The sequence below is a fragment of the Melanostigma gelatinosum genome, assembly GCF_949748355.1.
Source record: "Melanostigma gelatinosum genome assembly, chromosome: 1".
NCBI lineage: Eukaryota > Metazoa > Chordata > Actinopteri > Perciformes > Zoarcidae > Melanostigma > Melanostigma gelatinosum.
The window spans coordinates 16,496,308-16,733,735 of record NC_136634.1 but is presented as its reverse complement, the minus strand read 5'-3'; the positions used below and the strand labels follow the sequence as shown (position 1 = coordinate 16,733,735).

At 43.3% G+C, this 237,428-nt stretch overlaps 5 protein-coding genes across 5 annotated transcripts in view; 3 read left to right on the top strand and 2 right to left on the bottom strand.

Annotated features, from left to right (window-relative positions):
• abtb2b (ankyrin repeat and BTB (POZ) domain containing 2b) overlaps window positions 1-30,033 on the top strand; it is a 42,757-nt gene extending 12,724 nt beyond the window's left edge. Inside the window, exons 2-17 of the mRNA XM_079280326.1 lie at window positions 13,743-13,892; window positions 17,231-17,441; window positions 22,808-22,960; window positions 23,500-23,665; window positions 23,851-23,940; window positions 24,060-24,161; window positions 24,445-24,541; window positions 25,413-25,548; window positions 26,022-26,299; window positions 26,391-26,569; window positions 26,673-26,778; window positions 27,205-27,307; window positions 27,426-27,513; window positions 27,685-27,753; window positions 28,426-28,539; window positions 28,864-30,033. Coding sequence (XP_079136452.1) covers window positions 13,743-13,892; window positions 17,231-17,441; window positions 22,808-22,960; window positions 23,500-23,665; window positions 23,851-23,940; window positions 24,060-24,161; window positions 24,445-24,541; window positions 25,413-25,548; window positions 26,022-26,299; window positions 26,391-26,569; window positions 26,673-26,778; window positions 27,205-27,307; window positions 27,426-27,513; window positions 27,685-27,753; window positions 28,426-28,539; window positions 28,864-29,097 — 2,276 coding nt within the window. The 3' untranslated portion in view covers window positions 29,098-30,033. The remainder of the gene's footprint in view (window positions 1-13,742; window positions 13,893-17,230; window positions 17,442-22,807; window positions 22,961-23,499; window positions 23,666-23,850; window positions 23,941-24,059; window positions 24,162-24,444; window positions 24,542-25,412; window positions 25,549-26,021; window positions 26,300-26,390; window positions 26,570-26,672; window positions 26,779-27,204; window positions 27,308-27,425; window positions 27,514-27,684; window positions 27,754-28,425; window positions 28,540-28,863) is intronic.
• Window positions 30,034-47,312: 17,279 nt separating this feature from the next.
• On the bottom strand, window positions 47,313-199,033 carry brsk2a (BR serine/threonine kinase 2a; the record flags this gene model as incomplete). Its single annotated transcript, XM_079265979.1, has 19 exons — window positions 47,313-47,517; window positions 50,502-50,595; window positions 51,705-51,885; window positions 53,022-53,145; window positions 54,079-54,127; window positions 54,287-54,494; window positions 56,409-56,469; window positions 61,477-61,627; window positions 62,306-62,403; window positions 64,390-64,554; window positions 66,364-66,395; window positions 69,924-70,070; window positions 72,591-72,659; window positions 72,775-72,808; window positions 76,836-76,952; window positions 88,345-88,485; window positions 91,250-91,335; window positions 112,138-112,232; window positions 198,940-199,033. The coding sequence occupies 19 exons, from the start codon at window positions 199,031-199,033 to the stop codon at window positions 47,313-47,315; spliced, it is 2,151 nt and encodes a 716-aa protein (XP_079122105.1).
• Window positions 199,034-214,565: 15,532 nt separating this feature from the next.
• On the top strand, window positions 214,566-216,254 carry LOC306796042 (peptidyl-tRNA hydrolase 2, mitochondrial-like). Its single transcript, XM_079294815.1, has 2 exons — window positions 214,566-214,699; window positions 215,345-216,254. The coding sequence occupies exon 2, from the start codon at window positions 215,355-215,357 to the stop codon at window positions 215,868-215,870; it is 516 nt and encodes a 171-aa protein (XP_079150941.1). The 5' UTR covers window positions 214,566-214,699; window positions 215,345-215,354; the 3' UTR covers window positions 215,871-216,254.
• Window positions 216,255-220,319: 4,065 nt separating this feature from the next.
• ldha (lactate dehydrogenase A4) lies at window positions 220,320-226,397 on the top strand. The gene is made up of 8 exons (XM_079279418.1): window positions 220,320-220,478; window positions 222,072-222,197; window positions 222,775-222,892; window positions 223,006-223,179; window positions 223,281-223,454; window positions 223,644-223,761; window positions 224,857-224,980; window positions 225,131-226,397. Exons 2-8 carry the CDS (start codon window positions 222,072-222,074, stop codon window positions 225,293-225,295), a joined length of 999 nt encoding a protein of 332 aa, XP_079135544.1. The 5' UTR covers window positions 220,320-220,478; the 3' UTR covers window positions 225,296-226,397.
• Window positions 226,398-226,816: 419 nt separating this feature from the next.
• LOC306785169 (tumor susceptibility gene 101 protein-like) lies at window positions 226,817-234,913 on the bottom strand. Its single transcript, XM_079279407.1, has 10 exons — window positions 234,524-234,913; window positions 233,446-233,533; window positions 233,253-233,318; window positions 232,923-233,086; window positions 232,414-232,540; window positions 231,793-231,850; window positions 231,483-231,577; window positions 228,969-229,171; window positions 228,600-228,839; window positions 226,817-228,212 (listed from the first exon to the last, which is right to left on the bottom strand). The coding sequence occupies exons 1-10, from the start codon at window positions 234,563-234,565 to the stop codon at window positions 228,123-228,125; spliced, it is 1,173 nt and encodes a 390-aa protein (XP_079135533.1). The 5' UTR covers window positions 234,566-234,913; the 3' UTR covers window positions 226,817-228,122.
• Window positions 234,914-237,428: the final 2,515 nt, after the last annotated feature.

The following is a 237,428-nucleotide window of genomic DNA, read 5'->3' as shown; positions in this document are numbered from 1 at the left end:
CCCTGCCAGCTCTCCTCTGGCCGAGGGTCAGCCAGAGACTTCCTGCACAGGGCTTCTGGAGTCAGGCTCCTGGGAACCTGTAGCTCAGAGACGACGGCTGGGGAAGTCATCATTACACACACACACACACACGCACACACACACACACACACACACACACACACACACACACACACACACACACACACACACACACACACACACACACACACACACACACACACACACACACACACACACACACACACACACACACACACACACACACACACACACACACACACACACACACACACACACACACACCAGGAGGCTGAAGGTCGATTTTACAAACTTGCACAGTAACATTGTTGGGAGAATGGTTGGTGGCCGTCTTCATTTTCCATTTGCTTCTTTTAATAGCACCACTGTCTTCATTCAAATTTGCTTCTTAACACATGTTCTCCCCAGCTCCTTCCCATCTTCATTATGGTGTGTGTTATTTTCTTCCCATGTTTCTCCCAAGAGGCAAAAGGTAAATGTAGCTAATTATCACCCTGCAGTTTTTCCAAGCCCCTCTGAGACTTCACAGGATGAAATTGGAGAATGGGAGTTGTCCCAGGGTAGGGAACCAGTGTGTATGTGTGTGTGTGTGTGTGTGTGTGTCCCTAGTTTAAGGCTTTGGATAGTTCAAACCCCCAACTCTGAATACTTGGCAAGCAGCATAATGAAATATCCCACGAGCCTCTCCTTCTGTCTGTCTGTCTAGCCATTTGTGGTGATGGGGTTTCCCAAGTGGGCAAAGCAGGGGCTGCTGTTTGTCTTAGAATGAGACAGGAAGTACAAGAACGAAAAGTCAGAGCAAGAATTTAAAAAGAAATGAAGGGTTGGGCAGAAAAGAGAGATTTTGACGAGTGAAAACCTGCCAGACAAATGCAGGAGGGGGTAGTCGATGAAGGTCGTCAGGCCGCACACATGCTCAGCCGTCATCATCGCACGCACAGATTTGTCACTCAGTCTGCCGTTTGCACAGGAGCTATGTGAGCATGTGCAAGAATTGTCCTCTCCCCCAACTTGTACACACAAACATTCCTCTAAAACACTCACACACCCACAGCACTCCTTTAAAGGGTCTCTGCTGGGCAGCCTGGTCTCTCTGGGAAGGGTAGAGGGGTTTGTGTGTCTTAGTGTGTGTGGTCAGGATGAGGCTTGCACCTCTCCCTCGTCATGATTTACTGACAATACCCATGGTGGTTAAACCCTGACACTCAGCACATATCACAAGTGGGTCGACCGTACAACGATCTGGAAACTTTCTCCCATTCCCTGATTTTGTTCACATTGTAGCACAGTTTCACTCAATGAGTGTGTACGTGGGTCTGATGATTTATCGATTGTTTCCTGCCAAGCTAGGTTTTATTAATTTCTGCGAAGGGCGTAGTTGATAATATACACTGTGGCCAGTCTACATGTCATACGTGAGTTAGCCGGGGTGTGAGTTTCTGTGTGTGTTGTTGTGCCTTCGGAACGGCTTAAGGTCTGTCTGCTATTATTTAGCCATTGTGGTTTGGGAAGGGTTGTGGGAACGTCAGTTGAAGTGAATTGACCGGGTCTTCTGCGATACTCGGGAAGAAATGCATTAACTCACGCACATGCACACTCGTGAGAACTGCAGCTTCCTAAGCACTTAAAGGCCATCGGCCTTTGCCTTTGATATTGCTCGTACTTCTTAAAGTGCTCTGGTTTAATAGTTAGAAGAAAGATGGAGGTGATTGAAAAAGACAACATTCTCTCTCTCTCTCTCTCTCTCGCTCTTATTCTCTCTCTCTCTCTGTCTCTCTCTCTCTCTCTCTCGATTTATTTCCTCGTCACCTCCATCTGCTGCTGCGAGAGGAGACCATCACTGGGTGGTCCACAGAGACCCCTGAATCAGTAGCCTCTGGTGACCTACATAACACCCAGACACAAACACACTCATACATAAACACACACACACACATCGAGAGGCACAGACAGACACATTAAAAGAGACTGCGGAGATTAAACATGTCTGAAGTTGTTTGAGATGACCTTATAAAGTATTTCAATGACTGATGCTGAGTCAAGCGTGCCTGTAGCACCTGCACAGGCAACAGCTGGGAACACACACGGCAACAAACACCACCTCTCGCACATATGCACACACACATGCGCTCGCCTCCCATTTATTTGTGTTGCTGCCGTGCTTGGGCAGAGGAATGTGTGAGCAGGTGCCCCCCGCGGAGAAGAAGCAGCAAACACTCTATATGTGTGTCTGTGCAGCACATATCGCGGTGGCTAACATGAGGCAATGTCCACTCTGACTTTTTGAGTTTTAGCATTTTTGAGACAAGGAGAAGAGGTAAAAGTATTTAGTAAAAAGAAAGAATAGAGAAAATAAAAGAAATCTGTGCATTGAAAATGTCTTCTGTTGTATTTTGTTATTATCTTGCAACTCCTTATTATTTAAGGTATTATTACCCCTTTATATGCATCTCGTGATGCATTGGGGAGGTCCCGACCCTCAGGTCCAGATCACTTGCACTGCAGGTGTCTAAGTATGTGTGTTTACTTGTGTAACGATGACGTGGACACAATGAGGCTTTGTTCAGCTTTTAGTGTGTCTCATAGCGCTGACCCCCATGTGAGCACTTGTCAGCTCGTGGACATTGAGGAGGCTAAAGCATAAATGTGACTGTAGGACTTTGTGTGAATAAGTGTTGCTTTGTGGGTGAGAAGATTTGCGGGTCAAAATAAGAGGACGGACCTTTTTAGCAGGCTCCTATTTGAGGTGTGGACACTCCCTCTGTGTTCAGTGTGTGTGTGTGTGTGTGTGTGTGTGTGCTGGGTCAGGGGTGAGCTGTAAACCCCCTTTGGGGTCATACAGCCGGTTGAATGAGGTGCCTGGTCTGGCTAAAGGTAGTTTACTGCCTCCTGCTAAAGAGGTGGACGTCCCGACACGCCCTGCAGGTCCCTAACACACCCAGGACACACACACACCCAGAACACACCCAGGACACACACACACACACACACACACACACACACACACACACACACACACACACACACACAGAATATGTAGAGCTGCTATCTGTGCTCGGCTGTCATCTCCACGACTGACACATAGACACATGATTTGAATGCCTGGTGCATACCATGATTTAATCCTGTGCTAAAATGTGTGTGTCTGCACTTGGCGCATTAATCAGAATGTCACCATGTGTGTCTGGGGCTGGGTGGTCCATTGATTTATTGCCAGTATACGTCGCTCTCACACATGTTCCAACAGTGGCATTGATTGCCTGACTAATTGTTTGAGGTACTCTGCCCACTCTAACCGGCCGACGTTACGACCCGTGCGCATCCCGTCCCAGCATCGAACTCTCACCTCTCTTCTGTCTTCCACAGCGAGGACAGTTGTTGTCAACAATGGCATGGACAATAGTAGAGTCAGTCAGCTGTGACTGGACCAACCCTACTCATCACTGCAGACAAAAGAGCTGCGGGCCCTTTGAACAAAGCTCTTTTCTGTTCACTGCCCGCTGCTGTCAAATGCTGCTGAGTTGCGATGCCCATGAAATCATGCGTACTCATCCTCTCTGTTTATCTTATTCATGGCAGGTTGTAACGGGATGTAGTGGGGGTGGTTGTTCTTTCTTAATGCAGTCTTTATTAGAGCATGATGGTAGTAAGAGGGTTAATGCAACAGTGCTCTGCAAATAGTTTCCCCTCGAGAAGTAAATGTAGCCTCTCTTGTTTATAGCGCTGACTGTGCAGGTTTTACTCACTTAAACTAAGATATCTGTAGCCACGAATGGAAAGTTGCATAGTGCATGTACTCAAAGTTCAATTTGGAGTTACATAGAAAACACATATGTTCTAGGACTAGCCAACAGTGTATAAAGCAGTGAGCGCCACTTGATCAGTTTCAACATTAAAATGCTACAACAATACAAGTATATTTTTGCATGTTTTTAAAATTAACTGAAAAGACGACCTGAACTCTTCTTCCACCACTGTCTGTAGTTGATGCAAGTATAAGCCACACCTTGTAGCAGACACAAACATATACTTGTACGACACACTCGTCTGTGCGGCTGCCCAGAAAGTGGTTTGCCTTTCCTTTCCTTAGCCTTTTCCACTCTGCTGTGAAACTCAATCCGAAGATTAAGTTTGAAAGGGAGAGTAGGAGAAAGAAGGAGAGGAGTGACAAAGAGTGAGCGAAGCTCCAGTCCTGATCGTAACACTTCCACCATCCCCCTTGCCCATGCTTTTTCCCCCCTCGTTTGACTCGCCCTGTTCTGCGTCATGACTTTGCTCTCTACCCAGCCCAACACGGAATGTTAATCGGCAGAAAGCTGCTTTAGATTTGCAGTAGGGAATTCGCATCCAGTTCTTTGAAACGTCAAACTCCTCAGACCCTCTATCAAGACCTCTTGTTGGACTGTGAGAACCATGATGCCGCAACAATACCGGTAGTCATGAACTGAACAGTACCCGTGTCTGCCTGTGGAAGTCACTCTGGTGTGAGAGGCCCAGCGTGGCACTCCGGATGTGTGTAAATTAATATCTGAGCTGATGTGTGAATGCTTAATTTAGTGTGCAAGAGAAGAATTAGGGAGGCGAGAGAGAATCAATCGATTAAGTAATCAGTGAGTCACAGACAGGAGCCTTACATGTTATCCTGGCAGCGGCTGAAGTGATAATGAATCAGCGGCACATGCGTGTGTGTGTGTGTGCGACACAGACACAGACACAGAAGTGTCTCATGCTGAGGTTATTTCAGTCTTTCAGTCTAGCGTCATCTTCTAAAGGTGAAATTTGATCAATGACGAAACTAACGAGCAAGCATGAAACAAATGCAAGCTGTGATTAATCTCTTAGGTCTTTCAGGAAAAAATGAATAAAGCTGATAAGCCACGATAAGTTGCATGACGTCACTAAAACAATCAATTTTAGGCTACTTTACCTGGAGGTTGCATGCAAGAGATGCCAACTGACAGAACTGAGTGTGCGACTGTGAAAATGGGGAGCAGATGAAGCTCGAGTGTGAATGGGTCCTGCCGGCTGAAAACATCTGTGAGCCTTACAATTCTGCATTTTCACACAATTAATGTTTAATCCCTCCCTGCCCACTCTCACACCTTTATGTGCAGACTGGCCAGAGTACAAACATGTTAAGTGGTTGCTCAGCTTTTTTTGTTGTTAATTATAAGTTTAAGTCTCACACTATTTAATTCCATTATAGAAATACTTTACATCTGGCAAACACCAAATGGCCCAAAGTTCATGTTTATTTGATGGTGAGTGGTTTCAAACATCCACCACAGCAAAAGTCAGGAGCACTTTTAGGCATTTGAGAGATTCACACAGCCAACTGGCCAGTGGAATTTTAACTGTAGTTTCCTCTCCTGAAAATAATATCAACCTCCAACTCAGTCTTGAGTAACGTGATTTACTGATGGTAGTGTGTGTGCGCGTGTGTGTGTGTGTGTGTGCTACTGACGACGGCAGCGATCTAGAGTTCAGTTTCAGGCCTTTCCTCAATGAGCATGTTGTCTGCCATTCAAACTGACTGACTCTCTGTTCTCACTCTCTTGAGGGTCCAGCTGAGAGAGAATGAGCTGATCACACAGACAGAATGGGAGCAATTAGTGCAAACACACACTCCCGTACACCCGTCGTGCCTCTCTGCCCAGCCCGCTGCCCATAGTGTTACTTGTCGGAAAAAACTGAATAGAGGGCAGCTTGTTCTTAGAAGGGAGGTTAACGGTTTCTTTTTAAAACGGGCAAATAAAACAGCCAGCCCTTGATCTGTTCCAGCCAATAAGGCCCCGTCTGTACTGTGGTCACATGTCAGCGGTTGACTTTAAAAAAAAATGGTACTAACGAGAATTGCTCTCCAAACCGAAGTGCATGCATTGCCACCATTATATCTTGCCCTCTTGAGTTTTTATCCGTCAAACACTTCACCTCTTGGCAGTGTTTTCGACGGTGACATCATCTCAAAAGCAATAAGTGGATTTGATTATGAGAGGGCGGATTTGAGGTTATGTTTATGTGGATGTGTTATTGCAGGGTGTGTGTAATATCCGTCGCCCTGTGTCATAAAGGAAACAAAACCTCCACATACAGTATATTGTATTTCCAGCCCCAGCAGTGTACAATAAGCCAGTGAAACCTATAAACCCCAGAGGTCCAGTAATGGAGCTATACTGTCCCTTTGCTGCACATTATGTGAAGTGGCGTCACATGGAAACGGGGGGATGTTGAACGCGACTAGATAGCCACAGGCACCACAGTTGGCCAGGAATGTAAAGTATAAAACATGATTAGAGAGAGAAAGAGGGAGAGTTAAGGGGGGGGGAGAGGATAGGGGGGAGAACGCTGAAGTCATGATTAGGGTTAGTTGTATAGAGGAGCTTATGGCGATATTTTTCAGGGCTGTGGGAAACCAAAGCCGTCTTCAATCCTTGTGTGTGTGTGTGTGTGTGTGTGTGTGTGTGTGTGTGTGTGTGTGTCTTTTTTTCCGGGGTGGTGGTAGGCATGTTTTTGCTGACCACATATACAGCTCAACAGTTGCACCTTGGCACTGTTAGAACCACTTTGAGTGCAACTGAAATCAAATTGCATTTTCTTTTTTGTCTAGCGACCCCGATCGGGGGGATACCACGAGGTATCGGCCTGCGTAGACCTCATTAGTTTTCCTGCTGAAGTCTCCTTCTCATATAACTTACAAACATGAACACACGTCTTGTCCGGCTCCTTAAGTCGTTGCACAGGCAACCGAATAACCAAACAAACTTTCACCAGGGTGAAGTGCGTCGCTAACGTCATTTTGCAGGCTGGACAGTTGATTAGCTGCTCAGCTGCTGCACATCAAACATGCATGTAAATGGGCTTGACAAATGTCACTTTGGTCTGGTAAGATGCTGGTGTGGTCCTGTTTCTATTACCACTTCTACCTGCCAGCTGCTGTCAATCAAACAACTGGAGACTGGAGATTAAAAAAAGGAGCATTTCTTCCTTTTTATTATATAACAAAATCTATGAACAATACGTTTAAAAAACAAACATGTTGGCCTTATTTTTCACTCCAAAAAGGGATGAATAAATGTGATTTCAGTTGGACTTTAAAGCCAAAACCTTCATGCTGGATTACAGCAAAAGTCTGAGAACAGCAGGCAGCTCAGGCACATGAAATCCTTTTTAACTCGACGTGTGTTTCCTTCACATTCACCAACGATAGGAACTTTCCTATCTTTCCATCTTAGCTTGGGTCTTGCAGTGATTAATGCTATGTGTGTGTGGGTGTTCTCACTCACTGACTTAAGGGAAGCCCCCTTTTACACAGCTGATAAGGTTACTTCCTCTTTTAGCCCCAGCTGAGCGCCACCTCTGACCCGTGACCCCTTACAGCCGGGGGTCACGGTGTCGGGGGACACCGACCAGACCCCACATCTCTCGTCTGTCTCGGTCTGGCATTTTATCAGACCCTAACAGGCGTGCGTGAGTATGTGTTTGTGTGTGAGGTCGGTAATTGTGATGCCTTTTTAAAATCGGAAACATCTCGAATCGCTCACACGAAAACTCAAGTGAAAGGTGGAGTGTACTGTAAGCAGCGTCAGCTTATGAGTGCTTCTCTGTCTGCCCTCAAATCCACAAAGGTAGTTTGTATTTTGAAAGACATGCTTATATGCTAACATGTCAAACTACTGATTATTTTTAGCCTAAATACTAATAGACCACTTTAAGTTTCTAAATGCCCCTCTGTCCCACTTGAATTCTGTTAAGATAAGGAACGGGATGAGGGTCCACCAGAGCAAGCAAGTGGCTATTTCTAACCCTGTATGCTGAAACTCGGAGAGACGTACAATAAAGTTCATTCATCAATCCAACAGAAGACCTGTGTGTTGCACAGAATCTTTAAGAAACGGTGAGAGGAATGTGTTGTGTGAGTGTGTGTGCGAAACGGGTGTTTTGGTGGTTTTAACGTGTGGAAAACAAGAGGTCGGGCTTGTGAGTGAAGGGTAACGTCTGGCCTTTGGGTTCCACTGACATGAAATGAAGCACAAGCATGCGTGGATCTTTTGTTGTGTGAAAGACACACTCTGAAAAACAGAGGCGAGCAGGATACCGTGGGGTGATACACACCCAATAACAGCTCGACCAAACACTGTACTATTGTGTGACTGTCCACCCTCCAGCCTCCACACAGGGACTAGCGCATAGGCCTCCTGGCCCAGAATCAGAGCTGCTTCCTGGGCAGGGGGAAGTGCCTTTGAAGCCCCCTTTCCCTGACTTGCTGATCCATCCACCCTGTCATGAATAAAGAGGCTGTTAATAGAGACAAAGCAGGTGCTCACTGCTGTGTGTGTGTGTGTGTGTGTGTGTGCGCGTGTGTGTGTGTGTGTTTTTCGCATACAGCAGGAGCAAAGCTGATCATGTCCTTCTGTCTTTCACACACTCTCCACGGTAGACAAAACAAATCCGCACTCACAGACCAATTACAGTCCAAGAATGCAGTTGTATCTGGGCTGAGCTGGTGGAAACAGAAATGAAACTTATTATATTGTTATATGCCAGCAGCAATATAAAATAACTTGTTACTAAATCTCAAGTAAAATCTCAAGTATGAATGTCATTTTCTACTGATAACGTCTTTTCAGTGAAATGGTTATGATATTTATTCATGAAAGCTTGGCATAGTGAGCAGATGGTCCAAAGCAGATTTGAAATTTAAAATTTATTCCAATGTCAATTCACGGTATCAGGGTTTCGCCATGCTCTGAGAATTTAGAGCTGTTTCTTTTCTGGCCGGTTATTGAAGGTGAAACCCAAATACCTTCCAAATATTTGCTGATAAAGTCGGCATGTGAAGCAGTAATGTCCTCCAAAGCCTGGAGATGTTCTACCCCAATGCAGCAGCTACCAAGCATGTGTGCAAGAAACACAAAATGGTGACATTGGGAGATAACACGAGATATCACAAGAGCAACAAAGAATGAGAGTCGAGGCTTGTGGGAAAGGCAGCGGTGTGGTCATTTCTGTTCACTCAAAGTGTTTGCTGGCACGTTTTATTAGCCAGTCGCTGCTCAAAGTTGTTATGATTTCCTGAGAATGGATGGAAATTTGATTTGACGTCGATATTACGAAAGTGATATGACTCATTAAAGCACCTAATTGAGAGTGACGGCGCGGTTTCAAAAAAGTTTCAGTCGAATAGAAAGTACTTTTTCTGACCTTGTGGTGGCAGTTTGTCCAGCATCATTGTAAGTGATATCTTGGCCGTGCTCGGAGGAGCCGTAATGGTTTTGAGAGATAGTTTGGACGGGCCGGGGACTGCCACGAGCTTTGTGGTAAGTTTCAGCTGTGATTTGTAGCTGTGATTCCCACATGACATTTGCAGGGTCAACCACGGAAATGGAACCATAACGGCCGCAAAAGAATGAATCCCTTGTACCCCCCCCCCCCCCCCCCCCACACACACACACACACACACACACACACACACACACATATATATATATATATATATATATATATATATATATATATATATATATATATATATATATATATATATATATATATATATATATATATATATATATATATATATATATATACACACACACACACACATACATATCCCTCCTCTGCATGACTCATTCATCTTCCACCAAAACTCTACAACCCTCAGTACCTCTCCTGCTCTCAGCTTCTACTGTCCTCCCCTCCTCTCTGTCTCATCCAAAGAAAGATGGTGCTGGAGCTGCCGCTGGTGCTCGTGATATTAGTGGTGGTGGGGGACAGGCCCTGGTTGGCTTGCGGACCTACATCAGGACCCGATGACGCAGGCTGGGGTTCAGCGGTGAAGCAAGCAGCGGGGTGGGACTGTGGGAACTGCTGAGAGTGTGGTGGCGTGTGAATATTTGCCACATGCTTTGAACGAAGATGGCAGAATCAATTGAAACTATATTAACATTTCAAAACATGCTTTTGTTCAAGATGTGTGTATTTTGGGCACGCTAAATATAGGCTAAAGATGAATCTGTAAATGTACACGCAACGTCCGAATCCATTCATACCAACGCCTGCTTGGTTTAGCAAAGAATTTAAAGTGCGATGTTTTGAAATGTAATTGGTTTTTAATTGGTTTACTTTCTTACAAGAAGGTAAAGGATGGGAGCTGTGCTTTAACAGTTAACTGTCTTTAACAGGTCATAATCATACTGGTTTAATGAGCCCTCCATGTATTATCATGTTTCTATTTTGAACCATTTGACATGTACAAACAGGTAGGGTTTGAAGAGTAACGTCAATGTGACGTTCTTGGTGAATCACATGCACTACGGGGAGTCAGAATAACTGGGTTCCTTTGCACACCATTGCTCACTCCCATAGACACGCAGTCCTGCGCACACCTGCCGACACATCATCTCTTTCCGCACACCCTCACCCACACCAATGAGACAGTATCTCTCAGAATGGCTCTCACACCTCCGGAGGCATGAGTCTCTCTCACATAAGTAGTAATAAAGCCATTTCTGAACGAGGTATTCACATTACATGTACATGGAGGCGGCTGTAGTTTAAGTGGTCGTAAAACATGTTGATGTACACACACAGTGAGTCCGTTCAGGGGAGTAGAACATGGAAAAGTTAACACATGCATGCAGACATCGCTATGAACAACTTCCAGCTTATTTTTCTGTGAAAAGATAGTCCAAGGCCTTTAAAGATGAATAGCTCCAGATGCTTCACCCGCGTTTATATGTCCTGAATGTCATTTTTAGGAATGATAAACAAGCTACAAAGGCAAAGCCCTCATCATAATTATCAAAATAACTGAAGTGAGATATAAAAGAGGGGCAAACATACTTTATATGCACAGACGTGTGTGTGTGTGTGGGTATGTCTGTGCTTGTGTGAGCAGACAGGGATGTGTTGACGCTTGTCTGCTGTTGGTTGTCTGATGTGCACGTTCTTTGTAGCAGTGGTACTCTGCTGGACTCAGCCGTTTCCATTGTGTTGGAACGGGGAGTCAGCACATATTATACAGGTCACATGGTGCAGAGAAAGTACCAGAGAGAGGTGGGGGGGAACTAAATGAGACTTTAATTCTATCAATATGTTTTTCATTTAAGCACTTAGGGCTGCCCACTGATAGGCGATTCGTCAACTAACTCAATTTTGGTCTAGTTTCATTTTTCCATACTGAATGACTTATTTCCGAAAAATGTATGAGCACCACTCACTGAAACATACTGTACATCCAGCTCCCATTTTTGCAACAAAACATTTAGTATCCAAAACGTGCTGATATCACAGTTGCTGCCTATATTGCATCTCATGAATTACGTTATAATTGTCACTCTCAAATATCTCCTCTGCTACCGAGCTTTGTGTAGACTTGCAACCTGAATTTAAAGGTCGTCAAAGTCTGGGCATACCTTTGATGCATACCTGGGAGACTCTCTGCTTATTGTTTCCTTTGGGCACAGTACATGTTTACTGTAAGCACATTTAGCTACATGTCCCACAATTAAGAGTGCAGAAAGATGTACCGTATATCGCCAAGACGAGTGTATTCTGTGAAAAGGTTCATTGGTGAGCCGCTGGTTTTTATAATATTCTGTCTGCTCATTTTTATTCTCAGTTCAGTCTCTTGTGTCAGGGGATGCTGAGAAAAAGAGACTTCAGAGTAAAATGATGGGAGTTTTTTTCCAAAAGAGGACACGGTTTGCCGGATGCACATGGGAATCTAATTTTCGGGATGGCAGCCCATCTTGTCCCCTTTGGGGGAGAGTAGGGAGAGTTTGAGATGAGGAGTTTTTCTGCAGGCTTTGTAAGTAAATCACAAACCTGCCCAGATCATTTCTCTTCTTTTCCATTTCTTTTTTTCTATCCCCAGCCACCATCACCCACTCATTTCCTCTGGCTTGGCAGAGAGCTTTTGTTTGCTACTGAAGCCAAAATAAAGGTTAACCTTTGGGCAGCTAACCGTGTTCACCCAGATTGACAAGCGGCACAGTAGCTAACAGCACACTCTGGTTCTTACATAACCACATATTGCTCCAGACAAAGCTAATGATGAGGGTGTGGGAGCTAACAGCCAGCAAAGAGATACTAACATGCTGAAAACAGCAGTCCACATGTTCTTTCCTTCACTTGTCACCATTTCTATCCGTTTTAAGTGGAAAACAACCATCAGAAGAGGGTTGCAGCTGTGAAGTAGTCGGATGACATCCTCGGGTTATAAAAGAATGATGTTACCTCCTCACCGGCATTAAGTCTGGCAGCCAGCTGTCACGTAAAATATAAAACCAAACTTGTTGTTTAACTGCTACATAGTATAATCTGTCTGTTATCTGTTTTTTTATGGAGGGGAGTAAGTGATACTCCTTGGACAGATGTTCTCCTGAACATCATGCATTGTCTGGTAGATAGGTTTGATAGACTCTAGACATAAAAAGGATGTCTTTCATTGCTTCTACTGTAGGTAGAAAAGACAAATATCTTCTATCACAAGAAAAGGTCATTTCATATCTCGATAACAATATATACCACGATAAAGCATGGTTTGTTAATTCAATAAATAAAAGGTCTATATGAAATAACCACATGGTAAAGGCTATTTTACGATACTCCTGTGTGAATTAAATACTCAACGAATGGAAAGTACTATATTTATATAATATATATTCCTATTTAATTAAGAACATTCGTTAAAAATGAATAGAACAGTTCCAAGTGAAACTATAGAGTAAAAAATGTATAAATATTTTCAGCAAAACACGGACTATATATTTACATGCATGCATACAGAGTAATCGGATTAAGAAGATAGTTTGATTTAACTTCATTTTATCAGATTCCCTGAAAAACAACTAAGTAACTATAACTGTAAGATGATCCTTTCACCTCCTTTAAACTCATTTCAATTTCGTTTTTAAGCATTTACATCCAGTTCATCAAAGTCCTCCCATCCAGAGCCAAGACTTAAAAATCATCCGTACAACATTGTACTGCAATGTGTTAGCGAAGGATGTTTTTTCTATACAAATCAAATCAAAAGTCATCCTTCTTTCATGAGCACATTTGTTTGTTTGTCATCTGTGTGTGTGTGTGTGTGTTAGTGTAATAAAGGTCAGGGGTGGTTAGGGTCCTGGGCTTCTGGTGTTCTTTGACCCTGTCAGCACTCTGTTGATTGACGACATCCTAAATGTCTCCTATGAACCCACACCAAAGTGTTCCTATGTCACTTGAGTCATATCAGCTGTAACTATCATGAATCTACTAGTCTATAACATCCGGCATGCAGATAATGCGGGTAAACATCAACCGTGTACAGTGCGTGTTGTATACGTTGTGTAATGCTTGTGATTTTTAAAGGGAAATAAAGAGATTTGTTAATGTGATCTTAGTCTCTCTTGATATTCCTGGCCTGCTTCTGATGCAGTGTGAATTTGTGTTGTTTGTATTAGCCTGATGTCACTGTGCACTCTGAATGTTTCCAGAGCAAGGCTCATGTTCCCTCGTGTGTTTATTTGCCCTCAGCGGTGTGGGTTACATGTTGCCAGGATTACAAACGCACTGTGTAAATACCACTGGCAATAGTTTTGGGACTTCTGCAGAAGCAGTGTGGATGGATGCTGCTGAAGTTATGTTGGCCTGCGTGCAGCAGCAACTTATCGTGTTAATCATGAACGCCATTCTCTCTGTTTTTGTCTCCGTAGGGGTTTTGTCTCTCCCGGCCCATTTCAGTCCCTACACAGAGAACCAGCAGACGTCGGTGGACAGCAGGGAAGATGCCTATGCCCAGCTGGAGCTGAGGACGCTGGAACAGTCCCTGCTGGCTACCTGTGTGGGCAGCATCTCTGAACTCAGTGAGTACGCGTAGCTCAGACTAGCGTGTGGTCCTGGATCTACTTTATAGCAGCAAATTTCATGTTTAATCTGTTAAATTCCGATGAGCTCTTTTAACAATCATAAAGGAACAACAGTGAAGCTATAAAACATTCTTGTTATCGCAGAAATAATAAACTAATTGTCATATTGTTTTGAAATATTTGACCATATTCTGAACACGTTCTCAACATACAGTACTTTGTTATTCCTACACTGGCTCTGGAAGACAGGAACACTTTCTTCTGCCAAAACGGCTGTTATTTCAGAGAGCCAAGCGCCAAGCAGAGCTAATGTGATAAGCCCCAGCGTGTGCTTTACTGTGAACGCCATGTAATGTGTGCTCTTTTAAAATGAAGCCAATAAATAGTTTATCTACACGTGGAGCTCTGGAGAGTAAAGTGATAATGCCTCTGATTGCTTTTTGTCTGTCAGTGGTAGGCAGTGTGCATCATTGTCAACACAAACTATCTGAATCTGTTTCAAACTCAGTCAAGTTAGTTAACACGGGAAGATTATCTTTACGAAGAAATATGTTCGTTTAGAAACTTTGGTTTGAATTTTGGGCAGTAGATATATTTTATTTGGTACAGTGACACAGTAGTGTGTTTATTGCAGGGTAGAAAATGAAATATCTTTTCATTTTGGATGATTTTTTCCACATCCCTCAACCTATTTTTCAGTCCTATACATAAATTGGGTCTACTGTAAATCTGTTGAGAGGTGAGGGACCTCCCTGGGATAAATATTGCCGGTTCTAAATGACCATGTTTCATACGCATGGTTGGTAAACAGAGCAGCATGCAGACACACATGCACACAGTCATACTGTACTCTACTGTACGTATGGTTTGTTTAAACTGGAGGCTCTGCTGGAATGGGCAGATGATGGAGAGCTGGAATCAGATCATTAAAAAGTGAGAAAAAGACACGAGTAGAAAGAGATTGAAGAGAAGGAGGTGGGAAAGGTAAGAGGCGGGGGATTAGGTTTAAGGATGGAGTGCATATTTGCTAAAGCAGGGTTGTGTGGAGGGGAGGGGAGGGGGGGGGTGAAGGGAAATGATGGAAAGGTAGTGAAGGTGAAGAGTTGGGTTGTCAGTGCAGCGAGAGAGGAGGAGGGAGAGAGAGATTAGTGTTGGGTGGGGGTGAGGATAAGTTTCCTTCTCCAAATGAGCTAACACTCTGCCATTTGTTCCTCCGGTACAAGGCCACGTTCATACACGGCCGTCGTTAGTGAGGCGTTAAGAAAGTGCACACACACTCCCAAACACAGGCACACTCTTTCTCTCACTTGCTCAGTGGTCTCTTTGTGCCACATCTCTCTGGTGGTGTGAAGCTGGGCTGTTCTGGGCAGGGCTGGCATCCTTCAGACTCACTCGCGCCTACAAACACACACACACACACACACAGGGATGTATTCACCGATACCCATACACACAACAAAAACACAGAGGGTTTGGCACTCTGATCTGAGCCCAAAGAGACCAGGCAGACACAGGAGCATCTGTGCTAAGCTACTCAGTCCTGTTGGATCTCTAGACTGGGCTTGGACATACACAGGAACACACAGCATGCATTAACATACTGGATCATGGATGGCAGGGTACTGGACATTTCAGCTTAATGTGAAAAAACTGTTGGAAATGTAGTGCAAGCATGAGACTGGCTCTGAAATTTGTGTTCGTACAAGTTTAAATGTTTCATTTTCAGCTCTGTGGTGGGCTTCACCAGATATGGGAAACTATGAGTACATCCAGTTAAGTAAGGGAAATATTAAAAATCAGGATTGGGCCAACCCAAATTGTATGAGCTTTGTGCTAAAGCCTGTAAAGCCAATTGGCGATCTGGGGTCACACAGAGTCCAAGACAAAAACCTGTGTCAACAGGTTTGTACTGAATTGACAGTACAGTCAACATCTTCGAATTATCTTATTATTTAAAACATTTAATTATCTTGCAACTTTGACCTAAGAGGCTTATTTAGTCAATATGTGTTGAAAAAGCAGGCATGTCACAGTTTTTTACTTCCAGGCTTCCACAAAGATTTCCAATACAAGCTGTAATCTAAGAATGAAGGATTTCATATCCTTCTGATCCCTGGAGTGTAGTTTAGCCTCGGGGCACAATATGGGCTGGAAAGCCAGGGAGAGGCTCTCCATCTTGGGCAAGAATTCCTCGGAGACCTCCTGGAGGGACTGCTGGTGGTGGTTAACACAAAGGAGGCCCTTCAGCTTGAAGTGGGGTCTGTTTTGGGAACGCCGCTCCAAACTAACCCCCCGCGAAGTACCCCAAACCCTTTAATATCGACACACACACACACACACACACACACACGCACACATACACACTGCTGGACTCACCAGCCGTAGCCCCCTGGCAGCCTCTCACTCACGGTAATCTGGTTAGAAATGAACCAGGGGTAATTATGTTAAATGAGTGTTACACAATCCCAAATTCAAGCTGGCCTCCTTCCCTCACACTGTCTCTCTCTGCCCCCCCCCCCCACATCCCCTCCCTGTGACAACTGATATTTTGTCTCTCCACCGTGCTACAAGCTACAAGCTCTACTCCTTGCAGCCCTACGCCCTCTTTTTTGTGTGTTTTGTGGGTCTATTAATGTCTTCTGAGGTTGATAAATTCCTCACATATTACACTGTACATCCAGTAATCTGAATTGGCCTTCATCCAAGTGCACGGGGTTGTCCACTTAGCTCACCGTGTGGGTGGATGAATCCTCTTGATAAGCTGCATATTTCGTATGTCTTTATCTCGGCACGGCAGTGTTTTCACACCAAGCGGTAGTCGAGACAGATTTAAGACTTCAGCACAGAGCTTCTTTTTAATCATGTGACTGACTCCCACCTATCCAGGCTGAGTGCAGTGATTGAAACACGTCAACACAGAAACAGTTGAACGGTTCGTTAGAGCCTGTGGTCAACTGTCTGTTAAGCCCATTAACTCCTTCAATGATTAAAGATGAATGGCTGTTTAGACTGGCCGTCTGGCTGTGCTTACTGATAATAAGACTGCTAATGGCAAATACCACTAGAGACATGGAGCGAGAGTAATGACAGTGAAGGTGGGCGTGGTTTAGGAAAAGGGAAAATCCCGTTGGATTAGGAGCCCACAGGGTTTATACTGGGCACTAAGTAACTACTCTTGTTGTAGTTTTATTTATGTGTCATTTGGCCCACAGTGTTCTCTGATACTGTATTAAGAAGAACTGAGTCAATGAAATGAACAAGCGTCGTGTATTTCTGAGAACAAATATCTACTAAACCATCGACCTCCCGTCTTTCTCTTATGTCCTTTGTTCCAGGTGACTTGGTGTCGCGTGCAATGCACCACATGCAGCGCCTGAGCTCAGTGCGTCTAGGACTGAGTCCAGCCCGCCACGCCCGTCCCCAGCAGCCCGTGTCCTGGTCGCCGGACGCCCTCCACACCCTTTACTACTTCCTGCGCTGCCCACAAATGGAGTCCATGGAGAATCCCAACTTAGATCCCCCACGCATGGCCCTCAGCAAGGAGAGGTGGGAGTCATGCATGTCCGGACAAGAGCGGTTTAGATGCTCTCCAAAGTGTATCACAGTGAAATAACTGATCTAATCTTAGGCAGTTCTTTTTTATCCCCGCATTTCAGCTGTGGATACACCCTCAGATAATAGGTTTCATTGTATTCTTGATTTTCCTTTCATGCATTTTATGCTTTGATTTCCTGATCACATCTGAAATTAGACAGGATTTGATTAGCTTCATCAGGTTGACAGCGATGTGATTAATGGCAGCGCACATTGCAAATACACAAACTCAAACACACCAACGTCCAGCCTCGGAAATTAACAAACAGGTTCTAATCAAGTGAACAGCTTTTTCACACACCGCCTTTCTTTCTTAGCCGTTCCTGATTCCATTGCCCTCTGCTCATTGAAGTGTATGTAAATTACAGGCGAGCAAGAGACTCCAGGTGTTAATGTTAGTCTGATTGAAGGGTTCATTGCACCTTTAGAGTGTGAATTAGGCTGCAGACTGGTGATTTAAGGGGTTTTCAAGAGGTGCTAATGGTCTGTAATTGTGTTAGGGTCTCCTCAGGTCTTCTTTGGGTTGTCTTTGGAGAACAACTATGGTCATCCTTCTTTTGTTTTCTGGTTGACAGTATTTGGACAGCCTGCCTGCAGAGCAGTATACACATTTGTATTCTATTCCAATGTCTTGGCGTAAGCAGTAAACCTGATTATTTTGAATATTGGCTAATTCTTGGCCTAAAATACAGCTCAGGAAATAGTTTTTCATGTTGCTGGGTTTCCACAGAAAGCAATGAGTAACACTGAACTGAGTCATGTCCCTTTTCCTCTGAAATGAACTGACGAAATACTTTGCTGCGTAACAGCATGTTATCACTAGTAATGGTGATATTCAGCTGCAGGTCAAATAAATGTGAACGATAATGTGCTGTCAGATTATTACTCTCACTTGTGTGTGAGAGAAAAGTACTTGCAGTCTGCCCACACATCTGGGCCCTGGTCTCACAGAACAGAAAGCACATGTATGTGTTCCAGAGCAACCATATGTTAAAGATGTCAGTGGAAAGTGTTCCTCTGTGTGAAGGTTAATTACACGTTTAAACACATGTAGGGAGGCCTGTCTAAAGGTGGCACTCAAGCATACAAATGGGTTGCAGCTCCCACTTAAGTGTGTGTTTCAGTTTGCTCTGGTAAATTGTTTTAACCTCTAGAAATTCATGCGTTTGTGATTGTTGGGTTACGATGAGGACATGACATCTGTGAGATCATCATACTTCCGTAAAAGTTTTTGCGATGAAATCAGCCAAATATCTTACCTAAACACACACACACTCTCTCTCACACACACACACACACACACGCACACACACACGTCTATACACTCAGAGCCATTTGGCTCCTATACATTTAATAATGAACAGACACAGCGTGAGTGAGCTCCTCATTAGCATCAAAGGGAACAGAACAGCAAATACGTGCCCCTCTTTTCACTATCCTGGCTGTTTCTTGATGTCTTTAATGCTGGCTGTATATCAGCCTGGTTTATGTGTGCAGGATGAAATGATTTATCACCCTGTTGTACTCTATACTTGGAAACATCTGTGACTTTCTCTTTGTCTTTCTAGACATCTACTGAGTTGCCTACATGCTTCTCTGTGTGACTGTGTGGCGTGTCTGTAAATGCATGACAGACTCAGGTGGTAGAGTAGAGCAGGGGAAACCTGCTAGTGATTACTATGTGGGTGCCTGGTAATGATACAGATTGCTCTCCTACAATGGGCCTCTCAATCGCTCTGGCTCACCCTCTATTGAAAGCTTCATGAAATCTTTGGTGGAAACCCAAAACCGCCAAATCTGTGTGGGCCACATCATCAAACATAGGGAGCCTGGTGAGAGCCTGGTGAGAGCCTTACTGCAGAATCCTCCAGACTACGCGAGACGCACGTTTTCCTATCATCCTTTAAACCTGCTGCTTAGTTGTGCTTGTTACAGATCATGTTGTATTGGAGTGTTCGCCTGCGTTAAGAGTGAGAGGTTCAAACATCAATGTCTGTGTCTGCTTAGTTCTGCATTCGCACACTCTTTAAGCCACGGAAAAAATAACTTTTATTAGTGCTGAAAGTTATTAACCAATCAATTTAATGGTGGAATCACTAGTCTCTCCACCCAAAACCAGCTCTACAAACTCTGCTGAACAGACCACCCCGACCCTTCCACATCCTTCGGCGGATGAAAGGGAGCACTAATGGATAGATGTGTTACTGTGATAAGAAGTAGCCAGTGGAGCTTACAAGCACTGATACACCCCCCGCCCCCCTTATGGAGCCATTATGAGAGTAATCTGACTCTAGATCAGTGGTTAACCTTGACCCGCTGCACCGCACGATGGGGTCTGCTTTAAGACCTGCTCTCAGTTTCTTAAACGTGAACTCAATCACAGTGGCTCCCGAGATACAGGACACATTGGACATATGGGGCCAGTGTAGCGTATGTGATGTTGCCACCTGGGGAGGAAAGCCTTTGCGTTTCATTTTGGAAAGGTAAGGGTTCAAACACACCTGACCACAATTTGGGCTGTCTGTCTATTTACGACCAGCCAGGTGATGGAGAGAACGGCGCCATGAATCAGAGCTAACGGTTATATGTACACATGTGTGTGTGTGTGTGTGTGTGTGTGTGTGTCTACATCCCGCTGTTCTCAGTGTGCAGCCTTTGCATGTCGGGTCAGCAGGCTAGCCAGAAGTGCTATCTAGTTTCAGAGTTAACAGGAGGCTCAGCTTTGATGTTGCACCGACTCTCAGACGAAGCTAAAGTTTGTGTTTCAGGCTGAGGAGCATAACTCAGACACACAGGTCAGATGGGAGGTGTATGGGGGGGGGGGAGGGCTTCAGATAGAGGGAGAAGGGTTTTGAGGAAAGAAGGAGGGATGACTTATGGGATAGAGGCCAGAGCTGCGTGGGTGTTTGTGCAGACATGCTCCATCTGTATGCAGTTGTGGGCCACTGGCAAAGGTGTATCTACATATGGCCTCAGCTGATTTGTGTTGATGCACATTTTTGTGTATATCCTGTACTACACACACACACCCTACCACACACTCGCACAACTTTAAAGTTCAATTGGTTTAAAACTGCAGCTGAAAGAATTCACTGGAAACCAGTATTTATGAAAGGAAGCACCGTGGTTATTATGCATTCTGTCGTTTCACTGAAACACAGGCTGTGAAATGCTGATTGATGGAGTTAAGGGCAGGGAAAATGTCTCTGATGGATCAATAAGCGCTGAGTGTTAAAAGCTTGATGCGGTTGATTGGAGCTGATTTAATTCTGGATTAGTGCATGTGCAGCGTGCGTGCAGTAAAATAGCTGGGTGGAGGCCTTGTGGCATTCAAGAAGACAGACAGAGACACGAGCACAAATGCACACACGAATGAAACAGACTCACACACCCATTCAGCCCATTCAGGGGAGTATAACATTGATTCAGCAGCCAGCTGCCCCTCCAGAAACAGGACCTTCTTATCACTCTACACCCCGCAGCACATCTCCAAACTGCCAACCAACCCCCCCCCCCCACCTCTTCATTATGACATAACCCACTTGCCTCCCAGCCTTTTTCCACACAGTCAAAGCCTCCTTATATGCACCTATCTAACCCAGTTAACATCTCCCTCCTACTCCTCCTCCATCCCATCAGTCCCTTGTCTGCTTGTTAGCCGTCTCGCCTGAGTGACGGCAGGGTCCCTCCTCTTGACTCATCACTGATAAAGTACTGAAACAACATTTGACACAATAGCTAGAAGATAAAATAGACAGAAACAGGGGACAGCAGGGCATCTGCGGGCTCCTAAATGTCTGAACAATTTAGATTACAAGTTATTTTAAGGCCTTAATTATAAAGCAGTCATGTCTGCAATGCAGTTATTAAAGGTCAACTAACACAGACCATTGTTAGTGATGAAATATGTAAAAACATGTTTTATTTGTCATCACATCTGCTTTACTAACCACTACCCAACAACAGCTTTAATTAGCGATGTTAAGTTAGGAAAAGTTCACATATTTGGTTGTTATGTTGTTATTAAATTCATTTAAATGTTAAATTGAGGGAGGTATTCAAAAGTCTGACATTCACGTTCTGAAACCTTTAGATAAAAAGGAGAACATCCCCTTTAGTAAAGTGACAATATACATTATTAACAAAGCACTGATGAATGAGAGGGATTGCTGTTGAACAGAAGGAGCTTATCTATTAAAAACCGCAGGGAGCTACTTGAAGTGAACACAGTGAGGAGAATAAATGGCACTGCAGGGCTCCCAATGCTCATTAACAGTAACTACAATACCTATAGCAGGCGCAGTAGGGCTATATGTGTCCTGCTCATGCTTTTGCCCTCATCTGTATTCATGATATGCATTGGAAATGTTTGCGTTTCCTCGGAACAAAGGTGAAGCCACCGCTAAGAATAACACCACAGCAGGAGAAAAGGCTGCTTGGTATCTCTTGATAACACAGAGGCAGTGTTCAAACACACTCTGGCTGAGGCTCCATAGGATCAAAAGCAAAGCAACAATAACGGGTCATTGTTCACAGGCACATGCGGTGAGAGAAAGGCACGTACAAGACGAAATGAGTGGCGTTGCAGATAGCCATATCACCAGTGGTTTCTAAAGGGTTTTAGAAGATAAGTTGAGAGATGAGGATGATCAAGAAAGAAAGAAAGAAAGAGAGAGCCAGATGATGTTCAGAATGCCACATTCAGAAACACCACAGCAGACCTTATGTTCTGCTCTCTTTTACCTCTCGACTCATGTTTACTCCACTGCTTCTCCGCGAACAATGTAACAATAAATAATTGTTTCCTCAGGATCAGGTCAATCGTGTCTATCGTTTCTATTTGAATCCTTTCCTCGTCTTTTTAGTTTCACTTGGTTCTCTCTTTGCTAGAAATCATCTCTAACAATGCCGGAGTGCTGAACCTTTATTCATCTTCCCTTGGTAGTTTATTCTGCTAAAGCTGCTTTAAAAATAGGCGGATTATTCGGAAGCCACTGCAGTATTTTCTTTATCAAACCACAGCACAAATAAAGTCACAGTTCTGTTATCATCTCCCAGCACATCTCACAGACAAGGAAAGCAGCTTAGTACAGTGTCTTATAGTGTGTGTGTGTGTGTGTGTGTGTGTGTGTGTGTGTGTGTGTGTGTGTGTGTGTGTGTGTGTGTGTGTGTGTGTGTGTGTGTGTGTGTGTGTGTGTGTGTGTGTGTGTGTGTGTGTGTGTGTGTGTGTGTTTAAATGTGACTCACTGTGGACTGGTCAGGGTATGGGGAAGTACTCCTATTTTTATTATTTTATTATTCCTATTTTCTTTTTACAGGCCATTCCTGTTGCTGCCACCTCTGATGGAGTGGATGAGAGTGGCCATAGTTCATGCTGAGCATCGCAAGAGTCTATTGGTGGATAGTGATGATGTCAGACAAACTGCCAGGCTGCTCCTTCCAGGACTGGACTGTGAACCGAGACAGCTGAAGTAAATGAGAACACACACACACACACACACACACATATATATATATATATATATATATATATATATACTCGCCAGGGTTGTACTGCAGCACTGTCTGAGTATCTGTAATAAATAAAGAATATGAACTAAAGCTTACCAATGCCTTCAGACAATACCTCATCTTAGAGTTCCTGACACCAGTGTCATGTCGTCCTTGTATGTTGATGAGGTCATAATCGTTAGTTCAAAAGAAACAAAACTTAATTGCTCAGACATTGTTGTGTGTTTCCTGTAACCGATGCACTAAAGGCCTGTTTTTCAATTGGTTCTCGCTGACAAATAATTACACACTGTATACAGTAGATACATTACTGTCAAACAAATCATCGGATACATATGTTCAATGAGCCACATGGTTGAAACAAACTCTTGTAGCTCTCAATGTCTGTTTAATCGTTTTTAGTGCGTCTTCTCAGACTCTGCTAGTTACCTCTCACCATCTGAAGGTGAGCTGTTCATTTTATTATCTTATTCTTTCTTTGTGTCTCCGTCTCCATCAGGCCTGAATGTTGCTTCAGCTCCTTCAAGCGTCTGGACTCCAAAGCCGCCACAGACAAGTTCCACCTAGACTTGGGTTTTCGGATGCTCAACTGTGGACGCACGGATCTCATTGGCCAAGCGATCGGTTTGCTGGGGCCAGATGGGGTCAACAGCATGGACGACCAGGTACTGAACATCTGTCTGTTTGTGTACAGCGGTATGAATGTGTTTTTATGTCTGACGTGTGTTGAGGGGAATATTGCAACATCCATATGTACTCCTATTCATAGTTCATTTTTTAGGCAGCACTTCATGTATTTGTTTCTCCTTTTTTCATGTGTCCATTGCCCTCCTTGCTGTTCGTCACTCAGGGCATGACCCCACTGATGTATGCCTGCGCAGCTGGAGACGAGGCTTTAGTCCAGATGTTGATCGATGCCGGGGCCAACCTTGACGTGGCGGTAAATATACTTCAACACGTGTACACATGTATTTAAACGTTGCACTTTGAGTGAATTTCTACATGTCGGAGTATGATCTCGATGTTGGTGTGTAACACCAATTTGTCGTGTGCTGCCAGGTTCCACCATGCTCCCCAAAGCACCCCTCTGTGCATCCTGATAGTCGACACTGGGCAGCCCTCACCTTCGCTGTGCTGCATGGACACATATCCGTAGTGCAGGTTGGAAACACACACACACACACGCATGTAGTAGCCCCCACCACATGTAGCTAGTGTGTGAACCCTGAATTTGACATGCGGCATGAATGGTGTACTTTTTACTCGAGGAGAATTAACCTGCTTAATAGGCATGGGTTGTCCTACACTGTCCAGAGCGAACTGTGATTGTAATGTTATACTTTATAAAGTTGAGTGACAAATTTGAGGTCAGAGGCCAAGGCCATAAGTGAGTTACAGGATGTCAAACATTGCACAGTGTAACAGATGTGGTGTGTGTCTCCAGCTCCTGTTGGATGCAGGGGCCAACGTTGAGGGGGCCGCAGTCCGCAATGGGCAGGAGAGTAATGCAGACACCCCATTGCAGCTGGCTTCAGCAGCAGGTGGGCAAACACATGCATGTACACATGAAAGCACACGTGCACATAGTACAACACAAGTCACAGCTGATTTTAGAGCATTGTCAGACTGTGTGATGATCTGATTCATGGTGGGTAAATTACTACTTGCTACTAAATTATACGGGCGAAAAGTCTGTAGAAGGGAGACGTGTGGAGATGAATGAATGAGCCACGAATAATAACTCTTTTAACTTATCTTAAACTTATTGCTAGTTTTCCAAAAGACCAGCAACAGAAGCGCAGGATCGAGTTGTGAATGGTGCATTGGCTGGAGGAGCAAGGAGATGAGAGGGTAAATGAAGGCGAAGTGAGAGCAGAAGAGCGCTGCCTGTGGTTGTTCAGAAGCCTCTGGGCAGCATTCCTCTGTGGGATCATCTAAGAGCCACACATAGCTGTAGTAAAAGAGACGCATGCTCTACATAGCAGCAATGACGGCGTGTAAATAGTGCCTAATATGAATGGGTTTGTTTGTTTCAAATGCTCAATAAAGTATGATAAATCTTAATTTGTCCCTGTGGTCAAATACAGTCGTTGCAACAGTAAGTGCAATAAAGCCAGAAAGAAGACATCTAGAGTATAAGTGCACTGATAAATTACAAAATAAGCAATGAAAACACAAACACTCAAAATTAAACCATAAAGAATGTTAGCAATTGTGGGGCGATATGTTGGCGATTGAAAAATTCAAAGTAGACTGCACCAGTGGGAAAAATACACAAGCAGAATAGATTACTAAACGTATGTCTTTGCAAACAGCAAAGATGTTGGTGGTTGGTGCTGGTACAATATATCCCATTTAAATGTATTGAGGAGATGAATCTGTATGTAATTGACTTGTTTATATGTTTCACAGGAAACTATGAGATGGTTAGTTTGCTCCTGGCACGAGGTGCAGACCCCTTATCCAAGACCCACGATGGAAATGCCCTTACGTCATCCCTCTATGAAGACATGAACTGCTTCAGTCATGCTGCCGCACATGGACACAGGTATGTGCGTCTCTCAATCTGATCTGAAAAGGGCATGTCGTCAACAGATGCTCTTGGCCTCTCAGCTGCAGAAAAGAAAGAAACACGGAAATAACGTTAAATCAGTCAGCACGCTGTCATACTTGACCTAAGTCTGCGTTTGTGCTTTGCGGAGAGATTCATCCCTTTTATCATGTGGTTAAATGGCAGACCTTGATAGTTTCAGAGTATAAAACAAATGTGAATTCAGGGCCTCCTTCTATTCAGAGTCCATCTGTCTCTAAACACCAACTGGAAGCGTAAACCTCTCCACCTGTTCACTGTGTGTACGTGTGAACACCATGTAGACTCAACACTTCACATTCCACAGTGAGGGTGACAGATTATGTAATCAGAGAGGAGGGTACAGGGTCACAGAAATGGATGTGTGTGTTGCAGTTTGGACATGTTTTCATGCTTTCCTTCCCACTTCTTCCTCCCGTTTATCTTGTCAGAAACGTGCTGAGAAAGCTACTGACTCAGCCCCAGCAAGTCAAAGAGGATGTCCTGTCTCTGGAGGAGATCTTAGCTGAGGGGGTGGAGGGTGAGGAGGCCGGTATCTGCCCTTTCCTCCCTCTCTCCCCCCTCCCCACCCCTTCCTCTGGCCCCGGGGCCCAGCCAGAGGTGGCCATGGCGAGGCTCTGCAAGGCCAGGATGAAGGCTCTGCAGGAGGCCAGCTACTACAGCGCGGAGCACGGCTACCTGGATGTCACCATGGAGCTACGAGCTATGGGTACCGATCAGATGTCAAGAAGAGGATTTTCTTACTATTCAAATGTTAACTTACCTTGAAAACCAAACATTTCTTTTTTCTTCTGACGTAGGTGTACCATGGAAACTACATGTGTGGCTGGAATCTCTGCGATGTGCCCAACAGCAGTCCAGGGCAGGAGTCACCCTCTCACTCCTCAGAGAGTTCACCACCATCAAAGAAGAGGACTACTGCGAGGAGCTGGTCACCATAGGCCTGCCCCTGATGTTCAACATCTTACGTACCACCAAGGTACCACCAAAGTGTCTGCTTGTCTTGTCTTCATGATTTCAGCAAGAGATTAAGTTCAGATGTGTGATATTAATCCCCTTCTTCTTGCCCCCCTTTCCTCCAGAATGATGCCATTCTACAACAGCTGGCGATTATTTTTAGTCACTGTTTTGGCCCAGCACCTCTTCCAGCCATCCCTGGGATGAAGGCAACTCTTTCAGCACAGTTGGGTAAGAAAACTATGGTTTTAAATAGATATTTGTTTGCACCATAATGCTCTGCATTCGCAATACCTACGACCTCATTCCAGGATTGCGTCGCCGATTCTGTAATATGTGGGTATGTCCCACATACATGGGTTAAGCTGATGCCAAACTAATTGGACGAGGTTTTAAAATCTATATCTCAGTGCAAATTAGTATTTGAAGTAATACTTTTCTAGAGATACAGTAACATGAGTGAAAAGGCAAAATCTTATCACAAATGGTTAGCTTGATACACCTTTCCATTCATACTGTATGCCAGGTGTGAGGCCCTTGACACAATCACAATTCACCTACATTCAAGACCTTAATAGGGGTCAGTGTAATATTGGACCGGTGGTCAGACGGGCTGGGAATGGAGTTGTAAGAAGGCATTTATCTGTTTTCCCACAGACCCTCATTTCCTGAATAACCAGGAGATGTCAGATGTGACGTTTGTGGTGGAAGGGAAACCGTTCTATGGCCACAGAGTCCTGCTGATCACAGCTTCTGACAGGTGAGTCCAGACAAGTTCCCACCGGACAGAATGATACATACTTGAAGACGGTGAGCATTTAAAGAAAAAAGAAGAGAAATCCCAGAGGGTTTTGACAAAGATGTTTGTGTTCTTTTAGATTCAAGTCTCTGCTGGCATGCTGTGGACCAGATGGAAGCCCCAACAAGAAGATTGAGATTAGTGACATCAAGTACAACATTTTCCAGGTAACAAATATACTCAAAAACACGACCCAAAGTATTTATTTTTTTGTGTGTGTGAGACACAATATTGATGGACTGAACTGGAGATAGATGTACTGCATATGACAAAACATGCACATTATTTAGTTCAACTACGGTACTGTTTTCTAAATAAGGCCTTTGACCTCTCTACAGATGATGATGTCATACCTGTACTGTGGAGGAACAGAGTCGCTGAAAACTGTTGTGCCTGATTTGCTGGAGGTGAGAATCACTCAACAGATACAATACCGGCTATCTGAGTAGTTGTATGAAACTTTTACTTGTTAGAAATCCCAGGTTTCTTCAGTTATACATGTACTATAACATGCATGGGACACGTGTGTGTGTGTATATGGGACACACAACAGCAGCTTCCTGCCCAGCTCTGCCTCTTCACACTGTTTTTCTGCAATGTACTATATACACAGTGACACCTCATGAATGTTTTGTAAATCCCTTAAATGTGGTGCATATGCAATGTTTATTTTGTGATGACGCAAATCCCCAGTTAAACCATCAGATTACATTTATTTATCTGATGCCTTTAACCACATTCATCCATGTGGGTACAACCCCAAAAAATGCCAACCCTGTTTAGAACACACTGCAATTACAATCCATTACAATAGTCAGTCTGTTGCGTTGTAAATCCGCTTGTCTGCACAGCAACACTATTTACTGTCGGTCACGAATGTTTGACAAATTGTATGATTTCATCCGTAACCATCATTTACAGATATGTGGTTTTGATCATTTGGAGACTGTTGAATATTCGTAATCAGTGTTTATATGTCTTTATAAATAAGCAAGTAACCAAATTACAGCCCAAACTAACTGACTTGTCTTTTACTGCTGTATCACTTTTAAGACATTTGCTTGTGATTCATCCTGCAGTTGATGTCTGCTGCTAGTCTGTTCCGGCTGGGGGTGCTACAAAGACACTGTGAACTCATCTGCTCTCAGCTCATCAACCTGGATAATGCAGTCAGCATCTACAAAACAGCCAAGGTGACACACACACACAGACACCCATTATGTGAACTATTCGAATAGCCAACTGTATTATACAGCAGCTCTATATGCCTCTTCAACTATGGTGACTCACGGAAGGGAAATGTTTTATGTTAAAATGAAAAAAAGATCTTTCATTAAAAAACTTTATTCAGTATAATAAGTGAGAGAATTCTAATTTCACACATAAACCGGGACAATTCGATTGATGGCACAAAAGACCATGTTACATGATAAATGTCCTGAATTCTACACTGGAAAGCAGCACGGTTGACACTTTACAATGAGGCAGACACATAACGTTGTCCTCTCTTTTCCCAGGCCCATGGTTCATTGGAACTGAGCTCATTCTGTGAAGGTTACTTCTTGCAGCAGATGCCTGCTCTAGTGGAGAAAGAGGGCTTCAGGGGCCTGCTGTTGGGACCCCCCGCGGCCCGACAAGGGAACAACTCCACTTCTTCGCTGCTTCACACCCGGGGAGAATCACTCCTTGAGGAGCTGGAGGCCACCCTGGCTCAACGACTACGCTCTCTCTGCGTCACCTCCCGAGTCTGAGGAAAGAAGACAGAAATAAGGATGTTGAAGTTTCATCTTATCACTGATACAGGATCAGATGTTAAAGACGCTGTTTAAATGGTTTGAGTACCGATGTTTTCTTAGTGACACCTGATCTTATCTCTGGTGACAAGCAACTTTCATAGTGATGTGACACTGGGACACAGATCAGTGAGTTATTCGGTAGCAGTTAGACGCTCTGTGGACAATTCAGCATTTCATATTTTCTGCCAGGCACTCCATCTTGAATTTATTGCAGTGTACAGCATGTTCATGATGAAGAAAACTGGTCAATGTGATGTTTTTTCCAAGGCTCTGGAAGCTTAGCCGAGAAGCAACAGATGGATGTAACAGGTGGGAACTCTGAATTATGAAACACTGCTGCCCTCTACTGGACAAAACTGGCAAAATAAACCATTTCATTGGAGGATTGGGATCCAGGGCACCCGCCTGGTTCTGACTGAAGCTATGTGACAAATAGACTGAATCAAGTGGGGCAGCCATGCTGGACTTTTGGCTTTGTCCTGTTTCGACTAATGATGCAGAGTGGGAGTGCAGAGGTAGACTTGGTGCCTCCAGTATTGGTCTGAACTTTGGCTGAACAAATGTATTTTTATTTTCTATTTTTTTAAAGTTATCGGCGAAACAAAACACTTAAGAGTGGGATGGACATTTTCTATTTAACGAGAGAAAAAGATGAGTATTTAATGGGGTGTTTCCTTTTTATTTTGATTTTAATCCAAGCAAATTATTAATATTATTGATGAAAAGTTGCTTTTGTGTAGCTGTTGTTTTTCCAGGTACACTCTAACAGTTAATTAAGCTTAATGCTTGATGCCGAGGTTTAATGCTTCTACACAGGTACAGCAGCAATGTCCAACATGGGATTTTGAATACATTAAGTCTGTTTTAATGCTGAACATTGTAATAAAACCGGTAAACAAGCTTGGTCAGTTTTACTGGTACACACTATTCCAAATATTTCACTGCCATCTGTTGTGTGGGTTTGTGTAGACTTACCTGAAATCCAGTACGACTCAGACTTGCAAATGCAAAGATCTACAGAATAAAAGTCATTATATTTGCAATAAGAAAAGATGAAATGAAACACCTTTGGTAACATTTTATTTCAAGGTCATCATAAGCACATTCATAAGGTTAAAATGTATTTATAAGGCTGGAATGTATAAGTTCAGCATTCATATTGCTTTATACCTCCATGTCATAGTGTTTGAAAGAAGAATCTGATCCCTAAATTACACAGCACATTATATAATTAAGACACATATACAGTGAGAACTGATCTCACTTAACCTTTAACTAAAATGAAATCATAAATTTCTGTAGGATAACCACCCGGCTTTATCTTAAATAAAGTGCTGGACGTCTCAAAAAGCTCAAACTAAGAATAGATATCCGCACACTTAGATCTAAGCAGAGTACACCACGGACAGTTCAAAGGCAGGATGTCTCATTATGTTCAGAGACCGTGACGATTCTTAAAAGCGGCAATGTGAAGCGTCACTACGAGACAAAGCACACACCTTTTGAGCAAACTTAGCCACTCACAAGAGCCCAATATGATCAGAATCCTAACACATTAATTCACTGCCCAACAATGATGTTAACAGAGGAATAGAGCTGAAACAAATGGTCACCACAGATAAAATCCTTGCACACAAATTTCTCATTTTAGAAGAGAATAATATACTATCATGGTTTTCTTGGTTGACATCACTTTACCCTGAATGAACTGAATTTAAAGCTGCAGGGCAATTCAGTGACAGTCATTTTTCTGAAATGAAATACTTTATTTTAAGGACCACATTTTTCAAACGCATTCTGTTATTTAATTTATTCTTAAATGCAGCACTTACTTTACTTGAAATGAGAGAAGAACATGTATTTATTTTTAGATTATCTATTGTTTATAATTCAGCTAGTATTTGCTGGTTGGTTTGTAAAAAGTAACTGTATTGATAGTCGAAAAAATCATCAAAAAAGTCATAGTATAGCATGTCGAAAAAAGTCATAGTATGTCGAAAAGTCATAAAAAAGTCATAGTATAGTATGTCGAAAAGTCAGTCATAGTATAGAATGTTGAAAAAGTCATAAAAAAAAATAGTATAGTATGTTGAAAAGTCAGTCATAGTATAGTATCTCAGAAAAAGTCATAAAAAAGTCATAGTATAGTATGTTGAAAAGTCATAAAAAAGTCATAGTATAGTATGTCGAAAAGTCATAAAGTCATAGTATAGTATGTCGAATAAAGTCATAAAAAAGTCAGGGTATAGTATGTCGAAAAGTCATAAAAAAGTCTGAGTATAGTATGTCAGAAAAAGTCATAGTATAGTATGTCAGAAAAAGTTATAAAAGTCATAGTATAGTATGTCGAAAAGTCATAAAAAAGTCATCGTATAGTATGTCATGAAAAGTCATAAAAAAGCCATAGTATAGTATGTTGAAAATTCATAAAAAAGTCATAGTATAGTATGTCAGAAAAAGTCATAGTATAGTATGTCAGAAAAAGTCATAGTATAGTATGTCAGAAAAAGTCATAGTATAGTATCTCGAAAAGTCATAAAAAAGGCATAGTATAGTATGTCAGAAAAAGTCATAGTATAGTATGTCAGAAAAAGTTATAAAAGTCATAGTATAGTATGTCGAAAAGTCATAAAAAAGTCTTCGTATAGTATGTCAGAAAAAGTCATAGTATAGTATGTCAGAAAAAGTCATAGGATAGTATGTCGAAAAGTCAGAAAAAAGTCATAGTATAGTATGTCAGAAAAAGTCATAGTATAGTATGTCAGAAAAAGTCATAGTATAGTTTGTCGAAAAGTCATAAAAAAGTCATAGTATAGTATGTCGAAAAGTCATGAAGTCATAGTATAGTATGTCGAAAAGTCAGTCATAGTATAGTATGTCAGAAAAGGCATAAAAAAAGTCATAGTATAGTATGTCAGAAAAAAGTCATAAAAAGCCATAATATAGTATGTCGAAAAGTCATAAAGTCATAGTATAGTATGTCGAAAAGTCATAAAAAAGTCATAGTATAGTATGTCAGAAAAAGTCATAGTATAGTTTGTCGAAAAGTCATAAAAAAGTCATAGTATAGTATGTCAGAAAAAGTCAAAAAAGTCATAGTATAGTATGTCAAAAAAGTCATAGTATAGTATGTCGAAAAGTCAGTCATAGTATAGTATGTCAGAAAAAGTCATAAAAAAGTCATAGTATAGTATTTCGAAAAAAGTCATAAAAAGCCATAATATAGTATGTCGAAAAGTCATAGTATAGTATGTCATGAAAAAGCAATAGTATAGTATGTCGAAAAGTCATAGTATAGTATGTCAGAAAAGTCATAGTATAGTTTGTCGAAAAGTCATAAAAAAGTCATAGTATAGTATGTCGAAAAGTCATAGTATAGTATGTCAGAAAAAGTCAAAAAAGTCATAGTATAGTATGTCGAAAAGTCATAGTATAGTATGTCAGAAAAGTCATAGTATAGTATGTCAGAAAAAGTCAAAAAAGTCATAATATAGTATGTCGAAAAGTCATAGTATAGTATGTCAGAAAAAGTCAAAAAAGTCAAAAAAGTCATAGTATAGTATGTCGAAAAGTCATAGTATAGTTTGTCGAAAAGTCATAAAAAAGTCATAGTATAGTATGTCGAAAAGTCATAAAGTCATAGTATAGTATGTCGAAAAGTCAGTCATAGTATAGTATGTCAGAAAAAGTCAGAAAAATGTCATAGTATAGTATTTCGAAAAGTCAGAAAAAGCCATAATATAGTATGTCGAAAAGTCATAAAGTCATAGTATAGTATGTCAGAAAAAGTCATAAAAAAGTCATAGTATAGTATGTCGAAAAGTCATAAAAAAGTCATAGTATAGTATGTCGGAAAGTCATAAAATAGTATGTCGAAAAGTCAGTCATAGAGTATGTCAGAAAAAGTCATAAAAAAAGTAATAGTATAGTATGTCAGAAAAAAGTCATAGTATAGTATGTCATGAAAAAGCAATAATAATAATATGTCGAAAAGTCATAAAAAAGTCATAGTATAGTATTTCGAAAAAAGTCATAAAAAGCCATAATATAGTATGTCGAAAAGTCATAAAGTCATAGTATAGTATGTCGAAAAGTCATAAAAAAGTCATAGTATAGTATGTCAGAAAAAGTCATAGTATAGTTTGTCGAAAAGTCATAAAAAAGTCATAGTATAGTATGTCGAAAAGTCATAAAGTCATAGTATAGTATGTCGAAAAGTCAGTCATAGTATAGTATGTCAGAAAAAGTCAAAAAAGTCATAGTATAGTATGTCAGAAAAAGTCATAGTATAGTTTGTCGAAAAGTCATAAAAAAGTCATAGTATAGTATGTCGAAAAGTCAGTCATAGTATAGTATGTCAGAAAAAGTCATAAAAAAGTCATAGTATAGTATTTCGAAAAAAGTCATAAAAAGCCATAATATAGTATGTCGAAAAGTCATAGTATAGTATGTCATGAAAAAGCAATAGTATAGTATGTCGAAAAGTCATAGTATAGTATGTCAGAAAAGTCATAGTATAGTTTGTCGAAAAGTCATAAAAAAGTCATAGTATAGTATGTCAGAAAAAGTCATAGTATAGTTTGTCGAAAAGTCATAAAAAAGTCATAGTATAGTATGTCATAAAGTCATAGTATAGTATGTCAGAAAAGTCATAGTATAGTATGTCAGAAAAAGTCAAAAAAGTCATAGTATAGTATGTCAAAAAAGTCATAGTATAGTATGTCGAAAAGTCAGTCATAGTATAGTATGTCAGAAAAAGTAATAAAAAAGTCATAGTATAGTATTTCGAAAAAAGTCATAAAAAGCCATAATATAGTATGTCGAAAAGTCATAGTATAGTATGTCATGAAAAAGCAATAGTATAGTATGTCGAAAAGTCATAGTATAGTATGTCAGAAAAGTCATAGTATAGTTTGTCGAAAAGTCATAAAAAAGTCATAGTATAGTATGTCGAAAAGTCATAGTATAGTATGTCAGAAAAAGTCAAAAAAGTCATAGTATAGTATGTCGAAAAGTCATAGTATAGTATGTCAGAAAGTCATAGTATAGTATGTCAGAAAAAGTCAAAAAAGTCATAATATAGTATGTCGAAAAGTCATAGTATAGTATGTCAGAAAAAGTCAAAAAAGTCAAAAAAGTCATAGTATAGTATGTCGAAAAGTCATAGTATAGTATGTCAGAAAAGTCATAGTATAGTTTGTCGAAAAGTCATAAAAAAGTCATAGTATAGTATGTCGAAAAGTCATAAAGTCATAGTATAGTATGTCGAAAAGTCAGTCATAGTATAGTATGTCAGAAAAAGTCAGAAAAATGTCATAGTATAGTATTTCGAAAAGTCAGAAAAAGCCATAATATAGTATGTCGAAAAGTCATAAAGTCATAGTATAGTATGTCAGAAAAAGTCATAAAAAAGTCATAGTATAGTATTTCGAAAAAAGTCATAAAAAGCCATAATATAGTATGTCGAAAAGTCATAAAAAAGTAATAGTATAGTATGTCAGAAAAAGTCATAGTATAGTATGTCAGAAAAAGTCATAGTATAGTATGTCGAAAAGTCATAAAAAAGTCATAGTATAGTATGTCGGAAAGTCATAAAATAGTATGTCGAAAAGTCAGTCATAGAGTATGTCAGAAAAAGTCATAAAAAAAGTAATAGTATAGTATGTCAGAAAAAAGTCATAGTATAGTATGTCATGAAAAAGCAATAATAATAATATGTCGAAAAGTCATAAAAAAGTCATAGTATAGTATTTCGAAAAAAGTCATAAAAAGCCATAATATAGTATGTCGAAAAGTCATAAAGTCATAGTATAGTATGTCGAAAAGTCATAAAAAAGTCATAGTATAGTATGTCAGAAAAAGTCATAGTATAGTTTGTCGAAAAGTCATAAAAAAGTCATAGTATAGTATGTCGAAAAGTCATAAAGTCATAGTATAGTATGTCGAAAAGTCAGTCATAGTATAGTATGTCAGAAAAAGTCAAAAAAGTCATAGTATAGTATGTCAGAAAAAGTCATAGTATAGTTTGTCGAAAAGTCATAAAAAAGTCATAGTATAGTATGTCGAAAAGTCATAAAGTCATAGTATAGTATGTCGAAAAGTCAGTCATAGTATAGTATGTCAGAAAAAGTCATAAAAAAGTCATAGTATAGTATTTCGAAAAAAGTCATAAAAAGCCATAATATAGTATGTCGAAAAGTCATAGTATAGTATGTCATGAAAAAGCAATAGTATAGTATGTCGAAAAGTCATAAAAAAGTCATAGTATAGTATGTCGGAAAGTCATAAAATAGTATGTCGAAAAGTCAGTCATAGAGTATGTCAGAAAAAGTCATAAAAAAGTAATAGTATAGTATGTCAGAAAAAAGTCATAGTATAGTATGTCATGAAAAAGCAATAATAATAATATGTCGAAAAGTCATAAAAAAGTCATAGTATAGTATTTCGAAAAAAGTCATAAAAAGCCATAATATAGTATGTCGAAAAGTCATAAAGTCATAGTATAGTATGTCGAAAAGTCATAAAAAAGTCATAGTATAGTATGTCAGAAAAAGTCATAGTATAGTTTGTCGAAAAGTCATAAAAAAGTCATAGTATAGTATGTCGAAAAGTCATAAAGTCATAGTATAGTATGTCGAAAAGTCAGTCATAGTATAGTATGTCAGAAAAAGTCAAAAAAGTCATAGTATAGTATGTCAGAAAAAGTCATAGTATAGTTTGTCGAAAAGTCATAAAAAAGTCATAGTATAGTATGTCGAAAAGTCATAAAGTCATAGTATAGTATGTCGAAAAGTCAGTCATAGTATAGTATGTCAGAAAAAGTCATAAAAAAGTCATAGTATAGTATTTCGAAAAAAGTCATAAAAAGCCATAATATAGTATGTCGAAAAGTCATAGTATAGTATGTCATGAAAAAGCAATAGTATAGTATGTCGAAAAGTCATAGTATAGTATGTCAGAAAAGTCATAGTATAGTTTGTCGAAAAGTCATAAAAAAGTCATAGTATAGTATGTCGAAAAGTCATAAAGTCATAGTATAGTATGTCGAAAAGTCAGTCATAGTATAGTATGTCAGAAAAAGTCAGAAAAAAGTCATAGTATAGTATTTCGAAAAGTCAGAAAAAGCCATAATATAGTATGTCGAAAAGTCATAAAGTCATAGTATAGTATGTCATGAAAAAGCAATAGTATAGTATGTCGAAAAGTCATAAAGTCATAGTATAGTATGTCGAAAAGTCATAAAAAAGTCATAGTATAGTATGTCAGAAAAAGTCATAGTATAGTTTGTCGAAAAGTCATAAAAAAGTCATAGTATAGTATGTCGAAAAGTCATAAAGTCATAGTATAGTATGTCGAAAAGTCAGTCATAGTATAGTATGTCAGAAAAAGTCAAAAAAGTCATAGTATAGTATGTCGAAAAGTCAGTCATAGTATAGTATGTCAGAAAAAGTCAGAAAAAAGTCATAGTATAGTATTTCGAAAAGTCAGAAAAAGCCATAATATAGTATGTCGAAAAGTCATAAAGTCATAGTATAGTATGTCATGAAAAAGCAATAGTATAGTATGTCGAAAAGTCATAAAGTCATAGTATAGCATGTCGAAAAGTCAGTCATAGTATAGTATGTCAGAAAAAGTCAGAAAAAAGTCATAGTATAGTATTTCGAAAAGTCAGAAAAAGCCATAATATAGTATGTCGAAAAGTCATAAAGTCATAGTATAGTATGTCATGAAAAAGCAATAATATAGTATGTCGAAAAGTCATAAAAAAGTCATAGTATAGTATGTCATAAAAAGTCATAGTATAGTATGTCGAAGTCATAAAAAAGTCATAGTATAGTATGTCGAAGTCATAAAGTCATAGTATAGTATGTCAGAAAAAGTCATAAAAAAGTCATAGTATAGTATTTCGAAAAAGTCATAAAAAGCCATAATATAGTATGTCGAAAAGTCATAAAAAAGTCATAGTATAGTATGTCAGAAAAAGTCATAGTATAGTATGTCAGAAAAAGTCATAGTATAGTATGTCGAAAAGTCATAAAAAAGTCATAGTATAGTATGTCGAAAAGTCATAAAGTCATAGTATAGTATGTCATGAAAAAGCAATAGTATAGTATGTCGAAAAGTCATAAAAAAGTCATAGTATAGTATGTCAGAAAAAGTCATAGTATAGTTTGTCAAAAAGTCATAAAGTGATAGTATAGTATGTCGAAAAGTCATAAAAAAGTCATAGTATAGTATGTCGAAAAGTCAGTCATAGTATAGTATGTTAGAAAAAGTCATAAAAAAAGTCATAGTATAGTATGTCAGAAAAAAGTCATAGTATAGTATGTCATGAAAAAGCAATAGTATAGTATGTCGAAAAGTCATAAAAAAGTCATAGTATAGTATGTCGAAAAGTCATAAAGTCATAGTATAGTATGTCGAAAAGTCAGTCATAGTATAGTATGTTAGAAAAAGTCATAAAAAAAGTCATAGTATAGTATGTCAGAAAAAAGTCATAGTATAGTATGTCATGAAAAAGCCATAGTATAGTATGTCAGAAAAAGTCATAGTATAGTATGTCAGAAAAAGTCATAGTATAGTATCTCGAAAAGTCATAAAAAAGGCATAGTATAGTATGTCAGAAAAAGTCATAGTATAGTATGTCAGAAAAAGTCATAGTATAGTATCTCGAAAAGTCATAAAAAAGGCATAGTATAGTATGTCAGAAAAAGTTATAAAAGTCATAGTATAGTATGTCAGAAAAAGTCATAGTATAGTATGTCAGAAAAAGTCATAGTATAGTATGTCGAAAAGTCATAAAAAAGTCATAGTATAGTATGTCGAAAAGTCATAAAGTCATAGTATAGTATGTCATGAAAAAGCAATAGTATAGTATGTCGAAAAGTCATAAAAAAGTCATAGTATAGTATGTCAGAAAAAGTCATAGTATAGTTTGTCAAAAAGTCATAAAGTGATAGTATAGTATGTCGAAAAGTCATAAAAAAGTCATAGTATAGTATGTCGAAAAGTCAGTCATAGTATAGTATGTCAGAAAAAAGTCATAGTATAGTATGTCATGAAAAAGCAATAGTATAGTATGTCGAAAAGTCATAAAAAAGTCATAGTATAGTATTTCGAAAAAAGTCATAAAAAGCCATAATATAGTATGTCGAAAAGTCATAAAGTCATAGTATAGTATGTCATGAAAAAGCAATAGTATAGTATGTCGAAAAGTCATAAAAAAGTCATAGTATAGTATGTCAGAAAAAGTCATAGTATAGTATGTCAGAAAAAGTCATAGTATAGTTTGTCGAAAAGTCATAAAAAAGTCATAGTATAGTATGTCGAAAAGTCATAAAGTCATAGTATAGTATGTCATGAAAAAGCAATAGTATAGTATGTCGAAAAGTCATAGTATAGTATGTCAGAAAAGTCATAGTATAGTTTGTCGAAAAGTCATAAAAAAGTCATAGTATAGTACGTCGAAAAGTCATAAAGTCATAGTATAGTATGTCATGAAAAAGCAATAGTATAGTATGTCGAAAAGTCATAAAAAAGTCATAGTATAGTATGTCATAAAAAGTCATAGTATAGTATGTCGAAGTCATAAAAAAGTCATAGTATAGTATGTCGAAGTCATAAAGTCATAGTATAGTATGTCAGAAAAAGTCATAAAAAGCCATAATATAGTATGTCGAAAAGTCATAAAAAAGTCATAGTATAGTATGTCAGAAAAAGTCATAGTATAGTATGTCAGAAAAAGCCATAGTATAGTATGTCGAAAAGTCATAAAAAAGTCATAGTATAGTATGTCGAAAAGTCATAAAGTCATAGTATAGTATGTCATGAAAAAGCAATAGTATAGTATGTCGAAAAGTCATAAAAAAGTCATAGTATAGTATGTCGAAAAGTCATAAAGTCATAGTATAGTATGTCGAAAAGTCAGTCATAGTATAGTATGTTAGAAAAAGTCATAAAAAAAGTCATAGTATAGTATGTCAGAAAAAAGTCATAGTATAGTATGTCATGAAAAAGCAATAGTATAGTATGTCGAAAAGTCATAAAAATGTCATAGTATAGTATTTCGAAAAAAGTCATAAAAAGCCATAATATAGTATGTCGAAAAGTCATAAAGTCATAGTATAGTATGTCATGAAAAAGCAATAGTATAGTATGTCGAAAAGTCATAAAAAAGTCATAGTATAGTATGTCAGAAAAAGTCATAGTATAGTATGTCAGAAAAAGTCATAGTATAGTTTGTCGAAAGTCATAAAAAAGTCATAGTATAGTATGTCGAAAAGTCATAAAGTCATAGTATAGTATGTCGAAAAGTCAGTCATAGTATAGTATGTCAGAAAAAGTCAGAAAAAAGTCATAGTATAGTATGTCGAAAAGTCATAAAAAGCCATAATATAGTATGTCGAAAAGTCATAAAGTCATAGTATAGTATGTCATGAAAAAGCAATGGTATAGTATGTCGAAAAGTCATAAAAAAGTCATAGTATAGTATGTCAGAAAAAGTCATAGTATAGTTTGTCGAAAAGTCATAAAAAAGTCATAGTATAGTATGTCGAAAAGTCATAGTCATAGTATAGTATGTCGAAAAGTCATAAAAAAGTCATAGTATAGTATGTCGAAGTCATAAAGTCATAGTATAGTATGTCGAAAAGTCAGTCATAGTATAGTATGTCAGAAAAAGTCATAAAAAAAGTCATAGTATAGTATGTCAGAAAAAAGTCATAGTATAGTATGTCATGAAAAAGCAATAGTATAGTATGTCGAAAAGTCATAAAAAAGTCATAGTATAGTATTTCGAAAAGTCATAAAAAGCCATAATATAGTATGTCGAAAAGTCATAAAGTCATAGTATAGTATGTCGAAAAGTCATAAAAAAGTCATAGTATAGTATGTCAGAAAAAGTCATAGTATAGTTTGTCGAAAAGTCATAAAAAAGTCATAGTATAGTATGTCGAAAAGTCATAGTATAGTATGTCGAAAAGTCAGTCATAGTATAGTATGTTGAAAAGTCATAAAAAAGTCATAGTATAGTATGTCAGAAAAAGTCATAGTATAGTATATCGAAGTCATAAAAAAGTCATAGTATAGTATGTCGAAAAGTTATAAAAAAGTCAAAGTATAGTATGTCAGAAAAAGTCACAAAAAAGTCTGCTATGAGAGCAGTGCAGAGAGGCTTCGATGAGGCAAATCATTTTGCTCTTTAGGGATAGCCAATGTCTGTAATTCCTGAACAGCATACATCCAAATAACCTGAAACATCAGAAGCGTTAGTGTGAGCATCACATTTCATAACATAACACAGACAGGTTGAGGGGAGCAGTACGGCTTCCAGCAAGTCGGCCACGAGACGGTGGTGAGAAATGGGTTTGCCAGAATATGTCAGAAAGCCTCTGTGTTTCCCCAGGTCAGACTACATCAAAGGCATAGCGAGAGTCTGTGTAAATATGAACTATTCTGTCGACAGCGTGCTTACAGACTTCTGGAAGAGCCACAGGATCTGCAGCTTGAGCAGGAAAGTGTGATGCCAACTTACCGCTGCACAGAGTGTCACATGATGAGACTACAGCAAACCCAACCAACCCGTCTCCCGTGTCTGACGTGCAGGATGCTAAACCGTTCCCTAACAGTTGTAAATCACTTGGTGGACATGTCTGTGAGGTCTCGCTGTGCAGACCTGTTCAGGAGAAACAACACAGTTATTTAGCTCACCATCTACTGCAGGAGGAAGAAGAGTAGCAGGATTAAGGATAGTACATTGATTCACAGTAATGTTAGGCACATATAATGTAGTAGTCTAATCTAATGTGTGATACAGCATAAGGAACCTTGAGGGTGAGCTCACCATAACCCACAATGCCACGTACCACAGCATGCAGACACAGAACCCAGCTAGACTAGACTAGACTAGACTAACTAGACTAGAGCCCAGCTGGCTCTAGTCTAGTAGAGGAATATGCGATAGGTCTCTGTTCCTCCATGTTCCTGAGTCTAAACGAATGTCATGTAACCGTCCCTTAGGTTTAGGTCGTCCAAGTGTCTGAGCTGACAGTACTGCGCTCTTTATGTCATTAAAGGCATCAGTCGAGGAGTCAGTCCAGGTCAGTTCGCTATGCGCAGAAAGATGTTTACCATGAATCATGGAAGAGAGGAATGCCTCCCTTTCTGAATAATTTGGATCCATTGTCTATACTATGACGTCATTCCTAAAAAGCTCATCAATTGTTTCTTACTTTGTGGTTTCGGCACCGTTTGATTGCCTGTATTCTTTTGGGAGAGAGGGTTTTGCCCTCTGCTGTGATCACATGTCCCAGATATGAAACTTTATCGAGCAAATTGCAATTTGGACGGATAGCCTTGTGACCATTTGCAGTCAAAATATAAGTAGGATAACCGTAATTATAAATTCCTCTAATCTGCATGCCTCTCCTGTGGGGCTGCAAATCATGATGTCATCAACATATCGTAACAAGGCCGAACCATTTTATAAGTGTAAATCAGCCAGATTGTCTCTCACGGCTCTGTTAAAGACACCAGGGCTCTATAATAACCCTGGACCCCGGCTCCAGATTTGAGCCTCTTCCTTTAAAGGAGAAGGTAAACCAAAATTGTGCACATGTACTAAATTAAAGAATGCATTGCAACGGAATAATGGGCCGTGTCTGGAGGGATGAGTGACATAATGGTGTGTGGATTAGAAACTTGAGGTGCTCGCGGGTGCACCGAAGCATTGACTGCTTGTAAATTTTGAACAAATGGTCACTCAGTCGGTTCCCCCATGTATCAACTCAGATTGTGTGGGAGACAGAGAGACAGAGGCAGATGCAGTATTTCCTGTCCAATAAATGTCCATCATACATAACTTCTCTATCTCACTCTCTCTCCAAGTAACACATGTGCTGTGCAATGCAGTGAATCAGCCTGCATGTAACATTCTGCATGCGGTGAATGTTGTGATGCAAAATCAGTGCGGTGTGATGCTCGTACCGCTTACAGACGGTCCTAAAGACAACAGCTCTGTTGGGTCTTATTACATTTGTCTGTATGATTTTTAGGTCTGCTCAATATCAGGCCATCAGGGCCCGATGTCAGGATTATTCCAAATACACACATCAACTATCTTCCTAACTAATTTATCGGGAGGGTAGCAATCAGACAACAGAAATTAGTTTTTTAACTGTGATATAACCTAGTGTACAGGACAAGGGCTTTGTGTACGGCTCACTAATTGGTACGGCTCCTGAGCCAATGGTCCCACAATACCTTCCACTCTTTTGGGAGGGACAGGTGAACCTGAATGTGTGGCTATTGAGTCAACTAAAAATGTAACATTTGACCTTTTTATAGTTAACATAATCGGTGGTAACTTTCTAAACCCTTAATTTCTCATTCTAATACACATGGTATGTGGGTGTTAGCGGTGTTTGTCTAGTTTCTAATGTGTGTTTTAATGTACAAGGTTGTCTCAGTCAGAATCTAAAGTTTACTCACCCTCTGTGTTGTAGTGTGTGTGCGTCCAATGGTCCATCACTGGGGTCCGCCCCGCCGCCTCCGCTCCTCCATCTGATTGTTCAGCCTCCCCACCAGTCTTTCTTCCATGGAGATCGGTGGCAGTCTCTTCTCTGCGTCCGGATTGGCCACATTGATGACACACAAAGTGTTCAGCTGGTGTGTGTCTCAAAGTCTCTGCCCCTCTGTGTTCCTCTTCTGCCCCTGTTGTCTCTGTCCTCTCCTCCTCGCCGGTCATGGCCTGATTCCATTGTCAGCTGGGCATCCTCGGGTTTCACTGACAAACTCAGTCTTTGCTTGTTGTCTGTTGTTGTACTGCTCCTCAGTGTGTTGCAACATGGTTGCAGTATCCCATGTCACACAACTCTCTTAGGTGTGATATATCTCAGGCTGACGGATGACGTAAAAGCCTCTTTACAAAGTCCAGTCAGGGCTGTCACTGCATGGTTATACTCCATTGTCGTATACAACACACTGCAGGTCGATTACGGCTGGTGCGAATGCCGCAGATATTTTATAATAACGCCCAAAGGAGGTCAAAGTTCTCTTGCATTCTGTGAATTTGCTCTTCGAACTCTCCACGAGTCATGGCTTCTTCTTCACGTCCTCTTTCTCTGTTGTAATGTCCTCTTTGTCTCGCGTTCAGATAATCCAAATTCATATTGTCATCAATGTTCATTGACGGGCTGTAGTTGCGAGCGTTGACTTGGTGCCCATAGATGTTGATGAGTCCTTCTTGTTCATCCTCGGAGTGCTGACTGGTGGGTTTTTGGCTGTAATGTTGTTTGTGCCTGGGGAGCATACAGCAGCGGCGTTGCGGAGACCAGATCAGGATCCACTCGACCATGTAAAACAAAAACAAAAACAACAAAACCAAAGTTCAGCAGTATATTTTCCTTTTCTATCAGTTGTATGTCTTATTCAAATATATTTGTTTCTTTCTTTACCTCTTGGACATTCCTTCATCTGTTTCTGCTTTACCTTGTCCTCTTTGCTCCAGACACGGTTTGAGTTGATCCAATTTTTGTCGTAGGCTAAAGTTGCCTTTTCCAGGGAACCCCAATTTCGTCCATTTTCCAATTGTTTGGCCGTCTGATTATCTTTGTCCCACATGTATTTTATTATTGGAGATAAGACCGTGGCGACAGGCTGCTTAGGCTCAGACTAACTTTGACTTTTACCCATCTTCTAGTTTCTCTCGTTCTGGTATCTTCAAAACCCAATCTGGTCCAATCAATCGACTTGAAAGGATACACCAAATCGTCTTTGAAATACTACAAGCTCACCAGGACACGTCTGTCCGCGACCACCAGAGCAGTGTGCGAGAATACCGGTTTACCAACTTCTCTCTAGTTAACTGTCTCAGGATCTTAAGAACATCTGGTCCAATCACTCAAGGGATTGAAAGGACACACCAAACCCCTATAAAACCTTCAAGTTACCCTAGGACCTAATGTCCAGCACTCTAAACGTGCGAGCACGAAGTTCAACCATTAAAGTGTCTGCTCCATCACAAGATAATCTCTCACCCAGTGAGATTCTTTTCCCGGTTCCAGGATCGGAGCGGCAATCTGGAACCCCGTCTGACAGCCTCTCACCTTCAGGGAGGAATAGCTATGTTGTTTGCGCTTCTGTCGTCTAACGGAGTCCTGATTACTCGTCCGATCCCATCCTCGTCGCCATTTGTGGTGGAAAAACAAATCTTTTTAACCTCTCTGTGAGAAATAATCACGATGGAACTTCTTAAAGTATTAAAATCAAAATTTAGCTGAATGGATAGAGCTCTTTCCCCACGGATGGTTCGGAGGTCAAACAACAATAAAAAGACAAAGCAGAGTATATATGCGCGTTATCTCGTCTCCTCTCCCTTCACCCTCCCCCTCACAGATGTTGTCGGCCGCTGCACCCACCAAGGCCAGGTTCCCAGCCTTTCCGTGGGAACAGGGTTAGGCTGGTATATGCAGGTTTAAGTGAGACAAGTTATAACTAAACGAACCATATGATACATTTCCACCACAATACACACCCACACATGTACAAAGAAGGAAAACAAACACACCATAACTTAATGAGTTTATTTGTTTCAGCACTGTAGATGCTCACAGTTATTTTATATGGGGATTACATCAGTCACTTTTGTTCCTGCTCCGTCAAAAGACCGCTCTGGTCCTTATAATCATCAGATGTCCTTGGTGCTGCTAGCTTCCCATTTTAAAAAACAGAAAGGAAAGTGAACGATAGGGTATTGCTTTGTGTTTGGGTACTGATATCCCCTCACTGTGTCTCTTCTACCACCAGATAGAGAGAGCAGACATCCAATCCTTCCAGAGAGAGGTACAGAGTAAAGGAAGCATCGTTCAAAACTTTGTGCACAAAATCAGAGGAGGAGGTAGGGAAAAACAGATTAGCGGGATTGAGGGAACAATAAAAAAGAAGGCCAGAAATAAAAGCAGAGAGGGTAAGAAGTAGGGGATAGAGAGGGAATTTAGAAAGTTTAAAAGGTAATTTTGTGGAGAGAGAATCGATGAAGGCTGAGAGAAGGAGTGAGTTTGGCATGGAACATGAACACTAAAGCCATGCAAAGAAAAGCTCATGTTTGACATGCACACAGCACTACAGACTAAAAGCATAGAGCAGGAATCCCCAGCATTGGTTGAGAAGACAATCAACCCCCACGGTTTGTCTGTATATTTACAAAGAGAAGAAGTAGATCTGTAGAGTCCTTCTCCTCAGGCCCGGCCTACACGCACAATAATATGAAACTGACAAATATCAATAGAAGAGCATATTCCCTCTCCAAAAAGAGGCTACGTCTACATTCTTAAATTACTGGTAAATGGTTTTTTTTTTTTCCCACAAGTTCTCTTTCCCTCTACAGAGAGGTCAGGGAACAGAGAATTTGTTACTCGATGTTCACATAATTCTGTTAAATGACCAAAACTAAAGAAAAAAAGTTAATTTTTTCTTCAAATGTTGCCCCATTTACGAACACACAAGAGGGTAATAAATAACATTCAACTGACCTAACAGCTTTGTTCATATAAATAGCCAAGTTATCATAAATTAGGAAATCAAACAGTGAGATGAAGATACGTGAATAAATAAGGACAGAAATACAAAAATATCCACAGTTGCATTTGTCACGTCATCATTTTTTTTTTTGTTCCTCTACTTCTAACTGCTGGTAAGTGAGGCTAAGAGAGAGGTATAAATGGAAAACCAAAGACAAAGTGCTGCAAATAACACAAACAGGAATGTTTTGATCATAATTAGCTCAATCAAACAAAGACATAAATGATCATGTAACAAAAATACACAGACAAATTTAAAATAACAGATTGTGCCAGGCGCAGGTTTAGCAACCTGACCCGATGGTATCTAAACATAGCGTCACAACGAGACATTTCATTTTTTTATCCATAAGAAATGATATCAGTCTGTACAACAGAATAGATCATTCATTTTAAATACCCAAATACCCACCCTTGTCCCTCCCCTCTACCCCATATTATCATATCATCTCCCCCTCGGCCCCGTTCTGCTCACACCCAGCTCCTCTCTGAAATCACAATTCCAGTCCATTTGCAGCAATAGTGTTCAGTCTAATAAGTATTTTAAACCCAGTTTTTCACAAAAAAAGTACATTAAAAAGCAAACAAATACAATCCAGCAAGCATCCGCGTCGGCCTTTTGGGTTTTCTACAAAACCCCTCCCCCTTCTCTCCTCCTCTGAATCAGTCAGTTTCTGCGCGTCTTCTTTTTGTTGTTGTTCATGTTCTTGTTAATACATCCCAGAGTTTTCTGTGCAAACTGGACCTGTGCATACATGTTTTGTGTGTGTAGTGTCTTTTTGTAAAATACTTGTTTCCATACGATGAACACTCCTTGAAAGGAAAGGGGGGCGGCTTGGTTAGGGGGAGTCTGCGTTTTTTAGTTTCATTGGGATTTGTGTGGATTAGTTGTGCACATGTGTGTGCCTGCGTGTTCCTAAGATGGGGGAACACAAAAGGTATTTTCCTCTACTTCTACTGATGGCTGCCAGAGGTGGAGAAGGGGCGCAGAGGGAGATGAAGGTAGAAGTCTGCATGAAGGGGTCTGTTTCCATGGTAACCACCCCCCCCCTTTTTCAGCACACCTCTAAAAAACCGTCCTCCGTCAACAAATGTCCATCTCTATCGGCATGCTGGGGGGGGGGGGGCGTGGGGGTGGAAGGGTGGTCGAGGGAAGGCGGACTGAGCAGGGAGCAGGAGGGGCTTAATAGGTTTTCTGGATAATTCCTGGTATCAGAAACAAGTCAGGGTCATCACACAGGTTATCAGCAAGGGAGCCAAAAATCAGAGCAAGGGTCATAGGCGTTTAGATGGTTGAGGTAGAGGAGTGGATGATGATGGTGGATGCTCGGGGGTAGTGAAAAAGGGAGTGGAAGGACTGGAGTGTGTGTGTGTGTGTGTGTGTTTGTCATGTAGGTGCAGTATGCTGTTTATAAAATATGAATTAGATTCTCTTAATATATTTCTATCGATATAAAGTAATTTTATACAAAAAGAATTTCCATAAATGATTATGTACACCTAGTTATGTACAAGTATTCTCTCTCTGTGCCACTGGTTTATAGTGGTACTGGGATGAGTTTTAGCACTGGCTCGACTACACGGCCTGCCGATCTAAGACTCCTCCTGTGTCCCCAAAGACGCCACCGACAGCTTGACTCTGTCTCGGCATTTGGTGTCATTATTTTCTGGCTCGTGCCTCCGGACGTGAATGGGCGAGGGGCAGTGCTTGGTGGGCGTGCCAGAGGGGTAGGGCACCTGTCCGTTCTTCTCGTCTGAAAAAAGTTGTTTTATTACGTCAAAGAAGTTACTCAATGGGCTGCCTAGGTACACAGATTGAGGGGGGGGGGGGGGGGGGAGGACGACAAAAAGAGGACAAAAAAGGGAAAAGAGAGAAGAAAGAGAACAAACAAACGAATGAACACTGGGGTTCACAGGACAGAGACGAGGCTACATGTCAGAACAAGCAGAGGCGAGGAGGACTGACAGACGCAGCGGGGGGTGAGAGCTGCTGGTGCAGCCATGTCAGGACGATAAACCATGCATATGTAACAGCACAACCAATGAAAACACACAATCCATCTCAAACTAGAAATGAAAGCAAATAGGCGGGCTGACCAAAGTCAATATAGGCTTCTGTAGCCTGATGCTACAGTAAGCTTCTTTAACATAATGAACTGTGTGATGCAGAACGAGGAAGCGTGGTGTGTCACCTGTGTGAGTCGGTGCCCAAGCAGTTTGGGACAGCCAGAAGCCGGGCAAATGATGGAAGGCGGACAATGTGAACGCATGTAGCTTCCAGACGCCGTTGCCCCTGAAGGATAATAAATCAGTGTCTCCTCTCCTTTTTGCTAAACCTAATAGTTTGTGGAGGTTCTGCAGGCTTCATTAGAGAGCCGAACGGCGACTTGAACCTCGGCAAAGTGCAGATGATGGAGGCTGTCTGTCTCGTGGCTATTGCAAGTGAAGCACATCTAACACAGTCATGTCTGGACTTAAATCTCCTCGGAGGAAACAGACAACCTTTGTTGACCTCTGTTTCTGAATAGGTGGCAGAAGAGACAAATGAACAGCGACAGCATCAGTAGAAACACACACACACAGGACAAAACACACACACTCACACACTGGACCGCAGAGTCTGTGTCTGTGTATCAGCACTTCATAAAAGGCTGTTGGAAAGTGGAATTTCTCAGCCTGACAATATGCACATGCTGCCAGTGTTGAGACTGCCTGCAGTAGTCTAGCAATTCGGCAAACTTCATCTCATCGTGAACGTGTGTTTGTGTGTGTCTGTGTGTAATGTGCCTCAGTTGGCTTCGCCTGCTCCATTATCCTGCTGGAACATGGTTGCAGCCAACTTCTCCCTAATGTTCCCTCTTCCTTTCTCATGTGTGAAGACTTTCCCCAGTTACTCACTTCACTCCACCCAAATCTGCACATTTCCAAAAATGTCAGTAAGCTCATGAATGTTAATGATCTCAGCTGCTCCATAAAACACAGACAGTACCCTCGAAATGAACGGTTCTGCTCTGTAGTCCTACAGTATATGCTACCTGCATTCATTGACACTCCTTTTATTGTTCCACGCCTTCCTATTGTCTCCCTAAGCTGGGCTCCCAGGTATGCTTCTGTTAATGGCGATTAGGGGACATAATGGCCAAGACTTGATGAAGCCTTTTGTTTGACACACATTGGTATGCAAAGCCATTTCTACTCTTAATTACAGCCAGTGACTTCCTGCAAAAGGCCCTGTGGTCAGGTAGCGCCAAAAGTGTGTTAGGAGGTCACAAGGAAGTAGGGAGATGGAGGCAATCAATTACTGATAAGTACACACTGACCTGTTTTAAGATTTAGACTACGGTGAGAGATTCTCTGATTGTGTAAAGAGATGAAATTCATTTCGACTGCCCTTGGTCAAAAGCAAATGACATTGAATTTTTATCCGAAATTGATCAGCTCTGTAAGCCGATCATTATTTATGTTTTTTGTCATATCCTCAGTGTCCTCTGTTGATAAACGGTTCTCATATGATACACAGTACATCTCTGCTGCTGGAAAAAGCCCACAGCAGCTGTTTGAAGCGAATGCAATGTAATGTTTTACACGTTTAACCTTCAGTCTGTTAATAAGCTCAAACATGAAATGAAATATGAGAAGTAACTGGTAAACATCGGGAGGTAAGATCATCACAGCAGCTGTGACGATGACTGCTGTTCATTGCTGAGAGAAATATACAGCTCACACGTGTAACTGATGGTATAGTAACAGAGTAAAAGCTGCATCATGGCTAGGTATCAAAAAAAGTCCGACATGGAATTGGGTTTAAAGGGATAAAGACACAAACATAGAGACACCGAGATTATGAGTCACGCATGAGATGAAACTGATATCCAACGAAAACAGCACACCTTCCCCCTGATAGAAACGGTGTATCTCAGGCTGGTGCTGTTTCCCTATGTGACCAGCAAGTGGAGCTGTTGTCAAGATGATGGCGACTGACACCCACTCAAACAGAGCAGTGATTCACAAGGAAGGACATGCGAAAGAGCAGATGGGGAGGAGTGGGATCCCTATTTCTCTCTTCTTTTCCTTTTTGTCATCCAGAAAAAGGATGGAGCCACACTGGGGAAAGAATGGACTTATACAGCTCCAGCGCCTCAACATGATGGAGGAATATTTAAATAACGTCAGAAAGTTCACAGGTTAGGTGGGGATTGAGGTAGCCCGTCAGAGGTTTCTATATCTCCTTGGTGCCTTTGGAGGCGCCAGTAGAGGCTGGTGGACGAGGGACAACAGGGGGAGGGGGTCCTATTGTACAAGCACCCAGTGTGAGAGAGAGAGAGAGAGAGAGAGAGAGAAAAAGCAGGTGTGGTATCACTGTGCGGTGCAGTGCATTGTGGGAGTGCGTTGAGGTGCAGTGGTGTTGCCATGGTGACAAGCTCCGACGATCAGTCTTGGAAGTAGGAGTAACAGAATGCAAATCAGCTTACCCTACCTCCACTCTCATCTCCACTGCCAGGGCAACGAGACAACATTTGACCCGCAGTCGGTGCTTGAGAGCAACTCCCAACCGTTTCATGGCAGTGAGGCGCGGGCATGCAAAGGAAGCCGCTTTGAGAGCCGGAGAGCGGCTCGGGGATGTCAAGCACGGGGGAAGAGGAAGGCAGGATTTAGCTTAGCTTCAGCGGTGAGAGTGGTTCGTGTGTGGGTGGGATGGGCGGATGAGGCGGTGGGGGTAAGGGTGGAGAGATTTTAGATACGATTTTGAAATATTTTTCTTTTGAAAAGAGAAGTTCCTACTCACCGGACAGCTGTTGGACCCCTGGCTGGTCATGTGTGCTTAACAACTGGCTCTGAATCGTCTCCACTACTCGCTTAAAGCGCCGACTGGGTCCTAAACACAGTCACACAAACAGGAAAGATTTGTTGCGTCACAATCTACAGGTAGCAGCACAAAGGCAGGCAGAGCGTGTGTAGTAACTATATCGATGGATTAATTAAGAGAAGGACAAGTAAGGGTGTGCATGGTGTGAAAAGCTGGAGAAGCTGCAGAGAGCCTGAGATGATAGATGGAGGCCAGAGAGAGGTGTTGCTGTAAGCCCCTACTGTACACCTGCTGTATGTGACATGGAAGAAGGCTTAAGTGCCACTACCACACCCCATTCAGCTCAAATGTGCCCCCCCCAACACACACACACTTGTTCATGTGAGTGAGAAAGAGAGAATGCATGTGTTTCTGCTAGACTAAGCATGCACGCATGATTGCTTAGTATGTAATCTTGCATAGCCAGACCTCATCTTATCAAGCATCCAGGATTGTACGAACTTTGAAAAACCTGAGGCAGCCATTATTTTGGCAGTGAGTTTGAGACGCCCACATTTATCAGCAGAGCGTCTGGTTTATTTTTTGGCTGGATACAAACATAGATTCATTTTATTATATTTGAGTGTGACAGCATCCCACTTGACATGTGAGCGATACTCTTTTCCACACTTTTCAAAGTGATTTGTGAGAGTTGGATTTCCCCGAGACCTCAGTGAGACAGACGAGATGGAATACTGTTTCTCGTAACGTGTACTGTGTGTTACTCTGCCTGTGATCCGTCATCTCACAACAGCAAGGTCCTAGCTTTGAACATGACCCTTTCTGTCCATTAAAGAAGGAATCAAACACCGATTCAATTCAAGGCATGCTGCTTCAGTGAAATAAATAATAACTTTTGACTTGTTTATTCAGACAGAAGATATTGGTACTTTCTTTCTCTGAGTGAAAAAGACTTAAACCAGTAAAAGTAAAGTAGCCGTATTTGCATTCATACTTTTATGCCTGGGGACCCTACTCTCTTCTCATTGGCTCACAGACCTTCGGGTCCCCAGATGTGAGGTCTGCACCTAGTTCGTCTCGTGACTGGTGACCTGTTCAGCGTGCCCGATGCATTGCAGGATTAGCGGGTAGAGAAAAGGAGGGTGAAGGAACTTGGTGTGTGACGACAGTGTCCTGACCTGAGAGCAGGGTGAAGGTGACAGAGTAGATGCCATTCTCCTTCGTGGCAGCTGTGCTCTCCGTGTAGGTGATATCCACCTGGAATTTGACCGGCTTCTGGAAGACTGTCGGGCCGGCTGTGGACTTGTACTCAGCTCGGAAACTGGTCTGGGAGATCACACTGTGGCTCAGGCTGGGGATCTGGGAGAAAGAAGAGGAGAAGTGAGGAAAGGCAAAATGGACAAAGAGGCAGAGGAACAAAACAAAGGTCGTAAAAAAACATGAGTAATGGGATCATACATCGGGAGCATTGATGTTCAATTTTTCTCCCACACCTAGCAAATGAAAAGGTGAGTAAACCCTCATTAAAATACCCTCCACATACTACGAGCCTCAGTTGAAACCCTAAGGAGATGAATGCCTCGGGGAGTAGCCATGCATGCCAGGGAGACTTAAGCTAATGTAATCTTGAGTCATCCAACAACATTGCACTCTCCCACCTAAAATGAATTTGTATGCCCAATATAGTCACGTTTCGCCATAGTGCTGGAGAGGGTTTGACACTCCATGAAAGTGTGGTGAGAGGTATAATTCCACTGATTCAGGTGCCAATCTCCTGTCTGGAATAGCAGCTCGTAAAACCCAGAGGGAAAAAGCGCGACCACCAGGGATGAGGAAACAGATGACACTGACCTGCACTGGCAGAGTTTGCATTTACTTTGACTTTGTTAAATTTAACTGGGGTGAGGATGGGTTTTGTTCAATTATGTACACTGAATATCAACTACTCAGCGTTTGTTGATACAGACTCTGCCGCGCTTACTGGGAAACCCTGATGTTACCTGCATTCCTGCATGTACTTATACATCCACATTATAAAACACCCCACACACAAAGATACAATTCACACTGCCTCTCAATTTCTCACACTACACATCTAAATACACACACACACACACACGCTCAATAAACGGTACAGAGGGCAAAGTATCTATATGCCGATGATCAATGCTCTCTGTTGATTTTCTATTGACCTCAACTGAGTCTGCAGTCAGAGAGAAAATAGAAGCACTGAACACAAGCAGTTTACTGAACGGCTACATGAATCAGAAGCATGTTAGCAAACACTCAGAGAGAGCCTGCCGCATAGCATTGCCAATCACCGGTGCTGTTAGAGGCACTGCTGGCAATGTCCTGCAACAGACAGCAGATGCACAGGTAATCGTGCAGCATGCACGCATGTTCAGATTTACAGAGAAAAGTTGGGGCGCAGGGATGAGGTGGGAGTGGAGGCAGGGATAAAGTAAGGCATTAAGCAAGACACCGTGAGTGTGTACCGAGAGAAAGGCCTGAACGATGTCTGCCTTGATGGAGCTGAGAGGCTTGTCTTTGATGACAATGAAGATCTGCTCTTCTTTTTCCAGGTTGATGAAGTTACCAAACCAGGATTTTTTGGCAAGCCTGTGGGGAAAAGACAGGAAGAGAAAAACGTGTTTATCAGCTGTAAGTTTATATTATATTGTTCTGCCGTTGAGGGTGTCTTCCTTCCACCCTTTTTGCTTCCTTGTTAAAACCCAACCATCAATCGAACCATCCATCTATCCAGAAAAATGAAGAGCTGGTGAAGAGTTTCCTATTTCTCTCCCTCTCTTGTTCTCACTCACTCACTGCAGCTCTGGGAAAATGGAGCAAACGGAGGATACCCTGAGGGAAATAAGCTACGACTGCGCAGGGGAGAAAGGTTTTCTGAAACTTCTGTGCAACTAAGTATGTGTTAATGCATGTATGTGTATGTATGAGAGAGAGATAATTGAGCCTCTATGTGAACAGAACTGTTTTGTGGCTTATGAATATTTTATGAGATTTTTGAAAATGCGGATGGATTTGCGAGACTTCCATAATGTTATGTTTGCAGCGACATTAAGGGGCACACTTTCCTGCAGTAAGAAGCTGGTAACAGCTGGTGTGTGGCAGTCTATTAATATGATCAGGCCTAACCCAACTAAGAAGGTCTTTTCCAGCCATCTCTCCAACTCCTTCCAGCCGGGATGTTCTTCTCAGCCAGGTGGAAATGGCCAAGCCACAGAGCCAGCAAACCAAACAGGCATATCTAGGCCAACCATGAGTTATCAGGCCCCTGGGAGCTCAACAACATCACACAGGCTACCGTACCTCCCTCATAACCAACCCAATACCTCCTGCCACGGTGCTGCTTCTCCAGCCCAGACCAGACCTGAGGTCATTACAGGGAACTCGGCAGGCATAAATCAAACGTTCACGGATGTAATGCTTTCCAAATCCGCATGCTATCAAGAACCAGGCTGTTTGAGCCAATGACTGAGGGGCTGACAGGTTATGCATAGTTATGATAGTGGTGGTATAGTATCTACTCACTCTGGGGAAGACTCTGGTGTGAGGCTGGACATCTCCTCTTGTGTGGGAACTGTGGATGCAAGGTTAAAGTTCAGACAAAAGTAGAAGACTCAGTGAAAGATAACAAGTAGATTGCCTTAGTGGGTAACGTTAGTTTTATGGGGTGAAATTAACACAAGATAATTCAGCGTTTACCGTGGAAATGTTAAATCTGCTGGGATGTCAGTACCTTGAAGTTTCCTGCGGTGGAAGCGTGGTGAGCCCAGGAAGCTGTTTTTGATGGAGTTGAGGCGTGTCCTCCAAGGCATGCCTCCGATGGAAGGGCTGGGGGGCGGCGTGGGGGTGGGGGTCCCGGCCGGGCTGTCCTTGGGAGTGTGCACCGGGGTGCCCTTTGGGGTGGGGAGGGGGCTGCCTCGAGGGGAGGGGTGAGGGGTAACCTGTATGAGCGGGATAGATTTGGGCGTGTGGTCAGTGAATGAAGAAGGCGCCGGCACCACGGGGTGGAAGTGGTGCAACCGGATGGGCGACAGGGGCACCACTGCACTGAAGGGCACCGGGAGCTGGGGGTTGGCAGCAAAATGGGATCGCCGTACCTGGGGGCTATTTGGGAATGGATAACTGGAGATGGAGGATGGAGAAAAGGGGGAGGACGGGGAGGAAGGAGAAGTTGGCGTTGGGGGCACAGAGGCAGAGGGTGGCTGTGGTGGGAGCTGGCAGGGAGATGAGGGCTCGGATTTGGCTGCAGATATTGTATCTGAGGTTTCGGGGAGCGGGTTGGATCGTGTGGCTTGGAGGGGCTGCGTCTTGTTGGGTGCTGCCGGCAGGGGCTCACTGTTTGGAGCGAGTGAGTTGGGGGTGGAGATACGGGGCCCTTTGCGATTGGGGGCGGGCTCAAGGGATGGGCAGGGGCTTGTGTTAGGGGACTGCGACAAGTCTGTGGACTGAGGCGGCACACGGAACTTTCTGACAGGCTGGAGTTGGAGGACACAGTGTGAAGACAAGCAGCACGATACAGCCAAGTGTCAGATCAGGAGGAGGAGGAGGAGAGGAAAACAAAGCAAAACACAAAGGAACACATGCAGGCACACAAGCACATAGATAAAGCAAGACAGAGAAGTGGAGCAAAACAAACAACCACACATCCAGAAGAAGAGGCAGACAAAGAACATAGAGGCAGGTAAGATGTGTGCATGGAGGAATGGACAACAAAGAAAGACAGAAAAGAAACATTCAGTTAGGCCATTCAGTGACTCGTGTCAAAAGAAAACATGGGAACAACAAAAACAGCAAGCAATACACACAAATAAATAAATAAAGAAACAAGAAAAGAAAAGATGGACTTCACTTGAGTGAAACATACAGGGCTCTGCTGGCAGAGAAAAGCAAGCAGACACGAACATGTGTGAGAGACAAAAGGCCAGCTGTGAGGACAATTTGGGCTGTCTCAATATCAGGAGGAACACCGTTATGGTGTCTCTGCTGTAAGTTTTATTGATCTGTTTTATGAGTATTTGTCTTTTTCCAGACACAAATCTGAGAAAATAACCCTCTCAGTGAGAGCACAATCCAGGCTTTGCTCGGTCTGAGAAATCTATTTCCCTTTCAGATCAGCCTGACAGAACCTGTGCGGCGCAAAGGAGCTCGTCTTAGGATCCCGGCTAATCCCGAGCCTTCTCAGGTTAGTCAGCTGGAAAAGTTTACCACAAGCTCCCGAGCTCCGAGCAAGAAAAGTTGGATTTTCTGAAGCATTCCTGGAGCTGGATTTCCACAGAGCTCAGACCACAGAAAAGCAAAAGCAGGGATAATACACAGAAAGGCTAGAGAGAGAAGACGCTTTCAGAAGGTATCGTAGTTTGCTGTGCCGTCACGTCCCCCTGAGGAAGTTCATCTGTATATTTTACTTTGAGTTAACGGAAAGATCCAACTATATAGACACATGTAAAGTGGAAATGAACACCGGATAAGAGGAGCTTATCATAGAGGATCCCTGCTCATACCAAACGCAAGGGTAGATCTGAACTGTGATTTAAAACGTGAGAGGAAAAATAAACTATATTTCAGACGAATAATGAAGAGGAAAAGTCGACTATATTGCACGTGCGGAGAGATACAGGGATAACACTTTCATAATGAGTGTGCTGTGCATTGGTCAGAAGCCTGGGCGATGAAGCTGTAGTGAGCGTCTTTATTTCCTCTTGTACAGTAAACGGCAATAAGATCAGCAGGAGTTGGATGGTTGTTATCGCTGAGCATGAACAACTACATACAGTACGTGAGAACTGGGTGAACAGGTGTGTGTTGCACATGTGTATGTGTGTGTGTTTGAAAGTACATAGAGGGTCGTGACTTACCCGTGGGCTGCTGAGGGGGCTGGTGGAGAGGCCAGAGGAGGCTCCGCTAATAGACCGAGACCTGTGGAGCAAACACGAACACACACACACACACACACAGAGGGGCAGAGGTCATTTGTGGGATCGACGCGTGTACTTGTTACAGGTTTCAGTGAACACAGGTGGAGGTGAGAGCTTGGAGGTGACATGTCGCACACAGTTAGAAAGCACCACAGTATATGTCACCATCATACCAAGCCCTTTGCAAACGCAACACCTATTCACACAAAAAGCATGAAAACACAGGAACAGCACCGACTTGACAACATACATTACTAGCATTGACCAGCAGCAGTTGGTCTCAAACCAATTAAGCTCAAACTTTGGTTTCAAATATGCTGATTTGACTGTAGCTTCTCCCGCAAATCTCTAGGTTGCTTTCCACTGATTAGCATTCGGATTAGCTTTCCGACCCGTCTGAAATCTGCAAATAAACCAAACATGTTGACTTTTGGGCCTTCGCACTGGATCAGTAGAAAATATCTTGAGGGGGAAATGAAGTGGGACATTTGGTTGAGTGCCATTTGTCATGTTTTTCTTTCCCCCCGCAGATGCCGTCAATAACCCCGATGAGCAGAGCCCTGCTCAGAAACGAACAATCACAGGACAATCTGTCTCCATCAAGGGCCCACGCACACATGTGCGCACACAACAACAGAGCCCGTCAACGCTTGGAAACACCAGCTGCTCACTGTCACAACACTGTTCCTTTTTGTCATTCAATCTAACAACACCCCCCCCCCCCCCACCCCCACCCCTCTCTTTCAGCATTGATGCATTTGCAAACATGTGGCCAATCCTACAGATCTTTTGTCTCTCCTTGAAAAGGATAAAGACACTACAACTAGTATTTCACTTGGTTGTAGAGGAAGAGGGTGAGGGGGGGTCTAGGTGTGATGGGGTAAGGAGGGAGGAATGGAAGAATGAAGGATGGGAGGGAGGGGTAGCGTAATGGAGACCGATGGTCATTCCTGGTGCTGGAGCAGTCCCACAGAGGCATCCGCACATGGACACAAAACTGCATACATGCTTACAGCTAGCAGCCATAAAAATGATACCGGTGCTGTCATAACAACAAGCCCGGATTAAGATCTATATGTATCAATCTTCTAAAAAGTAGAGGCACTTATTTGGGTTCAGTCACCTATCTCCCTTGAGCCTTTAATTTACAACCACCACAAGAAAAAAAGTGATACTTGAGCGGGAATATTACTCCTGAGAGACCTAGCCACACAAACAGAACAGAAGGGAGGCAACGGCTACAATGAGAGGGAGGAAAATATAGAAACACCCACTCTCAGGCTATTTCTGCAATTCTCTCACTGCCCCTTCTGTGAGTGTATTCATTGCACAGACTCATGAGACTGAGACCACGTTGGCTAGGATGTCTTGTTTAAGTGAAACTTTTACTTGAGTAAAGGATTTGAATACTTCCTCTTCACCACTAGTGAGCCCCACAAATGAAATGTTATTCCCATCTCATACAAATAAAACCAAAGGTATATGCATTACAAGACACCACTGGAGGTAAATAAGAAAATGTATTGTTTTATTTTATCTTTTTAGGTTAAGTTACCCTTTAATGTGTGTGTGTGTGTGTGTGTGTGTGTGTGTGTGTGTGTGTGTGTGTGTGTACCTGCACACATACATGTGAGAGTAATGGCGTACGAGTGGGGCCACTCATTCATATCTCTCTATTATCCATTTAGTACTCAAGATAATATTTCGAATAAGCCTGTTTTGGATTGGGGCCCATGTCCTCAGTGTGTGACCATCGGCTGTGTCAGAGACCCATCCAAGGTACTTGTAGGGGTTTAATGTTGGTCTGTGGGGGATGGAACAAGTACAAAACGGTTCTGGGATGAGGGCACGGACTGAAATAAAACGAAAGTGAAGCAAAATGTAATGGATGGTGCCAGGAGTCAAACAGAGAACAAATAACACTGCCAAAGCCAAAACATAAGGCTACTGCTCTGCTAGCGTGATTTAAGTCAGGTGGAGAACGTTCCCTTTTTCTCTTTCCCCCTCCTCTGTATTGACTTTGTCCTGCCAATGGAGTTCTGTACGCGGAGTAGATATTCATATAAATCAACACATTTCCTTTTGCTGAGCCCTGACAACTACCTGAGGACTTGTGCATTACTATTCACTGCTCAGCTTCTCACATTTCTACACGTAGTAAGGCCTCTGACGTAGAGATCAGTGGTAAAGGTGCTTTATTTGTGCTCATTTGAGCCTCTTCAATAAATTAAAGTCAATAATTAGCATGAGAGCCTGACTTATTAAGACTGCTCCTACTAACCCAACACATTCAAACTGCATGAAGCAACTAGAGCAGATCTGTAAAGAGAAAAAAAAAATCAATTGACATTCTATTCTTCACACTGCAGCACTTTTCCATATTTAATTTACATATCATTAACCTCCCTTAATTTCTCCTGGCATGTTAAGATTTAAAATTAAATCAGTGGGATTTCTTATGCTTTGAGTTTGGCTTAAAATGTCTTTCCATGATACTTTTGGGGATATGAAGAATGAAATGGACATTCACGTGACAATGTCTCCATGTGTGTGGCTACTGCAGCATTTATCCCAAATCTTTTCAATTATACTTCACAGAAGCAGTCAAATCATCAATCACATGTATGCAAATGCAGCCTGGGCATTTGATCGGATTATTACTGCCTACATGAGAGATGTGAAGCAAAATGCTGGATAGGGATTGAGGTTCAGGCATTTTCGTTGTGTAATTTTAGATAAAACCGTTTCCCCCCCTCTTCCATCATTTGCGCTGGTGGAAATGTATCCTGTCAAAACACGTTTCAAAGTCAGTCCTCTCTCTGACACCCTGTGATCTGAAGTTCTACGGATCTTCTGTGCTGTCGACAAAAGTTTGCTGTCAGGGAAAGATAAGGTTAGGTTCAGAGAAAGTCAGCCAAATCATTGGACGTTATTCTGCTACGTATGTGCGTCCACAACGCCGTCGCCTATAAACACACACACACAAGCACGCACGTGATCAAACAAAGCGTGCACAAGGATGTGATAAAGGGAAAAAAAGTTACACAAAGGCTTTGTTACAGACATCTTTTCCCCACCCACTGATCAGCTGGAGAGTCCTGAATTGCATGGGGGGGGGGGGGGGGAAGCAACATAAAGCGAGGGAGAGATTTGATTTGGAGGCGGATGGGCTGTGGTATAGGACTCCCTCCGCCTCAAACCCACCGACAGGAAGCCAGACAGAGAAAAACTAGCTGCATTTTCACATTAGCATAGCAATTCCATACAAACAGGGGGGGGGGGGGGGGGGGGACTAAAGGTCAGTTGCACACAAGGAAGTAGGAAGGAGCTCCTGAAAGAGCTTTGGGTGGAGGTCTAAAAACAAACACACTGATTTAAAGTAGCTCGGAGGAAAGATGCAGCGGAGCTTTTTAAATGACTGCAGCTGCTGATATATGTAGGATCCAGACAAACCTATTTCATATGCTACCGTCAGTAGATGCGACTTATTATTGAGATTCATACGAGTAAACCTAAAGGTCCTGTTTTAAGCAAAGGTTCACGACTGTTTTCTGTGCCCTTTATGATGTTCGCCATTCAGTAGTGTCTGATTTCTCAACTGTTTTCCGGTTTGGAAAGCATTTTTAATGCTCGATAAAGTCATTGCAAACTGGCCTATTTTTCTGAGATTGTTGCCTGGGCTGAAACAGACGAGCCAGAGCGAAGGGCAGACGAGGGTAGCTTGTGAACTAATGCAACCTTTAAATGAAGAAGAAATAAGACTTGGATCAACTGAAGGGATGAAGGAGTGGAGTAGAGGCGATGAAAATCAGGAAGATGAATGTTAAAGTGAAACTCAGAGGCACCAGAGGACAGAAAGAATTAAGCAGAAGTGTTTAGATGTGGGAGCTCTTGAATTCGATTTAAAACTTCTGAAGTGGCTTCCCCCAGTGAAATGAGGGGGGAAATAAATTCTTGATGTTTTGTTGTTGGCAAAGCGCTATGATGAGGAGTTATTAATGCATCTGACATTTGGACGCATATTCAATTTGATAACGACATATTTTTGAATCTATAGAATATATGATCTCGCTGCCCCTGCATTTGCATCCCATACCTCGGAAAGCTTTTTCCAGCACTCTGCCAATCTGCCTATCATTAGGCAGATCAGGTTATCACCCCCCTCAGATTCAATCTTACCCGCTGTCACAAATGTCACTGCCTCTGAGCAGACACATGTCGTGCGATGATATATCGGTTGTTGAAATAAGATGGGGAAAGAGATTTTAAATCAGTCTGCTGTTCCCTGCGGGGGTGTAGCTCTGGCTTGACTTCAAAATTTCTAAAATAGAGAAACGGAGAAATGTTCAGCATCCGGAGAAAGTGGGACACAGTATGGGAGAACTGATTACCAATGCATTCAGATTATGAAAAGAGGAGATACTTGAGCTAACACCAGCTCCGGATTTCAAATGCGCTCTCACTCCATTTGAAAGTTAAGTCAATTGGGAGAGTTAAGTCATATTTTAGCCACTGCCATCCCAAAACCGTTGAGTCTGTTAGACCCGGATTCTTCCGTTTTGAAGATGAGTTATTGATTTGTTAAAATAGACTCGTGAAGCCGCCACATGCAGCATATGTCACAGTTTCAACGAAGCCTCCTTTTAACAGAAAGCACCGCTGCCGTGGAATGTCTCCTTGCATGGGGGGGGGCAAGAGAAGGTGAACGTGTGAGGGGTGAGTGGCAGATGAATACCTTTCTTCTTCGCTGCATTTTGTACTGTACACTGATTTACTACAGTGAGACAGGAGACAAAGCGAGCAGAGCGTCTCTGTGTTGATGTCTGTCCACATTCTAGCCTCTTGAAACCAGAGCCAGACTCGCTCTCAGACCTGCTCTAACACCACTGGGCTGCGAGATCCTCCACACGACACACACACACACACACACACAACGCTACTGTATGTCTAACTCCATTTGTTCATTTGAAAAATTGTATAGACTTTTTCTGTTCACCTCCATGCGTACCTCTGTCCATGCTGTGTCATGTCGATAGCCCTCCTTGCCGGTACGGGCGAGCCTCCGTCTGTGACACTGAGGACCTCCATGGACTTCCTCTCTGGTCTCCTCTTGCCATGACGGTTCAACATGGGAGAGTCCACCCGCTTCTTTGGGGGATCTGTGCCAATCAGTGAAGCAGATCGATTGAGAATCCACACAATTCACCCGACGTCGAAAACGTCTCAGCATTGAGCGCGTTGCATATGTGTGTGAGTGATGTTTGGCGCTGATCACATTGGCACGTTAACTAATAGTGAATAAGCAATGGTTTCCTCCCAGACCTTGAGCTAATGGTCACTGTATTGACTGTATCACATTCACTGAAGAGGGAGTCTATTAATCAAAATGTCGGTATCTACCAGCACACGTACTGTGAAATCTGTGCTGCGTTGTGGTGTACGAACGGAAGAATACCTTCTTTTGATGAGTTATTATTTGAACCGAAGCAGTCGCAGCAGACAGTTTTTGAAATTTGGCCGATTGACACCTTCTATTTCTGTTAATATATTTCATTCAAGCTTGTCTATATTCAACAAACAGAAACGGTTCAGATACTGGAAGCATTCATGAGTTACATTCTTGAAGTACTTATTGTCTGAATTGGCTTGCTTCGTCTGCATACAGCCGTCTATTCAATGACTAGATGCAGAGTCATTCAACGTTTAAGAAATTAGTCACAGATATGTGTTTACTGATTTTCTCCCGTTATGCTCTTTTGTTGAATTGTTGTTTTTCAAATCATATTCTATTATGGTTCACTCTTTATCTGCACTCGTCTCTCTGGTCCGAGCCTCACCGATCTCGTTGCGAGGGGGTAGGTTCTGGTCCTCCTGGCTGGGATACCTCTCCTTACGGTCCAGTAACAGGAAGTAGATCATCTTTTCTTGGTTGTCACTGCAAAGAGGAGACAATAACAAAAGTCTACTGAGAAAAAATACAATGGCTTTGAACAAATCTGGGTCATTTCAAACACCAACGTGGAAAGATTACTGAGGCATCCGTATACACAAGTGCGAAAGCTAAAAAATATGACTGTGATTAACATCCTTTCATCTTTTTGGATTCTTTGTGAAACTGCCACTAAAAAGCTTCCGACATTAAAAGAAAAGTTTAGTTTTACAGCTCATTAAGCCGTGATATAATATTCTGCATATAATTTTGAAGGATAAATCTCCATATGCAGAGTCTACTGGTAAGTTAATGAAAGTATCAAAACATTACGAGTTCATCCTTTACTTTCTCTGTAAATCAGGAAGCCTAAAGGGCAATGCTCTCTATGCAAAAAGGCCCAGAGACTGGTCGTCCGTAATAAAGACAGATTGGAAAGCAGCAGGAGGCAAAGAGACAAGGTCCTGCAACTTCAGCTAAAATGAACCAAGGGGAAGGGAAATATAAAGCACAGATTTTACTCCAGTCCAGCACTATTATGGGATGCTCCCAGGAGAAAAAAAGGCAAACGGAAGAGATGGGGAGAGCAGAAAGTGATAGAGTAACGCTAATTTCGTATGAAATTAAAGAGGCCGGGAAAATGTAAAATGGAGAGAAAGGAGATAGAAGACCAAAGCAAATGAAACTACATCTGGATGCCCATATTAATGAAACAACAAGTGTATGAAACACTGCAGGGCAAGATTATTCAGTATAAATGCATATTTACATGAGCAAAATCACACGTGTGACATAAACATAAACAATGGGACCAGTGGCGGCTGGTCAATAGAGGGCCATGGGGCCTGGCCCCACCATGAACCACACGAAAAAAAAGCCAGCACGAGCACTCCTCCTCCAAGACCCGTTTGAGAGGAGAACTTTGGCGGAGATTCTGCAGCCAAAGAGCTGATATCAGATCAGCGTGACCTCACAATCAGACAGCCTACAATCAGACTACATGCGAAGCTTCACTACTAGCTGTACACCAGACAGGTTTGGCTAGCTGGATGACGTCATGCTAATCATTTATTTAGCTTTTTAAAACAACGGGGACGGATCCAGCACGGACAGTTACGGGAGTGAGGGATGAGGAGGTAAGGAAACATGAGAACACCAGGACACACATGAGAACTCTGTCAAGCTACATATTAGACAAAGTGAACATCTTTTATTCTACATAGTTGTCCTCAGTCTCATCTGCTTAACTTGGTCATGGAGGCATCAACATGTAATAGAGATGTTAAATTAACAGTGAAAACTCATCATAGCTTAATTTAACATCAGTATTCATAATTACACTTCATGTTTACTTCTCCTGATCTTTACCTCCTATAACAAGGTCCATAGGGGCATCTCAATAAATAAACATGTTATATAAGTGTTATTTACTGCTTTTTTTCGTGTTGGAATAAATGTTAAATATTTAACTGCCAAGTAATAATGCGTGTTTGATACTTAAATTATTTTGCATTAAATCATACTTGCTTAAATTGATAGGATGGACCTACCTAGAAAATTTTCCACCAGCCGCCACTGAATGGGACCCAGGGGATTGTTCCTGGTGCAAGCCAGGATCAGTTTGTGGAGAATGTATCCAGTGGCAAGCTGTGTAAGTGCTGTGGGATAACAGTTAAGTGATCTATAGCCACTGACATCTAAAGTGACAGCCACAAAGGAGTTCACAAGAGCTGGGGAAAAACCAAGGCCGGCTGTGCACACGGACACATCACCATCCTTCCATTGCAGTACCAACACACAGCCCCATCCTCTTCTCCCCGTCTTCAGCTGCTTTCATTTATTTTCCTTTTTCAACCCACTGTTGCACCTTCTTGACCCATGTCCCCTATGTTTCTCTCATCGCTCACACCTTTTCATTCACCAAACCACACCTCCAATCTTCTTCATCCCACCTCTTTCCCATCCCTCCCTTTTGCCCCTCCGTTTACTCACTCGTCTGAGAGCAGGTCTTTCAGCAGTTTGTTTTTGTCTCTGAAGCAGCCGAGGGAGTGCATGCTGTCCAGTACGTCTGGGTCGATGTCGTCTGCAGAGGGCAGGCTGCGGATGGTCACCTTCCTGGGCACAGGCTGCTCTGGCTCTGGTTCGTTCTTCCCTCCTCTGGGAATGCAAAGACATCACAACACAATTAGCCTTCTTTGTCCCTACTACTGTGAGTCTGGCTACATTGACAAACACCATTTTACACAGCTTACATTAGAGGCAATATGCATCTCACTTTGCAGATTTACAGATTCAATAAGTATGTGCGGTAAACAGAATATGTAGTGTTTCTGTGATTGTTTGCCTCTTGGTTGGAAGTTTGCCTCATTATGATCAAGGTTTTACATTATGAAACTGTCGTATTTTCCCCAGGTGTAGTCATTATGCATGAAAGCTTCAGGGGGGGAACAGGGGTCGTCATGCTCGCCAAGACGTCGAGTTGCTGGAACGTTTTGCAATCTCTCCGTCTCCTCCTGGCTTGTTTTCCAAACTTATTTTCATCATTATCCCCTCCTTCTTACCAGACACTCTCCTAGTTATGCCACTTTTATTTGTCTCTCTTTTGTCCGTCTGTATCTAGGGAGTGCACTAGCAGGACTTTATTCTTTGGGATTTAAAATGAAAGGATAATCCGCACTGACACAACGTTTTTGAGGGTTTCTGGAACATTCCACATGTCAGTTTCAAAGAACAGATTCATCTTCAATATCTAGAAATACACTAATACACACACAGACGCAGTAATGAAAAAATAAAACGTATACACTGACATGAGCCTAACGTGTCACCCTCTTTAAACTTATTATGTATTAGATTGTAGTAATTCTAGCTCGGTGTACCAAATCATCTGGGAACTGAGTGCATGTTTGTCTGCTGGCCATCATTAGTTTTCCTGGTGAAGACAGCTTGGCCTGGCGCTATCCTTTCAGCACCACTGCTCTGCTCAGCTGCAGATAGTTCGGATGCTCACCAGTAAAACGAATAAACAAATGGCCTTATTTGAATTTGTAGAAAAAAAGAAAGAAATCGAGCTTGTGTGATTTCACCATGTGTCATTTTTACCCACCACTGTCAAGCTGCCTCTAGGAAAAAGTCAATGGCACATTTGAAAGACAAAACCTTCCCATCTCATTCATTTATTCAGTCACTTGGCCAGCCAGCCTGCCATGCAGAGGTGGACAGCCTAGCAACTTCCTCACTGGCAAAAAATCCCATTACATTCGTCTTCTTTCCCAGCTCTTCTCTGGTCTTCTCTTGTTTCTTTTATCAGTCTTGCTGCCTGTTCGCATGATCTTTCAGTACATGACAGAAACCATAACTCGACCCCTTCTCAGGGCTTACAACTTCCTGTCATGATTTATCTTTGATCTTGCCGGGTAAAGACTCTTTGAAATCCTTTAAAAAATCTTTCTTAGAACTTTTTTAGCTATCACTTCTAAATGGTGAAAATCTGATTATTAGAGGGAGGATATTCACATAGAGTCTAACTGTATGTTATATTAAAAAAAAAACACACAAAAAAAACATGTGTTAATGCTTTCGTTCCCCATGTGACTGAACATAGTGTACTATACATGAATCAAAAGATTTATGTTAGCTTAAAAAGGTGGGGCACTCTGTTATCAAAATTAAACGAAGGGTACACCGAGGTTATGTGGGTTTCTCATCCACCACATCCTCGCTTGTTCGCTCTCCCCTACTCCCTGTTCAGTTGACCATATGCTGCACATCCTTTTTCATGCACTACCAATTTACCCCCACATCCCAGAGAGTGGAGTCATGCCCTGCTCAAATATGCTCTCGTGTACAGGGCTGCAACTCAAAGCCATTGATCATGTTGTCGCTCCCCTAAGGTCTACGGCCCCTGCAGAATAAACTAAGAGGGGAGAGGAGGGTTTTAAAAGGAAGGAAAGACAGCGTACTTACATGTACCATGTGTGCTTCTGGATCTGTTCTAACTGTGAAAGACATGACAGAAGAAACAGCAGGTCAGTACACAAGCAGCGTAATGTGTTTGATTTAATTAATTTCATCATATTTTAATCTTTTGCCCGTGTACAGAAATGTTTGGTGCAGAATGGCTTCATTGAACCCTGAGCTTACTGGCTTAATGGAAACACAATAGAACAATACGGCCAGATTGGATGGTGGAAGTAAATAACGAGGCGAATACTGCCAATGGGAGAAAAAAAAACGTATTGAGAAAAAGAGAGCGGTGCAGCAAGAGTATGACAGAGAGGTGAAACCACTGAGTTATAAACATAGAATGCTATCTTCCTCACACAGACTGCTGACCCTACCAAGCCCTCTGGTCTAAAGGGAATCGGCCATTCTCATTCTCTTCCTGTCTCTCGTACTCACACAAACACACTCACTCTCTCAATACTACTTCTTGTTATCACACTTTTAATGTGGCCACTTTGTCACCAACACTATCAACATGGTTTTTGGCCAACAAAGAAACAGCAGGAAGACACAGAAACAGTGAGCAAAAGGGCAACAAAGGAAGATGTCTGTTAGAATGACACCACAGTGTTTCAACTGCCCACAGAGGGAAAACAGGATCAATGTCACTGTCGGGACTTTTTAATTTGCTCATGCTGTTGCTGTGGAACCACGGGAGATACAGATAGCAGCTCTAATTATTGTCACTTATTCAGAAGCATAGTTGTTGTCTCAATGTTTCCACCATCCCAGCGGATTTACCTCTGTGCTCCATCACTGATGAACGCCTTCTTGTGATACTAGTGCAATCACAGAGCAGGCCAGGCTGTGGTTACTGACGAGAGGTACATCTTTCTGTGCTTCCACAGAGGTCATGGTATTGATGGAGACACCCTGCCTGTCAGATACAGGTCAGTGGGTGACTTACTCCTACCCCCACTTTTATTAAAGGCCTGGAGGCAAGAGACTGATATCACACGCAGGGTTGAAAGTGACGTGGTTTGAAATTCGGAATCACGTCAATCAGTCTCTGAATGTGACAGTACCAATTCCAGCTGCTTTCACTCAAGCGGAGGAGAGTGCTGCTGTAACAGCGGTTTGCCTCGGTATGAGTATGAGTTCAGGTATGTTTATATCTGCGGGCTGTATAAATAATGTTTCATGCAACTTGTGTATGCAGGTCTGCTAAGTATGCGTGTCTCAATATGGCTGTTTATTAGGGCAGGGAGGGACATGCTGTAAGGGTGGGCAATGGGAACCACCAGAAGACTACATTGCAGGGACGAGAGGGGGTTGCAGCTCAGGGGAGACAAAGCTTCAGTTAGGGGAGATGTGGTAACACGTATTCAGCCAGAGCAAACCCCAGTGCCAGGGCTCTGATCCAGCGGGGACTGCCTTGACTCCCTGCCGGATCAGGAAACTTCCTGTTGCAGCCAGGTCATTTTCTCATTTCTAACACTTTGGATTTAATCCAATGAACAAACCTTCAAAACACACATGCACGTCACATCAACGTGAGCCCTCTGAGGCAGCTCTACTTCTTCTTCATCCTCTCATGTTGGACTGAGAGCGGACAAGAGAGTGACTCACGATCGCCTCTCCAGAAGCAACAAGTAGTATAACAAGAGAGGATGGACCGGGGCTAGCTGATTAGCATGCACAGTTCAACGGATATCTCAGCAACACAATACATAGAGGTCTTTGACATTTCTCAGTGACACACAAAAACACACACACTTCCTTTATTTTCATTCCGACAACCTCTGCACTCCATCTGTGCCGCCCCTATGGATATATTATATGCCTGTGATGAAGTGCTCTTTAATAATATAATAAGCTACCAATCTTCTTCATTGGCCAGGGATCACCAGGACGCAGATCTTTCCAGGGTGACGGTGCTCATTTCAATACCGAAGCTGAGACTGTGTTGAGGCGGCTGGCCCTGTCGCCTATGGGGCCCCCAGACTACACAGACAGGAAATGTAGAAAGGCTTTTATTGGGCTAAGCTCCTTAAGCCTGGATACGTGCCCTCCCACTCAAGACTCGAAGGGGCCTCGGCTTTGTGTGTGTACTTGTGTGAATCTACTAGCAAAATGTAATTAACCCGAGGAGACAACAGACATACTGAAACAGAGCTGGTAGTTGTGGTCTGATTACCTTATCGATTAGATTCAACAAGCTACAGTTGACATCATTCTGAAAAATAATCCCTCGCAAAAGATATGGTCCTAATGATGCCACCCCCCCCCCCCCCCCCCTTGGGTGCATCTGTCTTGTGCCTGACTGGATGGTCACCACTAAACTCCAAGAACGCTCAATCTAACATGGCTATTTGACATTCTGGGAGGTTACAACACATCCCCAGAGCTCTGGTCGGTGCCCCCGTGCACAGGAGGGGGGCCGGGGAGGGAGCATATTTTCTCCCAGAAGCTCAGTCTGTGTGTAAGCCTTTGTCGAGGACAGCGCTGGAGGCTGCTGGACATATCTGGTGGATCTCAGGGTGACCTGTCCTCGTCAGGGAGAGAGAACAGAAAAATACAGCATATAGTGTACATACAGCATACCAAAGAGGTGGTCTTTCAAGTCAACGTTTCGACATTGCCGTTCATCTCAAGGGCTGTACCTTCAAGATGTAACCTCTCCCACAAGTGAGCGTCTCTTTCTTTGTAGATTTCCGATCTTTTGTTTTTTTTCTGGTGTTTTTAACATTCCTGTTATGTAAAGTCATTCTGGCACTGTGAAAGATAGCTCAGGCATGGAGAAATCGAGCATCAGCATCCACTCAAGGTTGGTGTCACCACATTTGCTTTCTGGCAAGTGCATGAAAATTGTTTTGTTTGCACCGATTAAAAAAAAAACACCTGGAGAGCCCGGAGGGGGGTGCATGTGTGTCAAACTGCGGGGTTTGTATTTTGTGCATGTGTGCAGAAACAATAACTTCAGAGCGTGTCTGTATCTCTGCGCGTCGTCTGAATGTGAAATGCAGGACATGAACAAAGGGCAGCAGCATCTCTGTGTGAAGTCTGTACTTTTTGAGATCTCTGGCCACTTTCATTATTTACATTTCCCTTTGTCCACCTCTCTCTCCAGCACACCCCGACTCTCTGCCCTTCACAATCCTCTGTTTTTGCGTTATCCTCCAGCCACCTCGCCAAGGTGATCAGTTGCTGTGTGGCGATGGACCGGCACTGTGATGAGTACACTGAACAGTGCAGAGGGAGAGTACACAAACAGCAGTCCTCTCCTGAATTCACACACCACACTTGAAAAAGAACTCAAACAGAATCAGAGATGAGGCGAGACAAAGGCTTTTGGAACATAGGGGGGCAAAGAGTAAAGCAAGAAAAAGACAATGGCTGGCTTGGCCTATACTGCTGTACCAAAGCTGAAAACTATTGTCTAAAATAGCATTGCATGTTGTAGTATGAAGGTTTCCCTCAATTGAAACTAAGAAGCCAAGCTCAAAGCATGAAAAACAGCCAAAGACCAAAAGCACACAAATATGTGAACATAATCATAATGGTGTCTTAATGAAACGGACCGTTAGTCTTTTGGTGGCATCCACTTCAACCATTCCACGGAGGAGGTTCTGACAGTCTGGAGGGATGAAATGTGGCATGTGAAACACTCCCAGCTTCACCTTCTCCAGCAGATTCCTCAGGTTGTCGTCATCAAACGGCAGGGCACCCTGGAGAGATGTAGGAAGAGAGCGGCGAGTGAAAACAGGGGAAATAAATTGGATGTGGTGAAGACAAAGATGTCGGAACAAAAGTAGAGAAGACACAGTTTGCACTTGTTTTAATGGCGGCATCAGAAAATAAGCCTTCACCCGATCGAGGGCAGAAGAAAAAAGAATGACTAACAAGGCTCGCTAGAGGAAACAAAACCATGCTTTCTCAACTTGTTCGAGTCTCCAATTAGAGCATTCCGCCCTCAGCCACGATGAAAAATAAATAATAAACAGCGGTGAGCTGAAAACTGGGCTTTTTCTAATAATTACCCAGCGTTCTCATTTACCCCGTTCATTTAGCATTCGCTCATCAGAGTCATTTATCAGAGCGAGCCGACACCTCACAGATGTGGCTGTTTGATGAATGACAACCACCAGAAGACAAGATGGAGGGGGAGAGTCAGAGGAAAAGGGGGAGAAAGACAAAAAGAAAGGCTGAGAAATGAAGTGAGGTATAGAGAAATAAGGGGGGGGGGGCTTGTGTAACAGATGATCTGAGAGCAGCCTAACTGCTGGGGAGTATGCGTGTCTCCCACAATCAGACAAATGGTTATCTCGCAGCTAGACGACAGATCGAAGCAGGAGAAAGACAAAATTCATCTGTAGTCAAACCGCGTCGGGTAGAAACTTTTGTGTGGAGCAAGAGAAGTATGGTCACAATGGAGACAACAGTAAACAACATTAGGTTTACGCAACACAAGAGTACAACGGAGACTGTCCTTAATACACACACACACGCACACACACACACACACACACACACACACACACACACACACACACACACACACACACACACACACACACACACACACACACACACACACACACACACACACACACACACACACACACACACACACACACACACACACACACACAGATGAGACAGAAAGAAACTGAGTGAGAGAGAAAGAGGCAAAACCAAAGACAAACACACAGGGCCTGTGGCCAAAAGCCGCCCCGTCAGCGTTGATATTTATTTTGGGCTGTCTTCTTTCAGTTTTGCTGTGTGAATTATTCATGGAGCAGGAATGTGTAGGAATTACAGTACAGCTGTCGATGAAACAAAGCTTCAGGGCTGCATGGCTGGGGAACCATAGGCATAATGTAAGGCAAGGCAAGTTTATTTGTATAGCACATTTCAACAACAAGGTAATTCAAAGTGCTTCACATAAAACCATTAAAAGCATCAAAACATAAGGCAAAAGAAAAGGAGATTTAAAAACAATTAAGAACATTCATTAAAACATTAAAAAAACAGTGCAAGAAATAAAATGCAGTAGTAAAATGCAGAAATGCAGGAAATTGATGAATATATTAATTGAACGTGGTTCAATTAAAGGCAGCAGCAAACAGAAAGGTCTTCAATCTTGATTTAAATGAGCTGAGGGTCTCAGCAGACCTGCAGCTTTCTGGGACTTTGTTCCAGATATGTGGAGCAGAAAAACTGAACGCTGCTTCTCCATGTTTAGTTCTGACTCTGGGAACAGAAAGTAGACCGGTCCCAGACGACCTGAGGGGTCGGGATGGTTCATAAGGTAGCAGCAGATCAGAGATGTATTTTGGCCCTAAACCATTCAGTGCTTTGTAAACCAACAGCAGGATTTTAAAGTCAATTCTTTGTTGGACAGGAAGCCAGTGCAAAGACCTCAGAACTGGAGTGATGTGATCCACCCTCCTGGTCTTAGTGAGGACTCGAGCTGCAGCGTTCTGAATCAGCTGCAGCTTTCTGACGGACTTTTTACAGAGACCTGTAAACACACCGTTACAGTAGTCCAGTCTGCTGAAGATAAATGCGTGGACAAGTTTTTCCAAATCCTGTTGAGACATAAGTCCTCTAATCCTTGATATGTTCTTCAGGTGATAGTAGGCTGATTTTGTAATTGTCTTGATATGGCTGTTCAGGTTGAGATCTGAATCCATAACTACACCTAGATTTCTGGCTTGGTTTGTGGGTTTTAACATCAGTGACTGAAGCTGAGCGGTGAATGTAGCTGGAGAATAGACCTGATCATGGATACAGCATTGCATGTGGATAGAGGATAATGAACAAAAAGATGCTTCTATTCTCTGATCTTCTCTTGCGCAAGAATTTCAGCTTGAGGGCGTTTCTGCAACATTTCTCCAGTAAGACCTTCTAAGTGATACGATTTGGAATTTAACTTCCTGAACCCTGAGTTTCTGGTTGAGGCTCCGTCGCAGCTTCAAGATGGCCCCATCTTCCCATTCCATTACTGTAAGGTCAACCTCAAGTCAACAGCCGGAGTGCAACGCTGGGAATGTCCTGTCACCAGGCACACGTGCTCTCTGCCTTTGAACTATCACAGCTGTTAGAAAGGCTGGACCTACTGCTTGGCTATGAAGGCCAGGCAACACTTTACGATTACATTTTGTGTCGTCATTTTCCTTTGGAGGATTTTAAACTGCATGTCAGTCTTATCGCCGTCAGTTAGTGAAGAAGGAGCTGACACTCACCACCAACAGGGCAAAGAGAATGACCCCACAGCTCCAGACGTCTGCTTTCCTCCCGTCATACTTCTCTCCCTAAGGACAAGAGAGTGTTTGTTAGCGGGTTAGGGCAAAGTGCCAGAGTTGGTTAAAATAAGATGATGCGCTATGAAAAGAAGCAAACAACATGATGTAGTGAAAAATGACTCACCCTGATGACCTCGGGACAGGCGTAGTGTGGAGATCTGTTGGGAAAAAAAACAAACAAAAAAGTGCAAACGGGGATTAAATTGAGGGATTAACATAAAGGAAAGAAAACTCTTGGTTACCTTTCCATTTGTACTGCTGTCCTGCAAAGTACGTCAGGGTTATACAATCACAACAGACATCAAACAGTCATACACCACTGTGTAAAAAAAGTGAAAAGATCAATTTCGGCAGACAATAAATGTCTCAAGTGAGCATAGATCAAGATGTGCTTGAGGAGTTTAGACACCCTGAGGGTGGTTGGATGTCCTCCCGCTTGCTCACTCAAGGGCATCCTCTCACAGCAGACAGTGAACAGACACACTAATCTTTACTGCACCTGGACGGGCTGACAGTAAACCCAATGCCTGGATTGACACATCAATATCGTATGAAGATTCATGGAGCTCCAAAAGCCACTGGTCATGAAACTCTATGGAGTGACTTGTCATTCTATACATACACAGTGGTGCTGTTGTAGTTCTTTGACATTGCCAGATTGACAAATCCAGCCCCTTGAAATAAAAGGAAATGGGTAATAATAAGTGCTTTCCGTCAATATAAAATCAAAATACCCTTCAGCTCCAGGATGGTTTTTTTGTTTCTCTGATTTTGGGGAAGGCTCTGCACTTTCTCGACATGCCCACATGTGACGGCAAACAGAAAAGCAAATCAAGCACCTGTCTCTCCCCAAACCCCTCAGCCTGATGATACGTCTTCCGCCTCCTTCTCCCGCTCAGTCTAATCTAACACCAGGATATCTGGCTCCAATGAGAGACTATCTGAAGTCTGTAAACAGGGCGCTCATTAGGTCTGTTGTCGTCCTGTGTACTCATGAATACCAGCCCCGACGGCGCGGCTTCCTCTGGCTGTCACAATACTGGCCGATAACAAACACTGCCGGCGTGTCACCGGGAAGCTCAAACACGATGAGCCTATGCAAATACGGCCCTCCTGATTGCAGGTGTCATCGTGCATCATGCAGATGAGCGAGGAATGAAAATACAAAAAAACGAAAAATGAAAAAAAAAAACAAGCCTGAGATTTGCAGTAGTTGTGCCACGGCACACCAGCCACAGCTGGAACAAGCATGAGTGTAAGCTCATTAGCTGCAGGGGCTTTAGGTGGCAAACACTAGGGTGAAGGTACAGACTGGAAACAAGCATCCGAGCTGAATCCTAATTTGTGAATATTAGAACACTAAATCAGTCATATCATCTGAGTATATGCTTCGAAATGTACTCATCTCTCTTCTACTCCGACCCATAATTCTATGGCTTACTTTCCATATGTGTCCACATTAGTCGGCTTTTAAAAACTTTTCCACACTGAAACACTCCATAGGCGTCAATCTCTTCACGTGGGACTCTTTTAAACTACCAAAGTCATGCGGCGAGGATCCATGAGTATTCATGACCCTTCTTTCCTGTTGTGCTCTACCTCCGTTTAATGGCCTAATTTAATTAGAGTCGTAAATAAAGTTCATTTAATTGTATCATATTAAAATTCTGGCCACAATAATAGCCCATATGTCAGGAAATTTATATCATGATAAAAATCCATTTCTGCTCACACCAGGAGTTCAGATTATAGAGTAGATTGCTGAGGATGAATAGAGAGCTTTAACAGCCACTTCTCCCTGACCAGAGTGAAAAATGCAGTCTTTTGCAGTGTTTTGAAGAGCACACACACAACATGGCCTACTGTTTGTCAGGAGAGTATCATGAGCTCTAGAGGTATGAGCATGGAGCAGCGTCGAGCAGTGTGAGCAAGCAGCAGTATCGGCCGGCAATATTGCGGAGACACTGAGACGCGCAGCTCATCTTTATGAAAATTCATCTTTTTAAACCAAATGTGTGCGGCTCCTCGCGGCTTACAAGATAATTTCCTCTCATCAATCAAAAGTAACGGAACTAAACAAACAGCAAGCACTGATGAACTCACAGCTGGGCTTACGCAGAGAGCGAGAGAGCGAGAGAGAGAGAGCGTGTGTTCCTGGACCCATATTTGTAATGTTCTTGTCAATGCCTGTGCTCGTCTATGCATGTGAATATGCCTGCATGTATTCGTGCACGTGCTAGGAGGCTCCCCCTACTCTACCTGGGGCGAGTCAGTCTCATCTTCACTCAGCTCCATTACCCCGTGGCAAATGGAATACATTTGTGTCAGGCTACTGCATGGTGAGAGGGGGCCAGATAAATGCGTTTAATTAAAAACTGTCATATCTACACTTAGAGATGGGACAGTGAGAAGAGCATGAATAATCAACAACCACACATGCAGTGTATGGCACATTCTCATGTGTTAGGCAAGACACACACACACACACACACACACAGAGAGAGAGAGCAGCATGCAGTGATGGAGCTGAGAGTGGAACGAAAAATGAACTTCTTTGCTTAGCTGTGTGTGTGGCCTGCATCTGTGCAGCTGTGAGACAGCTCTGTGTTCTCACCAGCAACAAGTATCTTCAGCACTTTGCAAATGTATGCGGGGGACTAAGCAGACGCACTGCACCTGGATCAGGTCGAAGCATTGGTCCGAGTAGAAGCTGAATGCAATAAAATACAGATACAGTTGATCTACACTCGGATACTGCAAAAAGGCTGAGTAAAAAGCGTCGCATCCTGCCGCCTTTCTAGGAAAAGGAAACACTTCAGTGTGGTCATCATGGCTGCAGAATGACTCAATCTTGCACATTTCACTTGCAGACAGCAGTGCACTCTGCTCTCAGTTGTCCCGATGTCTACCGATGAGTCATGAGAGCTTAGGCACTGCGCTACTGCCGGAAAAAAATTATGCAACAGTTTCAACTGCTTGTGTGCGAGTGCATGCACATGCTTAAATGTCCGTGTGTGTGTATTATAGACAGGGAGTCAGAGACAGACAGAGAGACAACCATACAAGCAGAGGACAAAGGGTCCTACAGGTCAGGGATGAACTAAGCCTTGCCAGAGCTGTGTGTGTCTGTGTTTGCGGGATTGCATGTATGCAAGTGTGTGTAATTTCAGTTGCGCTTGATTTGGAGGTATAATATCAGATGGGGACAGATGTCACAGGGCCTCTCTATCTCCCAGCCCTGCATGCAGTACCAGAGCAAAGATTCTCCTAGAGACATCCAGATCACAAAAAAAAGACAACATGGTTTACATCTATTGGGTTATTAATAACACCAGAGCTTGATTTAGATGTCTGTCACAGATTTTTTAAATCCACAGATGACGCACATCACGATGTTTTCTTGCGCGGCTTCTCGTGAAGCATAATCTCCAGGGTTCCATACAAATCACAAACTCTGCTACATTCTCGATGTGTCATAAGCCCAGTTAAGAATTGGCTGGGCTTATGTGTTGACATCTCATCTCCAGCCTGAATTCCAGGTAAGTGAGAGTGAAATAAAACTCGTTTTGTGCAGCAGTGAAATCTTCCTGTTAATCCATGCTGTCACTGAGTTTATGAACCGGTAACCACAAGTAAACCATCATCAACTGAGTTGTTTCTTTTATTGACAGATGTGACTGTGCTCTGTTCACTACGCTGCAGGGTTAAATAAAGCCACACAAACACTCTGGAATGGATGACAATATTAGAAAGAGTTTGAAAGAGACTTCTCCTGCGAGCGAAATCATTGCGGTCTTGTGGGATTGATGGTCGTGACCGGCAGATCATAAAACCCAGCGTCAGCTATAAGGAGACAGAGAGCAGTAAAGTGTGGCCGTGGCCTCGGCCCTGCTCACAGCCAGATAGCACTCTCTGTGAGAGACACCAACAGCCTCTCCTCAAGAGATCAACACGGCACGATAGCAGAGGCTTTGAGAACACGGCACCTCGCAGAGGGCTTGATAGCTCCACTCACCATTCTCTATTGCTCCTCCACTCTCCTCTCCATCCCTCTCTGCTGTATACCGGCAGCTCCATGTGCCCTCCAACTATGTCCTATTTTTTTTACCTTCAGGACATTTTTTGAATCATCTAAATTTCAATTTGCAGAGGATGGGAGTCAGACACTGCAGCTATATCACTTACCCGCAGCTGGTTTCCAGCAGACTGTCTCCGACCTGAAGAGAGGCCATGCCGAAGTCTGCTATCCTGATGTTGTTCTTTTCATCGAGCAACAGGTTCTCAGGCTTCAGATCCCTGTGGCTGAAAGAGAGCGAGACAGAAAACATGTTCATGAAACATGAAAGAGTCCATTATAGGTTATATAAACTAGGGAAACAGAGGAGAAGACGTGCTACATAGTCTGTCAAACACCTGTGGATCCACATTGGTGCACACAACTGTGAACAACGCAGCATCTTAACCTCCTCCGCTCAGCAACACCTCTCTCTTTGATCGGTCCATGCTGAGGATAAGGGGCTCCCACCTCAGCGCCGGGCTGGTACGAGGCGTGACAGCCCCCTGCCGTGTCCTTTTCTCCTTCTGTTTCCCTCCCTCTTTACCCCTCTTCCCAGTCCTCTCATCTCCCAGACAGCCACCAGCAAACTGGCAGAGCAAAGGGGAGACGGCCGCAGAGGTGGTGTTCGTTAGCTGCCATTTATTACCGCCAACACAGCGAGGGGGATAATATCCAGCGGACATCGTCTCCTTCCTTTAAAAGGCTCATTGAGAGGAAGATCTTTCTCATATCGCGTACGCCGTTGCTGTGTCGGAGGTTAAAATCTAAATTTTGACGAGTGACTGTTCAAAAGCAGAGACTTGTTCGTGTTTTATCGTGAATTTAACATCTCTTCAGGGGTCGAGGGTTGTATCACATCACACTGTGCATTTCTTGTGATATATACCAAGGCTGAGGGAAGCACCGTAGACAATGTTCATACACTGATATCTATCCTTTTTATAAATACATTGTAGGTGTGTGGAAACAAACAAGGAGTCGAGTATTCCCTTTGGCTGCACCTTGTGGCCGTTTATTTCCATCCATACAAAACATAAGACACATTCACTTCCTGTCACCCTTTAACCACCTCTGTCACCAGGGTTACGCCCCTTTCCTTAAAGGGGCCCCGTGAATTCGGTCGTCCCCTACATGCCTCCCTCCAGAATTCACCAACTCCCGAGATTAGTCCCAACCATTAATGTTTGGGGGCCCGGATCAACCGACCAGCCCGACTCCGTGTCTCTGGGGCCGGAGGCAGAACCACCGTTGAAGGCCCCCTCCGGGTCCTGTCGTGCTGAGGTGGGAGGGCACGAGGCCGCCCCCGCCGTGGGGGTTCAGCCAACCATACAGGTTGGTCCAGGTCCAGATGTGCTGGCTTAAGGCGGTCCACCGACACGTAGTCCAGCTTGCCGCCCATGTCGACCTTGCAGGTTTTGTCTCCGGTCTCCAGCACCCGAAACGGCCCGACGTAGGGGGGTTGAAAGGGTCCACGGTGGCCGTCCTGGCGAACAAACACATACTCCGCTGACCTGAGGCTGGACGGGACGTATGACTGTGGAAGGCCGTGCTGCGACGTGGGCACTGGTTTGAGTTGATCCACCAACAGCCCATAAGCGCATAGGAAATCCGCGCCAAGCAGGGGAATGGCAATTTTGGCAGTAACAAAGTCCCAGCTGAAACGCTGCCCCATAAAACACAGCTCCAGGCACCGTGTCCCAAAAGTGCGTATGGGGGTACCGTTCGCGGCTTCCAGCGGGGGGCCCTGCCCGTTTGTCAGCATGTCCACCCGCGATGCAGGCACAATGCTCCTCTGCGCCCCCGTGTCGCAGAGAAAGCGCCGCCCGGAAACGTCGTCCCGGATGAACAGCAGCCTGCCTTCCCAACCGACGCTCATGGCAGTCACTGAGCGCCGGCCCTGGCATTTCCCATCCTGCCGAAACTGCATGGTGAACGGCACCTTGTAGCCCGTGGCCCAAACCTTGCATGGTAATAGCACAGGCCGGTAGCTCCCCGCCGTTGGGCTTGGGCCGGCCTCAACGCGGCCGTGTAGCTTTGTTGGCCCGCCAGAAAGAACTTATCGGCCTCCTCCCGACAATCGGTAATTCTGGTGTTGGCCAAAGCGGCCCGCACCTGCAGCGGGAGCTGATGCAGAAAAAGTTCCGTAAACAGAAACTCCGGCTCGTGTTTACCTAGCAGCGCTAACATTTTGTCCATTAGCTCCGACGGCTTGCTGTCGCCGAGGCCATTCAGAGCAAGCAACCGGCGAGCCCGCTCAGAGTCCGAAAGCCCGAAAATGTTCAACAGCCGGTCTTTCAGGGTATTGTACTTATCCCTCTCTGGCGGATTTTCCAGAATGCTCACCACTCTGCCTGCTGTCGAACTGCCGAGAGCCGCCACGACATAATAATATATTGTCGCGTCCGCTGTAATGTCTCTGAGGGCGAACTGTGCCTCCTTAATATCCTTAAATATGTGCATCCTTGCTTACCTCCCCCTCTGCATTTTGTAATCAGGGGGAGAGTTATAGAGCCACGGGGCTGTCAGCATGTCATGATCTAGACTTTCATCTTCTCTTTAGACTCATGATAGAAAGGGGAGAGGAACAATAGCTGGATTCGTCTGCCTTTGAAGAGTGCCTCATCACACTGGACGTTTAACCTGAGATGACATCAGCTGCTGTACAACTCCTTTCCTGTCCTGAGGGATAAGCTGTCAGCTGGTTTGTTATCACACTGGCAGTGTCTGTGATCCCTGCTATAATTGAAATAAAACACAGATAGCATCTAAAACACTTCTCCCCAGGCTAAAACCTCCATCAATTCACACAACCATCATTTGGAAGTGACGTCAGCAGCCGGCAAGGTAGTCTTTTAGCTAATTCTGTGAACGCACACGAGGAAGGAACAAACCTTTACCGTCGTCAACATGCCTGATTAAGTAATGCTTTAAAAATATCTTTCCTCCCAGCAGATAAATGTTTTAGACAGAAGGCCAAATTGTAACTTTGACTTACACACAAGGGCCAGAAGGAAGTTAAATCATTTGGTGTGACATCAGTGACAAAAGCAACAGCAATGACAGCCCTGATTGTGGCTCGTGTATACAGGACAGTGTTTGCTATCAGATAACCTGCTGATCGTAACGGAATCAGAGAACCACAGTCCCATAGTCATGAATATAAGTGTTCTTAAACTGTCAGCATCAGATGCAAAAATGCACGCTAAATCACTCCCCAAAAAGAGCCATAAACATGGCATTAACATTGTGTAATCACGGGCCTATCACACGTTAAACACAAAGAGCCAAACCACAAGACACTGATCCACAAAAGAAAGAAGGCAACGGCGTATTTATCTGCCGACAGCATCAAGGGGACAAATTGCATCTGGATGCTTTATTGGTCGTCAGGACCCTGGTTTCCATCATAGGACATTAAACTGCCTCTCTGACACATTAGGCCGCACTTTGCAACTGTAATCTTGCTCACACAGCAGGCCTTGCAGCGGGGATATCTCTGTGTTGCACTCATATGTCATACAGGAGGAGACGCCGTTAAATGAATTCGACAGCTGCAATGAGCTTGAATGTAACTCCAGTTCTTCCTTCCAGAAATATGGAAGATGTGCACCACAAGCAAGTCTGGGAGGAATGCCTTTTTTGTTTACTCTAAATGTCATGAATGTATTATTATTTGTGATTTGTGCAGGAAATTAAACAATATAAATGTATTACATATAGAGATATAGTAGAGAAATAGAAAAACACAAAAAGGAAGGGCACTATTTACGGCCGACTATTGTCATTCATCAAGTTAGCATATATTTTTCTATTACATAGTAGGATCTATGGTGCATGCCTCACTGTTCATCGTGCACTACGCTCTTACGATGCCGTTCAGTGTAATTTACAGGGCACACGTGCGTGTCTACATGCTGCCTGAACAAGGTTTGCACCCCCAGTGGGGCTGTTAAGACATGATTCTTGCAATTTAACACCAAGCTCTTAATTGCCTGTGATCATTTGCACGTACCATGCTGATATGTTCTGTTTTACAGAAGCTTGTAATGGGGGTCTGTCCTCTTGGGGCTCACATCCTTATAATATCCCAGACATATTTATGGTGATGAGCAGTGTTGTAACTAAATCCTCATGCCCAAGAAAAATATACTTTTCCCATAGTGAAACATTTGACATTCACCACGTTTAATATTGCCTCTCGTTAAGCCACACAAGATACGTGGCACTAATTAGCTAAACGGGAACACTTGAAACTAACACTAATGGCTCAAATGCATCTTTTTGACGTATTATCATGCTTGGGAAATAGCACACCTGGTTCTGCCTTTTCATGGAGTACTAGAGCTATCCTGGTACCATTATTGTCAGTTGAAGTGGGTTTTTAACAGTCGTGAGCTGAAATGCATCCATTAGCCTCCAGCACACCTCTGTGTCCTCTCTCCATCTTCCCTTTTTTCTCTCAAACGTTCTAAGGCTTCTGTTGACCCAATTAGAGAGAGACCGAGTCATTCACTAAAAACACTTTAAGCCACTATTCCATTGCATTAGCAAAGGAGGACAACATTCGGACTGCAGCCTTAATCGTTCATTAGCCAATGCGGTTAATTGTGCATTAAAATCAATAAGGGATGAGAAAGATAAAGCCTACAGCAGGAGATTGGTGAATGTGTTTTTCTGCAATATTATTCTGGAGTTTATGTATTTTTCTTTCTCAAAGTAGCCAAGTTAATACCACATTTAGAACACAATATATTAGAGGTACAGATAAAAAGCAAGGCCAGGTGGGTTCAAATTGGTGCAACTGGTCACAGACAGTTACATATAAATTAAAGGTCTCTATTATCTTTATTTTACTTTGATAATAACAAGCACATGTCCTTCACTGCACTGCCCCGCACAGTATTTGCACGTTAGCTACTATTCAGCGAAACATTGTTAAAAAGCAACAAATGTAACATATACAGTGTAGTTGGTGTAGTTGATAGTGTAGTCGATACAAACAAAGTATCACACAAAGCAACATTAAAAAGCCATTAGTGGTCACTAAAAAAGTGTCAACTGCCTTCGTACATTGCCCATGCTCTGAATATTGTCTGATTGTGTTATGTCAACTGATGACAACACACTAAATCAACAGAGATTTACTTTAAATGTGAATTGTAATTAGTCAATGAAAGAACAATTTCAGACGCAGACAGTTTGTTCCTTAAGTGCCAAAGTTGAAGCTGTTTCCTCCCATCATATCACCTTTGGTCACATTTGATTTCACATCCTCATCAAGGCCTTCGAAGTTCACTTGGATAGCTAGTACAGTACGTAATGCCTCTTCTCTTTATACTAGTGCCCTACACATGTCAGTAGTCTCCTCCAATATCATTTGCATTTAAACTGGATTAGAACTGAAAGGAAGGCACACAGGATTATCTTTTACACTCAAGCTTTGCCACTCCAGTAACTGGTTCCATCGTGTGCCATCTGGGACACTTCTATCTATTCCTCTGGGCTTTTAAGCAATGCATTGTTGCCTTTAATGCAGTGATCAAAAAGTGGGGATTACAATGATGTCTAGGTTTGCGATAAATAAAGTATTTGCTTTGTTGTGCCAAATCTGTGTGTGCAACCCAGCGTTTGCTCTTTATCCAGAGGAGTTTGACTGAGGAAGATAGGATGAGCAGTGGACCTTCAAGGCATAAACAGACAAGCTGTCAGAAAAGCATTGGAGTGAAGGAGTGGCGTAGATATTAAAAGCCCCTAGCAACATCAGGCATCCAATATCGACAGCCGTGGCATGGCATGGTGGTGCAGAAGTCCTCTTAAAATAGTCCATTGTGCCTGTCAAAAAACGAGATACGAGAATACTATTTATCATTACCTGAGGTAAAACTGGTTCTTTTCGTCACCTTATTCTCCACATAATTGACATTCTTGCTGCACTTCCCCTTACAATCACTAGCCCATTCCCCTGAAATCAAACATCATGAACCAAACCTACTACTTTTCCCTCATCTGACTCCATTTTACCCATCCCCTTTCCATTTCTCTATGCCATCTCCTCTCATCAACTTCCCTCCTCTCACCCGGTTACACCTCAACGCCTTCTCAAGGCTTTAACTGTCTCTGCGGGAGAGGGAAAATACCAGAACATTGTAAAAGACAATTCTGCGTTGTTAGCGGCCATCAGCCATAATGATGATAGGCTATGAGTACAGGCTTTCTGCACGAAGGCAGACTGATAGTCAGATTGTCATCTGAGGAAACTCTCCTAAAACTGTCAACACAAACAGCCACAAGGGCATGGGCTGCTATTGATAGAGGAATGGACGCACAGAGGATGACACAGAGGCTAACATGAACTTCATGCTGTAGAAAGAGGAAAAGATGAGAATCAAAGAAGCTGTGTTGCGGGGGGGGGGGGGGGGGGTGTTTCCATCCGCCTTTATGCCAATACTAAAGTTGGGTGCACCGAGGTAAAACAGCTGGTGGCAAGTTTCCATTACACCATTGCACAACAAGATGCCATGATTAAAAGCGCGTCAGTCAAACCTCAAACGATGGAGAACAACGTAGAAAACATGATGGAAATATTGCATCTACGTTTGTTTCATGTATTAATGTGAGGAAGGTTATAGCTTCCTCCTCGATCCACACACACCTGTCGCTGTTTTCTTGTCTCATCCGTGGAGAGGAAGTTTGAGTGATAAATAAGTCAAGTGCTTCACGAACGGCATCATTTATTGGCTAAATCTGCACTTTGAGCATGTTTTAATTGATTTACCAACTTTTCCAACACATCCAAGTGTAAAAAACTTTCAGGCCACATTTGAACTTTCAGTCTGAGGTTTCCACTGTTTCATTAGTTTACCAACTGAAAATAAAGATAAAAACAACACACTGAGTGAAAGAGAGTGAGAGTACTGATGTACCAAAATACTTTTTGTTGTATTGTCAAAATTGAATTTACATGCTATTTGTGGATTAATATGAAGAAAAATACCAGATTGCAACCAACTGAAACGTCTCCCGTGTGCCAAGCATGGAGGAGAGCGTCATAGAGTCGGTGTTTGTCTGTCATGGGCTACAGCAGAAACATGGCTGCTGTAAAGAGGACCGGCTCCTTATGTCGATATATAAACAGCCCATTCTAACTAAAACACAACAGTTGTTATTGTCAGGTGCTTATGCACCAAAGAAATCATAGATATTAATATTATATTCCACTTCTGCCAATATATCCAATATCCAATTACATATGCCATGGTGGGAAAAAAAAGCTTTGTGGAGCTCCGAGCAAGTGAGGCTGTGGACAGATGCTCTCCAGGCCCTTGGAAGAGAAAAATAAAGCAGCTAATGGCAGAGAGAGAGTGTGGGAGACACAGAGTGAGAGAGTAAATGGGGATGATGTGCATGATTATGCCCCAGTGTGGGTTTAATGTGACTTCTGAACCAGGTGTGTGTTTGTGCATATGAAGGTGGCGGAAATAATCAGTCTGAGGGATAAAAGAGACGTGTGACTGTGAGAGCAAGTGTGATGAAGCTTTGGGCTTTAGGGACAGGGCTCTCATTCCAAAGTGCACTAGCAATCTCTGCCTGACTTGTGGTGGGATGCTCGGAGTCACTTTATGTGACAGATAGTCTTTATCTGTTACCCACACAAGCTGCGGGTTGTTAACTGGGTCACAAGGGGAAAGACTAAAGTTATTACTAAACAAACAGAACAGGGGCGAGGAATAAAACGGAGTGAGTTGTGGCCAGGGTGAAGTCGTGCTTCTTATTGTGTGGATGGTTGGTAAGTATGTTTGCTTATGCCAATTAGAAAATCTCTGCTTGTACGTACACCATATGACAAAATGGTGTCGTGGGAGTGGCTGGACTAAATGACCAGCAGGGACAGGGGTGTGTTTGGTGTCAACCCGAGCTCGCTTGACCTCTTATTCTGAGTATAGTCTCCCTGCGGCTTCAGGAACACTGAAAAAAATCAATACAATATACCTTTATTGCTCGCATGAGAATAGAGACATTGTGCATTCGGTTTATCACAGGAAATCAGAGCATACAGTGCTTTCTGTGGTAAGTTCAAGTGAAGTAAAAAAGGGAGTCAAATGTGTAGATGACAACAAATGCCAATTAACTTCTAATCTGATAATATGGTTAAAAAAATGTCGAAAAAGCTCTTTACAAACAAACTTTACTCTTCTCAGTCATTCTGTGTCTCTGTTGGGTGTTTGCAGTTCGGGCAGACTGCCACGTCGACTTCTCTGGAAAGTGTCTACTGTGTAGCAGATGTGGATTTTGTTGAATGTCAAAACTGACAAGATGCAGCCGAAGCTGCTGTGGGGATTCCCTTCTCAGGTAAACATGCAAGCAAAGTATCTGCAATATTATCGTCTGTCTTCGGGGCATACACTTCGCTATGCTGGCCTTTGAAACCTTTAGCATGAGCAACAACTGAATCCAAAGCAGCTCTAGGAGAGCTGTTCTGCAGCTGAAGCTGACCTTTGACATTCCTGCAGAGGGATTGAAAGAGAAACGTTCACACGGATCAATAAAATATCATCATGTGGGTTGTGCTCTGTCAATCAGGCTCTCTCTGCGTCTGACTCACACATTGCACATCTCACATTGGAATTGACTTTACTAACAATATCCAAACACAAGACATTTCTTAGTGAGGAGGAAAAGAGCTAAAAGTTTCGACACTGGATCTACATTGACATACAGTGAAGATAGTCTCTCACTGCCTCAGTATTCATTATAACTATATCCTGCTGACGATGCCTTTCCCATGTCTGTTTTTACCCGTAGCTATCTTTGCCTCATCTCCCTCGTCAGCTCTCCCCCCCCCTCCCCCCCCTGTGTGCCTCACTTTTTCCTTTTCTCTTCCTCCACGTGAAGAGAATCAGAGCGCGATCTGAATCAGGCAGCGGAAACACTGAGTCATAAACAGCCCTCTACGCTCTTTCATTCATATCTACGCTTACATCCCATCTGGCTCAAGAGAGATATTTGGGGATAGGATGTGGGCGGAGGGCGGAAGCATGAAGCAATGAGAAGAAGTGAAAAATGGGAGGTGTGCAGAAAAGGAGGGTTAATGAGCATGTGTTTACCCCCCCTTTGCACAGTGAATCACAGAGAGAAAAATAGCACTCCTAATGGCCTGTGCAGGTCCCCTGTGCAGACGAGAAGAAATGGAAAAAGTGGTTGCAGGAATGCTTTTTATTGAGGGGATGCTGGGTCCTTCCCATGGAAGGGAGGTGAGATGGGCTGCGTCTGTCTGTCCGTTGGCTCGTAATTGAGGTTGGGAGGAGGGCGAGTGGGTGCAGAAGCACTCCAAAATAATCCTCCTCATGATTCATTTACATTGTTTTATTTTGGTTGGAAGGGATTTGAGGAGCTAGGACAGAGAGACAGCAGCAAAGCAAATCAGGAAGGGAGACTACATCTTAGAAGAGCTGCGAGAATCTATGTATGTGCATGCACTTAATCTCAGTCCCAGATGCTTTCTCATAATTGGCCTAATCTGTTCTTCTCACAGTCAGTTATTTACACAGACTGATAAAAGACTTCTAACTTTCATTCCCTTAGGTTGGACCGTTTTGTTCTATTTCCAGTGGTGCAAAACATATCTTCTGTTTTTATTTTTTTAATTCTCTCTGAGAATTCAAGATGGAATCTATCAGCTACGTGTTTGATGGTTCACAGAATGCAATGATCTCAAGTGCATCGTCCCAACACAATCAGTGAAGTATAAAAAGTAATTCTGACACAAGGATGTAGTAGCCACCACAATGGATGTATTATTAAATAGCAGCAGCCACAATGTAATTGCCCCTTCTATAAACTATACTGCGCATCAATACAAAGCATATCCAAATCACAAAAATTCAACCGTACCTAATAATTCCATGACAAATCAGTTTAATTCTCTCCTAATAATTGCCGTGCAATATTATGCAAATCTGTCTCCCAGGCAGTCGGTACTCTACACCAGGTTCTAGGGAAGCCATTCAGGAAACTTTCAATTATACTAAACTCTGCTGAGACGAGTAGACAAGCCTCTCTCTCTCTCTCTCTCCAGCGCTTTCGGCCACAATAGCTTTGGCACAAAGTTGACCGGCTAGCTACCGATCGTAGTGCCACGCCATAAAACCCTCTCTGACCATTTTAAGGTGATATCTTAATGTTTGTAGTCTGAGGCCTCATGTTGTATATGAGCAACAAGAAACAACCTCATAATATTCTGCATAACGACCACAATTATTTTGTTTGTGATCTAAAAATTCTTCTAAATAATGCAATTACAGAAGCATCTGGTCTCTTATCGCTGCCAGAAAATCCTGTGGAAAACTGAAGAAAAAAACCATGAGACCAATTGACGGAATTTTAACCCCGTCTAAATTAGCCACTGTTTTGGTTTACATTATGGTTTGGAATGAAACCTTTTTTCCAGTGACCAAGTACCCAAAATGACCAACCATTAGGTAGCAGCATCATGGTCAGCCATCCTAAATGCCTTTGTACATGGATTCATCTTTTCTTGTGACTTATTAGTTGAATGCAGTTTTATTTTTGTTCCTATCTCGTCTTCCCTCGAGATTAACGTGTGACAAAGGTAAAACTGCATACACTTGAACTCATTCTGCGCTGTGGCACTTGTTTTGTGAAAAAATGTAGGGCAAAAACATACACTCTCTGGAGAGAAAGATAAATTTACTCTCACTCTCTGCTTTAGGATCACAAATGGATACAAGAAACACACACACACACACACACACGAGTGCTCTAAATCCCCGCTGACATGTTTGACTTCTGAAGTATGTATGATAGCCTCTAGTTGATGAGCTGGTAAACAGTTAAATTACCCCCTAAAGCCAAACACAATGCATCACATTAGTAACTACCTGGAAGCAAATTTCAACAAATACAATGACTCAATACTGAGCAAAGCCCAGTAAAGAAAACACACTGTGTGCTAACAAGAGTCACTTCTGCTCTGCTCTACAAATGATACCTGAGCGATTCATGTGGAAACTGTATTTCAATCTGCCCCCAAACCAAAGCATGTACCGCATGTCTGTCTGGATTTAACTGGATGTTAAAACAGAAACTTTAAGAAAGACAAAAGAATAAATACTTTCATAACGAGCCATATCAAGTTCTCTCAGTTCTACAATCTCCACATTTGAATCATTGGCTTGAAAACGTAACAGCGCCTCAAAGCTATGAATAAACTGATTGAAATTTAGATTGTAGATTCACTTCAGGAAGAATCTGTCTTTTTATCATTCATTATTTGGGAACTCATTATTTGTTTAATGTTGTATGACAACCAAATTGACTTTGTTACACCTCCTGGGTATGCTTGTTTATTGGTTGTTTTGTCTTTTTAAATATATATGATGGTTTTATGCAGAATGTGAACGACGATATTTATTTAAAACGTGCCTAAAACAGCATGGTGAACTTGTCTTAGTGTACCACTGTGTACCAGAACTTCTTTGTACTGTGGTCCACTCTACTGTGATTCATGTAAACGAATGTATCTGATTTCTATGCTTCATATACATTAACTTAGTCCAACAATTACCAAAATACATGTTACTAGCAGCTAGTCAATACGTATTTTTGCATTTCACTTACCATATGGAATGACTGTGGCAAAAATCCAGGGCAGACATGATTTGTCTGAAGAACTTCCTGGCCTCTTTAGGCGTTAACCTGCCTTTCTTCACCAAGTAGTCAAACAGCTCACCACCAGACACATGTTCTAGCACAAGGTACCTGAGAAGGAAAAGAAAAATCAGTCCAAGAAATACAGATAACAGAAGGAGAAGAGCAGCATACAAATTGCACACGCATTAAAATAAAGATCTCACTTTCAGGGACAGGAACAACTGTTCCCCCCAGAGCCCTTTGAAAGGACCCCGAAGAAAGAGAGAAGCTCCTGACCTCAGAGGTCTGTAAGAACTGGAGCAATATGGGAAAAATAGTTCCCCTGACAGCTGGTTTACACAGACGAATCTCCCAAGACCAATGATCTGATCTCCCCAAACTCATATCCTGTTGACAGTTTATTTTTCATTGTGTCATCTGTAAGCTATTCCCACAGTCAGAGAGTCAAGCATGCAAACAGTGTTTCACTTATATGTGAAGGGTTCTGATTTAATATAAACTCTGCCTTGCATTACACGACAGGAAAATGAAAAAGTTGTGTGAAAAGCTCTTTGATATAAGGGATTTAGGAGCTTATAAATTTGGCTAAGGTACAGGCACTGTATGTAAGCTTCGCTGACAGTCTGTGTCTCAGCACTCGGTTAATCAAGCAAAAGAGACAAAGGAGAGGGAGAAAGAGATATGGGGGGGGGGGTCCTTGCTATACATATTCAGTGCTCATGTTGAAAGTTCTTTCTTTTATCTTCCTCAAACACACACACAGGTCCGTGCCATAGTATTTTCTACTGTCATTCTTCAGGTGGCCTTTGAGCTTGTGTGGCTGGGCTTGTGGAGAGGAAGTCTGCTCTGGGACTTCAAGGGGACAGGGAGGAGATTCATCTCTGCTGGCCCAGACCTTAGAGCTCCATCTGTGGGCTGCCCTGCCCCAGGCTGGCCCGCTCGTATATCCTGAACTGAAACTCCCTTCATCTTCACGAGGAAACTCAGACAGGCGGTGAAATTCTCTCTCTCTCTCTCTCTCTCTCTCTCTCTCTCTCTCTCTCTCTCTCTCTCTCTCTCTCTCTCTCTCTCTCTCTCTCTCTCTCTCTCTCTCTCTCTCTCTCTCTCTCTCTCTCTCTCTCTCTCTCTCTCTCTCTCTCTCTCTCTCTCTCTCAATACGTGTCTTCACGCTATTGTATTGATTACACCAAAGTATTGTATTCATCCACTAAACAACCCTTAAAAAGCTGGTATAGCATAAATAGTTTTGGCCTGTTTAACAATAGACCGTAGTATGTGAACACACAATACATTCATAAAAAGCATGGACCTTGCATTGAGAATTAACAGTTTCCAACATAATATAACTATGATTTAAATGCTTTATTTGTTTATTCATTGTAATGGTAGCACTTTGTTGTGGCTCTGAAAGGGAGCTAGTTAAATCACCAGACTTATCTCAACATACACACATTAGTTAAAAAGCTGGAGTGTAGAGTTTGAACAAAGTTGACTTTTACAAGACTGGGATGGTCCAATAAAGAAATGCTAACAAAATGAATTATGGGAATTGGAACCAGTGCGTGTAAAGTATCCACAATTTACGGAAGTGCAATACTAAATCAATGATGTCCCAATAAAACTTAAACGTCATTTTGGCTTCACTGTTTCCCAATGGTGGCCTTTTCCCAATAGGTCTTTTAAAAAACTTGTCTTGCATGTGTTGAAATTCATAATTTTATTACTGCAAAATCTGAAATAAATCAGCTCATAGCAGCACAATTAGAAATCAAGTGTACTTGTATATGTGTTAAGGTCTCTACTGAGCATTTTTCATTCTCAAAAGCATAATTTATTTCGATATCATGATGTGATCATTCATTCATTTTGAGGCAATGAAATGTCCATAAATAAAATATTGGTGGGCTATGTATCAAACTTCTCTCACCTCTTGCACACGCACCCACCCACCCACACCCACACACACACAGCTTGCAGTGGGATCTGTGCCAGCAGCATAATACTTCTCAACAGCTGTGGGACTGCTAGCTCAAAAACACAGTTTGTCCATCATTTATTGGCTTTCATGTGTAGATATCTGAGTAACAATCTCAATGGTTTTCATTTCAAACTTACATCGCTGATGTAAGTAGTACTAAGATGTACTCAGTGAAGCATGAATGTACTTAAGTCACTGCTGATTCAAATGTAAAGCAATTAGTCTCCTGTGACCCCAATGTCAAAAGTGATGAAGCAATGGGCACAAAATGTGATTCTAATAATCCAATTATACGATGAATCACAACATTCTGCTGTTCCTTTCATCTTAAAAGGACGACATGTACAGTACTGCATGTCCAATCGCATTTGGCCTGCGAGCTCGAGATGAGAACTAATTGACTTCAGTTGACCAACAGTCCTGTGTAGATCAAGAGGGATACTATAAGCTACTGATGGGCTTGTCACTCACCACTGTTAAAGTTCACCAACAGATCTGTATGTGTGCCGGCATGCGAGTTCTGCAGCAACCCAATGCGGCTGCCACACTCCATGGCTAATGTTTCTTAATGCAATGGTGTTGCCTCTGATAAGAGTGTCATGGTGTTTACATTAGGGAGACTTCCTCTCCCTATAAAGCGGTCCCCTAGCGCGCATGACCAAATTAAACGCTGCGTGCCAATACTAATGGAGTATCCGTCCCTCCAAGGCTGTGATGTTTGCCCTCGAATCATAATACACCAATCACAACTGCTCTGCGAGCCGACAGAAACAATGTGTGGCATTTTAAAGACGTTTTCATCCAAAAAATGTATTTAGTGTGTGAAGTAGGTTTATGATTTAATATCATTTGGCATGACTCACAACTGGTACACAATCCACGGGTGATACTTACAAGTATTTTTTATTTTCGTAGACATCATGTAGCTTTAAAACATGCGGGTGTTCTATGAGCTTCAGAATAGCTATTTCTCGCTCCACCTGTAGGAGAGAGGGATAAGCAGGGATGGGGGGGGGGGGAGAAAAAAAGAGATTTGATTCATGTAACATCAACACATTTATGTTCCCAAAAACACTCTAGGACCAATTGTCCTAATTTGCCCTCTTACACTGCAACTTTCCTCTCACTGCTGCCAAAACTGAAGTAGACGGGAGACAAACCGACTGACCCTGAAAGAGCCTGTGATGAGTTCTTGCCAATTGTTTTCTGAGGTCACCTGCGAAGGTCACTGTTAGAGAGACAAATCTGAGAGGCAGCAATCTGTAATAACACTTCCCACAACCACAGCAGACTGGCTCCAACGGAATAAATAAACCAATGAAAGCAGCTGACTGGCACTTTCTATACAGGACAGAGAAACACTTTGACCACACTGGTTGGCATCCAGGCCAGCAAGCACCGCTATCTCAGGCAGAAAATGTAGTTTGCTTCAAAAACGGAAGGAAAACAGGTTGTGTGAGTCTTATCTTACCAAAAGTGTGTCCTCTCCTCTCACACAAAACAAGTCAAGCTGAATACTTTGCAATCACATTTTATAGTCCAGTGGTTTGCTTGAGGTGAACACGAATCAGTTTGGTTTGATAAGAAGCATGAAGTAGTATAACTTGTCAGAGACAGACATCCCACATTTGAACATGTCCACTAAGAGTACCAGACTGCTGGTGAATTGGGGTCAGTGTCCACTCATTTACATCAACGTCTCCCAGAAGAAGAACGCAGTATATGAACACAACACTGTGTCCAGAGCAAGCAGACGGCTGAGTCCACACAAGTTCTGTTTTTATTTTTGCTTACACAGCTGCTGAGAGACATATACAGTTTTGCCGGTTAGAGCTGTATTTCACCAAAATCAAGCAGATCAGTTTGGATTTGTGTCAGCATCTCCGGAGAGCCGCAGTCAGCGTGTACAGCTCTGGAAACCAGCATGGAACCCACTTCGACAGAAGCCACCGCTAATCTTCAGCCCCCTGGTGCTGCTCTCCTGCTCTGCTTGCGGTTATCTGCTCATCCGTCTCCTCCACCTTTCCCGTCCATCCTCTCCACCACCCTCCGCGTCTGGCTTCGACTGACAATGATGGAGATGAAAGGACAGTGCGAGTTAAAGGCTCCTGTGCCTCATCTCAATCTCATCAAAGTCAATTTCACTTTGTCACTTGCCTGTGACAGCCTTCACGCTGCTTTAATGTCACACTCATCGTCGCCTAACTTCATGAACACTCATGTGGAATGAAGTCAAAGCTCTGATCTGCCAGCTCACTCTGTTTTTGTTAAACTCCCACAAAGTTGTATGCTTGACCGGGCGTGAAATCAGGTTCGCCCCCTTTAATTATGCTCTCACATTGTTTTTCATCTCAGAAAAGCTTGTATTTGTGATTAGCCTACTGTCAGCTCAGGTATTGTACCCTATCTTGACACACTTTTGATAGTTATTTCTGCCCAAATAGCAGCATCCCCATCTCCACTCTTTATCAAGTGTGTGATAAAAACCTCCTGAATTAGCTTACACTCAGTCACTGCAGAGGAAAATACACTGCGGTGCAAACTGGTGTTGAAGCCGCAGGCAAGAAAATGTCACGGGACTTTAAACTAGGCACAGCCAGGCTCACCGCTTGTCTAGAAAGGGTAAAGTGGTAAATGCGTAATTAGCATTAGCATGGAGTATCAGTGGGAGTAACGGCTAGGCTAATCAGGGCTAATCCAGAGACTAATGAGCGCTATCAGCGGCAGTACACCGGGCATCTTTCACACCTGAGGCTAAAGTGTGTTATTAAGAATGAGCTCATGGTGGATAGCTAGCTAGCTAGTTAGCTAGCAGCAGGGCTCCCTGCAGAGAGACTAATGCTACCCAGGACTCAGGGAGAGATGAGCTGTCGAAATGCTACAGAGCCAGCAGCTGGCTTCTTAAGCTTCCTCTAAGCGCCTCCTTTTAGTTAATTGAAATAAGAGAAATGAGGCTTAATGTGAAGACTTAACTGTACAACTGCCTGCTTATTGCAAGATTAGCTGTTGATTAACACACTAATGCAAATCTGTGGAGCAACCCTTGCTCTACAGTTTCATTAAATGATTATCTGTCAAAAGAAATGATCTGACAATTGCATTTGCTTCCTTTTTGCAGGTGGAAAAACACCAACTACAATGCCTTTGTACACACACGCAGTTACTAACTGTTTGCTCACTCCTTATTCAAAGCCACAAACTCACACACACCTCCATAACTTCATGGTAGTATAAATGCCAGGTGGTCATCTGCTTTCCTGGCTTCTGTACATGGCTCCACACTCTCTCATTAAGTTTCACATCTGTGAGTGTGGACAGCTCCCCCCATATCTCCATGGCACTTCATTAAGCCTTTATTAGCAGCCGTTTGGACACCTTTCACCAAGACGCACAAGCACATGGACAGATGGACGGTTGGTCAGATGAACACACAGCTGCTCTTCTCATCTTTCTTGTGTTCTTCGTGCGTTCAGTAGTTCAATATATTGCCAATTTGCTACATTTTTCCAAAACCACCGCATCAAAAACCAGAGGCGAACGAAATTGAACCCAAATTAGATATTTGACGGGGAGATAATTTGTTTTGTAAAGTACAGTGGTTGTGGAGTCGACATCATTAGCAGGAGATCTCAGAACAGGAGCCTATTAGTGGGTGGGCTGATTGGCAACGCTTTGACACACAGGGTTCCCTATCAGTGTCATATCCTGCCACACTAAATAAATCAATATGTTGGAACAGTGGTAATTCCTTTTAAGGGGATAACCACACACAAAAAACAACAACACAATGTCTTACTGCCAGGCTCCAAGAAACTGCGTTCTTTTCCTCCATATTAAAAGCTAGAATAGCACTCTCTTCACCCTGGAATTTAATTTTGATGTTGTGTTTGAAAGTGCGCCTGATGTGATTTATTACTTGTAATTATGGTGTAATTTGCAGGTGCAGATGATATTTTATAATCGAAAAAGGAAACTACGCATGAGAGAGGGACTGCACAGACAAATGAGGCAAAGCAGTCGCCGGTGCTCACATGTGTCGCATCAAATTCAAAGGATTAGAGCCAGTTTAGCATAGTTCCATCAGCTCGCTATTGATTCTTTAAATTACAGCCCTGGATCTGAATGGCTGAATGGACGAGCAAGCAAATGACTGGCAACATCAATAGTTTCATCGCTGTGGCTGAGAGTCCAGTGATAGAGGACAGAGGATCACAGGCAGGCAGGCAACAACAAAGACGCAAAGAGATTAGATTCATGTCACACATGTCAGAGCAACCGAACAGAGAAACCATCCCAGGATCTCGGAGGGGAAAATATTGGATCACAGGCTCTGTCATCTCTCACTCTCCACTTATTGCATCTCGCGCCCTTTCTGTCTCACGCACACAGAAGGAAAACACAGACATTTCTGTCACCTCCCCCAGGCGAGCGGGTGAATGGTCCCTTGATACTGAGATCTGAGGATCAAAGTCAACAGGGCAGCCATGTGTGTCAGATAAAGAAACGTGGGTGGCGATGCTAACATAGGAGCTACCCTGCATGCAAGAGCTGCTGGGTGGATAGAAAAACCAAAGAGAGACGGAGGAAAGATGAGTGAATGTGAGAGGGATGTTTCCCCGGAGCAACGGCTCCAGACATCCTGCTGACACTGCCTGGCCTGATGCGCGCCCTCCCGTCTTCCATTCGGCGAATTATCGTTCATGTGGGAATCAACGATACAGCCCTCCACCAGTCCGAGTTGACCAAGATGGATTTTACAAATCTTTTAAGCTTTTTAAACAGCTGTGGACTGTCTGTTTTTATCAGTGGTCCAAGTCCAACACTCGGCCGTGGATCACAGCGGTTCAGCAGAGTCCTCAGCCTCCACACCTGGCTCCAGGCCGCCTGCAGGACCAACAACGTGAGCTTCATTGACAATTTTAATCTGTTTTGGGGCCGCTCTTCCGCTTTTAAGAAGGATGGTATTCATTTTAACAAGCTGGGTAGCCGCCTGCTAGCGGCTAATTTACAGTATGCTGTTCACTCCCATTCACATGATTGACTGTTTACACCTGGATCCCCTGTCCGCTGTCACTCTTCCTCTACGATAATTCATCAGCCGCATTCATCCCCTACAAGCAACACCAGCTCCCCCTGGCGGCATGGAGGATCTCCAGCCTCTAACGTAACTTCCACTCCACGACCCATGAGCATTCCCGTGAGAATCACAGACTCGCGCTCACGCCCTAGTTATGGTCGGTTTCGAGGTGCTGCACGAGTGATCCGTCCTATTGCACATACCCCCAAAGCTTCCTGTGCTGATGACGACACAGTGTCTTCCCCCATCAAATTGTGTCTGATTAATGCACGCTCTATAACAAACAAGGCTCACATTTTAAATGACTTGTTCACAAGTCATAATTTGGCTTTTTTATTTCTGACCGAGACCTGGCAACAGAATATGGAATGCATCCATTTCAATGAACTCTGCCCTGTGGACTGTTCTTATGTTGGGACACCGCGTCTGACAGGCCGCGGTGGAGGCCTCGCCGTGGTCTGGAAGAATCAGTTTTCCTGCCACTTGGGGAGCACAGAATCCTATGCTACTTTTGAACTACAGCTGACTAAAGTGGGCCGGCAAAAGCCGTTTTACTGTTTTTTAATTTACCGACCTCCAGGTCCTGCAGGTCAGTTTTTATCAGAATTCACAGACTTTCTGACCTCTATTATCAAGCTAGACAAAGTGCTTCTGGTTGGTGATTTTAACCTGCATGTCAATGATACCACAGACTGTATAGCTACTGAGTTTCTCAATATTACTGAATCTTTTAATTTCACGCAACATGTTTCTGGCGCCACTCACAGGGGTGGTCACACCTTGGACCTTGTGTTTTCTCTGGGTCTTGATATTGATAATACCCGTTGTGAGGACCTATTGATCAGTGACCATAAATGTATTTTCTTTGATCTTTCTGTCAATGCTGACCCCTTGTGTCTGAAACAAACATTCCACTCACGCATTATTACTCAGAGTACAGCTGATCAGTTCTCTATGCACTTCTGCTGTGACTTTTACACAAATCTCAATGATGTTGAACACTTGATACAGTCATTTAATGAACATTGCACCACTTTGCTGGATAAAGTGGCACCTCTTAAGGAAAGGACCAGGGCTGCCTATAACACTACTCCGTGGATGACAGAAGCTGTGTGCAGCGTGAGACAGAAGTGTCGCAGGGCAGAGCGGCTCTGGAAAGCTACTGGGCTAGAAGTGCATCGTTTATATCTCAAAGACCTAAGAGTTTCTTTTAATACCACAGTAAAGGAAGCTAGAACTGCTTATTTTGCCAACCTAATCTCTTCTTCAAAGAAAAATCCCAAGATTCTGTTTGACACAATTAGAGGAATTGTTTCACCACCTGTCTCCACTGTACCATGCTATTCTGTTGACGATTGCAACAAATTCCTGATCTATTTTAATGATAAGGTAACAGGTATTAGGTCTGGCATTCAGCCTGGGATCTGTTCGGCTACTTGTAGCTCCTCGCAATCTCCTGCTGTTATGGGCTCTTTCCAGCCTATCAGCCTTCAAGACCTGATGGACTTAATTAACAAAACAAAGCCATCATCTTGCCCTCTGGATATAATTCCATCCTCTCTATTTAAGAACGTTCTGTTAACTATTGGCCCTGCAGTAACATCTATTGTCAATTCCTCATTGTCTACAGGAATTGTCCCTTCCTATTTCAAACATGCCACTATCCAGCCCATATTAAAGAAACCTAACTTAGATCCAGCTTTGCCCATGAACTACAGGCCCATATCAAAACTGCCTTTCCTGTCCAAACTTTTAGAGAAAGTGGTGGCCAAACAACTTACTGCTGCACTGGAGAGGCACAACATGTACGACAAGTTCCAGTCTGGGTTTCGTAAGCAACACTCTACTGAAACCGCTCTCCTGAGGGTTTCAAATGACATTCTCATGTGTGCTGATGCAGGTGACTGCTCTGTGTTAGTTCTTCTGGACCTAAGTTCTGCATTTGACACTGTAGACCATGACATCCTGATTAAGAGGCTACGTGATTGGGTGGGCATAACTGGCATAGCGTTAGACTGGTTTACATCTTACCTCAGTGACAGAAGTTTCAATGTCTCTGTGGGTGCTTTTGTGTCTGTTACCTCTCCACTGTCTTGTGGTGTACCGCAGGGCTCGGTTCTGGGGCCTCTGCTATTTTCCCTTTATCTGTTACCTTTGGGACCGATCATAAAAAGCTATAATGTGTCCTATCACTTATATGCAGACGACATCCAACTTCATCTGTCATTCAAACCCAGCGAGGCATTCACATTAACTAGGCTCCTGGACTGTGTCAATGCCATCAGAGACTGGACGGCAGAAAACTGCCTGCAACTCAACGACTCTAAGACGGAGGTCCTAGTTATTGCTCCAGAGGAGTTTGTCCCCATGATCAGGCAGATTATTAGTCCTCTCTCCTCTGCTTCCCATTGCAACCTGCGCAATCTTGGGATTTTCTTTGATCGCTCCATGTCATTTGACCCTCATGTTAAGCAGCTGTCCAGGTCATGTTTCTTCCATCTAAGAAATATCAGTAAACTGAGATCTGTATTATCAACGCCTGAATTAGAAATGATCATACACACATTTATCTCCTCTCGCATTGACTACTGCAACTCACTTTTCACATCACTCAGTGTATCTGCTCTTAACCGTCTGCAGGTCATCCAAAACGCTGCCGCCAGATTACTCACCAGGACAAACCGACGGTCTCACATCACCCCCGTACTCCGATCTCTCCACTGGCTCCCTGTAGCATCTCGGATACACTTCAAAATTCTCACCATCACTTACAGAGCACTTCACGGTCAGGCTCCGACTTATGTAGCTGATCTACTTCGCCCCTATTCACCCGCCCGCACTCTCAGGTCAAACGCTCTAGGTCTTCTGTCAGTCCCACGCACATGATTTAAGACCTGTGGTGACCGAGCCTTTGAGGCAGTGGCCCCGAGGCTCTGGAATGCTCTGCCTGCAACTCTACGCCTCGCAGATACTGTGGATACTTTTAAAAGCCAGCTCAAAACCCACCTGTTTAGGCTGGCGTTTGTGTAAAAGTAAACCCATGTCCTAGACCTGCTCTTAATATTTGTTTTACATTTTTATTTTATTTTTATTTTATTCTTTAACATTTTTTATTCACTCTGTGTATGTAATTTATTGACCCTAGGGTCACATTGTGTTTTTTATGCTTTTAAATGTCTGCTCTGTTAAGCACTTTGTGATAGTACTGTCTGTGAAAAGCGCTATATAAATAAAATTCATTCATTCATTCATTCATAAGCCATGTAATTCCATGCAATGGAGGAGACTAAAAAAAAAAAAAGTATAAAAGATAGACAGAAAGAGAGCACGGTGGCAGTGCCAGCTCGTACCCCCTTGAGTCTTGCAGCCTCTTTTGCTGCTAATTAACACAACATGGGGAAAGGATAACCTTTTTAGCAGCGCCGTACACCAAACAGCCCACGGAGAGTAAAGTGATAACAGGTAAAGCAATGAGGCGGCAATGTGAGGAGCTAAAAGCATGTGACAATCAAGGAAATAAGAGAACATTACAGACAAATTATCAGGTGGAAAATATAAATATATTTGTACCATATTGCTCGAGGTTTCAACAGCTTTACATACAGTCAATCACAGCATTTTAAAGAGTACGCTTCTGAATGATGGTTTTATGACTCGTCCTATTTATGATTAAACAATTGTATTTCAAACAGAATACACTTTAAGACCTTTTTACCTACTTTAACTTGATATACAACAAGCCTATATAAAATCTTCTTCCTCTAAAATCATTTTTGTTATCATGTCAAACCAGTGAAATAATTGAGACGTTTTACAGCTCATTTTACAACCTGGTGCAATTTATTACTCAACTAGACATTCATATAATCTTCATCTTCCTTAACATCGTACTAGCAGAGGTCATTTTTCAATAACATATAGTGGTCTAAACTTAGAACTGAAAGAAATCTTTCTTAAATGTCAAAGTCCTACGAATTTTGATTAATTTATCTTATTTATAATCTTAATCCAAGACATTGTAAATACACCCTTTTGGGCCTTCTTTTCTGCATTTTACTTTCCTTCATTAATTGTAACTCATTGGTTTGATTTGACCTTTCGTTAAAAGGAGTAGGGTGTAGTGGATAAACCATATCAGATAACATATGGGTGAAGGAGAAATAAGGTGGAGTGGGCAATGGCTGGAGAGAAGGAGACGAGGGTCCAACTGTCAGTGAGCAGAAGGGGAGGAGACGGCACAGCTTGGCTACTGGCACACAGACAAAGCCAGTCAGCTCGTCGTCCATTCATACTTGTGACATGTGGACACATTAACGCATGATGCAAACACACTGTACACACACGCCACTGACCACGGCAAGCCTCGAGCCACCTCCATCCATCCATCCATCCATATGTCGGTCAGCGAGCTAGTGAGGCAGAATCTGTGTTTTCTGCCAGGAACAGAGGGTAGCCAAGCTGGTGTGTATGCATGCGTGTGTGTATCTTTGTGCACGTGCTTACACATGCATGTAAATGCCAAGAAGTTTAGTGTTTGTAGAGTGCTGTATGTCAGTCTTTGTGACTGGGAGAGAGGGACATCAGTTTCAAGGGCACACACACACACACACACACACACACACACACACACACACACACACACACACACACACACACACACACACACACACACACACACACACACACACACACACACACACACACACACACACACACACACACACACACACACACACACACACACACCCCGGGTCCCCAAGAAGTGTCTTCAGGTGCTCTTCCTCCACTTGGTTTGCAGGACATGGCCACTACCTTCAAGGTGATATTAACATGTGTTCGAGCATGTTTATCCAAAATTGGTTTCAAAATTGACAGAAGGCTCAGGGCGATGGATTGAACAGTCTTTGGTGAGGGAGCGTGTGTTAGGTAGTTGTGTTATCTCCCACTGCTGAGTCAGCCCCACTGAGAGCAAAACAAAATCAAATCACATTTGTACGATTCTATTCGAGTCAAAATATCTCTCTTACTTTTATCCTTCTGCGTTTATCGCTTTCCCTCTCCACCCTGTGGACCTCACAAATACACAAAACGCATGTGTGCACACGCAAACACACACTGCAGCAGGTTATTCTGATAATCACTGTATCAGTCATCCTTTGTGAAGAGGAGGTAAATTCCCTACACGGGGGAGTTTGATCAATGCCAGAGACATGCAAATCGATGAGGACATAGTCTCTGCTAGCTCGCTAGTCCTTATCCTTTATCCATCTCCCACCCTTTTAAATCTTCATCATTACCCCTTCCCACCCAAGACTAATTCTGACACTCCTCTTCCATCTTCTCTCCTAGCCTGCATATATTCTCTTTTTCTCTCATTCTATCTTTCTAATCATGTCAATGACGTGTGCCTGTACTGCTGACAGATCCATCAGGCTGACACTTAGACCAGTGGCGGGCCACATCATTTCACACTAACGGACATGTCCCTGGATAACCTTGGTCATAATAGAGTCTAATGGCAGAGATGCTCCACACCCTGGGGTCAAAGGGTATAATCATGAACCTCTTCAAACATACTGCATGGTGGGACGGAGTGGGACAGGCTGGGAGAGGGTAAAAGGTGTGTGTCTGTGTGCGTTAATGGCCGTGAATGTCTTTGTGCAACAGCCATGTGCAGAATAAGAGATTTATCAGTGACGGACAGGCAGCGGATCCCTTTGGTAGCCATGTTTATGTGTTGAGCGACTGAAGTGTCTTCATGTCAACTCGTCCGTCACTCACTCCCTAAGTGAGGGATATTTTACGTGAGAGGTTTGGTAAGCTGACCTTGGATCGTGTGCAGATCTGACATGTGGATTAATGAACTGGTTTTTGACAGACTCAAGAGAAAGTGCAGAACTGAATAAAAATAGTTGTAACACTTGTACTGGTTTTGGTGAATGTAAAGTTATGTGAAAACAAATTAAATTAAAAGAAAGTGAGTAATGAACACGTACTGAAGACTATTTACTGCAATAATTCAGACGGATGGCACTAATTAGCTTATAGGGATTCTCCCACTCAACTAATTATCTCCACATATGAATACACGGCCTATTCACTGACACATGAGCCTGGTCAATAGTTAAGCGGGCAGAGGAGTCAATACTGGAAAGACAACAGGTCAGGAGGTAAGACTGGTCAACTGAAAACACCCAAATTAGCTTGAAACTTTGGAAATAAGTTCAAAATAGCTCTGATAATTGAATCAGGGAGTTCTGTTAGCTTCCGCACTTGTTAATTAGGTGTTACACTGAGCGCGAGTCTTTGACACATAAAAGGCACACTCTTGTGCTCGGATGGTACTGTGTATGAATACTAAGTTACCCTAATAATGGCAAACCATATGTGCAAAAGTATACAGTGCCTGAATGTATTTGCCCGCATGTGTTTGTGCTTTGTGGGCATGTACCGTGTGTGAGGGAGAGAGAGAGAAGGAGAGAGAGAGAGCGTGTTAGCACAACACAGTCATTAGCAAACAACTCCCACAGGGATGTAGATGAAGGAGCTGGTGAAGTTGGAAGTGTCTTGCTTTAGATGTTCAACACATTGACCGCAAAAGCCCAAATACACATCAGGATCCGTCCCTAACTCATTAAGTCTGAGCTAATTCCCCTGTTTGTTTACAACAGCTACACGTTGTAAATGTATGCCTGGTTCACAAATGAATGTAGCCTGTGCGTAACGTTCAAGCCATGTGAAAGCTAGTTAAAAGCAGAATCAAGATATTAAAAAGAACGTTTTGAATACAGGGGCGTTACAAGGACGCAACTCTACTTCTGTGAGAAGATGAACGTGTGATTGATTGAATGAATCGCTGGCTTCACCCCGTAGCCGTGCCTCGGCTGCCCTGTGCACCTGTCTGTGTGTGGGGCCGGTCAAACTGACGCAACGATAGCAGCACCGCGCAGGAGGGAGACGAAAAGCAGGCGAAACACTGACGCAAACAGAAACACACGACGATGTAAGAAATGTAATAAATGACATTGTTTGGGCATTACTATCAGGTATGTGCCTCGCTCGTACGCATTGAACGATAGACGGTGTGTTCATAGTCGGTGTGTGTATTAGCGGGCCGGTAAGTAGCATTGTTGGCAGTGCTCTTTGTAGTGTGTTTGTCCGCAAGCTGTGATTCACCCCACAACCCTGCCCGTCTGATGTGAGACTATTACAGACCAAACCCTGCATCGAGAGGACAGACAGAACCATAAGGGGAGTTGTGTGTGTGTGTGTGTGTGTGTGTGTGTGTGTGTGTCTTTGTTGACTCTGAGCAACTGGATAATGGTCACAGAGCTGTCATTCACGGTGTCATTTATGCTGTGCGTGACTTGCACACAGAGGTACACACACACACACACGTATGCAGTGGCAGTTAGTATGATGGGATGTATATGAATAGACACATCACAGCATTGCTGTTGCCAGCGACATGACAGTTGTCACAAACTGTGACATACTTCATTGTCCACCAGTTCTACTGTTGCAAAGCTCTGGGACAGTGCCACATTACATGCGCGCACACACACACACAAACAAACAAACAAACAAACAAACACGCCAAATGTTTGTGATCTTTTCTACAATTTCACAAAACTGTACCAACAAAGCTACTTTGTATGTATCAGTGCATTAATCCGTGTTAATGAAGACAAGGGCAAAGTGCTGCAGGTTCACGTCTCACATTAAGTCAGGACACAGGCCAATATAAAGGGGAACACAATCACTCACAAGCACAAAATGAAATTGAAGTTTGTGTATTTAAATGACACATTAAAGCTACTGTGCAACAGGACATACAAACGGATGGCAAAGACAGGTTTCAACGTCAAAATGGAGTACTGTTTTCCTCTCAAGGGAAAATGATGTACCTCTTCAATTATCTCTCTCTACTCATGATCAAACGAGATGGATAAAAGATGATCATCAATACCCAGTGGCAGAGAAGAAAGACACAAAAAAACGCACTGCAGTGACTCCACAGGTATTATAAAGAGGTAGGAAATCCCAGTGCAAAACAAAGAAATAAACAAACGTTAAAAAGGAAACTAAACTTGGAAGGGGAACTTTGCAGGTCTCCCCATGAAAGCATCTTAAAGCATCACTTAAGGGTAAAAGAACTGAATGAAAAGTGCCCTTTGCTCGCTAAGGAAAAGCAACAAAATAAAACAAAAGCAATGCAAAATAAACACCAAATAAAAAAAAGCTAACAAAGTTTTCTCATCTATCTGACAACACAGCGGCTTCTGCCTTTGAAGAAGAGAAACACATGCCATCAGTTTAGACATCCGTCTGTCTTCTGTCGAGCTCAATGGGGGATCCCGCTACATCTTGTGTTCTGCTATCCTCCGTTTCATTATTGTTGGAATGCTGTTAAGCATTCCAACAATACCAACAAAACCCTTTTCTTTGAAACTCTTCTTCTCCTTCATATTTTAAGCTACAGAAACCGTTCAACTATCAAAATGTTCAGCTCTTTCAGCAGAGGGGTGCTATAACTCTTCATATTTCTAACCTTTAAACTTTTTGAATTATTAAGCTTTTAGCAACTTTTTTTTGAATGGGTTTCTATGGAGAAGATTTTAAAATCCTCTTAAACTTCTTCAACTTTCAAATCCTTCAACTTCCTCATACTTTCAGCTACAGACACCATTTCAACTTTCAAATGTTGAGAAAACCCTCAACTATTGCCAACATGATTCAGCTTTTTGATATCTTTTAAACTTTTTAAACTGCAGCAATTTAACGTTTATGATTTTTCAGCCCTTTTCTGACTTTATAATGGGTGTGTATTGGGCAGCTTAGAGTGCGTGATGTCACCGCTAGAGTGAAGAGCAGCTTGAGATTCTTGTGAAAAAACATTTGTATTTTGCCACTGTGTCCACAATCTTCACTCTTCATGCATAATTTCTGGATGTAGAAGTAGCTTATCTTGTCCTTATTCCTGTGGAATCCCACAGATTTACACATTTGACACAGTAGCCGTTAATTGAGAGGAAAACCAACTTTCTGCTCCATAGAGACCAATGTTAAATTTTGCTTCAAAAACATCTTCCACAGAAGCAAATACTTCCACAGAACACGGCTCTTTCAGGAGAGGTGTGATATGACGTTTCATATTTGTAATCTTTAAACTTTTTGAATTATTAAGCTTTTTGCAATTTGTTTTTGAATTGGATATCTATTTTCAGCAATGTTTTTGCGATTAATTTCAATTTTCAGCATTCCAACGCATTTTCAGCAGGAAATGCTTTTTCTAGTTTTGTCTGCACTCCATCTCTGTTTTATCTCGATCAGATATGGGAGGTGAAATCAGTCAAACAGCCCTGCGTGTGTTTGATGAGGTTTGTCACCACAGTGAGCAGCAGCGCTAACGGTTTTACACTTCCCTCCCCAGGATGCGTTGGGTCCCAAACTACAAGGCAGAACGGTGTAAAACTCAAGGTTTGGTGTATTCAGTCAATGGTATTTAGCATGAAACATAATGTGACACAGGTGGGGCTGCAAGCTGAAACTTCTCCACAATCCCCAAACGTCTTGTTCCCCGTAGGTAAAATCTATTGCTCATTTCCGTTTCACCAGAGCCTCATCGACACTCAAAAGAGTGGATTTTTACATCGACTTGGGAGTGGTGATTGGGAAGCAAATTAGGATGTAGAATGGTGAGTGACCTTCACATTGACTGATAACAGACAAAGGGCTTTGAACGGTCTTACAGCTCCGGGGAAATCCATATTATTATTTAGGTTCCTAGAGAATGCTATGAAAGAAAAAGGGACTGAGAGAAAAAGACTGTGCGACAATGAGAGGAGTGAGAGAGAGAGCGTTTGGTCAGTACTGTATAAAACAAAACTCTCTCACAGTTGTAGTTCTGTAATGTAATGTTTGTTCTGTAATATTCCATATTTTACATTTAATTGAACCCAAATGAAGGAATTATTCTGCATTTCTTAAATTCTTCCATTTCAAAAATCCAAATTCAGCCAACATTTGAATGCCAACAGGCAGAAATGAGCAAAAGAAGCAGCAAACGGACAACAGAGAAAGCGAGCTGGTAATTCTACAGACTTCCTGTGCAGTCAGCCTGTTAAGATCAAACTGTGTGCTAAGCCCTGGCTTCTGGCTCAGCACCATGATGGATCAACGCGCAGGGGCACAACATATGAAACCCATTTATTTTAAGGGGTGTCTGCATCGTCTCCGCGGCGGCACAGGCACATGCACGCAAAGACACACAACGACACGTATTCACACAACATAAAGGTAAACATGTGCGTGTTGGATGCATTTCTATCACCAACCCACAAGCGACACAACAGAGATGGGAGAGAATGGCCAATCTATAATCATTAGGAGGGGAAGAGTAGAGATGGCGGGGAAAGAAAGCTACTGTGCTGTCAGCGAGGTGTCGGGATAACAAGATTAGACCTTGTATGATTCATCTGTGGCCGTGGCATTCTGCTCCTCAACCCGCCCACCACAATCCCTTGGTGTACTCAACCTTTATACATCGCTTTTCTCTGCCTTTTTAGTCCTAAATTAGTGTCTTAGATGCTGTGCATCTAAAACCATTGCATCATCCAGTCACCGCGAATGTTACTTTCCTTCATGTTTTGTTATTTAGACTACAGACACACATATGATATGGGCCCATTGCTTCAATTCTATACAAGAGGCAATTATTTGCTTCAGGGGACAATTATACTGCTGGCTTTTCCATCTCCAAACTCTCGCTCTCTCTCACACACACACACACATTTTTCTCATCTGAAATGTTATGACTGACATCAAGGACAGTGAGCAAGCCACAAGTGACCTCACCGCACTAAAACACCCCATCAAAACCAGTGTAGCTATGCAGCGATATCTACTTCACAAGACATCGATCCAAAGTGCTCTAACTTTATGTTCACCATCTTTTCTAACCCTCCTCACACACACACACACACACACACACACTCTTCCCTCCCCTCTGTTGGGATCTGACTATATGCCCTCAACATGTGCTGGAGAACAAAGAGAGTCAGGCCTTCCCTTTTGCAAGCAAAGGTTTCATCCTGATTGTGGTTTGATGAGAGCAAACCTCCTCTGAAGGAATTTCACATTAGGGTGTGAATTTACCCCCCCCCCCCCCCCCCAAAAAAAACCATGGTTTCCTGAAGTCACCTGAATGCACTGCTGCAATCTCATTGGCCGAGGGCCAAGAGACCCCAGGACCCCTGTGGTTCAGCCACTGTTCTACAAAACTACCTGCAGCTCACACCTCAAGGCTTTTCCCCTTCGACCTCTGTCGAGCTAGGGAGCACACCAACATTGCTCCTCTTTTTAACCAAAATCCTAGGTTTAACAGTTTATATTCGCTGGCCGAATCCACCAAACTGTCTATTTTATCTTTGTTCGCATCCACGAAGCAAACCCTTTTAATCCTGCAGAAGTGAAGAGACAAGACTTCTTCAGAAAGAGAGAGAGAGAGCTCACACCAAGCACCTAGTCTGCTCCGGCCATAAGGACGCGGAAGTCCCTTACCGCGACGACAGCGATCCTCTCACCGAGAGAAACACGGCTTCCGACGCCGCTGCACGAGCCCACTGAAGCTCAGGAGAAACCCCCCAGAATACTCCCCTCCATCACCACGATTGAATCGTACCGTAAGGCAACAGAGTCTGGGCAGAGTTAGAGAGTTCATTTGTGTTTATTTGATCTTGTTTACGTGCTTAAAGTACTGTTCATTTTTATAACGAGGTGTATGCTTAATAATCGCCGACACTAACGATCGCTGAGATCGTTGGGGTTGGGGAGAAGTAGCGTGGATTCCATGCTGCTGTGATCTGTGTTGAAACAGCCTAGTGAGATCGAAGCTGCGTCTCATCAGTTCAGGAGGTCAGAACCGCCGGCTGAGGCAAAGAGTCGCTGTTCTCTCCCCTGGCTGAGAGAGCAATCTTCCGTACTCCTGCGCGGCGCAGAGGATTGTAATCGCTTGTTTTATTTCATTTTGTTTGGGTTCCTTTCCCTTTTACTAACTCACACACACATATAGCTTTGAGCTAATCTAGCTACGTGCTGAACAGCTGCTAGTGCATGTAGACACCGGGTCTCCTTGTTGGCTCTCCGCCATTTTGGGTCTCACGCATGAGAGACGTCACCACGTCCCAGCTACGTCACACGTCACTGAGCTGTTCCCTCGCCCCCCCCCCTTTTGCTCACACACACACACACACACACACACACACACACACACACACACACACACACACACACACACACACACACACACACACACACACACACACACACACACACACACACACACACACACACACACACACACACACACACACACACACCCCTCTTTTCAATAGTCTGTTGATTTTAGATAGTGTGCTCATGAATGTGTAGTTGTTAGTTTAGATATTCGTTGACTAGATCATTAGTATTAGAACTTAATAAACTCTGTTATATTTTAAAGAGCAGCTGTCTGTGATTACTTTGTGCATGCGTATTGTGATAATAACTGTATATGTGGTCTGTGCTCGAACTTAAACCTTCACTTTCACTCCGAATGTGTAATAGTACTCAGACTACTGACATTGTGAGTGAACACTAATTATGAGACTTAGTTTTATCGTTTGGTTATTGGTCCCTGTCCGCAGGGTGGTGCCCCGTTGTTATTAATCATCATGAATAATTGTTACATACATTAATAATTCTGTTGATGTCAATAATTCAGTTTCTTAGATGCTGATAACCCAAACACGCTCCTTTACGTTCCCAACACCTCTATCTCCTTTCCTCCTGCACTCCATCCCTCCTCTCCCCATCTTCCTCTTCTCTCTCTCTCTCTCTGGGCTTGGGGACAGTAGAGTGACTTTGAAGTGGCGCTGCTTCAGGAAGGGAGAGAGTAACTCTGGCTTATTAGTTGTCCTTATCCCAACAGCAGCAGCAGCAGCAGCCACCACCAGCTCACTGGCTCAGAGGGAGAAACAGAGCAGGCATCAACAGCAACTACCAACTGCTGCATGCTAAAGATACCCTCCACCCTCTGCTAGTTGTTAGTGCTAGTGGCTCGCAACAATTTAACTCACCCCGAGACTAAACTGTGAAGTTGCTCCACTCAGCATAATAATAGGTAATATAGTATGACATATGGTACAGTAATAGCCCTGCTCTCAGGGAAAGCATGTCAGACCACAGTTGACTGCAGTGGCAAGATTCTACAACATTTTTTCCACCATATCATCGTCGGTTTTACAGTTGGTGTTTGGCAGCATTGCAATAACAGACTCGTGGTTTTCCATTGCACAGGAGCTACACTATGCTCTTCAGGTCAAGAAGAAACAGTGTATGCTTTAACCATGCAATGGAAGTCTCACAAATGCAGAGGAAAGAGTTCTACAAAGGTGAGTCACATTAGGTTACATTGAAACTAGCGACACATGGATGTTAGCCTGCTTTATTAGCAGGACTGAGAATTATAACGCATTACTTTCTCAGATCCGATGCTGGTCCTGTATCGGTACTACTATGGACATTTCTTAAATCATGCCCAGCTTTGCTTAACAGGGTTTATAATGTATATGGCGCGTGGCTCAGGATTTATTTCCCAGCATTCTCAGGACACCAGCAATTATGGAGTTGTCATATTTTTGCGTGAATATGAATTATGTTTACTTCTGCGTTGTATTCTCAAGAGCGTGCAAGCATTTGGTGGAAGTGTGCAAAAAGAGAATTTGTCTTACTCATCATATCCGCTGTACAAATCGTGAATGAAATCTCGCTGTTCTTTGTAAGCATACAGTTTGTATCGGCCTAATATGTGTGAATGTCACATTCATGGTTCAAGAACAAAACACACTGACTCCTGACGGGAAATATGAGTAGAGACGTGGTATACCTACAAACGTGTCTGTGTTATCTTGTCTCACTGCATGTCCATCTCTCTCCCCTGAGTCTTGCTCTCTCCCCCCCTCTCTCTTCAGCCCACAGCCCAACTCAAGGCGAGTAAGAGGGAGAGAGGGCTTGCTGAGTTTCAGAAACATTAAGTACTCCCTAGAGAGACTCTCTCACACATGCTCACACATACGGTGTTGGTTCTGGGCTTCTCCTTGTATCGGATCGCCACGCTCCATTCTGTTTGGCCTCAGTGCCAATGACTGGTGACATACTGTCATATGTGCACATACTGTGTATTCCCTTTCTGTCCGTTTCTCTCTCATCACTTAAAACATGACAAGCAGCCACTTCCCATTCAACCAACTCCATTGTTATGTTTTCTGCTGCGATACAACACATTGGAGGTCACTTGCTCTTTGAAGTATTCAAGGCTCATTCACTGGTGGGGGAAAAAAAAAAAACCCGATATAAAGTTCACAGACAAATTCATTACACAAGAAAATTCAATGTCTTTCTGGTCCAGCCTGTGGGGCTGTGGACAAAAGAGTTCGACACTAGTTATACAAAGTTCAACACACTGAGTGGAGGAAAGACCTCAATGCCATTTCTATTCTCAGACAATTAATTCAACTCGTCTCCTCGTCTCCACGGACCCCTGACTACCAAGGCCAGTCAGGGGGAAGGACAGACAGAGGGATGACGTGTGTAACGGAGGATGTGCTCGTGCACATACATATGAATGTGTGTGTGTGTGTGTGTGTCCGTATGACATATGCACACACATTCTACTCTTTTGTGTGTAGGGCCTGCATGCGTTCATCTATGTGTGTCGTGAGCGTGTTGCGCACACACACACACACACACACCTGTCCAGGAGAGTCAGATTCTCCCCTAATGGCACCACGGGGACCCAAGACATTAGCATATTAAAAGGTGACATTTCGCAGTCTGAGTCTTGCGGTAGAGTGCAGCCCGTCTGACAGTCTGACAGTCACACAGGCAGGCCGGAGAACAGACACAGAAGACTGTGGAGTGCAACACAATGGGAAGGTGGGAAAGTGGCTGGATTTCAGAAAACACCTGTCCAGTGTGTCCCGAAACGAGAGGGAACTTTACAAGTGACATCACCAACAGTGTGGTCTGATGGGTCGTGCCTCATAATTAATTACATGTTGGTGAAAAAAGTACATTGAAACAGAGGTTTAGAATTATAGTTAAGGCCTCAAGTTGCTTTTTACAGAGGCCAACGATCAAATCAATACACACACCGTCCATAAACACACAGAAATGATGACACAAAAACCGTAGAATATCAACTAGACTTCCAAACTACTGACTTTTGTCCATGTTATATGGAGATGACAAACACACACACACCATTTCCATACAAGCATTGCTCATGGTGACTGATTATGATTGTTTGCATCCATTCTCAAACTTAAGACAAAACATTCAAAGAGTATCTTAGAGGAACTCAGTTGCTCCTGGCTTCCACATGATTCAATCCCTACTGGAGCGCGCACACACACACACACACACACACAATCACTGAAACACACACACCAGGAGCCAGCAGTTGAGAGAAGAGTGACAATGGCCGACTTCAGTAATCGGCTCTTAAAATGCAGCTTCAGCAAAAGCCTCGTCAGTGTTTGGTATCTGTTGCTATCGTTTTCCTCTGCAGGACAGCACCATGTGAAACACCTGGGTTGGGACATTATCCCGCTGCCATCCTCTCTGCTGTCACATGTTACAATGGTTCCAGCAACTACTGCTACAACTAATAATACTTCTGTAAGTGCTGAGGCAACCGAAATGACCAGTCTCAACATTAGACTGCATGTTGAGCCAAATAGACAGAGATAAAAAAGAGAGCGACTGCGGGAGCAAGACAGCAATGAGCGAGCAAAAGTCACAGAGGCACTGAGCTAGAAGCTGATTAATACCCGACTGTTTATCAAACAGCAATATTCGAGCGCAGAGAGCTTTTCATCGAAAGTCTAATGATGCTGCCGCAGAAGCGATGCAAAGCGGAAGGGTTTTCCATTTGCAGATAACCTGTAGTGTGAGAAAAAAAACAAACATCCGCTTCCTGCTTTCCAGCTCAAAAGCAAACAATTAGAGTCGGCGCTCCTCTCTGCGTGTGTCCTGTGAAAGACAATTCCCAGGTTGTAGCATCTTGTTGTCCTCTTATCTTCCAGCTCTCTTTACAACTATTCCATCAACACGTGGGCCAATTTTGTAGCACGCCAATTTTGCGTGGGCAATGAATAGAGCTGCCCAGCAGGAGCCCTGGTACATAATAAGAAAAACAAATCCCCACTGAATCCTTCAAAACAAGGTTGTGTGGGAACAGCAACGTTATAAATACGAGTGGTTCACCCAGACGATTTTGAAGCATTTTGGAGTGAACTTGAAGCAATTCAGTTAATTATTCAGTTAGAGTCCAACCCTTAGTGTTGCTTCAGTTAGCCTGGCTGCTGCATGTTAGGATTTTGGGGACAGAGAGAGGCATGGTGTTCATCAAAGATCTCCAGCCAGACTCAGACACAGACAATGTGGTTGTTGAAAATTAGACGAACAACACATTTCTCACCTATAGAAAAACTAACAGGTCAACTAACTACACAATACATTGCTCTTTTCACTAGTACATGCTTTATTCACATACATATTGATTACATGAAAACATTTAAGTGATAAAAACACCCAGAGCTATTGAAAACACCTCAATTGTAAACCTAAAAGCCACTGGAAGAACTGAAAGCTGTAAACTTACCTTCATTAGTACCGACTCACTGAGTTTCTCACGGTTGACAATCTTTATGGCGACTTTCTGGCATGTTACACAGTGGATCCCCAGCTTGACCAACCCTGCAAGAACAAACAGGAAACACTCACTTTATGAGGTCAAATGGGTAAAACACTTCTTAGATGTCCACACTGCATGATGTGTTCCTAGTTACGACAGGACATTTAAAATACACTTGAATTAAAGCGATGTATGAAGTTGTTGCTTTTTTGGCTCACTAATGTGCATTGACCGGACTGATATAATGGAAATGCACAGAATGCTGATAATGACTTTTGAAGTGTAGACAATTCCTTTCAGAAACTGCCCTCTGGGGTTTATTTAAGCCATAAAGGCAGTAAGGGAATGGGCCATTTGTGTTATTGATTCCTGTAATGCACTAAACTGCTGTGAAGCAGTTGAGTTAGCTCAAACAGACAATAAAAGGTAGTAAAAAACAAACTGAGTCAAAGGTCAGTTGTGGAATAGGACTCATTGACCAGGGCTCAAAACTGACAAGAATGAAGCAACAACGCAAAAAAAAGTAGGAGAGCAAATCAGGATTTCATATTTCAACGACACAGAAGAAAGCATTACCCTTGACTTCACAACACATCGATGGATGGGGTGAGATTTGAGTGTGTTTGATATGCCGTACCACCCGGCTCTCTTGGAATTCGTACACAAACTTTTAGCAATGGCATTAGTGTCCAAATCAAAAACCTCGGCATTATAAATAAGACAAAACAAACAAAATGTTTTATGTATTTGATACAGGGGAGCCATGACAACAGCACCAATCCATTTTCTGCCAGGGACAACAGAGTTGCACACACACATTAGAAAGATGTTTGCATCAGACGAACTGAAACAAACACACCCACCCATACACAAACAAATGTCGGCTCTATTATTGATTTCCCCAACGGCTCCGTGATGCTGCAGGGATTTGGAGACGACGACAGAATACTTTTGACTACAGCATTTGAGCTCTCTAATGGTAACGGGATAATTGGAAGGCTTTGATATCTTGCTGTTAAGTTAATAAGTACTACTCCTAATGTGCCAATGTCGGAAATGATGCAGTTACTGAAAGTAGCATGTCGATGCAGAAAAGCAATGTCCTGCATCAAACTGGCTGGCTGACATGAACCAGACTTCCAGCTCGCTCTCTCACTGTCCATTACGCAGTTTGATTTCTATATGAATCAGCAGAAGAGGAGAGTCAATGGGCTTTGAGGAGGCGGGCTAACATAGGAATGCAGAAACGAGTCTTCCGACACCGCAGAAGGGAGGAGGAGGAGAAGCAGAGGGGGATAGAGAAGGAGACACGACGAAGTAAATAGAAAAGAGCATGTGAAAGATGAAGGGGAAAAAGTGCAAAGATTCAGAATCAGCGATAGCACATTATTGAAATGACAGGCCAGAGATAATTAAGCAATAATGGAGAGCATCGCGTGGGAGTGAGGTTCTGGCTTTGGAGACGAGGGGCCGCGGGGGCCGTGAGTGGAGACACATAGGAGAGGAGGCGTGAGAGAGAGAGAGAATGATGGAGAGCAGGACAGAGCGATAGGAAGGAAGCAAATACTAAAAAGAGGAAGATAAAAGATTTAGAAAGATTTAGAAAAGGGGATGAAGCAGTTGAGCAGGACGGGGAACGACAGACAAACCCATTAGCACTGTGATGGTAATCATATGTTAATTGATGCTATAGTGAAGCTCATGAGTCATGATAAATGCATTAAAAGAGAAAATATCTGCCTGCAAATACATGAAAAGTTAACTGGATTACTTGCCTCTCTATCCATCTTCCTCCAATGCCTGTGTTTTCGTTATCTGAGGGTGCATTAGCAAGAGGGAAATGTGCACGGGAAGACAGCACATTACGATTTTACAACCACTTTGTGCACGGATTGTAATGAACTCGCACAAGGAAGTTCAGTACATAACATAAAGGGACATAAGACGTACGCCTCTTTCATACCTCGGATAAGAATCACGACTCAAAACAACAACAGAACTAATTGTCATGGCAAAACACATTCCATTTACAAGCTTAAATTACAAAATGTGACCTGTTTACTAGTCACTGGTGGTGAAACAAAAGCAAGCAAATGTTGTGTGCAACAATATTCTTCACCAACTTCAGACCCACTTGAGGAACATCAGACCAGAGGAGTGTTGATATCCTGTAACTCGTCCTCAAATTAAAAAAACCTGCCAACGGAGGCTACTCAGTGCAACTCTTAAGTAATAAACCTGAGTAAAGAATACTCATACAATCACTCAGAATATACCTTTTGAGCAATAACTTGCAACAAGATTGAGAGACTACAGTTATGGCAGCTCTGAGAGTCTATGCTTTTCGGCACATATCTGCTTTGGGTGTGCTAAATGCTAATGTCAGCGCCCTAACATGCTTACAATGGCAATGCTAAGCTGCTGTCGTTTAGCAAGTACCATTACAAAGTTTTTAGTCATCATCCAAAGAATTAGACAATTGGACATTTTGACCAGACGATTGTGCTCAAATCAAAAGATGACCAAAGTTCTGAGGAGAACATGAAGTTCTCCACCAACATCTGTTCCACATATCTGGAACAAAGTCCCAAAAAGCTGGAGGTCTGCTGAGACCCTCAGCTCCTTTAAATCAAGATTGAAGACTTTAATTGAACCACATTCAATTAATATATCAATCAATTTCCTGCATTTCTGCATTTTATTTCTTATACTGTTTTTTAATGTTTTAATGCAATGAATGTTCTTAATTGTTTTTAAACCTCCTTTTCTTTTGCCTCATGTTTTGATGTTTGTAATGGTTTTATGTGAAGCACTTTGAATTACTTTGTTGTTGAAATGTGCTCTACAAATAAACTTGCCTTGCCTTGCCTGACCAAAAGTTCATTGCAATCCAAGCATTCGTTTTTGAGACGCTGCACTTAAGGCCCAAAATGTTAATCTGATGATGGTGCTAAAGGTGAATCACCAAAGACAGAAGGATTCATCATTTGGAGATATCCGCACCACATTTCATGGCAATCCATCCAATGGTTGTTGAGATATTTCAGTCTGGTCCAAAGTGTTGGACCGACTGACAATTCCATCCCTAGAGTCAGTAGGCAATTTGAGGGGGGATGAGGGGGGCTGCCCTAGTAGCCGAGCAGAAATAGTGCAGGGACGGATGGATTGTTTCGTCGAATGTGTTGGTCTAGGCTGCCTGACTCATTGATCCTTTATCTCACCGAGGTTTGTGGAAGTTAAGTTTTATGATCCGGACCATGGCTCTGAAATATCAGTAGCCTAACTGTGCTGTGTATTGATAAATCCATGGCGCTGTCCGTGGTGCTGAAGTAGCAGACAGATTTGTAATTGCGACTTCGCGCTTCCGGTCTACAATGTAACATTCTCTAACACAGAACAAAAACAGCTGTTTGTGGGGCGGTTCGCAAGTCACGGGTTGAAAAGTTAACTCACTCCTGCCTTTTTAGAAAATGTACAGTATTTCACATCAAAATCATGCATTTGTATTTCCACAAATAGTACCGATGAAATGCTAGAGCATGTCATAGGGTGTGGGCGTTTCAAGCATTCACACAGTAGATTGCCAACACACAGTACTTGTGCATAATTTCATAAAAGTGTGTAGAGACAGAGTCATATTTATCAAACCAGTAATAGAATAAAAGTATAAATAAATAAAAAATACATTGACAAAGTCAATGAATAAATAAAAACATCTTTGGTCTGTTTGGCTTTTGGTTGGCTCAACAAAATATGATTTTGTTTGAAGCACAGGACTGTACAGAGATAGGAGGAATTACATTTTAATTGGTTCTCTTGTAGTTGCATTGGGATGCTACTCAAAACAAAAATATAATGTAATAAATAATAATATTTCAAAAGTATGTTTCTGGAAATGCAAAGTCTGCAGATAGTCTCTGTAATTGTAAAGCTGATCTGTAGGACAGCGCTGTGCTATGAGTGTCACATGTAATCTATTAACTGGACCAGGGAGACACAGGCGGACCGGCATTGTCACACACTGTTCACTTATATACTTTTCATTCACTCGCATATGGACAAAAGCGGGCTGTGCAGCCAAGTTTGCAACACCACTGAATCAGCAAGTGCATCGATCTCTCCTCTCCTTCGCCATCCTCCCCAATCAATAGCATCAAAAGCTCTCGCCTTCACAACAGTGTCAGAATAATGACACCAGCCAGGGACTTATGGGCTGGAGAGGCCACCATCGACTGACCCAAGGCCTCCATCCCGACTCTGCACTCTTTACTTTCCATGCTGCTCTGTGATGAATGATCTAATGCGGAGGGACCGCTAGAGGAGGACACAGAATGGGAACTTTGGTCCATGGCTCAGTGAGCGTCACTGTGCTGGGAGCTGCTGGATTTCTTCCGAGTCGAGGTTCAATCATTTCCCCGCTGGCTTTGACAAATTCGGGATGAATAGTAAAACTTGCAAATAAAACTTTTGATTGTGTCCGCAGAGACGGCCATTTAGGAGAAGCTAAATAACTAAGGGTCAGAAGTAAAGACTCAAAGTAAGAAAGTAAGAAACACAAGGAGGAAAAAGGGAAAGAAAAACACACTAGGAACCATAACTGTTTACTCATCATGAATGAAAACTGTTAATTAACAAAATCTGCATCAGTTTGTGAAAATGTGGCAAATCAACTCTTTTTCCCGAAGCTAAAAGAACATTCTTGCTGTTCCCCTGCTGCTCTGCATCATTGAGCCATGTGCTAGCACTGATTTGGAGCTTTTTGTCTCACTTCACTGTCTCTGCATAAGGGATTTTGTTTCACAACACAACTGAACTTGCTGACATCTGTCACGAGAACATCTTTACTCGGTGTCGGCGTATATTAACTACGGGAACTGATTTATCCGAACTATATGAATAAAGCAACTGTATGCCAAAGATATTAAAGACAAGTGCTTTTGGGCCTCGGGATTAAACAAATATTTTCTACCAACTCGACACATTTAGAGGTGGCATGTAGTCAGTGAGAATAAGTGAAAGCCACACTCTATCACCAAGTCACACATAAGCTAAGCAACAAAAAGAGTGGTGCTTAGCGAATCAAGAAAGTGCACTTGTCACTATTCTATGTCGTCGATAACGTGCGTCATAGTCAAGTTGAAAGACATATCTGGAAGCCTTCCGGGTGCAAAAATATTTTGCAGCTGGGCAGTTTTCTGATGAGGTTTGGTATACTATGTATTTAAATCCTTTGACATGCAATGGTGAGTTCCCAGTGGGCCCTCGTTGGCATGTTTATGTTTGCCTTCCTCTGCCGTCCCATAAAGCTGTTTAGCTTGGCAGAGCAGCCAGGGATTTATCATCTGGCAGGCAGGAGCAGGCCGGAGAGGACCCCGACTGCGAGCAAGATTTCCCCGAGAGGGAACGAAGGAGAGCTGGGGAGAGAGGACAGGAACACCATGCTTGAGCCTAGGAGAGGCTCTCTTAGGATGTTCACCTTCTAACCACACACACACACAAAGTTTTCAGCTTTATCCTCCTCACGGCACTGGCATCCATGCGGTTAAAGATCCATTACTTGATAGCTTAATTTCCATCTGGAAGTGTCTACTAGGAGAGAAGAGAGAAGGATGAAAAAGAGACGTCTCCGCGCACCTCTCTCACTTTCAAACTTGATCTTTCAGAAGCCCGAAGCCAATGGCAGCAGATGGTAGTAGCTTATGCTGGCTTAGCTTTCTCCCCCTGAGGTGCTGGCTCTGAGAAGCTCGTTGCCCTTAGGCACAGATCTGTGAGCTGCTTTCCACTCCTGCTCTCTAACCATGAATGCTCTACGTGGGGGCTACAGCTCTGCACTGGGATCAGTGTTTGAAAGGAAACACAATGTGTCACTGGGGGTTTATTCCTCCAGCTCCTTGTGGCCATATGGGAAGCCACTGTAGCAGGGCGTGGGAATCCCCTCCACCGGGGCGAAGGGCAGGAGTTGAAGATCTGCTGTACCATCAACCACCACAGCTCTGACTACTGTCTTTCTTCGTCTCTCTTGCTGTTCTTCACACAAATGCAGTGGCACACACAGGCAGATTTAATAAGCAGGAACGTTAGATGGTTTAATTAAATGGAACTCTCTCATACATTTATTCACTAAACGCAGACGTATGTGGTTTGTGACTAGAATAGAAGACATTATGTTAATTACAGTTTGTATGTACTGCAGTTGACTAAGTGCCAAACACAGATGTTTGTGACAAATGAATGCCATTATATAGTCTGTGTGCAATTAATAGAAGAGAAATGGAGTGAGTACCTCCGACAATAGCTGCATTTACCAAAGCAGAATGACAAAAACAAAAGGAAGAAACCCAGCAACTGTTTTCATGCCTGGATACAGATATATTACCAAAATAAATAAGAACATGAATTAATAAAACATTTAAGATGTTGGTTTGTTGATTTACTTTTAAGCACTGGACTGAAACTATGCAGACGGGAAACATATTGAATCCTTGCCACTTGTTTTGTTATCCAGTCACTCCATGAACTTCAGGAGTGACTGGAGTCACTTTCTGCCAAATGTTGCACTCGTTCCTCCTCTATCCATCAGTGCTTTCTGACTCATTTATCACCTATTCCCTCGATTCATCCTCTCATCTATCCAGAAAACAAAAAAAAGAAGAAAGAGAGGGAATATACCAGCAGAAAGTTGTTGAGTCATACTGAGGAGGGAGACAGCATGTCAAAGATCAAACAATGCTGACTCGCTACTCGATGAACGTACTCTTTGTCTGTCTCTCTCCCACCGCTTCTTTCCTCACTCTTCATTCAGGAAATCTCTTTTTTATCTCCTCCATTTCTCCACTCCTCTTTCGCACTTTTTTGCATTTTCAGTCAGCCGTGACGTTAGTCTACCCAGCCTGAATTCCCCTGCAACCCTCTTAAACCCTAACAGCCAACGCAACAGCATCAACAGAGGCCCAGACCAACAGAACAGCTTCAAAAGCAGGAAGAGCAGTTTAGCCCTGAAGTGCTGGAGCGAGGAGGGAGGCACACTGACGCATGCATACATAAAAACTGTTTATATCGCCGGCGTGAAATGAGACATTCGGTCAACAGCTCCCTGCACAAAACAGGGATCTCTTGGTAAACACAGCAATAATGATACGTTACCGACAAGAGATATGGTAGATATCTCTTCTTTCAAGGGCACTATGGAGATGGTACGGAATAGATGCCTTGCCTTGCTCAAAAGCACTTGAACCTGCAGCTGAAGGGCATCTTTCAGTTCATTACAGTCTCGCATGCCATCAATGATTCTAAGTGATTTGACTGCTAAGTAATGGAGAACGCACTCAATCGCTATTCCTGAATAATATAGATTGACAGCATTAGCTCTGGTTCAGATATGATCAATTTCCCCTCTATCTGAAAGCTCAGTCTCTGCATGAAAACAGCTGAAAGACAATTTCCTCAGCATTGATGCATGATCGGGTCTGAGCACCCACACATACCAGCATTTCAACAGAGAATGATAATGATTTCCGATACAACAACGTTCAAGAACAATTATGTCTGGTCACCATTTACCTTTGATGATCTCGGTAGCTGATGAAAGTGGAACATTTTTTACAAATGAAACTGTGATCAAATGACAACAATAAACACATAACGTACACACACATTGACAAAGCCACACTGTGCATCCAAGTAGTCTCTACAGCAGCTAGCATTCACTCCACGTGTGCTTATATGTGTATGCACCATATTTTGGTGCGCATGTTGGTTTTTGGCTGTTTGGGTTATGAGGAGACATGGGGGGGGCACATGGATGTGGGAAGCTAATTCCACATGCACGACTGCATTACCATGATATAACCCCAACAAACATGTGGGGTAAGGCGATGAAGTGGGTGGCTTCAAGGCAATAATCAAATTTTACACATTCTGACGGAAGTACAAGAACGATTGAGAGCATCGCCAAAAAGCAGCAACTACTGACGAGCCACTTTGCTATCTAACAAGCTCTCTGATTGGCAGATCTTGCAAAATCCCCACCCCCTTGCATTATCCGCCTCATCAGCATGTAAATATATGCACAAATACATCCTCAGAAGCTCATCACCTGCACAGTGGAAGATGCAAGCTTCACACACACTCTCTTTGCCAGCAAGGCAAACAAGTCTCATTGCCAGAGGTACCGAACGTGTGATGGGCACAGCAGAGAATAGCTCAGAAAGTTCATGCTGCCATATGTTTTAAGCTGTGCAAAAAGTTCCTGGATGTTGTTGACTTGATGGAAACATATGGCACACACCAAATATGCTCATGTTTGCCAAATAGCTACACTCTAGTTTATCTCTATTGAGGTCATCTCCCCATTTGTGTACGTTTGAATTCAGCTACTGCAGATTTCTATGGATTGAACATGCAAATTCTATTTAGAATAAAAGTCAGGGCGAACCTTTTGGGCAGGGATTTTGCTTCTTGTAAGGAGACGGTCTCCCCCATTAAGTTGATTAGAGGCAGCGATATCTCTTCTCTTCTGGATCTTACTGCCGAGACGTCGTCGGAGATTCAAAATATTCCACTCTGAATTCTGGCCTGATGTGACTGGAGTTCAGATCACAGAGCCGAGCGAGAGTGACACCGTCAGAGTAATGTTCTGCCGGAATCCCAAACGGGAGCATCAGAGCAAACATGAATGAAGACTCGCCGGGCAGATACGGGAGGAACAAGGGGAGCGATGCAAAGAACAAATAAAAAAAAGGTTGCAACAATGAGGCCAGTGACAGGGAGATGGAGAAATACTGATAATGATAGATAAATAGAACACAGAGAGAGAGTCGGGCCTAGGTGGGCGGGGTACGGAGACTAAGATCTATTTTTAATGCCTCTGACTGGGGATCAGCAAAAGGAATGTATAATTACAGCTTCATGAATAATGCAAGCCGGCTTCTTTTAATTAGCCACACCAGGCCCAATGTGGCATCCGCAGCAGACGGGACAAACGCGTGCACACGTACGTGCACACGTACCCATCCATACATACTTGTACACACAAACAGACATGTTGTCCACAGAAAATGCTGCTACCGGTGCGCATATGCGTGTCACTTTTAAAACGTATGTGTGTGCATGCCAAGCATGTGCTCACACAGTCCTCTGGGGAGACGGGAGTCAAATAAAGAGGCGAAATGATGAGCTGAGGATCGGTGCCTTGGTGATGACTCTCTGATAGGCTTCACAGTGAAAAGGAGCCCCTAGACACCACCCAAAGAGCTGCACACTGTCTGCCTGTCATATGTTAGATAACCACCCAATATAAAAGTATAAATTATTAAACATCTGACTGGATAATATTACAAAACCGTGCTGTAACCATAGAAAATCATGCTGGCAGTGGCAGTGCGCTCTTTCTGCATTTGTCAAACACATAAATGCCGACACTATAACCAGCACGACAAATGTGCAATTTCTGGCATACAGGCGAGGCAGAGACGCCAGTTGTGTGGGCTACAAAACACAGGGGAGAGGAAGTCTGATTCAAAAAAGCAATTTATCAAACCCTTCTCATCTACAATTCAGCTTGAGTTATTTCATCAATTAACAGCGTTTGGGTTGTCCATGCAACATTATCAAGCATAGAAGAAGCCGGAACGGACTTCAGTGAGATGAGTTCTCATCAACCTGTCTTGATAACCGGCTCTCTTCCGAATGGAGATTAAAATGGATGGTCGAAGCTCAACCAGGAAGAACTTAACTAAACTCTGTCCACACATCAAGAGAAGGCAGGAAACTGAATCCAAGTTGGACCGGCACATCAAGACACCGGCAGGATGTTATTTGGTTGTTATCTGGCAGCCCGACTTCTCCCATCTTCAGAGCCTTAATTTGTACGCTAATTTGTGGCTGGCAAAGACAGGCTTGAGTATGGGAGAGGATATTGGATGTAATTCGATGTCTCACTCCATCTTCCTCTGTTGATCTGAGCTTAATTGGCAATGAGGGTGCTGCGTTCCCACTTTGGGGCAGGCAGGGGAGATGACAGCTTGAGTTTTTACACGGACAGCAAGAAGCAGCCACTCAATGGCGCAAACTTCACTTTACACAGGTGAAGGAAAACACATCACACAGAAATAGACGTATGCTACCTTAACCTAGAATTTGCTTTATACAGCTTCTTGACATTCAGCCTGCTCATAAATAAGCAAAATGAATATGAAATAACAGCAGGAGGGATTGTCCAAGGTGAGCACAAACCCCACTATTATGGTCAATATGCACAAGGTTGTTGCTAGATGTACCAACAGTGTTTGGCTCTAGCACAGAACAATCATCTATAGGGGGAGCGGGTGTGTGCCTGTGTGTGTGTGTTCGAGGTAGGGGGCACACCTCCCGGTGTGTGACATTGATACGTACAGACAATTTTCAAAAGTCGACAGGTTAAAAGGTACTGGCAGGTGTTTGTTTTTTTTGTCTTTCTCCTTCCTATGTCTTTGTACAGCCTTAATTCCCAAGTGTATCCCGTCAGAAACACCTCAAGGCATAGAGACAACAAAGACAACACATGTGTGTGTGTGTGTGTGTGTGTGTGGGAGAATAGAAGATATTTACTATATATTTACAAGAACCAAACACCCATGTTAGCTCCAGATCGACACAATAACAATGACATTGTCACATGCAGATATAAAGCAGAGGTAGCTTCTTCTCTGTTCATTATCCTCGGTGATCAAAACAGCTACTGATATGATTTGAGTTGAGATTATTCCAATACAATCGAAAACACCATTTATTAAAGGCACTTTGATTGCTTCCATATTTCAGAGGTTGGGAAAAGTCGCCAAACATGGCAGTAGATTAAATTGAGTTAGTAGACTTGGAGTTAAGCACGAACTCTAAGCTCTAGTTATTGTTCTGCATGTACTTAAGTGGGTGAAACGTGAGGTACTTAATCACTGCGCCATCACTTCATGAGTAAAAACTAAGGTACAGTACATACAATCTTACAAAAAACTCTCTTGTGTACCAACACATTTACAACCATTTATTTATACCCATTTTGAGAATTACAACCATTTTAAGTGCGGAAATGTTAAACGCATATTCTGCGTCATATAGACTCATTTGCATATTATCGGAAGGGCACATGACTATTCTTATGCTGACCGGTGTTTTTCTTCTTGTTTTTAATTGCTATTTTACCACTAAATCCACATTCTTTTAAATCCAGTCAAACATTGAAGGCACTCACTATTATGCTTCCGCTAGCAAACCTTGCTTGTCCACAGCATGACAATATATTGGGCCATGGGACATCCCAGAGCGAGGGGCTGCAGATGGAGGCGGAGAAAGCCTGTCGTGTTGCAGAATGTAACACATGCCGAGTTGAGGGAGGTGTCGTGGTGGGAGGATGCGTTGGTAATTACCCCGGCAGCCATTGGTGGGGCTGTTGACATCTCTCTCTCGAGGAGTGGGATCATTTGAGCGACTCTTCTGGCTAAATCAATGTGTCAGCTGCAGCTAGCTCATTACCAAAGACACCGCTGCATCTCAATGAGGCAACATGGGAATTTCTATTAGCAACCGAAAGCTCCATCTCTCGCAGTCTTTCTCTTACTTTATCCCCGCCCCCACTCAATCTCGAGTCCCTCTATCATTTTCACTCTCTTCAGTCAATCAGTCACTCTTCCTTGCCACTCAGTCTCCCCTTGTTTTTGCTGTTGCCTGATACATGTCTTACTTTTCTGCAACACCCCCCCACCCCCATCTCTCCTGGGGGTGGAAAAAGTAGAGATGTCGCTGCTGTTGCATCATGTCTTCCTACCATTACAACAGCAGTTTGTGTGTGTCTGTGTGTGTGTGTGTGTGTGTGTATAGTTTGTTAGATAATATTAAATTCCAAAAGACACAAGACAAAAGGAGTTTAAATAAGGCAAAGAAAGATGGACACTGACCCTGCCTGAACACGCCTCAGCTTGTCTGTAATGCGTGTATGTGTGTGTGTGTGCGCATGAGTAGTGCGCACGTGTGTTCCGGTGAGTAACATCCAACTGCTGAATGGAAATGAAAGCGGTTCTGGAGAGAAGCCAATGCCCAGATTGCCTGCTTTCTCAGAGACCAGGCTCACGTCACCGGGCTGGGAACATTGCCTTGTACAAAAAGTGCAAATAGACACAAACCCACGCAGACACACAGGGACGTACGAAGAGAAAGTACACAAGGCAGAACACCAAGGGCACTTACACCAAGAGCCCATTTCACCTGGCCTTTTCACTGAACAAAGACTGACATATATATATATGAGAGAGAGAGAGAGAGAGAGAGAGAGAGAGAGAGAGTGAGAGTGAGAGTGAGAGAGAGAGAGAGAGATGTCTAACAAAGCCCAGGGAAAAGTCTACCTGAATGGCAAAAAAACTAAAAGAGATCAAATGGGGAAAAGAAAGGGGAAGAGGAAAGGGAGTCTGAAAAATATGTTGACTGAACAGCGAAATTTAATAGAATAGTCAACTGAAAAGACAGAAGGAAAGATGGACAAAAGAGAGAGTCAGAGAGACTTGTATTCCACCACCAGGGAAACTGAGGGAGCAGAGAGACATCTGTTCAACACGACTTCAGGGGGCTTTTACTCTAATGTCAGCCTGTCACCACATACAGGACCGCAGGAGTAGATCCATGCTGAGAGCCGCTGAGCGCACACACACACACACACACACACACACACACACACACACACACACACACACACACACACACACACACACACACACACTGGCTCTCTTGTTTTCTCTCTTTCTATCGCAACCTCCTCCACAGCTCACTTTAAACAGTAGCAGGACTCGGGGGCCTGCTTCATCCTCTCACTTTACTTGATCACGCTGTTCAAATCGGATTGTGATAATAAGCTTTTGATAAGTGCCTTATGCTACATACAATGTTATGGTAATTGATCGAACAAAACTATTAATCCCTCGAGCAGACAGATATTTCCGCTTTGTATATTAATTAGCCAGAGTATAGGCTGACTCACCAGATGCAGACTGCAGGTATAAGCCTGCCTATTTCAGACGGCATTCTCTTCGCTATTTCGTAAGGACACCTTCACTGTACCGTCCAAGACGATTGTGATGGTTAGAAGAAATAGAAACAACAGGGTTGTTCCCCCTAAACCAGAATAATAATGTGTGGAGCCAGACCTGTATTTAGGACTGAGATAGACTGCCAAAGAGTAGTGCTGCAACTGAGGTTCGAGGTTCAAATATGAGAATAACGTATTTTTGCTTGTCCTAGTTTCATGGCAATAGAATATAGTTTTGGACTGTTGTTCAGCCAAAGAAAATCATCTTAAGATAGCACCCTTTAAGGTTAAAGGTAATTAGCACATTTTAAAAATCTAACAATTAATGGACAAATAATCATCAAATTTATCAATAATGGAAATCATTTTAAGCTGCAGCCCGGAGTAACATTGCCATGCAGAGTGGCAGCAAACATGAGCACACATAGGATATCACCCAGTGTGTTAAGCACTATGATATCACATAAAGGCTCATGTTATGTAAACCAGAGCAGGGCAGCTTACCCTTAACACTGACCCATTAATTACGTTTGTGTTGATATCACCTAACCAAAGCGCTAATTCAATTTAAGAAGCGCCGAGAGAGGACCACCTCCATAAAGAAATAAAAACAAGCCTTTTTATTTTACTACAGTATGAATCAATAGACATCGCATTGTCTTCATTAGTTGCTTTCAAAATGTCATCAGCCATTACACGACACCTGACTGCAGCCGTGAACTTTTAGAGACTTCTGGTCTTGTTCACCTCGAAGGCCGAGTGAAAATACTGCAGTAGTTAAAATGATAATGATACAGTCAGAGCGGCTGACGACTTATTGATCAGGTACATCCCCCCCAACCATACACACACACACACACACACACACACACACACACACACACACGCAACCATGTGATGAGTAGGACCGCCTGCAGTACATGCATATAATGTGTGTCAGTGTGAATCGTCAATAATACAAGGGCTCTTTACCGCTGGACATAAGAATGCATGGATCACTCAAGCACAGTCAATTTGCACGATTAAGTGATCAAATCACACAAACTCAGACCGTATTAACGGACAGTGCGGAAACATTATTCATGTTTGCAGGGCTGATGATGGCTTTTATATATCATGTTAATGCTCATGGAGCTGTCACGGGAACCTTGCAGATATGGGAGGTATCCCGACACGCTTATTGCACGTTGTATATCACCGGACTGGGACATGCACCTTGGCATAACGGCTATGAATGAGCCTGTCACGATGGCATGATGCATGTTGCCCTTCTGTGATGGATGTGTGCGAGGCGGTTTGGACGTGCTACGTCACTTGACAATCAAAGACATAAACACAGATTTGACTGCAGACCTCTCAGACACGTTTTCACTTGTCCTTCAAAAGGCGAGGGGCCGCCCCTTTCCGCTCACGATAGGGAAAAACTTAACTTCAAGTAAACCAATTTCATTCCAATGCTTGTCCTTCAGAAGGCCCATCTCATTTTGAAGAGACGCACTCTCCGTGCACGTCCGAGCGGCAACTGCCAATCAAGATGTCGGGAGTGCTGATGGACAACCCTCTCAGCCACTGATGACAGATGGAGAGGCTCGAGAGGGGCGGGTTGGGTTCATTTTCAAGTGCTGTGCTTGCGAAGGGTTGCTATGGCGTTGCTATGGAGACAAGGCGGAGGGAGAAGTGGTTTATGATGGACGCCGATGGGATACCAGAAGTTAAAGTACACCAGAAGTTAAAGTAAATGGAGAGAAATGTGTGCACTTAAGCGCGCTCTTTTGAGTTTGCATACATGCAAATACTGTATCACACCTTCGTTCTGTCCTCCATGTGTGTGCGCACATGTGTGCGTCCCCAATAATGAGAAATACACACAGCAGCTTAACATTCAACCGCTGTATGTGGAGAGTTCAGGTCAAACACACACACACACACTCTGCCTGAAGCTGATTATGCAAATAGCCTTAACTCGGGCTTGGTGCAGCACTCAAGTGCTCAATATAAATTAGTGTCTGAGGAGTTGTAGCCGCATCTGCAGATGGAAGGCAAACTGCCCTACAAGCATATACATACACACATGGTGGCCAAAGCCATTACGGAAAGTGAGATTACCACTAATCTGCATGGGGCATCATCTGTGACCCTATAAAGTGATGACTCTCCTAGCCTGAGAGAGATAGAATACACTGAGTCAAATATAAAAGGAAGGGAAAGGGGGACAGTAGTTTGTGGAGGAGATCGGCTGTTGGGTACCAATACCAGCTCCAGCCAGTTAGGGGCTCCCTTTCACCTGCCCTTTTGCCTCATCCCCCATCCCCTCTATTTCCTCTCCCTGGTTTTCATGAAACACTCTCCACCTGACTCTCCTCATATCTCTGCCAGAAAGATCCTTAACATTTGCCTCGTAACTTTGTTTGTATTTGATGACTTTCATCGACTCACTCTTGTGATTCAGATGTTTTTTTCTCTTTCCTATTGCTTTCAATCTCACCCCCATTCTGTCCTCTTGTTTTTGATGGTCTCTTTTTGCACGCAGTGCAATCCTGTCCAGCCACTGTTTTTGTTTACTCATGAGTAAGAAGGCAGCGCCATTGGTACTAGGAGAGGAGCGAGGCGGGAGGAGGACAGAAGTAGAGGATGAGGATGAGGGGAGAGAAATTGAGGGTTGAAGGAGAGACAGTTGGACAGAGAGAGCAAGGGAGATGAAGGTGAGGAGTGGTACTGTATATGGATGGTGGCCCCGTCGATTAGAGGACAGCGGCATGAAAGATCCCCCCTCCCCTCTGTAATGTCAGTAATTTCACATACCATCACCTCACTGCAGAGCCCTGCTCCACTCCATCACACACACACACACACACACACACACACACACACACACACACACACACACACACACACACACACACACACACACACACACACACACACACACACACACACACACACACACACACACACACACACACACACAGCCTGAGCCAATGAAGGGGAGCAACGGGAAAGAAGAACGACGCAGAAGAAGAGAGCATGAAAACAAAATTGATTGGAGCGGCAGAATAAGATGGGAAAATAATGTGTGTAGAAAAAGATGGGAGAAGAACGACGCTAATGAGAGTAATGAGACATGAAAGGAAAGAGATACATACTGTTGACTATATAGAAGTGGTGGTACAGTACATCTATATGTTGGTGTATTCATACTTTTCCCCATCATAGCGCTGTCTATCAATAGTAAGTACCATGGCAACAACGCTACATGCCCCGTTGACAGGTTGATGGACAGCCGTGCTAATGCATACAACTCGTCAACAGTCAGTTCAAGACATTTTATGGCACCCAGCCATTCCCCGCCAGACTCTTGAAAAATGAAGTGTTACCTGATTAGAGAGAAAAATGTAGAATTAATTATTAACGCTATTTTTTCACTCCAAACCTGTGAGCTAGTGTAACTCACTCCAGGTAAACCGGCAGCTTTGTACACCAGTTTAAGAAACCTGTTTTTTTTACTGTAAAACATCATGAAAACCTTTAATTCAAAACCCTCTTTTCCATAGAGAAGAGTATAGATTTCCTGTATACTCTGTTTTCATCGATATAGTCATATACTGCATCTGTAAAGGAACTACTCAGCAGAAATAAAATGATCTTTATTTCCTCTTTTTTATAAAGAGAAGACTAAGTGTGTGCAAGTACTTCTCAGGGTCTGATGTTTGGTTCAGCAGCAACTTTTCAAAGAGCAGTAATTTATTACCAGCGGTCTGTGTCTTACCTGGTAGACAAGTCAAAGGAGGACATTGAGATGTTGTGTTGTAGATCCATCCAGGGACGAGAGGCAGGAAAGAGAGACAAGAGAGAGAAAGAGAATCAAAGTTAGTGACAAGGTACTATAAGATGAACAGAACAGAATAGATTCAAGTCACACATTTCTTTATCCGCAAATGTATGACTGAGCAGATCCCATCGAATTACAAATGACAACAGTGATTAAGAAGGCACACATGTCAAACTCAAAAAGTGAGTAAACTGGGTTTAGGGTGGATTGACACTGCATTACACCCCTGCCAATCACTGGACTTTTGTCTTGGACTTTGTCTTTTGACTTTTGTTGGAGCCCTCATCCCCTCTCAGTGTGTTCTGCTCTTTCTCGCTCTCCGATCCCAGCGCTGACGATCCCTCATCCCCTACAAAGCACCCCTCTCCTAAACACACACCCTCAAGCATGCACGCACACACACACTCCAACTGACTTCCAAAATAAAAACCCGGCTGTTTACCAAGCCAGAGAATCCCGAACGGAATCACATTTTGCCTTTCAAAGGGTGTTTGAAGTTCCAGCACAGATGTTGCCGTCTCTCTCTTTATTTTTATATCATAGAGATCTTCCTCTTGCTCTGTCCCCCACCTCGCTTAGCACAGTGTGACACTCTTTCCCTCAACCTCCCTGCATCTCTGTCCCCATGATCACAGGAAGAAAGTTTTATCCGACGGAGAAGCATCTCTTAAAAAGTTGCTGTGGTAGTCTCAGTAGAGGGGAGAGGAAAGGGAATCAGATGTTGAACCTGAAAGGCAGATGTTCAGGGAGCATGCGAACCCCTGTGTGAGCACGCACACACACACACACACACACACACACACACACACACACACACACACACACACACACACACACACACACACACACACACACACACACACACACACACACACACACACACACACACACACACACACACACACACACACACACACACACACACACACACACACACACACACACACACACACACACACGACCAGCAAAGACTAAGACCTGCCATACAATAAAACCAAAAAAAGAAATACTCTCCCTCTCACACAAGTAAGACTTTGCACAAAACATAAACACTCCTCGATTACAATTCTTCACTTCACTTTTCTACTTAGAGTCTGAAACAGATCACCTATACTGGGGGGGTCTCTTCCCCTCTATTTGCCCAAAGCAGGTAAAAAAGCAAAAACATAATTTTACTTGCACTGGTCATTTTGTGCTCTTCTGCTTCTATAACATGTCTTCTTACGGACTAGAGAGTAAACATCCAAAATATACATTTTGTTTGTAGACTTTCTCCTAAATTCACCAAAAGTTAGCGACGCATAAAGCCAAAAAAAGAACAGTCTTAAAGTAAGTAATCAACTGGGGAAGTTTCATGGTCATATTTATTAGTTATGTTAATTACTGCAGCACATATTCAAGTTCAAAAAGGAAGTTTCCTTGAAGGATCTAAACTGTAAACTTTAAAGTCGTCCTAAATTTGCCATTAAACCAGCGCCGGTGTAATATGGAATCGCTGGTGAGTCTTAATGTAGTCGGTGATGATAACTAATTTAACTAACTGTAATTGTGCTACAACTTCTGTAATAATCTGGCATTAGAGGGCCAGCCATGCCCACCTTAATCAACTTTCTTAAATAATATACGGTAGGTTTCCCGCTCCTGTGGAGGCTTTAAAAGACAGACTGCAGGGCAACGGGGGCGATGGTGTCAGAAGGTTTACGACCTAAACAACTATCGGCCTCTCGAGCTGTCACGCTCTGGACTGTAGTAAAGCATCGGTCTACTCATAGGTTAACGGTGTAGTTTCACACCGTTAAATTCAATTGTTTCTTTACGACTTTTCCTATCTGTCCCCAAGGGCAGGCTGGAGAGGGGCTGTGAGGGATATCTGAAGAAACAGAAGGGAAATGAGTGAGAGATGCTGCATGTAGAGAGGCAAAGTGAAGGACGGAAACGTGGAGGGAAGGTGATTCTCAAAAGGACGAGTGGCAGAAGTGGAGGCGAAAAAGAGAGGCAGAAACTAAAAAAAGCCTTTCCAGCAGAGCGAAAAGAGAATCATTCAGCCCCCCACCGACAAGAACGATGTGATTCTGACAGAGTAAAATGAGGCCAGCTTTGATTATGCCCCCCCCCCCTCTATTAAAATAGAGCTCTGCATCACACACATATAATATTCTGTGGAGGAATGCAGGAACGTGGGCCGCTGTACAGCGTGGAGAAGAACAAAGGCTGTGGTTGAAAGCTTCCTACAGGAGCTAATTGCAATATTAGTGGTCCTGGCCGGGGGAAGAAGAGGAGAACACCACCACGACTAATTAAAAGAAGAGAAGCATTCCCTGATTGAACAGCGGGAGAGAGAAAGAAGACGAAAAGAGATAGAACAGAAGAGAAGAAAACAAAAGAGGCAAACGCACAGAGGATGGAAGGCATAGAGTAGTGGGTGGAATTGTAACAGCGTCTGCGTGCTGCATGTGAGCGTGTGTGTGTGTGTCAGAGTATAATCTAAATGAGTCTTGTATCTTCAGAGATTAATCCAACCCTTCATACGTCACACTCTAATCCATCAGGGTAAAAACAAGCAGGGCTCTGCAACTGGTTCCTGAAAGCAACCAACCACTGACTTTGGATCTGATGTGAGGTCAGGTGTTGTTACATTATTGGACACAAGCCATAAGCAGCATGATTCACAATGATGTTCGACGACGTGGTTTAGTGCTTTTAGGATAAGACATAAGACTACTATTATGTGTTCAAGCAACATTAGCTTTTTAATCCAATCCACAATAATTACAGTCATAAAATGAAATCAACAACCTGAAGTCTGAAGTCGAACTACATTTATTTCTCCAGGGGAGGCCGGGTGATTGGTCAGTGGTCAGTGATTTGATTCCTGGAAATTGTTTCACCCCCACCCCAGTAACAATTTCAGCCACAATTACCTACTGTCGTTCCACAAAGGAACCAGGCTAGCCACCAACTAGCTCGTCCGCCTGCAATTTAAAATCCTGTCCTGAGCACCGTCCTTTTATTCTATAGTGGATTATATAGTCGTTTTCAATGGAAAGGCTGGTTGTCCTACTTTTTATTATTCTTATCAACTATTTTGTGAAAATGACTTCAGTCAGAAATGTTTCTGGTAGTATGGAGACACACCAACACAGCAGGGCAGCGGCCGGGGATCAGCGATTCACTCAGCTGCGTTATCACTCGCAGCCCCTACCGCCTGGGGTCGGTTCAGAGTAGTTAGTGAGGAGTCAGCAGGCGGTCAATGGCAGTATAAAACACACAGCCTGCGCACACTTAGCGATCGCTGGGCGGAGATAACAATCAAAGCCATCAGGAGAGAACGACTCATCAAATCGGCTACTGTAATGTCAGCTACAGGTATTCTCTATTAAAGCCCCGTTTTTCAGTCTTTATTTGTTTACATTTTGGCACCATTACAAAGTATGCCAAAATCACTATTTGCAGTTCCCGTCTGCAATGCAATAAAATCCCATCGGCTATTGTTTGACGGAGATTTCGCTTTTTATTATTCTCTCGAAACAGATATCTGCAAGTGGATGCGGATATACAATGCATTCGTAGAAGTTGTCTCTCAACTCTATTCTTGAGTTTCAAGTTGCTAATCTGCCAGTAAACAATGACGGGCACATGGAGGAGGTCTAGGATCAGTCATCTGGATATCGTTAGGTATTTTGCCACCGTCAGACTTCAGAACAGCTTCAGAACTCCTGGTCCATGTGTAAAATCACAGAGCTCCAGGCTGTGTACGTATGTGTGTGTGTGTGTGTCTCATGTTAGCTTTGGTTACCAGTCTTTTGTATAACAGCGCAGCAGCACAGACACCAAAACAGAAGTGGAAAACCGCTCTAATAGTCTGTTTCCTCTCTCTGTCTCTTCTCTCTCCAATGAAACCACGTCTGGCCACCTGTTGGAGTGTAATGTTCTTCACTCACAGAAACTGAAACTGTAGCGTGCTTAGCTTGTGAAAGCATTGCTGCCACTTCCTCTGCTATGCCCTTACTCTTTCCTGTGTCCGTTTCCCTCTTCCCCCTTGTCTTCCGCTCTTCACGTCCTTGCTTCCTCTCTCCTCCGATCACCTTCAATCCCTTCATCGACCCCCCCCCCCCCTTACTCTGATCGTGCTCCTGCCTCTGAGCCGTGTTGCGTGCAGTCTGTTGTCATGAGGGGAGGTCAGTGGCTGGCACTTGTCCAGTCCACACAATCAGACATGCTGTTCACACTGACCTGACCAGACCCTCTTACACGGAACCACATGGTGCAGCATTCGAGGTGTATACTGTGCATACAGAAACACCGCAGATAGCAAAAAACTGTTACTGGTAGTTACTCACGAGTTACTTTTCTTTATTGTTCCATGGTGATGCAATGTATGTTGCGACTGGGGCTAAGTGGATAGCAGGGCCGTCTTTCAATCAGAGGGTCGGCGGTTCAATCCCCGGCTCCGGATCTGCTAGTCGCATGTCGATGTGTCCTTGAGCAAGACACTTAACCCCGAAATTGCTCCCGTAGCTGTGCCTACGGTGTAGAAATGTGATACTCTGAATTGTAAGTCGCTTTGGATAAAAGCGTCTGCTAAATGACTGTAATGTAATGTTGTATCCTAAGTACTGGTGATTAGTTGCTTTTCAATTTCACATATCTTAAATATATAAATAAAAATGTATTCCAAATTGTATTTCCCAAATTGCTTTTACACTATAAAAGTAGAAGAATGTATGGAGAGGTCCTACCAGATGTGTTCTGGTACATGAAGACCAGTATGTTTGTGTGTAGCGTGTGTATGCGTGTGTCCAGCTCTACTGATGTGCCATCTGAGATGAGGCACCTGATCTGACTCACAAGCATCTGATTGGTTGAGAGTGGGGCTCAGGTGCATCCCACTGAACTGCAAAGAACCCCGCTGGGACCCGGGATCCCCTGCTCCGCCAAATACACACACACACACACACACACACACTCACACACACACACGCGCACATGTACAAACACATAAGTGACTTGAAGGTAGAAGCAGGCACATACAGGAGCCGTGTGTACAAATCAATCCCAGACAAAACTACACCTGCAGAACCAGGAACACACTCCCACTCAGCTTATGTCCCCTGCTCCATCTGTACCACTGTACAGTATGCAGAAACACACACACACACACACACTATAAACTCAACAGTCTAGTCTCCATCCCCCACCAACCTTTCTTGTGTTTCATTTGAGAAAAATAGCTTGAGACAGTAAACGAGTACAGTCATTTGATGACTGATTGTTATTAAAGTCCAGCAACAGCCACAGCCACAAGATTTATTTTCTTCTTCTGTCAGAGCATTTGATGTATTGATTGCTGTCGGGATGTAAAGTGAATATCAACATAACAAAAAGGGGTTTCTAATATACATTACCTACCCTAGCATTACATTTTTAATCAATTAATCAGAAATTCATTCAAACAATCAATAATGTCAACAATCATTAGTTGCAGCTCCGAACAGCTCCTCAGACCTCAGACTATTATAGACTTGTGACAGCAGGTGAAAGCGGGACTGAACCCCACTGGCATCTTTCTGCTGCTCTACTTCATTATGTCACTCTCATTCAATGAGCTAATATCAACTGTTACTTGCATACAAAAGGAGCGACGGTGATGTGGAGACAGTGAACCATAGTCGTACCGCGACCCCACACAAAAACGCACGCCTGCCTCACTTATCATATTTCTTTGACCTCACGCACTGGTTCTGCTGCACAGGACAAACTATTTCTTTTTCAATTTGAGCCCCTTTCTTCTTGTGATTTGAGCTCATTTCCTCTAGCTCCAAAGTGGTGACCTTATCCAGATTATCTTTATATGCCCCCCCCCCCCTTCATCTCCACCACGCATTCACCGAAAACCTCCTTCTTGCTGCTATCTCTGTCTGTCTCTCATTTAAGTTTTCCTTCAAGAAGAGCGAAAGTGTGCATGATCACGTTTCACGGATAACGTGATAGCCACACACTAGATTCCCCGAACTCAGCCACCGTATAATGCTCCCTGCTTAGAATCTGGGTTAATGCTTGATGGTCCTAACGCTGAATTGATTTGCGCAGGCAACATTATCTTCACTGTTTATTCTGTGTACACTTCACGCTCAACGCTTTCTTCTCCAAGACGAGTTCCTCTTGTTTTCTGTGAGCCGAGACGAGTTTTTCTCAAACATGATTAGAATAACTGACATCCAGATAACCTCCCGAAGACAAATCTTTGGAAACAAATCTGGCTTTTGAGACGAGCAGAAAATGCCAGCCTCCACTGAACTTCAACTCTACTAATGTAACAGGCATTTCAGTGATTCAGTATGAAGCGGCGTCATCAGACATGCTCACTTCACACAGAAAGTGAACATTTTTTGACTTATCCAATACAAAGTCTCTCAACCCGGGCAGAAAATGTAGGTACTTAAAACAAATCGATGCATACACAGAAGACTGCTGCTGTTTTCCCAGATTTCAGTAATGTTTCAAAAAGCATGTCTTTGCAATACTTTTTCATTACAGCACAGGTACACTTTAGTCTAGAGATGTATTGCACACAATAATACAAATAGAGGTTTGTATGGATGCCACTTGCAGGAAAAAAAACAGTTTGCTTCGACTCTTGTAGCTACTTCATCCACTGCAACAAACATCTTTACTGATATCTTGATTTCCATCACAATGGCACAATGCCTGTGCTTGAGTCACCAGCTTAAAAGCTAAAATTAGGCTGCGATTTTCCCAAATCGCACAGTGGTTGTGTGTGACTCTGAGTGTGTGTGTGTGTGTGTGTGTGTGATTCTGAGTGTGTGTGTGTGTGTGTGTGTGTGTGTGACTCTGAGTGTGTGTGTGTGTGTGTGTGTGTGTGTGTGTGTGTGTGACTCTGAGTGTGTGTGTGTGTGTGTGTGTGTATGCGTGACAGGGTCCATTAGGACTCTAAGTGCTGGTCTAATTTACAGTAATGAGTTCTTGTGCTGGGGGGGCTGGTGAAGGGGGCTATGGGGCTCATGTTTGGCAGCTTCTCCAAAGACCACTCCACTAAAGGGCTTCATCAACACTACTTTTTCTCTGTCCCATAAACAGAGGTGTGCGTGTGTGTGTGTGTGTGTATGAGGGCGTGCAGCTGCTGTATATTACCTATTACCAGGGATGGCTGAAAAACGATTTGTCTGAACTTTTCTCTCCACGTCAACTTTTCAGCTCCTTATGAGAGACAGCCGAGTGACGAGAGAGAGCGAGAGAGCGAGAGAGAGAGAGCGAGCGAGAGAGCGAGAGAGAGAGAGCGAGCGAGAGAGCGAGAGCGAGAGAGAGAGCGAGCGAGAGAGAGCGAGAGCGAGAGAAACCTTGGATCTCATTTCACCTTTTCATACATACATTTCGCACAAACACACGCACACGCTGAGCCAACCCCATTTTCAGTCAATCTCTCTAATTGAGGAAGGCATTCATTTGTTTTCAGGAGAAGTATCCAGAGTGTTGGGTAAATGAGCAGGTAAGTGAAAACTGAAGTTTTAAGTCTTTCCAATGAATAATGGAAAGGTATGATATCTTTTCAGCTGCAGGACTCACAGCCTGTTGTGTGTTGGGGTGAAAGAGAAAGACAGGTGAGAATACTGTGTATTTAGACATGATTTCCAAATGAATGCTTATATCTAATGCAGTATATCTCTAGAGGCTTGTGTGTTGCAAAGGGCCACAGAGGCAGTGACTCACACTAATGTAAATTACACCTACCAGCTCTGCGCTGCAGCTCGCTTCCATCCACACGCACACTGGATAACTCATGCTTTGTCAAGCTGGAAATATCCCATTAGTTTCACCCAAACACGCACCATCCATGAAGGCTTTTCCCCCAAGTAAGCATTATATTCATTACATTTAGTTTGGGAGTGGCCCCCCCCACCTCTAATCGATTGAATTGTGGATACAACGAACGGCGCTTTCTAATTTGACTTGAGTAAGTGGGTGACAAATAGTCCAGCCAGAAATCAATGTTGGGAATTATGTATACAGAGAAGGGGTAGAGGGTCGGGAAGAGAGTCCAATGCAAATGACTGTACACACTGACAAGCCATGAAAGCACACACACTCTAAGCCATGCAAACACAATGCAAACCAAATCAGTATCTAAACAAATCCTCTTTTTAATCATGTGTACTCTACGCGAGTACGATCTAATGACACACAGACAATCCCATCCCTGTATACATTATTGATGTAATGTAATCTTCTCCTCCGTCAAACCGCTGTGCAACCTGCAGAACAACTGTAACAACATAGGCAAGACAATGAATACCAGTCTACTGGTGTCACTGATTGAATCACTGCAGGACATAGTGTGTCACATTTAACTCCCGATGGTTATTCCAAGGCCTGTGGATCAAGGTGATCGTGTCCAGTTGAGTTTTTTGTTGTTGTCGTCAGCATCTTTCATGTCTTCCGACTTATTTACTACTTTGATATTTTGATAATTACTACACTAAAATAATTTAAAAATGAAATAAATTGTTGTTTGTTTGGGTGCAACATTCCGACAAAATAAGTTTTCCAGCGGCATACAACATGATTCTCATTTTTTATAATCTTGCAGCCCTAATAGAGAAAAGAGACCGCCTCAAATTCACACTTTTTGACAATGGCGAACATAAATAAAGGGGACCAAAAAAAACTACTATCACTATTATCACATCAAACTCCATACAGAGAAATTCAACCTCAACTAAGATGTCTCGTTGACTCCCTCCATGTCTATAATGATGTGCTAAGCCAGGGTGTCCATTTGGCACTGGGCAGCTCCCGGTCTGATGGGCTGGTGGTAAAGTTGTGGCTGACTTCCAGAGGAGAAAGTGGTTGGAGCAAAGCGGGGAATCAGAGAGATGTAGTCCAACACTGCTTTACACAGAGCATAAACAACCTGCTCGAATTCATTAGAGCGGGGTACTTGTGGGATTGTTAAACACCCAATGCTTTCACACAAACCCACACAGACCCAGGAATGCATGAAGGCACAGGGTGTTTTTGGCAGAGAGGTGAAAAAAACGAATGAATACCGGTGCAAAAATACACACAAACTGGCAGAGAGATATATTGCAATATGGATATTTTTTTGTGTGTGTTCCACTATTTTCAAACCAGTGTGATCGCCACAGCGGGGGGGGGGGGGGGGGGGTTACTAATCAGCTCATCATTCTTAGATTGCCACAAACAACCTTAAGAACCCACACAGACAGAGGCAGCCCTGCCCCCTTGCTAATAGAGGTATAGACCTCTCTTTGCTGGCATTAACCCTCAGCTGGGAGCATTTCTCTCAGAGTAGAAACTCACACACGTTGCCAACACACACCTCTTTGAAGAGAGAGCAGAGCTCATGTTGTCCAGAGGAGTTTTTAGAGGAGGGGAGCAGAGGGAGAAGATGGAAGAAGCTGTGGTTGAGCTGAGGAAAAGGTTTCTCTGTGCATTGACTTGGCCTCTGTGGCGAAAGTCAACCGTAATCCACCCGCTCAATGGCAGGAAAAGGAAGAAATAAACGTTTATTTCTTAAAAGCGGTATTGAAAGAATACTGCAGCAGAAAATGAAAATCAATAGAAAAGGGAAACTTTACAGTGAAATAGCAATCAGCTGTGTAATTATCAAGTTGTTTTTTGTTTTATCAATATTTGTGTGCATGTACAGAAAAACAAATCGGCCGCTTGAGTTTCTCGGGCTGAATGTTTGGCTGAGCTTTCACATCTAAATTGGCTTTGTTTTCGCTGTAGTGTTGACAGACATAAACCAAAAGCCGATATGAGGAGATGCCAGGTCACTTCTAGCTGAATCCATTAATGCAACACCTGTCCAGCACACCAAAGTAACGCCGATCAAACACACCCACAGGGTTGCAAATGTTGTTTTTGTGTCTTTCAAACATCTTTGACTCACTGAAAGGATCATCAGAAAAGAAAGAGAGTACAAATAACTTTCAGAGATGAATTTGTCCTTTTAATTTGTGATAGTCACCTTGTTATTGGCATAAAACACACAATTCTAATTATTAGGAAATACAAAATATTTGTAATTTTATTGATGTATTATAAGCAGCGACATACCATTTGACCACATCATGATGGGGTGTCTGTATAGATCCCAGATCCACTATGTTCTGTTACACCGCTATAAAATACTCATGATGGACCCTCCACCAATGGCTTCGACATTCACGTAGAAACTACGTGTAAGGCCTTTCTGCTGTCAGTTACAGTTGTGACTACAGAGTGCTCAGCAAGCTCAAATATTTTTGTAAACTGTTAAACATTGACAATGAACAAGCAGAGAAGTATAGATTGAGGAGGACTTTGCTGTGAACAAGACTTACATAAAGCCGTTCAGGTGGGTAAAACAACAAAACTCACTGATGTACTCTCTCTAGGAGTTCTGTTTCAACAACCACCAGGTTGACACTTATGTTGCATTGTTTGTGTAAAAAAAAGTGCAATATTTCCCTCTGAAATGTAGTATAGTAGAAGTAGAAGTGGGGCGACCGTGGCGCACTGGGTTAAGCGGTCGTCTGGGGGACCGGAAGGTCCACGGCTCGATCCCCGAATGGGACGTGTCACATGTCGAAGTGTCCCTGAGCAAGACACTGAACCCCCGGCTCCCCGGGCGCCTGTCATTGGCCTATATACAGGGATGGGTCAAATGCAGAGACAAATTTCCCCCTTAAATGGATAAAGATAGTATAAATTCTATTCTATTAAGTATCATAAAATGGAAATAATTGAGTAATACACCTCAAAACTACTTAAGTTCATGAGCAGCAATGCTCGAGTATAGTCCCTGGCTCTCAGGTGTCAGTAGACATGGTATAAAACACTTACAGCAGCATCTCTGACACTGACAAATACTGATACCTTATTCAATTTACTCCAAAGAAATAAATATCCATGACGGATATTGAAACATTTTTCTCTTTCTGTTTCCCTTTGTAAAGCTGCACAGCACTTCTTCAACCTGCACCAGCATCGCTGCCACCAAAAAGGAAAGACAGATAGATAATGAAGTTATTGATTTTTCAATCCACTGTGCCATCAAACAATATAGTAACACTAAGGCTATAGAGTTACTGGCATGAAGCAGAGAGGTAAACGACCTCACGTTCTGTCTTACATCGCACTGATGTTGAGGCCGAGAAAACAGGCGTCTGCCTCCAGAGAAAACATAGCACCTACTGTACTATAACGTCCATACAAAGGGACCTGATGTTCACGCCATTTATCGTGAGTGAGTGTGTGTGCGCAAGTACCCCTGTGGCAGTCTGCAACACCATCAGTGTGGAGTGCTGCTGAATCTCTCTCAAAAACTTCCATAATCATCTTAATTTGCCATTCCCTTCTTTCTCTCAGTCCCTCTTGCCCCTTTTCAACGACCATCATTCAGTGGACCGTGCGTATTGTGCTCGAGTCTAAAGCAGCAGTGTCTGAGCTTCACCCTCCCAGGACGGCAGAGGAGCGTTCCCCCGCTTCCAAGGCAGCAAAACAAAGAGCCAGCCAGAACAGGCTATAGCTAGCTGCTTCACAGCTTGCAGAGAGCCACATTTCCAACAGAGTCGGTATAAAGGCCTCAATAATGAGCACCATTCAACCACCGTAACCAGAGGATGTGAGCAGAGGCGCTGGATGGGTCAGAATATTATAGGAGGAGAGAGAGATGGGGAGTGGAGAGTGGGGACATATTGAGAATGAGAGAGCATCAAAGAGCGTTGTTAGGTTCGAAGCCTTATTCAGTTTTTGAAATTACGGTTTATTTCCCCGTTCAGCTGTTGAGCACACTTTAAAAAAGGCCCTTTGGGAGTCCTGACCACAGCGCAGACCTCCACCGAGTCCTCCTGCCCACGAGTAAAACACTCTGGCCAGCCGAGGCTGGGGCTCAACTGGTCCGAGTCAAATGGAAAGGCAACAGGGCAGGGAAACCGAGTTGGGAAACGGAACCGTCACACTCTTACACACAAATACACAAAGCAGAAGAAGACACGCGTGACTACACGTGCACGCACACGCAAATCTGAGGCCGTACTAAACTGAAGCTAGGTCAAGCAACAGACCTGAGCTCTGCTGCAAACTGAGCTCTGTAAATGCATCCACACTGTCAGAGCAAAGTAAGAGCTTCAGCTCCCCGTGTGCGATGGAGGCAGTGGAAGCCGGGGTCAATGAGTTTACCTAGCAGGAGGTCAGAGAGGCAAAGTGAGAATCTGCACAGTACTGAAATGGACAAGAAGAGACAGGAGCAGAGGGAAAAGATCAGATACTTAAGCCAAAAGAAGACTGGAGCACAACATGCCAGAGCATCAAAAACAACATATCCTTCAAAGAGAGTGGGAAAATGTGACGACTGGAGGATATTTAGAGGCCAATTCAACTTCGTGCATACTCTGCATGTGTGGATGTACTCATGGTATGGGCCTAAGTGGTGTAAGAGAGAAGAAAGCAAAGAGCTCGACTAATAGGGTACCGGGAGACTCAAAAGGAGAGAGAAGGAAGGAGAGCGAGAACATGTAGAGGATGGGAGAAAATTTCCTTCCATCAATTATTAAATGATGGAAGGAAATCTCACACAATAAGCGTCGCAGATAAGATCTGCTCATTCTCAGACCACAGCGGACTTAATTAATAACTCTCATCTTGTTTTTCTCTTCTTAAGTTGCATAATGTTGCCGCTATAATATCATCCAAATAAAATTGTCTTTGTTGCCTGAAGAAAAAAAACCCCGATATAAACAGCAGCAGAGCAACACAGACGAATGTGACAAAATAAAGCACACTAATTGAAAAGTACCTCTGGCATTGCTGTGACAACAAACACGCCACCCAGGACACCGTCGCCCAACTTTATGTCACACCATGTTTTCTTCTGTCGCTTCTCCTGCTTTTCCCTCGTCAACAAAGCAACACACACACACACACACAGTAACATGCAAATACACCACTGAGCTATTTAATTTGATCCTGCGCTCCTCTGTTAACGTTCAACAAACTGCTGCAGCACCTCACCCTTGACTGCAGAGACTAAAAAAGGAGCGAGGGGGTGGAAGCAGGATTGGGAGCGAGCGGTAGCGCTTGCAACTAAATCTAATAAAAATCACACCTACAAATGAGATCTCCACAGGAGAAGAAGCTTTTCAACAGCCTTTAGAGCCTGAACCCTCTGCTAAAAATACACCAGCTATTTCTGCACGGGGAGATAAATAACTAACCCATCTATCTCTTCTACTTCACCCCATGGGGTGCAACATGTGCCAGTCAAGTGGGGAAATGGGGTCAAGCTTCTCCTTCAAATACCCCCGTAAAATTTTCGGAGAGCTAGAACAGGAGCAGAATCAGATCATCATATGTTGAGGAAGATCTGAAATCTGAAAGCTACATCTATTTCAACACCCAACGAGCAATAAAACTGACCAGAACCCCACAGGCGCTCTTGTGTTGGTGGATGAATTATTGCATGTGGGACGTCTGAATCGAGTCCTCGGCCCTCAGGGTGGGTGAAGAGAGAGGGTTCACCTCAGAGTTGGTCAGGTTAAGTAGTAGCAGGAGAGTCTGTGGCGGTGTTGCTGTCTACTGTGGCTCCCTGAGGATGGAAGCCTGAGACAAACACAAAGTTCTCACGTTGCAATGCAACTCCATGGATGTGCAAAGGCCTACACATCCTCACGTGTGCAGCATGCAGCTACTTTACCACACAATTGAACAGAACAAAAAAAACACTCACAAATGAATTTATCACTTTCTATGTGTAGGAGAAAGCCCAAAGCAACAGTGGGTAGATGACAACATCCCTCGGCAGACCCTTTACAGTGTACGAGGGCTGCTTAATGCAGTCACTGGCAGCCGGTATGGAAGAGCTCTCCATCTCTCCGCATCCCTCTCTCACCATACAGAGAGGAGAAAATCACCATACAGAGAGGAGAGGGACCGGCTGTTAGCGCCGAGTGTTGGGAGTGAGGGAGCAGCACGGACGGGTGAAGAGAAGGAGAAGGAGAGAGAGAGAGAGGAATAAATGGAAAGGAGAGAGAGAGTTGGTAGTCGTTATGGGACTGATGTGTAATAAACTGCATGAAGGAGCCTTGAGGGACGCATTATTTTCTAGCTCAACACACACCATCTCCAAGAGAAACAGACACACACTTTAGACACGAGACACACACAAATACCTCTGAACTCTGCGTGACTCATAACCTTATTCATATTCATGAGTATTCAAACACCAGCAGACTGCACCTGGTAAACACACGTTTGGTGAATTCTTCCATCATGTCAACGCGGTTGATTGAAGACGTGGACCTGTGTTGCGGACTGTTGAGCTTTGTTTCCTCGAGCGAGGCACCGCGGTGCGGGCCCTCCACAGCGCGAGCTACGAGCGCGCACAAAGGCTTTTATGCTTAAAGAGTTGTTCGTTGCAGTATTCTCCGAAACGCCAGGGGGGCATACAGACGAAATAGTCTGCGAAGAAGCAAGAAGTCAACGAGTGTTACCGCCAAAACGGCATCAACCAAACTACGGGGAAATGCCGGGGGAGGAATTGTAATTAACTGTAAACTCATATCTCACATTCATGGCTGTTATTTATCCCCTTTTTCACAATCCCTGTAAAGAAAGGAGTCAAGTATTAAAAGTATTAGAATAAAACAACGTTTGAAAGGTTTAATATCCTGTACAATGTGATTCGGATGGCAAAATATATACTAAAATGTAGATTTATAAGATCCTCCTGGTTTTAAAGCAATTTAAAAACCAATTGGTTGTCTTTCTAATTCATCACTTTACTTCTTAATTTCAGTTATTTGCTTTTATCTTATTGTGGTAGAGTCATGTCTGAAAAGCCCAGCGGGTCCTGAGTTTCAGAAATTTAGAGGTGCACGACCAAGTGCTGTGACAACTTTTTTGAAGAAATAAACTTATTGTTCCAACCTATTACATAGAAACTTTACTCATAACGATTTTTGTTTTAGGACTTTAACCCTTTCACTGTGTGTTTTCGGTTCATTGAAATTTATTGTAACTTTTTGGTTGCCTAAAAATATGTTATCCAGCGTTTGTTTGTAATTAGCTCCAACCTCTGATGTCACTTATGGTTGCAGAAACTAAAATGGCAACGACGCAAAAACAAAGATGGCTACAGCCAAAAATCAAGATGGCGATAGGCAAAATGCCAAATTTGAGGTTTCAAAACGACATCCACTTCTTATATACGGTCTAAACTGAGCTGAAGTCTGACATCTCTGCCATTTAGTTTCTCTTTTTCTAATTTGAAATATCTAGCAATGGGGACTCAATCATTGGCTCATTTAAAAACTCCAGTTTTGCCTTCATCATGGCACCATTTAATGTGAAATACTGAGTCCAAATATTCAAGGATTCAATTACTTCTTTTATTGGTTAATCTAGGACAAAGGGGGGATACTAACCTTCTTAGGAAAGTAGTGTATACAAGAGGACTACTTCATGTCATTTTTGCACGGCAATCATTTTCAAAGAGTTCAACCTTTTGGGAAATATGCGTATTCACTTTCTTTCAAAAAAATTTGATCAGAAAATTGAGACCTTTCTCAGCGTGAAGCTAATTAACCCGCTTTACCTTGATTCTTTAATCCGTACACACTCACATGCACCCCTTTCTGTAATACATTCAAAAAAATGTTAAAGTATTCCATTATTTACAAGTTTAGATCCCTATTTCTATGTTTATGCTACGTAGTTCTACATATGTATTGTGCGCTTATATTTTGAAATTTCTACGTTTAAGGTGAAGTGTCAGCCATTATCTGTATGTACAGGCTGGGCTTTTTGTCGTTCTCTAAAACACCCTGATGAAGGCCTTGCACCTAAACACATCGGGTGAATAAAGAAAAGACACTTCCAGTACGTCACTTACTTTTCACATTTGGTTCTTTGGTTACTTGAGCACATGGCTGACTGCTGAATTAGCACCAGCACACACTTTCTACTTTCACTGCAGCTTTGCAAGCTGAAAACCATCTTCCTTATTATTTGGCAATCAACAATAAGAGGTGCCAAATTATTAAGCGCCAGCCACAGTTGGACATTTGGAAGGACAAGAGAAACGCACTCAACACATACAGCGAAATGGTTGCAGGGTCAGCTCAGCGGATCAGGCGTCAGATTGAAATCCATTCGTCTTCCCTCCGACAAAAAGCCCGGGGAGCGGTGAAAGAGCATGTCCAGCTCTGAGGGGAGCCAGTGTAGCATTGGGCTGACGGGTTGCTGCTGCAGGTCACTCTAACACGTCCCACCATGGATCACAGCCCCAAAGAATGTGAATGATTATAAAGGCGAAACTCAACCTGTTGTGCTCAGGTGTTTGGCACTATTTCAGAGGTGATCGTGTCTCAATCCAAATGTCTTGTCATCCCATCTGCCCCCCCCCCCTCCCCCATCCCCCTTCACTTGTTGTTCCTCTTTCTCCCCCTCATTGTCGCTCCCCACGGACCATCCATTAAATATCAGCGGGGCTTTTGAGCAGCAGTAGGAAAATCAATGGCTCAAACGTTCCCCTTAAACACCAGTGATTTTCAGATCCACTTTAAGTGCAGGAGTGTTGAGAAGATTTCATTGATGATTTAGGCACAGTGTGAATCCACTCATGAATAAAAGCGAGGGAGGCACAGAGGGTGATGGGGGAATGAGGCTCCTGCGGCTGTTGCAGGACGCACAAGCCCTCAAAATAAGTAAAATAATGATGGAGGGGTGGCAAGAAGACAGAAACTAGAAGAAAATCACAAAAGAGGAGGTTCATTTTTTTTAGAATGGAGAAAGCTCCTCGCTTCTGTCACTACCCCTTATCTTCTCCCACTTTCCTCACTCTTCTCCTCCTCCCAGCCTATTTTTCGGAGATTACAGCACAATGCATCTGCCAGTGGAGAAAGCGTTGCTATGACCCAAATACAGCAGTGTGGTGTGATGATTGGCTCAGAGAAGAAGCAGGGGTGGGGGCAGTGCATTCACAGCCACACATCAGCAGAAGCACCTTTAAAATTCAAACATTTATATAAGATAGAAATGGACCCGTTTCTCCCTTGATTGAATTATCTCTCCCTCATATTTGATCGCTCATCTGTCGCTCCATCCTTCCACTTTGTTCTTCTTCCCATCTTCCCCTCTCCTCCTATCTTTCCTCCTCCTACGTCTCTAAGTTGGGTCCCCTCCGAAAGATCAGGGAATGAGAGCGTTGGAAAGACCGAGAGAGAGAAATAAATATACGAAAAGAAGGATGAACGGGAGAGAAGAGCAAAGCGTAGTCATCCATTCTTAATCAAAGTAGTGGCATAAGATGCTGTGGTACCGCACGACAATCCATCAAAAGCCAACAAACTCGCACCCTCCAATTTCATCTGCAACTTGGAATTCTTGCCGTCTCTCACCATACACAGTATGTTCGCTTCCATCATCACCTCATTAGACAGCGAGAGCTGACTCTCCATCTGCACTTTGCTGTCGTGGTATTTAAGCTGCATAAGCAGAGTCCTCTGGCGGATTGATGTCAATAAATGTCAAACTTGTCATAGAAGGAACTGCCTCCTCATCCACTGTTTCCTTCTATGGATATAGAGTGTCTCATCTTTCATTAGACTTCTCCTGCTTGTTAAGTGCAAAGGTCTCTCAAACTCCATGAGCCAGTTTGTAATGCAGCTTTTCTGGTATGAGTCTCCAAGCTTAAGCCTAGCTAACCCTGATGATCGTTCGACAACTCCCTCCCAAGCCGCATACGAAAATGTTTTAAATGACTGAGCAAGCCTTCTGTATTTGATGAGTAAACTGAACTTCATGTCTAAAATTGGTGGTATAGCCCTTTAAAAGTCCATTGAAGTAGAGGGAGCCATGCATTTTACATTTCCTGCAGCAATAACAGAGGGTTGTTGGGAATACATTTAAGAAGAGTTAGAATGAGCAGTGATAGCTGCAGACGACTGAGCCAAAAAGAAAGGCAAACATCAAAAGAGCTAAATAACATCCAAGCAATATGGTGCAAGGAGGTGCAAAAAACAACAGAAATGAAGGTTCTCAAAGCCCTATTAATCATTCACCATACGTTGTGTTCCAAGACTGAATTAAAGCAATGCAACATCAAGAAATGTGCCAATACATTCATGTGATATCATTCCTTAGCACTCATTCAAGGCCATCCCTCTGTGTTGCTCAGGAATCACAGGTCAGCCCCGCTTCGTCTGTCAAATCTCTGCTGAGTGCACATCATCCTGTAGATGTAAGCAGCCTCCACGACAGCCAACCTGCTGGTGTCTTCTGGGACACGGTGACAGGCCCAAGCCTCTCCCCCTATGTAGCCGCACAGGGGGGAGAAAACAACACCAGTGGAGAAGCAGACGAGTGACACTGTCCCTCGTGGGACAAGAATACATTTCAAGCAGAAGACAATGTTTGAATATACCGTGTGTTTTTCCAATGCTGTCTGACTGAGCTCTGGGCAAGCACTTCAAAACATAAAAGTTACATTTTCTTGCTTTTGGTCACAAAATCAGGGGACTTCATGTGCATTCATACAGGTGAAAAATGCAGTGTTTGGCAGAAACACACACACACACCGTAGGTATAAACTGCAGCCTGGAGTGACGCCACAGGTGAAATCCCTTCTGCATAATCTGGAGTCCACATTAAAAGTCCACAATGAGGCTGCAGGGACCACACACACAAAACCCTCCCTCTCTCCATTCCTTATTTATCCCAAGTGCTCAAACAGCTTTTCTACCACTGAGCAATCAAGTGACAAACACATTGAAAGTACTGCAATGTGATCACAAGGACACCTTGTTTTCTGCCCCCCCCCCCCCCTCGCTCTCTACACAGCCGCCTCGCCGCACTTCCCTCTTTCCCAGGGGAAGTAAATGAGGCCAAATTTTCTCTTTTCTCTTATGCGACTTAATCAGAGCGATGACGCTGGTAGCTGCTTATAGAGCAGGAGGAAATTCTCCACAAAGCGCACCCTCTTGCACAACGCGTCCTCCTTCATTTCACCATTCATTCTGCCCAACAATATGTTTGGCGCCGTCATGTCGGAGCGAGTCGGGGAATGGGCACCCAAATGTGAATAAGATGGAGTTCAAATCTGCACATTATTGACTGTCTGGCGTCTCATCGTAGCGTCTCATTATAGATCACAACAAATCACACACATCGGCTGTTTTCCCCGACAGCTACAGTGTGAATGTTGTCACGATACCAACGCCACTACTGTGCGTTGTGCATCAAATCCCTGGTATAATCTAGCCTCGATACACCACTGGGAGTAGAAGACAGCGCTATTGTTGTATTCAAGGATGAAAGATTATGTGAAATCTAGTAGACGTCATGACCCTTTTACACATCTTGGTACAGCTGCTAAAATTTTTAAAAAGTTGGCCATTTTTCACTTTTGGGAAGCTGGAACCAGCCCCCCCCCCTCCCAAAAAAAAGATTGTTTATTACAGTTTTTGATTACATTTCTTGTCAAAGAACTGTCATAGGTCACTTATAGACTGAAGCAGACAGTAGCAACATGACAACTAGCTCTAAGTGATGAAATATTCGCATCACTCGCTGATCAATTCAGATTCATTCTGTTTCACGAAATGCTCTTCATCGTAACACAAAGACATCGTTAGCTTCACTGCAGTAGACCATGTTAAGAAAAAACCCGTTATTCATGGGGTTGTTGAGGCCATCCTTTCCTCTTCAACCTCCTATATACGTTCAGATCAATCGATTGATCAATCTATCCATACGACTTCCACCCGACCATGCCCTACATCCCTTATTATGTCTGCGAACATTTAGCATGGGTGGTCACACACACTGTCTCAACATCAAAAGAGCAGCCACTTGGCTCAAACTTACATCAGTAGCTAGAAGGAGTGCCTCAGGCACACACACAACACAGCTACTTCTCATTCACTAACACCACCCGGCTGCTATTTGCGCATGTGCACCTGCCTGTATTTCTGTAGATCGATGCGTTTCTGTGCAATTGTGCATGTCTGTCCTTGTCTTTCGGCACATTAACAAGGGAACATATAGGTACAGGCATGTTGTGTGTGAGTGTGTGCGTGACAAGGTTGTGCTATTCTGCCTGGAGCATGATGTGAAGCAAGAAGATTTGAGAACATCCGGGACGAGAATCATTACGGACACGTCGTTTCGGTCCCAATGGCTGCTGGAGTGGCGTACGTGGGTGCGTGTGTCCAGTGTTTGGCTTTACCTGGCACCTGACGTACAAAACAGACACTAGAAAAGACAGCTGTGGCACTGAGAGAGAGAGAGAGCGAGAGAGACATGAAGAGACAAAATAACAGAGAACTGGTATAACAGAGTATTCGGAGGGAGCGATGAGTTGAGAAAGAAACCACATTAACAAAAAGAAGACCGACAAGAAAGACAGGCAGAACAAAGCGGAGGAAAAACAGGCAAAAGTGGACGAGTAGACAAAACAGCAAAAGGAAGACAAAAGAAAACTGACACAAATTGGATGTGAAAGGCCCTCTAAAACAAAGCCAATTTTTTCCTCTTTGGTGTGTATTTTGAGGAAAATGAAGCTTACTCTTTCCCTGAGCACTGCGAGACCAAATCAATAGCATTCCCAGTGCACAGCTAGTATTTTTCAAAGGCTCCTGCGGGGAGGAGGAGAGGGAGAAAAAGAAGGAGGGTGCGTGAGGATGTGCCCCGTCTTCTGCAGCGCAGGGAACCCATACGCCTCATTGGTAAAATGAGTTTTGCAGGTAAGAGGAGGTTCTGATTGAGACAAAAGCCGTATTCACACAGAAGATCAGACAACCTGAAAAACAGACCAATCATCAGACTTACCCGTAAATCAAGCCAATCTCTGACCTCAAATGCCTAGCCGATACATAGATGAAGCATTCATCTGAAGCCGGGTATCGTCACAGCCGATACCAGCAGTACTGATGTCTTGGTCGTGCTGAATTTTAGGTGTATGTTTGAAGTTTTTCTCTCCTATGGAGGCATAACCTATACAGCTGCTTTGAAGCAGCGGTCTGTTTGATGTGACTTGCACCTCCAGCCTTAAGGCTTCTTTGTTCAGAGCCATAGGCTTTTAACTCTATTGCCCCCCACCTCCTTTAATAATCCCACACACACACACATTACAGTAGAAAAACATGCATAAACACAGTCCCCAAACAATCCCATTCTGTCAGTTATATTCCTCTCCTCCCTCACTGTCTGTCTGTGCAGCACCGCAGCACGATCACAACCTGACAGATGGATCACATCTTCTACGCCACGACAACCACAACCTACGAATCAGTAGGGTCAGAGCCCCCGCCCTAGCAACTGTCCCCTCCATATCGGAGGCAGATGAGGGAAGCCTCGTGAAGCTCCGGAGAAGCGAGACGGCTGGCGCAGTCCAAGAGAATATATGATGGTTTCCCTCTCTCACACCTTTTCTCCCTCAATATATATATATATATATATATATATATATCCAACATTAAGAAATCAAGAGTGATGGCTCAGCAAATTCCTCTGAACACCGCACAGAGCAGTAAGTGCATTTGTCGTTCTTATTTCTTCCTCTTTACACTCCTCTCTCTCAGCAACACGTTGACTTTTGTTTGCAGGAGATAAAAGGGAACTTGGACAACGTTCACCGAGTTTCTATGCTTCCACTTAACTGGTGTTTATCTCACGATCCAAGTAAGTCAGCGTAGAGATGGAAAGGGAGCGGTTATGTAAGCCAAAGATGAGCTCCACCAATGAACATTCTGATAGGGGACTTCTGCTTAGTAACATAATCGTACTGTACGCAGAGAGGAGAGGCAGAGAGGGGAAGTAAAAGAGGCTGAGGGACGCTTACAGGTAGAGCGAGAGAAAGAATGATGGACTGATGAGGGACAATGAGCTGAGAGAGAGAGATTTCAGCCACGACCTACTGTACAGTATTGTGTGCATTTTTGCGCCTGTGGACAAATCCTTTGTTTGCTGTCGGCATGTGATCTCCAGACCTTGAGCTCCGAGGCAGGAAGGCATCAACACCCACCTGCAGCTACATGCCGCCGGTCTCCTGGGCAACAGGCTGGGAATAACAGCAATGTGGCGTCAGGGTGATACCCAGCAATGACCATTCATCATGTGAGAGTGTGTGTGTGTGTGTGTGTATGCAAATAAAAGCAGTGTTTGTATACAAGCCTCATACTCTGAGATGTGTTTAAAATCCAATCTTACGAATCCTCAAATGTAAATACAGCAAATAGAAAAGGACCTTTCTGACCACAGCAGAGTGCTGCAGTTAGAAACACATGTACATGTTGTTTGGAAGAGAAATTGTCGGCAGGGTATTGCACTCAAGGTTCTCACTGCTCACCAATTGTGCACACTTTTTAACCTCGGGATGCACAACAATTGAAAACCCATGCCACTAAAAGAAGCTCTCCGTTCACAGCTCTGTCTTCGATTGTCACGTCTCGCCTCCTCTCTTTTCAGATAAAGGTGAAGCTCCAGTTCATCAAGATCCATCAGCCTCCGGACAAAACTCATTTTGGGAAGCTGTTAGCAATGGTCTCTGTCCAATGGTAATACAAATCCACCTACCAGCACCGCTAAAGCTCACTTATTAATACATTTTATTGCATTTGTTTAATTTGTGTAAAAACAACAAATACTGTTTTGTAGGGGGGCTGTGTACTGGACTACTTCAGCTGATAGAGCTGGACAGAAGGAGAGAATTGTGAATGACGAGAGTGTAAAGAGTCCTACCGACTGAACTAAGCTCAAGTTCTTCCTGGCATTACGAATAAGTGTGAACTTTATTAAAGATTCTGTGTTGTGAAAGTAGCAAGAGATGCTTTCTATAATACAGAAGAACGGCATTAAAAATGTAATTGTGCTGACCTTCAGTAACCCACAACCAGCCAAATGTCCAAACATTTAACAGCAAGCAATTAAGGCTCCTTGATTTATCCATCCAGGATCTAAAAAGGGTTTTCCTGAAACTAGAGAGGCTACACTTGAGAAAACTTTACAGTCTGCTGGTTCGGTGTGTGTTAGAGGCAAGCAATATTCTGAGGGGAAATGCCATTAACAAGCACCGAAACATCAAAAGACATAATTCCACAGCACAGTGTTATCAGTGGATGATTCCAGCTGCACAAGATGATTCTGGAAGGAATGTCACACACTTAACATGCATTTGGATTATGTGCAAGAAGAAAAGTGGAAATTGCAAATTCTACACTGCATTTGTTTGTGTGTGTGTGTGTGTGTGTGCGTTGTATGTTAAACGTCATATGTTAAGAAACACATCTATTCAGCGTGGCTTCTGAGTCAGTTCTGGCGTTTTTTTGAAGGAGCAATAGAAAAAAATGTGACCCTGAACTGCAAAAATAATTCAGCATGAGCTTCTATATTCGTGGTCAATGAGGCGTCTTCTGATGATCATTGCATTTAAATGTCGCTGTTTTCACGCTGCATTCACATTGCTCCGAAATAGCTCTGCGGAAAGAGAAACTCCATTTGGGAGCTGCGTGATGCAGAAAAAGACCATTTGAACCGAGCGGGTCTCCGCTGAACTTTCTTGTCTCTCCGTCATGTACTGTGGTGACTCTGAGATTTTTCACTTGCACTGATCCCTTCACCCGCTGCTCCATTTGAGAGGAAGTAGCAAAATCCATAGTCTTGTCCTTTCCTTACCCCCTTCACATTTCTTCTCGCTGTCCTTTCCTCTTTCTCCTATCACCTCGCCTCTCATCTATGACGAGAACAGCTTCCAGGTCCCGATCTGTATCTCTCGAGCGCTCTTCTTTGCCTTGCTCCCTTCTTTCTTTCTTTCATCCCCTCATGACTCCCCCACATTCCCTCCTTGTATCTGCGCTCTGGTCTGTGCTCTGCGGCTCTTCGTCCATGTCGGAACAGAAACACACCCCGATTCCTATCTCTCCCGTCTCTGTAGAATACACAATGTGAGACGCCCAGCTAATGATATTCTCTCTCCGTCTTTCTCTGCCAGTCTCCCTCTTTTTTTCCTCTCCGTGTCGCTGGGATGTAAGGGTAAGTGTGTGTATATAGTCCTTGTGATTTCAGCCTCTAAAAGAATGTATAAAAGCAACGTTATCAGTACAGAAGGAGGCGTTCTGAGAGGCGGGGTCAGATAATGGTAGTAGTAGTCACACACACATTCATTTGCTGTATGGACATACTATACTCTGTTCTTTAACAGCAAAAGCAGGCCCATCCATATTAAGTCGAGCATTCCAGATAATATGAGCTGATATGTAAAAGGCATATAGGCCTCGTACTTTATATCACAGGGAATTTTAATGTATATGGAAATGTATGTACGGTTAAGAACATGTTTGTGCTCGAGGCTGTGAATATATACAAGTGTATTTGTTTTATTTCTCCAACCTTATTATTCTTATTATTACACACACACACACACACACAGGTGCTCTGGATGTTGCGGCCCTGCGCACCTGCATTGCTGGCTAGTTGCCAGGGTGACACCCCATCGCAGGGTTAGGAAACAAACAGCCCATAATATAATTGTAAACTGTACAACATGACAGCACCGCATGACCTGTCCCGTTACCCTGGAGACCTCCGCACATCCCATCATACTCAGCTGCACACTCCTCATCCTCCTCTCTGAAAGGATGGAGAGTTGTGATTGGTGGCGGAGGTGCTGATACTTGCCGCGACAACAGAAAGTTAAGATATTAAAAAGGAACAGGACCGTTATTTCTGGTTTCAGATACAAATTAAAAACACCTAAAAGATTTAAATTGTAGATTCTAGAGCGAATGTTTGTGGATTAAAAAAATGTATTATTCTGAAAACTGAATTGCATGAGCAGGAATTCCTGAAAGCAAGATATATAACAAGAAACACTGATTTGCTGTGAAAGTGAATTAAAAATCCACATGAAAAAAGGTTCAGACAGACAAAGGTCTCCTGATGACCGTGTCCTACATTAACCCCGACGCATGACTGCAAATGTGTTAAGTGACCGAGTCAGTGCATGTGTGCATTTAGATATACGGTGAAACGCCGTGGCACTGCAGCCGTAGCTAGCTCACACTTGCAAGGGGCTTAATCTCCAGGCCTAATAAGGATCAATGTAAATGCAGGGTGATACTGTTCCTGCCACCGAGCTTAGAGGATCACCACACACTCAAACCAACATTCACACTTCTCCAAGCTGCATAGTCCAGCAGCTCTGTATCTGTGTGTGTGTGTGTGTGTGTGTGTGTGTGTGTAGTCAACCGATACAGACGAAGTATAAGATTGCTTATGCAACAGCAAACCTCTTCTATCAGATTCTCTGTATCAGTATCATGTTTTTATATACCGACACATGACTCAGGAGGAAAGCCAACACTGCATGCTAATGCACGCCAGGAAACAATACTAATAACATCAGATTAGATCTCCGCTGTGAGAGCTAGGCCGATATCTGCAGCCATATTGGGACCACGCACTATAAACGGCAGACAGATCTCATCAGACAGTAAATATGACATACTGGCGTTACAGCTCAACAGTTTGCCATGTAAAGAGCTTGTGCAGACAAAATGCACTGTGTGCAAGTGTGTACTCGATGTAGGCGTTTGAGCAGCAGACTCTGAGCAGGGCTCATGCACAGCCGACAGACACACAACTGTGATTCAGATTCAGTTAGTGCTGGGAATCAAACCTCCGTCCTGTGAGTGTTGGCCAAAGAGTTTTAAATTGGCTTAATCCTAGGTAAAACTATTTATTATTGTCGACTTATTCTTTGATTAGATAGTGAATGATTGTATATTGTATATCCGTATAATTGCATTCATTCTAATCTGGGCTTTATTTAAATTAAATGTTTGAGGCTTATTTTATGGCATTAAATATAAAATATTGATTTAATTGAATTCTAAACATTGTTTAGATTTCTAGTCTGGTATTTGTACCGGTTTTAAAAACTTTCAAACAATACCCAGCTTCAGGTTGAAGATGATGATGAACGCAGCAAACGAGTGAGCCATACCGCCTCTTCCTCATCTCTGCTGAGAGTTGAAGAAGAGCAGCAGGAGAGTGTAACCTCAGCCAGAGCCAGACAAATGTCAGCAATTTGGCAATATTTTACACTGGAAAATCCCACCAGTAAAAGTGCAACATGCACAGTATGCGAGGCATGCACAGTATGCGAGGCTTTATTTATTATTTTTTGCGTTCGTAGTATACAGTTGTTAAAAATGTAAAACACATATTTGTTTTTTAACACACTGGTATCAGATTGGTACTTGGTATCGGCGATATAGAAGGTCAGGAATCGAAATCAGCATTGGGAAGGAAGAAAAGGTATATATGAATACCACTAGACATTACACAGTCATTTGATCCATTCTGATCATAAAAATATGAACAAAAGTGTACTGTGGACACCAAGCACAATGAATTCAGGAGTTTAATGCAATGTAAAACAATTCATGCATTTAATTTCTAATTTTTAACTAGTCAGTGGTGTGTCTTCACCACAAATTTGCGCCACACTGGTGTGAAGTACTTAAAAGTGTCAGAATTACACGCACCTGAAGAGTAGTATAAACAGGTGTTTACTAACTTTATACCGGGCCCTTGGTAAACGTGCTCTCAGCCACACTCTGTCCCAATCCATTAACCCAAGCGCCACTTCAGCTTAACTGCCCTCGGAAGGACCTGGCCTCAATAATGTATACAGCCATACAAGCCTCTATTACTCACAATTAATAATACATGGCCTGCCTGCCCAGCTATCCCCATCTCACTATTCTTCCCTTCTACCCATCTCTGCCTGCTAACGGTGATGCACCATCTGGCACTGAAGAGAGGCCGGGGGGTTGGGGTGGAGTTGAAGTAATGCACACAACTTTGTTTAAAAAGAAAAGAAAAACTATTTAGCGACAAGACGCTGCAGTGACCTTTCGTGATATCAATAGCAGACAATGTTCATTGACTTACAAATGAGTGCATGGGAGAAATTAAATTTGGGCATGTACTGTAGCTATTCGGGGACTGTGGGCGTATTAACTGCGTGTGGATGAATGTGTATCTAAACCGCACTAACTGTTGAGAAGGTCAGCCATCACATTCCATCAGCTTTACTTGTGCTGCTGCCCAATGAGAGACTCGCCGTGCTGTAATGAAATGATTGAGTCCTACGTTCTCTCTCTCCTGCTCACCATTACCGAATCTCCCTCTATATATCAGCCCCTCCCGCCGTCACTGTGTTAACTTTCTGTCCCAGTGCCATATGGTGTACGGGCAGCTGCGCTATACGAGCTTGTCAAGTTAAAAGTAGTGGTCCCTTATGACGAGTACGACGGCGTCTTCAGTCTGAACTGTGCGCTTGCTTTGTGTGGTTGCGTTTGTTTGTGTCTCTGAGCTCGTGTTTGGAGAGAAAGAGAAAGAGAGAGAGGGACAACCCTGAAAGCCTAAAATAAGTGTTGCTAAAAAGACAAACATGTAAGTCCCTCCAGATTAAACAATTCATACTCGACTATAAGGCTGCTACTAACCTTTTTTTTAATCTCCCCAGTTGTTTCGTTTATAAAAACTCCCAAAGACTAAGATGATGATGCCTTCAAATGGCTTGTTTTGTCCAACCAACAGCTCAAAACCCCATCACATTTTGAATTAAAATTATACACATGAGAAAGAAAGAGCGTTTTGCAATCTTGTTTTCATAGGTGATATCTGAGGTAGCTTTTATTATTGTAATATGATATATAGAATGTCTTAGTTATCATCAATACAGGTAATTAAGGTCCGATAAACCGACATTCCATAGGATTGGTCAAAACTGCATCTAAGATTAGAGGCTAGGCGGGTTCAGGTCGGAGACGTGAAGCGTTGCAGGGAGGAGCGACGGAGTAAACGAATGAGCGCAGACAGATCTGTGACTGTGGGGGAGAAAAGCAAGGAACTGAGGAACGGAGGAGGCCCAGTCGAGAAGGAGCAGCCTGAAGTATTGGACAGAGGAGGGGGAGAGTACAGTGAGGGCCTGACCACTGTTCTGTCGTAGATAGATGGAGTGTGATTCACAGCAGTTGAAAAATAAAAAAAAAGGCTGTCCACTCAGGGCCCCGACATCACTCACTCAACTTCTAACACACACATCCACTCGCACAGACGACTGAAGCAGTCACTCAAGCAGCACTCCGGGAAATGAAGCAGCCGATTCACAGAAAAGGGTGACCTTCTCCCATCATGCACTGCTCTGTGACAATAGGCCCCGGTAGGCGCTTTGATGATGTCAGTGTTGCTTTTTTGTTGTTACTTTGATTCTTTAAAAGCAAATGTAAACGTGCTCACTTTACTTTATAGTATTAATTGATCTGATATTTTCTTTGCCCAACTGGATGCTACATATCTCTGTGGAACATTTTACTGCAAATCAAATAGAGATTTAAGTGCATGCCAGCTACCGGTACTTCTCTGAAGCTGAACAAAAAAGAGATTCTTCTGGACCTTGAGCCTGAAGCGTACTATCGCATGTCCTTATGTGTGTGTGTGTGTGTGTTGACGTAGGGATGCAGCAACAGAGAAAAACAGATGTGAGGTCGAGGCCAACCGAACAGTCAGAAAGGCCAGTGTCTACCCTGACCAGCGTAACCCTGACAGCTGTAGAGGAGATACAAGCAGACATCCAATAATGCAAATGCAGAGGGTTCTCTGGCCTTTACAGCCGCAGGGCATGCTGTCTGTTACCGCTCGCCTTTATACAGGGGGACACGCAGAGTAACAGAATGAAAACATGCTGAGGTTACTGCATATGCTGCGCACAGACATCCTATCGATATCTTCTTTCGGTGTCATACTTTCCTATCCTGCAGCTACCGACAAACAACAAACTACGCCTCTCTACGCCGTCCTCCTTCGCTCATTCGCCGTTTGCGCCGTCCACCTGCACTAATGGAATGACAGAGGACAAATTACATCTCTGAAGTCAGTGTGTGAGAGAGGCTGTGTGCACATTGCGAGTGTTCACGTGTTCACGCCTGCGTGAGCATGAATACAAATGTATTATGTTTAAGTGTCAGAAGGAGGGTTAGTGGGTGAGTGGCTTTACCAGTTACATGTGTAATGTGTGACAAAGTGTCACAAAGTGTGTGTGTGTGTGTGTGTGTGTGTCTGTGTGTGTGTGTGTGTACAGCGTGAAATCACAGACAGCTGTGGTACGTGTGAGAATAGGTGGTGAAAGAAGCTGTTACTCCCCTACAGCATGGAACCCATGCTCCTCTTCCTCTTTTTTTCTCACTTGCTTTCTTTTTCTTGTATTCAGAATTCATTCACTACAATCAGTTCATATACGTATATACTGTGGGGCTCAACCTTGTTGTTTTATCTTTAAACAATCTGGTATTGTATCAGTAATGTCAGTGAATATGTTAGAAATCGGATTAAATAAAGACATTACAAGAATTTAAAAAACATCAGCATGTAGCAACAGTACAATGAGGCTGAAAAATTAAGAGCAAGAATTGGACAAATTGAAAGTTTGACCTGATGGTAGCATTAGATGACAAGTCAGAGGATTCCCAAAGTTACTCCGTTTATCCTAAAAGGGGGCATCAATGTTTGTACCAAACGTAATGGAAATCCATCCAATATTTTACTCACAAGCACAAATGTCAACCTCATAATGTCGCTCGAGAAAAAGTCAGGGGATTGGCGAAGTCGATAGGATTCATCAAAAGGGGGACATGAATGTCTGCACAAGATGTTACGGCAATCCATCAAACAGCTGTTGAGATACTTCAGTCTGGACCAAAGTGGTGGATCGACCTTACTTATGCAGAAAGACCTGACTCTGATACTAAGTGTTAACACCAGAGTTCCTGTGAACTACAAGGCTTCAAGCTCATCCGTCGGCTCTGGGAGAAAAAGGTCAAACAAAGAGAAAACAATACTGTGTGTGTGTGTGTGTGTGTGTGTGCGCGCACTTTGTACGTTTGTGAAGGGGTGTCCTGTGGCGAACTCCAGACACAACAGGCTTTTCCCTGCAGGACTTTGTCTTACATGTGACAGCCTGATTAACATCACACTCACACACACACACACACACACAAATCATCACACATCGGGAGTCACATCTCGGGGGAATTATTATCACAAGTGCGCGCGCACACACACACACACACACACACACACACACACAGACAGCAAATCATTCAAGCTCATCTCCCACCTGTTTAGCATTTTCAGATACGTGCCTGTGTGCTCACAACATCATATCAGTATCAAGCAACACAAAGGAAAGCATATATTCACCTATGTATGCGCTCAGAGAGACACCCAGCATTAATGCGCAAACTATCGACACTGTCGGTCCAGCAATAATTAGCTGTATCTAATTGACCGTGATGAGGCCGTAATAGCGAGAATGTAAATTGAATTTCCTATATCTCAATCCTGCCGATGCCGCCATCAAAGCCTTGCTGGCATTTAGGCAAATATCTCACTTTAAGCTAGGGCTGGGCGATAAATCGATTTAATCGATTAATTCGAATGTGTGCTTTAAGGCGATGTGTTTTATTGAAAATCGAGAAAATCGCCCCCACTCCTCCCCCCCGTTGGGTTCCCGTAGTTGAGTGCGCGCGCATTGTTTACAAACGAAAACAATGGCGGCCAGCAGTGAAGCTCTCGTTCTTAAGAGAGGGAAGAATGTGTCTTCGGTGGTCTGGAAATGGTTCGGGTTCATGTCATCTGACACCGAACAAACAGCACCACGATGTAAGGTCTGTCTAAAAGCTATTGCTACAAAATCAAGCAGCACAACAAATTTAATGCAGCACCTCAAACAGAGGCATGCCGCCGAGTGGGAGAAGCGTTGCGCCCTGAGCAGGGAGCAGGACCGCGGGAGCACAAGCGATGCCGTCTTCCTGGCAAAAAATATTTAGAAAAAACATGCACTACTGTTTAATACTGTTGGTTATGTTGTGAATGCACTTGATTTTGTTTACATGCACTTATTTACTGTGCAAAATATGTTATGTTGATGTTAGATCAGATGTTGCACTTTTGAAAATGTGAATGTTAAAGGGTCACATACATTTTATTTCATGCTGTGTTTGTATCAGTGTATTCAGTTAGAAAAGCTTAGTGTAAAAAGTTACATTTGCACAGTTGTTTACAATGGAAGGCTACTATTTAATGCCATTTAATGTTATGTTTAATTTAATTTTATATTTAAATGATTCAGGGAAACAAAAGAGTGACCAAATACTTTTTGTATACTACAGGCACCTTTCTACAATGTTCAGGTTTTGTTTGCACTTTATTTTTATCAACCTACGAGGGAAAATCATCACAAAATAAAATAAAAAAATGTTTTCAACAGCTTCTGTCATCTGCAAAAATTTGTGGGGGAAAAAATCGATTTAAATCGTGAATCGGATTTTTTGTAAAAAAATCGGAGATTTTTTTTTTAGGCCATATCGCCCAGCCCTACTTTAAGCCCCAGAGAAGGGGGTCATGGCACTGGGCACTGCTGCCCCCCCCCCCCCCTCCCTCTACAGAGCTCACGACAGAGATAGAGCTTGACATTTCCCTCCAAATGAAGAAGGAGAAAGCAGGAGGGAAGAAACAGCAGAGATTAAGCAGCAACGGGCAGAGAGAGTTAGAGATCTGAAGAGAAGAGAAGAGAAGATGGATCAATACAAGAGGTCTAATAAAGGGAGGATTTATTGGCACCTTGCTATAAGGTGAAGCGACGTTAATACAAATAAGGAATTGTCTTAAGGCCGGGAAGGACTGTGAGGGAGCAAAGAGAGCTCATGCTTTCTTCAGCACCACGGAGAGCTCCTGGTGTCGGCTTATGCAAACAGCACTGGGACAGCTCCCTTAAGTCCACATGAATGACCTTTCACTCGCTTTCAAGCGAGTACTCTTCCCTCAACCTTTAGCCTCAAGTCTTTACCTGTTAATTTCAGATCTGTTACAACTTTCTCCCTCCACATCTTGCCTTTTCTATTTGTTTTCCTCCAAAATACAGGCTAGTTGGATCGGCCAGATGAGTAGAAACAGACACATTCATTAAAAATAGACCTACGTCAGTTGCTGATTGTTGTTTTTTTTCACACTTTACATTTCACTCAAACCTTTTCTCAATTTTTGTATATGTTTTGGATTAATACTACAACCGTGAAACTACTACAGGATGAAAAAGAGCTGACAGTATATAAAGTATAGAATCCCTTAAGAACAGAAGCAAGCAGACACACACAAGAGCTTTCGTCAGCAAAAGTCGTGCAGCTAATGTCAGCATAGTAGGAATCACTAGGATTCATCTGAAAGTCCACACACACACACACACACACACAAGGAGCTGACAGAATACTTTTACCCATCTCTCCTTCATCACCTTTCTCTCTGTTGCTCTCCTGTCTTCGTGTGTCTACTGTCTAGCCTGACGGGATCGGCAGGATACCCCCTCTTTCCACAATCACTTACCACCCCCCCCCCTCCCTTCCTGCTTGCCCTTCCTCTCTCCTCCTCTTAACTCCCCTGTTCTCTGTGCCCCGGCTCTCATAGCTCCCCTGCTCCTACCGTCTCTCTCTCTCTGTCAGCTCATTAAGCTTGACTTATCTCACAGTGCAAAGCGGAAATTAAATCCTGGGCCCTGAACCCCCTCCTTTGCCTCTGCCCCTCGTTTTCTTGTTCTTTAACATCCCCCCTCCTTCTCTTACCCATGTAACCAACTCAGTGGAGGTAAATCAGGCTTTTTCCCCCGTGCGTAGCGTTGTTGCTGTGTTTGCTCTTAAATGGTAATCATAATGCCTGGCTGCTTCTTGTGCTTTGCTGCAGTCATAGTTTTGAACTGAGATTCAGATCATGGGTACTGAAGTGTTTATCACTGTGGGAAAAAAGTTACAAACAATTTATCAATTTGTTGAAGGGTTTGGAAGCAGTAGTTTCTCTATAAACACAACTCTTTTCTCTTGCCATACTGTGTCTCGATTTAACCTCCCTTTCCTTTGGGTCCGTCCAGCTTTCCAAAACCTCTCTCTCCACTCCTGCTTTTAACTCGGAGGGCAGTAAAAGTTAATGTATGCGATAGAAGAGTAATCAGGGTATTCTTAAGCAGTAAGACCATGCTGCACAGGGAATCACGGAAGATTAAAGAACTGTATTTGGCAGCATTAACATGAAATCGTTCCATAAGCTCTGCTAATTCAACTTCACTGGAGGAGAGGGGGGGTTCTCCCCTCAAACAACACCCACAGAGTCCCTGATACTAACATAGATACACACACACACACACACACACACAGGGAACCACACACACAAGTTTAACATCTGTGTCCTCCATCTCACTCATATCGGACAAGCTTATGGTACAGTTAAGCATTGAGCATCGCCCTGGCACTCCGCTCAGGAGTGACGCATACTGCAGAATGTTGTTGATTCGTCAGCAGCCAATAGGATTAGCAACGCAGAGTGTTGCATTGTGGGTATTCAACAAGAACGGAACAGAAAATTACAGGAATGGAGTGTGACCTGAATCTGCTAATCCATTCATTGGTAGTCATAGATCAGACTGCAATGAAAGGAAAACATTTGCAATGGGGCATGACGTCACCGCATGGCTAATCTGTTGTGTGACTGTAGGCTGAAGATAACTTTGCGTCCAAAGATGAGACAAAAATGGCTGCAGAGGTTCAAAAACATCATGAAAACTTGAGAATATATACCGTATACAGCTGTAGTACAGCCACCCTGGACAAACACTGTAGCACAGTGACAGAGGTGAGTCCTTTTTGATCCATTTGTACTACGGCTCATAGATTCACAGATTTAGTTAAATGCAGCGTGTAGGAGCGGTCGGTCGATTAACGCGCAGTCTCTCGTAGAGTCACTTCAAAACTTTCTTTTATTCCAGAACAGCATCAGAAGCATACATGGAAATAATCTTAAACAGAAAAACCCGCTTTGTCTCATAATGCGGTTTCGTAATGCGTAATGCGGTTGAAAATAGTTAGCCCTTCCGCTCTCTAGTCGCACGAACACACCTGCACGTCCTCAGGTGAGGTCTACATAAAGAGTTAACGCCCCCTGACGTCATCATTGCGTCATAATCATTTCGGCAGTAACATCTCAACAGGTTCAACAGTAAATCATAATTAGCATGGTTTTGATGTACAATCGGTAGCATGACTATAATTTCCTTAAAAGTATAGAATGTACAGGTAAAACACAAATCAGAGTAATGGCTTCTACACAGCGTATGTAGACATGCTCAGTGGGCATGTACGCAAGCACGAAATCATAACGTACTTCAGCTCCACAGGGTCTCTATCAACAATCACAGTCACTATGTACATTAACAATTAAAAGTGCCAGGTATCTTAAAACAATACAAAAATAAATCTAATATTTCATGTTTTACCTCTGTGCTGCACAAAAACAACTGGACAGCATGACGTGAGTCTATAGATATCAGTCTATAGATTTGTGTTTTACATAGTTTGTATTTAGGAAATTGTTCGAATTGTTAATCTAAACACAAGCTGCCATATAATACATTTGTCTTGATCTTCCACCAAGACCGACATACAATACCATGTTTGTATAAAGTCTATTAGGATTGATCACTGGAGCAACACGCGTGGATGATGACGTGTCCGTTAGTTTATCAGTTAAGTGTATTCAATTAATTCCTTATGGCCTTCCGATACTCAACTTTTGGATTTACCTGGCAGGCAAAAAACACGACTGTATGCACGATCAGAAGAAACACACTTGTAGCTCGTCCTGGGATCAAACATCCTGCAGAGCTCTGGGGAGCAAAGAAGCCGAGAGGAGAGACACCTGGCCTTCAGTGAACAAGGAGCCCCCACTGTGGACCACACAGCACCCAGCAGACACAATCTCACACACAAGACACACAGTCAAACACGCACAGACTACACAGACACAATATTTACTCTCCATCTGACAAAATACATGGACTCAGATGGTTGTGTATATACCAGACAAAAAGCACACAGACACACATTATCATGCCATCTTTACTAGATACGCAGATGAACAAATAAACAAAGACAAACAAACAGCAGATTCACATAATGGCTGCCACAGAAAGAGCAGATCACTCTCTCTCTCTCTCTCCCTCTCTATGGAAAATAGAAAGTGAGGGATTTAGAGAGATCGAGGGAGTAAAAGAGTGTGTGGGGGAGTGCCAACACTCAACAGAAAGCAAAAACACCCCAAACATCAGAATATGTCTGAGTGGATTATAACTATAGCACATCACAGGGGGATGAAGCGGGAGGAAGGAAGGATGGAAGAAGCAGGAGGAGAGCAGGAGAGGAGGAAAGGTATGAACGGTGAAGAGAGGGTTTATCATTTTCAATAAATACCTGCACACGGGAACATACAGTGCACAAACATACAGTGATAAAGACTCAAACTATTCATTCTGTCACTCTGTCTGACAGCCCACACACACACACACACACACACACACACACACACACACACACACACACACACACACACACACACACACACACACACACACACACACACACACACACACACACACACACACACACACACACACACACACAAATCTCCCCCTCTGACTTATATCCCATCCCCTCTTCACTCCAACCCCCTCTCTCTATCCCATCCAGCCCCCATTTTAAAAATCTGCCTCTGCAGAGGGCGCCTTCAAAGCCCAGTAATCTGTCAAGGGAAGCAGCAGCGAGTGAGGCGGGGGGGGGGGGGGGGGGGGGTGTTTGCTCTGGATTAGATCCCCTCTCTTTTTTTCCCAAAATAACTCCCCCATTTTATTTTCTCCCTTTGCCTCAGCTCCGACCCCACATATACTACAGGATGTGATGAGACTCATTTTGCAGCAAGCCGACTCCCATCCCTACTGACAGCAGGAAGCTTAAATGTGCCCAACAATAACGCATCGCATCGTTACAGTCATCAACAACAAATCACGACAGAAATCCCACAACTCCACAGTTAACAGAATACATCTCCATTAGGTTGTCTTTATCTCTGTGGACATGTTTTACTTAAAATGAATAGTTCCACACTTTGGGGACCATAGATATAACATTAATAAAATGAATACATATTATAAAAAGGTACTCAAAGGCACTTTACAATTACAATGATGAGATATAAGAGTGGTATGGGTCTCCTCATCTAACTGTGGCGCTATTGCTTTTAATAATTATGACATTCAGACGCACAAAAAAGCTAATTAAAACAAATATCTTGGCAATTCGGGGAAATCACTCAATTTCACCATATACACAATTTTGATGGGCTCATATTAACAGTATGATCATATCATATTTTTATTTTAAGCAGACTAAAATTGAAAACCCCCAAAAGTTTATCTGCACATTTTGGCTAATTTCATACATAAGTGTCTATCACTATTCTCATAACTTCAAATGTTTTCGCAAACATTATATATTTTATACATTGATTGATTCACGGGAGAGGTATTATGGAGTAGAGGTGTAGCTTAAAAGATTACACTCAGAAGCCCTTTAAATTAATTCCTTTATTGTGAACAGAGGACTAAAGGTGGTGCACAAACACGGAATTAGAGCTGAAAAAGGTTCAAGCCCAGGGGGAATTGCAAGAGTATACTGAAAATACTCCAGACAGTGACTGGCAACTCAGAAGCTGCTTTGAAAAAAATGGGAGCATGAATGAGATGAAAGTATGACGTGTGGTCAGTATCGTTCTCAAGAACTCAATAGGCAGCAAAGAGGATAGGATGGAGAGGGTTGGGGGAGGGAGGTTGGGGGATGGGTTAGCAGGAGGGGGAAGCAGGGTTGAGGAGAGATGCATGTTTCCAAGGAATTGCATTCATATTCTTTCATAATTTACGTCAAGTTATATAACAATCACTCAATTTCTGCCCAGTGGCAAAAATATCAGCCAGAATATTACGGAAAAATAAATAAATAAAAAATGATTATACGAATATTATTACTAAATGACAGTAGCACTTAAACTCTACACTCCCTGTCCTAGAGAACACCTGCAAGCTCCTCTATTTATCCTCAACAATACCTGTCGCTCCTGTGCATCACGCTCAAAGAATGAATTCAGGCTTCGCCATCCAACGCGATGCAGTGTGTGTTTGTATAAGAGACTAGAACTGGTGGTCAGCCTCTACAATCCACAATGTGTGAAAACGAACGCACGTGTGCACATGCACAAACGAAGACAAACACACTGCTGCAAAACAGGTCAGAGGAGTGTGTCTTTACTTCTTCATTCACAATGTGAGATAGGATTTTAAAATACAGAGGAGAATAGGAGTCAACGTCACCATTTAAGAAATCTGCTCTAATGATCCTAAACCAGCCAATTAGATGTTTTTATTGCCACACAGAATCAGAATCCGTTTATTGCCATTGTATGTTGAACATACAAGGAATTTGACATGACGGGAGGTGCGCAACATATAACAACAATCAACAACAATCGGCAATGCAAAGTACAAACACTTTTACAGAGAATTACAGAAAATTGACAGAAAATATAAAATATACAATAAAGTGGAATATAGGATAAAGTGAAATAAAAAATAAAGTGAAGTCGAGTGCACAAGCGGACAGGTAACAGGACTATAGACCAGTGAGATGTAAGTGTAGTGTGAAAGTGTCGAGTGTAATAGAAGGGATGTGCGGGGGAGTGACCGGTGGGAATTTGTCCTGGGGATGACAGAGTCAGTGGGGGTCCCGGGCTCTGTTAATGAGCCCGACTGCCGACGGGAAGAAACTGTTCATGTGTCGTGAGGTCTTCAGCCACAGACACAGATGGACCTCAGCCTCCTACCAGATGGAGGTTCTATCGCCATCAATCACAAACCAAGCAAATTCAAAATTCTGCAACTGTACTGCATCAAGGAGTAGCACTACCACAGTAATGCAGCTAACATGCATTAATGGAGCCTCTGACGACTAAATCTGTACACAACATGTCATCTAGTTTTAACTCCTGTTGTCATTTTCTCGGATTCTGTCCTAATCTTCCAACCTCCTTTGCGCTTTCTCCTCTTCTTCCTCCTGCTGCTGCTTGCCTTTGTTCCTGCACCTTTATTCTTGTCCTCTCTGTGCTCTCTTCTTCCACTCCTCCGCTGTATAACCCGCTGTGGATTAAAGTGTTGTAATATGCTGTGCTAGACACGTCGTTTTGAACACACACTTGGATAAATCCCACCTCACACACACACACACACACACACACACACACACACACACACACACACACACACACACACACACACACACACACACACACACACACACACACACACACACACACACGGCATAAATTGACAGAGGACGCATAGAAGGTGAGGGAAACGAGATAAGTGTGTGGCGTGCAGAAGAAACAAACGGCCGGAGGAGAGATAAATGGAGAGGTTGGAAAATGTCTGTGATCATTAGCACAGGCATGGCAACACAACTCTCTATCCCCTACCCCTTTGAGTCTCATCGCTTTACTCTCTGGAACAATAGCTGCTGCCTGGTTTTCTTTACTAGAGATGTAGACGAAAAACAGTCTACTGTCTAAAACTGGTGGTATGAAACAGCAAGTGACGAACAGGGAACGCACAGAACACTGAAAAATGCCCGAGAGATGGAGAGATGTACGTTAGTGGGGGAGGTGAACAGTATGCAACTACGGCAACACTACAGAGTTGATTGGATAAATCTGTGGAGCCCGAGTGTTGAGACTCCATCTAAAACGAGGACAGGACAGGGGAGGAGAGGGGAGGAGAGAACAGGAGACGGGACGAGAGGAGGTGGAAAATAGTGTCTACCCGCTAACAATATGTGCCGATCTTAGGGGAGGGGTGCATTCGAGTGTAGCTGTCAAGCGAAGCCCCTTGCTGTGTGCTTTGCATACGCAAGCAGGTGGTCCTCTGCACACGTCAATATATCCTGTCTAATTGAATGGGATGAGAAACGCTGCCGCTCCCCATCCATCGTCCATCTCTCCCAGCCCCCCAAATAACCCCCCCCCCACACACACACACACACACAATGCATGTCTACACATGCACATATAAACACATCTACACCTAGCTGTGGACGCTTAAGCGCATCCAGCAGACACACACACACACTGCCCTCCAGACCTGTCATTCTAAGGTAATTACCTGGCCTCACTAACTGACAGGTTTACAGCAACTATAGACCCCGGGCATTGGGAGTCGTTAACCCTAAATTTGCCCAGCACACACACACACACACACACACACACTTCCAAGGCACAATAAATATGAATGTGTTGGTCAGGTTTCCTGCCCCTACCCATTTTTTATTCCTTTCTTTCCTCCCCGGGGGGCATCCTAATACAGCGGCCCACAGCTAATTAAAAAAAGAGGAAGGAGGAGGTAAAACACAAGTACATCCACTACTACTATTGACCTCTACCTTCCTATTTTGCCCCAGAATGCCTTCAGTGTACAATGAATGGTTTCAATGAAAGCAGAAATGAAGTGCTGTAGCCTTTCATATCGCTATGTTTTTCTGTGGAATGGGACAGATTATACAGCTGGACAATCAATCCACATATAAAACTTTAAACATAAAAGCCTGCATGTAGCCATGTGGGGGTTTTACACTTACAAAAGCCTATAATGGGCATGGGGCAGGGGTGTCAAATGTATGTCCGAAACCAGTCAGCACTTCCCATTATACATGGGATAAATGGGGAGCGGCAGAGAGGAGGATGGGAGGACCGTGACCTTGAAAATGACTGGGACAGCAGTGTGTGTGCGCGTGTGTGTGTGTGTGTGTGTGTGTGTGTGTGTGTGTGGCAGTAATTTAACAATTACATCTACTGCATAGGATCACAATGGCCTACTTTCCACCCCTGAATAAGGTAGCACATTATTTAAAAGCTGTTCATGTCCAACCAAAATCACTCAGTGGTTGTTTTTATTAAAGTGAATGAATAGAATTTGTTATTGATAATATTCTGTAAAAATATACCGATATTTTTTAATTATTACCACAAATGAAGCATTTGTTGTGGCTGGGTTTTCTTTTTTCTAGTACATGTCAGACTGCAAAAGAGGAAATTGACCGAAAAACCTTTGTTTCACAAAAGTCGTATCATCATCATTAGAAGGTCGAGTCAGTACAAGTCAGGTGAGTGACTTATTTATGGAAATGGTATTTTCAGTATGACAGTGGACTATTTTCCATTTCCTTTTCTTCTGAAACAGCATAACTGCCTTTCATTTATTGTAATTTTAATGTTATCTTTTCCAAGACACAAACACTCACATCCATAACAGAATAAATAACTGACTGCAAACAGCCATATCAAAGAATTAGGATGGGAGCGAACTCTGATTAGACACACTTGAAACAAGCAATCGTCAGACTATTTGAATAAGTCCCAATCAGTTCACACCTGGGCTGTTTAACTTCGACACATTTTGAAAGCAAATGTGGTGGTGGGCTCCCATAAAAAAACAAAACATGATCCATCATACTAATATTTTACTCGGGAAGGCAGATTAAGCCGACTTAATTTGATATATTTCAACCTAAAACCTCTTTGTCAACGAGAGCTTCTCAAGTTGGCGTTACAAGAACAAGCTGCGGAAAAATGTTTAGTTGTTAAGAAGAGCAGACAGGCGCGAGGAGAGAGCGCCGCGGCTTTGTGTTCTCCTCCTCGACTCCCTCCGCTCACTTCCCCCCCCCTCTCCCCCATCGCAGTGTAAATTAGCGAGGTAATGGCCAACACATCTACAAGCTGAGAAAGAGAGGCAGGCAGAGGGGGGGGGGAGAGAGAGAAAGGCAGAGAGGGAGGGTTGTAATGGGCTGAAATGAATGAACGTTGATCAAGGCTTGTGAACAGGGAACGTTCAGCTGTGGATGAAATGGGAAACATATTGGGACTAATTAACGTTCTACAGCAATGCTACTTTCAATGTACACACACACACACACACACACACACGGGCGATCACAGGGGCCCTGTGCAGCTTTCAACGGCATATTAACCATGTCAAATGCACATGAACTCTTTGCTGTACCCTCCAGTTCTACAAATTAAAAGCTGTGTGATGTGCACCTGTCAGTGTAGCTGAGCCTCAAAACAGCGCAGTGGTTAAAATGGTGTTAGCATTTCTTCATGCAGGCAAGAGACAATATTTTGAGTCGAATTGCTAAGTCACAATCAATTGCCTGAGAGCTGGATGCATTAAAGCAGCTATTCTGCTGCATAATGATTATTAAAAACACTGTATGGGGGTGGTTGTGTCTTTTGTAAATACAGACAAATACGTGCAGGAATCGAACCCCTTCCAGGCCACTGCAACCCTCTACGACAAACACACACACAAAATATTAAGCGGGGAGAAGTAGAGTAATTCGAGAACACTTATCAGATCTAGTACCCAAATTAAGCTCTGAAGCGATCTGGGAGAGGTGCGAAATAACTAAACTCTAATTTATAGAGAATTAGCAAATCAAGTCCTAGCCTTCTAGCATTCGTTAGATAAGAACGCGCATGTGTGTGTGTGTGTGTGTGTATAAACTGCTGAACTTGAGTAAACTATTTTTTTTCCATCCCTGAAGGCGGACACAGAGAATAATTACATTTCTACCTATTTGTATCACATACATAAAGAAATGCCATCTATTATTCAATTTGAAGTTCTGAATTAATTTGGTCCACTTTGCCTTCAGTCTCGGTGAAAGGAAGAAAATATTAAACGCTCACAAAAAAAAAATCAACTCTTTTCGAATGCAAAGATGCCATTTCCTGTAATAAGGTGGAAATAGCTTTTGGCTTGCACCCTGGGAGACGGTAATTCTATCATTCATGTTGCCTGCTCACAATTGCATGAGGTCCATCTGCACACAATAGAATAAGACACCTTTCTCTTTGCCACCTGTGCACCGTGTTCACATCCCCGCCTACCACAGTGGAGTTCATCTTATGTCCAATCTATATGCAGAACAGAAATGCCACGGACAGAGCGAACCAACCCCAACACTGTTATTTTGACTATAAAGAGTATTCTGCCCCGCTGGAGGTCAGTCAAAACCTCGTCTTCTCCATGTCCCAGGTCCTGCCTGCTTGCAGATGTCTCTGAAGGGTTAAGAGCAATGCAACACGCCTTCCAGGGTGATTTCTGTGGTGGGATTTGTCATCCAAGGAATCAATGGATTCTGACAGCTTCTCACTTGACTTCTGAATAAACCACACCACATTGAGTTAGCAAACAGGTTAACTCTAGCGCACGTGTCTCGTTAGAGGATATATATGGCGAGAGGAATGATGCTTTGACATCTGGGGGCAACTGTTCCTCAGAACAGTAATGCAGCCGACAAATCATGAAAAATGGCTGACTATATCTACCAGGAGACACAAAGCTAAAAAAAAATCCATCAAATATTCCCACTTTCAAGTCCAACAAATTACTTCAGAGACGAAGAGCTGAGGCTGACAGTTTGGGTGAACTTCTCCAGCAGCTCAACAAGTTCTTTACTTAGCTCTCCCTGGTATTTCCCACCCGCTTCTTCCCCTCATTTCAATAACTTCAAAGCGCACATCCTTTTCTTCTGCCACCTCCCTGGCTGTGCTCTTGCCTCCAGTCCCAGTTAAGACGGGCAGAAATTAAAACGGGAGAGAAGGTCTTTTTGCCTCTTAAGTAATGATCAAAGAAGCGCTTTATCCTTATGAGGATATGCTGCGCTGTTTCTGGAACCTCTGTTGAAATCCAGAGTCATTTCCCACTTGAAGGCCTGTTTAGTCAGACACTAAGCAGAACTGCTCTTCTTTGACATAATTGTGGCTGTAATGTAGTGCATTTTACACATTTGAGTTTTGGTCTACAGTCATGTCGTAGTGCATTTTACACATTTGAGTTTTGGTCTACAGCCATGTCGTAGTGCATTTTACACATTTGAGTTTTGGTCTACAGCCATGTCGTAGTGCATTTTACACATTTGAATGTATTGGCAAAAAAGCCTTCAGAACTGTTCTTATATGCATTTAGTGATTTATTACAAATACTTGAATTAATAGATAAAGTTTATGTAAAAGTTCGCTTTAACTTTATATATAATACTTGGATCAATAGATAAGGTTTGTGTAAAAGTTCGCTTTAACTTTATTTAATCAAATCATATAAGGATTAGTCACTTTATTCAGACTGACTCAACGTGATAGAAAAGCATAGTGTTTATGTGACCTTTTACATTGAACTTATGTAATAAAATGGAAAATGTACATGTAATTTAAATACTTAAAGTCAACGTTTTTCGTCTAATTATTTTTTTGAGTGTAGATGCCGCCAGGAGTATAAGATGTCCCAGTGAATTTTTCTATTTCCATCAATTCTCTATTTGAGAGCCATTTGAAACCCACTTTGCAGGCAACAACATAAAAGATAGCAACAAGGCAATTCATCCGGAAGGCAGAAATATACTGAAACTGAGGTTAGAGAGAGAGAGAGAGAGAGAATGGCAGCCTCTGGAGAAGGCTCCACTGACCATCCAGTATTTGTCTGTGACAAAAGAAAAAAAAAAAAAAGTGTCATTCTCCATCCTTCGTTGTGAACTGTCAGACACGACACAGTTCAGAGGCGATGCATCGCGGTCCAAAAGTGAGGCATGCGTGACTTTGACAGCTGCCGCAGCAGCAGCTGGAGGAGATCATCACACCTTCAATTCCTGAGTGCCTCTGACATGTTTATGACGACACACACATACTGCATGCTGAATAAACCCATGTGCACCCACACACACACACAACCTACAGATTTTTTTTTTATCCAAGCTTTATACCACTCCACACTTCTGATGCGCATAGGCCCAGCTGGCAAACGCAGATTAGACTGGTTTTGTGTACAGTGGGTTAGAGAGCTACTCAGGGACACAGCATAGCTTTTTTTGGAAAATTCCTATTGATTTTTAGGCATAGCCAAGGCAGAAATAGCTATGTCTTACTCTAAAAATGTCTCACTTGCTACTCTGCAACGTTCCTTGCACAGAGACTCCAAGTAAAGCTACCCATCTCTTCATCCGTCCCGTTTTCTAGAGTGAAAGTTCAACAGAGCTCTAAGAGGGCTTTCCCCTTCCTGCTCAAGCTCATACTGTCTGCCCATCAAAGCCACAGGCTGCCTACACCAGGAACAGGGCCTTCCCGCTTCCTTTTTCTGGAGGACGCTCGGGCCGTGAACCCTTTTTCTTTTTTATCACTTTGGTTTATCCCTCCATTGAGGCGTGAATAAAAAGAGATGTACTCCTCCATGTGAACAGCTAATGAAGTGAGGGAGTTGTTACGATATGCAGGGTTGAGATAATAATTAGCAAAGGTAAAGAGAGGGTGTGACGAGAGGGAGCGGGGAAAAAAAAGAGCAAGACAGGAAGGTGAGGCACGAGACGGAGACTGGAATGGAGACTGACATCAAACAGATTGGACAACAATCCACAAATGGATGTCGTGGAAGATTTTTCAATATCTTTGCTCAAGCAGAAAACACAACTTGTAGTGACACCCATGAAATGATTCGCTCGCAAAAATGGAATCATAGGAACATCTGGCGCTTGCGAGAAAGAAAAGGGCCGAGAAATTCACCGCGGCGTGCACGAGACGCGGTGAAATCACGCCGTTAGACACGCGTGACAGAGGTAGGGTGGCTGTTCTGCACTGCCAGGTGCTGTGAGTAGCAGCTCATGTCACTTTCATAACAGTAAGAAATAACAAAGAAGGTGGAGAGAAAGAGGGAGGCCCCCTGGGCTGATTACAGTAATCAAGGATAAAAAAAAGTTACTCAATTTACAAAGACTTGCTTAAGTTCTGAGGTCAGACTCGACCGCATTATGAAGCTGCGCACTGATTATAAAGGAGGATGAAGTTGGGAAATTATTTCACAGCGTTTCGTAAGGATTGACCTGCAGTTAAAACGCAAGGGGGCCTGAAGCAAGTGTCTGTGTGTGTGCGTGTGTGTGTCTGTGTATGTGTGTGTCTGTGTCTGTGTGTGTCTGTGTGTGTGTGTGTGTGTGTGTGTGTGTGTGTGGGTGGGTGTGCGTGTGTGTGTGTGTGTGTGTGTGTGTGCGTCTGTGCGTGTGTGTTAGAAAGAGTGAGCGACACAGAGGATGAGAACAGTGTTTTTCCAGCCTCAGGCTTCTTTTGCACATCTCCTCGGCACGGAAAGGCGCAGGGAAAAGGGGGAAAATATGAAGAAAACGGAGCGAAAGAGCAAGTAAAAACTAAATAAAATGATAAAAATAGACTATAGGAGAGCAAATCTGTTCTTACGCATATTACCAGAGTGAGAGCATCCAGTTTAAAAAAAGGCGCTAATATAGTATTAGGGTCTGACCAGGGCATTTTTGGAGTTTACGCTTTTGTTTTGGGTTCAGACAACATAAATGATAGAGGTCCGTTTGAAAAGTATTTCTAATAGTTGCAACAAAAACTCTCTCTTCATAACCCAATCAAGCTGTTGATATTCACTGATGTTTTGATGGTATAAAAACTACATCTTTGTCTTTCCCCAAATGAAACAAACAAGAGTCTTAGTCTCATCCCAGTCTGATCAACAACCCCCATCTGGCTCTTTATCCCTCCATCTCTGCTCCATGTGTAAGAGTAAAACGCAAAGAGGATAAACTTCTGGTGTACTACTACTCTGGTTTACGCGGTCCTGTAAAAATGCCAGCCGTTTTAGTGGCCCTCTTTCACCACCGTCCTCCATCTCACGCCTTCCCCATCTTCTGCTAAGCTCGGAGAAATGGGAGAAAAAACAGGGAGAATAGGTTGGAAAGGCTGGCGGTAATGGGAGTGTGCATGTGTGTTTGTGTGTGTGAGACTTGAAGTGTCTGTAACAGTGAGAGAGAGCAGTTGGAGTGAGCGGAGCGTATGATGTTCCAGCTGCAGCAATAAGCCTGTTCAAGGACACAGCGTCTTACACACAAACACACACACACACCTCCCCGGGAAACAAATCACCGTTGAAAACCATATAAGTTAAATACATTTCTAAATACCCCGGGGACTAATGAGAATATGAGAGAAGGTGGCATTTATAATTGCTCAAACAGCAAAGCCCGGAGTCTCTGATCTATATGACCTTTATCAGGGTTTATCACACCAGACATTTATAATGCAAATCAAGAAGATTGCAAAGAATTTCTCTGGAAGCGGATCGCAGGATGCAGGCAAAGCAGCCTGGAGACAAAGAGTATTTCAGTGTGATAACAGGCAGATGCATGCATTGAGCAACACACGGGTGGCAGGTCACCGTGACACACGACCAGAGTGATAAATCATGTACACAGTATATGAATTTATCACTGTGACTCAAAATTGGCAGTGAATTGAAATGATGGCTTCATTTACCGTCAGTGTCCCTGACATTCAACAATGTCTGGGGCACCATGGAGCCATTGTTTGTCTGTCATGTGTTGAGTCTGCATGATTCAGCAACACAAGGGGAGCTTTGTAGGTATGCATGTGTGTGTGTGTGTGTGTGTGTGTGTGTGTGTGTGTGTGTGTGTGTGTGTGTGTGTGTGTGTGTGTGTGTGTGTATGCGCATGTGCGTAGCTTAAATACTGGGTTGGGGTAACCTGGATTAATGCATAATTTGAACACAGGGGCACAGCCGGAGAGCAGGCCAGATTAACCAAAACAAAAAGGGGGGGGGGGGGGGTAAAGAGAGGGAGCTGGAAGGATGGAAGGACCAAGAATAAAAGAGGTAGAAATGGGAGAAATAGAGGGTGAAGTGGAGAGACTGAAAGGAAATATCAAAAGGTACAATACAGATAACAAAAAGGGACGTCCAAAGTGAGGTGTCTGTCCTGTAGAAGTGACAAGGAGGAACAAAATAGAGAGCAAAAGGCCAAATGAGGGAGAAATTGGCAGATTGACGGAAAGACTGCGCGTAAAGATGGCAGAGAGAAATAAAAAAACACTTTGACCTTGGACTGTACTGTGTGACTCCACACACACGACACAACACAAAAAGCTGCAAAAACACAAGGATGCAGTCAATTGCACTATTTCTAAATGCCTGCTAATATGTTTGGATAGATAAGTGTTTCTTTAATGTTGTTATGGCCGCCGTGCAGCCAGATGGTTGACTGTGTGTTTTGTCTGCTCCAATAAAAGCCAAGTGGGTGTGAGGGTGTGTGTGTGTGTGTGTGTTTTGTGGTCCCCTCTTAAGCCTGTGCACAATCGAAACAGGAAAACACATTTCACCAACAAAAAATAAATAAATTATCCACGGCAGAAAAAAAGTTCACCTCCCATCCCTTCATTCAGTCCATTTCAACTGGGAGAAAGTACAAAGCACAGACGCACACACAAAAAATGCGAATTAACTAGCTGCCCCGTTTTACAACCCCCCCCCCCCCCCCCCCCCATCACGGTCACAAAACTGCACACTTGCAAATGCAGCATTTCTCAGGGTCAATAGATCCATTATCATTTAAATCTTGCAGTGGCAGCCCAATTTTAAAAAGTCACATCAACACAAACACACACGCACTCACGAAACAAATAAACATGTGCGTGCTTGGACCCTCATCAACTTTGTCACACACACACGCACACATATATGTTCTTTTGTCGCTCTGTGCGACTGATGTTCCCAAGGCTTCAGCTCCCTCAAGGCCAACTCACACAGTCCGTGCCTCCTGTCTCCACAGCCGCCCCTCTGAAGAGACAAGTCCGCCCGCCCGCCCCCACCCCTCGCCTGCTTTAATGGGACTTCAAGAGCGCAGTGGCACAAAAGGCGCACACACACGCACACACACACACACACACACATTTTCGTCGAAATCTCTAAGCCCCACACCAGTAGGTTGCCCAGCCACCGAGATCAAACTGACCTCCCATCGCACACACACACACACACATACACACAATCCTCCACCCTGCTCTTGTGTTGCCAGTCATTGACCACCTGCCCATCACCCATAGCAACACTACATACCTAACGTCTCATCGCTCTCTCACCACCTCACTATCCTATCATCCCATCATCCCTGTGACTTCCATCGCCCGCCTCTCAGATCTATTGCTGAGCAGTAGACACAAGCATCACCTGTTTCCCTATGCATCTGTGTGTGTGCGTGTGTGTGTGTGTGTGTGTGTGTGTGTGTGTGTGTGCGCGTTCAATTTAAGCAGTGGTTTGTAAAATGAAGCCAGAATCTCCCAGGGGACCTGGATCGGGTTCCGGGGCTTTCCCAGCAAAATGAGGAATTTAATGTACTAGAAATAATGTCAATCTGAGTTCAGTCAGTTTTACCGACAACAGATGCTTACTAAGCATTACCCTTTGGTAGAACATCAATGTGAATCCTGTCTGCACATAAAGGTGAACTGTCCTTGGGTTTTGCTTCAGATTTTCAAAGTGAGTAAACATGATAGCTCTTCAGAAAACAGCGTGACGTGGTGCCAGAAAAAGACACTGTACTCTGATATCTATTCTCAGCAAAACATTTACGACACGTTTGTAACCAAAATACCAACAACTCACTTTAGAGGCAATTGAACGAACCTGCCAACGGCACTGTATGCTTCTCTCATCCCACCCGTGAGCCGTGCACCAAAGTACCACACGGACGGGCAATGCGAATTTCCGGGTCAGGAAAAAGCCAAACTGTCAGAGAGCTTTCATGCTCCACCCTGCAACAACTGACCTCTGTATTTGATCAAACCACAAGATCTCTCTTGCTCTTTGTCTCTGATGCTAAAAGCTAGCCTTGCAACCTTTTTGGCCTCTCTGAACTGCCAACACCCATAGATTCTGCCAATTCCACACACACACACACACACATTTCACCGACTGACACTTCCACTCAGCCCATACGAGCGGGAAATCCTAGAGCAGTGTTTAAACGCTTGGTCAAGCCCTGTCTGAGTGTGGTGCTACGGGCTTGACAGGAATCAACTTCACTGGGCTCTGCAGTTCTATTTTCACACATACCCACCAACACAACACACACACCCTATAGTCTTGGAAGATTTCTGTAATTTGAGCATTTTATACTATATACGCTGCACTTTGGGAACATTTGTGAGAGTACACTATCAGGATTACTCGTGTGGATCAGTAATCAGTATCGTGAGGATACAGTGTTGAGAGCCGTGACCTGAAATGATACTCTGCAGTGTAAGTTGTATTTATCCTGACTTCAGCCTTACCTCAGTCTTTATAAGCACCCGACTCCCTTCAGCCTGGGGCCATACTGTGCTCGCCCGTCTTGCTGTCTGTTTAAGTGTATGTGTGTGTGTGTGTGTGCGCACTAATCATGTCAGATGCATGCCTACAAGTGTGTGTATTGCGTGTGCATGCATGTGTCAATCCCCAGGTGTGCTTGAACAACTGCTTGCGTGTGCGCGTGTCAGTTTGAGGACCACTCAGGAAGAAGCGCTCGTGGGCACACACACACTGGAGGCCTCGCCTAAAGCGGAGCAGAGCTTGCTTTGCATGACTGCAGAGTCCCCGTGCTGAGCAGCATCCAACCTTAAGGTCCTGGTTCCTGACACGTCGCCCTCGTGTGTTCTAACAACTTGTTCTCCCTCTGGCCGTCTCTCTTTCATTCTGCCAAAAAATTAAAACTAAAGTATAGGCACAACCAACCAGTCCCAGATTTTAGCCAGATGGTCTTGCAGGTGTTATAAATATGTGGGATTAAATTAAAAAAAATAAAAAAAACATTTAACATACTGTGTGCAAAACAAATAATTAAACAGGCTCTATTTCTTGCATTTATATTGAAGCTACGATCACCAGCTGGTTAGCTTATCACAGTAAAAAGACTGGAATTAGATGGAAAGAGGTAGCGTGGTTGCTGCCAGGAGCTTTATATTCACCTTACAGACATCAGAGTGGTATCAATCTTCTTCACATTGCTGCAGTTTTTCTTTGAATACATCAATAGCAGAAGTCAACTCACACACACACACAGCCATTTCTGGTCCTGCAGGACGAATATAAAATAAGCATTGCATTTGCGGGGGCTCGCTCCACCTATTTCTGACCTTTATTTTTGTAATCTCACATGAACACAGTGATGAGTCCGGTCACATGAGAGAGCATGGTTGGCCTTTACCTCACTCGAGTATACCTGTGTTTAACCCAATCACATGGCTCTCTGCTCACCGATAGGCCTCCCGTATCACACCCAGGGAAGACACACAGGTCTGTGACATATTAATGAGTTATCACAGTTGACAGAAAGCAGGGGGGGGGGGAGGAAGATGGAGCGAAGAGGAAGATGGGAAGAGAGAGACAGAGAGAGGAAGTGCGGTAGGGGGGAAGGTTGTAGCAGCGTTGCCTCTTTAGAAAGGCAAATGTGCCCCATGCAGTCCCTATTGTCTGCCAGCTGACAGGCAGCCATGGGGGGCCAAACAAGAGAGGGGCTCCGTCATGTCAGGGATTCACCAGTAAAGGGAAGGGAAGGGTAGAAAAGAAAAAATAAAGATACAGAAGCAAAGGTTGAAAGGGTCGGTAACATCTGAAGTGAGTGAGAGCGTGCGTCTTTGTGTAATCACTGTTCTCACCAAAAAAATGAATGGATGCGCGAGACTATCATTATCACTCTGTCTGCAAGGCAGTTTCAATGTGTGCGTGTCAGCATGCGTTCGTGTGAGTGTGTCACCCAAATTTCAGGCTGGCCTCAATCACCTCGCTGCCCGAGGTTAGGAGCCATCACCCTCTGTCACTCTCCACAAGTGAGTAATGGGAGCCCCGGTCATCCCGGCACCGCAGCCCTGAACGTGTATGCATGAGCAGATATGTACTTGATAAATAAGAGATGAACTAAAACCAGAAACTAATAGCAGTCAGGAGTCAGACAGAGAGAGAGAGAGAGAGAGAGAGAGAGAGAGAGAGAGAGAGAGAGAGAGAGAGAGAGAGAGAGAGAGAGAGAGAGAGAGAGAACCAGTGGTTGCTGAACGCTCGTCTCTGATGAGAAACCTCACAACAAGCTAACCTTAGAGTAACCTTTTTGCTGCATTAAGGGCCAGAGAGTGTACCATCAGCCAGCCCTTTGTTCCTCAGATGACCACTCTTTTAGTCTGGCCTGTATGAGTTATAACCTCATCAGGCTTTTATCACCAAAACCATTGTTGGTTCATATATTTAAACACCATGGCTGTTAGGGAAATACTGCTTGGCAATAAACAGTATAAAGATATAATACAGAAAGCATTGCTCGTACAAACACTCCACATAAACACGACATTCCCCAATGAGCTATTAAAGGCCTTCGAGTCAGAAATCGATAGAAAGCTTCTAACTTCTGGGTCACATTCAAACACTTCCTCCTTGTTTCTTCTGACAGTAATTCTGTCTCAGCCTTCTTTATCCCCTCCACATCTTTTTTTTTTCTCCTTGGGATCCTCCACTATTTCACACACCATGGTTACACTCAAGATTAAAATGCTGTGTTGCGACTACAACAATGCCTCGCAAAGAGAAATCCAAACTCAAGTGCAACAAATGTGGAGTAACTTCTAAAAGGACATATTGTACCTTACTACGTATCTTATTAGCCTGAGCACAAAGGTCTATTCTGTCACGCTCGACACCTCTCGCATGGAGCGGGCTCGGAGAAATGATGCGCAAGTATTGTGTGTGAAAATGACACTGAACATGACGCACATCTGAGCACATAGCTGCTCGAGTTCCTTTGTGTTATCTGCCTTCGTGTGAACATGCAAATGAGTGCGGTGTCATCCAGACCCAGAGGGATCGGTTAGATCACCCTGCTGCCTATCGGCCTGTTTCTGTGATGTGTAATGGAAACCGGTGAATCACTGTGGGTAATTAGTTTCCTGTGTTATCTGCAAGCTCATCCTTGAGGGACAGGGGACTGAGGAGGGGAGGAGATTATGAGCCCCTTGCCACCGAGCTAGCTGCTAATAACGAGGCAATACGTGGGACAGCAGGGTGACAGCGAGACTAAAGAATCTCACCAAGACTGACGGAGACCTTTCTGAATGAATCACCGTTTCAAATATAGACCGCCTGAAACGAGTTGAGAAAAAGAAAAAACTGGAGGTGATTTACGGCAAATGACCGTTGAGGCTGAGGTGGACAAATTCTTAACTCTAAAGAGAAAGGTCTGTCACAGCAGCCGTCAGCAGGGAGTTATTAAAGAAAACGGGGGTTTGACAGCGGAGAACGGTCACATTGTTGCAGGCTCCAGAGGCTTGTATTTTTCTAAAAGAATAGTGAAGTGCAGATTTTATAACCGACCCCTATTTTGTATATAGTTTTGTACATTACATGCATGTACAATTAACAGTTTGCATTATTTTTATCAATCATTTTGATGATATTTCACAAAACTGCTTAACCTGGCTACATACTGTATTATTTAAATATAAGACCCTATTACTTTAAGGGTGAAAAATATAGTAGTAAACCTCGACATTTTGGGAAATATGCATTTTCTATAGTCGCAACTGGTTGCCTGGACACTGCCAAAAAAAAAAAGTGTCCAGCACATAACACCTGTAAAACGGCAAATTGCCGTGATCCTACTTTGTTTTTTGTGTGGATTAAATAAACTACATTTAATTAGTGTGCCTTGAGAACAGCAAGGGGAGAGGAGGGCAGTGAGTGGGATGCATATATTCATTTATCAGAATCGGATCATTTATAAACAATATAAATGATATATAATACATCATTTATATTGTTTATAGTATATTATCACAATGTTCTTGCCAGATTTCTTGTGGCACGCAGAGCTGCGCAGCATGTCCTGTGAGAACAGCCCGATTGGTTTACATGGGAGCCGAAAGGGCAGCGCTTCTCCGAACATCGTGGCGCTCCTGCTTCCAGCGTGAACCCGGCATTATCTCCGATGTTTCACTTTGTATCTTGCAAAACATGGCTCATTTTCTACATGTTCCCATCAATTAACAGGTCATTTGATTGGTGGACTAACCTCTTAAAACCTGGTGTATTCTTTTCAATTGTACTCGTGTATCTCAGTCTCAGAGCAGCACAAAGACCAACCTCAGTTCACGGGTTTCTTGCCCTACAACTGCCCCATATTGTCGTACAATACAGACTCTTTCAATGTCAGCTTGTCAGCGAGTACTCCGAGGGCCTGACTCCATCTGACTCCCCAGCACACACAGGTCCTGCCGCCACACACGCACACACACATATTCACAGGCCCCTGGCCCCTCTTTCAGTGGCCTCTGACTTAGATTGCCACATTGACATCAGTCAGACCCGTTGGCATGGTGACCCTCCCACCACCTTGGCAGGTCACCTTGGCTCGCCACAGCACCCTGCCGGGAGTGGGGTTTTTGTGTGTACACGTGTGTGTGCTTATATGGCACTTCTCCAAACCTCCTGGCATTGTGCCACTGAGTTCCAACTTCTTGGCAGTCGGTCCATCTCTTCTCCGTTACTCTACTCATCCTCTTTTTCGGTCAGCCCTTGCACCTTCTTTTTTTACCAAAAAGTCCATCAAATATGTAGTGTGATGTATACATGTGTGTGAGTTTGTGTTTGAATGTGGTTCGGTTCTCAGACGGGTTACATAACAATACAAAGGGCAGCCATCTGCTTCCCCCATCGGCCCGTGGGTTAGCGGCGAGGTCTAATCCACTATATTGTCTGTGTGTTTATGTGCATGCACGTGGTTGCGTGTGTGGGTGTGCGCACACATGTCTGCGTGCCTAATCTGAGTTTTCATAGCACTTGAGTGGGCAAGTTGGTAATCTCGCAGGGCCGGGCCAGAATGAGATTTAATCCTTGTGGATGGACCGCCTCTCTTTTTCTCTCCTCCATGTATTCGTTATTTTCCTCTAAACCCGCTTTCCGCTCTTTCAATATATTTCCAATCATAGTCATATTTCCCTCTCACACTGCACAGATCTCCATCACCATGTTCCAGAATCTTCATTCAGACTGGATCTCACCAAAGTGCTCATTATGCCACAACAATGTTAGGTGTCTCTCTTTAGGCTCTGGGAAACTGAGATCGCAATTTTCACCATTTTCGATTTATCCCTCAATCCCCCCCAAAAAAAACAATTGAAAGATAAACTTAAAATGATCGTTATTTGATAATAGTTAGCTGTCGGTGTATATTGTGATCTACATTTCTGAGAAATCGGCAGCACTCCCTCATGGGCCTTTGATGACATACTATTCCTTTCAAATAGAGGCAAGTCCCCCAGCGCAACGTCGACAAGAGCTTTCAAAGGCCCGGTGAAATTTACAGTGGATGACGTGTATCATCAAAGTATTGCTCCTGCAACCTCACCTATCTCTCTTCTTGAGGCCATTCTATCTCCGTCTCTCTGATCACAGCTGTAAGGGGAAACTATGGAGCCTGCAGCCATTATTGGAATGAAATGTGTAATGCAGGGGGGATAGAAAGGGTCCAAAGAAGGGGAAATTAAATAAAATCTTCTATGCTATCTGCCCATACAGATATTCAGTATGGTTACCATGGTGGCCATATGAGAGTACAATGGTGTCCACCGATGAGGGCAACCAGGGAACGGCCGCAGGATTACACAGACACACACACACACACACACACACACACACACAGGGTATATAAATAACGGACACTCCCCTTTTCCCACCAGCATGTGCCCAAATCGCACACAGCTTGTTCTTGCACTCAAATGAGGTGTGAATATATAGTAATGCACGTGTGTTAGTTTAGTGTGTGTTTGCGTAGGCGTGTGGGGTTATAGGAGGGTGACTGAATACAAGCAGGGGGGGGGGTGTCTTGATTGGAACCACTCACTGCGAGATGCTGACATGCTGTCTGAACTCACCGGGTGGGCCAGCGCATGTGCTGTGCTTTCGTGTGTGTGTGTGTGTGTGTGTGTGTGTGTGTGTGTGTGTGTGTATTCAGCATCAGTAAAGTGGATTTGTGACCAATAATTTCTCCAGAGCACCAATGAATTTCCTTATTGACTAATCCATGAGCCAGGCTACAGGCAGCATTTGTGCATGATACTCAGAGACCCGTCACACAGCGCAGACACGCACACACACGCACACACACACACACACACAGTGACAGCATCATACAGCCCACCAACAAAGCCATCTGTGTGGGCAACACCATGTGTGACATTTCTGACAGGTAGAGAGGTTTGAGATAAAAGCACTGATGCATGCATGTACACACACACACACACCTCCTCTCACTCTGTTCATTATACCAAAAGACTCCAGGTCGCGGATAAAAGCCTAATATTGTCTGTAAAAGAAGGCTGGGCGAGTAAGCAGGCAGGTGGTGTTTGTGCTTGCTGAGCACACAACATTATGTGCATCCAGGACTTTTGATTTCATTATGTATTAAGGCTCCATCATACAGAAATTTAAAAAGGGATTGTTGGAGATAACACTACTGATGAAAGGGAATAAATGCATTTAAAGCTTTATTGATTGTGTGCAAAGAATAGGATTAAGAGTCAAAGACAGGAGAGGTGGGAGTGAAATTATATTTCAAAAAATCTTCAGAGGCATGAAGGAAACCAAGATTCAAAGTCAGACGGAAAGAACAGCAAGGACACAAGAATAGAGACATTTAGAAAGAGAAGGGGGTTGGGATGATACTATAGGTAAGGAAGAGGTCAATCTTGTACTCCATTTCATTAACTTCAAAGCTATAAGTGAGGATATCGTAGAGAGCAAAGCTAGAAAGGGAGACATGTTCACCGGTGATCCCATTAGGCTGAGAAAGGGTAATACAGAGAGATGGAGGACGAGAGAAATAGCAGGACGACGCTGAAAGGCACAGGGAAAGTGGTGAGCGAGGCTGAGACAGGAAGAAAGAGTTGGGCATGAAGAAAAAAATAAAAAGAATGGGATGAAAGTGAGGAAAAAGGAAAGCAAGCGGAGCAAGAAAAAGTACCTTTAAGAAAGAATGAGGTCGTAAAAGCCATTAAAAATACCTCAGCTCTTAGTTCGGTCTCAGCCCTTCGCTGGGCTGAAGATGTGGATTTAACTCATACATCACTAGAGGCTTGGGGAATTCGGTGGAACCCATATTAAAGAAAGGCTACCAGTGATTTTAATATGATGGGGATCATTTGAAATGTTTGATTGGAAATATGTGAGCAGTCAGGCAATTTAAAAGCCATTACACGTCCAAATAAAATAATATCTCGTAGGCTAATGTGGCTTGGCTTAATTAACTTGTTTTTACAAACTGGCTGAACTAATATAAACGCAGACCATTATTTGTGTTATTATAATTGGACTATTCGCTCATCCAAATGATTAATGTTTGAAGAACTTTGGAAGGTAAATATTGCTTTGGTCAAACAATACAAACAACATTTTGCTTTCCGGTCACGGTTTGACTCGGCTATTGTCATGTGACACTAGACTGTTTTTGAGGTTCAAAAAAATGTACAACAGCCTGGCAAACTGACAAAGGCGTATAAATTATGAGATAATTACATAAGCGCAACCACGGCTGTTTTTAAATAATATTTCAAATAGCCAATAGAGGCATTGAGGCTCATTTAAACTTGCCCTGCACACTGCACAGCTAAATGTGGCAATCCATCTCCTAGTGCTTCTTTTAAATAGCCACATATTTGACTGTTTTAAGTTTACAATGAATAAGAACTAGCCTTTGGGAGAGATGCTACTGATTGAATACAAAATGACAGACTCACTACAATACAAGAAGTTCTGTTTTGTAAAAGGTTCGAATAGGATATTGAGTGAAAAAGACAACAAGGTGAAAGAAGTGAAGTCGGTCATCTATGTCATCACAATGTCATCAGATCAGCCATTAACCTGGAGACGGAGATTCCAGGACAGAGTAGAGGAGAAGACAGTTGGCTCCAGTTATTAGGGCATGAATGTCAGATGGAACATGTCCACTGGTTTCTTCTAAGCAGTCTTCAGCTTATCTCATCACTGATAAGGTTACTGATGTCCTGAGGGGGGCAACATGTTGAGGAGGAGAACCTGATGAAGGTTAAACCCCTCAAACCCCTCCTCTTAATCACGGCCATTAGCTCCACAGGCCCATCCACTCTGACCCCATCACCTCTGGCCCTCAGAGATTAATCACACACACACACACACAGGCTAACACTGATATGATGGGCATGCAGCATATGCACACACACAGATATATGAAACATCATATCCACATGTGCACCACTTTGGAGCAGTCTGCATGTGACGTGAGGCTCTCCATATGAGGCATCTGCAGGCATGTTCACAAGAGAGTACGTGAGTGCATGTACTGTTGGTTGAGCGTGAATTGAATAATGGCTGTGGGTACAATGCAACCTCTGGGTTTGAGGTTAGAACAAATGGCCACTGTACACACGCCAAGGGCCGTGAAACTGCACACACACACACACATCGACATCCACGCTTATACAAACCCCTTCTTTTTAATAGTTACAATACATTTTAAAACACATTCAAAACAACATTAGAAACACAAGCTGCCTAGAAGCTGTTTTTTAAAATGAGTGCCATTCGTTTGCTTTAGCCATTAAACTGTGAAAGCGCCCAAAGGGAGATCTGAGTAAACACTTTATACGGGACTGCTTATATACGGGCAGATAGATAGCAGACTTCTCCCCGGCTCCACCAAGCACTCATAGCCTCGCTGCAAGACATCCGGGTGTGGGAGGCACATGTAAAGGCAAGGGCCACATCTGGCAGGGAGCCTCTGTGTAAACCAGAAGAGGCCTGATGCGAGTCCCAGGAGTTGCTTAATGAATCGCTCCGTAGTCTGGACACGCATCCCGGGCCCCCACGGGACGGCCTCGGTGAGCTCTTGGCACTCATCTCTCATCTTCGTGGCCTCATACCTGGGACTTCACACACGTGACATTGAAACTGCTACAGCATACTTTACAGGGAACACGAGCACTTCATTAAAGAGCTCTTCAAAAGGAGACAAGGGAAGGTCTTCTCCTGAAGTCAAACAAGACAAGGGGGGGGGGGTATATTAACTACCTCTCCTGGACAAGTGGGAGAATTAAGAGCATGAGGAATCAGGTGGTGTCCTCAAAGTTCAGCTCCCCTTTCATGGAGTGTTTTACAGTCTACTCTATATGTTTTAGAAAAGGAGGCGACCGGCACCGTGTGTGCACTTGTGTCTGTCCTCAGCCTATTTATCGTGTGTTTAGGGCAGAGAGAATGTGTCTTTTAATTAAAAGGCCTGCTTGATCTAGTGCTGTGATCAGGGAGAGACGGACTGAGAAAGAAAGAGGGAGAGAAATAAATAAAAAGAGAGAGGAGGCCCAGAGTAAGGCTAACACACACCCGGCCAACAAGCACATCCCTCTCGGGCTTAATGAGCCTGATCTTGCCTGGACTCGTCATCAGCAAGGATGGTAGAATCTGGAATAACACATCATTATGCCGACTCAGATCATGTCTATGTGCAGGTGCGGGGAAATGTATTCTTGTGTCCGTCCGTCTCTTGTCTAGATGTATTTGTCAGTGCTAAGAGAGAGATCAAAAAGTGTTGATCAGGGAGTATGGAGCAGACAGGCACAATGCAAGAATACAGAGCTCGGCGCACACACACACAGGAAGACACACACACACAGAGAGAACTCCTTCAGGTAAAGGTTTGAATGTTTCATAAAGTCTCATTAAGGAGTGAATATAAGAGGTTGAAGTATAATGGCACTGGCGAAGACGGAGTAATAAATTCAGATCTCATACGAGCCTAATCAGCCCAGGTACAGACACAATCACAAGCTCACGGGCATAAGAAACACGAGCAGACTACACCAAATGCTCCCCATTTAAAAGGAATGAAGATGAGGCATCTCCTCAGTCTGACTAAACCTTACAGGGAAAATGAGCAGATTCTGAACTCTATTATCTCTATCTATCCGAGTTAAGTATATCGTGTGAAAAAACAAACAAATGTTCTCTGCGTTGCTTGCACGTCATCCTGGTACGCCTATAGGCACAGCTCCACGGATCAGCTTACTCGGTCATTACAGCGTGCTCTGGGTAATTTATTTCTTCAGTGGACTACATTAACTATCGGCACTGATTGGACATCCACGTAAAAAGGTGGCAAATTTTCCCTTTAGGACAGCCGTTATTTCTCTTCGTAAAAATCAATTATCCCTCTAAATTTCCCATTAGGAGGCAGAGAGTAGTGGGCTGCACTTATCTATTCAATCCATTTACCTTATTTAAGACAAAGGACTTTAGTCGGGGGGGAAAAATCAAACATGAAAACAACAATCATTATATACAAGACACATCACACGCACAATACAAAGCATTTACCAAAGCATCAACTATGTGATTCTTTATCTTGTCCAGGCTACAGACATCTATACATGTTTTTAAATTACGGAATACCTGCTTTATGGTGACAAACACAATGCCATGAGACATGGGGAAAAAAACAAAAACCGCAATGATGGATGAGAAAATGTGAGAAAATTACACACAGACGCTTTTACCGACAACAATGTCCAATTACGATTGCCATCTTCCCCTGTGGTTTGGCGACATGAAGTATGATGATACATTCTGCTCCAATCACTCTTTACAAGCAATAACAAGCTCAGGATATGCTTCTTCTATTAGGGCGTACCATGATAGTCTCCTTTCACATTAGTCCATTTACACACATACTCACAAATGGTTGTGTGCGGGAGTCTCCATTTGTAATGATACAATTAGTTTTTCCGTGGGAAAGATAGAAGAACGGAAGGGGATAATTGACTGTGGTATCAGAAATGAGCTTTTGCCATGTAAGCCAATACAGCATGTATGAATGCCTACTGTATGTGAAACAGGATTGTTTTTATAGTCATGCTTGCTTGTGGATTTCTTTCGATTGTGAAACAAGTGAATTGATTGTACCTGCATACTGTATGTGTCATGCCTCTGCCATGTTATGTGTAGATTGGCAGATATACTGCAAGGGAGTATATGTGGAGATTCAATTTAATTCCTTCTGCTATTATGCAGGCCCACGACACTCAGGCGACACCCCACCTGAGCAGAATGACAGTACGAGGCCTGGAGGCTGCAGGGGTATAACGTTACCTCCATTAGGCAGGAATCATGGAAACAAGGAAGAGGAGTCAAGACGGAAGGGAGAGGCAAGACGTGTAGGAAAAGCTGGATAATGGATACAGAGATAATAAAGAGGGAGTAGGTTGCTGTGTGTCTATTAAGGTAATCATAATAAACACCAGGAGGGTAGTTTGGCTGTTTTATCAGGTTATTTTGTTACACAAGGAATACTAGCCAATGCGGTACGTGTTCCTCTCAGTCGTCTCCGTACGATATTCTGTTGACATGTTCTGTAATAAACTGTAATAAAATAATGTCATCACTGTTTGTTTGAGTGGTGGAGTCTATCAACCTGACCCGCCAGATGGTTTGTTACACAAAACCATCTGAGAAGCAATCATTGGAAACGGTTTGGAAAAAGGTCGGCACTTTCAAAAAAAATACTTGGCAGGTGATGGGAGGAACCATCTGTCAATCAAACTCTTGCAGAAGCAAGTCGGGAGGAGAGAATAACGCATCGTTTCCATCGTGTCGTTCTTTGCTCTTCTGAATAGAAGCCCGACAACATGGCTCTTTGTGCGATATGTGATCCAGGGATTCTCGCATGATCTCGTTGATCCAGCTGCCGTACAAGTTACCGTAAGTAGCCTTAATGCTGTGACAATATTTACTTGAAAGAAGTAGTCGGTTGAAGAAAAACAAGTGTTCGACTCCTGTCCTACTTTCAAAATAAGCCCGGAGGAAGCTGCTACTGCAAGTCCATCAAAGCAAACAGGTGGCCAGCGCATTACACAAAGAGAAAAATAACTGTCATAATGATCATAATAATAATAATACACTCCGATGAGTCACGCGGTGCCACACGCAGGGCTGCCTATGTCGTCAGTTTTCCTTCAAACCCACACGGGCTGGTGTGCGTAGAGACACAGACAAATGGACACGGGCTCTATTGGCTCACATTCAAGCTCTCATTATACAAACCACAACACATCAAAACAGCACTGAGGACAGCAAATACGGCTGACCAACCGAAATAATAACTTACTCGAGCGGAGCCACACTCGTGCCCTCAGCATGTGAAATGGCACATGAAAATGTGTCTCTGTGTTGCTATGGCCACCGACTCTTCACATCAAAAGCATTGAGGGAGCCCAGTTTATACAAACGCATATATTTGCAAGTCTATACACCGACTGTATGAAACACTTTGCAAAGTGCACTGACAGGTAAACTCTTGTGCGGTTAAACAGAGGACAGGGTGGAGGAAACGGCTTCCTAAATGTCCTAAAGGCATGGTGTGTGTGTGTGTGTGTGTGTGTGTGTGTCCTCAGGCTCCGTACTTCTTCCTGCTGTGGGTGCATTTCCTCCACTGATGACGTCAGAGCTCTGCTGCAGTCAGAGGGAGAGCTGGGATTCCTGTAGAGTCCAAACAGCAACCCCTCTACTGCTGCACAGCACATTCCTGTGTCTGCGTTTGTGTGCATGCCTGTTTTCTTGTGCAGGATTTGAATGATAATAGAGGCACTGACCCTGAGAGACGCTTTACTGCTGTGACTCTTTTTCTCACTCAGAAATGTCTCCTTTTGTAAGCCTGCCTCCCCCCTCTTCTCCATCTCTCTCATGTTCATCCGCGTCCCGTGAGTTACAGCTCTCAGACGCTGTTATGCATCTGCAGAGAGCCCGTAAAACAGGAGCACACAGTGCACACTAAAACTCAAGACAAGTACACACACACACACACACACACACAAACACAGCAGCAACATCAGGTCAGAAATAAGCAGCTTTTAGTGATAAATGAAAAAAAAAGTCAACCATCTGGGATAAAGAGATGAAACCTTCCCGTACTTCATCGCTCTTTCCCTTAATCACTCCATCAGCTGTTCCATTAGTCAGGAGAGTGTATAAAAAAAAATAAAGATAAATGATAAGCCACCAAGACAGAAATAACACAGCAAAAAAGCAAGTAAAGAAGAAAGATCAAGTGTGCTTTTGACACCTGAAAATGACTTTTTTTCCAGTAACACTGTGTTGTAAAAGGTCATTCCACTGAAGCAATATTCCTTCTGTACAAAGGCCTTCGTCACAGCTTCTGACCTCACAGCAGTATGGAATTGGATTTACTGTCTCAGAGTTTTAGCCAATTGAAGGGAAACGCAAACGTATTATTAAGTACAAAATACACGAGCGTTACTTTGTTGGGCCCGTTTTCTTTTCCTAAACCTACTAATGAGAGAAAAATAGTTGTAAGATTTCTGGTTCGGTCACATGAGAGCATGTGGAACTTAAATACAGTGGAAATAGTTTTGGTGATGCATGATACATTATGAATACAGAATGTTTAAAGAGACACTGAGCATACAGCAGCTCATTGAAAAAGAAAAAGGTTACATCACAAGGGGAAAAGCCGAATGCTTGTTGGTAAACCGTCAAGTATTCAGCTGGAAAAGGGGAAATCCCCAATGGGAAAGTGTGCTGGTGGTATTAAAAGATTCATGCTGAAATACTTTAACAACCCAGTACAGCACTACAAGGCCAGAGATTTGGAGGAAAGTAGCGCAGGCTAAACCTACGACTCAGGCCAGATTGGGGGGGGGGAAACACAAAGACTCTCTGCATCAAGTATGACATCTCCCTGTGATCTGAATTCATCCGAATACATACAGACGATTTGACGTGGCAGCAGACTCACTGCACTGACCCATTCTTTGTGGCATCACAGGAAAGGCAAACAGAAGAAACAGTTTGTCTTGGCTGCACCACTGATGCGGTAACACCTGTGATCCAGGTGGGTTTTCTGTAAGCTGGCAACAACACTCCCCCCGACGTCATCAGAATAGCAAACCTTTTCTCTCGATGAATAACAGACTCCTTGATGTTCCCAGCTGACATAAAATAAGTCAACCTGGCTAATATAGTGCTGATTCTCTTTAGTCTGGCCAAGTGTCAGAAGTCGGTGCTACAGAGACGAGCAGGTTGTTGGTTTGTGACCAGTCGTGCTCATCTAACCTAATCGCATTGAGGGCTGTCTGCTTCACTTCACATGCCAAGCCACATCTCAGGTGTTTCAGGCATTGTGCTTCATAGCCTAAAGAGCTGACAACAGAGCGAGTGGCGGGGGGAAAAAAATCTGAATGCATCACAATTACCCTGCCATCTGGGATGCGCTGCACATAGTAAATGAGCGCAGTTTCATTCATGTACAGTTTCTTGGAAAAACAGTCTGAGGGGAGTTGCCAGCAGGTCTGCTGAAGCAAAGCGGTTTCATGTCATTCAAAAAAAATAAAAAGCCATTCATTCACTGTATTCACTCTGTAAAAGCAGTAACAATTCAATGAGTAAAACCTCCAAAGTGATATTTTCACTAATGTATTTAAAAATTGCAAAGCATCCCAAGTGAAATGGACGAGTTGGCTTAATATGTAAATGCCAGCGTGTATCAATCTATGTGAATCAATATGAAATTCGGGGAAAATGCAAGAAAAAGTGTTTTAAATGCACCAACAGGTACAGCTTCTTAAAGGAAATGTCTTACACATTGCACTTTTTGTAATCATGTCAAATATCGTGAGGACAGAACGAAAACGACGAAAACATTTCACCATACTGTAAATGTAAGTGTTTAAAAGAAGATCCTGTAAGGCGGGCCTGCAATGCGACAAATGCGACAAATCCGTGTGAATTGTACGAGTGTGCAGTTAAAAACGTACCAAAGTCAAGGTCACCGGCCCCCCCGTCTATTTGATAATGAATAAGGTACAGCGGGGCAGACAGCAACGCAGGGATGAGCACAGAGCCTCCCCCCCCTGATCTAAGGACATCCTGCCAAGGCTAGCTGAGCTGACAGCAACTAAAGCTGAGGCTCCCCACATGTGCTAATCTCCCAGATTTAAATGGGAACACAGCACACAGAGCACGGCGAGCCGGTCTGATCCATGACCCCACGTCTGAGCACACAGCATGCGCACACATGCAGCGCGCATGTGAAGACACAGTCATGCCTTCATTCACATACTCATTTCTACAGTCACGTGGCGCGACAGGGCAGATAATCAGAAATAAGTCAGATAAAGGCAACTTGCACGTATGGAAAGCAACAGATGTTGATGTCGGCTTCAGATTGCAGGCACTTAAAGAGCGAGAGAAGTGCGAGCACCAGAGAGAGAGACTTCTCTTTCACGAGGGCAGACTGGGAACCAGCAACAAGCAGGGAAACCATGACAACCACACAACCAACCTTGGCAACCAACTCAGCATTCTCACAGTCGGAGCCAGACAGGCGGCTCAGCAAAGGGTTAATCTGAGCTGGGTGAGAGAGAGGGGAGAGAGAAACAGGCTGATTATGCCTGCTAATGTGCGCACAGACGTTAGATGCACTGTACGTCTTCAACGGCCCGTGTTGAGAAAGAACCCCCAAAAAAAAAATGTGGCAGCTGACTAAGTGACCAGCTGACTGGCAGCCTCAAAAGGTGCACAAAGAGCGAGGCAGGTACGGAGATGTCCAGAAGCAAATCACCGGGCATGTCTTCTTCTAGCAACAGGGTGAAGTCGTATAAAAATGTATCAATCCGGAGCACAGGTGAAGAGAAAACAATGGTGTTTTTCGTCTTGAAATTCTCTCCGCTGCGCTGGAAAACTAGCACTGTGAAATTGTAAATATCATGAGGTGATAACACATTACCTGAAACACAGCGGCCGAGAAGGCCCGCGGATTCTCAGCGATAGAGAGAGAGAGAGAGAGAGAGAGAGATGGGCCGAGCGAGGGGAGAAGATTGTGTTTGTATGAGCATGGATGTGTGTGTAGTGTGTGTGTTGTGTGTGTTGGCATACATGAGGGAAAATGGACCTGAGAACCATGCCATCCGATTCTGCACGCTATACAACACGGCAGAGAAACACTGACAGTGGCTGCTCAGAGTTAGGATGAATCCAAATAGGATGCGATGGGAGGAGGAGAGGATAATAAAGAGAATGATCAATACTTTGCCTTAATTAATAACCTCCACTGCAGTCAGAACATTCAAGATCGCTTCACGCTCGCTCAATTCAAGCCTTTTTTTTTTTCTTCTTCCTTCTACTCCGCCTCCTTTGCCTTCATCATTCTCTCTCCACCCCTCCTCCCAGTTCTTCACCTCTTTCCTCGTCATTAATCTCTGAAAATCGTTGGCGACATACATTCCTCCCAATCGATGCAATTCCACCGAGGTCTTGTCTGATTTACCACATGGCTGAATCCCTGTATGAATCTTCACTGGCCAGGGGAAGAGGGACAGAGCGAGGGAGAGACGGAGTGAGGCGGATGAGAGGAGCACTAAACGACAGAGACCATCATCAACATAACTTCAGCAAAAAATCTGACTACAGTCAAAGTCCTGGTTCACTTTACTCAAGGCATAGTTTCTAAGCCAACAGCGGATGAAACAGCGCTCTTACTTGCATGCACACACACACACACACACACATTAGGAGTTAAACATTCGTAAAAGTGCACACGCACACAACACGTGCACCAGCTGAGGCACAGAGACACGCTCACGCACACACTCCCACCATCTACGATGCATTTCAGGGCTCAGGGAGCAGGGCTTTGTTGGAGCCAGACAGTGGAACAGCTGAGATCACGCAGGCTTGGCTTCCGTGCTACCCAGCTGGGAGCGACGCGGCACAGCCACCGGGTCAGGGCTCCCCCGACTACGATCTCTGGAGATTCCCTCTGAAACTCGGGTCCATCATCGCAGCCTTTCATTTATTTCCCTCACTCGACAATTTTAGGTCAAAGCTGCCAACTTCTTCTGGGTAATCTTTGCGAACACAGGGGAGATAGACACCTGTGTTTGAGCTCGACGCGGGTATCAAGATTATGCTAATGGCACAGAGGCTACAGGTCGCCGGGAGTTTGACCACCTGCACCGCTCACAAGCAACACACACTCATGTGTACGCAGAGGCCTCGAGTTTCGGTGGATTTGTAAAGTGGTTTTTCATTGACAGCATTGCCCACTCACTTGTCATCATCAGGAATATCATGTGCCGCGAAACAGTATGGATCTCTTCCTCCAGACAGGAAATCTTTGAGAGTGCCCATTGATCGGAATCAACCATGCCCGGCTCACCGGCTATAAATCAACGTCGAATTAGCGGTTTTACGTTACCGTGCAATATACCAGACTCACAGAACAGTCCGGTTAACGTGTGTAAGTGTAAATAAATGAAAAGAAAGACAAACGAGAGCTTTTCTTCCACCGTTTCTTACGATGCAACGCCGGAGCCCACGGTAAGAGTTACAAACAGGCCGGCCCTTTGCTGACAGGGGGACAACACAAACGGCTGGATGCTGCCTCGTAAGCCCGGTGAACCCAGAACAAGAACTCTCCAGCATAAACACAGAAACAGAGAGCACTGAACAGAGGAAGAGGGAGCAAGACACACCATCACAGGCAGCTTTTTGTCAGATGAACAGTCAATAGGAAAGGCCCCAAAGCACAGATGATTTCACTCACTACACGTCAATCAAAGAATGAAGGAGCCTACACATCAACCTCCAACATTTAGCCTGTCAATATCAAAGTCTCGCTCGCAAAAAAAAAAAAAAAAACAGGGACTTACACTGGATTAGCAGGCAGTGTTTTCCACACAATAGGCCTGTATTCCACTAATCAACAGCCTTCAGGAACAAAGTAACGGCAAAGCACAGTGTTTTCCAACGCATTAGTGGAACACAGCGGTGATTGAGCCAGTCTTAAGTCATTGCACTGGCAAAAACTAACATCCACAATCTTCAGCTTTGTCAAACAAAGCTGAAGATTGCGAAACGCATGACGTCTGTCACTATAAACCCCACTGTGATGGAGGCATTCCAAGGGAGTTCTAAGTTTTAACAAATGTTAACTCAGTTGTCAAGTTGCCGTCGCGTCTTGACGTCGATTCGAGGCTTGTGAGGCCAATAAAGCGAATGACACAACCGAACACAGAACACATGGGGCTAATTCAGGGTCGGATACAAATAGAAGCTGATTGGCAATTTCGCAGTGCGACAGTGCGAGAGCTACGAGGAAGCTGCTCCGCTGTTGTCATACCCCATGCAGTGCAGGACCCATACCAATCATCCCACAGGTTCTGACATTCAAGCACATTCACTTTTGGCTTGAAAATGGCCTCGATGTTTCTGGGGCTTTAGACCCAATCAGTAGCCAGCCGTGCATGCACTCCATATCTATAGACCCTATCAGGCCCGATGCACACCTGACAAAGAGGGAATTGTTGTACACATGACAAGTCTGCTCAAGTCTTTCTCATGTACACTGACTTTAAAAAAAAAAAAGGTAAAAAGATGCATCCCACTGCTTAAACTGTGCGCTCGCTATACATCGTAGTAGAACTGTCCATGGAAGCATGCATTTGGATTTCTACAGTAACACTGAGGTGCTAAGTTGCTAAACTAGAGTGGGCCAGCCCACACTACCTTTGGGCCACGTGAGTGCGAGCCGAGGAGACTTTGGCTGGGCAGGGGATTAGATCAGGAAGCCGAACCAGAACCACTGTGGTGGCCGTGTGTGTGTGTGCGTGTGCGTGTGTGTGTGTGTGGACAAGGCCTAATCACTTAATGAACACCACTCCTCTGAGCAGAACAGCCAGATCCACCAGAGGCCTTCCACTTCCTCCCCTCTAATAATACCAGCCAAACGCAGCCTGGGAAAGCTCACGGGGGACTTAGCCCACTGGACGGTCGCAGCTGCCACTCACGATTGAGCCCGGCCCATTGGACGCTCACAGTTGCCAGGCCAACCCTTTCCTTGGGGCCTGGGAAAGAGATCTGACGGCTTAACAAATGGTTAATGAGTGAATGGGATACGATGTCGTTAATCTGAATCGGTTTGGCGTGGACTAGCTGCCCAGATGCCAGTAGCCAAATTATGTTTCTAACACAGAACACACAAATAATGCTGGGCCTCGTTATTGCTGCACATTTGAAACATGGACACGTAATAGACAAACCAGACAGAGCATTCAAAATGAACATCTTCTCATCGTAAATTTCCCTCTAAGTGAAACACCGCTGAAATTTGCCAAATAAGAAGCCACGTGAGGGCCAAGCAGCTTCACACAAGCCATGATCCACGCTGACCTGTAGCTTACGATGCTTCCATGGCTTTGAAAAACGCATCGCAACCTGCCTCAACACTCCGTGGATGATCTCAGAGACACCGCATCATTATACCCAGCAGCCCACAGTGGCAGCTCAATACCACCATAAACAGCCATTAGACGCTCGTGAGCGCTATCTGAGCGAGAGCAGAGTCTGGCTGTGAATGACAGCGCCTCCTGTAAACACACATGATTAAACAGGAGTAGCAGGAGACAAGGGGGAGACGAGCCCGCGTGTTTCAATACTGCTTTTGTTATGAAAGCACCAACTGGAAGGTAGCCCGCAACATCACACTGCGAGATCACAGCACAGTCATCACCACGCTGCAGAGTGGAGCTACGGCGAGGATGGATGCAACATGTTTTGGGATTTGCGCAGCCTGACTAGAATGTTCCTGCACTGTCCCAACAGTCAAAGAGGGGCATCAGTTATGATGAAGGCGCACACACACACACACACACGCACTGACACCGGGGGATGGCAAAGAGACAAACTCCATTAATGAACACTGGGGACTCGCCAGGTGTATGAAGTGACAGAGGAGAATATTTCAGGAAAGCATACCGTTTGAGAGAACACACATTACATTTACACGCACCCACGGCTGCTCAGCGTGACCAGCTGGACCGGGTAGGGGACGCAATGCCTATTGTAGCCGTTTTAGACAACAGATGGGAGGAAAATCTTTCAGCGGAGAGGGTAGAAGAGTCCCTCTCTCGGTGTGTTGAAGGGTGGTGAGCTTACGGATCATGCTGCATCACCCCTGCCATCTCTGCCTACACAGGGCTGTGCCTGCCTCTCCTTTCACATGGCTCCACTGGCTGCAGAAGGATTCTCACTATACTCAGGCTGATAATGCTACTGTATAAGAAACACACACACAAACCACAGCGGGATAAAATAGCATGAAATATTCAGAGAATAAAGTCCTCTTTTCTGCAATAATGTGCACATGTGCAACGCAACTTTGACAAACTGCACTGTCATGGCTGTCTCTGCTGAGATACAGCATGTGCTCCTTATTAAGGAAGCCCAGTTACATCCCCTGGGGTGCATGAATGGAGAACAGTGTAGCTCTATTCCAGCTCATGTGAGCAGCCCCATATCTGTCATCTGTCAAGGTTGGACCCGCGACTCCACATCGGAGGAAACCCAACGTATTGCAGTGTGAGCCTGTAGGAGAAACGCCTGCCTGCGGACTAAGAATAGATCAATGTATCAGGCAAATCGGGATTAACGGCGTTGTGCTCCAGTCACAGGACGCGCACACACACACACACACACACACACACACACACACACAGGGGACACACAAAAAGTTAATTTTCATTGCCCATCGCTCTGTCATCGTTTTCGGCGTTGGACGGTGTCCACGTTGCTCTGCTGCTCCTGGATGCACACACACGCACACACACACACACACACTCCAACGCGAACGCACAAGCAACAAACCAACGTAAAGCAACATCACCTAAACCCACAACCCCTCGTCCCACCGTGTGAGCAATGATTATGTCAGCTCGCGGAAGACATAACAAACTACCCTCAAAAAAAAAAAATGTAAAAGAATTGCCCACAAGGCAGGTGTTTGTAACTAAGCGGTTAGTTATTTATCACCTGCAGAACACACAGCCGGCCAAATTTCAACTCGCTGCTGAGCGCTCCCGAAAACAAATTGTGCAATTAGAAGAGGGGGTTGCAGCGAGCAAAGCGGTCCCAACTAACCTGTCTGTCCTTTCCCGAGCGTCTTCTCCAAACGGTAAGGTCCCACGTAATTGGCGTGTTGGGCACCGCTGTTGTCTTTACCGGACGATGACATGTCGAATCTGTGTGGAAATTGGACACTTTACAATAAAGCGCAGACAATTAAACACTCCTTGCTGGAGGTCCAAAGCCGCTGTTGTCTTTCTTTTTACTCCACAGCCTCTTCTTTTCCTTCCTCTCTCTCTGTCTCTCTCTGCCTCTCTCTCTCTCTGACGCTTTCTGTCTCTTTTCCCTCGACCTCACTCGCTGCTTGAGGAGGTGAGGTTCTCTCTTTCTCTCCTCTTTTCTCCTATCGCCGCAGACAAGCCGCAAGTGCCTGGAAAATCATTGTCGGTTGAAATTGCGCTGCCGCTGTGCGTCTGTGGGAGGTGCTGCGGAGCCGTCGGGGATGATTGGCAGCGGATCCAGCCAACCGGAGAGCCGAATGTGCTCTGTGCTGCCGCTGTGTTTCTCGTTGCTGGAGCATCTTTGCGGGGTTTTTTTTAGAAAAGTTGCAGGTTGTGATCAAGAGAGGTAAAATATACCAAATACACCTTCAAGCCTTATTATTTAAGAGCAATATGCAACATTCTACAGCATCAATGCATGAAAAAAACCCCAGAAATGAAGGCCTTTTTGAAAATAGAAATATGTTTTGTTCACTGTTTTTCACCAGTTCAAATTCAATCAGTGTTAAGATGTTGACACCTTTTGTTAAAGATTCCCTCCAGACGTGTTGTAAGACATATATACATAGGCTGCTCTTTGAACTGTGGCTGTTGTGTTTTTTCCACAGATAAGGTGAAGTTTAAGTTCTTAGACATACTCCTTCAGCGTCATTAGATCATTTAGAATCTATGAATATACAGTTATTAATCAATTCAAAAGTCTAACTACTAGACACAAGATGCATTTAACTTTACTGAAAAATCCATTTTCTATGTGTACTGGCGATTTCAAGATTCTTTTTTTTTGACAATTGGCCTCCAAAAACTGTCACAAAATCATCTTGCACATACATGTCTTAAAATTTCCTTCGCGATGAATGTGAAAAAAATCCTTCAGTATAAAATTATTCATGCACACTGTATATCCAAGTGACTGGCCTCGGTACAACGTGTAGGCCTGTGTGCTTTAACTTCCCCCTGCTCCTTACTGGCTAGCGTCAAACAGCATACTGATGTTTGTGTCTCATCATAAGAGGACGTAACAGGGCGATGATAAAGCAGAGCCATAGCACTGGCTGATGGGTGTGAAATAACATACTGAATATTTAGTCAACCAGTAGTCCTATGCTGTAAAAACACTGAATTTAAGTTAATTTGTGGTCATTTAAACACAACTAACTAATTATGAACATACATCATGTGAGTATATTGTGAAATTAAATACTAAAGCCTATAAACATTTCGACACGGAGTCCCTGCACTTTTGTGGTGCAAATTCCCTAACAAATTTGAAAGTAATGAAATTACCGAAAGCAATTGACGTGCAATGATCCTTTGGGGCTCCTGGGGAGAGTCGGGGCAGTTGTGTGCATTAGTTGGTAATCCAGCCTTGGCGACTGCAGTAAACTGAACTGTTGAAGATAAACAGCCATTACGGCAAACACCATCTCTCTCCAGAAAGTCTGACAGAGTTTCTTGTCTCTGTCCCCTCTTCTTTCTTTTTCTGTGTGCGTTCCAGTGCTCTCTCTCTCACGCACATATACACGTCACACGTCACACAACCGCACAGTGACCGCACGGTGTGTGTGTGTGTGTACAGCGGGGGGGGGGGGGGGGGGGGGGAGTGTGTTGGCCCTCTGCTTCATTTCACACCCCACTGGTCTGAGACCTGTGACTGTGGCTCTGGCCTCTGTCTGTTCCTTACACCCAGAGAGAGTACAAGTGTCAGGGGACACATGCAGGAGGAACACACACACACACAGCTACTCATGCACGGACACAAACACAGTATGTGACCTCTAAATATTCTTTATATAAGATTGAGGGGGCTTCTGAAATATTAAGCAGAAGGAATTGCATCAACACCACACCGGAGGCAAAGCCAAAGAGATTTCCCAGGCTTCCCTCTTAAGACTCTACAGAATTATCATCATTGCATTTTAATAATTTATTGCAGAGGAAATTACATTATTGTAGTGTGTCATCTAATGTCCATTCATCTTCCCACTGCATGCAACACGATATTGCGTGAACATAACAGGAAATAAAATTGTTTTTAAGGTATTCTGTAGGATAGGAAAGAAATAGTCGCACCTGGCCACATCTCAATGAATACACAAGCAAAGTAAGAGGAAATGCATTGCAACGCGTCGCAAGAACATTTCCCTGTCTCCCCGCTTTTCATTCACGAAGCTAAGTTAGCAAACTGCACTTGCCCCAGTTTAGTGCCTTTGAGGTCCGTGTCGAGCATGTGTGCCATTTCCCCTGATGCCCTTCGTCACACTGGGAGCTGGGTTTTGTGTGGGGAGGTGTGACCCAGAGTGTCACCCACGTGACTGCATGGTGCCAGGTGGACCGGGCATGTGATGTCAGCGCCAGATGCCAGGTGGGCACCATCTCAATAATGCATCATGCCCAGCGCTGGCAGTGGCAGAAACACTTTGAAGTGTTCCAGAAACATCTGCAGCTTGAGTTTTTAATCAACTTGCCTGTACCTCCCTGCTTCCCATCAATCCTTCTCCAGTCCTTCACGGCCTAAATCCCTCTCTCCCTCTATACCCTGCAAAGAAATTAATGAGTTTGTGTTTGAGCTTGTGTGTCAGCGTGCGTGCTTTATGTGCATATTTACATGCGTTGGCCCAAACAACCACCACGTTGTACAATTCAATCAACTGGATAAACAAAATTGAAAACATTTCCTTGTCTTCTGGATGTTTGTGGAATGTTCAGCAAGGCAAGAATTATCAAAGAGTCCTATTAGATAACACAAATGTACCATCCAAGATAGCAATCGCCTGCAACCGCAGGCTCCAATAGGATGTGCATAATAGTCTCTTCTCAAACAACTGATCAAACTAAACAATGCTGTAATGGAGGGCTAGAAATCATGAGATATTGTGTACAGTGAAAGACCTCTTTGATCACAATTATTATCAAGTTCATTTTACTGTTTTCTGTTTGTGAGAGATGTGATGAAAGATACGGTGTGCCAGAGATAGGGAAACAAAACAGAGGGAGAGAGGGAGAGGTTTACCAAAAGGTAGAACACATTTGATGTGAGGCAAGGGTCCAATAACCTTCGGAGGGGAGAGGAATCCCACACTGCATAATATCTCCACCATATACTACTATAACATGAGCAGCTTCATAGCAGAGTCTGACCCATTCAACAGGGGGCCATAAACACATTATGTTACACTAAATGAGTGCACATACTGTACACAAGCCCACGCACAGACACACAAATTGACAAACTGGTGATATTACAATGTTTCCACCCAGGGACAACTGCTGCACACTCACATACATACAGTAGTCAACTCACAGCCCTTCAGGGTTGTACAAACTGGTTATTGCCAGCTAGCTGCATGCTAGAAAGCTGTTGGCTGTTACCGGATTGGCCAGCATGGTGTGCTTGATTAATTAGTGTGTCATCCACAGAGAGAGGAGACTATTAGTGTTCAATGAACACTGTTCATCTGCAAACATTTAGACAACTGGAGGGGTGGGAGATGAATAAAAGGGCAATGAAGGTGGATTTTGGGATGACCAGACCTATATGAGTCATCTGTTGAGTGAAGCAAGGTAATGAAAGAAAAAAGGGAAATCCGTATTAAAAGAAAGGCATTAGGGACAGAAAAAAAGTGACAGCAAAGGTGAGAAAGTGAGAGAATCTGCTCATTCTCTGCTCAGGTGATCCTGTTTCTCATGATACAGATCGCTTCCCCTCCCAATGCAGACACAACGGATTGGTGGGGAGCTCCACAAGGGCGCACCCAAGGGAAACAATAGGACAGGTTACTCTATCCATGTTCCCTCCTATATCTCTGTGAGCTCCACGTGACGGACTGCAAGGCTCTCACTTCCATCCCTCCCGTGAAGGTTGCTGTGCATGTAAGTCTGAGCGACTGAAAGTTGTGTCTGCAAAGCTACTCTCGACGAAAGAGAAGATGCATCATAAAAAGAAAGAGTAATCCAATCCATATATACCCAACAAACGTGTGACAGTTTGGCTGAACACAAGAAGGACGGTTCCATATGCAGAGCAGCAGCGCGTCCTGTCCTCACATGCACGGCATCAAATCTCATAATTGTCTCGACACTGGGGGACACTTGTGCACATCCCCGAGTCTGCAGGAGGACTTTGGAGTGTGGTACACTTGAGCCCTGGCCACTTCGGTATGCAAATGAGTGTGACCACACGCCAACGCATGCATATGTTCCACCACCCAGCACGTTCGTGTACCATGAACACGGCTCATTTCAAATGTCACTACAGTACGCTGGTTGTACACTGACATGCCCACGCGTGAGACTGTGAAGGGAATACTCACCAGAGGGAGGAAGCCTCTCCCTCACAAGCACACGGATAGGTGGGCACACAGCTGCAGCTCCACTGCCCCCTGTTGGTAGGAAAAGTGCACGTGCTTTCACTCCATACCCATTCCCGAAATCCCCAGTCTCCCCCACAGGGACATCCATAATGCTCCATAATCCATAATATGGTGACACTGATTGTTCCTCTACACCTATGAAAAAATGCACAACACCACCCACATTTTTTTTTCAGGCAAGATCTTGGCCGAGCAACAAGACCATGTCTTTCTCACATCTCACACTGTCTCCAATCTCACCTCTCTCGACTGACATCACTGAATCACAACCACATCCATCTGACCCACTTTACCTCTGTTTCTTCTCCGTGGTGCTGCAGCCCTGATCAGCACTGTTACCAGCGAAATATGCTGGAAAGGTGGATTTCTCAGTCCTATAGGGCCAGAGAATTGCATCGCCGTTCCGCAAATAATCACTTTATTAAGTCCTGAAAATTACAATTAAGCTCTTAAAATAGAAATATGTGGACAGAGGTGCTTAGCTTTGAAAAAATACAGCAAGGGCATATTTGTTAGTTAGTTTTCATTCACATATACGTGCACGTACTGGAGATACCTGAACATTTACACAAACACACACACACACAAATGCACACACAAAGCAAGCATTTCCTCTTTAATTATAGCTTCTAGCCATTGCAAAGAGCATAATTGCAGTATAAGAAGCAAACTGTTGTAATCATGCGAAGGGTTTGGCTGTGGCGTTGGATAATTAGGTTGGCTGTGTGTGCCTCACTAATCACAAGGACATTTAATGACAGCATGGGGTGAAGGACTAAAACAACCACATTTAGCTGTAATAAATTCACTCATCACGGATTCAGCACGCACAATCCCTGTTGTCTCTCTGGCTCATTATCAGTTTGAGTTTAGAGAAACACAACATAGTCAGAGTACCAGGATATAACAGTCCCTCCTCTGTTAACACTCCACGTTGTAAGCTTCCTTGGAAGTTTGGTGTACATTCATGCATTTGAAACACTAAACAAGCATCAGCCCCTAGGTGCTTATTGCCTATTCAGCATTTAGTGTCCTGCACATTTGCTGTAGTTTTCACTTTACCAATATGAACTGTATTCATTTATTCTTGTGTTTAACTAAAACGTAATTATTTCTTCACACTTTTCCCAGTTAAGCCACAGTTAATCCCCTAACTGACCCACCACAGATTCTTGCAAATGGTCTGACCTGACAGAAGAATAACAGCCATTTTTTAAAGACTACGGTATTTGCCAACACCCATTTAGTCTGTATTAAGAGCAAGTTGCTTTTGGGGCTGACTACAAAAGTGACCTTTCCGTGTCGTAAACTGGCTGCGTACCCTTGAAAATGACTCACACACAAACACACACTAAAGCGCGCTTTTCTCTCTAGCCAATTTAAAATCTGCTTCTGGCAATGTCATTCGCTCCAGCGTTTGTGTGCAAGCTACATGATCTAATAGACTCGCTTGAAAGAAAAACATATGGCACATCATGTACCTTGTACATTGTAATGCATGAAGTCTGGTTTCTCCACCACTCCCCAAGCCGTCAGAAACAGAGCAGTGTATAAAACAATCTTTCCATTTTTACACTCAAAAAAAAGACTCTCCTCACATCACTATGAGAGAGGCTAATTGGGGAAGCAGTTACGTCAGAAGATATTAGACGCCTCATTTGAAGATATCCAAAGAAATGTTCCTTGGGGACATTAGACCTGTCTTGTAATTGCTGAAAGGATAATAAAGAAAAATATATTCCAAAGAGTGAGAGGAGAGAGGCTGACTGAGCACCCCTCTGTCCCACAGTGCAACATATCCTCTGCTCTATATATACATATACATATATGTGTGTGTTATTCATATTATTCTTCATTTTGCAGTGAGCGTAAACTCGACAGACATACTATACATACAATTACATGTGCTGCGTCCGCATGAAGTGAACAGTGTCTTACATGGACATATGGTCATGCACATGTGTGAAAGGATGTATGCATATGTCTGCATGTCTTGTGTTGAAAGTGCGCTTCAATGATATCAATGTCCCGCTTGAACAACACCATCACGGCCGAGGTCACGTCACCTCTTTGTGTGAGCAGCAGTAACATGTTTCTAGGCTCTTCACTGGCTTTAATTGCCTGCAGGTCAGGCTGCAGAGTCCTAGTGGCCCAAGGCGCTACAGAGAGAACTAAAACGCCATTAATCATCAGATAAACAGAGATACCCTTTTATCAAATGACTGATGGCTTCTGGGGGTCTGCTATTCTGTTGAACTGAAACTATTAGGTATGCCATTTACAGTCCACAATGGACGAGGTCAAATTTACCAGAGAGTAAATACAAACACAGGTCTGAACGAAATGAACTTGAATTACTTCTCCCTGCACCCTGGCATTGTAACTGCATTATAGCTGTCACAGGAGTATGATGGTAGCATAAGATTACCTCCATGATGTCCAGGAAATTAGGCTCCTCTTTCTTTAAAACATCCTCAAGTAGCTAACAATTCAAAAACAATGTGGTTGCTACTTAAGGTGATGTGGCAAAACATATTAGATTCTTGACAATAAACATTTAGGGAGACTCTAGAGCAGGAGTGTCAAACTCATTTCCACTCTGGGCCACATCAGCATCACGGTCGCCCTCAAAGGGCCGGTTGTAACTGTAAGACGGTATAACTAACTTCTCCCTAACCTATTGTTAAATAACTGTCTCTGCATTTGATTGTTGTTTATTCAAGTGTACAAATATTGTACATGCAGGTATATAAATGTAAAATGATATTTAAACACATTTCTGTTATTATAACATAAATCATTTTAATTAAGGGTTAAGAAACCCACATTACTCTATCAAAGATCAAAGAAAATAACGAAGACAAATATCATTAAACACAAGTTATTACATTAACTTTGTTCAAAGCTGTTTGCCTCTCTGCATCACTAATGTTCCTCCCTGTCGTCGTCCTGTGCATGGCAGCTACATCCAAGAGCTGCTCACTGAGAGTCAGGTCTGATGAACACGGATAGATGATGTATCCGTGTTGTCTGTGCTTTCATCAACAGCTAATTAGAAACACAAGTACCTGCTCGCCTCTTAGCTGCTGTGTTGTTAGATTGCTGCTCGTTCATGAACTCGGTCTGCGATGGTGTTTCTTCACAAACTGACATTTGTAAAAGTCTGTATCTGGTCGGAGCTCTGCTCACATACCTTTAGCATGCACTGGGCTGTAGCTGTGTAAATATATTCTGCTGTGATTGCAGTCTGCCTTTTAATTCTTGGACAATTTGATGTTTTTCTTGGAGGCTAAATTTAGCTCCGTGTTTGGTGTCAAAATGCTGATGTGAATTGTATCCTTCATCACCGACACGCCTCATAACACAGAAGACAGACCCGTTGTTCTCCTTGAAGCACAAACATGTATATTCGCTTTCCCATCTTTCATTACATTTTCTTCCCTCTGCATCAATTTTTCTCTTCGTGGACATTTTGGGAATATTTGTCGATCTTTTTCAATCGTTGGAAAACCGCTTTACGGGCTGTTGCCTCTCCTGTCCACCTGTTGTGATCGTTTTAATGTCTCATGACATGCTATCTCATAATTTCAACTTTATATCTCATAATTTAGACCATGGGGATACTTTTATTTTCAAGTCTAACTTTTAATTATTTTTCCAAAAAAAAAAAAAAAAAAAATACAGTCTCCAGTTTAGACTTGAGACTGCTCAGGTGACACAAACGTCAACATAGCATCTTGTCATTTGAACAAGAGGTTCGAAGTCATACTGCAGTAATTTGCCGTGGCTTTTGTCTTTGTCTCAGAGGGAGGGATGGAGGGAGGGATGGAGGGATGTTGGAGCATCGAGGTGGGGGTGAAGAGTGGGAGATGGATGGAGAATGGAAAGGAGGGGACAGACGTGGGCGGTGCAGGGGGTGGCTCAGGCTGTCGGGGACGAGCGACAGTGGCAGATGCATTACCAGCAACATCTCCATCCCTGCTGACGCCGGACTCTCTCCGTCCCACACACACATGCACACAAACACACGTGCGTCTAAATTGATTGACGCCAGCGGTTTGGCCCCACACCAGGCACAGAGGGTAATGACTGTCACCCCTTTTTTTCCCCATCAGCGCCCTGCCTTAATCAACACACACATACTCGGTAGCATTCACACATATGTGGTATTTTCTCTCCTATTCTCTCCTTCTCTTTCCTGCTCTCTGAAATGTCAGGCTGGCATGGGCTTGTGTGGGGTTCCTCCGGAGAGCAATAAAAGCTGATTGGAGTTAAAACAGTTGGTCAGGCCTCCCCGCCCCGGCATCTGTTGGATTACAGTCAGCCAACCTGTCATCTGTGAAATGAAGGCCAGTATGGGAGGAGAGGGGAAAGGCCACAGGAGGGGACAGACGGACAGAGCGAGAGATAGAGGGATGAGAGAGAGCGGGAGAAGAGGGGAGGAGCATGCAGATTGGTTAAGCAAAGGTTATGGTGTAAATCTATTAGACATAATTTGAAAAAAACCCTGTTAATTTGTCCACCTTCTGCTGAAGTTAAACAAGCAGGGGAAGAGAAGGGGATCAGAGACAAAAACAGGGATGGGTGAGGGGTCAGACGTGGGGAAGGACAGACACACCTGACCTTTAGGTGAATCGTTTTATCTCCGTCCTCATGTATCACCGCCTCTGAGCAGTGGGGGTGAAGAGCAATCCCTTTGACCCCCACCCACCCCCCTTTGCTTTAACTCTCCATTGCATTGCTCTCTGCTGATCTCTCTCCGTCACCCGCTGCTGCCCTGAGGGAATCATTTTCACTCTAACAACTTCAATTAACCTTACCCCTTCATGCAAGCAGGCACACACACATCCATGTGCACATGTGCCTACACACACACACACACACACACACGTACATCTCCCCTCCCATATCAATCACAGGTGTTAAGGTCACTGGACTGGGAGACAGAAGCTCCACAGAGCTTCTCCAGAGACATGTAAAAGAATGTGAGGCTAACTGCTACTGTCTACAAATACAACGCGTTCACTGTCCTTTAAACAAATAACAGTGACACTGTCATAAATCCCCAGAAATAATTAGAGCTGGGACAGCCAAAGGAAAAGTATTTAATTTCATGCTCGAAGAAACGGTAAACGGTAAACGTTTGCTTCATTTTCTGCTCCGGGATTAAGTTTTGGAGGTCGTCGGCTGAGGCAAGGTTGGAGGAGACATGCATGTTCAGTGAAACTATAAGGTGAAGTGAACGTCCTACACCCACTGAGTGTCCATGAGCTTCTCTGTGTCAATCTCCAGAATTACAGCGCAGCCTTTTCACACTGGAATTGCAGGAATTAATCACAATCTGCTGCGCTGAGCTAGAGTTAAAGGAGCCAAATGAAATAAGAAAAGTATAATTAGAGGTCCACTTTGATATGAGAGCTGGATCACTGTTTCTGAGGCCAGTTGGGGGGGGGGGGGGGTACTAATCTGATGCATTTGCAAACACAATTTGGCAAGTTCGCTGGTATGAAGCAGATATGGAATTGAAAGATGTGAAGCCTTCCCAGTCACACGTTGGTCTGCCTTTACAAAGTAGCCCCTGCTTGTGTTTTGTCTTTTATTTTTTATGGGCATGCGAGCATGTACGTATGCTTGTGCACATGCTGGTGTGTACTTGCACTTGTGTGAATGCATGTTTGTGATTGCAACAAAAAAAAAAAACAGAGGGGGAAAGGAGGTTAAATCCACACAGCTGTTCTTGAAATCAGACTTGGCTGGTCCATGAATGCCTGCAGGCAGGAAACTCATATCTACGCTTCCACTCGTTTTCATCATCATTTAGCTGCTCTAGAACAATGCCAGGCTGCTGTCTAAGTCCAAAAACGAACAAGTGCCAACATTGTAACTGAAGTGTTTTAATATGCTCTGATGATGAGGAGAAGGGATGCCTTCAATCATAATATTGAGAGTAAAATACCACCAGATTGAGGCAAAACCTCGAATTATTCTGCTGTTTTGCTGCACTCATGCTTCGACTTTCAATAATGACTTTGATACTACACAGCTGAGAATACAACCTGCCTGATCATGACTTCAATTAACACCTGATAAGGACCTGGGGACTAGGACTGATTTCACATCTGATTACAATAACATGCCCTATGAAGGGATTAAGACTGCAGGCAAACAACAAAGTACACTCAATGTAATGTACTTGTAGAACACGTTAATGTATGCACAGACACACAACCTTTAATTCTGTAGTAAAACACCCCCAATCACTCTATAACTGCCACATCCTCTCCAGCACCCAGCAGAGCTCTCCCTGGGTTTATCTCGGCATAATTGCTGGTGATTGGTGTATTATTGCTCTGGTTAATCTGCCTGTGGGTGGCTAATAAAGGAGCTCCATCAGGGATGTTATCAATCGTAGCCAGAAGGTGTGCATGGAGCGAAACTGGAAGCCGGGAAAAGTAAGGAGAGGGAGGGCTGGGAGCGAAGGAAGGAAGGAAGGAAGGGGGGGGGAGATATGAAGGGAAGGAAGGGGGGGGGGGAAGATATGAAGGAAAGGAAGGTTAGAAGTGACTGTGGGATGAAAGAGAAAGAAAGGTGTTTGATTCATGTTGAAAGACAAGGAAGGACAAATTGGTACAGAAGAAAAATCAAAATGCATTGTGGGTTTAAATGCTTTTGGTTCAGGATGTATCTGACTGAGGTAAAGTAAGGTAACGTCAGTTTGCTGGATGTTGTTCTGACAGAGTTGTGAGAGAGATCTCGCTCCCTGTAAATCCTTTTTATGATTGATGTGGCCGTGTTCCCTGTCCTCAGTTCTATTTCTAAACAGAGACTGGAGGAGGAGGCTGTGGTGAGGTGATTAGATTCTTCTCCATTACATGGCAGGCTGAGATCGAAAGGACATCACCCTCAGCAGATGCACCTCGGTCCCAATGCCCTGCGCAATAACAGCATTTTGGCTACTGACCCTGTGGTGTGAGAGGGGAAGCTAACATGACAAACTAGAAAATACATTTCCTGCTGAAAAGGCGTTGGAATGCTGAAATTTGAAATTAATTGCAAAAACATTGCTGAAAATTGCAAAAAGCTTAATAATTCAAAATGTTTAAAGATTCCCCTCTCCTGAAAGAGCTGAACATTTTGATATTCTAACGGTTTCTGTGGCTTAAAACATTTCATCAGTGGTGATATTTGTAGCAGTAGAAGTTGTAGTAGAAGTATTAGTAGCATGAGAATAAATACTAGTAGTAGCAGTAGTGATATTTGTAGTAATAGTAGAAGTTGTAGTTGTAGTAGAAGTATTATTTGTAGTAGAAGTATTAGTAATTAGAAGAAGTAGTAGAAGACGTACTATCAGTGGTCATAGTACCGTACTTTTCGGACTATAAGCCGCTACTTTTTACCCCACGCTTTGAGGCCTCGGCTTATAGTCCGGTGCGATTTATATACGGATTTTTCCGTGGCTTGATGGTGATGGTGGATTCTTTCACACTGCTCCGCGCTGTTAGGATCCACTGGCAGACTTGAGAAAAAGCTGCTCTTCTCATGCAGCGTGTCTACGTTGCTCATAGCTCTGAATGGCATTTATGGCTAACTGGCTTGGCCAGTTGCTGCTAGCACAACAGCTATTCAGAGCTATGAGCAACAACAGTTATTGCCTCATTGCTTTTCGTTTGGTAGCCGTGAGAGACCTTAGTCTGTAATGCAAGTATGTCTGCATGAAAAGATGTACAAAGATATATTATATATTCACGAATGCTAATCGCGGTTAGCATTTCCCCATTGGCCGTAATGTTAAAATTAGCTTAGAAGCTAGCGACATGTTATGATGTTCAGCTCCCTTTAGCTGCTGCTCAAGGTCATTGATTTTGGCCGACTTGACATTATTGTCATCCTTAGCTCCCTTTAGCTCCTGCTCAAGGTCATTGATTTTGGCCGACCTGACATTATTGTCATCCTTAGCTCTCTTTAGCTCCTGCTCAAGGTCATTGATTTTGGCCGACATGACATTATTGTCATCCTTAGCTCCCTTTAGCTCCTGCTCAAGGTCATTGATTTTGGCTGACTTGACATCATTGTCATGCTTAGCTCTCTGCTTAGCTCCCTTTAGCTGCTGCTCAAGGCTGTTGATTTTGGCCGACTTGACATCAATGTCATCCTTAGCTCCCTTTAGCTGCTACTCAAGGCTATTGATTTTGGCCGACATGACATTATTGTCATCCTTAGCTCCCTTTAGCTGCTGCTCAAGGTCATTGATTTTGGCCGACTTGACATTATTGTCATCCTTAGCTCCCTTTAGCTCCTGCTCAAGGTCATTGATTTTGGCCGACCTGACATTATTGTCATCCTTAGCTCTCTTTAGCTCCTGCTCAAGGTCATTGATTTTGGCCGACATGACATTATTGTCATCCTTAGCTCCCTTTAGCTCCTGCTCAAGGTCATTGATTTTGGCTGACTTGACATCATTGTCATGCTTAGCTCTCTGCTTAGCTCCCTTTAGCTGCTGCTCAAGGCTGTTGATTTTGGCCGACTTGACATCAATGTCATCCTTAGCTCCCTTTAGCTGCTACTCAAGGCTATTGATTTTGGCCGACATGACATTATTGTCATCCTTAGCTCCCTTTAGCTGCTGCTCAAGGTCATTGATTTTGGCCAACTTGACATTATTGTCATCCTTAGCTCCCTTTAGCTCCTGCTCAAGGTCATTGATTTTGGCCAACTTGACATTATTGTCATCCATAGCTCCCTTTAGCTCCTGCTCAAGGTCATTGATTTTGGCCGATTTTACATCATTGTCAACCTTAGCTCCCTTTAGCTCCTGCTCAAGGTCATTGATTTTGGCCGACTTGACAACATTGTCAATCTTAGCTCCCTTTAGCTCCTGCTCAAGGCTTTTGATTTTGGCTGACTTGACATCATTGGCATGCTTAGCTCTCTGCTTAGCTCCCTTTAGCTGCTGCTCAAGGCTATTGATTTTGGCCGACTTGACATTATTGTCATCCTTAGCTCCCTTTAGCTGCTGCTCAAGGTCATTGATTTCGGCTGACTTGACATTATTGTCATGCTTAGCTCCCTTTAGCTGCTGCTCAAGGTCATGCTTAGCTCCCTTTAGCTGCTGCTCAAGGCCTTTGATTTTGGCCGACTTGACATCATTGTCATCCTTAGCTCCCTTTAGCTGCTGCTCAAGGCCATTGATTTTGGCTGACTTGACATTATTGTCATCCTTAGCTCCCTTTAGCTCCTTCTCAAGGTCATTAATTTTGGCCGACTTGACATCAATGTCATCCTTAGCTCCCTTTAGCTCCTGCTCAAGGTCATTGATTTTGGCCGACTTGACATCATTGTCATCCTTAGCTCCCTTTAGCTGCTGCTCAAGGCCATTGATTTTGGCCGACTTGACATTGTTGTCATCCTTAGCTCCCTTTAGCTCCTTCTCAAGGTCATTCATTTTGGCCGACTTGACATCAATGTCATCCTTAGCTCCCTTTAGCTCCTGCTTAAGGTCATTGATTTTGGCTGATTTTACATCATTGTCATCCTTAGCTCCCTTTAGGTCATGCTCAAGGTCATTGATTTTGGCCGATTTTACATCATTGTCATCCTTAGCTCCCTTTAGGTCATGCTCAAGGTCATTTATTTTGGCCAATTTGACATCATTGTCATCCTTAGCTCCCTTTAGCTCATGCTCAAGGTCATTGATTTTGGCCAACATGACATCAATGTCATGGTCATGCTCCTTTAGAAGCTGCCGACATTCATTCAGTTTGGCCGATTTGACATCATTGTCATCCTTAGCTCTCTGCTTTGCTCCCTTTAGCTGCTGCTCAAGGTCATTGATTTTGGCCGATTTGACATCATTGTCATCCTTAGCTCTCTGCTTTGCTCCCTTTAGCTGCTGCTCAAGGTCTTTAATTTTGGCCGACATGCCATCAATTTCATGGTCATGCTCCTTTTGAAGCTGCCGACGTTCATTCAGTATGGCCGATTTGAAATCATTGTCGTGCTTAGCTCCCTTTAGCTCCTGCTCAAACTCATTAATTCGGGTCGACAGGTCATCATCGTAACGCTGATTCAACCTTTGGCACTCCGTAAGTTGATTCAGTTTTGCCAAATTCATATTTATTTATTCAAATAAGGAAGTTATAAATCCCTGTACTGGTGTCTCTTGAAAGTTGCTTCCACTGTAGGCTGCTGGTGCTGTTCTGGGATTTGCCTGCAGTCACATCTGACAACAGAATATGGCTGCTGGACAAACTGCTGCTCCATGCTGTGAGTATTCTGATCTGTACTGAATAGATCATACAAACCAGACCGACTAATCAGAGTTGAGGTTCTGATGTAGGACAACATTTTGTCTTGCACATTTTGCCTTTTTTGTGTGACATACACAGATGGATGTTGATGAGTTTATTAAGTAATGCTAATTAGACTGTAGTGACCGTTGCTTCCCAATAAAAGTCACTATGGTTGCTGTAATGCTTGTTCTGACGCGTGCCATAAATAACATAGTCCAGTTTCGAATATAGGTATTTTATTCCTCACATAATCAGAGTTCACCACTTTCTCTTCCAGTTATGCATTTCTCCATTAAACCAATAAATCATAACACTTGCCTTTGTCACATCTGCATGGTCAAAAACTGTTTGCTTCCACCTATGAGCAACACCTGTGCCCAATGACCCCACTGATTATATTACCTGTGGCCTGACTCACAGCGCCACTACGGCCCCATGTGGTGGGAGGTTGTACATAAACAAAAACAACAAAATGGCTCTTACATGGACTATTAGTTGAAGATTAGTAATGTACAAAAACAGTATTTTCACCCTAAATATAGCAGGTTTTCAACAACTTTTTTTTATACACTGGTAGTGCAATTTTAGCCCAAAAAGTGTTTTCGGTGTGTAGTGTCTTCTTTACAACAGTATTAATGTCAAAATTGACAATTTGTTGACGACTAGACAAAACATTTAAATTTTAAATAACAGATTTTCTACTTTTGGAACGTCGCGGTGCTTTGACGTCATCACCAAGCGACAATAAGAAAAGTAGATGAGGCTTCATTCCTACTGCTGCTGGCACGTCGAGCAAACCAGCAGGTATGAAATGTAACTAGTGGAAACCTGCCATGTATCATACGTGCTGAATGGTGTTGGTTGGCACTATGGGGGAGTGGAATATATAAACGTAAGTATATTTGTTTGCCAAGTGATATGTATTGTACTTAAGCGGTGTTTTTGGAGAGTAACGTTAAGCGTTCTCGCTTTAGACCGGAAGCTAACGTTAGCATGGCCATAGATTAGCTAGCTAGCTAGCGTTAGCTTGTTAGCACACGAAGTTGTCGTTAGTTTATGAAAGGCATAACTAACAATTGGGTGAAATCTTAAATCTGTGATGTTAAAACTGAGCTAACTGTGTAGCCAGATGTTATACAGTCACGAAACACTTACAATTATTAAGTTGTACTGTAGGCATAATGCACTATAAACGATTGTTAGACACGCAGAAGAAAAGGATGGAATCAGTTCTGCAGACATACACTGGGCAAATACCCTTTTCAAAAGTTCAACACAATGAGTAGCCGTTCTAGAGCTTTTAAGATTTACTTTCAATCTCAATTTGTAAACTAACATGGAGGAAAAATACTTTTTAGTGCACAGAAGACAACTGGGGAAGAAAGTGTAATCAAATCAAAAGCTCCAGAACAGTCAGTGAATTGACGTTGTGGTGAGATTGTTTTGTTAATTGCTGCTTCCAATGTTTCGAATAAACTTCTAATAGTTTATAGGTGTATATGTGACATGTACGTGCTTTATTCTGTCATTTTTGCAGGCTGAACAACATGGACTTGGTATGTGGTCCATTGGGCCTGGGTGTCGTAGCAGGACTGGGCTGTGGGCTCCTGCTTGGTTGGCACCTTCGGGCTCGCCAGGGCCCGACATCCAAAAGACTGATTACGGCGATGGGGAACGGCTCTGGTGACGCAACAGTGATGGGAGAAGGAGGCGAGTTCAAGATGATACTGGTGGTCCGAAATGACCTGAAGATGGGTAAAGGGAAGGTCGCTGCCCAGTGCTCCCATGCTGCTGTGTCTGCTTACAAGCAGGTTCAGCGCAGGAACCCTGAGCTCCTCAAACAGTGGGAGTACTGCGGCCAGCCCAAGGTGGTGGTGAAGGCCCCCGATGCGGACACCCTGATCGACCTGCTGGGTCATGCCAAAGAAGTGGGGCTTCCCGTCAGCCTGATTCAGGACGCAGGAAGGACTCAAATCGCCCCCGGATCACGCACCGTGCTGGGTATCGGTCCCGGCCCAGCTGATCTGATTGACAAAGTCACTGGACACTTGAAGCTCTACTAGTTTGGGCTACCATGAGTTTATATTTTTATGAAATAATTGACTCAAATACATGTTAAACTACTTGATTTTTGTTGTGCCGTTTTGGGCACTTACATTCATCACATTTGTTGACTCTTGAATACCAGTTAATAACAGGTCAGTTAGACCTGATAGTTTGCAGTAGAGCTGGTTACATCAGTGTCATCAATATTGATATTCGACTGGATGGCATTTGTATTTAATAAAATCAAAGTCTCTAAATATGTTTTCTAGTCTTAGACACTGCAGTCTAGTTGACCATGCTGATATAATTTGTTCCAGATAATCATATCCATGTAGTCTTATTGTACATCTACTGAACAATATTAAATCACAATCTTCCAGCTGTTTTGAGAAATTAAAAATGTTACGAATGACTAACTCACCTCTGCCTCTTTCTAGTCTGCGTTACTCCTAGCACCCATTGATTTGTATCACCAGAAGGTGCTAGTACTACATCCTTACGCATAAAGTGAGCCAATGCTGCTGTTTAACTGACCAGAGCGTAAGAAGATAGTAGACATCAGACAAGGTAGACCAAGTAAGAGGACCATGTTGCAAGTCATTTCAACACCACAGTAAAATGGCATCCAGCTGAATAAAGAGCTCTTGAACAGTCTCCATGAATGAGACGAAAGTCATTATTCCAAGTGTGAGAAATAAACTTTTCTGCAATATCAAACTGGAACACAAACAGCATCTCATTCACCTGCACATTACAGCTGATGGTCTCACTGCTCAGTATTTATCATTCCCATCAGAAGCATAACATCATGGCCCTTTAGTTAGGCTGAATGTGTAGCTATGTCAGTGGATGTAGTGTAAATGTAACTCGCAGCTTCACTCCTGCACAGTACAAGTGAGACACAATCAGACCGTTCTTGACAAACAAGAAGCCTTTATTTTTAAGATGAAAACAAAACTGCTGTTTCATTCGTTAGGATCCTGATTATGCACAAAGTATCAAGTGCACAATTTCAATCCACGGTAATTTAGATAAGTTCAAAGGAGTTAATGACTGATTTCCTGTATATACGCAAGCCTTTGATAAAAACTTCTAATTACCACAAGTCCTGTGATACGGTTTCTGAATTAGAGCGGGTCAACTGAAGAGGTCAACAGATAACCCTCAACAGGACACGAAGGAGAATAAAGTTTGAAAAATCGCTCCTGCACACTAACAGTGAATGATATCCAGCAGAAACAAACCGCAGCAGTAAGAGGGGGCATGTTAGTCAAACGGGTTTGCAGTCCCTCCTGAGGTCGCATGGTCCCACATGAGAGCAGTATTTAAAGCACATGGAAATATCGTCTGAACACAAATTAGTTTGGAGAGTCCTGCATAGGCTTTGCAGGGAAGAATCTAACTTTCCTGTAAATCGTATGTAAAATACTCTTGTGTTTTCAGTGTGGGGACATGACTGGTACAACGTAGTGTTTCAGGATTGTGGTGACGGAAGCGGCGGTCTCATGTTCAAATATAGAAGAACACAATAGTGGTTTTTTTGTGTCTGAATATACAATCAAATGCATTTTACAGTCGGACAGAAGAAGCTGCTCTCACACACACACACACACACACACACACACACACACACACACACACACACACACACACACACACACACACACACACTCACACACACACACATCAAGAGGAAGAGGTTCTACATTAATTGTCTTTTCACTCCAGAGTGCAAATCAGATGCTTCACAACAGACCTTTTTGCGCTGTCAGCATCAACTGGGGCGTGCCTGCAAGAAACACACAGGTAAGTTTCTAACATGTAACTGGTCTGTTTTAGTCTAACCAGAGCCACAGTTCTGATATAAACTAAAGATTTGGTCACAGCGCATCCTCATTAGGTTGCCGATACTTGTTCTTATGTGGTGAACCATGTTTCCTTTTCAGCTGCGGTACTAAAAGCAGCGGTTACCAATCACTTTGATGAACGCACAAAAAATGAATTGTAAAATACCGTAACCTCATTTGTAAACACCCTGATATTATTATATCACAATTAAACATACGTTTTTCAAAAGGCTTGTAAAACTAATACATATGTTATGTTATAGAGCAGCTATACATTTAGTTCATTAATGAATTAATTTAAATTTAAAGGTGGCCAATCAGCAGAGTGGGGCCCAGCATAAAAGGAGGAAGCCTGAGGAGTTCCTTGTCTTTGTGTTCTTGCTCTCTGCCTCTTTAAGCTGGCACTGTTGTTGTTAAGGTTTGTGGTGGGAGGTTGAGGACAGCAGGTGAGTTGGGGTACCCTTTAATGTCTAGATACATTGGGATTATTTGCCGGCGCAATCCTCTATTTGTTTTGGTGAAGAAATGTTTAGGGAAGCATGCATACCATTTAGTTTGTTTTGTTTTCAGAGGAAGGAGTTAGCCAGGCCTGTTTTTTAGCTTGGCATGACCACATTTGTCCCATCCTCTCCCACATTGATTGAGAACCTTTGTTTGAATATACTTGACTTAAAATAAATCATGTTAAATTGTTACTTCTACTTTTGATTTTTTCACATTTTTTGGTTGTCGTGTGTTCGTCTCAACTTTTCCCCCTAGACTAAAAAAGATGACGTAACACATATCCACTGAAATGCACCCCAACTGTAACCAAATGTAGCTTTAATTGTGAGGTCTTCCATAGTAATCTCATTGATCAGACCCAAGATCTGTTTTACAAAACACAAAGAAACCGAGTGACACAGTTCAGTCAGCCAACTCGCGTGTAATTGATTATTTTGTGAATGCAGAATGTGTACATCTCGCCGTCGTCCCTCATAAAGTATTAACCAAGCTCAGCACAACAGGAAGTGGGGAGTGGCAATAATAACTTTCTGTTGATGGGACTCTGAGCCCACAGATGGATGCTGTGGTAGAGGTGGAGCTTATAAAATACTATATAAACAGCAGCAGTTGCAGATGAGCAGCTTTCAGTAGAGCAATGCATAAGCAGGCGTGGCAGAGAAAAGAGATATTGGAGCACCTAAACACACCACCAAACTACAAAAGGTGCGTTTGATATATGTTGTGAATGGGTGGGGGGTGTCAAGCCAGAGCAGCAATGGTTTGCTAAATGTAAATGTACAGATGTGTTTAAAACTAGCTTTCTTTCTTAAAATGTTGGTAGAGCTATCTAATGAAGGTGTTTTATTTTCACGTGGTGTATACACCATCAAATCACATTTTTACTATGTATTTTTTTTGTGTGTCAGGCCACCACAGGTGAATCCTGTCGTTGTGCTGGTGGAACCCTGGTGGATGGGTTTACAACCGCCTAACACACTGCACCAGCAGCGTTGCACTTGTTGTTGCTGTGAGGGAACGATGAGAGATCAGCTGGGTTTGGCCTTCTCCTCCCTCAGTTGGCCTTATCCGCCCACACCCTTAGGACCGTTATATCTATTTTTGGTTTGTTTCTGGTATTTTGTTTATTTGTTAACTCCAGTTTTCTCATGTTGACTCTGACTAAATGTACAATTCTCTGCACCAATGTCAGTGTTTATGCACTGTCCCTTTGCAATAATATCCCAAAATTCAAAGACTAACCCCACACACGCCCTCACTGCAAGATGTCAACCTCACCTGACAGCTGATTAGATTATTTGTCTAAAGTAAAGCCAACAGATTGCTGAAACACTTCTCCGGTTTGAGTGAAAGGAGATTAGGCTGCATTGCAGGATGTGACATCATCACACAACAATAGAGCAGAGACTGCATTGAGAGGGCTCATGACTAATGACATCGTATCATAAACCGATCAGTTTGCTCTAAACTGAGCTCCAAGTTCTTGTATTTGCTTCTAAAAGAACTTTCAACCAAAATAATTAGGAGGCAACGCAAAGCCAGTGTTTTACTTCAACATTTGATTTATTATCAAAACAGTAGATCTAGAACTGGACCGTCTGAGAGCACGGGTCTTTAGTCCCAGTGCAGGTCAAACAGTAGACCAGAACAATGAAAAATGCTCAATCAGATAAGAACATTCCTCAGATGGGTAACACAGATGGCTTATTGTTGAAGTTTGTCATATCGCTCTCTTGTAATACCTTAAACTAGACAGGAGGAGGCGCTAAAACGCTGCTGATATGGTAGAATGATGACGTAATAGCCCCGGATACCTTCAAAGACATACCGTACTTTTCCCCTTCCAGACTGACCATTTCCTCTCAAATTGCCTCTTAAGTGACAGCCGAGTTAATTAAATTAACATACAAATGACATCGCCTACATGACTCATACAAGACTCCAAGGCAATCCCCACTCCACGTATGACGATGCTATATCACGTTCAACCGGGACAAAAGACATGTTAAGAGGGAAGCGTATGGTAACTCCACGCAGGTTGCAAACCATTGCACCGCCGCATCCTGCCTGGGACGTGACTATCAGCATGCGCAGGGGTCCAGTCGGTCTCATTAACATGTGCATACGTCACGTCCACCGAGGAGGCTGTCTTTAAATACCAGGGAGACTCCCCCCTCTGCAGCACCACTTCTGCGGAAAAGCGGCATAGGACAAGGACCAGGACCAGGACCAGACCCAGCTTCGTGTTTCCACCTGACTATCTAAAGCCTAAAGGTAAGATAACCCGGCTAACTAATGCATATATAACCTATTAGGTATTGTACACTTCAGGCGCCTCCGGGAACTCTATTTTGAGTCGTTATCGCGTAATGACAGAAGTAGTTTTAGTGGTGCTGGTGGTGCTGGTGGTGCTGGTGGGGGGGCTTTTCAGCAACCTGATGCGCACTGTGAGGGGACACGCAAATAAGGCCTGTGTCGCTGGTCAATGTCGATAGTGTTGATTGGTTGTTGCGAATGAGCCTCGCATCATCTTCAGTTTACGACATGTTACCCTTTCGGCTACAAGTGTTGCAGTTAATTTATGTAATAAATGGATTTTTTTAATTTATTTTTTTATGTAATAAAACAAGAGTAGCTGAAGCAACAGGATGTAGGCCTGCCAGGGAAATCTCCCAGCCTACTTGTTGCACTTGCATGAATGGGTTTTATAAGACTGTCGTTATAAGGGCATATATATATATACACATACACATATCTTAAATAAATTATTTATATTATGGGGCCCACGCGAATTAAATATAGGAAATATCCCAAAAGCCTTTTCCCTGTAATATAGGTTATAATAACAACCCTAAAGGGCAGGAGGTTTGAATCTGTGTCATCAGGTGGTTTGTGTTGACCTATGCATGACCATGAAGACCACCATCAACACAGCAGTCAGTGGGACATTTCCTGTGCCAGTCAATACACTGCATCCATAGGCCGGCCCATTGGGAAGCAGACCTTAGTGAGAGCACTAACGCTGCAGATAGCTCGTTATTACTATATAACACTGAGTTCTCTCAGCTGCTAATAATCCTTCCTGTAATCCTCATTTAGTCTGGCTACAATAGTTAATGTTTCTGGTTGGTATTGAGTGCAGTAATCCTTTACTATAAGCTAACAAAGGGTCCTTGTTAATCACAAACCCAGCCCACCTCAGGGTCAGCGCCTGGTCTGTTGTAAGCTTACACATCTGTGTGGTGTGTGAGAGATAAAGGGATAAAGGGATATTGGGTATGACTGTCCCACTTACCGTATCTGACTATTGTGTGTGGAGAGGTCTTAAATATCCTCTCAAGGAAGGTGTTGGTGTATTCATCCCGGCATGTGCTCCACAACGTGCTCGTCTCCACATCGCAGAGAGAGGAAATCTAGTCATGCTGATGATGTAAAGCCTTGAAAGCATGAGCACACACCGACTAGGAAACCACACAGTAGTGTGTGTGAGAGACGTCAGCCAGAGACAGGATGCAGTGTTTTCCCAGCCAGGGGGTTGCCGTGGAGACCTAGAGTGGCGCTGCGAAGCAAGACATTCCGCAAAACCTTTTAAGGAAGTAAACATGAGAGAAGAGTGAGCACAGAGCCGGAATTTGGTCAGAGGTTGTGTTTTGGGGATTATGAGAAGGCCACGTTTTCTGTTTTTTGACAGAGATGAAAAGGGAAAATCCAAGTCACGTCCAGTATGCTCTCGTGTAATAACAACGCAACACACTGTCCCGTACGACATGCAGCACTACTTCACTGCCTCTCTGATTCCAGTCCCCCTCCTCCTCCCCCTTTTATGCTCTATTGACCCGCTTACCTACTCTTTCCAAAATACCTCAGATGTCCACCAAGGAGAAGCTGATCAGCCATGTGATGAAGGAGGAGCCTGTCGGCAGCAGGAGCAAGGTGACGGTGGTGGGTGTCGGCATGGTGGGCATGGCCTCTGCCATTAGCGTCCTGCTCAAGGTGAGAAAAAGAGAGTTGAGGGGATGTGTGTGTGTGTGTGTGTGGCTTACAGTATGAAAGTATAAGGAGCTTTAGATAAACCCTTAAAGTACAAACTTAGATCCACTTTAAAAATATGAAAGTACCAACGAATGGATTAATAAGGATGTGCAAAATAGTCTTTGAACTGAGAAACATTCAACCAGACTTTGATGTGTGCCGACTAGTGGAATCGGCCTCTGCAGCGCTTGGTATAATTGAAAACCTGCACGCTTACTTAATATTGAAAGCGGCACAGGAAACTTTGCATTTCCTGAATTAATATTGTCCTGTTCCATTCACAACGAGCTAACCGTGCCAGCTGAGGAACAACAGCGGCAACGAGAAACCAGGTTACCGGTCTTACAGCTAACAATGCTGCTGAGCAGTCAGGGCAGCAGGCTGCTCCTCACTTTTATATCCATGTCATATACACCGAGAGATCCACTTTCAGCCACTTTGAATAAGCCTCAATGTAGCTTTATCCATGTGATATAAGGTCCACTGTGTAAAGTATGTGATGAGTTGTCACAAGGACTAATTCTATGCTTATGTTCAGGACTTGTGTGATGAGCTGGCCCTTGTTGACGTGATGGAGGAGAAGTTGAAGGGTGAGGTCATGGACCTGCAGCACGGCTCCCTCTTCCTCAAGACACACAAGATTGTAGCAGACAAAGGTGAGAATGTAGAAAAATCTAATTTGTCTTCATCGTGGTCGGCCAGTCGGCTTTTACTGAAGCTATCTTTGTGTAGCTCCATCAGAACGTCTCTCCTCTCGTCTGTTTGCCAGACTACAGTGTGACAGCCAACTCCAAGGTGGTGGTGGTGACGGCCGGTGCCCGCCAGCAGGAAGGCGAGAGCCGCCTTAACCTGGTGCAGCGCAACGTCAACATCTTCAAGTTCATCATCCCAAATATCGTCAAGTACAGCCCCAACTGCATCATCATGGTGGTTTCCAACCCAGGTTAGACAGACCGTAGCATGAGGGAGGAGAGAAGGTGTGGCTTCAGATAGCGCGGATGAAATGAGCATCTCTTTTTTTTTTTTTTTTTTTTACCCCTCCAGTGGACATCCTGACCTACGTGGCCTGGAAGCTGAGTGGTTTCCCCCGCCACCGCGTCATTGGCTCCGGCACCAACCTGGACTCCGCTCGTTTCCGCCACCTCATGGGAGAGAAGCTCAACATCCACCCTTCCAGCTGCCACGGCTGGATCGTCGGAGAGCATGGAGACTCCAGTGGTATGCAGCTCCTAACTAAAAATAAAACCTCTGCCAGCCCTTCCACTGTCCCGCTTTGTTGCTCTGCCGCAGATCTTTTAATACATCAACTGCGTGCGTTATGCTGACATGATTGCCTCGGTGTGTAGAATCTGTGGTCGGGATTAACAAATATTTCCCTGCTTGTGTGTGTCTGTCGGTCTCTCACAGTGCCTGTGTGGAGCGGTGTGAATGTTGCCGGAGTTTCTCTGCAGGGCCTCAACCCAAAGATGGGGGTCGAGGGTGACAGTGAGAACTGGAAGGCTGTGCATAAGCAGGTGGTTGATGGGTGAGTACAAATCATTTCCCAGTAAACGACCAATGAGCTCAAAGCGCTCTCTGAACTCTCCTGCGGACCACATTTTTGTCTCATCATTCTGATCTGCAACGCAAACAGCCATGTAAATACGGGCCATGAGGAATTTAACTGTCTGCCAAAGGGCACGCAGAGGCGCGCTCGCAGTGTAGAGCCCTGGGCTTACTGCAGCCAGTACAAACACAATAGCTGCGCTGCTCTCTGTAACACAACACTCTCTGTGTCTGCGTTAATTCTAATTAACAATTTTCTATAGTATTGCTATATCTGTTACTTAAGACCGTTGTTTTATTTCGTAATGTGACGCTGTGTTCTATCTTCGGAAGTTGAGTGCTGCAACAGTTTGGCCTGTACACTTTGATATTGCACCATTATTTCACCGTCCGACCAACCCGATTTATCTCTCAGTAGCGAGAGGTCAACCGTGTACAGCACAATAGGTGATTTATTAAAGATGTTGGCAAAGCTTTCAGGTATGAAATAAAAGAGAATAGAGACAGAGATGGAGGGTGAATGTACCCGATGGCTGTCTCAACGGGGAACAAAGACAATCGGCAAAGGTGCACGATTCCCCATCTACATGGCCAATAGAGCAGAGGTCTCATTTTGCATGGTGACATTTTCAAAAAACATTTTTCATGTTTGACGTTTTTTTAAGTGTATGAAACCGGAAGACATCAAAGTCTGCTCACGTTATTTTTGAAAGCATACTTGCGAGACTGTACTGTACAAATCCAGACTAAGGAGCAGATTTACATTTTTTACAGGTTCAGCCAGGTAACTTGCATGGACCAGATTTATTCTTTATCACTCTGCATACATCAAGCTCAGCACAGCAAAGCTATGAGAATGGCAATCATAAACTTCCCCCACAAAGCGAACGGACATGCAAGCGTCGCTCAATTTGACACTTCCCTCCTGGGAATAAACAGCTGAGTTGTCAGCAGGAAAACATCTGGAAAGAAGATAGATGAAGGGTGTTAGAGGAAGATGACACGCTCCCAAATACGAGGAGACATGCCGTTCTCGCTTTGAATGTATTTTCCTTATTCTGTGTGTGCACTGCAGGGCCTACGAGGTTATCAGGCTGAAGGGCTACACTTCCTGGGCCATCGGTATGTCTGTGGCTGACCTGGTGGAGAGCATCATTAAGAACCTGCACAAAGTGCACCCTGTGTCCACACTGGTCCAGGTGAGAGAAGACTGGGAGCAAGAAGTCACACATTAAGCTGTTTGGCAAATCCCGCACGATGAAATTCCCCGTATTGATTAGCTTCCACCAACATACAGTACATTCTTCATATGTTGTGAAATGACGCCCCCCCCCCCCTTCCTCTGACAGGGCATGCACGGAGTGAAGGACGAGGTCTTCATGAGCATCCCTTGCGTCCTGGGCAACAGCGGCCTGACGGATGTGATTCACATGACACTGAAGGCCGAAGAAGAGAAGCAGCTGGTGACCAGCGCTGAGACCCTGTGGGGCGTACAGAAGGAGCTCACCCTGTGAAGAGCGCTCCTCTGAAGTCTCCAATCCACGCTCCACACTGTGTGGTTGTCTCCCTCTTACTGTACCGCCTTTGCCCCTAACTGCAATAGTCGAATGAAACTCCTGAGTGTCTGAAAAAGGCTAAGTGTTTGTAGCTAAACTAGGGGGAGCTAGATCTTCCCTTCAGATATTCACGTATCGGTGTCCTTTTCCTTTGCTGCCTCCCTCCTGTCATCCTCCATCAGTGACTGGATTCTCTGGAACCTAACTCCCACCTTCAGCCTGTGAGCTCAGCCTGTGAGCTCAGCCTTCGTTTAGATGGAATGATGTGTCTATTTGTTGTCCTGTCCACATAAAAAGGCCTTTTACAGATTGAGCATTTACATTCTACGTACTGTATGTTAACCGTGCACTGTTGCTTCTGTACACTCCATGTTGGTTGTTTATATGTATTCTGTGATTGTTGCCGGCTGTTTTTCTCCACTTGGTAATCTCTGTTTATTTTTGTTTATTTATAGTATAATGGAGACATTCCATTCCCTATGAGGAGGCCTTCACATCCAGCTATACTCACAATGAAACAGCTGCATAACACTGGGCCAAAATCCTGTGATACTAAAGTAGCTTATCATTTGAGGAAGGCAATGCTATGTTTACTGGTTGGCATTGAAGCCTTTGTACACTCGCAAAACCACAAGTGCAGTGACAGATAAATAAACAATGTAAGGTTACAGCTTAAGACTTACTATTATTTAAATCGGCAAAGAGATAACAGCGCGCCAGCGGCAAATAGTCGGCTACAATCACGGCCTAGGGTCAGGTAACGCATCGTAACGTAGGGTAATAATCTTGAAGGTGTTTGTTTGTTAGCACACACTAAACACCCTCAAAGGGTTTTGTATTTATTTGACTCTTACTGACTTTGGAATAGAGTATATCAAGAGAAAAATTATTGTATTATGTATAGGTGTTAATACTGTTAAGATCTATTTATGTATTACTGTTGTAACTTTAGACATGGTTTATTAATCACCGAACTCACTGAGGAACTGAACCTGTCATGGCAGCTAGAAATTGTTTATTTGCCGTAACATCCAATAAATCTGCCAGGATCGTGATACAAGTCTGTGCTTTGTCTTGTTTGTCATCCAAATTAGCAAAAGGCAGTTTTTATGTGCCTACAGGGACGCTGACTCAGCCGCTCTCGGTGCACAGCTGTGTGTCAACACACCAGGCAGATTAGAGGTTCTTATGCAGGAGATTAAAATTCAATCCCATGCTTCAGTGAGACATTGTGGCACGGTGATCGTACTGGTAAATGCTGCTGCACCTGCTTACAAATAGGCATTTAAAGAATGCTGATCATGTGTTTAATCAGTGAGAAATACTGATGAAAGCTAGTTCAAACATTGAAGTAATTTCTGTGGTTTGTTCAGCAGGTGTGTGCAACAGAGAAAACACTATTTTTTCAAACAATTGTGAAAAGAAATATATAGAGAAAGTATATTGATCAATGAAATAATCACAGATGAATAATTAAATCAGATTTCCTTTATTTGTACTGATTTACATAAATCTACAGATATAAAAAGAACAGGTGGTCTACGGTTGAATTGGAAACAAGAAAAAAAACCCAGCAGATATTCTATCATATACAATTCAAAGTGCATTTAGTAAAAGGCTAATTTAAATGAGACATGTTTGAAAACTTTACATAAGTTAACTTTTTGATTAGTACAATATCTTATTTGTTTTTGCACCCTCTAAAGCTCTGGCTTTATTCACAACTTTTTCCTTATTTTACTGAAAACCTAACCCTCTCAGCAGGCCTGAGAATAAGTGGACAGCACAGGGAAAACAGAAAAGTAAAGAAAGAAGAACACACCTTAGAATAAAGCCTGTTAAGACTCATCCACCTTCAACAGAGACACTGTACATGATGGACTGGTTAACGCAGTCAGACCGGAGGGCGAACCAGAGCAGCTGACACACACAACCTTTCTCACACCCTCGGAAAGAGACACAGGGAAACCGGAAATACAAATAGTAGTGCGATCAAATTGAAAGGGGGCTTGAAATGTAGCCCATTAAAAGACCCAAAGAAGAAATACAGTTCCCCGTCGATGTTCATCATCACCTCAACTGTATGAAAAGTGATCCCTTTGACTCCATGGCTACTGAACATGACCCAGACTTCATGCAGAATGCTGAGGCTGAACCCCATGTCCTTCCTGAAAGGTTGCCCTGGGTATTTATATCGGAGCGTAACCTTTTCATTATGAGAGCAGTGGACATATGGGCCTCTCTCTACAAAGCCCCTCTCGGCTAGCCCCGAACTATTTGTGCTTGCTCGCCAAATGTCTGTGAAAGCGACTGTGAACAGAATCTGTAGGCTCCCCTGCACTGCAACATATACAGGTCGACACACTGACTCACTGTATGCCAACCCACAAACACAAAATAAGCTCCCACCTCACTGATACCAACACGTCATGAGCGCGAAGCATGTTTTAGATTCAACCGCAGTTCCTGGTTCACAATGTGGTCACAGTGGCGTTTATTTAATATTGGTGCAAAAATGATCTCAATGAAGTATTTGGTCAGATCAAAACAACAAATGATGTCCTATGAGAACTGTGGCAACACAGGACAGCCCAGCTCTTCATGGTGGTTGTGTTTCCAATCGTTCTCTGTTGTTACTGTTCAGATTTCTGTCTCACGAGATCAGATTGTTTTTTAGATTAAAAAGAGGAGAGCTACAAGAAGACATTAAAAGGGGGAATAAAACAGAAGAGGAGGAGAGTTAGAGAGCGTGAATATATGAACGTTTCCTGGTAGTCAGCGTGGGTCAGTAGAGGTCACTCAGACCGGCAGTCTTGCGGGCTTTCTGCATGAGGGCACGGAGCTGGAACTGCTTCCTGGACAGAAGGCGAACATGCTGGAACAAAAGAGAATCGGAGTCATTAAGGCTGAAACCACACTCAAGTGTGTGCTGGGCCGTGTCTCCTGAGGAGCGTCTACACAGGAGGCGTTTCAGCTGCGTCCGTCTCACTTGCAGAACAGATAAGCTTCTTTTTTTAACCAATACAACGGTCTATAGAGGCTGCATGATGCCTCTATAGAACTCGCAAAAGAAGTGTGACCCAACGCATACTCTTTATGCTTCAAGTCTATTTTCTTCTGTTTTAAGCACGTCGTTACAGTGATTGTGTGTTGGGCTCTGACCTACACTCAACACTGTGTCTGAAGGCCTCCTGTGTGGCCCCAGATTGCCGTTTTCACGATGCAGGCTGATTAGACACATTAGTTGTCGTTGTGTTGTCACCTTAAGAAACACCTCGAGGTCTATTACGCCCCTGCGAAGGGCTTCTCCGAGGTAAAAGATCGTGTCCTCAATTGCGTTTTCTTCAGCATACAGGTTCAGGATCTGTTTGTACAGCGGGGCTGTGGGCACGATGACGTCGTCGATGTCGTTGTTCTCTGACTGGTTCTCCATCTTCTCCAAGGCCTCACTCAGCTCCTCGTCCTTTCTCTTCAGCAGTTCGATGTTCCTGTCAACCTCAGACTAGTAGAAACGTAATGATTACCAACATATCTTTTTTTTTTTTATTATAGACCAAATAGTGGGACAGTAGAGGACTGGAACAAATACAAATATAATATTAAAAAGAGGTGCAAGAAGAGGATTTCTCACCACTTCCTGGTCCAGTCTTGAGACCATCTCCTCCAGTTTCTGATGTCCTTTCTTCAGATCCTCCTCTGTTCGCTTCAGGGCGTCTAGCTCCGCCTGAGCTCTGTCCATCTCCTCTTTCATCCTCCAGCGAAGCTTGTCACTCACAGCGGATATCAGAGATGCACGGATGGTGTCCTCGCCAATGGTGCCGTCTCTGTTCGGGCCTTCAGAGGAAGACGTTAAGGAGTGATGTTAGACAGTGAACAGGCAAGACGGATTATAAAAAACATCCTACCCTGAGCAAGGTGGGAGGGATTAACTGACCATCTTGATGAGATGACTTCAATTTAGAATAAAAATAAATGTATATCCTTTTTTGTTATCCAAATAGAGGAATTCTGTGTTCTCACCATATAAACAAATAGACTACAACGATGCTCAAACAGGAAAACAAAGTAATCAGAGAAAGGGATCCTCATGTAGCAATTAATTAAGGTGGAGATGTTATACTACTTTAAGTCTTTCCGTTAACTTATCACAAGTCAGTAATTAGCCAACATTCGATGCTCATTCATTTAGGTTACGTGTCATCAGAATGCCCTGGCAAAGGAGGTAGTTATGAAACCTGAAGTGTGTCATACTTATGACACATTTGAACAACTTTATTCTCAGTTACTGGAAAACCCCTTTATGAAATCTGACGATACAATCCAATAGAACATCCCAGCAGTAACACGGCCTTGTGTAAACTGTATGGGTGTAGTTTATGGTCGTGTTTTATTGCATTGAGTAACATCGACAGGTTTATATTAGGGACGGGCATTTCAAGCGAGAATACTATTCAACATACTTTTTAAAGACAAGACGAAAAGTCACATTAACTATTCCATTATTTATAATTGACTATTCTGAAAATCATAACCCATCCTTAATTTATACATACATTTAATATTATATTCTGTCATATGTATTATATTAAAGCTCTGTTTAACAAAGATCTTCGGGCGTGGTTGGACTGAACAAACTGGGATGTTGTCAGGAGTCCAACAGTCTGGATGAGTACACAGAGGCTGTCACGTCATACATCAGCTTGTGTGCCCCAACAGGCACCAGGGTGAGTTAAAACAATGACAAACCCTGTTCACAGCTGAACTCAGACAGCTACGGTAGCAGAAGGAACAGGCATTTAGGAGTCCGGACAAAGGACGTGTTTAAAGGGTCAAAATGCAGGTTTAGCAAAGAGGTGAGAGACGCTAAATCACAGTTCACTGAGAAGCTGCAACACCAGCTGGAGAGGTCTCAGACAGACCACCAACTACAAGCCCAAAGCCCCCCCACTCCATGAATGACCTCCGCCTCGCAAACGAGCTGAACCAGTTTTACTGACGCTTTGAAAGACAATGGGAGAGTCCTGACACCATCCCCCATGATCCCATTCACCACCTCCAGACCAACAGGTCCCCTTCCCCCAGCTCCTCAGGGACCCCTGCCCCCTAACCCCCCAGGTCTATCACGAAAACAGTTTCTTCCCATCTGCAGTTGGGTTCATCAATAAAGCCCGGGACCCCTACTGACTCAGACACTACATCCCCAGGATAATTTCTTACTTTTGCACGTCTTTTCTCTTTTACAATACACGTGACACTTTATAATATACTTTGTTTTAACCATATTGTATTGTAAATTTTCATATTTTCTATGTTATTACACTGTATTTTACTGTTGCACCAATCATGTAGCCAAATTCCTTGTATGTGTAATATACTATGTAATATACTGAATACCAGGTTATGTAAGAGTAAATGCACTGATGGATGTCTTCAGAGTGAAGACCACCTTGTGTGTAGTCTGGAGTCAGCACTACAAAGAGTTGAGTCAGCCTGGAGATCTGAGCAGTCTACAGGCGAACCCATTTCTTCTCCTTTACTAAATATGGTGCACAGCTCCTCCTGCATGCTGGTCCTTGACCAGCATTTCAGTGCAGTGCTGTTAACTGATGTTGGGGCAGCAGATGGGTCCCCTGGTCATAGCTCAGTCTGTGTGTGGAGTTACTGTTGCCAGCCTAAATATAAAACTGTGTCTGAGGTGTAGGGTGTGATGGCTGGAGGCTGTGCCTTCCCCCATCAGATCCATCCTACCCTTTGGCCTTTAATGCTCCCCACTCTGGTTACACTAACGACCTTTCACTGGTGGCTCAGCGAGCCACCGAAGTCAACCAGAGGGCGAGAGAGTTAGAGTCAAAATGTCAAGCGTCTGAGTTCAGAGTTAACTAAGGGCCATAGAAAGGAGAACATGTATTGTTTTATCAGGGGTGAGTTAAGTATTGAATCACTGTGTTGTAATACTAACACAAAAAGGGAAACGTAAACAGAAGAGTGCACAAAATAACAGTTTCTGAGTGGACATATTCATCTGTATCTTGCTGTGCTTGTGCAGTTTGTAAAAAAACATTTGAAACATGTGCTAATTTTGAACTTAAAAAGTTTAACCATGACAAAGAAATACAGCCCCCTGGATACTAAATGTGATACATACCCACTGTGGAAACTGGAGTCTGGGTGGGGTAGTGTGTAGGTCCAGCAGTGGCCGGGTAAGAGTTGCCCGCTGGGTATTGGTATCCCGGATAGCCTCTGCAAATAGTTTAATGATCCAAAAAATAGTCAATTGTTTATATTTTAACTTTTAGCTCTAAATGTAACTGACCCACTAATAAGAGTGATTCTGTTTGATATGCTGCTGAATAAACCATGAAAAAACAAACATGCCAGGACAGGTTTGTTTGGTAGTGCAGTATGCACGAGTTAGCTGGAGCATAGGTGTGAGAACTGCTCGGCAAATATCTTACCCTGGGCTAGGATTTGGGCCGTAGGGTGAGACTGCAGGCATGCCAGGCATATAGGAAGCTGAGGTACAGAGATGGTGAAACAATTAGATCGGAGGACATACGGGTGAACATATTATTTATCTCTTTCACGCTCTCAAAGACTTTCTCCATGGTGTGCTGGAGTGGTATCTGAGCTCCATCTAGTGCTTAAGGAAATAAATGCATCACTCAAACCATAATGCAATATTAGGTCATGAGCACTAATAATGCATGAGCATTAGCAATAATATGAATCATCTTCAATATATTGTCTCCACTGCCACGGTATAAAAATGCTACGTTTCCTGACATAATATGAAGCCCAGACATCGTAGGTTTTTACAGTGGGAAGCTACTACATAGTGATCTAATCATTTATTGGGATATACTACACACAGTTTCTTAAGTGCACCTCGCTAAATCTAAAGCAATCTTACCCTCACAAAGGTTTACATTTTCTTTTTCCTGGTTGATTTAGAATTTGTATTTGCGTAAACAATGGATAGGGTGCTTAGAGTTTAGCAGTCTGGAGTCTTTTTGTTTATTCATGAGCTTTGGCCACTAAGATTGGCCCGCAACCCAACAACAATGGGTGTCACTCACGGTTAGGGGGTCCGGCTGCTTGGAATGCTTGATAGGGGGCTTGTGTGGTGGGGCGAGAAAACACAGGAGGCTCCTCTCCAAAAACCACAATCATCACCTGAATCAGACCATACAGGTCTGACTGAGGCTGTAAGACAGACAAAGAAGTTTTCATTGAGAAAGACAACAAATGCTAAATGCTACTTTGAATGATCAACAGGAAAACCACAAATAATATCGAGAGTCACAGGTACATTTACGGCGCAAATAATTGTACCATCCAGTGCTCACTGACTGGTAGACAAATAGAAAATATTCCAGTTTAACTCACTATTATAATGCAACTAGTGTTGTATGTTAGAGCCAGATTTAAAACGTGTCACTGCTGCAGTGACGCTTCAAATCCTCTATAACAACATTACCCAAATAATAGATATGTAGAGCTTTCATAATATTTATTTTTCTATGTTTGCCTTTCTTTGCCTAAACAGTCTGTAATTACAACTAGTGCCTTAAGACCTCACACTTACATGCTTCCACTCATGTAGATAAGGCAGGTAGATCTTGCCATTGGCATCGATGTGCTTGCCAGTTTTGATCATCATGGCACTGGTCGGTTTGACAAAACATATGGGAGGGTTGTAGGGATATGTGTCCAGCATCCACAGACACACTGGTATGTTGTAGATATTGCCTACAGGAAACATAAACTATGTTATAATATTATTACATCATATTTTTAACTGACAGTTTCTATGCCCCAGTCTTTCAGCTTATACTAAGAAGCATAAGTAATATGTCTTTATGTTCGTTATTATAGAGAAACAGTTTTTTTAGAACGCAAGGTAAACATTCTTCACCTCTGTAGCTCACTGGGACAGTTCCTGTCAGGCTCATCAAGTCTCTTGTGGAGCCGTCATTAAACACTGAAATGGAAGAAGATCTCATCAAGCTCTCAACAAGCAAAACAATTTGGATATTTACCATAAGTTGAGCACACAATATATAACTGATACTAGACAGTTAAAAAACAGGAGATCAGTATCGATTTACCATAAGCATCCATGACTGGCTTCAAGTCCTTGTACTGGATGATGACATTGGTTATCTCACGAACAGTAAGATCCCTGTATTTGTATTGCTGGACAATGACAACAAAAGTTGAAAAAGTAATGTATGTTAGTATATTGAACGTTAAGACACTCAGGTAACACATTTGGACAGAGCTGACAACTAATGAGCCTAATAATTTACGTAGGAAGTCATTTTGACTTAGCCCATAGTTTGCAGTTGTTTACTTGCTGTCTGATTATATATTAAAACATTTTCATACCAGGTCATTGAAAGGCACAGTTTAGGGTTTGATTGTGAAAAATTGTAGCCTCAACATCAAAGTATAAACTCAGGGCTTGGTTCACTGATGTCAGACTTACACTTACATCTGAGTTATTCAATTTCATTCTGATCCTGTACACAATTTGATGACATCTGTGATGTTTGTCTCAAACCTTTGAGGCCTACACTTGAAATTGTGATCTACTGTGAAGTACACATCATGCTTAAATTCAATCTGTAAATCAAACTTAAATTATGAACATCAATAAGGCTGTGCGTGATCAAAAATGGCTGATTGACCCTGAAATTATTCATTTAAGAAACACAACATAAATCATTAACAGTATAATAGTTCAAATACTCAATAAAGTTTAGATTATTCATTTATTTATAAGGGACCATATTCAACAACACAAGTGGTATTTGTAAATCGGCTGCACATCATTAGCATGCTGGATCGTTATTGTAAAAAAACAAAACCATTTGATTAACTTATATAGATACAAACTATGAATGGTGTTTTAAACATACGTTTATAGTTCACAGCTAACGTTTTAGTGATGTTAGCTAGTTTAGCTGGCTATGCTAGATGGTAAAACCGTAACAGCGAACGTTAGGTTAACACATATTTGTACGAGGGATCTCAGTTACATGCATTAACACACTTAACATAATCATATGTTTACCGTACTAAAGGAAATGTTAGCCTGCTGACGTTAACCGACAGTATCATGTTTGGTATCGGTAACATTAACAAGCTAGCTAACGTGCTACTGTTGGCCACCGTAACACTTACCTTCAGCATTTTCTTCAGGGCACCTTCGTTGACAACTGCCATGGTTTGTATGTTTTTTTGTTTTCACCGTTCTTATCAACGAGTTAACCTAAATGAGTGAACGGCTGACTTATAACCCAGCTACACTGACAGCTAACACAAGCTAATGCTGGCTAGCAGGACTTCACTGAATGCTAGGCTACAGTTAGCCCAGCCTCGGGCCCCACTACAATGATTCGGTGTCGATATGGAGCCCTCCAGTTCAACACCAGTAATAACTCTGTTGTCAACGCGCCAAAATTCAATACCAAAAAAGAACACAAAAACAACGAGTTAATAGTTCCAGAAAAGGGCCGAAAAACAAATATCCGATGGTCAACAAAAGGAATTTCCGGTATTCCACCTGACTGCTTCCGGTATGCATGTGAAGCTGGCAGGAGACGAGCAGGCGTGGTTAGGTGAGTTTACCGTCACACATCATAAGGGCCAACGCAAAAGCGTACCAAGCAATTATACAAAACAATTATTTACAAGTCTTTCCCATCATATCTTTATTTACAACACGACAATGAATTAGTCACTTTTTACAAGAGGTTGTATTAATGTGCTAGTCCTGTCTTTGGGAACAGTACATTGTTTTTATGGGAGAAGTTGTGGTTAATCTAAGTTTTCACTTCATGAAATGACACGTTTGACAAAAGAAGTCACAACAATTTTAAAGACAGTAACTGAGAAACTCCTGTAAGTAACGTTAATAGTTTTTCCAATTTAATGGAAGAGTTGTCAGATAGATTCTACGTAAAAATTGTGTTATGTATTATGATCTATTGCATTATATACCTGGCTGCATGTGTATTCTTCAAGTTACTAACTTGTCTCTTCACTGGTCAAAAGTCCAAAACATTTGTGGATAAGGACACAACAAAGGCCTTAGGGTACAGATAAGGTTTTATGAACAGCTTGTAAAGCAATTTGAGTCTTTTAACACACAAGCATTCAAATGCCACATTAGTTTGTTATGTTCATATGAAATACATCCAATACATTCATACCAAACACGGTCAATATGTTTTTCATCAGGTGCTGCATGACATTTACAGTCTAAATCATTTGACAAAAATACAGCATGCTGTTATTTATCTGAAATCATCAATGAATTAACCTTAACATAATCAATGTATACCATCTGACACTGTACACAGGATCAAACACTTCATCACAGCCAACACACAAACAGTCCACAAAGCTAACAGCTGGTTTCATCTTCTTGCTGGAAAGGTAGATCATCTTCACTGGCTAAATGCAGATACAAACTTCCATCTGTTCTTGAAAGCACCTCTGCCTGTCTGTGGAACTGTAGCCAACCTGTAAAAATATATATATTTGTCATTTTAGAAGGTATAAACTTGTATCTAGAAGATATATGTGCTGTTTTGAAACTTGTTCCTGCCTGTGTGAGTGTAACTTACAAGGGGCTTGTTCGGGCTCCAGATGAGACTGCATGCATACAGGAGGGAAGTCTCCGAACACAACAACCATCACCTGCAGTAGGCTCACTAGGTCACATTCGCCCTGATAGTAGAAAGGAAATCCCGCATGAAACATGTAAAGCTCTAAAGCACACCATTCTGTACATGTAAGTGCCAGACAACATCAGCAACAACACAGGTGCCGTTGCCCATATCTCTTTTTACATGTAGGCTAGTGAAAGAGTACAAGGTATCATTTGAATCCTCACGTTCTTCCACTCCTCCTGGTAAGGCAGCATGACTTCGCCATTGCTGGAGACATACTTTCCACTGAGGACCATCATGTCACATGTGGGTCTGACATAGCAGATGGGAGCAGTTTGGGGGTAGCTTTCCTCAATCCACAGGCAGACAGGAATGTTGTAGGTCTTGTCTTGTATATAAGAACAGAGTCAGCTTCTCATTATAATTAAACTGCTTACAAACAGCATAAAGTGCAAAGTCATTGTTACCTTTAAACATGACAGGAATGGTTCCGGTTAGACTCATCAAGTTTTTCGTGGTTCCGTCATTGTAAACTGAAAGAAATTGAAGGTTGGCGATATCATTTAGAGCCCTTGTTGAATTTTTCCCAGGTTGAATAAGTTCAGAAACTGATTGTTGGCTGTTATTTTGCTTCTTACCATATTTATCCATCATGGGCACAAGGCTTTGGAAGTGAGTCAGTGCAACATATATTTCATGGGCCACATGTTGGCGAAGATATGTCTTCAAAATGAAAGGATACAAAACAAACACTGAACACAATATACATTCTACATGAACAATGTCTTTGATTTCAGGAGACTAAATTCTTATTTCAATTGTTAATAATTATTCTTACCTTAGGGAGCATTTTCTTAATCACATTCTCATAGTACGGCATGATCACGGTTCATCCAAAAGAAAAATATCTTTTCTGTGTATGTTTTTGATCACCAACTCCGTCTTTCTGTCTGTGTCGGGTTTATGAATAACCGCCTGCAGCTTTTATGACACTTGAAAGCCAGTGAGAGAACAGCCTCACCATTATGTAAGTCACCGGCCCTAAAAAGCTATAACTGGGCTACATGGTTTGAACAAACAAGACAGAAAAATAATCATTTTGACCCGTGACTGCCGTCAAACCATTCATTCCATATGGGTTACATAGTAAAATAAATAATAGCCGCAGCAATACAAATCCAAAAACCTCTCAAATGCTCTATTTTGAAAAGGCATACTTACTGTACTTTTACATTGTATTTATCAGAGGAGATTGGTTGTTCTCCAACATCTTTACATTTAACTCCGTGTATTAACATTTATTTGTATATACTTAGAAAATATGCAAAATTACAAATTAATATTCTTATGCCATGCCTCATTGAGCTGCTTTTGACAGTATATTTCCTGCATACTTCCTCCTTCCTGAAAGT

What these genes read in the sequence shown, in the direction of transcription:
- LOC306796042 (XM_079294815.1), top strand. Translation starts at nt 215,355, where the DNA reads ATGGACTTGGTATGTGGTCCATTGGGCCTGGGTGTCGTAGCAGGACTG.
- ldha (XM_079279418.1), top strand. Translation starts at nt 222,072, where the DNA reads ATGTCCACCAAGGAGAAGCTGATCAGCCATGTGATGAAGGAGGAGCCT. An exon ending in CATAAGCAGGTGGTTGATGG is followed by an intron (nt 223,762 to 224,856) that starts GTGAGTACAAAT and finishes TGTGCACTGCAG; the next exon opens with GGCCTACGAGGTTATCAGGC. An exon ending in CTGTGTCCACACTGGTCCAG is followed by an intron (nt 224,981 to 225,130) that starts GTGAGAGAAGAC and finishes TTCCTCTGACAG; the next exon opens with GGCATGCACGGAGTGAAGGA.
- LOC306785169 (XM_079279407.1), bottom strand. Translation starts at nt 234,565, where the DNA reads ATGGCAGTTGTCAACGAAGGTGCCCTGAAGAAAATGCTGAAG. An exon ending in GCCAGTCATGGATGCTTATG is followed by an intron (nt 233,319 to 233,445) that starts GTAAATCGATAC and finishes CTTCCATTTCAG; the next exon opens with TGTTTAATGACGGCTCCACA. An exon ending in ACCTCGAGGTGTTTCTTAAG is followed by an intron (nt 228,213 to 228,599) that starts GTGACAACACAA and finishes CTTTTGTTCCAG; the next exon opens with CATGTTCGCCTTCTGTCCAG.